At 39.2% G+C, this 288358-nt stretch overlaps 3 protein-coding genes and 1 long non-coding RNA gene across 5 annotated transcripts; 2 read left to right on the top strand and 2 right to left on the bottom strand.

Annotated features, from left to right (window-relative positions):
• Positions 1-64742: 64742 nt before the first annotated feature.
• OSMR (oncostatin M receptor) lies at positions 64743-98509 on the top strand. The gene is made up of 17 exons (XM_070935932.1): positions 64743-64809; positions 68492-68664; positions 70619-70778; positions 72976-73239; positions 75766-75904; positions 76306-76454; positions 77664-77794; positions 79219-79387; positions 80041-80117; positions 81379-81604; positions 83257-83442; positions 84404-84505; positions 85452-85628; positions 89149-89316; positions 93368-93449; positions 96109-96166; positions 98102-98509. The coding sequence occupies exons 1-17, from the start codon at positions 64743-64745 to the stop codon at positions 98507-98509; spliced, it is 2736 nt and encodes a 911-aa protein (XP_070792033.1).
• A 4401-nt stretch (positions 98510-102910) lies between these two features.
• LOC139311489 (uncharacterized) lies at positions 102911-106239 on the top strand. The gene is made up of 3 exons (XR_011599946.1): positions 102911-103004; positions 104784-104862; positions 106193-106239. It is a non-coding gene; the product is annotated as an uncharacterized lncRNA (long non-coding RNA).
• A 26323-nt stretch (positions 106240-132562) lies between these two features.
• On the bottom strand, positions 132563-183130 carry RICTOR (RPTOR independent companion of MTOR complex 2). 2 transcript variants are annotated; one of them, XM_070935930.1, is made up of 39 exons: positions 183080-183130; positions 182839-182886; positions 173654-173751; positions 171466-171530; positions 169094-169225; positions 167035-167098; positions 165215-165341; positions 164683-164852; positions 163801-163868; positions 163611-163678; positions 162321-162403; positions 161217-161304; positions 160649-160739; positions 160439-160505; positions 160228-160308; positions 159395-159495; positions 157602-157764; positions 157221-157322; positions 157071-157117; positions 155361-155496; positions 154529-154576; positions 153675-153877; positions 152879-153005; positions 151719-151883; positions 151499-151575; positions 151317-151395; positions 148703-148812; positions 148506-148593; positions 147889-147981; positions 146391-146497; positions 141989-142218; positions 139489-140515; positions 137644-137824; positions 137323-137407; positions 136199-136432; positions 135592-135750; positions 134474-134597; positions 133420-133558; positions 132563-133317 (listed from the first exon to the last, which is right to left on the bottom strand). In XM_070935930.1, exons 1-39 carry the CDS (start codon positions 183126-183128, stop codon positions 133243-133245), a joined length of 5199 nt encoding a protein of 1732 aa, XP_070792031.1. In that variant the 5' UTR covers positions 183129-183130; the 3' UTR covers positions 132563-133242. The 2 variants fall into 2 exon arrangements, with proteins under 2 accessions (XP_070792031.1, XP_070792032.1); XM_070935931.1 differs by lacking the exon at positions 154529-154576 and having other exon boundaries at positions 153675-153874.
• Positions 183131-196135: 13005 nt separating this feature from the next.
• FYB1 (FYN binding protein 1) lies at positions 196136-261334 on the bottom strand. Its single transcript, XM_070934563.1, has 19 exons — positions 261221-261334; positions 245824-246952; positions 232841-233021; positions 231924-231973; positions 230721-230740; positions 230501-230541; positions 228920-229037; positions 226959-227115; positions 223569-223713; positions 222370-222392; positions 220825-220888; positions 219812-219949; positions 218174-218205; positions 217073-217142; positions 216789-216903; positions 212348-212510; positions 196514-196547; positions 196304-196335; positions 196136-196155 (listed from the first exon to the last, which is right to left on the bottom strand). The coding sequence occupies exons 1-19, from the start codon at positions 261332-261334 to the stop codon at positions 196136-196138; spliced, it is 2646 nt and encodes an 881-aa protein (XP_070790664.1).
• Positions 261335-288358: the final 27024 nt, after the last annotated feature.

Genomic DNA, 288358 nt, shown 5'->3' with positions numbered 1-288358 from the left:
CTTGTCTTAAAGTGACTAGGATTGAGAAACACTGCTCTATAGCACACTTTCATACACATATGCTTTTAATTTTATAAGGAAGTTGGCATGGCTGTGTCTTACAAATCCATCACCCATTCTTAACTTAGGAGTGACATTGAAATGGCCAGCTCTCTAAAGCCATGATATGAAACATTTTGGATTCAGCCCACAGGAACCACATATTTCAGAGAAAGTTTCTCATAGGAATCTTGTAACCGGACCTTGCTATATCTGGGCCAATGCCATCTGTAACTATAACTGGAGCTATGTGGTGCCATGATGGTCTGGAGGGGGAAGAGTTGTGGTCAAAACTATCCCAATTAAAGGATTATCTTGGCAAAGGATCATGTGGTTGCACTCCATGACCCTGTCTACTAAGGTAGTCTATTTTTGTTTCTCGATGCCTAAAACAGCAGCTGTAGCCCATGACTGGTCTAGGAAGATCTTTGGAATGTGTGGCGGTATATCTGTAAGTTTTAGTTTAAATTATTGTTGTTGCTAATGGGATTGGTACCAGGGGTGAAATGCTCCCGGTTCGGACCGGATCGCCCGATCAGGTAGCAATGGGGGGAGGTGGCTCAGAGAACCGGTAGCAAACATCCTTCCTGCCCCCCCTCAGCATGCCTAGCTGAGCCGCGCAATTATCAGAGCCTTTTGTTTTTTAATTTTTAAAAGCATTTTTTCTACAACCTCTACCGCAGAAAAAAATGCTTTTAAAAGTAAAAAAAAAAGCCTCTGATGATCGCACGGCTCAGCTGGGATTTTCAGAGGCTTTTAAAAGCATTTTTTCTACAACCTCTTCGGCTGAAGAGGTTGTAGAAAAAATGTTTTTAAAAGAGAAAAAAGCTTCTGCCGATCAAGGCAACTCAGCTGGGATTGTCAGAGGCTTTTAAAAGGATTTTTTTACAACCTCTTCGGCCAAAGAGGTTGTAGAAAAAATACTTTTAAAAGCCTCTGACAAGCCCAGCTGAGTTGCCTGATCGTCAGAGGCTTTTAAAAGCATTTTTTTACAATCTCTTTGGCCAAAGAGGTTGTAGAAAAAATGGTTTTAAAAGTTAAAAAAAAAAAAAAAGTTGGCCACACCCACCCAGTCACATTACCCCCCACACCAAGCCACACCCACAGAACCGGTAGTAACAAACTTTACATTTCACCACTGATCGGTACCCCTAGGTTTAGAACAGGGGTTCCCAACCCCTGGTCCTTGGACTGGTACCAGTCCGTGGCATGCCAGAAACTGAGCTGTGCAAACAAGCAAAATGCCATCCGGGGATGCAGGCAGCACGCAAAACCACGCCCCCTCTAATCCGTGGAAAAACCTCTCTCCACGAAACCAGTCCCTGTTGCCCAAAAAATTGGGGGCCACTGGTTTAGAGGACAATTTCAAACTTTTCTCAAAAAGGGCAACTAAAATAGTATGTGAATGCAGTTTATTACCTCTCCAACTTCATTGTGCCTAAATGGGATAAGCATTTGCCCTTGGCCATCTGATGTCCCTTCCTTGATGCCAGACTCCTTTTAGACTCTGGTTTCAGAGGGATTTTGTTTATGGGCCTTTTCTCAGTGCCGTGTCAATATGCCAACCATAAGTCCACTAAAATGTCACTCATAAGCTTGAGATGATAATGATAGTAGCGTCATGGAATGCACAGAAAAAAATATATCCTGGTAGTCCTCAGTTTACGACCACAACTGAGCCCAACATTTCTGTGGTTAAGTAAGACATTTCTTAAGTGAGTTTTGACCCGTTTTATCATTTTTCTTTCAACAATTGTTAAGTGAATCACTGCAGCTGATAAGTTAGTAACTCGGTTGTTAAGTGAATCTGGCATCCCCATTGAATTTTCTTGAAAGAAGGTCGCAAAAGGTGGTCACATGACCTTGGGCAATGGTCACAAGTATGAATCAATTGCCAAGTAACAAATGTTTAGGCATTTAAGATAGCAATAGCAATAGCAATAGCAATAGCACTTAGACTTATATACCACTTTACAGTGCTTTACAGCCCTCTCTAAGCAGTTTACGGAGTCAACATATTGTCCCCAACAGTCTGGATTCTCATTTTACCCACCTTGGAAGGATGGAAGGTTAAGTCAGCCTTGAGCCTGGTGAGACCCGAACTGCCAGCTGGTGATCAGCAGAAGTAGCCTGCAGTACTGCATTCTAACCACTGCGCCACTGCGGCTCATAACAGATAACAGATTAACAGAGTTGGGAAGGGACCTTGTAGGTCATCTAGTCCAACCCTCCGCCCAAGCAGGAGACCCTACACAATTTCTGACAAATGGCAGTCCAATCTCTTCTTGAAAGCTTCCAGTGATGAAGCTCCCACAACTTCCGAATGCAACTTCTGTTCCATTGGTTGATTGTTCTCACTGTCAGAAAATTTATCCTTATTTCCAGGTTGAATCTCTCCTAGTTCAGTTTCCATTCATTATTCCTTGTCTGGCCTTCAGGTGCCTTGGAAAATAGCTTGACCCCCTCCTCTCTGTGGCAGCCCCTCAAATATTGAAAGATGCTATCAAGTCTCTCCTTGTCCTTCTCTTCACTAGACTAGCCATGCCCAGTTCCTGCAACCGTTCATCGTATGTTTTAGCTTCCAGTCCCCTAATCAGTGCTGGGATTCAGCCAGTTCGCACCACTTCGGGAGAACCGGTTGTTAACTTTCTGAGCAGTCTGGCAAACTGGTTGTTGGAAAAAATAATTAGGGCAGAGAACCGGTTGTTACATTACTTGAATCCCACCACTGCCCCTAATCATCTTAGTTGCCCTTCTCTGGACACTTTCTAGAATCTCAACATCTTTTTTAAAGTGTGGTGACCAAAACTGAATGCAGTATTCTAGGTGTGGTTTGTTAGGTTCAAGTAGGGAAGGAGATGGAAATTATAGTTTGGGTCTTCTTAACATGTTCAAAGGGGATGCGGTGGCTCAGTGGCTAAGATGCTGAGCTTGTTGATCAGAAAGGTCAGCAATTCGGCGGTTCGAACCCCTAGCGCTGCGTAACAGAGTGAGCTCCTGTTACTTGTCCCAGCTTCTGCCAATCTAGCAGTTCGAAAGCACGTAAAAAATGCAAGTAGAAAAATAGGGACCACTTCGGTGGGAAGGTAATAGTGCTCCGTGTGCCTTCTGCGTTTAGTCATGCCGGCCACATGACCACAGAATCGTCATCAGACAGCGCTGGCTCTTTGGCTTTGAAACGGAGATGAGCACCACCCCCTAGAGTCGGGAACGACTAGAACGTATGTGCGACGGGAACCTTTACCTTTACCTAACATGTTCATATTGTAAGGGTACTTCTGAAGAGCCCCTTTTTCTGGCATCAGAGGGGGAGCACCCCAGAGTTGCAATAAGCATCTATAAGTCTCCGCTCTGCACTTACTACCTTTTCAAACTTGAAAGCAGAGAATGCAGCATCTTCTTCTTATGCCTTTCTTCACTTTCTCCAGTTTGGAAGGGGGAGAATCCTCCTGGGGGGGGGGGGCTTGGCACACCTTAATGGGGACAGGGTTGGCTTTCGGAGACTCTGCTTAATTCCAGTTTTCACGTGTTTCCTGCACCCAAACAGAAGAAACTACTGCCACTGAGTTTCAGCAGCTGGAACTGCAGGAAGCTTCAGAAAAACCTCCTATCCATTTATTTAGTATTTATTCTAACATTTCAACAGATTTTTGGTTTACATAAAGGTTCAGTTTGGGCTAAACTGGAAAAAAAAATGCAAAATTATGTTGTGCTTTGCTAAGTTAAAATGTTTCTATTTTATGAATAAAGTACTAAAAAGCTGCCTCAGTAAAGGTTAAACTGCTAAATAAGTGTGTATGGATAACATACATATCCATCCACCCCCACATACACACACATACACACACATTTTCTCTCTCTCTCTCTCTCTCTCGCACATACACACAAATCTATCTATATTAGCCACTATATATAGTATCTTACATACTCATACTCATATACTCACCCAGCAGGGGTGGGTTCTACTTACCTTTACTACCGGTTCGCAACAGACTTGCGTGCGTGCCTTGCTTCTGCGCATGTGCAGAAGCTTCTGCGCATGCATAGATCGCCGATGACGACATCTGGGGCGGTGGGCGGGGCCTCCCGCCAGTTTTATTACCGGTTCTTGCGAACCGGTCCGAACCGGGAACAACCCACCATTGTCACCCAGTATGCTTGGCCAACTACTATGATCCATATCTCCTCACTGACAATTTTCCAAAAAGAACTATATTTGCCATATTCTATAACAAGGATTCCTGTATTTGGTGATTGATAAGATAAATGGGTTGTTCACTGGGTCCTTGAATGAAAATCTGTGTGTTTATTCTGATTAAAATGAACTAATGATAAAGAACCAAGTTTTATACAACGAGTGGGAATAAACTAATATCCAAGTATTAGAAATTTTCTTACAATTCTGTGTTGAAGCATATTACTAATTCTTTTCTGTTTTCATCAGTTTCTGTTTTATTGGTTCTATTAACCATACGCTGTCCTGAAACCAGTTGAATGGATATCGAACTTTTAATAAATAATGCTCTCATTAAATAATGTTGTTCTTTCTTTGAACGAGTGACTTCTATTTGCCTGATCCAGAGATGAATATCTAAAAAAAGAGTTTCCAGTCTAAATTTACTCATGTCCTGTTTTTGTGCACTTGGTTTCAAGCCAATAATTGTCTTTTAATATTAGTGGCTTTCACTTTGTTTGATGTTCATCCCATAATTCTATTTATGGAGACAGAATGTCCACCTTCAGTTTATAATCTGCAAGATTAGACAGTGTATGTTTTCTGTTTCCTGGGCCAACCTAAATGCCTTTTTATGAGCCAAGTCCAGTTTTCCTTCATCCTTCTGAAAAATGTCAACCACAGCCAAACACCCTCTCCCAGATGTGGTCTTCCCACTGTCTTATGTAAGGATTCCAATATTTGTACATTGGTGGTTGTATTAAGTCTCATCACAGCAAAACTTTTGGACAAAAATATCTGTTTTGGGTTTATATATACCAGCCCAAAGATTAAAATGGCTGAACTTAGAATTGGCACTGATAGTTAGCTTATATAGAGGCAATTTAATCCATATATATATATATACACACACACAATATATATTTATTTAATCATGATTTATACACTCTCCCTCCTCCAATATGCAAATGGATTTACAGAACAGTGGTCAATTCATATAATACCCCAAGCTATAAACAGGCCAGCTACATTATGGCTTAGCATATTTGTGTTAACTTAGCAATTCCGTCATGACCACAGCTTCTTTAAGTTGCTTTTGCAACGGCTGAGACCTTTCTTGTCCCTTTGCTTTAAATTTGTTTTGCTGCTGCCTCAGATGGTAACCACAGCATCACTGCTTCCTTCCCAGAGATCCTAGCATAATTTTGTTTCTCTCAGAAGCCCTGGAGACAGCATAATTCATGGGGCACATTGAGGTAAAAATAGTAAGTCACAAAAAAAGTGGGGGGGGGGGGCAGTGTTTATTAAAGGCTGACATTTCCCCTAAGAGTACTGCAATTGGACTCCAAGGGGAATAAAATGGTGGATTTTATTCCAAGGGGATAAAATGGTGGATCAGTTACAAGTAAGAATTTTTGCTTCTACCTATGGTGGAGTTGAATGCTGGTCCTCAAATTCTGACTGGTCACTTAGCAACTGTTTGAATTTACAACAGACCTCTCCAGAGCTATTTACATCCCAATTTTGAAGTTCTAACAGCCCCCCCCCTCTCGGGTCACGTGATCACATTTTAGATGTTGGCAACTAGCCCACATTTACATCCATTTACATCATCCTGCAGTCATGTGACCTTGGGTTTCTTTGGGGGTGGGGGAGAAACCAACTTTCAGTTCCGGTGTCTGTCAAAAAGAAAAATGATTATTGGGTACAATGGGTTCACTTAACAACTATATGCTTGCTTAATGACCACTGCTGCAAAAACAGTCCTAAAATCAGGTGAGGTCATGTGGTTATCCACTTACTGACTGCCATGACTTACAATCGTAATTCCAGGCTCAATTATGATAGTAAATTGAGGAGTATTTCGATCTCTTTATACCTATCATTTTTTTAGCCATTAAGGCAAATGGTGAGAGATGTTTTATCCTCGCTACACTACACACATAATTTTCATAAGAAATGCCAAGAAGGCTAAACAGTTGGTGTATCTTCCTTTTCTCCCAATTTGTCTTCCTTTCCAATTGTCTCTGTCTTCCTTTTCTTGTCCAGAGATCTGGTAATATTAACCTTCACACACTTTTCCCGTGTGTGACTATGGAGATTCTCAATCATCCTGGTCATCGTTGTCACAAAGACGCTTTTTCCAAAAGACAACTGGTTTCTTTTCTTGGGAAAAGTTTCATTTCTCATTCAAGAAAATGAGAAGAAATGAAACTTCTTGGATGAGAAGTGAAACATTTTCAAAGAAAAAACCAACAAAGTCCAGTTGCCTTTTGGAAAAAACCACCTTGGGATGCCCCTATGTATGTTTCTATTGTTAATAAAATGGGTCTCTTTTGCAGACAAAATGAACTTCCTCTTTCACTCTTTCATGTGCCTTCCCTTCTTCAAGATGCAATTAATGAAGGAGTGAGCTTTTTGTCTCTGCTCCTGTTTTCCTTCAAAAGCCTGCTTTTCACTTCAGAGGTAAGGAACGTCCATGACATTTATTGATAGAGGAGGTGGGGCATCTACAGGATCCAGTGTTGTTATCACAATGCAAAAATCAGGATTGCAAGGGAAGGAACTTTTGTACATTCAGATAATGTCACAAAGCAATATATAAAAGGGGAAGAGCTTGTTTCGAAACAACAAGATGTTTGTGTTTTGAGAATATGATGCTGCTTTTGTTATTTTCCCACGATCTGCCCTCCCACATGGATACTTCTGGGTTGGACTAAGTCAGTGGTGAAATCTAAAATTTGTTACTACCGGTTCTATGGGCATGGCTTGGTGGGGGGGGGCGGGGGGGGAGTAATGTGACTGGGTGGGCGTTGCCAATTTTTTTTTTTTTTACTTTTAAAACCATTTTTTTCTACATTTTTTTCTTTCTCGGCGAAGAGGTTGTAAAAAAATGCTTTCAAAAGGCTCTGCCGATCAGGCAACTCAGCTTGGATCGTCAGAGGCTTTTAAAAGAAAAAAACCCTCTTTTTCTTTCAAATGCCTCTGACGATCCAAGTTGAGTTTTTTAAGAAGCCTCTGATGATAGCACAGCTCAGCTGGGATCGTTAGAGGCTTTTAAAAGAAAAAAACCCTTTTTTTTCTTTTAAATGCCTTTGATGATCCAAGCTGAGTTGCCTGATCGGCAGAGGCTTTTTTAAAAACTCAGCTTGGATCGTCAGAGGCATTTAAAAGAAAAAAGGGTTTATTCTTTTAAAGGCCTCTGACGATCCCAGCTGAGCCGCGCAATCCTCAGAGGCTTTTTTTTTACTTTTAAAAGCATTTTTTCGGCCGAAGAGGTTGTAGAAAAAATGCTTTTAAAAGTTAAAAAAAAGCCTCTGATGATTGTGCGGCTCAGCTAGGTATGGGGGGGAGGGGCAGGGATTTTTGCTACCGGTTCTCCGAACCACCCACCTCCATTGCTACCGGATCAAGCGATTCAGTCCGAACTGGGAGCATTTCACCCCTGGACTAAGTCCATAATCTGCATTCAAGGCAATCATTTTACCTTTGCTTGGGACAGGGGGGTGGGGTGGGGGGGGAGAGATATCCTGCTATTTAATTACTTTGTATTCTCTCAGGACTTTCCAAATGTTCAGGAGTAACATCCTTTTATAAGGCTCTTGCTGACTTCCTATTTTCAACAGCTAGCAACAAAATAAAGTTTTAAAAATAATATACAACATACTCATTATTACTCCTGTCCATTTATACCCTGCCTCCCCACCCTAAATGTCATTCTTCTTTTGTTTTGTTTACCTGGAGATGACAATAGCAAATATGGTACTTCATCGCTTCTTTGTTGTGACTGCGTTCCTGTACATTGACTACCTCTGCTGTCTAAAGCCATTCTCCTCCTAGAATTTCTTCTTCCTCTTTTCCCTGGAATTAGGTCTCAAAGAAACCACTAGTTTTGACGAAAGCAATTTCAAGTGGAGGCTGACAAGACTACTACTACTACTAAGACTCATCTTTTCTAGGAAAGATGACTTCCATATTGTAGAATAACAAACTATGATCGATTGCTGCAATATGAGCCATGGTGACGCAGTGGTTAGAGTGTAGAACTGTAGGCTACTTCTGCTGACTGCCGTCTGCCTGCAATTTGGCAGATTGAATCTCACCAGGCAGAAGGTTGACTCAGCCTTCCATCCTTCCGAGGTCAGGTAAAACGAGGACCCAGATTGTTGGGGGCAATAGGCTGACTCTGTAAACGGCTTAGAGAGGGCTGTAAAGTACTGTGAAGTGGTATAAAAGTCTAAGTGCTATTGCTAGTGCTATGTGCCACCAAATTGTTATCAGGTCCTAGCAAGCACATTGATAGATTTTCTCCATGATGACCTGTCCCTAACCTGGTCCTTCAGCTCTTCCAATTGTGCACCTTTCATCACTATAATTTGAGACCGATCAATTTGCTGCTAGTCACCCTCTTCTTCTCTTTCCATCCACTTTTCCCAGCATTAAAGCAGTGGTGAAATGTAAAATTTGTTACTGCTGGTTCTGTGGGCGTGGCTTGGTGGGGGTGGGGGTAATGTTACTGAGTGGGCGTGGCCAACTTTTTTATTTTTTATTTTTAAAAGCATTTTTTCTACAACCTCTTAGGCCGAAGAGGTTGCAGAAAAAATGCTTTTAAAAACCTCTGATGATCCCAGCTGAGCCGTGCAATCATCAGAGGCTTTTTTTTTTTACTTTTAAAAGCATTTTTTCAGCCGAAGATGTTGTAGAAAAAAATGCTTTTAAAAATAAAAAAAAAGTCTCTGATGATCGCGCGGCTCAGCTGGGCATGAGGGGGGGGCAGGGATTTTTGCTACCGGTTCTCCGAATCTCCCACTGCCATCGCTACCGGATTGGGCAATCCGGTCTGAACCGGGAGCATTTCACCCCTGCATTAAAGCCTTTGTCAGGTTTCGAGGTTGTCTCAAATAAATTGCATTTCAAACAAAGTCTTTGAAGAAAAACTCCTATTTATTAAGCACGACATTTTAAACCTGACTCCATCGAAGCCAACACTGACTTCCAGACCCAAAACCCTCCCTTTCCGTTCCCCACTCCCCTGGACTCATTGGCTATCTTCCAAGTCATTCTACCCCTAATCGACTGCTCCAGCTCAAAGGAATTTTCCCCCTCCCATCCCATCTCCTAGGGGATATTATCTCCAGGGAAAATAAGTAGGTGAAAAGTCAAACATCCCTTTCCAGACGCCTCCAATTCTCCTTCTTATGTCAGCACTAGAGTAAATGCAGCTTGAAGTGCTGACAGCCTTTTCCAGGCAGGTAGGTTTTGGCATAGAGGTAGTCTTGGCTTAACAACCATTCATTCAATGACCATTCAAATGACATAACAAATGGTAGTTACGACCGGTCCACAAAGTCACAGCTGAAGCACCATTGATGGTCACTGGTACTTGGCAGCCCCATCCACTTTTATAACCATAACATGTGCTTCAAAGCCTATCTTCCTGCCATCTCTGCCCTTTAGGCTCTCTGCTGCTGCCACCTCTTTTCTTGATTTCCCTGACTTCCATTTCTTTCTTTGTGTGTTGATTTCTTGTGTCTTTTAAAGGTTAATCTCCATTAGGTAGGAAGTTGTTGTTGTACCATTTCTGAGTAAAATGCTACATGACAGACATTTATATTTAGATGTGGTGGGATGTAATCTGGAGGCACAAGAGGGAGGGGGAAGGGTCCTTCCCAGAAGGAGAAGAAACAGTGGACCTTGCAATGTCTAGTGGACAAGAAGAGAGCACAACCAGACCACCCCTATCAATTCACCTATAGAATACCTATAGTTATGCACAGTGATGGGATTCAAGTAATTTAACAACCGGTTCTCTGCCCTAATGATTTCTTCCAACAACCAGTTTGTCAAACTGCTCAGAAGTTAACAACCAGTTCTTCTGAAGTGGTAGTGAACTGGCTGAATCCCACCACTGGTTATGCAAATAATTGTTTTAGTCTGCCAACGTTCTGTTTGTACGCGAATAACAATAAAGAAACTATTCAGAAGCAATCCTTCATGTCGTTCTTGATTGATTTTGTTCTGACCTAGGCTTCCTTAGAAATTAAACAGCACAAACTTAGTCCCAGCAAACCTCTTTAATTCATACAGCTGTAAATTATTTTCATTTACAGTCCACAAGGCTTGACAAACAGTCTTTCAGAGGAAGGTTATCAACACCCACCTATCTCACGTGAAACGCTGCCAAAGAGCTAATTTCCAGACGCAGGGCAAGGCCAAACTTGGCACAGAATCACAAACAGAATTTTCAACTCTTGAATCGGCCAGATGAACTAATAGCTTCCTGCAAAAGCTGACGTCCCGTTCGCTTCTCTTTTATGTCTTACGGGAAGGGCCAATCATCTCCAAGCCTTACTCCCAAATCGACCCTGTTTCCTTAATTGTTCCTGTCTCCTGGCAGCTCTGTGCATGCGCACACTGGGAACAGGCTCCCGCTGTTCTTCTGCCTCGCTGATGTCCGACTCCGGAGACTCCGGAGGCAGCAAAGAACTATCAGATGGCCTTGGCCCCCTCTCTGCCTCCGACTTAGATCCATCGTCTGAGCCTTCCCCAGACTCCAGGACTGGCCCATGTTCCTCCCCAACCTCCTCACTGTTCGAATCTGCTGCCAGCTCTGCTGGCTGCTGGTGGGCCACAACAATTACCCAGGATCTTGTTGTATATTTTTCTGCTGTTGGAGGTTCTGCTCTCAATTTTGGATTGATTTAAGGGCCAGGGGAAGGACAATGGGCGTGAAAATGGAGCAACTTCACAGTGGGGAGAGCTCATAACAAGTGAGGCAAAATTAGTCTCTAAATTTAGTGCCTAATGTAAAAAAAAAAAAAACCCTTTCCCACTTGTTCCTGGAAGCAATGTGGATTTAAGCCCACAATTTATGAAGCTGTGAAAGTATATAAAAGTATCCCTGGAAAACATGCTTCTATTTATTCTTGGTGAGACTGACTTGGTGATGATCTTTGGCTTCAGCGTAGGCTTCCTTGATGGCAGACAGTCAAGTATTAGTGAGATATTCCAGTTGCCATTTACGGAAAAGTGCAGGCCTTCTAGGAGATAATTTTAAAAATCACCAGTTAGCTCTCTCATCTTAATCTGATAATTGCAAGATTCTGGTTATGATTGCTGTCAAGAATGAAAGGAGCAATGTCTGCATATACCCAGAAACTTGGCTTCAATACTTTCATGTTTTCTGATCTTCCTGTGGCTCCGCGAACGCCGATGGACGCTCCTTCGAGAGCTCCAGCCCCGTGATTCTGTTAGCTGCTAGAACAGCGAAAATCTGCTGTCTAGCGGCTTAAAACTCTCCCCCGACCCCCAAGCAGGGGAAGAAGGGGGAGAGAAGAGCAGAAGGGTCTGGGTAGAGCTCCCCTAGACCCCCAGGTTTTTCTTTTTAAGCCTGGGGTTTGCAGGGTGAGAGCTCCCTGAAAGCCCTTCAGTTGCTCCAGATCTGAGACGAGTCTGTTTTATGCAGACCAAGGCATTCGTTTTATGCAGACCAAGGCACACCAGCAAGCAATTTTAAGGATTACAAAAATTTTGACCATGGATGCTGGCAGAGCAAATTCAGGAGAACAAAAAAATGCAAGTATTTTGAAACTCCATTTAAAAGGAGAAGAAATGGCGCCTGAGGGCATGGAGACGAGGGCTGGAAGATTACTGCTGGGTGAGTCAGCAAACTCACAAGCTGTGACTGTAAAGGGCTTTCAAGAACTTAAACTTCTTTACTTCTGCTCTTTTGGAATCAATTGATAGAACCTTTCAAAAATATAATTTGCAGCACAACAGGGATTTGCTGGTCGGGAAAGAGGCAGAAATTATCCAGCCTAATGTGATTTTGGAAGACAAAGAAGTTGTCAGGTTTAAGATGGAGGTTGACATAGGCAAAACAAAGGACTTGGCAGAGGTTTCCATACAACTAATTGAAAAGCAACAAGTAGACTCTTTACTGCAAACTGATAAATCTTATCGTGACAATTTTTGGTTCTACAGACAAAGGAATGGATTGATCGACTATACAAGCAAGAAGAGTCGATATGGGGGTTTCAAACCAGAGGAAATAATTCTAAGGGAACGAGTTTTAAAGATATGTCAACCTCAAATTAAAATTCAAAAACTCTCCAAAATAAAAGCAGAGGGGAAGAAGAAAGACTGGAAAAAATATAGAAAGAAAGGAATGAAGAATGTTTTATTGATGTATTAAGATTTTAAAATGTTTGAATCTTGAGAATAAAAGCAGGAGGAAGAAAGGAAGAAGAGTAAAATGGTTAATTAAAATTTAATGGATAGCTTCCTGAAGGTTGTGAATTTATATTCTGAGAAACGAAGTAAGAATATTTTATTGATGTATTAAGAGATTTTTAGAACGTTTAATATGAGATTTTAGTATTTTAAATGTTGAAAAAGAATGGTGTTTGAGGGTTTGAATGAAATTTATCAGTGTTTGTTAATGTTTCTAAAACTCTAAAAGTTATTGGATTACATGCTAAGAAAAAGGCTTTTATACTTAGGAAGAAAGAATTTAATTTAATTGATTTTCAGAATTTATAAAAGGAAGGTTGATGAATAATTTGTAAAAAGGGAGTTAAAGTGTGTGAGGGAGTTTTGAATCTTGCAGTAAGTTATAATAATATTTTAGCATATGTTTGTTAAATGTTATACCCTGTTTTTGCTCTGGGAAGTTGGGGGTGGGGGGTGGGGAGGGGGGGTTGAAGGTTGGGTTAGGATATAAAACGGAGAGACAGATAAATGTATTAACAGATAAGTAAATGTGGGGGAAATGTTACATTAAATGAAATGAAAAGATGTACTTAGACGATACAATGAATGATTGATTATATATTGTATATTTGTTCATAAAATAAAAAACTTTTTTTAAATAAATAAATAAATAAATAAAAAACAAAAAAAAGAATTAAAAAAATACTTTCATGTTTTCTTTTGTACCTCCCTTCCCCTTCTGATCATGAGTCTGTGTTCCTTGGGAGTTCATGGGATGCATCTAGACCTTTATGATCTCAAAACAACATTTTGTAAGTGCTAAGGATGCTGTCCCATTGAATCAGGATTCTGAGCAATGGTGGGTTGCTCCCAGTTTGGGCGAACCGGTAGTGGTGGCGGCGGGAGGCTCCGCCCACCTGCCCAGACGTCATTAAAAACACTCTGCGCATGCGCAGAAGCGTCGCACGTGTCTGATAGTGAACCAGTAGCACCAGGATTTGAAACCCACTAGTGATTCTGAGAGTCACTGATGCACATTGTCTAGGTGATGGGAAATATTATAATGAAAAGAGTAGCAATAGCACTTAGACTTATATACCGCTTGATAGTGCTTTGACAGCCCTCTCTAAATGGTTTACAGAGACAGCATATTGCTCCCAACAATCTGGTCCTCATTTTACCAACTTCAGAAGGATCGAAGCAGGGGTGAAGTGCTCCTGATTTGGACCGGATCGCCTGATCCAGTAGCAATGTCGGCAGGTGATTCAGAGAACCGGTAGCAAAAATCCCTGCCCCCCCCCATACCCAGCTGAGCCGTGCAATCATCAGAGGCTTTTTTTTTAATTTTTAAAAGCATTTTTTCTACAACCCCTTCAGCTGAAAAAATATTTTTAAAAGTAAAAAAAAAAGCCTCTGATGATCGCGCAGCTCAGCTGGGATCGTCAGAAGCTTTTAAAAGCATTTTTTCTACAACCTCTTCAGCCGAAGAGGTCGTAGAAAAAAATGATTTTAAAAGCCTCTGACAATCCCAGCTGAGTTGCCTGATCGTCAGTCTTTTAAAAGCAGTTTTTTTACAATCTCTTCAGCTGAAGAGGTTGTAGAAAAAAATGGTTTTAAAAGGTTTTTTTAAAAAAAAGTTGGCCACACCCACCTAGTCACATTACCCCCCACCAAGCCACGCCCACAGAACCGGTAGTAACAAATTTTACATTTCACCACTGGATGGAAGTCTGAGTCAACTTTGAGCCGCTCAGAATTGAACTCCTGGCTGTGAACAGTGAGTTAGCTTGCAATACTGCATTCTAACCACTGCGCCATCACGGCTCCTGACATGAGGAATGGCATGAGAATGGCATAGGTAGAAGCACAGGTCCCCCTCTTTCAATTGCAAATAAGGTAGACCTCATCTGCATCTGTGACTGCAGTTGTCCTTTCCCTGTTCCCATAGCCACACTCATAAATTTTGTTTTGTCCAGAGCAGATTTGGCCAGGATGACTCATACCATCCTGTTTGGTCTATTGGAATGAACTCTGTGAAGTGTTGCTTAGGGAAGTGTTCAGAAATTTCAATTGGTTCATTTTAGACCCAGTCTATTGACTGAATCCACATACAGATCACATCTCATCCTTATTATAACTTCTTCTTAGCTGAACTATAAAGACATTTAATTTTGGCTTGAGTGTGGGAGACGGTGCTAGTGAGCCAGTTATTCTGAGGTTTAGAATACTTTTCCAAAGAACTTTGATTAGCTCTATCTCTTGTCCTTTAATTAGGGCAGGGGTCAGCAACCTGCGGCTCTGGAGCCGCATGTGGCTCTTTCACCCTTCTGTGGCAGCTCCCTGTCACTCAAAATATGCGTCACAACCGCCAATGTGCGATACCCGCCGGCATGCGATTTATTGAGCTTTTCAACCCCCAGGAGACCAACCATGGATAAATCCAAGAAAAGAAAAGTTTCAGAAGAAAACAGAACTTTTAATTCAACTTCATTTGCTAGTTTTGTGGCTGCTCAAAAAATACTCAGGCATGAGAAGAGTTTTGTGGCTCTCGATGTTTTCTTTTCTGTGGGAAAAGGGTCCAAATGGCTCCTTGAGTGTTTAAGGTTGCAGACCCCTGAATTAGGGAGATAATATTACTAAAATAGAGATTATATTTTCCAACTATATTTGTTATAATATACCTACAGTATGTCTTGCTATTGTTACTTACCTGGATACACATGACAGGGAAAGGTGCAAAGGGAAAATCCATGTTCCTGCTTGTCCCATTCTGTTTTTAAGGAATCTTTCTTTTGTTTACTTGGTGTTCAGGTTCAAAGAGTCCAGCTGAAGAGGGAGTCATGGACTAGAGAAGAAAAACAAAGGATGTGGACAATACAGAAGAAAAAAGAAGTCTGGAGACACAAAGAGAAAAGGAGACAGAAGACTGGAAATGGTATCAAAAGATCAGAAGGTACAAGAGCCAAGAGCTGGCAACATGGAAAATCAGATGAGACATTGTTACTTGTCCAGCAATTTCAAAACCACACTTGGAATACTGCATCCAGTTTTGGTCATCATATTATTTAAAAAAAATGTAGAGACTCTGGAAAGAGTGCAAAAAGAGCAACAAAGATGATTAGGGAGCTGGAAGCTAAAACATATGAAGAATGATTATAGGAATTGGGTTTGTCTAGTCTAGTGAAAAGAAGGATTGGGGCAGGAGTGAAATCCAGCAGGCTCTGACAGGTTCTGGAGAACCGGTAGTGGAAATTTTGAGTAGTTCGGAGAACCGGCAAATACCACCTCTGGCTAGCCCCGGGGGGGATATAATAATAATAATAATAATAATAATAATAATAATAATAATAATAATAATAATAATAATAATAATAATAATTATTATTATTATTATTATTATTATTATTATTATTATTATTATTATTATTATTATTATTATTTTAGGCTATTTAATAATACAGCCTATTTAATAACACAGACAAAACAACAATATAAAATTTAAAATAATTAAATAAAGTGGCTCAGATTTAAAACCCCAATAAATTTAAATACCCCAATTTAAAACTATTGTGTTGATAGTCCGGCCTGGCGGAACAACAGGGTCTTCAATGCGCAGCGAAACACCCGGAGGTCGGAGATCTTACGAATTTCCGGGGGCAGTTCATTCCACAGGGCTGCGGCTCCCACAGAGAAGGCCCTCCCCCTGGGCGTCGCCAGCCGACATAACTTGGCTGATGGCACCATGAGGAGACCCTCTCTGTGGGAACGGACTGGTCGGTGGGAGGCTATTGGTGGCAGAAGACGGTCTCGGAGGTACCCGGTATTTTGCAATATCCTTCCCCCAGGAGTGGGATGGGAATGGGGATTTTACAATATCCTTCTCCTGCTACGCCCACCAAGCCACGCCCACAGGACCAGTAGGGAAATTTTTTGAATTTCACTCCTGATTATGGGTGACATGATAGCAGTGTTCCAATATTTGAGGGGCTGCCACAAAGAAAAGGGGGTTAGCCTATTTTCCAAAGCACCAGAAGGAAAGACAAGTAACAATGGATGGAAACTAATCAAGGAGAGAAGCAATCTAGAACTAGAAATTTCCTGACAGTGAGAACAATTCACCAGTGGAATGGCTTGCTTTCAGAAGTTGTAGGTTCTCCATCATTGGAGGCTTTTAAGAAGAAACTGGACAGTCACCTGTCTGGAATGATACAGGTAGTCCTCATCTTACGACCACAATTGAGCCAAAATTTATGTTGTTAAATGAGATATTTGTTAAGTGAATTTTGCCCCATGTTATGACCTTTCTTGGCCCAGTTGTTAATTGAAGCTCTGAAGGTGTTAAGTTAGTTTGCAAAAAGTAACCACATGACCCCAGGACACTGCAACCTTCAGAACTATGAACCAGTTGCCAAGTGTCCGAATTTTGATCACGTGACCTCAGGGACACTACAATGGTTGTAAGTGTGAAAAACGGTCATGCCACTTTTTTCAAAGCCGTTGTAACCTTGAACTGTTGTAAGTTGAGGACTACCTGTATATGTGTTACTTTACTGGAGGCTTGATAACCCCCCACCCTCTGCAGAATGTGAGGAACATTTGGGGATTTGGGGCTTGGACCTCTGTTTAAACAGTAATATTTTCAACATTAAAAAAAATGGTCCTGTTTCAGAAAAGCCATGATAGTCTGGAGCAGTCTATAGGATTTTTTTTTTAAAAAAGGCGATTGTCTTTTTTCTTCAGTAAGCCAACCATCACCCAAGCTCTAAATAATAATAATAATAATAATAATAATAATAATAATAATAATAATAACAACAACAACAACAACAACAACAATAACAACAGTAACAGAGTTGGAAGGGACTTTAGAGGTCATCTAGTCCAACCCCCTGTTCACGCAAGAGACCTATACTAAGGATTCGAACCGCCAAACTGCCGACCTTTCTGCTCAACAAGCTCAGCGTCTTAGTCACTGAGCCACCTAGTCAGACTTGATTCATGGCCAGCACCTCTTTTTTGTGTTGCCGCTGCATCCCATCTCCAGCTAATGCTGGTTTCACAGTTTCACCATAGCATTTATGCTAGAGTGACTGTTGATTTCTCAGCCAGGAATGGAAGTTCTGCATAATGTTTCCTTAAGAGAATGACAATTAAGGCCTCTGTTTTTCTTCTATTTTCCAGTCCCTGTCATCAGCCTGGGATTTTACCTGCAGTAAGAACCGTGACTATCCTAAATAAACCAGGATAAATAGAATTCTTTATTGGCCAAGTGTGATTGGAGACACAAGGAATTTGTCTTAGGTGTATATGCTCTCAGTGTACATAAGGAGAATAAAATACATTCATCAAGAATAAAAAGATACAACACTTAGCGATAAGTCAAGATTATTAATAAGCTATCAAATCGTACCAGGAAACAAATAAAAAACAATATGAATTGAAAGATACAAGCAACATGGTTATAGTAATAAGTGGGAAGAGATAGATATTAGTAAGGAAGAAAAGAATAATAGTAATTATTTGACAGTGTTGTGGGAATTAGTTGTTTAGCAGAATGATGGCATTCTGGAAAAAATAGTTCTTGTGTCTAGTTGTTCTGGTGTGCAGTGCCCTATAGCGTCATTTTGAGGGTAGAACTTGGAACAATTTATGTCCAGGATATGAGAGATTTTACTTGCAGTAAGAACTGGGACTATCCTAGATAAACCGGGATAAATGGTAGTTATGGAATGGCCATACAAGTAATCCTTGATTTACAACCATTTCTTTAGTGACTTTTTGAAGTTACAATGGCACTGAAAAAAGTGATTTATAACAACTTCTCACTATGACCATTACAACATGTCCCCATGGTCATGTGATCAAAATTCGAGCGCTTGGCCGGTAATTATGACAGTTGCAGAGTCTTGGGGACATATAATCATCATTTGCAACTTTCCAAGCCAACTTCCGGCAAAATCTAATGGGGGAAACTGGATTGGAAGCTGGAAGCTTATTGATAGTTTAAATCACTTAACAGCTGGAGCAATTCACTTAACAACCATGTCAAAAAAAAAAAGCTTGTAAATTGAGGTATAACTCATTTAACAACCATCTTCCTTAGCATTAGTAATTCTGGTCCCACTAATGGTTGTAACCCGAGGGCTACCTGTACAAAGACCCTTTATACTTACCACCCAAAATCTTTTAAGAGTTTAGAACATTTCACATTTGTTACGTATTAACCTCATAAGGTAGATTAGCCCAAGAGGTTAGAATTGGCTCTTCATTGTCTAATGGGCTTCAGGGCTGATCGTGAGAGAAAAGAACACTAAGCAAATATTTATAAATCTATCCTTTATGCAAAAAAAAAAAAAAAGAAAAGAAAAGAAAAGAAAAGAAAAGAAAAGCTATGCTTGAGAAAAATGGGAAGACCCACTGACCATGTTGTTCCAGAGTCTAGAATGAATCTCATCACCACAAGGACTTTTTAAAAATGTACTTGACCATGGGATCTCTGTATTTTTTTTCTTTCTTAAACTAGGGTTTCAGTCTGTGGGATTGGGCCAGTTCTGAGCATGTTATTAAAGTATTTTAGCACTAGCATTATTTTGCCTGGGAAAGCACAAAAGCTGGCTTGCTCCCACGTTCGACCTTGTTTGTGATTTACCCAAGCATTTTCCCTGCTTAGGCTACATTTAGCTTGAGGTTCTCCATGACAGGAAATGACAACAAAGTCCTTTTTTAAATTATAACCTACCACTTGAAGTTATGATTTGTTTTCTATTGGGGTTCGTGGCCTTGTTTTTCAGTGGAACTCCAAAAATATGGATATGTGCCTCATGGAAACAATTATTCGGTACAACATATAATAGATTAAGACAGAGTTACTCTGACTCTCTTTCTTATGTTTCCCCTTTCCTCCTCTGTTCTTGAAAATCGATTATGCAATGGCCCTGTTTCAGATTTAACAGATTAACGGAGTTGGAAGGGAGAAATTTCCTGACTGTCAGATGTAAATGCCTTATTCTCTAATGTGTAAATAATGTATATATGGAACATCAGGGGTTAACTTATTCTTTGGACTTTAATGTATTCATAATTTACCACTCCCATTCCTGGCTCCACCCCTTGTATATATAAGGAGCCATCCTCCCCATTTTCATTGCTTCTATCTTGAATATTCAGCGAATATAGAATGCCTATTATGATTAAAGAGAAATATATTTAAATCTCTAACTTCTATTATCTTTATTGAGTCTGATCCTGAAAATATTGCAACAAGCTGGTAGCAGAGGATGGTTAATTGACTCAATAAGTAATAAAAAATGTCCAAGAAAGATAGGCCCAACACCAGGGCCTACAGCAAAGAAATAGAAACTGATCAAGAGACAATCAACGAATCCACTAATGCGATTTCAAGAGAATCCGAAGAATACACCACTGAAGAAGAAGAACTGATGAGTGAAAATAACGACCAGGAAGAAATCGAGATAGAAAATAACGAACTCAGGTCAGAGATATTAAAGATACTAAAAAGCCAAAAGAATGATGAAAGCCTCATCGCGGACCTCCAGGAGATGCTGAGAAACAGCGGAGCAGCGAGAGAGAAAAACGTCATTAAAGAAAAACCCAAAGATCAAAAAACTGTGAGTGAAATGACTACTGAGAAAATAGTTGTAAAAAAGAAAAGATGTGACATCGCGCGAAATTTTGAATGGCAGCCATCTTGTTTTCAACGAACTTCAAAAGAGAGTGAAGCGGAGCCAATCAAAACGCTCAGTTCAAAATTTCTGGCGCGAAAAACGCTATCAGACGAAGAAAATGAAAAAGAAGTCTCAAACTCTTCAGATGAACCAAAATCAGAAAGTGAAGACGATTTAACAAAGTCTCAAGTAAAGTCAGCAATGAAAACGCTTTTTGCTGCTTTTGGACCAAGATTGAAAATTTCCAAGACATCAACAAAGAAGCAAGAAATCAAACCGACAACTCAAGACCTGCACGCTCCCATCCTGACTTCGAAAACGACGACACCCGAGCCCAGAGAGCCATGCCGATTCCGTCCTACACCGCAGACAGAATCGAGTGCCAGCGCACACAAGAGAAAGAAAAGAACCGTCGCCATCACCAAAGCCCCAAAAACCGAGCAAGAGACCGACTCATCTGAAGAGGAGCGGATCGAGAGAGCTGAAATGGAGAGAACCTTCCACAACGGCGCCAAAGAAGAAATGAGCAACGCGCATGTGCAAAACTACGTAGACGGCCCCGAAAGACTTGAACTGGCCAGAGAACTGCGCAGACTCGTTACAAGCATCCCAATGCCGTTCTGTAATTTCCTGCACTTGAGAGACCACGGACTGCCTCAGGTTGTAAGTAATGGACAGAATAATGTAGGGAATTTACCCAGTGACTTCCCAAAACTTAGAGTTGATGGCATTAATTTACAAGAGTGGTACCAACAGCTTCAGGTTATTTTTATGAAAGAAAATTTACTATTCTTTATAACTAGTCCTCCAAGAAGACCTTGGACTTTAAAAATAGATTGTTTACATCATAGAGCATTTTTCATAATAATTTCTAGCGTGTCTCCTGCAATGTATCATAGCATCAAACCAAACCTAACTGTATCAGAAATAATTCAATGCATGTTTAATCTATTTCACAGCGATAGCGTAGCCACAACCACAAGAATGTCTAAAGATTTCTTTTCTTCTAGAGTGAAACCAGGGGTTTCTATAAGTGAGCATTTGATAAATCTAAACAAAATAAGAGCAGAGCTGCAATTGAGGGGGGAAGTGATTTCAGATCAAACAATGAAAAGTGTTATTATCAATTCACTTGATCCATCATGGGATAGCTTTATGTCACACTTAGATACCATTAATTTGGGATATTTATCAATAGAAAGTTTATCTAACAAATTGATAGCAGAAGACAATTCAAGAAAAAATCGTTTCAGTAACCAAACAGAACACAAATCTTTTAGGAAAGTAGTCTTTCAAGATAAATATAATGAGGCCTTTAGATGCCACAATTGTGGATCCAGGGAACACAGTAGAAGAGACTGTCCCAAAGTCCCAAGGGAAAGACATAGGCCAGAATACAGGAGCAAATACAATTACAGACAATCTTCCACAGATAGACACAAATATAGAAGTCCACCAAATTACAGAGAAAGTAGAGGGGGTAGAGAAAATTCAAAAGAGAGAAAATCTGGGTCACTAAATGGGCTAAATAAACAAGACAGCACCAGAACACAACAAGATGAGAACAATAATTGGCTTATTGATTCTGGTGCAACAAATCACACCACTAACAACAAAAGTATATTATCTTCATTTACAGAAGATAAGTTTGTGATAAAGGTAGCTAATCAAGAAAAGGTTCAAGTATTAGGCAGAGGAAATGTGACCTTGCCTGGTTTAGGGAAAATAGAGGGGGTATTATTAATCCCAGAAATACCTCACAACATACTGAGTGCCATAAAACTAAGCAGAGAATCTGACATCAATATAGTTTTCTCAAAGGGGAAAGCAACTATAGAAAAGAACAAAACAAATGTAGGCACTGTGATGATAAAAGGGGGTCTACCCTATCTGATAACCAAAGAAAGATGGTTACATAACATTGATTCAAATATGGAAGATTGTATTGAAGCAGATGATGAAAATGTCAGTAACAGTGACAATGATGAATGTAAAATAGCTCATGATAACAAAAATACACACAATGAGAAGAAACCAAAAATAGGTAAACCAATTCATGATGAGTGTGCTCACATCTTACATAGGAAGTTAGGACATGCAAGCTTTCCTGTAGTACAAAAAATGACTGAACACGCAGAAGGTGTCAAAATAAAAAATTGTGAAAATTATTTGGAATGCTCAGTATGTAAATCCACCAAACTAAAAACCAGTCCCAGACCAAAAAAATCTAACAGATCAACCAACAATATTTTTGATTTGGTACATATGGACTTAGTTGGTCCATTAACTCCATCAATTACCTATAGAAAACGTTACTTCCTAACAATAGTGGATGATTACAGTCGCTATGGTTTTGTTTACACATTAAAGCACAAGGATGAAACCTTTCAGAAATTTAAGGAATTCTACAAACGCATAGAAACACAACATAATATTAGAATAAAACAAATTATGACAGATAGGGGATGTGAATTCATGTCTAAAGAATTCTCCCAATGGTTAAAGGATAGAGGGATGCTACATTTCACGTCCAATCCATTTTCTGCATTTCAAAATGGGATTGCAGAGAGAAAGAATTCCACACTACAAACCATGATTAGATGCACATTAGAGGATGCTGGTTTAGGCAAACAATTTTGGTCAGAAGCCTTACATTATTCAAATTACACTCAAAATAGGACATGGTCCAGTATTGTGAATAAGACACCATATGAGGTGATGTACAATAGAAAACCCAAATTAGCACACATGCACATATTTGGAGTTACTGCAGACGTACACATACCTAAACAATTGAGGAGAAAGGGAGAAAACGTATCCAGGAGATTAAGATTCATGGGATACGAAACTGGAACCAAAGGGTACAGATTCATTGATAATAATAACAAATTTATAGTATCCAGAACAGCTGTGTTCCATGAGCAGGCCAATTGGTCTAAATTGCACCTTAATGAAATATTTCCTAATAAAAGCAAAGATAATATATCTTGCGAGGAAGGAACAACAGAAATTCAAAGTATTAACAAAAGTAAGAACAAAACCAAAACTTGGACAAACAGTCAGCATAAAATAAAGACAGACACATTAACAAAAAAGGAAGCTAGATTTTTGCATGACAACCATAGCAAACCTGAAAGAAATATTAGAAACAATAGAAACCAAATACCAAATAAATACAAAGATTACATAATGCATATGGATAGAGAACAAATAACACCTAATACATATGAGGAAGTATTGAAACTTCCCCGTGAAGAAAGAGAAAAATGGGAACTAGCTATGGAAAAAGAGATGGAAAGTTTACAAGGATTAAATGTATTCACACCTGCGATCGCACCTAAGGATAAAACAATTATAGGTACCAGGTGGATTTATAAAATTAAGAATTTAGAAGGAGGTAATACCTTATACAAGGCCAGACTAGTTGCACAAGGTTATGCACAAAAATATCCAGAAGACTATACTGACACATATTCACCAACAGTGAGAACAGAGAGTGTCAAAACAGCTCTTGTAGTAGCATCTGCACTCAATCTGGACGTGTTTCAATATGACATACAGACTGCATACTTACATGCAAAATTAGATAAGGAAATATATGTAAGAGCACCACACAGTCAATACACTAATAAGAACGAAATTTGGTTATTAAATAAGAGTCTGTATGGATTGAAGCAATCTGGAAAAAGATGGTACGATTGTTTGGTAAAAGTACTTAAAACCATGGATTTCAACGCCACCACTGCTGATAACTGTTTCTTTGTAAAAAAGAGTAATGATCATATTGAATTTGTATTAATTTATGTGGATGATATTTTATATATTGGAAAGCATAAAGAGAGCAGGGAAATCTTTGTAAATAAGTTAAACGAACACTTCTCATTGAAATCACTAGGTAGAGTGAACAAATACCTTGGTGTACAAATTAACAAAACAAAAAGGGGATTCAAACTTACTCAGAAAGATAAAATCATTGAACTCCTAAACAAATGTAACTTAAATAATGCCAAGACATGTGACACACCTATGCAAACTGATTTTCTCAGAAACATTGATGAATCTTCCCCTGAGTTTAAAGACAACACATTTTACAGATCAGTTATAGGTTCACTCCTTTATATATCCAATTGGACTAGGCCAGATATTGCATTACCTCTCAATTTATTGTCAAGATATGTTAGCAGACCAACCTTGTATCATTGGGAAGCTGTCAAAAGAATTTTAAGATATCTAAAAAGTACATTAGATTTTTGTTTAATATTGGAACCCAATAATGACAAAGAACCAAAAATTACTTGTTATGCTGATGCAGATTGGGCTGGTGATACATCATGCAGAAAGAGTACCTCTGGTTATGTTTTTCTATTGAACGATTGTCCAGTTTACTGGTATACTGGTAAACAAGAACTGGTAGCCACTTCTACCACAGAAGCGGAATATGTTTGCTTGTCTAAAGCTGCAAATAACCTTGTATGGTTCAATGATTTGATCACAGATATTTGGAAGAAACCTACTTTACCATTTATTATGCATGAAGACAATAAAGCGGCCATTGAAATATCTAGATCCGATGCAATTGGACAAAGGTCCAGGCATATTGATATAAAATTTAAGCACGTGAGACAACTATCTCAAGACGGATTCATCAAAGCAATACATTGTGATACTTCTGAACAATTAGCTGACATATTAACAAAACCCTTACCTTCTAAACAACACAAATATTTAACTTCTAAATTATATGTATTATATTGTCCTGAATCTGAATGTAACTGGTGTTGTATAACGAACCGGCATTTAGAGGGGGATTTGTCAGATGTAAATGCCTTATTCTCTAATGTGTAAATAATGTATATATGGAACATCAGGGGTTAACTTATTCTTTGGACTTTAATGTATTCATAATTTACCACTCCCATTCCTGGCTCCACCCCTTGTATATATAAGGAGCCATCCTCCCCATTTTCATTGCTTCTATCTTGAATATTCAGCGAATATAGAATGCCTATTATGATTAAAGAGAAATATATTTAAATCTCTAACTTCTATTATCTTTATTGAGTCTGATCCTGAAAATATTGCAACACTGACAGTGAGAACAATTAATCCAGAAGTTATGGGTGCTCCATCACTGAAGATTTTAAGAGATTGGACATCCATACAGATTACAAATTAACAGAGTTGGAAGGGACCTTGTAGATCATCTAGTCCAAACCCACCCCCCACCCACCCCCCGCCGCTTAAGCAGGAGACCCTACACCATTTCTGACAAATGGCAGTCCAATGTTTTCTTGAAAGTCTCACAACTCCCACAACTTCTGAAGGCAACTTCTGTTCCCCTGGTTGATTGTTCTCACTATCAGAAAGTTCCTCCTTATTTCTAGGTTGAATTTCTCCTTGATCAGTTTCCATCCATTATTCCTTGTCTGGCCTTCAGGCACTTTGGAAAATAGCATCCTTCATCCATTTTGTTGTCTCTTCGGTCTTCCCAAGGTCACTTAGGCATTCCCTCACACAAATGAAGTGGGTTGTACTCTCACAATGCAGAAACACGTTGAAGATTCCAAGAACTCTGGCCTACATAATCAGTTGGGCCAACTCCAATGAATGAGAGCCTGTCTCCTAAACCTATTGACTAGATTACCAAACAGAGTAGTAATGAGTGTAACATCAACAGACGCAGCAGGAGCACTTCTTCTGATTTTCTTTCTCCTGCAATGCAATGCTACGGTATGAAATATAGAAGGAATGGAACATTATAAAATAATGTAGGCTTATGATGAAATGGAAAGGTTCAGGAAGAACCTCTGTAAAGTTCTAGTTCTAATTGGAGAAGTTGCAACATTTCCTTGCACAGAGTTAGGTAAGATGCTTAATTTTCAATTCCATGAGGATCTGGGCTTCATGTCTAAGGAGATTTTCAGTCATCCAGGTCATGGTTGCCCCACAGGTGCTTTTTCTAAGGGCAAATGGACTTTGTTTTTCCTTGAAGAAGTTTCACTTCTTATCCAAGAAGCTTCTTTAGTTCTGACTGAATGGTGGAGGAAGGAAAGATTTACATTCCTTGCAGTCATCTGGTTGTTAGCACTCTTTCTGTGAGTCGTTGAAGCCACTTGGACATATGGAGAACTCCTTTAGTCCTTGCCAAAAGAAGATTACACAGTGAAAGATGGTGGGGGAGTCCAGTAAAAGAGTCCTGCTATCAAAACATTTGGAAGACCAGTCTGATCATCTGAAATCTGAACTGCAACCTGAACCTCAAACATTGAAACTACCAATGGCTCAAAAATGAATAGGAAGAAATTATGGGAAAGGGAGAAAATAATACATACCAGGATCTCCTACAAGCAGTGGTGGGATTCAGCCAGTTCGCACCACTTCGGGAGAACCGGTTGTCAACTTTCTGAGCAGTTTGGCAAACTGGTTGTTGGAAGAAATCATTAGGGCAGAGAACCGGTTGTTCAATTACTTGAATCCCACCACTGCCTACAAGTAAGGAAACACAGCAAAATGTTATAGGATAGCATACTGTATGAATGACAAGGTTCTCTTCCAGATTATTATTTTCTCTCTTGATTTTCTATCTCACTCTCAATACTCAGGAAGCATTTCGTATCCACTGAAGGCACAGAGTCCTGATTGCACTTATTTATTTATTTGCTTGTCCATCTTGCATGTGCAACCAGACAATTAACAACACATTAAAAGAAAAATAAAAGAAAAAACAACTATAGGAACAAAACATAAAAGTTACAGTTTTTAGGCTAACTACAGTTTTTATGCAAACTACTAAACGTTTTTAGCAACTACTGTGTTTCCCGGAAAATAAGACCCAGTCTTATATTTTTTTGAACCCCTGAAATAAGCACTTGGCCTTATTTTCGGGGAGGTCTTCTTATTTTGGGGTGCATGGAGTAAGATGGGGCTCCTCTTATCATCTTACCTGATTTCCAGCTCTGTCTTTAAATATTTTCAGGGAGGGCTTATTTTTGGGAGGAGGCTTATTTTAGCGCATGCACTCAAAAGCCCGATTGGGTTTATTATCAGGGGATGTCTAATTTTCGGGGAAACAGGGTACAATTGCTAAAAACCAATCCTATGAACCAGGGCTGTCAAACTCAAGGTCTGCGGGCCAGATCCAGCCTGCAGGGTGCATAGATCTAGCTCACAGGACTGCCCTGGAAACAACAAAGAACCAGCCTGTGGTGCCTCTGCCAGCAAAAATGGAGCTCAGCAGGGCCATGCACAGTGGCCCTTTTCACTGGCAGAGGGCTGCAGGAGGCCATCACAGCCGAAAATGGAGCCGGGGAAGCCGCATGGGGCCCCCGAGCTCCATTTTCACTGGCAGAATGCTAGCAAAACAAACTACCATGTTTTCCCAAAAATAAGACCCTGTCTTATATTTTTTTGAATCCCAAAATAAGCGCTTGGCCCTATTTTCGGGGAGGTCTTATTAATTTGGGGCATGTGGAGCAAGATGGGGCTCCTTTTACCGTCTTACCTGATTTCCAGCTCTGTCTTTAAATATTTTTGGGGAGGGCTTATTTTCGGGGGGAGACTTATTTTAGCGCATGCGCTAAAAAGCCCGATTAAGCTTATTATCAGGGGATGTCTTATTTTCAGGGAAACAGGGTATTAGCAAAAGTGGATCCTCCTAGCCCCGCCCAGGCCACCACAGGTGCCCTTGACACGTGACATCAAGCTGGCCATGCCCACCATGGCCATGCCCACTATGGCCATGCCCACCCAGCCCCCCAAGGTCAAACACAACCCTGATGCGGCCCTCAATGAAATTGAGTTTGACATCCCTGCTATAAACACTAAACAATATGACAACATTTCATCCCAGAGACCATCTAACTTCCCAATTCCCACATTCTGCACTACATCCAGATCTTCAATGCTTTGCAAAAGGCCAGCAAGGTTGGGGCCAATCTAATCCAAAGAGGTAGAGTGTCGGGTGCCCCTCAGGTCTTTTTCTTTTTTTAAATGACATTGTATGATATATGTAAATGGTGCTATTTTGAGATGAGAAAACACCAGAAAATCAGTTTGCTATTAACCAGCAGCAGTGTGAGCCATGTTATAAAGTGAAGAATGTAGACTTGTCAACAGCCTCAGAAAAGTTACGGAGTTGAGGATATCGTGAAAGTTACAAAGAGTTAAGCTTCAGTAAAATTAACTCCTCAAAAATGAAGTTTGCTGATCATGTAATAGAATGGTAAGCTAAAAGTGATGTAACATGTTTTGTCAAGCACAATTCAACAATATTTTTAATGTGCTATTTTATAGAAAGTGAAACTTCTGTGAATGATTATTCACATTTAATCTACTCAAGAAATGTAGCTTCAAATGGACAAGTCTCTACATCTCCCTGTTCCAAAGTGCTTGTCTCATTCATCTGTCACCAGATGAGATGTTGGGAAAACAATCCCATTTGGCAGATACAGTTTCTTGTGTTGTCTTTGCTTAAGCAAATTAAGTTGGGGGAAAATATAAAACTGTGGTGCATTGTAATGCAAAATGCATTTCTTCCTGAATTGCTTTGAATAATGTTTGGGTTCATTTGCTCCCTTAAAATGCCTGCTTTGCGCTGTTGCAGAATAGAAAGCATGTTGAAACAAAAATTGGTTAATTTGCTCCACTGCAACATGATTCTTAGTAATGTAAGGATTTCAAATAAGACTATTTTAAAAGGCCACACATACAGAGGGCTATCTTAAAATAAAGCAATGAACTACTTTAATAAAATATAGTGCTATGGGAGTACAATAGCAATAGCACTTAAGACTTATATACCACTTCACAGTGCTTACAGCCCTCTCTAAGTGATTTATAGAGTCAGCATATCGCCCCCAACAATCTGGGTCCTCATTTTAACCACCTCGGAAGGATGGAAAGCTGAGTCAACCTTGAGCCTGGTGAGATTCGATCTGCCAAACTGCTGGCAGCTGATGATCAGCAGAAGTAGCCTGCAGTACTGCACTCTAACGACTGCGCCACCATAGCTCATTGGACATCAGAAGGTAAAACTGTTTCTTTGCCCATTCAGTTTTCCCTTTAGTTTGAGAAGGCTCCTTCTCTCTGTCCTATAGGTACACCAACTACATGCTCTAGTCTAGTCCTAGAGAATTGTTTTAGCTCTCAGTTTTTTCTTCCTTTCAGTTCTACAGAGGAATTATTGAGTCTGTCATCTGCACCTCTATAACTGTCTGGTTTGGCTCAGCAACCCAACAAGACAGATAATAGAACTGCAGAAAAAACAATTGCTACCAACCTGCCCTCCATTGAGGACCTGTATACTGCACAAGTCAAAAAGAGGGTTGTGAAAATATTTACAGACCCCTCATATCCTGGACATAAACTGTTTCAACTCCTACCCTCAAAATGACGCTATAGAGCACTGCACACCAGAACAACTAGACACCAGAACAGTTTTTTCCCGAATGCCATCACTCTGCTAAACAACACTGTCAAATTAACTACTAAGACTGTATTTCTATTCTTCTTCTCATCCTTACTAGTACTTATCTCTTCCCACTTATGGCTATATCCATGTTGCTTATATCTTTACATCTTATATTGTTTTTATTGTTTCCTAGTATGATTTCATTGCTTATTAGTATCCTATGACTATCACTAAGTGTTGTATCTTATGATTCTTGACGAATATATTTCATTTTTTCTTTATGTACACTGAGAACATATGCACTAAAGACAAATTCCTTGTGCGTCCAATCATACTTGGCCAATAAAGAATTCTATTCTATTCTATTCTTCTAATTTTCAGCCAGTGCTTTAAAATGAAAGTGCATCATGTAAGATTTGACAAGGTGGAAGAGGTAGATGAAAGCAGGAAATCAACATATGAAAAAAAAAAGGATTGGTTTAAGAATAATATTGTTTTTATTGCGATCATCCCCAGTTTCTCTTCAAAACATATTATGCTTTCTAGTCTGCCATACCTTGCAAGGGACTGAAGGAATAAACTTGAGGAACAAGAAGAAAAGTCATAACCACAACAATTGGTAGATAAAAGAAAACTGAGACCAGGCCAAATCTGAAACCCAAGTAAGTTTCTCAGACAAGTTCCTTCTTAGTTCTGAAGAAGATCAAGGGAGGGATGGGGGGAAGCCACTCAGACTTGCAAAATTGATGTCAGCCATTCGAGGTAAACCAGACTAAGAAACCAAAATTACACGTGCTAATGCTACTTTTATTATAAAGTCACAATAATAGAATCTTGTAAGCCTGGATGTGCTTCTCCTTTCCTTCCCTTTATCTTAATGTAATTGTATATGGGAAAGACCTTGGGAGATGGGGCAAAGAGATACTGCCTAGGGAATGGTCAGAGAAGAGAAAGCATAGCCTGCAGCTGTACAGTGGGCAGAGTAAGAGGCTCAAAAAGAACCCTCCTTAGTTTTATGGACTGTAAAGGAGAAAGCAGAAGAATGATATTTTCAGACTTACAAGATTCTGTTAGCGTAGCTTTACAATAAAGTGGAATTTTCTTATTGTTGTGTTTCCTGTCTGGGTTATCTGGTAAGGCTGCCACTTACTGAGAATTAGGGACAGTCTTGTTTGAGATATTTGCTCAGATTATAGTTCTACTCCAGGCTCATTTCTTTTATCTGAGTGTTACTTCGGTTGTGATTTTTCCTCCTGTTCCTCAAGGTTACTCCTTCTGTCCCTTACACACCTACAGGTGAGTCTTCACTCAAAAAGAGCTTTCATCTCAGCTCCAAAGCAGGAATGCTTCTGCTTTCATTCCATGCTTCCATTAGCAAGTTGCCTTGCCAACTGAGCATGGAATCCAACAACTGGCAGTGCCAAGGACACAACAGTTAGCCTTTTACAGTCCAACTTTGCTAGAAACCAACTCATTGGTGGTATTGGACAAGCATTCCACTTTCCCTGTTCTGGTCACCTTGTTCTCTTGGGTAGAGGTCAGTAGTGGGTTTCAAATCCCATCACTACTGGTTTGCTTGTGGGTGTGTGGGCACTAATATGCGCGCACAATGCTTTTGCGCATGTGCAGAAGCATCCAGGCAGGTGGGCGGAGCCTCCCACCACCGCTGCTACCAGTTTGCCCAATCCGTGGGGAACCGGTAGCAACCCACCACTGGTAGAGATAGCAGGATGGATGAAAAACACCCAACTACAAAAGGATAACTAACAGTTTTTCCATGTTAAAAATAACCTAAACACTTAATATAGTCAATTGGTTAGGATTCTGAATCAATAATAGAGCATTCAGAGGGTTGAGGAGGACTTCTTGAGGCAAAATCAACAATGCATTAAAAGGCAGGACTGAACCAGTATAACTGCAAAGAAAGTGAAAACTGGCAGATTGGAGTTCGGCTCCTCCCTTCCCCAGATCTAGTTTCAACTTTGATGAAACTTGATGTAAAATAGAAAAAGCGAAAGGAAGGATAACATAACTTTTTGAAAGGGAGGAGAGTTTGAGAGTTCACACACTTAATTAAGGCATGAAACATGTATTCATTTTCATTACTATGGCTTTACATGGCATCTTTTTGTAGAAGCCCAAGAAACATTCCTGGAGATAATGGATGCCTTTCATTTTATCCCTACAGCAAGAGTTCTGTGAATAAAGCTGGAGTAAGGGAAGAGTTGTGGAGTTTTTTTCTTAATTTATTTATTAAATGTATTTGCTGCCCATCTAGCAGTTCAAGGCTAGATGGGCTTTGAGTTGGCTCAAAGTCATCCAGCAAGTCCCAAAGGAAGATTTGAATATTGGTTGTCCTTGTCAAAGATGTTAATCATAGCATTATACTTCCTCTTATTTAGCTTGGTCTTCAGGTATTGTGGTTTATTCAAGTTAAAGAAATCATGGCTTTAATTCATATGTGAGATCATAATCATAAGTTTATTTGTCAAGCATATATAAGATAACAGGTAAAAGTATAAACATAAATTGAATACATGAAAAGAGTAAGTAAAAAGGAATATTAGGACAGGAATGGTAGGCACGCTGGTGCAGTTATGCATGCTCCTTACAGACCTCTTAGGAATGAGGTGAGGTCAACAGTAGACAGTTTAAGGTTAAAGTTTTGGGGGTTTGGGGAAGAAACTACAGAGTCAGGTAGTGCATTCCAGGCATTGACCACTCTGTTACTGAAGTCATATTTTCTGCAATCAAGTTTGGAACTGTTTACCTTGAGTTTGTATCTATTATTTGCTTGTATATTGTTGTGGTTGAAGCTGAAGTAGTCATTGACAGGAAGGACATTGTGGCAGATAATTTTATGCACTATGCTTAGGTCAGACTGAAGTTGGCTAGTTCTAAGTTGTCTAAGCCCAAAATTTGGAGTCTGGTGGCATAAGGTATTTTATTGCGGTTAGAGGAATGGAGGACTCTTCTCGTAAAATATCTCTGGACTTTCTCGATTGTATTTATGTCCGATATGCAGTGCGGGTTCCAGACAGATGAACTGTATTCAAGAATTGATCTAGCAAATGTTTTGTATGCTCTAGTTAGTAGTACAACATTATCAGAGAAGAAGCTACGCAAGATTAGGTTAACAACTCTTAATGCCTTTGCCGAGAGCCTTTTTGGCAATGTTGTTACAGTGGGCTCGGGCACTTAGATCTTTAGAAATGAGGTCCTTGACAGAGTGAGGGTCATCTACAAGGTCATGTCCATCTAATTTGTATTTTATGTTTTGATTTTTTTTTGCCAATGTGCAAGACAGAGCATTTGTTGGTTGAGATTTGAAGTTGCCACTTGTTAGACCAATCTGACACATAGATCACCATGAAGACCTGAGACCTGTGCAATCAAACAAAGAAGGAGCAATTCCCTTATCTGTGGCATTTTTTGCATGATAAATTGGTTAATTAATTTTAAAGGTGTTTTGAATGACCCCCCCCCAAAAAAAAGATCCCTCCCATTAACTAGCAAGATTTGGGCAGTGAGGCCAGTTTGAATTATATAACCTATAATGATTTCTACTTAAGGTTGTTTTAGCTGAAATTCAAGTAAATTTCTCACATCTCCAGAAGCTCACTTGGCACATCATTTTCCTTAATTTGGACAATGCATCATCATTTCGTACAGTAGGAAAATATGGTTCTGGAAAGCCTGCAAACTTCTTAAAAGTGATTTTTGACAGTTAAGTTTTGCAGAGACGAAAAAAAAGACTGCTGTGGTCTCTTAAGGAATGTGTTTTTGTTTCCTCCAATTACACATTCATAGTTAATTATAATTCTTTTATACTATTATTTATTGCTGGGGATTTTTTACTCAAAGAGGTTCAATTTAGTCAGAAAGACTATGTTTAATATTAAAATATTTTTTTTCCTGCCAGAAGTTCACTTTATCCACCCTTTCACTATCACTTTTGATCCCTTTTCTTGTATCAGAATAAACACTACCGCACCAAACACATTGGCTGAAAGTGATGTGAACAATGATAGGGACAGTAGAGCAGCTTTTTCAGGCTGACTAGGTGGCTCAGTGGCTAAGCTTGTCGATTATAAAGGTCGGCAGTTCGGCGGTTTGAATCCCTAGTACAAGTCTCCTGTGTGAGCAGGAGGTTGGACTAGATGACCTCCAAGCAGTGGTGGGTTGCCCCCAGTTTGCACCAGTTCTATAGAACAGGTAGTAAAACCGGCTGAAGGCTCCGCCCACTGACCCCGACATCATCAAAACGCTTCTGCGCATGCGCAGAAAAGTGTGCGCGGCCCCGCTGCGAACCGGTAGTAAAGGTAAGTAGAACCCACCCCTACCTCCAAGGTCCCTACCAACCCTGTTACTGTTACAGTAGAGCAGCTTTTTCAATTTGGAAAAAAAGAAACAAACAAAAACAAAAAAAAGGCTACAAATTTACAATGTGTTTTAATATAGAATTTGTAACCTGCTTAAGTTTCTTCCCTTCTGTACAATTGTGTCTGATTGCCAGAGAGTGCCTGGACAAGTCCCTGCAGTCTTCTCTGCAAGGTTTTTCAGAAGTGGTTTGCCATTGTTTCCTCCCTGGGCTGAGAGAGAGTGACTGGCCCCAAGTCACCCAGCTGGCTTTCTGCCTAAGGCGGCACTAGAACTCATGGTCTCCCGGTTTCTAGCCTGGTGTTTTAGTCACTACATCAAACTGGTTCAACCTGCTTGCTACTTTATTCTAATGAAGAAGGTATCAGCAGAGAATTAATACATGCTAATATGAATAATAGGGGACGTGGTGGCTCAGTGGCTAAGATGCTGAGCTTGTCAATCGAAAGGTTGGCAGTTCAGCGGTTCGAATCCAGTGATGAAATCCAATTTTTTAAAATACCGGTTGTGTGGATGTGGCTTGGTGGGCGTGGTGTGGCTTGGTGGGTGTGGCTTGGTGAACGTGGCAGGGGAAGGATACTGCAAAATCTCCATTCCCACCCCACTCCTGGGGAAGGATACTGCAAAATCCACATTTCCACCCCACTCAGAGGTGACAGAGGTGGTATTTGCCGGTTCTCCGAACTGCTCAAAATTTCTGCTACCGGTTCTCCAGAACCTGTCAAAACCTGCTGGATTTCACCCCTGTTCGAATCCCTAGTGCCATGTAACAGGGTGAGCTCCTGTTACTTGTCCCAGCTTCTGCCAACCTAGCAGTTCGAAAGCATGTCAAAAATGCAAGTAGAAAAATAGGGACCACCTATTTGGTGGGAAGGTAACAGCGTTCTGTGCGCCTTTGGCGTTTGGTCATGCCGGCCACATGACCACAGAGACGTCTTCGGACAGCGCTGGCTCTTCGGCTTTGAAACGGAGATAAGCACCGTCCCCTAGAGTCAGGGATGACTAGCACATATGTGCGAGGGGAACAGGGTCGGATTTTCCTATAGGCTAACTAGGCTTCAGCAAATTGTTAGCAAAATTAAAATTACACTTTCACTATAGGTGAAAGGGCCTCATAAGTGGAATAGCCTAGGGCCTCTTTTCATCTAAATCCGGCCCTGGAGGGGAACCTTATATGAATAATGCAAACAGGTGTGTGTGTGTGTGTGTGTGTGTGTGTGTGTGTGTGTGTGTATGTGTGTAACATGGAATTGCATTCCTTTATGTGTTATGTTCATTATATAATAACCACTCTATGGGAAAACATAATTGTTCCATCCTGTTGTGCAGGGAAAGTTCCAGGAATTCAATGCACCAGAAAGTGGTGACAGAAGTATAATACATTAACTTGTGGTGCCACCTAGTGATATTTTAAAGAACTTCCCCATTGATTTCTGAGCAACTTGACTTGAATGCCAGGGTGATACATAGCAAACACAAAACCCATTTTTATAAGTAGTAAACATGAACAATGTGAGACTTATACATCAATACCCAAAGAGGAAAGCACATAGTATACACCTATTGAATGTCCCAGCCTCTACTATATGGGTGTTCTTTTGGGAGGAATGAGCAAAGACATTCAAATGTATATGCTAAGAATATAGATTCCCACAGGGTCACCCCTGGTGTGAAGGTCGTCCCAGACATCCAGGTTAAAGCAAGCAGGCACCTATATTGAGCAGCAGCAGTAGAGGAAGACACTGGAGGCAAATCACTTTGGTGATAATTGCAAAGGCTTCAATTCATACATACGTACGATCAACTTGGGGCCAGAATTTTCATTGCAAAGCAAGAAGCTGGTTAAGTGAGTCATGAACCATTTTATGACCTTTTTCCCATGGTTGTTAAGTGAATCACTGCAGTAGTTAAGTATGTCAGCATTCCAAGGAATGCACGCAGAACTCTGAGGCAGGTAGATTCCTCAAGGAACGATTTATTGGATACATCATATTGACACCACTGGTGAAAACCGACTCTGAAAGTTCCCACAGTTTTCACCTCATTAAAAAGTGAAAGTTCCCCCTTCCCCCTACGTCATAAATCACTTTGTCCAATAGTGGTACTGGCTGGTTGCTTGGTGACTCCACTCCTCCTCTCCCCAGTACCTGTTAGAATGTCCTTGGTTCCCACAGGAAAAGTTTTTGTTTTGACTACAAACCCCAGCTATCTATTCCCCCACCTTTTCCTGTCTCTTCTTCTGCTTTGTGGCAACCCTGAAGCCTCAAAGATGGCCTCAGCCAGATTCACTTCAGGGTTGACAAAGTGATTCACGTGGGTCTTAAGCAAATCCAGTTTCTCCCACTGACTTTGTTTATTGGAATCCATCTGCCAAGGTCGCAAACAGTGATCACGATTCACGCTTCCTCAGAATGCTGCAACTTTCATAATTACATGCCAAGTGCCAATTTTGATCACATGACTGTGGGGAATGCTGTGACAGTTGTAAAGTGCGAGGATCAGTCATAAGTCACTTTTTTTGTGTCATTATAATCTTTAGTGGTTAAAAACTGTCTGGTTTGGCTCTGCAACCCAACAAGACAGACACAGACTTCAGAGGATAATTAGAACTGCAGAAAAAAACAATTGCTACCAACCTGCCTTCCACTGAGGACCTGTATACTGCACGAGTCAAAAAGAGGGCTGTGAAAATATTTACAGACCCCTCACATCCTGGACATAAACTGTTTCAATTCCTACCCTCAAAATGACGCTATAGAGCACTGCACATCAGAACAACTAGACACAAGGACAGTTTTTTCCCGAATGCCATCACTCTGCTATACAAATAATTCCCACAACACTGTCAAACTATTTACTAAGTCTGCAGTACTATTAATCTTCTCATCGTTCCCACTTCCCATCTCCTTCCACTTATGACTGTAATTTTGTTGCTTGTATCCTTACAATTTATATTGTATGTTATCTTAAATTGGGGCCAAATTAATATATATCCTTTTAATTGTTTTTAATGTTTGTATTGTATGTTTTTATCTGGCTGTATACCACCCTGAGTCCCTCGGGAGAAGGTGTGGTATATAAATTCGAAATAAAATAAAAATAAATAAATAAATAAATTGATATTGTTTCCTGATTGCTTATTTGTTCCCTATGACTATCATTAAGTGTTGTACCTTATGATTCTTGATGAACATATCTTTTCTTGTATGTACACTGAGAGCATATGCACCAAGACAAATTCCTTGTGTGTCCAATCACACTTGGCCAATAAAAAAAATCCTATTCTATTCTATTCTATTCTATTCTATTCTATTCTATTCTATTCTATTCTATTCTATTCTATTCTATTCTAGTCAACAGATAATCATACTGTGTGGAAGAAGGTAATGGTAATCCATTTCTGCATTTTACCAAGAAAACCAGATGGGTAGACAAGGCAAAGTGATTAGTGCTGGAGGTTGGGTCCCTCAGATGGGAAGGCATTCAATATGCTGAAGGGGAAGAGCTGAAGATAGAACAGAATAATTGACTTGCAAAGGGACCTTGGAGGTCTTCTAGTCCAACCCCTGGCTCAAGAGACCCTATATACCCTGGATGTCAAACTCGCTGTGTCACGTTGATGTCAGACTAATGGTTGTCCAGTCTCCTTTTGAAAGCCTCCAGTGACGGTACAACCACACTAGAGATTTTATGATGCAGCTAGATTAAAGCCTTCAGGATGTCTAGTTGCTGATGTTGCATGTAGGAAAAGAAAATCCGATGCTTTAAAAACAGAATTAGAATAGGAACATGGAGCATGAAAAACAGGAAAACTCAACACACTGAAAAAGGAAATGAATTGACTACACATTGAAATCCAGGGTATCAGAGATGGAACTGGAACTGGACACTTTTAGTCAGAAGATCATAACATTTATAAGCACGTAAGAAATGAAAAGGAACAGTCAGAATAGTCAGAAATGATGCAGTGTTGGGTACAATGTGGTCAATGAACAGTTAGACTTTGCAATATGATGCAGGGGTGAAATGTAAAATTTGTTACTACTGGTTCTATGGGCGTGGCTTGGTGGGTGGGTGGGTAATGTGACTGGGTGGGCGTGGCCAATTTTTTTTTTTTAACTTTTCAAAGCATTTTTTCTAATGCTTTGAAAAGCCTCTGCCGATCAGGCAACTCAGCTGGGATCGTCAGAGACTTTTCAAAGCATTTTTTTTACCACCTCTTCGGCCAAGAGGTTGCAGAAAAAAATGCTTTGAAAAGCCTCTGACGATCCCAGCTGAACCGCACGATCATCAGAGGCTTTTTTTTTTTTTTTTACTTTTAAAAGCATTGTTTCGTCGGAAGAGGTTGTAGAAAAAATGCTTTTAAAGTTTTTTAAAAAAAGCCTCTGAATGATCATGCGGCTCAGCTGGGCATGGTGGGCGGGGGGGGGCGCGCAGGGATTTTTGTTACCGGTTCTCCAAACCACCCGCCGCCATCGCTACCGGATCGAGTGATCCGGTCCAAACCGGGAGCATTTCACCCCTGATATGATGGCTATCTAAGTTTATGCTCCAACCACTGATGCAATAAAAGGGAAGTGGATGAGTTTGATGATTAAGTTCAGTATGAACTCAACAACATATGCAACACACGTGCTGCTTGTGGTTGGAGCAAGTACCAAGTTTGAAATAGGTGGGCTTATGAATGGAGCCCTTGGCAGCATGCTGAGCTGCCCCTTCTGGAGGGATGCATGGTGAGATTCCCCTCCATCCCCCATTTATTCTCTCTGCAGCTTCCTGCCTGATCTGGCCCATTTTTTAAACTTAATGTTCCACTTGTCTTTTTATTTCCCCCATACCAAATTTAGTAATATTCTCTTCAGTTTCTGGAAAGCTGTCGTGTTGGAAAGAACAAACAAGATGAGTACGTTCGCAGAGCAGAAATTATTGTTTAAGTAGCAGGTGCCACACATGATTGGATTTTCTTCTGTGGAATGAAGGAATGTGTCTCTGTGTGACTCTAGTTAAGATTGGTTAATATCTGTGTCTCTGAGCATGTATGTGGATGTGAGAAAGTGTATATGTGGGGGTGTAATCAGGACAGGGGTGTTTATGTTGTATCAGTATGCATATTTAACCTGCAGTGCCCACTCATTGTGGGTTTTTTGGTATACATATGTGTGTAATTGGAAACACATAATAAGCTGCATACATGATGCTCTAGGTCATGTGACCAGAAGGCAGAAGGGAGGGGCCTTAGACTGGAAGAGCCATGGTGGTGCAGTGGTTAGAGTGCAGTACTGCAGGCTACTTCTGCTGCCTGCCCGCTGCCTGCAATTTGACGGTTCGAATCTCAACAGGCTCAAGGTTAACTCAGCCTTCCATCCTTTCAAGGTCAGTAAAATGAGAAACCAGATTGTTGTGGCAATATGCTGATTCTGTAAACCACTTAGAGAGGACTGTAAAGCACTGTGTGTCAGCTCCAGTGTGCTGTCGGCATGAAGCTGCCATTCGTGGGGAGAGGAACGCACAAACCTCGTTTCAGCCCAGCATCTGTATTGGGTGGTGATAACTAATGGATAAAAGGTGGTGGGGAGCACAGGGCAATAGCCCTAACAAGATTTTCATCTGTGATTGTCAGTGAGTGCCAAGAAGTGATTAAAATAAGATAGCAGCCATCCAGGTTTTTTTTTTTTTTTAATTAAATTTCTATACTGCCCTTCTCCCGAAGGACTCAGGGCGGTGAACAGCCAGAAGATAAAACACAGAAATACAAAAATTTAAAATAGATTAAAAATGGATTAAATAATTTGGCTGAATTTAAAATACCCCATAATTTAAACAGATTAAAATTTGTATTTAAAATTTATATTTAAAAGGGGAGAAGATTTAGGCCAGGCCAGCTTGATGAAATAAAAAAGTTTTAAGCGCGTGACGGAAGGTGCGCAGATCCAGGATCCTCCGTATCTCCGGGGGGAGCTCGTTCCAGATCGTAGGTGCCCCCACAGAGAAGGCTCTCTCCCTAGGGGCCGCCAGTCGACATTGTTTGGCCGACGGCACCCGGAGGAGCCCCTCTCTATGGGAGCATACTGGCCGGTGGGAGGCTATTGGTGGTAGCAGGCGGTCCCGTAGATAACCAGGTCCTAAGCCATGGAGCGCTTTAAAGGTGATAACCAGAACCTTGAAGCGCACTCGGAAGACCACCAGGAGCCAGTGCAGCTCATGCAGGAGAGGTGTTACATGGGAGCTCCACGTTGCTCCCATAACCACCCACGCGGCCGCACTCAGCGCCAGTTGGAGCCTCCGGGTGCACCTCAAGGGGAGCCCCATGTAGAGAGCGTTACAATACTCCAGATGAGAGGTGACGAGGGCATGAGTGACTGTGTGTAGGGAGTCCCGATCTAGAAAGGGATGCAACTGGCGGATCAGGTGGACCTGATGAAAAATCCTCCCGGTCACGGCCGTCAAGTGCTCTTCTAAAGACAGCCGTGAATCCAGGAGGACACCCAAGTTGCGAGCCCTTTCCGTGGGGGCCAATGATTCGCCCCCAATAGTCAGCGATGGGACCAGCTGACTATATCGGGACGTCGGAAACCACAGCCATTCAGTCTTGGATGGGTTGAGCCTGAGCCTGTTCCTCCCCATCCAGATCCGTACGGCCTCCAGGCACCGGGACATCACTTCAAGGGCATCGTTGGGGTGGTCCGGGGTGGAGATGTACAGCTGGGTGTTGTCAGCGTACTGATGGTACTTCAACCCGAAACCACGGATTTGTCTCCTTTTATTTCCTTCGTCAGGTTCGGTTTGGAACCTGACACTGTGAAGCAGTATATAAGTCTAAATGCTATTGCTAAATGCTATTGCTATCTGGTCACATTCTGAGCCCCTCTACCATAGTAATGCATTTTTTTTATTTGATTTATATGCCGCCCTTCTCCGTAGACTCAGGGAGGCTTACAATGCGTTAAGCAATAGCCTTCATACTTTTGTATATTTATACAAAGTCAGCTTATTGCCCCCACAAACTGGGTCCTTGTTCTGTTCCCCAGGCATCTGGCTCCACTGGGAACAGGCAGATAAACTCTAGGGCGACGTGGTTGTCGGTGACTGGTCTAGAACTACTTGGTAGAAGTCAGGGGGGGTCTCGTAGCCGGTCGATACAAACAGGTCCTATGATGGCCCATCCAAGGTCTGTCTTGAGGGCACACGGAGAGCCTGCTGGGCCTCTGACCGCTTCCTGGGGAGGGAAGGCTTCGGGGGCGTCTGCACCCAACAAGAGCAGGATTTCGGCTTCAGGGTCTAGGGAGGGGAAGAGATTGGCTATGTGTCTCAGGTGAGGTATATTGCTTACTACCTCTGGTGTTGCGATTTGACTGCGGTTGTCTGGTAAAGCGTCACATTCTAGCAGTGGTGGCAATGTGAATTTAGCACTCCCATCTATTGATTCTATGCAGAATCCGGTAGCTCTCCTCCCCGCCGTGCGCTGTACCCCCATACATGTCGACATTGTGAAGTGCGTTTCTTTGGATTGAATGTTAAAGCGGTCAAAGAAAGCTGGTTTGGCCAACGATTGGTTGCTCTGCGCGTCCACTACCACATACATTTTCACTGCTTCTTCTGGGTGTCCAGCTGCATAGACTTTAGCTAGGCAGATCGGGTGGCATGAACGAGGTGACGGTGAGTCTCCGCATACTGAAGTGCAGTTGACACTTGTCACTTCTGGGTGCGTTTCATTGTCATTCTGAGACTCATTAGTCGTAGGAGAGGTAGAGGTCGACCGTGGAGTGGGAATCGGCTGTGGTGTCGACTCATGCTCTAGATGCAAGGCGGTTGGGTGCTGGTCACTTTTGCATAGATAACATAGCACCTTAACTGTGCAAGTTTTGGCCATGTGGTCTGCAGACTCACAGCATTTGAAGCAGACTTTGTACTCCCTGATCAGTGCCTTTCTTTCGCCCAGGGGCTTCTTTCGGAATTCTCTGCACTTATTCAAAGAATGCGAGGTCTTGTGCAGTGGACAAACGGGTTCTTCCTTCGCTTTCTGAGGTCGATGTAGAGCACTCTTAGACGGCTTTACATCGGAATTCCTTGTTGACAGGGGAACGACCTCTGTGCTATGCACTGACACAGCGGCTGTTCCTCTCGTGGCCTGCACTGGGCTCTTGATCGGACCAAGGCTTTGATTGGTTTTTCTGCTGGCATAGGTTCTTCGTATTGTAAAACCTTTATTTCGTGGATCATTGTACCTCTTCGACATGTGGGCAACAAATTCTTGAAGGGCGGCGAAGGGTGGTTCTCTGCCAAGGTTCTTTGCCCTGTAATTATCAGCTAGCTTGATCCATGCATCAATCAGTTTCATTGGCAGTTTTTCAACGATAGACCTTTGTGTCTTATACAGGTCAAGACAGCTAAGTCCCGGCAAGGTGGGATCCATTTGTGCTGATCGTAGCTGTGTAAGGAGATCGGAGAAGTTCCATAGTTCTTCAGGGTTACTGAGATCCATGGCAGGGAAGTTGTCGACCCGCTCTAAGAATGAGGATTCTGTCATCGTAGCTGCCCCATACCGCTCATCAAGTATTTCCCATGATAGCTTGAGGGCTTCGACTGGCTCGTACATTTTTGCTGCGTAGACCCCCTTTACTGCTTGTACTGATTGTGGGCCTAGCCATGTGAACATATGACCGAGTTCCTCGACTGGTTCCAGTCGTTCGCCTTTAATGGCATTTACAAACAGAAGCTTCCATAGCATGTAATCTATGCCTGATTTGTCGGAGAACTTGTGTACTCCCCTATGTGCCAGGTCCATCCTTCTCCAGGATGTTGCAGTATCCTTTTGGACTTCAGAAGAGTTATACGATGGGGGTGGTGGCAAGGTTCGCCCTACTGCGTTGGCTAGGGCAGGATTAAGTGCCAACGCTGGCTGGTAGTTCCCTACAGAGTGTTTATGGCCAATTTCGTCTTTCCATGCCACAGGTGATGATAGGTCCTTTTCCTGGCAGGCAAGTGGAGTACCTCCATTGGGCTGGACGTCGGCACTCGGAACGCCTGGCAGGTTTGGCTGGAACTCCTTAGCCCCCACTCTGAGGTGGTGTCTCATGGTTGTTTGCGTGCTTGGCTCCAGAGATGCCTTCATTGCTGCTGAAGGAGTACTCTGGTTGCCCCGAATGTCTTCATTTGCCGGGGTAGGTCGTGCATTTTCAAAGGAGGAGTCTCGTGGTCTAGATCTTACGATATCTGCTGTCTGAGTAATTCGTAGAGCCGGTGGGTGAGGTTCTCCTCTTTGTCCCTGCTGTGGGGAGTTCTGGTCTTCAACATAGGCTTTGACACGCTCATCTGAGTCCTCCTCCTCTAACTGTCCAGGATTGAAGTTGAGTGAAGCGTGTTCAGCCGCCGCCTCTAAAGCTTCAGCCAGTGTTACTTTTCCCAGTGTCTCTTTTTCATACTTCAAATAGTCTAGTCTGGCCTGAACTTTGGCCATTTCTTCCTGTTTTCTGGCCTGAACTTTGGCCATTTCTTCCTGTTTTCTGGCCATTTCTTCCTGTTGTCTGGCCTGAACTTTGGCCAATTCTTCCTTCAGCAATTGTTCTTCCTTTGCCACTCTCAAGGTTGCTTTGGCCACTGCAGCTTTGGCTCGTGCCTCTGCGGCCCGGGCAGCGAAACTCCTCACTGTGGAGGCTCTGGATGACTGGCTGTGATGGGAAGATGCTTTGGAAGGATGGAAGGAACCTGAGGCAGAAGATTGTTGTGAAACACTGCTACCCTGCCGAGACCGGGATGACTTGTAAGAGGGGACCGCTTGTGACCGATGAGATGATGCGTGTGAGCGATGGGTTGCTTTGGATTGGGCCTTCTCACTCGCAGCTTTCTTGGAAGAATGAGCGATAGATGCATGTGAGCGTTGGGGTGAGGAGGCTTTCTTCCTTGATGTGCCTTTCACCTGGAGCGCCGTGTGGAAGGAGTCCTTACAACTTTGAAATATTTTCCCATGTTCCGCACTCAACATCTCTAAGCGTTGCATGTCCCCCACGAGTTCTGGGTCTTCTAGCTGCTGCTGGATGTTGACAAGATGGCTTTCAGAAGTCTTCCATTGCTTATAAAGTTCATCCATTTCATTCACCAACGTACGGATGCAGCCGTGTGAAAGCTCATCCACGGGCCTGTTGCAGATCTGTTGCAACTTCTCCCAATACCTTTTGTTGCGACGATAATGCTTGTCCCAATCTTCCTTCAGGCTTGACTGCATAATACCAGTGAGCTTCCTGTGCTGCCTGAGGTCATAGGTTCTCTGATGAGCTTCAGCCTCTTTGGAATTTTGGACATTCACTTCTGGAATTGTGTCGAGGTTGGGTGATGGAAGGGTCATCATTCCTGATGAATCATATGCTTCTGCCATGATTGGATAAGACTCCACGGCATCCGATGCTTCAGGTGTGTCAAGATTAGCTGGGAGGTTCAACTCTGCTGACTCATTAGAGGTCTCAGCCATGACTGGGAAACTTGGGGAACTTCCTGCAAACTTTAGGAGATGTTGTTGCAGTTCGCCTGTTGACCACTGGGGTGCGCTGCAAACTCTAGGGGATGTCGATGCAGTTCACCTGTTGACTGCTGGGGTGCGTTGCAAATTCTAGGAGACGTTGTTGCAGTTTGCCTGTTGACCGCTGGGGTGCGTTGCAAACTCTAGGAGACGTCGTTGCAGTTTGCCTATTGTCCACTGGGGTGCGTTGCAAACTCTAGGAGACGTTGTTGCAGTTTGCCTGTTGACCACTGGGGTGCATTGCAAACTCTAGGAGACGTCGTTGCAGTTTGCCTTCTGACCACTGGGGGTGGTTGGTGCAGTACACCTTTGGCCACTAGGGTGCTGTTACCTAACTAATGCTTGGGTTAAACTGGTTTCAGCGTGTTCCTTTGTATAGAGCTGCAAAGCAACTGTCCTATTTGGAGACCCTAAGAGGCTTTCCTCGACTTGGGTTCCTTTGGGCTTTAGTTGCTTGCCCTGAAAAGGGGATTTAGCTTTCCAGTATTTTATTCAAGCAAGATTCAAAGCAACAGCATCCACTGTGGCTGGATTGTTTCTTTTCAAATGCACATTGAGTGGTCAGGCAGGGAAGCAACTTGTATCATGCAAATTCAATCTCCAAAGAGCCTAGGTGGCTCGGATTACTTTGTGTTAAAATAAGGCTTTTCGTTTTACTGACGAAGTAAACTTCTAAACAACATACACATAAACTTTGCAAAGGTGATTGAAACATGCAGCCCTGGGCCCCTTTATGGCAGGGCAATCTTCTTAGCTAGCCCAAGAATTGTCTTTCTCTTTCTGTCCTTTTACTGCCAAAGGTGATTCAAACATGCAGCCCCTGGGCCTCTTTATGGCAGGGCAATCTTCTTAGCTAGCACAAGAACTGTCTTTCTTCTTCTGCCTTTTACCGCTGAGCAGAATACTTCACTCAGGCAAAGAGAAGGAAAGCAAGTTTTGTCACTTTCGTGGCTAAGCAAAGGTCTCAATTAGATGCAAACAAAGTCCTTATATAAGTTGTGCACAGAGAAGAGATGCATTTTCACTCAAACAGAATGTCCATCAATGCTCCAAAAGAAAGGGAGGGGTTCAGGCATCTACATCCTTTTACTGTTCTGTTCCCCAGGCATCTGGCTCCACTGGGAACAGGCAGATAAACTCTAGCAAACAGGTTTTCATGCAGATTATATTTATTTGGGAATCCTTGAACACATAAGACTTACAATCATAGTGAGTCCAGGTGAGGTGCATCCATATTTCATAATCTGTCCCATTTCCTAGTGTAAAAGGATGGTAGTTCTGACTCCCTGTTCAGAAAGCATGTTCTCTCCTCTGAGGTAATTCAACATATGGCCAGGTCTTTGTTCTAAAATCCCGGCAGAGAGCCTCAGTGGCCAATCAGACACACAGATAAGGTCACATGTCATGGACTACATTTCCTATAATGCAATCTCTCACTACATCTCCCACAATGCAATCTCTTAAGGAGACAGCTCTTAATTCTTAAGGTAACTAACTCACCACAACTCACTATCTGTAACAGCACAGTCCTCAATTTACCCACCTTAGAAAGGATGGAAGGCTGAGTCGACCTTGAGCCTGGGGAGAATTGAACTCGCAGTAATTGCAGGCAGCTGGATGTTAAATGCTGCCTTAGGAGGCATTAGCCTCCTACGCCACTCAGGCTCCTTTGAGGGGTCTATCTAGGAATATTTTTCTTTTCTGCTCCTGGCCTGATCCAACCCATTTTCATTCCATATTCTGTTTGCTGCCTTCTTTACCACATCAGATTAAGGCTTTATTCTTTCCTGTTTTCAGAGGGTTATTATGCTGATAGACTGATGAACAGGGTTCTGAGCTCATTTAGATACGTAGCTTCTTTCCAACATTTCATTGGGTTGCAATGAATAAAAATGCTCTAGAAAGTGCAGATAACTTTACAATTTCATGAGAACACAGGACAAAGCATTCAGAGCTGTGTGGGGCTGGATTACATTATTTTCTTTGAACTTCATCCCTAAATATATATCCCTGGAATTATCACAGGGAGTTTATTTACCATGTGGGAAAAAATGTGACAAAGTCTATTTTATTTCACCCCCACAAAGTGTCACCTGGAATTTTCACAATGGGATTATCCCAAAATTCCATTTAGTCAATTTATAGGGTTGCCTATCTGAAACAAGGGACAACAATTAAAAAAAAACCATCAAGAACAAAAATAAATAAATGAACAATTGGCAACTGAAATAAATTCAGCCTCCCCATACAAATATTTCAATACAAATACAGCACAAATATTTCTTAAAACCAAAGAAACATATACATAATATATGAAAATTTCAGAGTAATCTCCCATCCCCAAAATTTAGGGAGCTGGGATGAGAATAATGCAATTATTTCCTAGATACAAACACTGTATGATTGTCTATGGAGCTTCTTAGTCATCCAGGTCATGGTTATCCCAAAGGTGCTTTTCAAGAGGCAACTGGACTTTCTTGTTTTTCTTTGAAGATGTTTCGCTTCTCATTCAAGAAGCTTCTTCAGCTCTGACTGGATGGTGGGGAATGGAGTCAGAGTTGAAGAAGCTTCTTGGATGAGAAGCGACACATCTTCAAAGAAAAACAAGAAAGTCCAGTTTATTATTATTATTATTATTATTATTATTATTATTATTATTATTATTATTATTATTATTTCAATTTGTATACCGTCCTTCTCCTAGTGGACTCAGGGCGGTGCACAACCAGAACTAAAACACATACCAATACAAAATTTAAAATTATTAAAATATGAGTCCAAGGTTGAGAAACAATACAATGGAAATGTATCCTAGCATGTTTTTGTCCTTTTTTTTTTTTACATTTTTCACATTTATTACAAAGCATTTATTGGCTGAGATCCCAGTTCTATTTCAGAGAACTGTCCAGAAAGCAAACAATATTCATTTCTACAAAGTGCAACAATATGCCTTATAATTTTCATCTATGAGGTGCACTCTCTAGAATATGATTACAATTCATACACTTATGGGACTTATTTCTAAGCAAAGAGCCTTAATGTTGAGTTGGAAGCTTAAAACTGCACCAAGATTTGAACTGAGTTGCATGTTGAGATCTAATGAAGGATCATTTCACACATTCTAAAACAACCTTCATGCAAGTGGTTTCCTTGAGATAAATAACATGGAAAAATGTGTCTGAGGATTGCAATGGGTAAGGACTCCATTAAGGGTTTCTTACCATTTCACTTTCTGGGCAGGAAACTTGTGTAGCCAAACAACATTTGACTGTGATATGGTTTATACATGCAAACTTGTTCTTTTGATGATTGTACCATTCAAGTAATTTTGCACATGTAGACGATTGTCATTGATCCAACGCTACAGACAGAGCTTTCATAGAGGGGAAAACTACACATACAGTAGTGACCAAAATTGTGGAAACCTTTTGGGAAAAGTGTATTTTTGAAGTTTGATGGCTAATAACACCACTTCTTTTTTTGGAGTTTCAAGATAATCATATTCCACTGCTGGAATGGCCTGGGAATAGACCAGATCTTAACCCAATTGAAAATCTATGGGACCAGTGATGGAACTGAAATTTTTTTACTACTGGTTCTGTGGGTGTGGCTTGGGGGCGTGGTGTGGCAGGGGAAGGATACTGCAAAATCTCCATTTCTACCCTACTCCAGGGGAAAGATACTGCAAAATCCCCATTCCCTCCCCACTCTGGGGCCAGCCAGAGGTGGTATTTGCCGGTTCGCCGAACTACTCACAATTTCCACTACCGGTTCTCCAGAACCTGCTGAATTTCAACTCTGTATGGAGCCGACTAAAGAAACTTATTAATCAGAAGCAACCCAGCAATAAAGCCCAGTTAATAGAAGCAATCATTCAATCTTGGTTTCGCATTATAACAGCTGCAGAACTAAAAGATTTGGTTCACTCCATGGGAAGATGTTGTAAGGCCGCAATTCATGCTAAAGGTTACCCAACCAAATATTAACTGACACGGTGATAATTTTTATATATCTCGTTTTTTTCTACGTGTTTCACTTTTCTTCTTTATACTGTAACTGCTATTCCAATAGCAAATCCTTCATAAAAGTTATTACATTACATTCTTGATTAAATTATCTTTCCACTGATATATCATTTTATGGTACTACTCCAAAAAAAAGTGGCGCTATTAGCTAGTTTTAGAAAATACACTTTCCCCAAAAGGTTTCCACAATTTTGGCCACTACTGTAATACATCTGCAGCCCACTTACCCCTTCTCAAGAAGGGTTATTTGCACCCGGGGAAGAAAGGAAGTATTTTGCAGGATTCTTTCTACAAATCTCATTCCTTCTCTTCTTTTCAAACCAGGCGAGTTCCGGCCATGCAGATGGCTAGAAACAGATTCAGGATGAAAATTCCTTTTGTTTTCAGAGGTTGCGGTGCCTCCATTGCGTGGTCCCTGAAAGTTACCCCTTCCATTAACAAAAATGCATTAAGTTTATAACTCTCATTTCAAATCGGAGTTCAATCTGCATTCCTCCATGGCCCTGGTTGCTGGCTTAATTTCTGGATTTTCTTGTGACAGGGCGATCCTCTGCATTTTGTAATCTGAGGCTGACCAAGAGCTTTGGTGTATGCCATTTTTAAATCTGGCATATCATTTTAATTGGAACTAATTAAGCCAGCACTACCCAATGGATTGCAATGCAAGTAAGACTCTATCAGTGAGTGGATGGGTGGGAAGCTGGTGGGTTTATTTTCCCATCAACCATTGTCACATGCCCTGTCTGTCTGATATTGCTGTTATTATCACAAGCCAAGCCCATGGTTAAAGTTGTCTTTACTTGTTCCAGCTTTACTTGTTCCAGCTTTAAGATCAGATCAGTCTCCTGATCTATTGTCTGCAGTAGACATGATCTCAATGTTTCATTGTTCATTTGGATCTATCCATCTGCCAGGCGATCATTTCAGACTCTCTCTCAAAATTTTAGACTGGCAGCCTCTTGAATTACACAATACTCCTGAATCATTGGCTATGCCTGGTGGAAAATTTCTATGTCACCCATTTCTGGAGTTTGTGGTTCGGGCTTTCACATTAGTCAGATGGTTCCAATTAGAGAAGTTATTAGATAGCACACAATAATTAAGTTAACAGTTTAACTTTTCCCCAGCAGCCAATAGTGCCAGTTCGGTGCACTATTGAATTCAGGGGACAGAAAACAACAAGGGAGAAAACAATTGGAATTTGTTTTGGTCAGGAATGAACTTTTACAGTGGATTGGATGACAATTAAGATAGAAGAAACTGTTGGAACAAGAAGAACAAAAAGAAAAGTAGAAGTCAACATCCAGATGTCACAGGAGAGGGATGATTGATGTTTTAAATGTTTGTTTTATAAAAATAAAAAAAATTAACAAAAAAAGAGAGAGAGAAAACAATTGGCATTGAGAACCAACAATTTATCTATTCATTCAATTTATTGAGCTGCTTAATCCAAAGCCTATTTATTAGGATCCCAGGTGGTTTTGTCGGAGGATTTAAGAGATCAGCCAAAAACTTAAATAAATAAATAAAAAAGGTTTATTCCAGACATTTGGAAGAAACGGAGAAAAACGAAACGCTAAAATGCGCCTGAGAGAGAAAAATCCGGGATCTTCACTTAGAAGCGAGAAACAAATCGCTCCGTGGTAAAAAAAATAAAATAAAATAAAAATAAAATAAAAATGTGACTGCGAAGAAGAGCCTTTTTCAAAGTTGCGGGGCTTCCCAGGCCAGCCTCTTCCAGGGCGCCGCGGGAGGCTTTTCCAGGGCCCGGGACGAACCTTCCAAGCCGGCCCCGGGGCCTCCAGGAAAGCGGTGGAAGCCGAACTTTCGCAATGGCAGTTCCTCCGCTGTTTCTGCAGAAGTTGGGAGGGTTCAGACACACAAGCCGGGGCGGGGGCGGGGGGAATAGGACCGCGAAGCTCCACGTGACTCATCCCCACAACATTCACGGGAAGCTGGGAGAACGATTAGTAAAAGTTTTCTCCCACCGAGGATCTTCGCGCCTTCCTTCCCACTCTTCCTCCTCCGCTTTCCCAATACCCCCCCCCGCCACTTTCTTCTCGGAAAGCCGTTCCCCATTAAGGGTGGGGAACCCGAGAAGTGCCAGACGGAAATTGGAATTCTCTACCATTTGTCCTTTCCCCGACGCGTGTTCAACTGGGGTAACGTAGGAACGGAGCAAAGCGGACCTGGCAAGGGTCTCCTCCACCTCTCCCTTCTCCACGGGAGCAACTTTTACGCGCGCCCCCGCCGACTGGAGACGTGAGTATCTGAGATCCTCGCCTGAATCCGCCTCTTTTTCTTTCCGGATCTTTTCCTTTGGTGACAGGTGACCCTGTTTCGGTTTTTCTGGCGGGACTCCCGTGTCTTTAGTGGCGGGGTGGAAATGTAAACCCTCCGCTCTTCGATGCGAGAGACGCCGCAGTAGCTGATCGAAAAATGCTGAAGACGGGCTAAACGTTGCTAGGTTTTAATTTTAGGGGCAAGCTTATGTATGGGTCAGGGTGTAAGGCAGAGCTCTTTGCCAAAATTTGGTTTAGCCTCTTTGAAATTGGATGGGGAATCATGTCCTGCCTTGGTTTGAGAGGGAGGCTACTACATCTCCATCTCTTTAAACCTTTGGTGAGGTTGAGAAACTCTGGTCGAGGGGAGCCAAAGAATTGCTTTGGGGCAGCAATTCTGCAAAGCTGGTTTCCCTCAATTTTGATGCTTTGCACACCTGTAGTGCCCTATTAAAGGGATGTGATGGCTCAGTGGTTAAGACGCTGAGCTTGTCGATCGAAAGGTTGGCAGTTCAGCGGTTCGAATCCCTAGTGCCGCGTCACGGGGTGAGCTCCCGTTACTTGTCCCAGCTTCTGCCAACCTAGCAGTTTGAAAGCACGTCAAAAAATGCAAGTAGAAAAAATAGAGACCACCTGTGGTGGGAAGGTAACAGCATTCCGTGCGCCTTTGGCGTTTAGTCATGCCGGCCACATGACCACGGAGAAGTCTTCGGATAGCGCTGGCTCTTTGGCTTTGAAATGGAGATGAGCACCGCCCCCCAGAGTCGGGAACGACTAGCACATATGTGCGAGGGGAACCTTTACCTTTACTTTAGTGCCCTTCATCTTCATCTTCCTCCATCCTAACGGGAGCTGTTGCCCAGGTCTTGCAGGCATCCCAGGAAGGGAGGTGCCCCAATCCTGTGAGGCTACTACTATTACCATGTTTCCCCGAAAATAAGACCCTGTCTTATATTTTTTTGAACCCCGAAATAAGCGCTTGGCCTTGTTTTCAGGGAGGTCTTATTTTGGGGCATGTGGAGAAAAGCAGAGGAAATGGTGGGGACTGGCTTCGCATGCATTTAAATATTTTCGGGGAGGGCTTATTTTAGTGCATGCTCTCAAAAGCCCGGTTGGACTTATTATCAGGGAATGTCTTATTTTAGGGGAAACAAGGTACTACTACTAATAATAATAACCTTTATTGTCACTGTACATGTATACAACAAAATTGATTTAGTCTCTACCGGTGCAATCCATAACAAAATACAAAACAACATGAATAATATAGAAAATGGTCCTTATAAAAGTGATTAGGGAGAAACCAGTCATATGTTTCCAGGTATGCATGGAGTGATTCTAATTGTATTTAGGAGTCCAACAGCCCATGGATGAAAGCTGTTTTTAAACCTGTTTGTCCGGCTGGCTATACTTCTGTGTCTTCTGCCCGATGGTAAAAGTGAGAAAAGACATTGACCAGGATGTGAATTGTCCCTAAGTATCTTCCTTACTCTGCTGAAACAATGAGACCTGGCAATGTCATCCAGTGGTGTTAGGGGGCAACCAATGGTTTCTTATGCCGAATTGATCACTCTCTGTAGTGCCTTCCTGTCCACAGCTGTTGAACCAGTGTATCATACTGTTATACAGTATGTAAGGCAGTGGTGGAATTCAAATTTTTTTACTACTGGTTCTGTAGGCGTGCGTGTGGTGTGGCTTGGTGGGCGTGGCTTGGTGGGCATGGCAGGGAAAGGTTATTGCAAAATCTCCATTCCCACCTCACTCCGGGGAAGGATATTGCAAAATCTCCATTCCCACCCCACTCTGGGGCCAGCCAGAGGTGGTATTTGCCGGTTCTCCGAACTACTCAAAATTTCCACTACTGGTTCTCAAGAACCTGCAGTACCTGCTGGATTTCACCCCTGATGTAAGGATACTTTCTATCGTAAACTGATAAAAAGTGGTCATCAGCCGTTGTTCCATCTGATTTTTCCGCAGGACTCTAAGGAAACCTTAGTACAACCTTAAAAACAGAGAAATGAAGTTGTAAACATATTCAATAAGCGAAGTAATGGAAAAATAGAATAGGCACTTACTTGCAACAGGCATCTTACAAGATTGCACTGTTCACTTGCTAATGTTTCAAGACTTGAAAGGAGGAAATGCCCCTGTGTGTTTCTTCCCTGAATTGTCCATCCTCTTGAAATTGGGAGGGGAAGTGCCCCCCTGGGGAAGGCTTGGCTTTAAAAATTTTGCTTACTTCCAGTTTTTATGTGTTTCCTGCATCCAAAGGAAAGAAATTGGTGCACCGAGTTCAGCAATTGTGGTTATAGGAGATTTTAGAGAAACATTTATTTGTGTACCGTGTTTCCCCGAAAATAAGACTCTGTCTTATATGTTTTTGAACCCTGAAATAAGCACTTGGCCTTATTGCCATGCGCTTAAAAGCCCGATTGGGCTTATTATCAGGGGATGTCTTTATTTTGGGGAAAACAGGGTATTTATTTAAAGTTTTAAACAGATTTTTGGTTTGCAGAAAGATTCAGGGCAGCTTAGGATAAGTTTTAAAAAATAGAAGATCATGTTGTGCTTTCCTGATTTAAAATGTTTCTGTTTTATAAGTCAGGTCCTAAAAAGGTAGCTCATTAAAGGATGCTATGTGAGTATGTATTTTGTCTTTACAGGTAGTCCTCGACTTACAACAGTTCATTTAATGACTGTTCAAAGTTACAATAGCACAGAAAACTGTGACTTATGACCATTTTTCACAGTCAAAAACCTTTGCAGCATCCCCATGATCAAAATTCAGATGCTTGACAACTGGTTCATATTTAGCACACTTGCTGTGTTCCGGGATCACGTGGTCACCTTTTGTGACCTTCTGACAAATCAATGGGGAAACCAGATTCACAACTAGGTGACTAATTTGTCAACTGCAAAGATTCACTTAACTGTGGCAAGAAAGGTCATAAAATGGGGCAAAAGTCATTTAACCCATGTCTCACTTAACAACAGAAATTTTTGGCTCAGTTGTGGTTGTAAGTCGAGGACTACCTGCATTTATGTACTTAAGATTTAAACAGATTTTTGGTTTGCATAAAGATTCAAGGCAGCTTAGGTTAAGTTTAAAAATACAAGAATGTGTTGTGATTTCCTGCTTTAAAATGTTTCCAATTTATGAGTCAGATCCTAAAAAGGTGTCTCACTAAAGGATCCTAAGCGAGTATGAATTTTTTCTATATATATTGGATATATAGCTTCCATACATACTCATATAGTATGTACGAGTATACAATACTTCCTAGTGTTAGGAAATTGCGCAAAAATCCTGTAAATTAAGAAACCTTTCAGAAATATGTGTTAATAGTTTTTTTTTTAAAATCAATTAGCAAAATGGAAAGTAAATGAACCAAAAAAAAATCCAGATCCACTCAGTATTTGGTGTGACCATATTTTGCCTTCAAAACAGCATCTACTCTTTCACTTGTACAAAGTCAGGGGTTTTGTAGGAGTAGAGTCAGGTGTACGATTAACCAGTTATACCAAGCAGGTGCTAATGATCATCAATTTCATAGGTAGGGTGAAAGACAATTATTAACAGAAACAGAAATGGGTTGGAGACTTAAAACTGGGTGAAGAAAAGCAAAGTCTACTACTAAGGTGAGGTTATGGAAGACAGTTTCATGCCACAGATCATACACCATGGCAAAACTGAGCACAGGAACAAGGCAAAAGATAGTTATAGTCTTTATCTCTCCCAGGCAAAGATTTCAAAGCAGTCTGGGGTTTCTAGATATGTTTTTTCAAGCTCTTTCAAAGAAGCACAAAGAAACGGGCAACCTTCAGGACCGTGGACACAGTGGTCAGCTAAAGAAACGTAATGCAGCTGATGAAATACACATCATGCTTACTTCTTTTTGACATCAGAAGTTGTCCAGCAATGCCATCAGCACAGAACTGGCAAAAATCAGTAAACCCGTCTACTGCCTGAAGAAGTCTGGCCAGAAGTGGTCTTCATGGAAGAATTACGGTTAAAAAGCCTTACCTCCGACATGGAAACAAGGCTGAGTGACTCAACTATGCATGAAAACATAGGAACTGGGGTGCATAGAAAAATGGCAGCAAGTGCTCTGGACTGATGAGTCAAAATTTGAAATATTGGGCTGTAGCAGGAGGCAGTTTGTTCACTGAAGGGCTGGAGAACGGTACAAAAATTAGTGTCTGCAGGCAACAGTGAAGCACGATGGACGTTCTTTGCAAGTTTGGGGCTGCATTTCTACAAATGGACTTGGAGATTTGATCAGGATCAATGGGTGTTCTCAATGCTGAGAAATATAGGTGGATATTCAAACCATACCATCAAGAAGGCATGTGATTGGTCCCAAGTTTATTCTGCAGCAATACAACAGCCCCAAACATACAGCCAATGTTATTAAGAACTACTTTCAGTGTAAAGAAGAACAAGAAGTCCTGGAAATGATGGTTTGCCTCCCACAGAGCTCTGATCTCAACACTGTCCAGTCTGTTTGGGATCACATGAAGAGACAGAAAGATTTGAGGCAGCCTACATCCACAGAGGATCTGTGATTACTTCTCCAAGATGTCTGGAACAACCTTGAAGGAATCTTGCCAAGTTCTTTAAAAAACGTCTAGGTGCAAGCGTACCAAGAAGAATTGATGCTGTTTTCAAAGCAAAGGGTAGTCACACCAAATTTTGATTTTATTTGGGTTTCTCTTCCATTCATTTACTTTCCATTTTGTTAATTGACAAAAATAAACGATTAACACTTCTATTGTTGAAAGAATTCTTAATTTACAGCACTTTTGCACAACTGCCTAAAATGTTTGCACAGTAAAGGTAAAGGTAAAGGTAAAGTTTCCCTCGCACATATGTGCTAGTCATTCCCAACTCTAGGGGGCGGTGCTCATCTCCGTTTCAAAGCCGAAGAGCCAGCACTGTCCGAAGATGTCTCCATGGTCGTGGCCAGCATGACTAAACGCCAAAGGTGCATAGAACGCTGTTACCTTCCCACCCAAGGTGGTCCCTATTTTTCTATTTGCATTTTTGACATGCTTTCGAACTGCTAGGTTGGCAGAAGCTGGGACAAGTAACGGGAGCTCACCCGTTATGTGGCACTAGGGATTCGAACTGCTGAACTGCCGACCTTTCAATCGACAAGCTGAGCGTCTTAGCCACTGAGCCACTGTGTCTTGCACTGCATCTTGCACCGCGTTTGCACAGTACTATATATAGTATCCATACATATTACACACACACGCACACACCAGTGGTGGGTTGCTCCTGATTCGCACCGGTTCTATAGAACCAGTAGTAAAACCGGCGGACGGCTCCGCCCACCGACCCCGATGTCATCAGAACGCTTCTGCGCATGTGCAGAAGAGCGTGCATATGAGTGAAGCGCGCACACGCATGTGGCCCTGTTGCAAATTGGTAGTAAAGGTAAGTAGAACCCACCCCTGACACACACACACACACACACACACACACACACACACACACACACACACACACGGATAAATGAATGGCAAGATAATAAATTTAAATTTGTGACTTTACTATTGCTTTATGAAGGGAATTGCTCCTTTAAAACTTAGAAGTCCACCAAAATGTAATTTACACTAGGGTAAAAACCTGTGTCAATGAACTCTGTAATGTGACAGGAGAAGAGAAAATTAATAAATTTATTTATTGTTTATTTATTTATTGGTTCGATTTATATGCCGCCCCTTCTCCGGAGACTCAGGGTGGCTTACAATGCGTTAAGCAATAGCCTTCATATTTTTGTATATACCTGCTTGGTAGGGCTTTCGGCCCTCCCCTAAGCGGTGTTCTTTTTTATACAAAGTCAGCTTAATTCCCCCACAATCCGGGTCCTCATTTTACCTACCTCGGAAGGATGGAAGGCTGAGTCAACCTTGAGCCTGGTGAGATTTGAACTTGCAGTAATTGCAGGCAGCTGGTGCTACTTAACAGCACTTTAGTCTGCTGTGCCACCAAGGCTCTTTGGTAAATAATTAATTATTTGGTAAATAAATAATTGCATTAATTCATTAAAATTAGAGTAAAATTAAATGAAACCTTTTCTGGTTTTATCCATGTCTTAGTCCTGACTTCTTTTCCTGCAAACCTAGCAAGCCAGCTGCCGTCTATATGCAGCCCTCCCCAGCTTAAAAAGAATCCACAAGCTACAATGGACAAGACCATGCTAAATTGCAGGGTTTGCATGATCCTATTAGACTTAGATGCAATATGCTAATAATACTAGCATTATTTGTAATCCAAGCCTCAAAAGCTGGTTTTGGCAAGCCACAATAAAAATAATTTTGGCTTAGCACTATACATGAGCCAAGTCTGGGTATATCTATGAGTTCTGTGCCTCTGTTCTATATAAACTGAAAATATGTTAATTTGGGCTTGCATTTTATTCCCAAAAAGCTGATTTTTCGGGGTGGGGATTTCCATTAGTAGCAAAACTATATTTCCATTGCTATTATACAGCCCTTGTTTTATTATACATAATATTTACAAAGTGCGTCTAGGAGTCCATAAGGAAAGAGTGCAAAAAGTTGGGTTGATGCAAGTTTACATGGATGTAAAATAAAGCAGGGATGTCACTACATGATTATGGTGACATTTTGTCCCCTCAGCATCGCCTTGAATGCAACCTGCTGTAGGCCATTCCTCAAAACCTATCCTGGCCTCGATCTATTTCCAGTTAGTTTAAACTATGATAAAGCAGTTTCTTAGATACTGTTTTCTGAATAGGGGAAAGTGTTACTTCACCACCTCCCAAATATAAGAACTGTAATTAGTACAGTCCCATTTCCCTCCCTGTACAATTTATGGTATTTTCTGTCTTTGGCGTCTTGCCAACCCATTTGTTCAAACTTCCTCTTTCCTGACTGTGTACCTTTTTTCCCCTCCTATACTACCAATTTATGAGAAAGACAATGATCCATCATGTACACAGGGTATTTCGACTCCAGAAACTTTAAGCTTGGGTAGACTCCAACTCCCAGAATGTGAAGAATTATGTTGGGTGGACTTCAACTCCCAGAATTCCCCAGGCAGCATGCATAGTCCACCTGCCTTAAAGTTGCTGAGATGAAGAAACACTGAAATAGAGGCATATTTGCAAGAACTTTTACACACGCAAATGACAGGGAAATGTATGCTGCTGTTTGATTTTTTTTTCTTACAAATTTGTTCCAGCTGCCAAATTTCTGTTGTTGTTTTTGCCTGTATTTTTGAAGGGGGAAGAAATGGGTGTCAGCTGGGCCGCTGTTTACATTTTGAATCTTTTCCTGAACCCGTTTCTCCCCTTGGCAAGGGGGATTTGTAATTTTTCTAGCCTGCTGACCTTTCCCACAGCTGCTATTCAACCTTCTCAGGCTGGTAGAGATGTTTAGCTAAGCATTGCCAAAGAAATTGGTGACCTATTTGGAGAAGTGGACTTGGAGGGGAAGAAAATGCTAGGGAACCATTTCAGTGCAGGTAGTTAAAACCGCAACTGAGACGCCAATTTCCATTGTTTATGCAAGGCGGTTGTTAGACGGATGGCACTCCATTTTACAACCTTTTTTTTAATCCACAGTTGTTAAGCGAATCACTGCAGCTGTTAAATGAATCATGCTTTCTTTATGCAAACCCAGCTCTGCCTATTGACTTTGCTTGCGGGAAGCTAGCTGGGAAGGTTGCATAAATGCATAAACATGACCTCAGGATGCTGCATTTTTTAGCATTAACATTAGATCAGGGGTGTCAAACAGGTGGCCTGCAGGCTGGATGCATCATGCGCAGGCCACAGCCACCCCAGCTCCGCGGTAAAATGTCACAGTACCAGTTCGCAACCGGTTCGGACTGGTTCGCAAGAACCGGTAGCAAAACCGGCGGGAGGCCCCACCCATCGCCCCGGATCTCATCATCAGCGATCTGCGCATGTGCAGAAACCTCTGTGCATGCGCAGAAGCAAGGCGTGCGCGTGAGTGAAGCGAGTGCGTGCACGCGATCCCATTGCGAACCGATAGTAAAGGTAAGTAGAACCCACCCCTGCACGGTACGTCACGTGACAGCAACGTGACACCATGAGTTTGACACCCATGCATTAGATCCTCTCATGCTTTGTAGCTTATTGGGCAGCAAGAGATCATTTCCAGCATTTTCAATCTTGGCCAAGTAGTTCAACGTCTTTTCATGTGATATTTAGTCTCTTTAAATATCCCAGGAATGTCCTTCGTCATGTCATTTGGCATCAACACCACTCCCCCATTGCCGATTCATAGACCACATCAGAAAGGAGGAGGGTTGGGTGTTGTGCTAGCAGCACGTCCTTGTAACAATTATTATTGGCTCTAAATCATCTATTTCAGTGCTGTTGTAACTTGGAACAGCCGCTAAATGAATACTTGTAAATTGAGGACTTCCCTGTTTTCCTTCAACCAGAATCAATAGTTTTGATCCTACAGACTCATTGTTAAAGAAACCAATACATGCACTTTATTTAGTTCCTTAAGTTTCATTATAAGACAAAAATATAGAAGAAACAAAAGATAGAAACACAAGAAAAAGAAAGAAAATAGCAAAGAGAGAAGAGTTGACTTCTATTTTCCTTCGATGCAGGTTATAAAAATAATACAACCTCAACCTTTAGCTTTACATTTCACATTTCAAGCCTTTTCTATAATTCCAAAACCATTCTAATCATCAAAGGCTAAAGTCAAAAGTTTCATTTTCTCAGTTTGAAGTAGAAAAAGTCCAGAAGCTGTTTCCAAATAGCAATATAATTTAGATAAATTATTTTCTTTAATTAAAATAGTCAAGAAATGAATAAACTTGTAAATCTTAATATTTGCGTTATTATTTGAATTTATTTTCTTATATATAAAGCACAGTGTATATAAGGCAACTGAATCTTAAATATGAGCCTTGATAGTACAGTGGTTTAGTGCACCCTGTTATTAACACAGCTGCCTGCAATTTCTGCTGGTTCGAATCTCTCCAAGGCTCAAGGTTGACTCAGCCTTCCATCCTTTCTAAGGTAGGTGAAATGAGGACCCAGTTTGTGGGGGCAATAAGCTGAGTTTGTATAAAATATACAAAAGAATGAAGGCTATTGCTTAACGCATTGTAAGCCGCCCTGAGTCTCCGGAGAAGGGCGGCATATAAATCAATTTTTTTTAAAAAAAAAATAGAAACGTTATGTTTTAAAGCAGTTTTATTTTGGCATAACCCTTGATTCATGGTTAGATATTTTACAGAGATTAGAAAAGGACATGCAGTAGTACACTGGTGAATGGTGAGTGTGTTGCAGATCAGTAATGAAGAATCCTGCTTTAGTTAGCTTCTCTCTGTAGGTGGACAATGTGGCATTTGAATACATTCTAATATTTTAGTGATGAGCTTATTCATGTCTGCTAATTCACAGGTGCTTAATTGTGTAGTCATTGAATGTTGTATAGACAGATGGACTGTGTGTGTGAAATTTGACTCCTCAAATTTCTTAGCCTCATTTCTGGATCCCAGTCAGCTTCGAATGTGTCTAGATGATTGTGTGTTTGTCATAATAGACAGAGAAATTGTGTAATATTGGGAAACCACAATGTTTTTGTCGTTGGTAGAAATAAAAATTACTGGATGTGGGAGTTGAAACAGAGAAATGCTTGTTCTAGATTTATCTTTTCATCTATGGCCTCCAAAGATTGAAATAATAAAATGCAAGAAAAATCTTAAACACACACACAAATCTATTTGGTAATTTTTCACCCCCAAAACCATGAAAAGTAAAGTTTGGCAGTGCCGTCTAGTAGTATTCCAGGAATTCAATTATTGTTGTTACTTAGATTTATATCTTGCTTTTCTTCAGGACTCAGTATGGTTTATGTGGAGATTCTCCTTTATTTCTTCCTTACAAGCCCTGCCTTGTGAGGTAAATTGGACGAAGAGGGAGCCATTGCCTTAAATTACTCAACACATTACCACGGCTGTGATGTGCTGGGTCCCCCTGCTCTTAATTCACCACGGCCAGCAAAGAGATAATGACCAGCCTTATTTTGAAAGACTCTTCTTTTTCCTAGCATTATTCCCACACTATGGCAGGATCCGCTCCTTATTTCAAAAAACTGAAGTGCTTTAAAAAGTATTTTTCAGATCAGTGTGAATTGACTGACATTCCTATGCACTCACTACATGAATCTCATCAGGTTAGCAGTGAAGATAAGAATGAAAAAGATGTTCATTCCTACCATCACTACTAACCTGTGTTGGAAGAAATATCCATCTGGTTCAGTTCCAAGCCGGGAGAAAGGCACTGGAGAGAAAATGGAGGCTGGAGCCTGATTGGAAAGTGGGTCCATTTAGCTGACCACATGGAGTTGAGATTAAGGGGTTTTTATACCTTCTGTTGGGTTTTGCACTTGAGCCTCCTGTTCCTGTGCAAGAACATGTATTCTATTGGCTGTTGTCAAACTCCCATGGAGCCATGGAGGGGTTATGTAGGGGTCATAGCTGGCTCTATAGGCAAAGTACAAATCCTAGGTGTGTGTCTGAGTTAAGTTTGGTTGCAGTTTGGAGGGTGATAAAATAATTCTTATTATGGCTTTATGGCTTTGCCCAGTGTTGGCTCTTGGGTAAGGGCTAATCTGCCTTTGTTCAGACTTTGGAGTAATGGATTACCAAATCTGCATTTCTAAAAGCTGCCCCAGCTCAGTATCTGTTTGGGGGCAGGGGGCTGGGGCTCTGAGGTTCTGTCTCCCTTAAGATTTTTTTTATTTCTCTTTTAGGGGAAATATTTTATCCTGCCTTTTTAAAATATTCCTCAAAATATTTCATTCTTCTAGGAGGGATGGTGGTGGCTTTCCACACCAGATGAGATTCATGTGGTGGGCTCAGCGGAAAGTCAGTCAGTTCACACCGATCTTATTCAGCCTTCTAATCAAGCCTTCCCTGATCAGAAGTCCCCTGTGATATCGCAGCTCTCTTAATTCTCAGGCAACTCAGTCTGGCTGGAAATCTTAGGCACTGTATTCCCAAACTTTCCTTTCTGATTCCTGGCAGGACAACAATAAAGAGTGGAGGAAGATATCCAGATTAGGAAATTCTGAATTCTCCATTACATCAGCTACCACCAAACCAGACTATATTCAGCAGAAGAACCAAAATTTGAACTTTAAGCAACAAATTTAAATAACCAGGTTCAAGAGTTCTTTTAATGTGAAACTCAAGAGTGTTGTGGTGAGGCACGTATGATTCCTTATATCTTTTTTTCTTTCTTTTCCTGGAAGGCTGACTAAGTGAGCAATGAAAATAAACTAAGTCCAAATGAAGTCAAGAAATGATATTCGTTCATAACCAGCAACAGCTCTATTGGCATGCAGAACGGGTGAATTCCTGAATCTTTGATCAGGCTATTCAGCATAGATTCTGCATCTGTCAGCCTGGAGCCCTGCTGGAAAAAAGAAATAGGGAGAAATAAAAGGTTTAAATAATAAAGCAGCAGCAGAATTAATGGGTATGAAATAAACCAATTTTTGTCCAAGATTTAAAGGAGTCACCTGGCCTTCCAATATAGTATTTTATAGAGTGCTCTGTGTGCACCACAGACTATAGAAGTAAAGACTTGAAAGTTGATAAGTAGGATTGAAAAATCCTTTTAAAGTAACCACTTTTTAAAAATTACAGTGCAAAATCTCATAAACTCTTAGATGAGAAAGCAGAGATATTGCAAAATGCACCATCTTGACTACCATTTAACTTTTTAAATAACAACATAATAAACAGTTGGGGCAGCAATAAACCACCTGCAGCTCTAAAGCATAGCTTGCCTCCCATTGTAATGAATTCAATTTTTATTGTTAAATCATTTTCTCAGATAAAGATTTCAAACTGGTTCTTCGTGGGGGGAAAATGCATTTGTCTTTCTTCAGTCTCCTATCTGCAGTTAACCTTGCTTCTACCCCACATTCTTTTTCTGCTTTCCCTTCCCTGCATTCATGTTTCTTAAATTTATTATTGATCTACGCAGGGCCACTAAGCAGTGTACAGTGTCACTGGGCTTTTTTTCTTATTTGGGTTTTTCTTTTCCAATAAAAGCTTTGGAAGGTTCGAGGGTCCAAGAGCTCCGTGAACCAGAATCACAGAAGGACAACTTGTCAACCCCATGCTGAGAACTTCATCATTTCAAATCACATAATATTTTTGGAACTGGTAAATATTTGTACTGCCTTCTCTTGTAATTTTCCCATTTCCTTCTCCATTAGGTCAAGGGCATGTCTCTACATTTTAAGTTTTCTCCATTGCAGCTATGTCTCAACAGTCCCCTGTTGTCTCAGACTAGGTTCACACAATTAACAATGGCTTATTGAATAAACCATTGTTAGCTGGGCTTGCAAAACATGCTGTTGCGAAAGCAGGCAAACTTAGTTAGAAATTTAGTGTGTGAGTCCAGAATCTTCTCATTTGTTTTGTACGTGTTTCTGAATTCATTCACTTTATTCAATATCCAGGTGATATTCTTTGGATTAAAGAGTCTTAATCTGTTTTTAACAAGTACTGCTAATAGCTGAGCTTTTTTTCTGAATAAGTAATATGGGATTGAATTTTCTTTTAGGCTGCCCCAAAAACTCTTGTGATGTAGCATCTACTGAATTGAGGAGATTAACCCCTGTGTTATTTTGTAAAGGTTGGAATAGAGTGGTGTGTCTACCAACCATCACACTTGCAAAAGGGACCTATCCCTTTGGTGAGATCACATCACCACTGAGTGTGGTACTTCCCCCCCACCCCGGAGTGGGGGATGAGGGGATGAGCACTGGGAATCCTTAGTTTCAGCAGTCTAGTGTAGTGTTTCTCAACTTTAACAACTTGAAGAGCTATGGACTTCAATTCCCCGCATTTCTGGGTGTTGAAATCCACACACTTTCAAGTTGCTGAGGTTGAGAAACATTGATGTAGTGATACCCAAAAGATTGACAGATTTCTGACAGCATGGAAGAGTCTACAGATTACACATTGGTCCCTCAAGAGCTGGATTTTGTGCAGCGCAAAATGAGAGAAGGGCTGGTTTATCAGGTTTGAAATAAATGAAGCAATATAGATGGCCATCTTAAGAGGAGATAATTTATACTTAGGACCCTAGCCAGTAACAGTTCATTTGTAACTTTGGGTGCCGTTCTCTTCATTAAGGAAGGAAGGAAGATCGTGGTTCCCTCTTGTAAATTGTAGATATTTTATTTTACATCAGATTATGCTTATGCAAAAGTTAAGATGTTTGTCTTATCAACAACTTTTATATAAACCATTATCATTACTGCTGCTAATGTGGTTTTCAATTTACTTGCTGCATTTCCTTCCCTTCCCTTGAGGTTAGTTATTTGCATCTTTTCCTCTTACTCAACAGTACGTATATGTTTTAACACCAGATGATGTTTCATGAATCCAGTGAGTTGGACTATAATGCACCAAATCTGGAGTCTTAAGCAGCCAGTTGGGGACCTTTCCTATTTTATGTTAAATATAATGACTAAAAAGTTCATGTTAGTTTGAATATGTTAAAGGAATTTTTTTTTTAATTGTCCGTGGGGCAGGGGGAGCTATGCACAATCAGTCCAACAAAAAAATATTTTCACAGTCCCATGGATTTCGATGGATTGTGCCCCCAAAATGTTCAAGAACCATGAATGTGGTGGATGCTGGGGAATTCTGGCAGCCACAGTCCACACATCTTAAAGTGGCAAATTCAAAAAATACTAAAGAAATCTTTCCCAACCTGATTCCTTCAAGATAAGTTGGCTACAATTTCTGTACTTTTCAGTAATGCTGATTGGGATATAAAGCATCATATCCCAATACGTTAAGAAGCCGTATATGAGGACTGACCCATCCCAATGAATAAAATCCAGCAACTGTGTTAATACATGTTTATTTCAAGTTGCATGAAAATTAGCATGAGATTGCTGAAGAACTGGATGACACGATTGATCAAAAGGAACTCTATTCTGTTATTGCTTGTATCTTTCAGGGGTAACAGATGGACCGTTGGATATTCCCCGTACTTCTCTGCATACCGTTATGTCTTGGTCTGCTTCAGAATCAAGGTATAGACAGCAATGTTTTGAATGGAACGATTAAATTCCTGAATTGTAAAAGAACTGAGTTTAAAGGAGAGGCTCAACTTAAGCGGCTTTGCAGCAAATGACAAAGTATTCCCAGTGCAAGACAATTTAGGGTGATTCCTCACTTAAAGAAGTCCTAATTGATCCTATAATTAACTTAGAGATTGATGATGTGCACATGATGATTGCTGGGTACATTTTAGATTGAGCTGGGGATGGGAGAAGAGAATCACACACACCCCTCAAATCTCGGCTGGGTTAGAAGCATAGCTGACTACCAGGGAGTAAACAACGAGATATCAATATGCCACTGACCGGAGATGAACAAGCTTAAGTTCTATTACAGCTAGATGGAGTAAAACGATCTTTGAAAAAGTCCTTTCACAATATCTTTGATTCACCCGTGGAGATGGTTAGCAGCACCACATTGGATGTGCAGCTAACAAGTAAGCTAGCTTGGTCGCTCAACAGTGAGAGGTGAGGTGAGTGCAGCAGCGCCTGCATTTTCTGCATTGCATGAGAACAGTACATCTTCCTTCCCCTGTCCTTACCACTTTCTATAGAGGGACAATCAAGTGCATTGTTAGGAAATGGCTATTGCCTAACTAGTTGGTCAGGCAATATATAAACTATCAATACATGTTTGTCAGAAGGTATTATATTGCTTTAAGACTGTATTGCATCATCCTGTATTCTAATTGGCTAAGCTCTGTAGCCAATGTACTTAAGGGGAAGCCTGAATCATGGCTTGTGAACACTAAACCATTTTATCTGCTCATTTGCTGTTACTCTCTACCTGTTCTCTCTGCATGATCACTGTTTGATCATTGCTACTTGTTGCTTTCTACTATTTATTGAATGTTTTAATACTGAACTTGTTCCTGTTTGAAACTCAAGAAGAATTGCTTTATTGTGTAATGACAACAACTGGTAAGAAGACTTTGTACTTGGAATATCCCTGAATTGATATTTTAACTATTGCCTTATCTGTGTATGACTTGGATTGTTATTGGACTTTGCTTTACTTTTTTCTAAAAGTAAAAGACTACCACAACTCAGTGTGTCAGTATATTAACTGTGGTTATTCACTCACAGCCGCTTTCATGTGCATACTCAAGGGGTACTCTGCTCAATAGCCCATAACATCGGTTATGAGCCAAGAATATCCTTAACACTCATCCTGCCATATTGCATTACTGTCTGGTTTGGAAACATTACTACTTCAGACAGGAAGGCGGTATAGAGAGTGGTGAGGACAGCAGAAAATATTATTGGCAGTTCACTCCCTTCTATCCAGGACATAGCATGTAAGTGATGTTTGAGCAGGGTCCGCGGCATTGTCTGGGACATTACACATCCTCTTCATGACCTGTTACCTTGTTACCTTCCGGGAGGAAGCTTTGTGGTATCGGAAGCAGAACATCCAGATTCAGTCACAGTTCTGTTGCATATAGTATCAACCTTGTGAATGTTCAAGCTTCCTCTTTCTGCTATGTATTCAAGATGGACAGTGATTAATATTTATATGTAAGGATGTTGGTATATCCATATATGTATATAGTATGTCTGTATGTGTGTTATGTATGTGTACACTTTTTAGAGCAGGCAACACAATTTCATTTTTAATGTGTGCCAGTGTGCCGACAGTAAAAAAAATAACAATAAAGATTATCTTATCTTAATAGAGTATTCATCCAATAAACTATTGACTAGGCAACAGATCAAAACCAGTAAGCAATTGCTTGGGTGGCCTATCCAAAGGAAAAGCAGGAGACAAGATGAAATTAAATCGAAAGTCTCAATAGAGTAAAGCAAGATATTCACAGGCAAGGATGAGTTTTTAAAAAGTTGTTTTCAACAATGGGAGTGAACCAGGGGTGAAATCCAGCAGGTTCTGACAGGTTCTGCAGAACCGGTAGCGGAAATTTTGAGTAGTTCGGAGAACCGGCAAATACCACCTCTGGCTGGCCCCAGAGTGGGGTGGGAATGGAGATTTTGCAATATCCTTCCCCTGGAGTGGAGTGGGAATGGCAGTTTTGCAATATCCTTCCCTTGGAGTGGGGAGGGAATGGAGATTTTGCAGTATCCTTCCCCTGCCATGCACACCAAGCCACATCAAGCCACGCCCATAGTAAATAAATTTGGATTTCACCACTGGAGTGAACATAATACATAAGCCATGCTGGGCCTTCACCCAGTGGAGAAATGAGACTCATCAAAGAGTAGCTGCAAAGTTTGTTCTCATGCTGGCCTCCACATGTTTTTTGGTTAGCTTCCCAGACCTGTGAAAGTCAGTTCTCTGATACTGGATCTCCATGAAACACATCTGCTATGGTTCAGTGGCTGAACTAGATAACTTTTCAGGGTGCAGGACAAGTTCTTGTGAACTTGCTTGGTCTGTCAAAGCCAGAGTGGCTCCATGTGAACCTTATAAGGTACCAGACAAACAAACAGGCACCCTGGAGACCAGTACTTTTATTATAGCTGAATTTTACAATATGCTTCCTTTCCCTCTCTTTTATCTTCATGAGAATTGGGGAAGGAGCGCTATCTGAGGCGTTCGTGCAACCCAATTTCTTGGCTTGGGCTCAAGTTTTGTTTATCTGATTATTGCTTTGTTAGCATATTTTCTCTTGTCCTTGAAGGCCATCCCCTATATTCACTACACTGCAATATTGCAGGAATCTTTAGTGACATGACTGTTGTCCCATGGTGCTTCTGGCTCTACTTTATCTCACTCCTCTTCCTCTAAAGAAACATATTTGAATTTTTTCCCATTCTAAGAAATAGTGTGGGAGCCAGCTCTAGATTAAATCTGAAGGAGATGACAGTCAAATCAAGTCAGGTCCCTCCACCCTACATATAAATGCCATGTCCAAAACTGTTAGAACAACCTCCTTTCCTATAAATTTCTGTGAGTAAGTAAAAACAAAAGGTGGATCTGGATTATCATTTTGTCAGCTTAATTTTCTTTTTCTATTATGACCGCACTTTGATTTTAATTGATTTTGTGATTGTTTGCTACCCAGAATCAACAATTTGAGATGGGTGGCCATATAAAATGAATGAATGAGTGACTGACTGACTGAATGAAAATGAATGAGTGAATGAATGAACGAATGAATGAGTGAGTGAGTGAATGAGTGAATGAATGAATGAATGAATAATTTGGGAGATAATGATAAGTGTTGGTATTTTTCTGTGTTGGTCTCTTCCATCATAATGCATACTGTTAAGTCTTACTTTTAATCTTTTCTCCCTGTTTTATCACTCTGAGCCAGTGGATGGGAAAAAAGACCAGAATCCAACCTGAATCAGATTCATGGCCCCCACCCCCAAATTCTTGGCTCTTAACTAAAGAGCATATTAATTAAAATTAACATGGAAATTGAACCTTCAGATTAAGGAAAATATTATAAAGAAACAAATGAGATTATTTCTGTATAAATGTTATATGTAATTACTTCATAGATTCATCTGTCTTAGATTAGAGTTTCTTAACCTTAGCAAATTTAATATTTGTGGTCTTTGTGCCTGAAATATCCCAGCCAGTCATGCTGGGTAATTCTTGGAATTGAAATCCTTACATTTTAAAAGTTGCTGGGGTTGAGAAACATTTAGATCACTCATTATTTTTTCCATTTTCCATTCTTTTTTCCATCAGACAATCAGGTGTTTAAACCAAGAAACCTTAGGATTTATTCAAATAATTCTCTTCAGCAACTGCTACTGGAATGGGATGTTAGTGATGACTCTGAAGCATATAATTCCAAAATAGAAATTGTTTTTAACATCCAAATTCGTTTAAGAGAAGAAGACAAAAGAATTATTTTGAACGTAAGTATCATTCTGAGAACAGGGCTTAGGAATTTATATCATCTTCCTCTTGAATCCAATTCCAATTTGGTGGGAATAAATTTTAAAACTCAAGGTAAATCCAAACAAGATGCATGCATATAAAAAGTGGGGATTATTTATCTGCTCTTTAAGAAGTTTTCACTTCTTCTTTTTTTTTCTTGTTAAAAAGCAAGTTCCAGAAGCTGAAACAGGAAGTAAAATAAGAATTTGCTACTCTTACATAACACACACACACATATATGTGTGACCATTCAAAGTTATGCCGTATCTGAAAAAAAGGGAGTTATGATGTGATTCCAAAGTTCCAAAATTCTAGGCTTCATAAAGAGAGAGACTCAAGATCACATGAAGTGTTAATACCACTTTATATTGCCTTGATAAAGCCACACTTGGAATACTGCATCCAGTTTTGGTCACCACGATGTAAAAAAGATGTGGAGACTCTAGAAAGAGTGCAGAGAAGAGCAACAAAGATGATTAGGGGACTGGAGGCTAAAACATATGAAGAACGGTTGCAGGAACTGGGTATGTCTAGTTTAATGAAAAGAAGGACTAGGGGAGACATGATAGCAGTATTCCAATATCTCAGGGGTTGCCACAAAGAAGAGGGAGTCAAGCTATTTTCCAAAGCACCTGTGGGCAGGACAAGAAGCAATGGGTGGAAACTAATCAAGGAGAGAAGCAACCTAGAACTAAGGAGAATTTTTCTAACAGAACAATTAATCAGTAGAACAATTTGCCTCTAGAAGTTGTGGTTGCTCCAACACTGGAAGTTTTTAAGAAGAGATTGGACAACAATTTGTCTGAAATGGTATAGGATTTCCTGCCTAAGCAGGGGGTTGCACTAGAAGACCTCTAAGGTCTCTTCCCTTCCCTCCCCCTCCCCTTCCCCCTCCCCCTCCATCCCATCAAACACCCCAATGTCACATGATTGGGTTCGCTTAATAATCATAGTGTTCATTTAACAACTGCAGCATTCATTTTATGATTGCTGCATTCGTTTAATGATAGCCCCAACAAGTCATGAGATACAGGCACCATTATGGTCGTATGTCAAGAAAAGAAGCAGGGAGGTGTGTGATAGCTGACTTATATAGTCTTCTAATACTTTTAAGGGAAATACCTGGGGAGTGGAAAGAAGTTGCAGCTGATTGTAAAGCAGTGAAGATAAGAGCTGGGTAGATATGTGAAATATAAATATATATTGTCAACAAAGCTGCATGTGAGATTTTGTTGCAACATCCAATATTGATTTTAGATGTCAGTTATATTTCAAGCAAGAACAGTGTCAAAGAAGGAGTCCAAGGCATTGCTCTGCTTCTTATTTTGTAATCAGCATCCTAACCCAAATGGTTCTAAATTTTGCTGTGTCTGCCTGCCTGCCTGCCTGCCTGCCTTTATCTATCTATCTATCTATCTATCTATCTATCTATCTATCTATCTATCTATCTATCTATCTCTCATCTATCTTATCTATCTCTCATCTATCCATCTATCTATCTAATCTCATCCATCAGCTGTTCGCTTGTTTATCAGTTTTATCTGCCACCCTAGCCAAAGTCAGTGAGCATTCTAGTACGTAAAATTTTACACCAGGAATACAAAATTGTACTCATAAAATTCATGGCAACTGGGAACCATCATTTAAAAAATTGCATACCTTGACTGAATTCTGAAAACACAAAAAGGAAGACATCCTGGTCAGACGTTAGCTGTTCTTTAATGCTGGAGCAGTCATTTTGGATATTACCTTCTAATTTCTAGCAAGGTTCTCCAGTGTATCTTGTGTTCACATGTACTGTATAGACTAAGCTGACTCTGTTTGGGGAAGGTAACCAGGCAAGTAACCAGACTTTGTTTAAAAGACCCAAAGTCTATTGTCTCATTGGTTTGGGTTCCTTTTTAATTAGCTTGTCTTATGGTGTACTTCTAGGTGAATTACACAACAGTTCTCAATAAATCAAGGCGACATCACCAATGGAGTTTTATCTCTGAGGTACCCTTGCAATGTGCAACTCATGAAGCCAGAATAAGGAGCAGAGTGACATCTTCTAAAATTTGGAGTAACTGGACTGATTGGGTAGCAGCAAATGGTAAATTCCAATTACCAGTAAAAAAGAAAGGTGTACCACATTGTGCAGTGTCTCTAACTTCTCCTTTTTTGGACATGTTGAATTTCTGTTCCTGTTTTTTGTTCCTCTTCACAAATATGTTTATGGAGATGCTCAGTCATCCAGGTCATGGTTGTCCCAAAGGTGCTTTTTCAAGAGGCAACTGAACTTTCTGGTTTTTCTTTGAAGACATTTTGCTTCTCATCCAAGAAGATTCTTCAGCTCTGACTGGATGGTGGGGAATGGAAGGATTTATATTCCTTGCAGACAGCTGGTCATTTGCATTTTTTTAGAGAGGAGTTGAGGCCATTTGGAGATTTATCTGTGTCCTCAGGGTCACCTGAGTAGTGTAAAGAATGCAAATAACCAGCTGTCATCCTTCCAGTCCCCACCATCCAGTCAGAGCTGTAGAATCTTCTTGGATGAAAAGAAAAACATCTTCAAAGAAAAACAAAGAAGTCCAGTTACCTCTTGAAAAAGTACCTTTGGGATGCTTCACAAATAATTACCTTATTATTAGGACAGGAACTTAGTGTATGTAGGGCAGGGCGGCCCATGGGCCAGATGCGTTGCATGCAGGCCACACCTACCCCAACTCCACGGAGGGAAAAAATGTGATACGTCATGAGATGGCAACATGACGCCATGAGTTTGACATCCGTGGGTAACATTGAACAATTTGAGGCTCAGGGATAGTTATGCCCCATTCCCCCCACTAAAACATCAGCTTTTGAAGGTTTGGAAATGCCCCGTGAGAACAACGAGCATTTTAATAAACTGCAACAGTCCTTTAAAAAAACAGCAAAAGCTATTTTCTTCTGGGAGATTTTCGTCAGAGGCATTTATTCGCCCATAGTCCATGCTTAAATGTAAGATAGATGAGTAATTAGCCTCACTTAACGGATTTAATAAGTCACCTATTCTGGGCATAGGGAAACCATCAGGTTTTTCCCTATAGCCGTGATGGCGAACCTATGGCACACGTGCCACAGGTGGCATGCATAGCCATATCAGGGGGCACGCCAGCTCAGCTCTGGCACGCATGCGCGCACCGGCCAGCTGATTTTTCGGGCCTTCTGGGCCCACCAGAAGTAGGGAAACGGGCTGTTTCCTGCCTCCGGTGGGCCTGAGGGAGGCTCCTAGAGAGACTCTAGAGGTTGGGGACAGCAAAAAAGTCACATCCTGTCCCACCAGGAGTTAGGAAATGGGCCCTTTCAGGCCTCCTGAGGGCTTCAGAGGGAGTGGGAAAAGCTGTTTTCGCCCTTCCCAGATGCATAGAGAGGATCTGGAGCCAGGTAAGAAAGAAAAACAGGCCTACCAGGCCATCGCCTGCCAGAAGCAGGGGGGGAGGGGGGGTTGCGTGCGCAGGGCAGGGCTCATAGAATTATTGGTGTGGGTACGCGCATGCGTGAATCTCCCCTACGCACCCCCCCCTCCTGGCACGCGATGGCAAAAAGGTTAGCCATCACTGCCCTATAGCATTCAACTAGAATCCACCTACCTGTATTCTGGGATAATAGAAATCAAGTGTAGTTTATGTTCTGCTTGAAAAAAAACATGGGGCTGATCAGAATTCTCCTCTCATGGAGAACTCCTGGTTGTAAATCTGCGTACATGCTATTCAGTTCAGCTGATCCTCATGGATATTTCTACAATAACCTAGACCAGGCGTCCCTAACCCCCAGTTCATGGACCAGCACCAGTGTACCGCATGTCAGAAATTGGGCCGTATAAACAAGTGATGCAGGCATCACATTAAACCACGTCCCCTCCCGTCTACAAAAAAACCTCTCTCCATGTCCCTGATGCCCAAAAGGTTGGGGGCCGCTGACATAATAGCATTTGGTCAAAGATAGCGCAGTTTGAATCTTATTTCTGCCATGAACATTCTCAGCCTAGAACAGTTCATCTACCTCTCAACTCAGTCTCCCAGTTGGCCATATGGAGGACGAATAATGGCAACTAACTCTATGGCAGCTTTCTGCAACCTGAAGCCCTCCAGATCTTCTGGCAACTGCCGGAACTGGCAACTGCTGAAATTCCAAGTGAAGATTATGGCACTTTGCTCAAATGGAGGTTTTTCATTTTTCTGATGAAAAATGTTCAAAGAACCCTTTGAACGATAAAATAATTAAATGAAGAATATTCCATCTTCTTTTTCTCTGTAACTTTTGTGCAGGCCCGGATGCTCTCAGTAATGAAAAAAATCACATCTTTCCTGAGGAAAAAGTATTTGAGCGAGGTTCCAACATCACATTTTGCTGCATTGCGAAGAAAAATAAACTTGTAGCTACTTATACATTTTACAAGGAACACAACAAGACAAACCAGCAACGAATATTTTTTACTAGAAAGCCTGACTCTTCATTCCCTCGTCGCTTTCAACTCACTTGTGGTTTTAATGGCAGTATAAATCCGTCACAAACTTATCTCTACCTCAACAGTAAGCAGAAAATTTTCAGTCTTATTGCTTGTCACTATGGACATTCTGGGTTGTTACAAAGGGCCTGGACTTCAGATAACAGTAATCCCAGCCAACATGGCCAGTGATCAGAGATTATGGGAGTTACAATCTAGTAACATTAGGAGGATCCCACATTGCTTTTCTCTGCTGGAGAGAGAACAGGATTATTTTAACTAGAACCGCTTTGAATTTTAATCTTAAAATTTGTCTTTGTGATTTTGCTGAATTTTCTGCAATACTGAAATAATTCATGCCCTAAAGCGTGCTTGGACCATGGATAGCTCTAGAAAACACAAAAAACTGGGTATTATTTTTGCTTTTTTTTTTGAAGGGGGGGGTTGCTTGCCAAAAGGGAGTGATTATTTTATTTTATTTTATTTTATTTTATTTTATTTTATTTTATTTTATTTTATTTTATTTTATTTTATTTTATTTTATTTTATTTATTTATTGGTTCTATTTATATGCCGCCCTTTTTCCAGACACTCAGGGTGGCTTACAATGCGTTAAGCAATAGCCTTCATACTTTTGTATAAAGCTGCTTAGTAGGGCTTTCAGGGGGGCCCCTAAGCGATGTTCTTTTTTATACAAAGTCAGCTTATTGCCCCCACAAACCAGATCCTCATTTTACCTACCTCGATTGCAGGCAGCTGGTGTTACTTAACAGTGCTTTAGTCTGCTCCGCCACCAAGGCTCTTTAATTTCCTGTGGCTGCTTATATAAGCAAATGTAATCTAGTTGCTTCCAGCAGTTTGATGATCTAATGATCATCAGTTCCCTGCTGCCAATAGCAGGTTGGAAGACAGATATGTAAAATAATAGTGCATGCATGGAGATTTTCAAGTGTATGTGAATGGGTGATTGAATAGTGATGTGTAGCCCCCAGTCCAGCTACTTCTGTGGTTCTTGGACCCAAAAGCTGCCTAAAGATATGCTAAAGCCTCTTTTCTTCCATTTCATCTGGCTCAGAAAGAGCTGAGAGAGCCCATCTCCCAAGATAAAGGTAGCATCAGTCCCAGGCAAAGAGACACTGCTTCTTCCCATTCCCTAGTTTAGGATTGGCAACTGAATGGACTTCCATTGCAGGGGATGGCATAGGAGGCTACTTTAGGAAGGGCTGAGAGGACCACAATTTGTGTGTCCTTCATCTCCTTCCCGCAGCATCTATCACAAGAAATGATAGCCCTAGTTTGTCCAAAGGGCTGGTCTTCAAATAAAGGCCAGGCTATAATGGGGCATCTGTCTACCTTTAAATTTAGGAAATCAATACCCGGATACTGCAGTTGTGATCCTTTTGTATATAAAACCATGAGGCATGTATAGAATGGTGTGGCCATTCTGATCTGCTGCTCGTTTCCTCTCACTTTTAGGTAGCCTCCTTCTTTGAGTTGGGAGTGAACGTTCATAATTATATTCATGTCCTTTCCTTAGCAACAATAGAGAAGTGGATTCTCACTGCTGCCTTCTGTTTTTTCTACTTCTCAATCTACTCCACTATCCTAGGATTTTCAGGTGTTCTCCCATCCATCACTAATAAGGGCCAAACCTATTACATTTTGCAGAAGTCAGCAATAATTGACCACATGTTGCTGTTGCAAAAGACCTTTCTTCTTGCTCTCCATCAATCAATAATAATTCTCTCACTTTTCCAATGGCAAAAAGACCAGAAAAGAAAGGAACATATAACCAAAAGTTATCATGGTGTGAACCCACTTGGATAATTGCAGATAATCTTGGACATATGTAACATTGGTTAGGAATGAGTATGTGACTTTTTTGAGTGGAAATAATATAATCAGATCAGGAAGAATCAAGTTCTAGCTGATCTCAGAAGCTCAGGGGGTCATTTTGTGCCAGTCTCTCAGACCAACCAATTTCCCAAGCTTTTGTTGGGAAACTGCTGGCTAGGCTGGAAGGAGGGGTCAAGTGAGGACTCAGCTCGGAGTCGTCGTGCAGCTGCAAGTGGCATAAGCCTGATAATCTTTTCCCCAAGATCCATAAAACTTTATCTGATTATTCCCAGAGGAAGGCAAGCAGTCTGGTACGATTCTTGTAGCATAGGTGGTAGATAATATAGTTGCTGATGTTAGCTATTTGTAAGTGGCTCTGGTTGCTTGTGCCTGACATTCTGGATAAAGACAAGATGAGGAAGCACTATAATGCTGTTCTGAATTCCTGATGAAATTTATATTAAACATAAATTTATTTTAAAAAATCAATGAAATACTAGGGTGAGCCAATTTCCCTTTCAGAATAAAGCAGGGCAAGCAAACTATATCACTCAATCTTTATCAGCCAATAGTTATTGGAAACATCCTTGAATAAAGGTGACAAAAAATGCCGAAGATGGGGTGGGATTCAGTTCCCAATGCTTGTATGGGCCATCTTTCTGCTGGTAATTGTGGGGAGAGGAAAACAAGATGAACAACTTGACTTGTTTGGAAAATAATTGTGTAGATGAAATATATAAGAAAGTAACATATGAATCTGAACTTGTTTTAATAGGGCAGCCTGATAAACCCCAACATCTGAGCTGTGAAACTGAAGACATGATTAATATTAGATGTACTTGGAATCCTGGATATGTAGAGAAAACTGATTACTTTGAGGAAGTCTGTCCAATGGAGTTTATTCTGTCTGATGTGTAAGTATTCTCAAATCAGTTAAAGTCAATCCAAAGCATAATATGAAGGAGCTTAGACTAGTTATATCGGGATTTATGGAGTATCTTAAAAAGGAATGTTTGGGGATGCTGAAGACCTTGATGCCAGGACACAAAATCTGTCTTGTATAAAAGAGAATGGTGACTGTAGGAAAGTTAAAACAAACCCGCTATTTGCATATTTAACTTGAATGGAGGAAACCGTTGACATTTTGCTTAAGGTTATTGTATGCCTGTACTAAAATAGATATATTGAAATTTATAGTGGCTTAGAGATAAATCTTGAACTTGTAAGCTAAGGTGGACATTTCTTTAATGCATTATTTTGGTCTGCAAATGGAATAAATACTGTCTTTTCTCCCTCCCGTCCTATTTTTTGAAAGCTCTTCTACAAAAATATATTGCAGTACAAAGTTCCAAAACAGTTGTTCATTCAAGAGGGACGACCAATTCCTATACAATGTAAGGTTAACCTCCAGAAATTGCCTTGGACAGAAACATGAGCAGCTTAGTTTTAATGTAATGCACACAGGTAAGGATTGATTTTCTTACTAATTTTTGTATTTCGTCCTATTGTCACAGTCTAAGAGTATGAAATACTTTTGCATGCTGCAGCTGGGTGAAAATGTCAAATAAAAATTAATGTTATGGATTGGTTCTTGCTAATAGAATTGGCTATCTCACAAACAAAGATCTGGAGAAGTTGAAATTGCAGGAATATGCTATTTCTTCTGCTGTTGTTTGCTTACTGATAAATAAAGATTGATCATCTCTCTGCTGTTGAGAAAAGCAGAACAAATGAGAACCTGGCAAGGAAACATGACATTTAGCCCATTCTTGTCTAATCTGATGACCTACATGTTAACGTTTTGCAGTTGTATTCATAACACATCTGGAGAATACTATGTTGGGGAAGAATTGTTGATTTCCATAAAAGGGGGGTGAGAACAGGGGGTTCAAAACAGACATAATGTCACAAAGCCCCTTTTTTACACACAAAATGTACGAAAGGAATAAGGCTTGTGTTGTGGTATTGTGTGCAGGGTTCTGCTTGCTGTGACCCTCACCTCCAAAAGGTGCCATTGGGTGATTTAAGCAATTTAGAATTTGTAGTTTGCTGGGCTGGTCCTGTTGCTTTTCTGCTCCTGATTTACTTTAAGGTATTATTGATTCAGTTTTTGGGATTCCTTTAGTAGGATTTGTTCCTGTTGCCTTTCACCCTTCATGATGTTTCCTCACCCAGAAGGCTCAAGTGACAAGCATTCACACCAAGGAATGTAGATTGGATTTGTTTGGCTAAGATTTGACACATTCCATTGAGCCCCATCGTGCCAAGGAAATTATGATTAGCTTCCTCATTTCTGCAGGAGGAAAAATAGACAATTTTTCTTTGTGTCCTTCTTTTCCTGTCTTCAGGAATTGCAACCACTGTGTTGGGAAATTGGGCACACTTCACTAATGGGAATGAAAGGGAAGAGAAAACAACTCTGAAGTAAAAGCAAAATAAACCGAAGTGAAGAAAGTAGAAAAAAAGATAAGGCTTGGTAAATGGTTATAATCATTCTTATGCCTGAAGATCTTTTGGAGTTTCAAGACAGAGAAGGGATGTCCATGAATGATAAAGCAATTTTGGATTGATTGATTGATTGATTGATTGATCTATCTGATTTTATGGTCCAATGCATTGATTTACTTTTTTTTTAGAATTCTCATGTTCCTTCATTTTTCTCTTTTCAACCAGTTCGTCCTGTAATTATCGGTAAACCATCAGTGGATCATCTAAATGCTACTTTCATTCAGTTATCTTGGCAGATAAAATCAATAAATGCAAGCCTATCATTTCTATGCCAGATCAATGTTGGTGAGAATAAGGTGAGAAGCATCAATATCTATATAAAGTAATAGCAACTTTCCCCACCCTGTTATAAACCTTGCATGAGAAGTCTGGGGTGGTTATTTACATGTGTCTTGTTTAATTCAAAACCCTTTTAGTTTTCTATGTTACAATTGCAAAACAGCCAAAAACTCTTAACTTTTAGACCAGGGGTCGGCAACTGTAAACACTCAAAGAGCCACAAAGGTCCTAACCCGAAACCTCCCATTCAATTCTGGAGCCGACCGGAAGTCTGGTTCCCCTACCATAGAGTCTCCTCCTAGCACAGCATCCATTTTTCCATACCTGTCCTAACCGAAAGCCCTATCAATTGTGGAGCTGACCGGCAACAGGGAGCCACAGCAGAGGGATGAAAGAGTCACATGCAGCTCCTGAGCCGCGGGTTGCTGACCCCTGCTTTAGACACACTCCAACCTAAATCTCAGTCATGGCACAGTTCATCCTCTCATAAACAATAAATCTATTATCTGAGGACCCAGATTGTTGGAGCCAATATGCTGACTCTGTAAATTGCTTAGAGAGGGCTGTAAAGCACTGTGAAGCGGTATGTAAGTCTAAGTGCTATTGCTAAGTGCCATCCTTTAGGAAGCCATCAAATAGTGGGTTATATCCAGTGGTGTCCTCTTAGTGGCCCAGAAATTGTTGGCAAATCTAATGTTATCTTGCCTGCAGGTCCCCCAGATCTGTTCCAAAGAATGAGAGGAACCCTTTGGACAAACATTGGGATTAAATGTGTAAATTAAACTTTTTAGAGTTTAAGTTGATTGGAAATGTACCCTGTTTCCCCGAAAATAAGACATCCCCTGATAATAAGCCCAATTGGGCTTTTGAGTACATGCGCTAAAATAAGCTTCCCCCTGAAAATAAGCCCTCCCCGAAAATATTTAAACGCAGAACTGGAAATCAGTTAAGATGGTAAGAGGAGCCCCATCTTGCTCCATACGCCCCAAAGTAATAAGACCTCCCCGAAAATAAGGCCAAGCACTTATTTCAGGGTTCAAAAAAATATAAAACAGGGTCTTATTTTCGGGGAACCACGGGTAGATAGGAATTTTTTAAAAAGCAATTAAAATAATGAAAACAATTACTTCAAATCAAATTCTAGTCTTGGTGGCTTCATAGATCTTTCTCTGTAGGTTTCTTGGAGGTAATATACAGTAGATGTGGCTTGCAATTGCTGCCTTTCAAGATTTGTTTAGATTTTTCAGTGTAGCCTACAGTTCTGGATTTTCTGATGGACTCAAGTCCAAACCCAAAGCAGATCTGACCCTGCTTAGCTTTTTTTGGGATAGGTCAAAATTTATTAGATGCTGCCATCTGTAGTTACATTTCAGAAAAAAAAGTAATCCCACAGAAAGATAGTATTTGACCTCTTCACAGATTTGCTCTTTGTATTTTGCAGTACAATATCACAGCGCAGTCCGATTCAGATTCCAATTCCCACTTCCAACTTGGTGGACTGCAGCCTGCTACAAACTATATGTTTAAAGTACGCTGTGCTGCAGATGTCAGTCCCTTCTGGAAATGGAGTAGCTGGACAGAGAGTATATTTGCTGAGACGACTGAGGCTGGTGAGCATTCGGTTGTGGAAGAAAAGTTTAAGGGACGTGAAACCTAGAGTATTTTGTCATCTTCCCTGTCTGGCATCCTCCAAGTACTTGGGCTACAACTTCCATTATCTCCAGCTAGCACAGACAGATGGTTGAAAGAGTGCAGGCCAACACATTGGGTGGGTACTAAATATCAAGGCATAGATAATCAGGAAAGTCAGAAATTAGTCAAAACCAGTGGTGGGATTCAAGTAATTTAACAACCGGTTCTCTGCCCTAATGATTTGGAGTTTAGTCATGCTGGCCACATGACCACAGAGATGTCTTTGGACAGCGCTGGCTTTTTGGCTTTGAAACGGAGATGAGCACTGCCCCTAGAGCCGGAAACAACTAGCACGCATGTGTGGGGGAACCTTTACCTTTACCTTATTCTTATTTCAAGAATAGCCATCAGCTCTTTTACAAAGACAATTAAAGTAAGAAAAAAATGGTCATCGGGATGAAAATTTTGTAAGCACTATCAAAGAATGAATGCAGGTGTCCATTTTAAGGTGTTTGTGGCTTGTGAAAGTGTAGACGATCCTATTAATATAACAGTGTATTTATATAATTATACTCTTTCCATTTGTTCATCAAGCCTACTTCCATCCTGTTTTATATGCTTTTATTTTCAGCTCCATCAGGATTGCTTGATGTCTGGAGACATATTAACTCAGGCTTGAAGCAACGTAATGTAACTGTATTCTGGAGGGTAAGTCTGGCCATACATATACAACTGATAGGACATATAGAAATGTATATAAATGAATACTCATCACACTATTTCCTATGCTAAGTACAGAAGGATAACAAGAATTGTAAGAAACAAGCAATCAATAAGATAATAGACTAAAAATGGACAACAGATGGTCCATAAATATTGACTTCCTCCATCCATCTTGGATTCGGTGATTTATGATCTTCTATACAATGCTTTTTAGAAAGACAAAGAATGTCCATCAACCTTGGTATCTTACAGGAAACATTCCGTAGTAATGATAAAGGCCTAGTAGTCATAGAAAAGTACATACAGGATGGTAAAATTATAAGAAGATATTCTGCTTTTCACAAAAATAAATATGAGGCAGCAATAATATTTGTAAAGTAGAATTATATGGGACATCGTACAACAAACTTGAATGACATTTCTTTGGTTGTGAGATTTTTTTTTCTAGAGTAAATTACTGTGTGATAGATTTTGCAAAATGGAAGTACAACATTTTCATTGTTAATGGATTGATCCCTCACATTAAGGCCAACTTCTGAGGGTGTTTAAGTCTTTTCTATTAAAAGAATATAAGAGAATGAGAAAACAGTTTCCTCTGTCATGAAAGTGTCCAACAGAATCATGTATAGTTTACCTACTTGCTTGACGTACCGCATAGCTTACTCTATTATCCACACACAATAAATAGAGTAAATAAGAGTCCATTCAGGGTGCATGAAAGAATAGCATGAAATTCTGCTCTCTTCGTAGATCCAAGTCTTGAATACAAGGCAGTGGTGAAATCCAATTTTTTTTTACTACCGGTTCAGTGGGCGTGGCTTGGTGGGTGTGGTGTGGCTTGGTGGGCATGGCAGGGGAAGGATACTGCAAAATCTCCATTCCTACCCCACTCCAGGGGAAGGATATTGCAAAATCTCCATTCCTACCCCACTCTGGGGCCAGCCAGAGGTGGTATTTGCCGGTTCGCCAAACTACTCAAAATTTCCGCTACTGGTTTTCCGAACTGCTCAAAATTTCTGCTACCGGTTCTCCAGAACCTGTCAGAACCTGCTGGATTTCACCCCTGATACAAGGATGTCTATATTCTATAAGCCACTGTAGAAGAGATGTAGCTTTATGTTGTATGCTATTGCCCATAAAGTGAGAAAACTGATAACATCTGTAACGAAAAACAATTTGAAACTATTCTAGAAAGGTGCATTGATGAGAAATGTTTTTTGAGAGAATTTTGGTTTCCTGCCCATAGGAATCCTCAGATTTTCGTGCTAATGGAAAGATCCAAAAATATCATCTGTCCTGGGAAAATTTAGAGGACCCTTCAATGCAGCGTCACAATGACTCAGTTTCTGCATCACAGAACTACAGAAAAATTTCTCTTGGCAACCGTTCATACAAAATCCTTGTTTGGGCACAGAACAGTGTATCTACATCCTCTCCCTCTGTGATCATCATCCCAGCATCTGATAAAAATGGTGTGTTCATTTAAACATGTTACTCTAATGAATCCTCCTTTCCTGAACTAGAAAGCAATGTGAAATATCACAACCCCAGAGAGGTTTTCTTGTTGATTTCCATGATTACATAGTAAGATTCTCCTCCTATTGTATTAATTACTCATTTATTTATTTAATTTATTATTTTTCTAAACAACTCAAGGCGACAAATATATCTAATGTTCCTTCTTCCTCTTATTTTCCCCATAACAACCCTCTGATGCAGTGGTGAAATCCAAATTTTTTTACTACCGGTTCTGTGGACGTGGTGGGGGTGGTGTGGCTTGGTGGGCGTGGCAGGGGAAGGATACTGCAAAATCTCCATTCCCACCCCACTCCTAGGGGAAGGATATTGCAAAATCTCCATTCCCACCCAAACTAGGACTATTTAAAATTTCCGCTACCGGTTCTCCGAACTACTCAAAATTTCCACTACCGGTTCTCCAGAACCTGCTGGATTTCACCCCTGCTCTGAGGTGAGTTAGGCTGAAGAGAAAGTGGCTGGCCCAAGGTCACCCAGTTGGCTTTCATGGCAAAAACTGGACTTGAACTCATAGTCTTCTGTTTTCGAGCCTGGTACCTTAGCCATTAGACCAAACTGGCTTTCTTATCAAACTTATGACCTTTGGTTTGACTGAATGTTTGGGATTTCAGCCTTTATATGTCAGTTTATACTCTGCTGCTCCTTGGACATGACATTTTTTTTAATCCACTGCATTGCAGTGTAAAATGTTTGGCTGATGCAGTGGCCTAGAGGTGGAGCTCTCGCCTCACAATCAGGAGGCTGTGAGTTCGATCCTAGGTTGAGGCAGATATTTCTCTCTCTGGGCATACTGAGAATATATCTGCTGAACAAAACTCTGCATTGGCGGCAGGAAAGGCATCCGGCCATTAAAACATTCTGCTAGCACCATTCAGTTGCCCAGACTCTATCCCGCAAGGGATTATGGGGTCATTAAATGATGATGTTGATAATTGCTGTGTAAAATGTTTAGCAATTTGCTCACTGGTTATATCATGCATTTAAAACATTTGTACACATAAGTTTTTTTTAAAAACTCTGTATTGTTCATTTCATTTTCCACAAACCCAGAGAAGTTCCAGGGTCTGTGCTACAGAGTTGACAATATAATCTTATCAAAAAAAAAATCCCATTTAATTCCATAGGATATACTTTCATGTAAATGGGGATGGGCTTTTCACTCAGATTCAGCAGAATGAAAAAACACTGAGAGTTACAGTGTGGTTTGTTTGATTGAATTCTTAAAACAAACAGGCACATCGTGAAATGTAAGAGTCTTTTCTCTTCCAGCAGAAAACAAAACAACCGATTTTACTGTTTTATTTATTACATGTATATCTAGGGTTTGTTCTTGGTTACACTTGATTACAGTTCAAATATGCCAGGAAGACATTTTTTTTCTGGAATGTCCCCATAACATCGCCTGGATTTCATGGTAAATGAGAATGCATGTTCACCAAAGGTTGACAAATATTGTTGGAGGATCAACAGAACATTTGCATTTTTTTGTATAGGTCTCTTCAAAAAGCTGTGTGAAAGAAAGATAAATATTATGAACACCATTTAAAGATTTTGATACTGATGCCTCGCAATTGTTGTATTTTTTAAGGTAAAGTGCATTATAGCGAAGAGACCACAGACAACAATGAAGAACATAAAATTTATATTTCTTGGAAGCGTCAAAGCAAGTTCAGTCAGTATGTTGTTGACTGGTGCAACCAGGCCACAGGTCCCTTGTGTGATTTTCAGTGGAAGAAGTATGGGCAAATCAAGTCCAGTGATCTCATTACATCTGGTGAGAAAAAATTAAGTTCATTAGTGAATAATTCCAGAGGAGATCATTGTTGTCTTTAACATTGTTGTTAAAGCTACTGTAACAATGAATTCTTCTTGAGTGATTTTATGGACAGATCTGTATAGCTTCCTTGGCTGCAATATAGAAACGATTAGCCATTGTTTTTTTCTTGAATAAGAAACTTCTGTAACTTCTCAGTTACAGTGAGGTTTTCCTACCCAAGAACCAGCCAGGATTGACCCATTTCATGAAACTAATGTAATATTTGAAAGGGTACCAATCAATCCATCAAATCTCTATTATGGTCACAGGCCAGCATAAGAAAGTGCAATACAAAATTAATGTTAATAACTAAAAATATAAAATGCACAAAGTTTTTAAAAAAAGTTTAATTGTGAAATGTGCAAGGATATTGCTACTTCCTTCAGCTTGGATGTTCTGACACACAAGTCCACAAATTAGTGTCTCAAATGAGGAAGAGGGGGAGAAGCTGTCCTTTGAAAACTGGATGGCGGGACAGTGGTCCATTGCATCATATTCATTTCCTCAGGAAGGGCTGCTGCCAAAAAGCTCCTTAGTGGAAGGTAGACTGTTCCCTCAGGACTACATTATGGGCATATAGGTTCTTCTTCCACACAGCATTTAAATGGAGACTCCCACAAGGTTAACAGAGGTATTGTGTTTTACTTTTTCAGTGTGAATTTACTTTCTCACTCTCCAGCTTTTTACTTAACCACACCGGCAGCCATTTTGTGCTAGTTTTTCATCTCATGACAAATACATTTGTGGTAAAGCCCATGACACTTGAAAAGAAAAATTAAATCAAAAGCTCCATACTGTTCTTAACACATCAATATTTCCCAACTTTCCCAAACATCATCACTAGCTTCCACTTGTAATCGTACGTTTTATATTCCTAACTCTTTGTTCTTTGCGGTATATTTCTTGAAATGTATTTTAGATGCCTTCAAACGTGGGGTAAGATACACTTTTAATGTGTATGGAATACAAGACGATAGAAGTTATTTATTGGAAAAGAAGGCTAAATATCTTGAAGAAATGGGTAAGTTGTGCTAAAATTGTATATGTTAAATTGGACTATGACTGCAATTTGTTATGCACATGTATAGCAAACAGCCTCTATGTCAGTGCAGAATTTGCTATACACATCAGTTTTGTTGTGCTGTGATCTGTGTTCAGCAGCAATTTGATTTATTCTGTAACTTGTCTGATTGCAAAAATGGAACACTGAAGAGCTGTGGGTAATGTGTTTCCCCTGTGGGAATTCTTGTTTGCTTCCCAGTTCTTGAGCTTCAGCAAACACAGGATTTATTCACAGATTCTTAAAAAGGAAATACGATTGAACCATTCTTTAGGTCTTTATTCACAGTATCAGCCCAGATTATTTTTTTGCATAAGGAAAGCCAGATGTGCACCATTCTTAAAGATACATTTCAGGGTTGATCTTGACTGTCTATTGTAAATGTTTACAGTGGTTCTATCTGCCCATCTACACCAGGTGGTAGGAATAAGATAAAAGTCTTATTGTTCCTCTTCTTCTTATCAGTGGACTAGCTGGCTGTAAAATGCCAGGATGCTGCTTGGATTTTTAAAGGAGTTGTATCATGGATGGCAGTGGGGTGCTAACTATGCCTTTTCTTGTATTAAACAACACTATGTTAATCCCTATTGTTTGGAGTTTGGTTAATCCAGGACTATCTGTATCTACCATCCACCCCAGACAATTTCCTGTTCCGGGTGTTTGTAAACTAACAGATCTCTCATTTACATGATCATTAGTCATGTAAATGAGTAACGAAAGTCTGGTCAACAGACCTTAATCAACTAGGTTAGTTTAGTTCCATTTTTATTTTCAAGATTTGTGATGGTCAATTCTCAGAATGGAGTTTTGTACTGAACACAAATGGAAATTTAATCATAATGTAAAGATATAAGGATTAAACCTATAGCAAATAGATAGTAAAAGTTGTCAATGTTCTGTTTTCCAGAACCACCAGACTACCTCTCATGTAATATAGAGGAAATCACTGCAAATTCATTAAGAGTCACTTGGGAACGATACGATCAAAAATTCAGTTCTGGTTTTATTAGAGGTTACATGCTTTACATGAAGATGGATAATCAAAGCTGTTCAGTACAAGGATCCCAACCATTAATACGTCCAGGTAAGTGATCCTCTTTCTCCAGACTAATATATCTTAAGTGAAATGTGAGCTTTAGTTAGGAGTTGGTAGACAGTCTGGTAGACAGTACAAAAAAAGATGAAACATACAATATTTTTTGGACTATAAGACACACTTTTTTGTCTTCCAAAAATGTCTGTACGTCTTATAGACCGAATATTGCTGAAGCCACGCCCAACCACCGGCAATTTTTTGGCCTCTGCATGCCTCATTTTGGGGCCTTTTTTTTTTTTTTTTGCCTTTTTCAGGCGTTTCTTTGGCTTTTTTTGGCCCGTTTTTTCCAAACAAATGGGCCAAAAAAAGCCTCGAAAATGGTCAGAACAAAGCCTCGAAAATGGGCAGAAAAAAAGGCCTGAAAACAGGCAAAAAAAAGACTGGAAAAGGGCCCCAAAAAGGCCTGAAAATGGGGCACGTGGAAGCCAAAAACTTTTTTTTTTGTTTTCCTCTTCTTATAGTGTTATAGTCAGGTGCATCTTATTGTCCAAAAAATACGGTAGTTCATAAATCATGGTTTTTTTCATAAATAAATGAAGGTAATCCAGGAGGAAAAACAAAGTTGAAAATTTCTAATAGTAGCTCAAGGTCTAAATCAGTGTTTCTCAACCTCAGCAACTTTAAGTTGTATGGACGTCCGGCTAGAGGATGATGGGAATTGAAATCCATATCTCTTAAAGTTGCAAAGGTTGAGAAATACTACTTTAGAGAGTTGCAATGGACGAAAAATTCCAAGTATATTTTGATCTGCACTTGGTTTTTTTCTGAATGTCTCCATCTTATGAAGGTTGGTTTTTCTCTTCAAGAGAATTGGCTGATTGATAGACTTTTCTTTATTTTCAACATTACATTTCTTTTTAAAATTAAAATTGTTGTTATGCGTTTAACCAGTTGCATTGTTTAACTTCTACTATTAATGTTAGCAAGGTTAGGCTACAGTGGGAGGTTGGCCATGTGCCAGTCCACACATTGTGCTAAGCCAGTTTTAAAAGCAATTGTTGAACAAGTGAATGGTTGGTCCATACTATTAGACTGAAAATGAACATATTATTTTTACCAGTTTACAATTTTTTGTATTTTATCAGAATATAAAATACAAAGGAGAATAAAAATAATGGGAAACTAGTGGGAGGAACAGAGGAAGAAGAGAGAGTATAGGGTAGAAGGGGAAAAGGAAAGAAAAGGCACTGCCTTCCGACTCTTTTTAGCACAGGAGAAGATAACAACATTACAGCCTCAACTGTTCATTTTTGCACAGTAATATACACTGTTCCATTTCTATAACAACAAACCTATCTAATCTGAAAAACCAACATCAAAGTTTCATTTTCCCCTCGATCACAAGCAGTAAATCCAGAAGCGGCTTCCAAACAGAAATATAATTAGATACATTCTCTTCTTTGGATAAACAATCAATTTAACCATCTCTGGTTTTATTTAAATATTTTTCAAGCCACTCTTTTGCAAAAGGACAAAAATCCATCTGTCTCCATTTTAGCTCCCTCTTGTGGTCAAGGAGTAGGTTATTTTTTAAATAAATCAGTTAATGCTTCCTAGCCATTGAGAATTCATAAAAATCAGAAAGCTTCAGCCAACAAAACAATCCAAAGCAATAAATTACTTAAAAGTAATAAAATAGAGCCACATCTTTCTGTCCTTATATTTCACCATCAAAGGTACTCCATTCCTCCTTATTTTAGCTTGCTTTCAGCAACCTTCTTCCTTATTCTTTCTTAAGAATAAAAAAAAAGTTTCAAAAAATGATGCAGATCTTCAAAAAGGAGTAACAGCCTGTAGCTAAAAAAAAACTACCTCTTTTAATTAGTAAACATAATAATCCCGCAAAATGATTAAGAAATGAAAGGCATGACTTACTTTCTGTTTGAAAAAACAGCTACTTTTTCAACGAAGTGATTAGTCTCCCCCGCCCCCCCCACCCCCCCTGCTGAATAGTTCACCAGCTACTCCGAAGCACAGCTCCTGAAACTATTTGCAGACTGTATGGCGATCTTGTGAGGTGATTCTAGGATTCTCTCTAACACAGGGAAATCATAAAAACAAAGGGAACACAGTTCCCTTGCTATTAGCTGAAGAAGCTTCAGCTAAAGGAAACTCTCCCTAGACGAGGGGTCAGCATCCTGCGGCTTCGGAGCCGCATGCGGCTCTTTGGGCCCTCTGCTGTGTCTCCCTGTCAGGTGATCCCACCACTGGCTGGCCTCGCCCTCCCCTCCCAGTCACTCCTCGCCTGGCTTAGAAGGTAATGGTGACGGCGGGGGATGGAGAAGAGGCCAGGGCAGAGACAGCGAGATACAGAGAGAGGGGGAGAGAGAAAGACATAGAGAGATACAGAGAGAGAGGGAGGGAGGGAGGGAGGGGAGACAGAGATATGTCAAAAGGATTTTGTGGTTCCCGGTATTTTTTAACAACTGGTTCTCTGCCCTAATGACCGGCTGGGTAGGCATGGCTAGGGGGTTATGTGACTGGTGGAAGTGAGTGACATCGAGTTGGCCACCCCCGCCCAGGTTTTGTGGCTCCCGGTGTTTTCTTTTCTGTGGGAAACGGGTCCAAATGGATCTTTGAGTATTTAAGGTTGCAGACTTCTTCCCTAGACTGATCAGTCGGTCATATTCCTTGGAAGTTCACATTATGGCTTGCCTGAGGATCTAAACCAGGCCTGTCAAACTAGTGGCATGCGGGCTGAATATGGCCCGCACAGGCTACGCACATCCTGGCTCCGCAAAAGCAAAAAAGTCACGATCGAGTTTAATCGAGTGGCCCACTTGCCACAGCCAACTCACTGTGAGACAACTCACCGCGGCCACCTTGGCACGGCCAACTCTATGTGGACATCTCGCATTGGGACAACTCAATGTGGGATAACTCAATGCAAGATTGAGTTATGTGTTATCCATAACTGCACATGGGCTGCGGCTTGAGACCAGGAGCCATGGCTTAAGACAGTTCCAAGGACTGCTTTCCTCTGCACTAAGGACTGCTTCCCTTAACGCAGAGTGAGTAGGATTAATCCTGTGGCAGCAAGGAGTGATTGCAGGCCATTCCTTGTTAGCAACATACCCATGCCGATCAAGTCATATTCATGTTGTTGACTGTTAAAGCCGCATTTGAGGCTTCAGTCGTCAAATAATGAATGTTATGCACCTACATAAAAAGAGAACAACATTGAAAAATCCTTGATGATGCTTGATTATGAAAAGCAGGAATAGGTTTTTAAGAGTGATTGTAAAGTAGCAGTGAAGGTGATGCTAGGATGTCATAAGAGCAGTGGTAGGATTCAAGTAATTTAACAACCGGTTCTCTGCCCTAATGATTTCTTCCAACAACCAGTTTGCCAAACTGCTCAGAAAGTTAACAACCGGTTCTCCTGAAGTGGTGTGAATTGGCTGAATCCCACCACTGCATAAGAGCCTTTCGTTTTACAATAAAATTAATATTTGCAGAGAGCAAGTGAGGCTTTTGTTTGTGGCCTAAACTTTCTTCTTGAATGCAGGTAATCTGACAATATGCAGTTACAAAATTGAAAAACCAAACCAGACTGAATTCACAGTGAGACATTTGAAACCCAATAGAAAGTACTTCTTTGCACTTCAGGCTTATGCTGTCAATCCTAATTATACTGACAATGTCATCTTTAAGTCAGTGATTACACCAGATGATGGTAAGTCCTGCTCATTTGTATTTATTTACTATGGGTACAAACATGGAACTTCTTTTGAATTTTGGCAGGTTGTGTGTTTGGAGCCATGTCTTTTATTTATTTTGACTATAATAATTCGCATTCCTACACATTTCTACGTGCAGCAGCAGCCAAAAAAACTAATACAATCCTGCGTTGTATAAACAGAGGCATAGAATCAAGCTCACATGAAGTATTAATGCCGCTTTACAAAACCCTAGTAAGACCACACCTGGAATACTGCAACCAATTTTAGTTGTAGTATCACCATACTACAAAAGAAGATGTTGAGACTTAGGAATAAGTTCAGAGAAGAGCGAATAAGATGATCAAAGGCCTGGAGACTAAACCATATGAAGAACGGCTGCAGATTTTGGGTCTGGCTAGTCTAAAGAAAAGAAGAATTAGAGGTGACATGATAGCAGTATTTTAGTATTTGAGGGGCTGCCACAAAGAAAGGGGGGGGGTCAAATTATTCTCCAAAGCACCAGAGGACAGGACAAGAAATAATGGTTGGAAACTGATCAAAGAGAGAAGCAACCTGGGATAGAATAGAATAGAATAGAATAGAATAGAATAGAATAGAATAGAATAGAATAGAATAGAATAGAATAGAATAGAATAGAATAGAATAGAATAGAATAGAATAGAATAGAATTCTTTATTGGCCAAGTGTGATTGGACACACAAGGAATTTGTCTTGGTGCATACGCTCTCGGTGTACATAAAAGAAAAGATACATTCATCAAGAATCATAAGGTACAACACTTAATGATAGTCATAGGGTACAAATAAGCAATCAAATCATATTAGGAAACAGTCAATATAAATCTTAAGGATACCAGCAACAAGGTTACAGTTATACAGTCATAAGTGTGAGGAGATGGGTGATAGGAACAATGAGAAGATTAATAGTAGTGCAGCCTTAATAAATATTTGACAGTGTTGAGGGAATTATTTGTTTAGCAGAGTGATGGTGTTTGGGAAAAAACTATTCTTGTGTCTAGTTGTTCTGGTGTGCCATGCTGTATAGTGTCGTTTTGAGGGTAGGAGTAAACTTCCTAACAGTAAGGACAATTAACCAATGGAACAGCTTGCCTTCAGAAATCATGGGTGCTCCATCACTGGACGTTTTTAAGAAGAGACTGGACAGTCACTTGTCTGAGATTGTATAGGTTCTCCTGCTTGAGCAGGGAACTGGAGTAGAAGACCTTGAAGGCCCCTTCCAACTCTATTCTATTCTAAATCCTACATATAGCAAGTAAAGATAAAGGTTTCCCCTGCCCAACTGTGTCTGACTTTTGGGGCGGTGCTCATTTCCATTTCTTAGCTGAAGGAGCCATCAGTGTCCAAAGACCGGACATTTGCTGGTCACGTGGCCAGCATGACCATATGCCAAGGTGCATGGAATGTTGTTACCTTCCCACAAAGTGGTACCTATTTATCTACTCATATTTGCATGCTTTTGAATTGCTCAGTGAGGTGGGGCAAGGACAGGAGCTCACTCCCATCTCATAGCATATGGGTCTCGAACTTGGGCTGTCAGCAAGCTCTGCGTCTTTAATCACTGAGCCATTGTGCCCCTCCCCATCTATAGCATGTAGGAGATGGCTAATAGTCTAAAAATTAACCAATTAAAGTAAGTAATATTAAACCTGGCCAAAAACCCTAGTTGCAAAGTTAGGGTCTAATTCCTTTTTTTAATAAAATATCGTGAGTATTAGTGCACCTTTTGGGGAAGTTTTGTAGAATAAGCAGAAGCCTGAGCTAGCATGAATTTTTAAGAAGTCATTCCATCAGACGTAATACACAGAAAGCTTTGCACCAATAAAGCAGTTTCTGAGATAGACCCTAAATTGAGATTAAAAGTTTAAAACCTTGAATTCTACATTCTAAAATGTATGGATAACCTTGCATTATTATTTCAGGGTTTTTTAGTCGTGAAAAGTTTGCTATTATTTTAAGACATTTTCAATTGATTTTCTTTTTAATTGCACCCGTTTGCTGAAGCAATTCAATATAAATGAAATATATTTTCATTATTCACCAATCAAAGTTTTCTGACTCTTCAAGGATGGCCATACCGGTTATATCTAAGATATATCTAACTGTGATGTAACCCAAGGCTTCCGTGCAGGTGGTCCTCGATTTACAGTAGTTCATTTAGTGACTGTTTGAAGTTACAATGGCACTGAAAAAAGTGACTTACGACTGTTTTTCACATAAACGTTGCAGCAGTGTCACATGATCAAAAGTTGGATGCTTGGCATCTGGTTCATATTTATGATGGCTGAAGTGTCCCAGTGTCATGTAATCACCTTTTTGCCACCTTCTGATTTGCAAAGTCAAGGGGGAAGCCTGATTCACTTAATAACTGTGTTACTAACTGTGTTAACAACTGTAGTGATTCATTTATTTGTGGCAAGAAAGGTTGCAAAATTGGTCAAGCTGTTAACAATGGTTTCGCTTAGCAACATACATTTCAGGCTCAATTGTGGTCATAAGTCAAGGACTACCTATAACCACTGACAAATTCAACTGTCTCTGGAATGCTAGGACCGTGATGGCGAACCTATGGCACGTGTGCCACAGGTGGTATGCGGAGCCATATTTGTGGGCACGTGAGCATTGCCCTAGGTCAGCTCCAGAGTGTATGTGCGCACTGGCCAGCTGAGTTTTGGGCCTTCCGGGCCCACTGGAAGTCGGGAAATAGGCTGTTTCCAGCCTCCAGAGGGCCTCCAGAGGGGTGGGGAAGGCTCTTTTCACCCTCCCCAGTCTCCAAAAAAGCCTCTGGAGCCTGGGGAGGGTGAAAAACGGGCCTACCAGGCCCACAGGTAACCTTTTTGCCATCATGTGCCAAAAGCGGGGGAAGCACGAAGGGGAGGGTCGCGCACACATGCATAGGGGGGGCGTGGCGTGGGGGACATTGAATTATGGGTGTGGGCACACACACGCGCGACCCCCCTGCACTCCCCCCACTTTTGGCACATGACGGCAAAAAGGTTAACCATCACTGTGCTAGGAGCTTATTGGATGTCATGTACCAAAGTGTTCCTTGCCATTGCTTCTACCTGGAGACTTCCCGAAAAATAAGTAGCACCAACTGTGGCTCTGTTATGTGGGTAGTGCAGTCTTCATGAAGCTGAGTGAGAGTGAATCAAAACTCTTATGTATTTTTGCCTTGACTTCAGCCAGAGATTAGAGAGTTAAGATTTGCCAAGCTATGAAAACAAGCATGCTATCTGGAGATATTTAGTATTATATAAAAAAAGGGGGGAAACTGAGTAATTGATTTTTATTAAGAAGTTGAAGTGTATTGGAATAAGATCTAAGAAAATGTATGGTATAAAATGTTTTTTGCCTTATTATTTTAGTAGAAATGATTAAGAAGTTTGAAATAACGCATTGTAAGCCGCCCTGAGTCTCCTTGATTAATTTTAATCAATTTTTTTTTAAAAAATGTATTTTTGATAAAATATTTGAAAATAAGAGACAAAATCTAAGGAAGCAATTTGGTTTACTGTCAGTATATAAAGAGGGGGGAAAAACCTGTCATACAAGTGATTATTATTTTGATATTAAATGAACGATTGTAACATTAGGGAATATGTCAAATGAGATTTTAAATTTAAGGGGTTTCAGATAGAGATGAAGGGAAAAATAGAATTTGGTGAAGATTAGAGCTAGGATGAATGGGCAATATGGGTTCAAAAAAAAGGAATAAAAGGGAGAAGAAGGGAAGATATTATGGCAAAAGGGAATATATAAATTGTATTGAAAAATTGTTTAAATTTATGAACCGGCCAATACTCTGTTCAGAAAAAAAAAATACATTGCTTATGTGTTTGTGTATTAAAAAAAAAAATTTACTAAAAAAAAAAAGAAATGGTTACTAATGTTATGTTTCTATTTTCCTGAAAATTAATTGAAAAATCTTTTTTCTCTAAGCTTAGCCTAAGAAATCTGTTTTATTGTGTTGAAGAATTACAATTAAACATTTAAATAGAAGTGTACCTGATTTTCTTTCCAACAGAAAAATGGCTTTTCAATCTACTTTATCTACTACTGATTATCCCATTAATACTGATGTGTATGTGTTCCAGGAAAAGTAGTCGGTAAGTGCACAGCAACCAAAATATAACTGTAATAGATTAACACGCAGCAGACATAAACATAACAAGCAAGTAGAGAGAAAGCAGAGTTGCTTAACTCGTTTTTTGCATCAGTCTTCATGCAAAAAGAAACTATAGCCCAACCTATCAAAAATCTAACCATAAAAGACAGATTAGAAATAAAAATTAAAATAAGCAAGAAAATGATAAGAGAACATCTCTCTGATCTTGATGAATATAAATCACTGGGACCTGATGGATTACATTCCAAAGTTCTAAAGGAGCTGGCAAGTGTTATCTCAGAATCATTGTACCATTTCTTTCAAAAATCCTGGCGTACCGGGAAACTACCTGAGGATTGGAAAACAGCTATTGTGGTTCTCATCTTTAAAAAAAAAAAAAGAGGGGTGTGTGAAATCCAGATTCAAGAAACTAGAGACTAAATCAGCCTAACATCAATACTGGCAAAGATATTTTAAAAAATAGATTTGTGAACTTCTAGAAGCAAATAAAGTTACAACTAGAAGGCAGCATAGGTTTCTAAAAACAGATCATGCCAAACCAATCTTAATTCATTATTTGACAAAGTGACTAAATTAGTAAACCACAGCAAAATGCTATGGACATAGTATGCTTAGATTTCAGTAAGGCTTTTGACAAAGTAGACTAAAACCCAGGGGTGAAATGCTCCCAGTTCGGACCGGATCGTCCCCCCACCCCCCCATGAGCCGTGCAATCATCAGAGGCTTCTTTTTTATTTTTAAAAGCATTTTTTCTACAACCTCTTTGGCCGAAAAAATGATTTTAAAAGTAAAAAAAAAAGCCTCTGATTATCGTGCGGCTCAGCTGGGATCATCAGAGGCTTTTAAAAGCATTTTTTCCACAACCTCTTCGGCCAAAGAGGTTATAGAAAAAATGTTTTTAAAAGAAAAAAAAGCTTCTGCCGATCAGGCAAGTCAGCTGGGATCGTCAGAGGCTTTAAAAGCATTTTTTTTACAACCTCTTCAGTCAAAGAGGTTGTAGAAAAAATGGTTTTAAAAAGGGAAAAAAAGTTGGCCACACCCACTCAGTCATATTACCCACCACCAAGCCACGCCCACAGAACCGGTAGTAACAAATTTTACATTTCACCACTGCTAAAACCTACTTCTTGGTAACCTAGAAAAATGTCAGACAGACAGCATCACCACCAAATGGCTTTGTAACTGGCTGACAAACCATACTCAACAATTAGTCCTTAATGGTACTACATCTACTATATGGAGGGAAGAAAGCAGTGGGTATAACAAGGTTCCGTCTTAGGCCCACTACTCTTCAATATCTTAATAAATGACTTAGATAAGGGGATAGAAGGGGAAATAATCAAATTTGCAGATGACACTAAGCTGGCAGGAATAGCCAATGTCCCAGAAGACAAGCTCAGGATCCAAAAACATCTTGACAGACTTGAACAATAGGACCTAACTAACAACATGAAATTTAATGTGGAAAAAAGTTTTACACTTAGGCAGGAAAAACCAAAGATACAAGTACAAGATTAGGCTAAACCTGGCTCAAAAATTGGAACTATGACCTTGGTGTTCTAGTGGACAATCACTTAAATATAAGCCAGCAGTGTGCGGCAGCAGCCAAAAAAGCTAATGCAATCCTTGATTGTTTAAACAGAGGCATAGAATCAAAAACACGTGATTTTGTATCAATACCACTTTATAAATTCTTAGTAAGACCACATCTGGAATACTGCATCCAGTTTTGGTCACCACATTACAAAAAAAAGATGAGATTTACAAAAAATGCAGAGAAGAGCAACTATGATTATTTATTTATTTATTTATTTATTTATTTATTTATTTATTTAAATTTGTATACCGCCCTTCTCCCGAAGGACTCAGGGCGGTGAACAGCCAAAATTTAAAACACATACAAAGAACACATAAAAAGAATTAAAACAGAATTAAATCAGTTTGGCTTCCCTAAATTTTAAAACCCTTTCCCCATAAAATAACCCATTAAAATTTTAAGCCAGCCCAGCTTGCTGGAATAAGAAGGTCTTATTCCTAATTAAAGGCCTGGAGACTAAAATATGAAGAACGACTGCAGGATTTGGGTATGGCTAGTCTACAGAAAAAAAAAGACTAGGGATGACCTGACAGTATTCCAGTATTTGAGGGGCTGCTACAAAGAAAGGTGGGGGGGGGGGTCAACTTATTTTCCAAAGCACCAGAAGGCAAGACAAGAAACAATGGATGGAAACTTATCAAGGAGAGAAGCAACCTGGAATTAAGGAGAAACTTCCTAACAATTAAAACAATTGACCAGTGGAACAGCTTTGCCTCCAGAAGTTGTGAGTGCGTCATCATTGGAAATTTTTAAGAAGAGACTGAACAGTCAGTTGCCTGAAATTGTATAGGGTCTTCTTGAGAAGGGGGATGGACTAGAAGACCTCCAAGGTCTCTTCCAGCTCTATTCTGACAAGCATCCTTTGTCAAATTAGGCAATTGTGCAGACAGTTTTAAGTGTTCAGTTGCCCTTGACATTTTTTAAAGTGGGAACTGAGTCTTAAGTACCTTTGTTTAAACTGAGTTTTGTTTATAAAAATGGTTTCCCCCATTTTATGATGAAAAAAGTTAATATCACCATCTCTCTCTTTTTTTTTTCCCAGTGTAAGGAATTGTTTGTGTCCTGCAATACCCCAACCTAAAGTGACTCCATTTTTCAAGGTAAGGTTATATCATTAAGAAATTGCATTTAATCTCCATTTCTCAATCTGGTACCCTCGAGATGTGCTGATAATGCAACTTCTGGAGTTCCTATCCAGGATGTGGGAGTTGAGATTCATGGATGTTACACTACATCTAATAGGTATTGACAGCCAAGGAAGGGGAAAAACAGCATCACTGTTGCAATACAAAGTCCATCTCTTCTACGGGACCGCCTTCTGCCACCAACAGCCTCCCACTGACCAGTTCGCTCCCACAGAGAGGGACTCCTCAGGGTGCCGTCAGCCAAGTTATGTCGGCTGGCGACACCCAGGAGGAGAGCCTTCTCTGTGGGAGCTCTTGCCCTCTGGAATGAATCGCCTCCGGATATTCGTAACATTTCTGACCTCCGGGTTTTTCGCTGTGCCCTCAAGACCCTACTGTTCCGACAGGTGGGGCTGTCAAATTGAATGATTTTAAATTGGGTTTTAATTTTGGGTTTTAAACTTCGGCCAAAACTATTTAATGATTTTAATTAATTTTAACTAGATATTGTATATTTGTATATTTGTATTTTAATTCTGGCTGTACACTGCCCTGAGTCCTTTGGGAGAATGGGCGGTATATAAATAAAAGTATTATTATTATTATTATTATTATTATAATAATAATACAAAGTCCATCTCTTCCGCATTTAGTTGTGATGTTGCATAGATGACTGTAAAGGGCAGAGCTTATAGTGCAATACTACGTTCCTCATTTTTACGAAAGCAGAAGACACCTTAGAACATGAGAATAAAAAGCAAATTATTTTGTATAGCTTTTGCGAAAACAAATCTCTGTACTTCCCTAAACATTTTGGAGATTGCGTATGAAAACAGATTAAAAGAATTAGAAAAAAAAGATAAGGCCCACATTGCAGACCCGCATTGAGGAGCATCTACTAGATATTCAGAGTTTTTATTTATATTTTGTTAGGAGACTCAGTGTTTCATTCTGAGTGCATTCTTTAAATAGAAAGGTATTTTTGCCAAAAAATATAGTTATTAGCTATATAACTTTTTTATATAACTATATAAAAATATAGTTATTATAGTTAAAAAAAAAAGGATGCAGTGGCTCAGATGCTGAGCTTGTCGATCAAAAGGTCAGCAGTTCAGCGGTTCGAATCCCTAGTGCTGCATAACGGAGTGAGCTCCCGTTACTTGTCCCAGCTTCTGCCAACCTAGCAGTTGGAAAGCATGTCAAAAATGCAAGTAGAAAAATAGGGACCACCTTTGGTGGAAAGGTAACAGCGTTCTGTTTAGTCATGCTGGCCACATGACCACAAAGACGTCTTCAGACAGCGCTGCCTCTTCGGCTTTGAAACGGAGATGAGCATCACCCCCTAGAGTCGGGAACGACTAGCACATATGTGCGAGGGGAACCTTTACCTTTATAGTTATAAATGAATGGCTAATTGATACACGCAGATTTAAAAGTAATTCTGATAATTACCTCAGTAGCCATGTCAGGAAAAGTGATTTGGAATTGGCGGTAAAAATTTTCCAACATAGTATTCTCTATAAATATGCAGACTCATACTGTAAATTTGCAGTGATTAGCTACAAAAATGATGGTGATAGTTATGTATTGGGATAATAAGTATCAGGAAAGAATTCACCAATCTGAGTTAGAAAAAAGGCCTGTGGGCTTCATCTATCTTTTCAGTTGACCAATGTGCTAATATCTCCTCTTCCCTCATGACTCCAACCTTGATTTTAAAAAAAAAAACAGATTCTATCTCCTTTTAAATAAGATTCTATTATTACTCTATGAATGGACCAGACCTCTATCCTTGAATGGAGGGTGAGAGTATATTCTGATATTTGAATATCTGTTTTCCACTCTGCATTCTATCTGCTCTTTATGTGCCTTTTTAATTCAGTTTTTAATTGAGTTGTTTTTCACACGCAGATGAGTCTTGGAATAACAGAAGTAAATGATATGATTCCTAACCAATTAGTCATGCTGGAGAAGCCTCAGGAATTCGGTCCCAAACAATCTACTTTGGGAATACTATTAGAAAATATGACATACTCTCAATCCACCTATTACCCAGAAGTGCAGATAGAAGAGAGAACAGACCAGAAATTCAACTCAGGTGTCACATCCTACAAACCTCTCCAAGACTTTGGTTTTACAAGCAGCCCCAACCCCTGCACCCCAGAAGCACCCCTCTATTCAAAAGACAATTTGAATTACCTCTACCAAACGGAAGTGCTTCCCTCTATGATCCAGGGAAAGGATTCTTCTTGTTCTGTACATTGGCTAGATTACAGACCTCAGTGCAGCACAACTTCCAGAAGAAATACAGACTATTAGATTAATATCCATATCAGTTATTACCGGTATATTCATTTTAGTTCGCTGTGAGCAGCTTCTAAATAAACAGGATTACTTGTTTGCTGGGCATTATAATATCTGAACATCAACTAGTGAAGTTGGGAACATTCTGTAGAGGAAAAGATGGGACAGTCTCTTGTATTGACTGAAGATTCAGGCCATTCTTGACCGAACGTGGACATGACACACAGTAATAAGGGGACTGCATACTTGAAAAAGAACCTCCCTCTCATGAATGTGAAACAAGATGTACAGGATTGCATCATTTCCAGATGAATAAGAAAAAATAATGTTAAAAAATCATTTAACTTCAAATGACTTGACTTCTGTCTGCAGTGATTTATTAACTAACCCAGGTATCAGCAACTTGTGGCTCCGGAGCCGCATGAAGCTCTTTGGGCCCTCTGCTGTGGCTCCCTGTTGGGTGATCCCACCACTGGCTGGGCCTGCCCCTCGCCCTCCCCTCCCAGTCACTCCTCGCCTGGCCTGAAAAGGTAAGGACAACAGCAGGTGATGGAGAAGCGGCTGGGGCAGAGACAGAGAGATACAGAGAGAGTGGGAGAGAGAGACATAGCGAGATACAGAGAGGGAGTCATGTGACTGGTGGAAGTGAGTGACGTCGAGTTGGCCACGCTCACCCAGATTTTGTGGCTCCCGGTGTTTTCTTTTCTGTGGGAAACGGGTCCAAATGGCTCTTGGAGTGTTACTGAACTTACCATTCAGTTTCTTTGCAGCTTAATGGAAGTGGTTTGCTATTGTTTTCTTCTGGAAATTTTTAACTTCTGTCTGCTCTGTACCCCTGGCATGTTCTTTTTATCTCCCCCTGAGCTACTGTTTTACTTGTTGGAGGAGAAACCAAGTAGGAGATGCAAAAAAAAAAAAAGTTTCTTATTTTCTTTTAAAAATGTGTTCCTTTGGAGTCCATGGAAGGGCAAATGACAAAAGGCTACCTCCATCAGTCTAGTTTGGGACCAAATATAAAACTGCAGCAATTGTGTAATGGAGTTATTTATGTGTTGTTATTTTGGTGTAATGGTTTGCTGGCGATACCAAGCAATCGATTACGATTTTTCCTTATTTCCCCATTTTGGGGAAACACACGCCTAATTTAATAATTGTGTAGTAATAGAACTGACTTATAAGAAGTATATGTAAAAATTGGAGGTTGTAATTGTGTTTGTATTTTACTGTGTTGGAAAGAGTTGGAAGTCAATGTCTTTTTTCTTTGTTTTGTTTTTTTTATCTTGCACTCCCTTCTCCCTTTAATCTTTATTTTTATTGTATTTTATGCTATCATAAACCTTAATAAAAATTTGAAAAAAAATAAAAGTGTGAATATCTAGAGGTAGCAGTATCACAATTAGTAGCTGCCCAGAGATACATTTGATTTCTGCAAAGCAGGGAGTCCTGGAGGGTAAGGGGCACGGAAGACCCAGAAGGGGACTGCAACTAGGCTGACAATGAACAACTGAGTCCTATGGCTGCCATAGGTCAACCATGCCTGACAATGGCCTTCCTGCCTATGACACACTGGGATTATCTGCCAGTTTCTGAAGGGCTCTTATTCCCTGATGCATCTTGACTGGCCAAAGACAATTGCAGTGGAAGGGGATGAATTGGGATGCTATGTCAGGATTGCAGACAACTGAGGTGGATTGAATGCCTGGATCCCTCCCGTGTGAGAGGTGGAGTGGAATCACTCAGACTCCTCTCTGCCCTCCCATAAGTAGAGATTAGGTGGCTGATCATTTGCCCTTGGAGTGTTATGGACGAAAACATGTAACATCACTGCTCAGTTCTCAGTGACCTGGTGAAGCTTCGGGTTACAAGGCAAGATGCTGATGTCCACATCTAAAATCTTACATGGCGCAGGGCCAGGTTAGTGATGGGAGTATTTCTCCTGTCCCAGCAGAGCCTGCTCCAGGTCGCTTCTATTAAGGAGAGCCATCTTGCAGGAGCCAGGAGAGATGCCTATTTTATGTTAGTGCCTGCCCTGTGGAAGAACATTTTATCCCCAAAACTGTTTGCCTTCTATAAGTTGTCAAAAACCTCACTTTTAAACTTGGTGGTTAACTGCTTGTAATATATTTGTGTGTAAAAATGGAGGACATTTATTTGTGTATTTGATGCACACTATCTTGGTGATACTGCAATTGTTTTCAATTATTTCAATTATTTTTTAATTATTATTATTGTTACCTGCTCAGAATCACAGTAGCAGGATGGACGGAGATAAGTTGTTAAAATAAACTATCATTTACCTACCTTCTACAATTTTCTTGGAGAAAGTGACGCCTAAAGGAAGGCAGCCCTCCCCTCCAAAAAGGACTTTATGTGGTTAATGTAGTTTCATAGTCAATAACAACCAAAGCAATTCTACATGCTGGTTATTACCCATAAAGCCCTTCATGTTACAAATCCGCATGATTGTGGGATCATGTATCTCCCAATTATTTCTCCTCATCTTATTGGATCTGACAGGGGGGATATGATTCTGGGTCTCTTTATAACGCAAATGTCAACTCTGAAGTGAATCTGGCTGAAGCCATCTTTTGCTGCCTCATAGTTGCCACAAACTCTGAGGGGGAAGGGAGTGGCAGAAGTAGATAGACTGGCTAACAGTCAAAACAAAACATTTTCTTGTGGGAACCAAGGTCATCTCAACAGGGGGCAGTTGAAGCAGGAGAGGAGTGACCAAGCAGCCTGCCAGCTACTTTCATTGGATAATGTGACTGGTGACATCTGGGTGGGGGAATATTTGCTCTTTTAATTGGGGGGAAACTGTGGGAACTTTTAGAGTTGGTTTTCACTGGCTGTGCTGATATGATGTATCTAATAAACATGTTCTTTGCGGAATCTACCTGCCTCAGAGTTCTGCTTTTGGCGGATGTGTTACTCAGAATGCTGACAGCAGCAGCATCTAATAGGAGTCAAGAGACATTTGTCTGTGGGCACATGCCTTGTGGAACGTTTCCCCAGAGGTCTACAAAGTTAAAAGAATTGGTAGATTGACTACTTCTGCAATCTAAATATTCTCTTTCTAGAATTGCTCTTTCCTATTTTCCTTGGAGTTACGTTTCCAAGCAACTACTAATGCTGATGGAGGCAATTTCAAGTGGAGACTATTGACAAGCCCCACTAAGACTCATATTTTCTAGGAAACCTTCAGACTACCATCTTGTAGAATATCTATGGAGATTCTCAGTCATCCAGGTCATGATTATCCCAAAAGTGCTTTTTTTCCCACCCCCCAAATGGCAACTGCACTTTTTTTTTATTTTTCTTGAAGATGTTTCACTTCTCTTCCAAGGAACTTTAGTTCTGAAGAAGTTCTAAATTGAATTTCTTGGATGAGGAGTGAAACGTTTTAAAGAAAAATTTTAAAAAGTCCAGTTGGTGTTTGAACACAGCAATTTTGGACCTCTTCTAGTATGTTGTTAAGTTGCAAAGTCGTGTCTAATGCCATCGCAACCACATGGACAAAGTTCCTCCAGGCCTTCCTGTCCTCTATCATCCTCTGGAGTCCATTTAAGCTCATGCCTACTGCTTCAGTGACTGCACCCAGCCACCTCGTTCTCTATCATCCCCTTCTTCTTTTGCCCTCAGTCTTTCCCAGCATTAATCTTCTAGTTAGTATAACCAACTGCAACTAATCAATACATTATGTTCCATCAAGTTGTTGTCAGTTCCTACCAATCATATTGATAGATTTCCTCCATCTAGATCAGTCCCTAAGCTGGTTGCTCAACTCGTCCAATGGCGCACCCTATTTATATGGCATTTTACAAAAAAACAATATAACAACCTACCTGAAGGAAATGAACCTTTAAAAGACTGCAGACTTTAAAGGTTTGGGGTTCAGGATTTGAAATGAATCCCATGGCTCCAATTAAGGCAGCTAATTGGGCAGCGTTACAATGAAGTCAACATTGTAGCTTTTCTCCAACAGGCAACTCCACTTTGGTGCAATAGTGAGTTCAAGGGACAGAAAGCAGCAGGAGAGGAAAAAATTGGCATTGGGAACCAATGAATTTACTTATTCAGCTGCCTAATCCAAAGTCTATTTATTAGGGTCCATGACCATAGATACCGTTTCGTCAGAGGATGTAACAGCTCGGGGAGGGGGGTGGTAAACATGTTTATGGGGCTTCCAGGAAAAAGGTGGAAGACAACAACAGAACCCCTCCCATGATGTCGGCAGACGTTGGGAGGGTTCACACACACACACACACGAGTGGGGCGGGGACAACCTGGAAACTACAAGTGATTCATTTCACCTACTGGTATGTTTTTAGGAAGTTGGGAGATCGGTTAGCAAAGTGTTGCCCCACTGCGGACCTTCCCGCAAGAATCTCCCTTTCGCAAGTTAGTTTCCTTTGTTCCCTGATTAGCGGTAGAGAACCCAGAAGTGCCAGACCTGAAGTCGGAATTCTCTGCGATTTGCCGTTCGTCCCACGCGTGTTCCTCGTGTAAGGTAAGGACGGAGCCCCGCGGGGCAGCGACGCTCTCCTTCCCCCTCCCCTCTCCTGGAGAGCATCTTTTATGCCCCCCCTGCCCCGCCGACTGAGGCCGTGAGGACCTGAGATCCTCGCCTGAATCCGCCTCCTTTCCTCCCGTGACTTTTCCTTTTGACAGGTGAGCCGCTTTCGCTTCTCAGGCGGGACTCGCGGATCTTTTAGGTGCCAGGTCGAAATGCAAAGGTTCCGTTCCTGGCTGCGGAGAGAACCTGCTGAGGAGAGCTAGCAGCTTCCTTCATCTGATCTGAGATCTATCTATCTATCTATCTATCTATCTATCTATCTATCTATCTATCTATCTATCTATCTATCCCTCCCTCCCTCCCTCCCTTCCCTCTCTCTCTCTCTCTCTCTCTCTCTCTCTCTCTCTCTCTCTCTCTCTATATATATATATATATATATATATATATATATATATATATATATATATATATATATATATATATATAATCTATCTATCTATCTAGTCTCTCTCTCTCATCTCTCTCTCTTATCTCTCTCTCTCTCTCTCTCTCTCTCTCTTTCTCTCATCTCTCTCTCTCTCTCTCGTCAAGCATGTGATAACATATATAAGTATAAACATGATTATGAGTACAGGAAATGGATACGAGTAAAAGGGGACATTAGGACAGGGACGGTAGGGACGCTGGTGCCCCTAACAGACATCTTAGGAATGGGGTGAGGTCGACAGTCTAAGGTTAAAGTTTTGGGGGTTTGGGGAAGAAACCACAGAGTCAGGTAGTGCATTCCAGCCATTTGCCACTCTGTTGCTTAAGTTTTCTGCAATCGAGTTTGGAGTGGTTTACCTTGAGTTTGTATCTATTGTGTACTGTTGTTGTTCTTGTTTGTATTATTGTTCAGATTGCTGAACGAAACTGTGGTTTTTTTAACTTTAAGCACAGGTTCCACCTGTACGCCAAGGCTCTATAAAAGAGAGCCTTGGTGGCGCAGCAGACTAAAGTGCTGTTAACTAGCACCAGCTGCCTGCAATTACTGCAAATTCAAATCTCACCAGGCTCAAGGTTGACTCAGCCTTCCATCCTTCCGAGGTAGGTAAAATGAGGACCCGGATTGTGGGGGCAATAAGCTGACTTTGTATAAAAAAGAACACTGCTTAGGGGTGGGCTAAAGCCCTACTAAGCAGGTATATACAAAAGGCTATTGTTAACGCATTGTAAGCCACCCTGAGTCTCTGGAGAAGGGTGGCAAATAAATTGAACCAATAAATAAATAAATAAATAAATAAATAAATAAATAAATAAATAAATAAATAATACCCAGCTCTTTTCTGAAGTTTGGTTTAGCCTTGTTGAAATTGGAAGGGGAATTGTTTCCTGCCTTGTTCCAAGGCAGGCAAGGACAGAGTTTTTCCAAACTCAGTAACTCAGTAACTCAACCTCGCCAACTTATCTAAAGTTGGCGAGGTTGAAAAACTTAGGCCTAAGGGAGCCTGCCCACCCATCCCCTCAAAAAATATTGCTTTGGAGCTGCAATTTTGTAAAACCGCTTCCTCCAATTTGGTGCTTTGCATACCTGTTACTGCTCCTCGCCTTCATCTTCCTCCAGCAACACAGGGATTGTTGCTCAGCTCTTCCTGGAATTGTTGTCCAGCCCTTCCTGGTATCCCAGGAGGGGAAGCGCTCCAAAGTTAGGCTCTGGCAGAAGATTGCTGAAAAATTAAACGGTACAGCTGATGAAAAAAAGACCTCTGTTCTGTTTTTGCTTGTATCTTTCAGGGGTAACAGATGGACCGTTGGATATTCCCCACGATACTTCTCTGCATACCGTTATGTCTTGGTCTGCTTCAGAATCAAGGTATAGACAGCAGTGTTTTGAATGGAACGATTAAATTCCTGAATTGTAAAAGAACTGAGTTTAAAGGAGAGGCTCAATTTAAGTGGCTTTGTAGCAAATGACAAAGCATCCCCAGTGCAAGACAATTTAGGGTGGTTCCCCACTTAAAGAAGTCCTAATTGATCCTATAATTAACTTAGAGATTGATGACCTATGCATTATGTTGGCTGGGTAAAGTTTACAAGATTAAACTAGGGATGGGAGAAGAGAATCACTGTCCCCTCCCAAATCTCGGGTGGGTTAGGAGCATAGCTGTCTTCCAGAGAGTAAATGAGGATTAAGATGAAGATGATGTGCTGTGATAAACAATTAAAGATGATTATGTTGGGATTACTAGTAAAATTAGGATGATTATGTTGAGATAAACAGTAATGAAGATGATTTGCTATGAGTGATAGTTAAGATATTGTTTATGATAATAGTAATGATTTATATTTTTAAGATACATTCATCTAAACAAAAAGAAAAGATAATGAAATGATATTGAGTTAGGATTTAAAGATTTAAGTAACGGGTTTTTGGATAATGGTATTATAAAATAGATAGAATTTAGGGAAACAATTGTGTAAAACATTAATTTGTGTTATTTGGAAATTAAGATCTGAGGTGAAATAATAGAAAGGTAATTGTTTTGAGCAAGTTATTGTGAGCTGGTCTTTTTTTCTCTTTTTTAAAAATTATTTTTATAAGATGATAATTAGTGGAAATGAGTTGTTGTTAAAGATGAATTAGTGATTGTACCAATTTATGACCGGATCAATGCTTCGTTCCAAAAAGATGTATTTTATGTTTATGTTTTTAAAAAATTAAAAAAAAACTTTTTACAAAAAAAAATATGGCACAGACGGGAAATGAGCAAGCTGAGATTCTATTACAGCTAGGTGAAGTAAAACAGTCTTGGGGTGTGTGTGTCCTTTTTCTTATTTTTCAGAATAGATTATAGTCACCAGATAGACACTCTACAGATTAAGAGCAGTAAACTATTGATCAGGCAACAGATGAAGACTAGCAACTATTGATTGGGTGTCATAAGCAAAGGAAAAGTACTACCTCTACAAAGTTCCATGACAAAGTGAAAAAGTGGATTTGGGGGAAATTTATGGATTATTATTTTTCTCTTCTCTTCTCTTCTCTTCTCTTCTCTTCTCTTCTCTTCTCTTCTCTTCTCTTCTCTTCTCTTCTCTTCTCTTCTCTTCTCTTCTCTTCTCTTCTCTTCTCTCCTCTCCTCTCCTCTCCTCTCCTCTCCTCTCCTCTCCTCTCCTCCTTTTACAATATTCTTCCCCGCCCCCAGGAAACCAGGTGTTTGAACCAACAAACCTCAAGATTTACTCAAATGATTCTCTTCAGCAACTGCTACTGGAATGGGATGTTAGTGATGACTCTGAAGCATACAATTCCCAAATCGACATTATTTTTAACATCCAAGTTCGTTTAAGAGAAGAAAATGAAAAAATTATTTTAAATGTAAGTATGATTCTAAAAACAGGGCTCAGGAATTTTTATAATCTTCTCCTTGAATCCAAATCTTGGGTAGAAATAAATTTTAAAACTCCAGCTAACTCCAAACTAGATGCATAGATGTCAAAAGTGGGGATTATTTATCTGCTTCATAAAATAAGATAAGATAAGATGAGATGAGATGAGATGAGATGAGATGAGATGAGATGAGATGATGAGATGAGATGAGATGAGATGAGATGAGATGAGATGAGATGAGATGAGATGAGATAAGATAAGATAAGATAAGATAAGATAAGATAAGATAAGATAAGATGATAAGATAGGATCACTTCCTTCCTTCCTTTTTTTTTTAGTAAACAGAAAATTCTAGAAGTTCAAACAAGGTAAAATAAAAATGCGCTGTTCGGCCTATATCATGAGACAGCGTTTTTATGTTTTCCTGTTCCTGTATTGCTGTGTTTCCTAATGCATAAATAGCACTACGCGTAGTCCTCATTTCATCTCGTTTAGCAACCTTTTGCAGCTCTAATGCATAATGTGTGATTGGAAAAGTAGGAGTAAATTCATTTATTTTGAGAGTACTGGAATCTTAAAGGTTAGGAAAAGATCATGCAAAATATTGCATGCAATATTGCATGCAAAATAGATCCATCATTGTTACACTGATGTGGCAAGAATGAGATAGCATCAAGAGTATGTGAATTATGTTAGCTTGCAAGATGGTCATTTTACAACTTCATGACATACAACTGTAATGAGGAGGCTCCAAGGACTATTTGTACTTAACTTTATAGGAGAAAAAGCAGAGTGCTCTGTTACAGTTGAGTGATATAGTCTTCTAATAGTTTCAAGAGAAATATCTTGGGAGTTGGGAAGAAATTGCATCTGATTGTAAAGCAGCGAAGATGATTAAGGATTGGATAGATTGGTTAAGTACAAATATCCTTTGTTCTGTCAACAAAGCTGCATGTGAGGCTTTGTTGCAACAGCCAAAACCTGGTTTTAGATGTCAGTTATATTTCAAGCAATAACACTGTTGTCATAGGAGTCCAAGGCATTTCTCTGCTACTTACTTTGTAGTCAATATTTAATAAAAATGGCTCAGAATTTTCCTATCTTCTATCAGTCATCTCTTTGTCTGTCTGTCTGTCTGTCTGTCTGTCTGTCTGTCTGTCTGTCTGTCTCTCCCTCTCTCTCTCTCTCTCTCTCTCTCTGTCTCTCTGTCTCTCTCTCGGTCTCTCTCTCTGTCTCTCTCCTCTCTCTGTCTCTGTCTCTCTATCTCTCTGTCTCTCTCTGTCTCTCTCTGTGTGTGTTTCTCTCAGTCTCTCTCTCTGTCTGTCTCTGTCTGTCTCTCTGTCTCTCTGTCTCTCTTCTCCCCACCCACCCAATATTTATCTGCCATTCTAGCCAATATCAGTGGGCATTCCAGTGCATAAAATGTGACATCAGGAATCCAAGGTTACAGTCATATCATTATTTATTAAATTTATTTCCCACTCATCTCGCATTGAAATGACTCTGGACAGATTACAGCATTAATGCATTAAAATCCTAATTAGATAAATATTTCTAAAAATGGAAATCATAATCAAAATAAAATTATGGATTAAAAGAAGGGGAGGGAGGGAAACAGGATGTGGGGTGGAGGTAGGACTGCCTCTTAATTCATCAGTGTGAAGTTCCCCTATTGGGGCTCAAAGTCATTTGGTAGAGGCAGGTCTTCAGAGTTCTTGTGGAAGGTCAGAAGAACTGAAGGTGGGAGCCAATCTCACCTCAGGAGGTAAGATGATCCAAAGGGCAGGAACCATGTCAGAAAAGGCCCTTCTCTTGGACCCCACAAGCTGGAATTTCCTGACTGATGGGACCTGCAGCATGCCTTTTCTGATGGCGCGGGGGAGGTGGGCCAATCCCAGTGGGGCAAGTAACATGGACCCATGCAATGCAGTGCTTTAAAGATCATAGCCAACACTTTAAATTGCACCTGGAAGCAGGCCAGCAGCCATTGCAGCTCACACAGCAGTGGTGTAATATGAGCCCAAGTATTGCCCGTGCTGCCACAGTTTGCACCAGTTGAAGCTTCTGAATGCTCTTCAAGGGTAGCCCATGTAGAGCTCATTGGAATAGTCCAGACATGAGATGACCAGGGCTTGAATGACTGAGCCCAAGGAGTCCTAATTCAACAATGGTTGCAATTAGCGTACCACCCGAAGTTGTCTAAAGAGTTCACCAAGCCACCATTGCCACCTGCTCTTCAAGCAAGAGTCACAAGTCCAACAGAACCCTCAAGTTGTGAACTAGGTCTGTCTGGGGTAGAGCAAACCATCCAAAACTAAGTTGGTTGAAGTCCCGGATCTTGAAGCGGTCATACTGAGACCGACCTGTGAGTCCTCTCACAGGTAGAGGTTAAGCTGATTCTGTTTGGAGAAGGTAACTTGACAAGTAACCAGACCTAGCTTTCTGACAGAAAGAGTGAAATCAAAAGACCCAAGGAAGACAAAGGCCTCCTTGGTTTGGGTTCCTTTTTTAATTAGCTTTTCTTATGTTGCATTTTTAGGTGAATTATACAACAGTTCTCAATAAATCAAGACAACTTCACCAATGGGGTTTTATCTCTGAGGTACCCTTGCAGTGTGCAACGCATGAAGCCAGAATAAGGAGCAAAGTGGTGTCTTCTGAAATTTGGAGTAACTGGAGTTACTGGGTAGCAGCAGAAGGTAAAGTCCAATTACCAGTGAAAAGCATGATGGGCTGCATTGTGCAGTTTCTCCAAACTTTCCATTGCTCGGCCACATGGCAGAATTCCACAAGCGTCTGTCTTTTCCTGAAATGCTTGGCTTTCCTTTCCTCTCTAGCCCTAGCCTTCCTTCCCAAGGCATTAGCATAGACTGCTAAACCTGGGGGGTGGGGGGAGACAGTAAGGAAGCTAACAAGGAAAGGAAAGCCAAGAAGATTTTGTCTCCTTGCAAGTGCTAGCCTTCCCTCCCCCTTACCCAATGTCAACTTGCAAAGCATTTCTAGTCTGCTCTCAAGTTGTCATGGGCAGAAAGTGGGGAGATCTGTCGGAGCAGTTCAGCAGCCACGTTCACAAGCACATTCCACCCATACCTTCTTCCAAGGTTCGATCTCAGATTACCAAAGCCAGTTTGTGAGGTGTGTTTTCTATAGCCCTCAAAAGTGCCTCGTTGGAGAATGTGATTTATGACACAGCCTGAGAGGAGGGGGTGAAACAGGGTCATAGTTGAGCCGTAAATTACATGCAGCAGAGTTGACTACACTTGGGTAGATGCCAACATGTTGTTCCTAATAAATAGTTGGATTTATTTTGAAACTTGGCTTGAGGCTCATGAGTTAATTAGGGAATTTGCCCTAACACCCAGCTTTAATAGTGTATGCTAATGCCTTGGGAACAAAGCTAGTAACTAAGGAGGGAACGAAAACCAAGATGATTTAATCTCCTTGCAAGCAATAGACTTCTCTTCTTCCACATATTTAACAACATATGCTAATGTCTTGGGATTAGGCATTAGGCTAATGTGGAAAGGCAAATCAAGAGCTTCGCCAGAATCTCAAAAAATGACAATTCGTGGAATCCTGTCACGTGATCCAGAAACTTGTCCTCCTTCCAAATCCCAACCTCTTGAGCTCTGGAGATCTTGGGAAAGTATTTGAGTGATAGGGTAGTGTGGGGAGGAGGCCCAAAGTGGCTTAGCGAATCCCAAGGGGCAGAAAGTGGAGCATGGAGTATCCTGGGGTGGGGGAAGCTTTAGGAGGCTGAGACAAGGGGGCTTCTGCCTACTTTAGGTCTTCCAGTTTCTCCCCATCCCTGATGCACCCCATGCTGCACTTAATGACCCATGCATTCATTTAACGAACACATTGGGGTGACTGAGCAGGGATAGGGACTTGTTAAGAGAGGTGGTTCACTTAACATCTTCCTGACTTTCAATTGTAATGGGCAGGCTCCATTATGGTCAACTATTAGATTTTGTAGCCTAGTTGTGATGTCTGAGGTCTATACAAAAATCCCATTCCTCTGTTAGTATTAGGGATCAAAACTGTACATGAGGACTACTCATAGTACGAATGTTCAGTAACATCTAACCATTGCTCAAATGGAAGGTGTTTTTTTTTTTCATTTTTCTGATGTGAAGGCCTCTCTGTCCAATAAAATGCTTAAATGAAGAAAATTAAATCTTTTTTCTCTGTTCTTTTCTGCAGGCCCAGATGCTCTCAGTGATGCAACAATTCACTTCTTCCCTAAACACAAAGTATTTGAGCGTGGTTCCAAAATCACATTTTGCTGCATTGCAAGGAAAAATCAATCTGTATCTGTTTTTATAATTCACAATAACCTAAAATTTCCGGAGGGAGATCGGCAACGAGCATTGTTAACTCTAACACCTGAATCTTCATTCCCTAGTCGCATTCAGTTCGGTTGCTTTTTTTCCGACAGTGGTAATTTGCTAATAGCAACTTATCTCTACCTCACCAGTAAGCAGAAAATTTTGAATCTTATTGCTTGTCACAATGAGCACTCTGGGTTGTATCAAATGGCCTGGACTTCAGTTAACAGTAATTCCAGCCAACATGGAAGATTAATTCAGAGATTATGGGAGTTACGATCTAGTAACATTAGGAGGATCCCACATTGCTCTCCTCTGCTGGAGAGAACAGAATTATTTTAACTAGAACCACTTTGAATTTTAATCTTAAAATCTGTCTTTGTGTTTATGCTGAATTTTCTCCAATACTGAAAGAATTCATGCCCTAAAATGTTGGTTGACCAAAGACCACGGATAGCTCTAGAATACACAAAAGTGGTTTTTTGTTTTTCACTTGCCAAAAGGGAGTGGATCAGTAATTTCCTGGGGCTGCTTTTGGTAGTTGTTTCCAACTGTTTGATAATCATGAGATTATCTGCTGCCAATAGCAGATTGGAAGAAAGTTGACAGTCCATAAAAGCATTGTGATTTGCAAGTGCATGTGAATGGCAGAAGAAATCAATATTCATTTATGGGTGGGTCTGGTCACTTTCCTTTAAAATGAGGAAGCACGATGCATGTTGCTGTGAATTCCTGATGAAAAGGCCAAATATAAATTTAATAAAAATAAAGGAAATATTGGGTGAGCCAACATCCCTTTTAGAATAAAGCAGGGACAGCCAAACTCCAGAGCTCCATAATTTTTATGGGAAGATGGTCATTGGAAACATCCTTGAATAAAAGTGACAGGATATCCAAAGATGGAGAGGGATTCAGTATCTGTTCCAGTGGTGGGTTCCAACCGGTGTTACCACCGGTTCTCTTCGCGCAGGCGCTTTGCACGCGATCGTCACGCGCATGCACGCTTCACTTGCACATGCACCAAACTTGCGCTCCATGCGAGCACATTAGGTTTCTGCCCAGCTGAAGTGTGGCAATCCACTCTGCCATGCCTATCAGCTGGACTAAAAATCGAGAAATAAAAGTAGGAATAATGAGGGCCCAGCTCTCAGTCAAAGAGAACCGGTTCGGTGACGTCATATCATCACCACTACCGGCTCGTCCGAACAGGGCTGAACCGGGAGCAACCCACCACTGATCTGTTCCCAATGCTTGTATGGATAACCTTTCTGCTGTTGGTGGGGGAATCAAGATGATCAACTTGACATTTTTGGAAAGTAACTGTACAGATGAAATATATGAAGATAATGTTTTAATGCAAACTTGTTTCAATAGGGCAACCCGTTAAGCCCCAAAATCTGAGCTGTGAAACTGAAGACATGATTGATATCAAATGTACTTGGGATCCTGGATATGTAGAGAAAACTGAGTACTTGGAGAAAGTCTGTCCAATGGAGTTTATTTTGTCTGATGTGTAAGTATTCACAAATCATTCTTCCAAAGTCAATCCAAAACATAATATGAAGGAGTTTAGAGTAGTTGTATCAGGATTTATCTTTGAAAGGAATATTTAGGAAGACTTTGATGCCAGGAGACAAAATCTGTCTTGGATAAAAGAGACGGGTGTCTATCAGAAAGTTAAAGCAAGTCAGCAATTTGCATATTTAACTTAAATGGAGGAAACTTTCACATTTTGCTTAAGGTTATTGTATTCCTATAGTAAAACATATTGAAATTTAAAGTGGCTTAGAGATAAACCCTGGTTCAGAATAAATTTTGAACTTGTACACACAAATAATACATCTTTAATGTATTATTTTTGACTGCAAATAAGATAAAATATTGTGCTTTCTTCCTCCCATCTTACTACTTGAAAGCTCTTCTGGAAGAATATATTGCAGTACAAAATTCAAAAATACCTGTTCATTCAAGATGGGCAACCAGTTCCTGTACAATGTAAACTTAACCTCCAGAAATTGCCTTGGACAGAAACATGAGCAGTTTCGTTTTGATGTAAACAACAGAGGTAAGGGTTGATTTTCTTTATTTTTATATTTCGTCCTACTGACACAATCTAAAAGTATGAAATACTTTTGCATCAGTCGTGGGTTCCACTTACCTTCGCTACTGGTTCAGAATAGGGAGCGTGTGTGTGTGCATGTTCTGGCTTTGCTCGGGTGCAGCGCTTCTGCGCATGCACAGAACCTTCTGCCCATGCGCAGAGCGTCTATGATGACGTAAAGGCGGGTGGGCAGAGCCTCCCACCACTGCCACTACCGGTTCGCCCAAACTGAGGTGAACCGGTAGAAACCCACCACTGTTTTGCATATTGAAAGTGGATTAAAATGTCAACTAAAACTTAATCTATGGATTGGTTCTGGCTAACAGAATTGGCTGTCCCACAAACAAAGGTCTGGAGAAGTTGAAATTGCAGGAATCCGCTTTTTCTTCCCCTGTTCTGTGTCCTCTCTGATAAATAAAAATTGTTCATCTCTCTGTTGTTGAGAAAAGCAGAAGAAAGAAGAAAGAAACATGACATTTAGCCCATTCTTGCTTAGCCTGATGACCTACATGTTAAGTCCGTTGCATGTGTAACACATCTGGAGAACACCACGTTGGGGAAGAACCGGTGATTTCCGCAAAAGGGGGTGTGGATCAAAACAGACATAATGTCATGATATTTACCTCCCTTTTTTTTACACACAACCAGTGGTGGGTTGCTCCCAGTTCGCACCGGTTCGCAAGAACCAGTAGTAAAAATTTGTAGTAGTTCCAACAACCAGTAATAACATTGGCTGGCCATGCCCCCAAACCGGTCCCCAGCCCGGTCACCGCTCGCTTACCCCGCCCACCTCATTAGAGGCTTTTTTTTTTTTTACTTTTAAAAGCATTTTTTCTACAACCTCTTCGGCCGAAAAAATGCTTTTAAAAGTAAAATAAAGCCTCTGATGATCCCGTGGCTCAGCTAGGATCATCAGAGGCTTTTCAAAGCATTGTTTTCTGCAACCTCTTAAGGTTGTAGAAAAAATGCTTTTAAAAGTAAAAAAAAAAAAAAAGTTGGCCATGCCCACCCAGTCACATTACCCCCCCACACCAAGCTACACCCACAAAATAAGCCACGCCCACAGAACCGGTAGTAAGAAATTTTAGAACCCACCCCTGCACACAACATGTACAAAAAGGGGTGAAGTTTGTGAATTGGACAATGCAGTTTAACTCAGATTTCCATCCCCACTTCCAACTGGGTGAACGGCAGGCAACCTGTCACTACATATAAATTCAAAGTATGCTGCGCTGCAGGTAGCAGTCCCTTCTGGAAATGGAGTAGCTGGATGGAGAATATATTTGTCAAGACTCATGAAGCTGGTGAGCATTCTGTTGTGGAAGAAAAATTTAACAGACCTGGAGCCTAGAGTTTTGTTGTCTCCCTTATCTGGTATCGAAGAACTCTCTAACAGTTAGAGAGTTGCCTAATTTGACAAAGGATTTTTATGTCTGCTCTTTCTTAATTTGTTACTGTTGATGTTTTTGCTGCTGTACCATCATTACTTCTTCTCCTGAAACACATACACTTCAGCATTAATGGGATAATCACTAGCAGGTGAAGTAAATGGAAAAAACTATTTTTCTTTTGAAAACAAAAGCAGGTGCACTAAAAACCTAAAATAACTTAAAAGAAACCCAAAATAACAGTGTAATGTTATCTGTTCATTTCAAAATGTGGAGTTCAAGGTTTTAAACGTTTAATCTCAGTTTAGTGCCTACCCCAGAAACTGCTTTTGTTGGTGCAAGTATATTCCCATATTATCTATCTGGAAAGGAATTAGGCCCTATTACTGCAACCTGGACTTTTGAATTGCCTGACTAATATTACTAATTTTTCAGTGCTTTAGTTTTAGGCTGTTAACCATCTCATACATGCTGTAGTAGAAATGTGCACTATTATATTGAAAATAAAATAAAATATAAGGATCCAAGCACACCCCAATCTCTCAAGCTGCCAAACTTTAAAGAAGTTCAATATTTATAACCACAATAAATAAATACAATAAATCAGGATTTACTATCATCTATTGTAGTCACTGACATAAAATTGTCATTGTCACTATATTCTGCTTTAACAGCGTAAGAAGCAGAACATCTATTAAGGTGATTTTAAAAAGAAATGTAATGTTGTCGATAACGAAAAGTCAATGTCAGTCAGCCAATTCTCTTGAAGATGAAAACACACCAGCATCATTTGTTGTTGTTAGTTGCAAAGTCGTGTCCGACCCATCGCGACCCCATGGACAATGTTCCTCCAGGCCCTCCTGTCCTCTACCATCCTCTAGAGTCCATTTAAGCTAACGCCAACTGCTTCAGTGACTCCATCCAGCCACCTCCTTCTCTGCCGTCCCCTTCTTCTTTTGCCCTCAATCTTTCCCAGCATTAGGCTCTTCTTCTCCAGTGAGTCCTTCCTTCTCATTAGGTGGCCAAAGTATTTCAGATTCATCTTCAGGATCTGGCCTTCTAAAGAGCAATCAGAGTTGATCTCCTCTAGGACTGACTGGTTTGATCGCCTTGCAGTCCAAGGGACTTGCAGGAGTCTTTTCCAGCACCATAGTTCAAAGGCCTCAATTCTTTGGTGCTCAGCCTTTCTTAGGGTCCAACTTTCACAGCCATACATTGCAACTGGGAAAACCATGGTCTTCACTATATGCACTTTTGTTGGCAGGGTGATGTCTCTGCTTTTTAGTATGCTGTCTAGATTTGCCATAGCTTTCCTCCCCAGGAGCAAGCGTCTTTTAATTTCTTGGCTGCAGCCCGCATCTGTGGTGATCTTGGAGCCCAGGAAAATAAAATCTGTCACTACCTCCATTTCTTCCCAGTCTATTTGCCAGGAATTGAGAGGGTCAGATGCCATGATCTTAGTTTTCTTTTTTTTTTTATTAAAAATTTATAAATTTTATTAAAACACAAATTAGACATTTATACAACATACAACATATAAATAAATAGCTTATCCTTTTTAAGCATTGTTTCATAGTGGTTTTCCATCTGATACTTTATATTTCTTCCCCTTTTTCTTAGTCTAGAATTTTTTTCCTCCTCCTCCTATTCTTCTTTTCTTTTTTCCCCCTCCTTGTCTTTCCCCCTATAGAGATCTATATATTTTGATTGTATCTTTACTTTTTTACATTTCTATATTCATATTTATATACCTATAAAATTATTTGTATATATATTTACATTTTTATTCTTTTCTTCTTGTATTTATGTTTCTTTATTGATGGTGTTAAGCCAATTATACCATTTGTTCCATATTCTGTAGTAGTCTGTCTCTTCTTTTTCTTTGATTTCTTTTGTTAATCTGTCCATTTCAGCACATTCTAAGATTTTATCTATTAGTTCTTCTTCGGTTGGGATTTTTTCCTGTTTCCAGTTTTTTGCATATGTTATTCGTGCTGCAGTTAACATATGTATCATCAAATATTTTATTTCTTTGGGGTATGATTTTGTAAAGATTCCTAACAGGAATGTTTCTGGTTTCTTTTCTATTTGCAGTTTTGTTATTTGTTCCATAACAACGAACAGATCTTAGTTTTCTTAATGTTGAGTTTCAACTTTTGCACTCTTTAGTTCCTCTTCACTTTCCGCCATTAGAGTGGTATCATCTGTATATCTGAGGTTGTTGATATTTCTCCCGGCAATCTTAATTCCAGCTTTTGATTCATCTAGCCCCATCTTTCTCATGATGTGCTCTGCATATAAGTTAAATAGGCAGGGTGACAGTATACTGCTTTGCCAGACTCCTTTCCCAATTTTGAACCAATCAGTGGTTCCGTGTTCAGTTCTCACTGTTGCTTCTTGATCCGCATATAGGTTTCTCAAGAGACAAATAAGATGGTCTGGTACTCCCATCTCTTTAAGAACTTGCCACAATTTGTTGTGATCCACACAATCAAAGGCTTTAGCATAGTCAACGAAGCAGAAGTAGATGTTTTTCTGGAACTCCCTAGCTTTCTCCATGATCCAGCATATGTTGGCAATTTGATCTCTAGTTCCTCTGCCTCTTTGAAATCCTCCCTGAACTACTTCTGGTCGTTCTCGATCCACATACTGCTGGAGCCTAGCTTGTAGGATTTTAAGCATAACCTTACTAGCATGTGAAATGCATGCAATGGAGTGATAGTTTGAACATCCTTTGGCATTGCCTTTCCTTTGGAATTGGAATGTAAACTGACTTTTTCCAATCCTGTGGCCGCTGTTGAGTTTTCCAAATTTGCTGGCAAATTGTGTGTAGTACTTTTACTGCATCGTCTCTTAAGATTTTGAATAGCGCAACTGGAATACTGTCTCCTCCACTAGCTTTGTTGTTGCTCAGATTTCCTAAGGCCCATTTGACTTCACATTCTGGGATGTCTGGCTCGAGGTCAGTGACCACCTCATTGTGGTTATCAGGGATGTTAAGCTCGTTCTTGTATAGTTCTTCTGTGTAATTTTGCCACCTCTTCTTAATCACTTCTGCCTCTGTTAGGTCCCTGCCATTTTGGTCCTTTATCATGCCCATCTTTGCATGAAACATTCCCTTCATATCTCCAATTTTCTTGTAGTACTAGCCCTCTGTCAGCCCCAACGCATAGCTGCATGTTGGGGCTGCCATTCCAGTGGGTGCGGAGGTTCTGGCGATGCAGCGGCTCCCATGGCACCCTAGCTCCTCAGCTTACCTCCTGGCCACCAAGCAACCTGAAGATCCCTCTCCCAGCTTGCGCTCTCGCCACTCATCAGCTGCAGACATTGCTTGATGAAGTGGTCGTCACCATGGCAACCTCCTCTGGATGTTTAAAACACTCAGACTGGCAGCAAGTATTTCTGAATGGACTTGGCAGTGAGTGCAGCTGGGAGCTGCTGACTGAGCAGCTGTTGAGGGCGGCTGAGAGACTGAGAGTTACAGAGAAGTTTGGAAACGGCTGTAATGATGACTAAACTGGAGAGGCTTGGAAATGGCTGGAATGCTAGCCAATCTGGAGGAGTGGCCAGCTGGCTGGGAGCATGCGGGAGTAATGCCTAATTGCGGTATCTAATGGAACAATGATTAATGAGTAGGGACGAGCAGGCTTAAGGGTCACCTGGGTGATAAATCTTTAAATGGTGGTGGGGAACACAAAGCACTGCTTTAGACCTTGAGCTCCTGTTTTGAATTTTCAACTGTGTGTTTTTCCTCTTCATGTACATTCATTTATTTATGGAAAAAATACATGATTTACAGACTATGTTTCATCTTCTTCTGTTCTTAGGAGGACTGTCTACCAATTCCTAAATAATACTTATATCTCAGATGAAGATGATGATGATGATGATGATGTTATCCATTCAGTCATATCGGACTCTTGGGAATTCTTTGGGCTGGGTTTCTCTACATGTTCCAATCTTGCATTAGTTCTTTGAGTGTTTCTGTGTTCTGGCTAGCGTCAGCTAACTTAAAGATACATTATTCTGGAGAAAGAGGATCATTTACCTGCATGTATAAATGGTCTGGATTCTTTTACTATACAACTTTGATTATTAATTTTCATGTAAAGCATGTAACCTCTAATAAAACCAGCACTGAATTCTTGATCATAACGTCTCCAAGTTTCTGTTAATGAATTCATAGTGATTGTATCTATATTAAGTGAAAGGTAGTGTGGTGGTTCTGGAAAGTAGGAAATTGACATTTGCTATGTATCTTAGTCTATATCTTAGTCTATTATAATCCTTAGTCTTTACATTATAATTAAATTTTCATTTGTGTTCAGTGCAAGACTGCATTCTGAGAATTGACCATCACAAATCTTGAAAATAAAAATGGAACTAAGCTAATATAGCAGTATACCAGTATTTGAGTATTGATAGCAGTACTCCAATATTTGAGAGGCTGCCACAAAGAGGAGGGGGCCAATTTATTTTCCAAAGCACCAGAGGGCAGGACAAGAAACAATGGATGGAAACTAATCAAGGAGAGAAGCAACCTGGAATTGAGGAGAAGCTTGCTAACCAACAGTGGAACAGTGAAACAGTGAGGACAATTAACCAGTGGAACAGCTTGCAGTCAGAAGTTGTGGGTGCTTCATCAGTGGAGGTTTTTAAGAAGAGACTGGACAGTCACTTGTCTAAAATGGTATAAGACAGGGGTGTCAAACTGGCAGCCCATGGGCAGGGTGTGTCATGTGCAAGCCACGCCCACCCCAGCTCCACAAATGGGGAAAACATTGCGAAATATCACATGACGGCAACGTGATGGGGTGAGTTTGACAGCCATGGTTTAGGATCTCCTGCTTGAGCAGGGGGCTGGACTAGAAGATCTCCAAGGTCCCTTCCAGCTCTATTCTGATTTTGATTCTGATTCTAACTTTGATGATTAAGATCTGCTGACCAGAACTGATTATCTACCCAACTGTTCAAAACTGATTTGCTGATCAGCTACCCAACTGTTCAGCAATTATTTTCGGCTATCGTCTTCCCTATCACATACATGGATTATTAATATTAAGTCTCAGGATTTCTCCTAATTTTTAATCTTCCTTGCTCTCAGGGGTGAAATCTAAAAATTTTCACTACCGGTTCTGTGGGTGTGGCTTAATTAGTGGGCATGGCTTGGTGGTCAGGTTACTGGGTGGGCGTGGCTTGGTGGTCAGGTGGGCATGGCCAAGTCGATGTCACTTCTTTGCCCTTTTTTAACCTACAAAACACAACACAACACAACTGGCTCACCCACAATGTAAAAGCAGCTGTGCTAGGCCCAAAATGGCCCCTGCAACAAGCAGGAATCTCACACAGCCACAAAAAGCCCCAAAAAACCAACTTTCACACTTTACACACACACAACACAACACAACACAACTGGCTCACCTAATGTAAAAGCAGCTGTGCTAGATCCAAAATGGCCCCTGCAACAAGCAGGAACCTCACACAGGCACAAAAAGCCCAAAAAACCAACTTTCGCACTTTACACACACACAACACAACACAACTGGCTCACCCACAAAGTAAAAGCAGCTGTGCTAGACCCAAAATGGCCCCTGCAACAAGCAGGAACCTCACACAGCCACAAAAAGCCCAAAAAACCAACTTTCACACTTTACACACACACAACACAACACAACTGGCTCACCCACAAAGTAAAAGCAGCTGTGCTAGACCCAAAATGGCCCCTGCAACAAGCAGGAACCTCACACAGCCACAAAAAGCCCAAAAAACCAACTTTCACACTTTACACACACACAACACAACATAACACAACTGGCTCACCCACAATGTAAAAGCAGGGGCAAAATGGCCCCTGCAACAAGCAGGAATCTCACACAGCCACAAAATGTCCAAAAAACCAACTTTCACACTTTACACACACAAAATTCCACATACAGCATTGAGAGATTTTGTGTGTTTGTGTAGTTAGAGTGAAACACTACAGAAACACACAAAATCTCAGAAAGCTGCACAAATATTATTTTATTTTATTTTATTTTTATATAAAAGCAGCTGAATTTAAAACTTCCTAAACTTTAAATGGCTAGGTCTAAAAAAAGAACAACTAAAAACCTCCCAATTAACTATTTTTTTTAAAGCTCTCCAAGGGGAAAAAAAACTTACCCAACAAGGCAGGCAGGCAGGCATGCAGGCAGGCAGAGCCTTGATAGTACAGTGGTCTAAGTACCCTGTTATTAACACAGCTGCCTGCAATTTACTGCTGGTTCGAATCTCTCCAAGGCTCAAGGGTGACTCAGCCTTCCATCCTTTCTAAGGTAGGTGAAATGAGGACCCAGTTTGTGGGGGCAATAAGCTGACTTTGTATAAATATACAAAAGTATGAAGGCTATTGCTTAACGCATTGTAAGCCGCCCTGAGTCTCCGGAGAAGGGCGGCATATAAATCAAATTAAAAAAAAAAAAAAGATAGAGCTGCTCACCGATGAGCTTGATTGCAGGCAGGGAGATTCAGTTGCTTGCTGATGCAATGGATTGCAGGGATTACAGCAAGCAAAGCAAGGCAGGCGTGCGAAAGAAAACAAGCTGGAGGCTGGGGAGGGGGGAGGGATTTTTGCTACCGGTTCTCCGAACTGCCCACCGCCATCGCTATCTACTCGCCCGAGCCGGCACGAACCGGGAGCATTTCACCCCTGCTTGCTCCCCTGTATCTGTCCCCCACCTAAGTGTGCAGTGCTTTGCTGAGACTAACATTTTGTCATTATGGCTACACTTAATTTTGGGACAATCATGAGAAAAAATATAGGAAGAAACACACTGGCTGATCAAACCTAAAAAAAAAATATGCATGTACAGGTAGTCCTCAATTTACAAAAGTTCATTTAGTGAACCTTTGAAGTTACAATGACACTGAAAAAAAGTGACTTATGACCATTTTTCATAGTTATGACCATTGCAGCATCCCCATGATCAAAATTCAGATGATTGGCAATTGACTCATATTTATGACACTCCTCAGGAATTATTCACTAACAAATTTAGTTTTTTCTTATCAGATGTAATGAGATCACTGGACTTGTTTGGCTCATACTTCTTCCACTGAAAATCACACGAGTGACATGTGGGCTGGTTGCACCACTCAATAACATACTGACTGAACTTGCTTTGAAGGGCCCAAGAAATATAGATTTCATGTGCTATATATAGATTGAGAATTCTTCCCCATAATGCACATTACCTTAAGAAATGCAACAGTTTTTAGGCATCAGCACCAACATCTCTAAATATCTTTCATAATATTTATATTTATATTATATTATAATATTTATATCAGTAGTGAAATCCAATTTTTTTTACTACCGGTTCTGTGGTCGTAGCTTGGTGGGCATGGTGTGGCTTGGTGGGCGTGGCAGGGGAAGGATACTGCAAAATCGCCATTCCCACCCCACTCTGGGGCCAGCCAGAGGTAGTATTTGCCGGTTCTCCGAATTACTCAAAATTTACGCTACCAGTTCTCAGAACTGCTCAAAATTTCCTCTACCGGTTCTCCAGAAGCTGTCAGAACCTGCTGGATTTCACCCCCGATTTATATTTCTTTCACACAGCTTTCTGGATGAAATACCTGTATATGCTTTTCTGTGAGGACTAGGCCTCTACTATCTGTGAGGAGTAGGCCTCTACTATCATCTTAAAATGTCTTTCATAATATTTATATCCTTCTTTCACACAGCTTTCTGGATGAATTATCTGTATAGGCTTTCCTGTGAGGAGTAGACCTCTACCCTGTTTCCCCCAAAATAAGACATCCCCTGATAATAAGGCCAATCGGGCTTTTGAGCGCATGGTAATAAGGCCAAGCGCTTATTTCAGGGTTCAAAAAAATATAAGACAGGGTCTTATTTTGGGGGAAACACGTTACTATCACCTGGAAATGTTACCTATAACATTCTAGAAAGCAGTATATGAAAGCCATAAATAACCAAAAGCAAGATGGAATACAAACTCAAGGTAAACCGCTCTACAAACTCAAGGTAAACCGCTCCATACTCGACTGCAGAAAATATGACTTCAGCAACAGAGTGGTCAACGCCTGGAATGCACTACCAGACTCTGTTGTTACATCCTCAAACCCCAACAACTTTAACCTTAGACGGTCTACTGTTGACCTCACCCCATTCCTAAGAGGTCTGTAAGGGGCGTGCATAAGCGCACCAACGTGCCTACCGTCCCTGTCCTACTGTCCCCATTTATTCGTACCCATTTCCTGTATTCATATCCATGTTTATACTTATTCCTGTTATCTCGTACATGCTTGACAAACTAAATAAATATATAAAAATCAATATAAAATATTTATAGAACATCAATCCCCTCCCCTTTTTTTGTTTGTTATCTTATTGATTGCTTGAGTTTCTTGTGCTTACTACTTTTGCTTTCTCTTTGCACTTAGCACAATGTTGCTTACCTCAAAAAGGAATAGCGTGATGGATATATATATATATATATACATTTCTATACATCCTATCACATAAGTAACAATCTGAACTGGTCTCTCCACACGTCATCCTTAGTGAAGTGTGCAAACCAGTGTTTGCATTTCCTGCATCATTGGATGAGGAAAGCACATCTTTCTCTTTCTGTCCCGGCCACTATTTACAGAGACATGACTGAGAGGGTTTTAACAAACTCCATCACCTTTTGGTTTGGTGGCTGCAGTGCCTCAGATAGAAAGTCCATACAGAGAGTGGTGAGGACAGCCGAGAAGATTATCGGAAGCTTGCTTCCTGTTATTCAGGATACTACTTATAAGCGCTTTGTGCTCAGAGCTCAAATATTGTTAGAGATCCCACACACTCATTTCACGGTCTGTTTCTGTTGCTTTCCTCTGGGAGGAGGTTTCGAAGTAGTTCTAGCAGGACTACCAGATTCTGTAACAGCTTTGTTCCCTATGCCATCCGTCTGGTAAACTCACAAGATTTGTTTCTCTCAGCATGTATATGTATACATCCAAACTGGACCGTGTTGTTTCTCTGTGTCATATATGTGGATATATACATAATTTTGTGTTTATTTATTTATTTTGTCATGTTTATGTAATGTATATTGGAGGCAGTGACCCTTTGAGAGCTGTGTGCAACGAAATTTCATTTTAATGTATGCCGATTAGTGTACGTTCAAAATGACAATTAAGTTATTCTAAAGTCTCTCCAGCCATCAAATAATATTACAGACAGAACTGTAATAACTTGGCAAGGCTTTTCAGATGTGGCTTATCAATATCTGTTTCCTAGAGCTGAGAGAGAGTGACTGGCCCAAGATCATTCACCTGCCTTCGTGCCTACAGCAGGACTAGGACTCAAATCTCTGAGCTCTTTCCTTGGTGCCTTAACCATTGCACCAAACTGGTTCCCTCCTGCCCTGCTTTAGGGAGAGTGATTGACAACTGTTTTTTCACTTGCTCAGTGAGAAGGGGAAAAGTCTGAACAATCCACCCTTCACATTCTTTAAATCTGTAAGGACATGTCAATGCCAATGTTGATGTAAAGGGAGGGTTAGGAAGTCAAGGCTGAAAGTTTTAGGCTGGCATCCTTCATAGCTGCTGGAGGACTCCTGAATTGCACAAAATTGACTCATTGGCTGTGCCTGGTGGAGAATTTCTCTGGCACCCATTTCAGGATTTGAAATGAATCAGATCATGGCTCCGATCAGGACAGCGTAACAATGAAGTCAATAATGTAGCTTTTCTCCAGCAGGCAACTCCACTTTGGTGCAATATTGAGTTCAGTGGGCAGAAAACAAAAATTGGCATCGGGACCCAACCAAGGATTGTATTAGCTTTTTTGGCTGTGGCGACACACTACTGGCCCATGTTTAAGTAATCATCCCCTAGGACTCAAAGGCCCCTCTCACAGTTACTGTTTTTGAGCCAGGTTTCACCTAGTCCAGTGATGGCTAACCATCGCGTGCCAGGAGGGGTGGCAGGGAATGGGGTCACATGCACATGTGCCCTCATCCATAATTCTATGCACCCTGCCCCCACACATGCACTCGTGACCTCCCCTGCTCCCCCCACTCCTGGCACATGATGGCCCAGTAGGCCCGTTTTTCTCTCTCACCTGGCTCCAGAGCCTTTCTAGGAGTATAGGGAGGGTGAAAACGGCCTTCCCCACCCACCCCGGAGGCCAGAAATGGCCTGTTTGCCAACTTCCAGTGGGACCGGAAGGCCCGTTGTTTGCTGTCCTCAGCCTCCAGAGCCTCTCTAGGAGTCTGGGGAGGGTGAAAATGGCCCGTTTGCCAACTTCTGGTGGGACTTGCATGCCCACTGATATGGCTTAGCGTGCCACCTGTGGCACGCGTGCCATAGATTCGCCATCACGGACCTAGTCTGTACTTGTACCTTTGTTTTTTTCCTACCCAGGTGTAAAACCTTGCTCTCCTCCACATTAAATTTCATGTTGATGGATAGGGCCCATTGTTCAAATCTGTCATGGTCTGTTTGGATCCAGAACTTGTCTTCTGGGGTGTTGGCTATTCCTGCCAGCTTAGTGTCATCTACGAATTTGAAACAAGATGTACGGGTTAAATCATTTCTAGATGAATGAGAAAAATATTAAAAAAATCACTTGACTTCAAACGACTTGATTTCTATCTAGTGTTTTATTAAATAACCATGCCGTTTCTTGACAACATAACGGAAGTGGTTTGCTATTGTTTTCTTCTTCTTCTTCTTCTTCTTCTTCACATTTTTAACTTCTTGTCTGTTCTGCACTACTGGTATGTTCTGGTCATCTCCCATTGAGCTACTTGTTGGAGGAGTCAGCCAAGATCAGCCAAGTAGGAGGCGCTAAAATGTGTTTCTTACTTTTCTTTAAAAATGTGTACCTTTGGAGTCCATGGCGAGGTGGGGGTGGGCAAATGACAAAAACATGTCCGATCACCCAAAAGCTATTTTCACTAGAAGTTGGGACCAAGTATAAAATTGCAGCAGTTATGCGATTTGAGTCATTATGTGTTGTTATTTTGGTGTGATGGTTTGCTGTGGATACCAAGGAATCAGTTTTCCTTATTTCCCCATCTTTGGGGAAACATACCTGAAAACTGTGTATAGAACTGACTTGTAATAATTATAAAGTAAAAAGTTGAGGTCATAATTGTATTAGTATTTTACTAGTGTGTTGGAAAAGAGTTGGAAGTAACAACTTTTTTCTTCCCTTTTTAAATCCTGCATTCCTCTCCCTTTTTAATGTTTATTTTTATTGTATTTGATGCTATACCACCTTAATAAAACTTTGAAAAAAATAAAAGTGCAAATATCTAGTAGGAGTAGCATTAGGAACAATTAGTGGCTGTAAAGAAATATATCTGGCTTCGGCAAAGCAGGATGTGCTGGTGGGTAGGGGGCACGGAAGACCCAGAAGGGGACTGCAACTAGGCTGACAATGGAACTGAACAACTGAGTCCTATGGCTGTCATGAGGTCAACCATACCTGACAATGGCCTTCCTGCCCAAGACTCACTGGGATTATCTGACAGTTTCTGAAGGGCTCTTATTGCCTGATGCATCTTGACTGGCAGAAGGCAATTGCAGTGGGAGGGCATGAATTGGGATGCTGTCAGGATTGCAGACATTTAATGTTAACAGTACTGAAACAGAATGTTACCAAGTGTCTTTAGCTATCTGAAGCAGAGCAGCCAATAGCAATAGCACTTAAGACTTATATACTGCTTTATTTATTATTTATTTATTTATTTGATTTATATGCCGCCCTTCTCCGGAGACTCAGGGCGGCTTATAATGCTTTTAAACAATAGCCTTCATACTTTTGTATATACCTGCTTAGTACGGCTTTTGGCCCCCCCTAAGCGGTGTTCTATTTTATACAAAGTCAGCTTATTGCCCCCACAAACTGGGTCCTCATTTTACCTACCTCGGAAGGATGGAAGGCTGAGTCAACCTTGAGCCTGGTGAGAATTGAACTCGCAGTAATTGCAGGCAGCTGGCAGCTAAATACTCCTTTAACAGTAGTTTAGTCCACTGCACCACCAGGCTCCTTTACAGCGCTTTACAGCTCTAAGCGGTTTAGTCTCAGCCTATTGCCCCCAACAATTTGGCTCCTCATTTTACGCACTTCGGAAGGATGGGAGGCCAAGTCAACCTTGAGCCTGGTGAGATTTGAACTGCCAAACTGCAGTCAGCTGGCAGTCAGCAGAAGTAGCTTGCATTACTGCACTCTAATCACTGTGCCACCATGGCTCATATACACCATGGCTCAATACTGGGAGAGCAACTAGAGAGTAAGAATCTGAATGAATAACTATATAGATTCCTCTTCTAGCTCATAATGCAACCAAATGATAGTGACTCATGTTGGTTATGCCAAAGTAATCCTCAGGGATTACTCAGGGTTGGGGTCATAATGAATGAAGCCCAAAATTTATTAAAAACAGCCTACAGTATTTCAAAATTAAATTATCTAGGAATAACCATTTCCAATGGTAGAAACTAAGGTTTTTTTTAAAAAAATTCAACGTTCAGTGTGAAAGGACTTTGGGAAACAAAGCTAACATTTGACAAACAACAAGACAAGTTTGTAAGGTGTTTAAAGTTCATTTTATTAACAATGTATCCCTTTGATAGGAAGATAATGCTTTAGGAGGCCTGTAATATCCATAGACATGAACTGTACACACTATACAAAACAAAACAAATTTCCAAACCAATGAAAACAACAAAAAAGAATCAAGGCGAGCCAAACCTTTTTGGGACAAAGCCTTTTTAAAATTATACACAGCTCATGAAATTGTCATACAGAAAATATATAAATACTTTTTTTCTTTCTATGTTACAGGTATATAATATAAATCAGATTTCAAAGTTCATTCAATGACCTACAAACAATAGAACCTCCAAATATGTAGCAGCTTGTTAACTTATATGGAAAATTGACCATACGGGATAGGGAAAATGAGTCTTTTCATAATCTCTCCCCCACCCACTCCGAATGACTAATTTACATAATTTCTAACCCAGGCATCATTTGGGTTATTGGCATCTATTATCTGAAGAGTATTTTCCCCTTTTTCACAATAATTATATTTACAAATTGTGTCCCCACCCGTCCCCCTCCCCGTCCTTGCATTCTGTGCTACTCTAACCTACGCAGTCGCAAAATGGCAGCAAGATACCCTTTTCTTTTTGGCATAAATTATATTTCCCCCCAAATTAAATAGTGTCTATTTTACAAGCAAGTCAGGCAAAAAAAGTGCACTTTCTGCATGCTGTAGCATTGCTATCCAGCTATTTTACAAAAATAGTCCTAAGGAAAACCACATTCTTTACTTTTTACTGGAAGTAAAAAGTTAACAGAAACGTGTAGCAAATCTGGAGTTTTAAGAATATACAGTAATCCTCACTAAAGTTCTAAAAAAAATCAAAATAAGGCTATCATTGCTAGATAACTTCCAACAGGGATGTGTATTAGAAACAGATGATTATTATACCTCCAAGCTGTGTAGCTTCCAAGGTATATTAAGGGGGGGGGAACCTTGTCCATTTACAGTGTCACATTACCCCATTCGAAATGGCAAAGTACACACATACACACACACACACACAAAATCAAAGGATAATTATGATTATTGCAAGAGATTATTCAAGGGACATTTTATTTTCCCGTGATTATATAGAAAGGATTAACATATTCAAGGCAAGATTCAATTTAAGCATTCCTAACCTTAGAAATGCTATCGTTGGTTGGATAATGCCTCGTCTATCTGAAATTAATGTTCATGTTATAAACTGGTTATTAACTTTGAAAAGGCTTTGTTTTGTTATCTGGTATCACTTTTATACCATGTATAATCTTTCCATGATACAAACTGTGGCCCATTGCTTTCAACTATTGCACGTGAGGGTATGGGATGAGGAATGCTATCTACTATTTTTGAGGATGATTGAGTTCAGGAAGCCTACTGAGCTGTGTGGCCAATTCTAATTATGTCATATCTGAAGAGCATTTTTTGTTGATTCATAATAGTTACTAGAACCTGTTTAGTAAAGTAAGTTCCTAATGGTCCTATTCAGGTAACAATTTAAATATTATTGGTCCCAAAATGTATGGGTACAGATCAAATGATCCCGTGATCTGCTTGCAGATAGCTTTTACTTGGCAAACATTGGAGGCCAACGTATGCATTTTATGTCCCCACAGATGAATATCTAAACCTCTCTTTTACTAATGTGACGTCTTTAGGTTTTTGACTTTGCTGTGGTTATAAAATGGGGCCTAGGATCATTCTGTGAGTGGAAAATGAAAAATGGAGCTTTTGACACTCCTCCACAATCTGTGATCTGAAGGACTCTTGGGAATTATATGAAAGATTGCAGTGGGAGAAGGGAGTTAGTAGAAATTGGGTGCTTTGACATGAACAAAGACAAAATTCAATTCTATGTTCCTTGAAAAATACAAAATAAGGAAAAGTTGTTTCGTAAGCTTATGTTAAAATCAAGGTACTTTGGGACCTGTATCACTGGAGATGGAGATGCTGAATGTGAAGAATCAATTGCAAGTTTGATTATTCACACTGTTTATCCTTTCCCCTCAGGAATGCATCAGAAGGAAGATAGAAAATAACAATTACGCTTTGTCATTCATAACTTGTTATCTCTTTCATTCTCCTTCTCCCACCATACATAAATACTCCAAGAAGGTCTCTTTAAATATCCCATGTACAAATAATTGCCAGTGTTTGTGGCTGAGGGAAGTGGATAGAGTGAGGTTTCCAAAACATAGCAACTTGATATGAGGGTCCATTCCAAAGCAGTCACAAGCATTAAACATCTTTGCAAATTATTTCATCCTTTCAGTAATGAGAAGGAGCATTTAGATAGGATTTTTATTTTCTAGAGCGTTTCTGGATTATGCCATCCAAGCCCTTCAAAATGACAAGGATATCAGGGTTGTGCATCATTTGAAAATTAATTCCAAAGAAGTGTTGTGAATCCCATACAGCAGAGGTGTTAAACTGGTGGCCCGTGGGCCGGATGAGTCACGTGCAGGCCACGCCCCAGCTCCGCAAAGGCAAAAAGCATTGTGATACATCACATGATGTCAAGTCACACAATTGAGTTTGACACCCATGCCGTACAGGTTTAAGCACAGCACTTCCAAGTTCTTAGTTAAAACTTCTTACTTATAATCTATAATGCAAGTGTAGACGTCTTCCATGTTCTACTGTATTTACTGCAAATTTTGGGTTTAGTGATCAAGGAGAAATTGCTTCAGAGAAGTACCTAAGCTGAAAGCAATCCATCACCCAACGGCAATCAAATGGGGTTCCATAAAACTTTTCGTTCTACTTGTCAAGTGCAGAAGCTGTTGATCTGTATGTAGCTTTATGGGTATAAATAGGTTCATTACTGTAAGAAGTCAATGACTGGTCATGTGACAGAAAGTAAAACGAATTCATAATATGTAAATTTCTACCCAGATTCCAGGTATATTCTTGTTACAACAAATTGATTAACAAAATAAGTATAACATCATATAGATGCAACATTGGTTCAGATACTACAGCCACCATTGATTTGTATTTTAATGCAAAGACTCAAATTCCCTTAATGTTATTTTACAATTTTTGATGATGCTGTTGCCCATACAGCTAAGGTCAATTGATCTTGGGCAGTATTCTGAACAGAAACCAAAACTATTTTTTTAAATGTCAAAAAGTTATGTATACCTATGTTATCTAAGTGGATATATTAGTACATTTAGCTGAATTTACTTTTTAATTTTCCACTGTAAGTAAACTGTTTTTTCAGTAACAACTATAGTTGAAAGCTGAACTATTTTTGTTTTAAAGAAATATTTTTCATCTACTTTTGCTTTGAAATCAAAAATGCAAAACACAGAATAAATGAATTAATTTCACTTAGAGTTATCGATCTATAGATCTTAATACTCTATCATTACTGAGGTAGCATTCATAACTACTATGTACAATCAACTGTTTGCTTTTTTTTTTACTGGAAGTATTGTATGAATCCTTTGGAATTTACACCACCATTTGGTCTACACTGTGGCTGCCATTTTGGTTCTGCACAGGAGTTTTATCACAGGAGTTTTATCTATGAGCAAAGCATCTCTGAATATTGATGGAAAATTATTAATGAACCCTGCATGACAAGCTAAAACCCTTCCTTTATTTTTTCCTGACCACTTCTCCCCCCTCCTATTTTTTCCTCAGGAGGTTCTCATAGAAATCAGGGAACTACTGTAACTTCATGGCTCTCCAGATGTTCCATAAATTATTGTAATGCAGTTTTGCCAAACTGTTGCGAGAGGAGAAGATGCTGAAATCTACTAGTCTCAGTGGCACACACTTCTCTCTGGATTATATCTGCTGCTATTCCTAAACATAAACTTTATTCCATGGTTCAGAAACAACCACCACACCCATAGGAAGCAGAGAGCACCCATTCCCTCCTGTAGTCTCTAAACTAAAAACCTGAAAGAACAGGGGAAAAAAAAATCCCTCACCAGTTTAAAATACTGTATTTAAAGAGATATTTCAAACCTGAGAATGAAATATTTGAAATTTCTCCAATTGCTCCTTTCCTCAGTTGTTGAGTTTCTAAATGGTCATTAACATAGATAAATAATATCAATAGACACTCAAATTTCATGTCTAGAAATGTAACAGCAAAACATTATGAACTCCCCCTTAAGATTCTTCAGCTCTGGCCGTGAATGGTAAAACTCCTTATGACAGTTCTCTAGGTTATCCATACTTAATTGTCTATGTACCAAAGTAATCCTTAGAGAGGATTAGACTGACTCAAATATTATTCTGATGTATCTCCCACCTAGAATGTTCAAAGCAGTATAATGAGGTAATGTAAACTTCTGCTTGGAGGTAGAAGACATATATATCCTTAAAAGGTCTTAGGAAGAGGAAGAAAATGCTTCATCCATAATAACTATGTTCCATATTCTTATGTAGAATGTCTTCATCTGGTTTGTGTGGGTTCTTATCCGTTGAATAACCTATTCTTGAGATAAGTTAGAAGCTAGAATACAAATTAAGTCAGGTATCTTAGAGGTAACTTTCTTTTGGGAATTATAGATATGGATCAGAGTGAACTGACTCTCTTGTTCAGACAAGTATCTTCGTTAAGTTTTCTATTTCTCTAGAGAAATGCCATCCTGGAAAGTATCCCATCCAGTAGTACTTAAATTTGTGGATCAGTTACTATAGTTCCAGCCAAAATGGAAGGAAGAGAATTTCAGGTTTATTCTAAGGATTTGGGAATTGGTGCCTAATTCTTGTGAGAAGAATTTTTTTAAAAAGCAATCTAAAGTCTTAAAAGCGCCAGATGTCCTACCTGGCCATTTCAAGGTGGCAGGGGAAAAAAATTTTCAGTTTTATGTGTAATGAACTATCAATCCTGTTTCTTCAACTATGAGATTTTACTTATGATTACTAGTCCTGAAGATTCAATTTACAGATAAACTCTTGCTTCATCTTTCTTAGCCAACAATATGACTGTAATGATGGCGTTTGCTTTCTTCTAGAACTGGAAAACAAAATCATATTTTGATATGACAATGTACTGAACCTAGACATTGCTAGCTTTCATAACGAATGCGAATGTATAGATGCCGCTAAGAACAAATTTATATATATATGTATATGCACGTTAATTAGGCTCAATTAAAAATATATGTAAAACTGAGCTAATTTCATCTCAACAAGCCAATCGTTGCATACTTTTAAGGAGAGATAAACTTTGATGGACATATTCCCAGTACGGTCTACCTGAATTATTTCCATACACAAGAAATGACCAAATAACCCTACAGGTTTTGTAAACAAAACAATTATACATTTGTATGTACAAGTTTCCAGGTAAATGAGACTTTGCAATTTGGAAATAAATTCAATTTGTTTCAACCTCATACTTGCATAAGTTTGATACTGGAGAGATTGGAAATACATATCATTACTATTACACAATTTGTGCTAATTTTATGGAAAAGACCTCTGAATTATAGCAATGTAACACTTCAACACTGCACATTTAAGGCTTTTCACTACAATTATTGGTATTATCTTGCCATTAATCTTTCATCTGTATGATTGAAGCAAATGATTAGGAGCAAATTTAAAGCCATGGAATGTGGAATTATTATTTTGCATTTTTCTTGATAAAAAGCAGCAATAAGTATTAATTTTACTTGATTTACCTGACATAAATTATTGTTTTTGAAGATCTACATTTAGACAATCAATCAATTACTGGATGAACATTAATGTAGAACACCCCATTACAATGCATGCATTTACATGGAGGTAAATCTAATTCCAGGGGAATGGTGGTTTTTTTTTCTAAACTCAAACTGTAGTGAAATTCATTAATTGGTTCAGTTTAACATAATTACATGAAACTGCAACAAAACTGGACAGACTGCTAATATTATAACAATAAAATAAGTTAAGGTTACTCCCAAACCTACTGAAGATTCTCTGAGAGCAGAAATTGTCCAAGTAGTGTTCACAAAAATTAAGAAATATTTCAAGGAAATCCCCTAATTAATCCCCCGATGTCATGGTTATAGCACGCTCCATTGGTGACAATGGGATACAGCTTAAGATACCATGTCTCTCAAATCCAGGGTAAACAAGCAAGGCATCAACTCTGTCCAAAACGGAAGTCAAAAGTCAACCATGTAAACCAGGTCCCGTGTAATTTGTCCTCTATTTTTGTGACATTGCATTTAAAAATAAGTGAAATGAAAACCTGCATAAGTGTCTGGTGCTTCATTCTTCTTGCATATCTTGTTACTTTCATTTTTTTAACAATTCCCCTCAGGGCTCAGATGGCTTTGGAAGCAGATTCCATCGAAGAAAAATTCTACAACTGAGCATCCAATTTCATGTACCAGAATTCCTGGAACAATTCAGAAGATGGTACTTCTCTGTTGCCCAGTCAGTTAGGTGTTATTGAATGCTACTAGTAACTTCACATTTATTACATCATGGAAAACAAGAGGTCAGGATTCAGTTGATGGGCTATCTGTTTGTTGATTTGACACTGAGACTAAAATAGCTTCTGCTTCTTCATGCATCTAGAAGAAAATAGGACATGCAGAGTTTTCAAAGCAACTTATATGGGGCACCAACTCGGTGCCCCCTTTTCCCAGAGTTCATTAGTTTTTAATTCTACTCACCTGCAAAAACTGTACATCTTGAAAGAGTTCTTGAATAAACCGTCTAGATGGCAATCGAAAAGTGCAGTGAGCTAGCAAGTAGGATACTTCAGAATAAAGGCATATATCATCAAATGCTTGGGGAAACTTCTCTTTAATTCTGGACCATAAAGAACAAGGAAGCATATTTTAAAAATGTTCCACGAAACCTGAGACATGGATCTGATATTTAGGCAAATCTTGAGAAATAAGCATTTGAAATAAAATACAAAAAAATACACAATGCAAATAAATTACAGGTAATCCTCGATTTAGGACCACAATTGAGCTCCAAATTTATGTTGCTAAGTGAGACATTTGTTAAGAGAGATGTCCATTTTATTATCATTCTGCCACAACTGTTAAGTAAATCACTGTAGTTATTAAGGGAGTAACACAGTTCTTAAGTGAATCTGGCTTCTTCATTGATTCTGCTTGCCAGAAGTTTGCAAATGGTGATACTCTGGGACAATTGCAACCATCATAAATATGGGTCAGCTGCTAAGCAGTTTGAATTTTTATCACGTGATCATGGGGATGCTGCAGTAGTCGTTAAGAATGAAAAGCAGTCATAAATCACTTTTTTTCAGTGCCATTGTAACTTCAGTCACTAAATGAGCTGTGGTAGGTCAAGGATTACCTGTATAGGGCGTTCTTGACATATGACTCAACATATTGATGGTTCAAATTAATGACAGCCTTAGAAAGGGTGTTTTATGATCTGTAAAATACTTCCGACTGTTGCAACCCTTTCCCCCCTCCACAGTCATATGATCACAACCTGGTGCTTGGCAACTAATCCTCAGCAATTCTTTGCAGTCAACTTAGTCCTTTCAATTGTATCATTTCTAATGTATTATTGTGAGTTCTATTTTGAGGTACAACATAAGAAGTGCCAGAAGTACACCTGTATGTAGATGTGTATAAAGAACTTGAACTGATTTGTGTGCAATATAAGAACAATTCCATTCCCAATTCAAAGGTAAAAGGAATATTACTTATAAAAGCTAAACATAATGGAAGAAGTTTCACTTACGTCAAGAGACCTGTTTCATGACCTTTAGTTCCTACTGAGCTACTCAAGTTGATTACTAATCGCAAAACTTCCTTTCTCAGTAGTATGCGGCATACTGGAGTATCATCTGGGATTGATTTCATGCCTTGAGAAAAAGAAATTTAACAGTATGTTAAACTGAAACAGTATTTGTACTGACTGAAATATCACTGGATAACATTGACAAAGTCTGCCATATATTTTAAAGATGCAGGCCAATGGGCATAAAAGCAACTGTCAAGTACAAATGTTATTTCTTCTGGTTCAAGTGGGCACACTTACTCATAAAGGGACCATGGAAAAACAAGCAGAATGATCTAAATCCCAATTAAAAGTCCAAACCATATATAGCTCTTCCCAAATGGGAACAAACTATTCTGGAGGTGACTATTGGATTAGGAAAAGACCCCATCTTTCCCATGTGCTTCATGTTCCCCTCCCCCCATCTTTTAATGTTTATGTTTATTGTTATTTAATGATTAATGATATTTATTATTTTATTATATTAATGGGGGAGGGCCTTCTCTGTGGGGGCACCTACCCTCTGGAATCAGTTGCCCCCTGAGATAAGGAGAATCCATGACCTCAGTGCCTTCCGCCGTGCCCTTAAAACTTTCTTTTTTCAACAAGCCGGGCTGGCTTAATTTCTTTTTAAGGGTTTTATTAATTGTTCTGTTTTGCTTATCGTTTTTAATTAATGGGGCCAAATCTATATATATTTTTAAATGTGTTTTAATATTTGTATTTGATGTTTTTATCTGGCTGTTCACCGCCCTGAGTCCTCAGGGAGAAGGGCGGTATACAAATTAAAAAAAAAAAAAATGTATACTAGTTTTAATATTTTGTAAGCTGCCTAAGGTCGCCTCTGACAAGATGGGTGGCACATAATTTTAATAAATCAATAAATAAATATTGGGAAAAGATAAAAACAGAAATTGTGCAAAAAGTGGGAAAGTTAGTAGCAATGCCTGGATAATCAATAATCACCTTGATTATTCCAGAGTTAAGAAGCAAAGTGCAAAGCTGGGATTTCTGATGAAAGCATTCAAGAGCCAAGCAACAAGAAGCATCAGAAGCAGCCTTTGGGTAAAATAACTCACCTATGATGAGATCAGTACTCTTGGTACTACTAGCTGATCCATGGGATACAGCATCACTACATCCTGAAATTCCAGAAAACTTCGAGGAATGTGAAACCACATCCAAATGATTATGCATAGCCTTTCCACACCAGTCTGAATAAGGAATGTCTGAAAATTCTGATAAAGTTTGATATAAGATAGATGGAATAATTTACACAGAAAAAAAAAAATCCAGCGTGATATACATAATTTACATAGAAAGAAAAAGACCAGCATGATACAAAACTGAATAACTTAGAAACAATCCAACCAAACATGAATTTACTATTTTGATAACAATGCACTAATAAAAGAAAAGTATTGTGATGATGAATTAATGAGGCAGGCGCTATGGTTCTCAAAATAACAATAACAATGAGAAAGGTTAGTTTCCACAGGATTTGCCACCCTGAGAAGTTAAACATTCAACGAAGGTTTCTAGTTTCATAATATTATGAAATAAATTTTGGGATTCTGTCTGAAGCAGCATCAGAAAATAGAAGCAGAATGGACAAAGCTTCCAGTCTTCTAATTATTGTAGATCAGATTCAAGTTGTCTACCTGACGCAGAGCTGGTAGCACTAACCTGGGTGGCTATATGCAGAGTTCAGTTTGTTATTATGCTGACAATCGAGGATGTGTGTACAAACACAATAGAGACAATTATCTTCAGTGTGTTCTTGGAGTCCAGTGTCTTCCATGTTTTCTAGGAACTGGGAGGCATCTGAACGACTTGTGTTCATAATCTCCGTAAGACTTATCTGCTGACGAAGCATCTGGAAGGGACTCTTTACAAACTCAGCAGACTCACATGGCAAACCTGGAAGCATTTGATTAAGCAACAGAAAATATAGAACATAATGGAGCAATACAACAGCACTTTCTGCAATTAATGGTCCAGAGTTGCTTTAAAATGAGATGGGCGGCAAATATATTTAATAAATTAATAAATTCCTATAATTCTTTTAAAGCATATAAAATAATAAGCCCACATCTAAATAAATTTCAATTTCAATTGTTAAGGGAATTGTTTGCTATAGCCACATAAAGTAAGCACACTGTAACAAATGTGTTTCCCTGTGTCTTGCCCAACACTACAGAAATGTTTTCAATACTTCATTTATCAAGATTCCAGAAAACATTTTGGGCAATCCAGTCCTCCATGGGGCATATTCTGCTAGTACAGAGGTGGGCAATTTATCTGCCCAAGGGGCCACATGAGAAATGGACTGTTGTGGTGGACCCCACTGCCACCATGGCCCCTGATGCACACCACCAATGTTGCACCACTGCTGATATCCAACTGCAACCGTGGGTCAGATTGGGATCTGAGGGCCAGATGTGACCCATGGGCCATAAAATGCCCAGTCCTGTGCTAGTATAACATAAACCTGACTTTATGAGATATGCAAAATTAAGATGCTGTGAAGTAATGTCCTACAGTGGATTACCTCCCTATATCTCATTTTTTGTTTGTATGAAGATAATTCCCTTTGAATATAAGACACAATATAAGCCATAATGCTTTCAATGTTTTCTCAGAAGTGAAAGTCCTGGAATCTGTGGTATGAAACATGACCGTCATATTTCAGATCACAGGGCTTAGAAATCAGCAGTTGGGAATAAACACTTTCTTCCTAAAGAAGGAGGTGCAGAGCTTAGGAAAAGTGGCAGGTGGCCATGTAAACCAAAAGAGAATAGAAAGAATACCTGAAGCATCCTGGGCAAAAACTCGACTGCCCCGATCATCATATGAAAGCATAGTTTTCTTCTGGAAATATGGGGTTTCTTTTACCTGAAATATTTTAAGCCAAAATATTATGCAGATCAAGTTTTAAAAATAGCCATTACTTCTGGAAATAGCTTCAGTGTGAGGTATCTAATATTCAACAATATTCCAGTAAGTGTAATAAATTGCAGTATGTTTCCTATATATTGCTAGGGGTGAAATTAAGTGTTTCATGTAGAATAGCAACACAGTACTTAGTATGACTAATTCCCTCACTTAAGATAAAAATATTGTCCACATACCTGAAATATTTCATTGATATCAACCGGGAGAGCAAGTCCAATGTAATCGTCTGAGCTACCATAGGTAGCATTAGACACCATGGAACGAACAGAAGAAGAACGCTGCAGTGTATTTTGGTTTATAGGGCTTAATAAATCTTCTTTATCTAAGGATGATGCATAGCTCAAAGCTCTCATGAACCTGTAACATGCAGAAGGAGCATATTTAGAATAACAGCCCTGGCTTTATTATGAGTACTATATTTTAAAATACCATGGCTAATTTTAGTTCAAGTACTAGTTTGGTGTAGTGGTTAAGGCAACAGGCTAGAACCAGAAGACCATGAGTTTTAATCCTACCTTCAGTATAAAACCAGCTGGGTGACCCTGTCATTCTCTCCCAACTCTAGGAAGAAGACAATGGCAAGCCACTTCTAAAAATTTTGCCAAGATAATTGCAGGGACTAGTCCAGGCAGTCACCAGAACTTGAAGGATCATCCCAAAAGTTCAAAATCAATACACTGTTTAATATTTATCTGATTAAATAAAATAGAATTTCTGATGCTTCCTGAATCTGAATGGTATCATGCTGTCTATCAGAAGCTGGGGCTATTAGGCGTATGAAAAGTAAGGTGTGTGTGTCAAATCAGAAAAGATGGGAGATACTAGCAGCACAAACCAAGCCATACTCCTTTTGTATGTGAACTGACATTACACATATGAACAGAGGTAGAATTTAATAGTATTCCTGCAACCATCTTGTTCTCTCTTTCTCTCTCCCTCTCCCCCCCCCCTCTCTCTCACACACACACACACACACACACACACACACACACACACACACACACATACACAAACTGTTTTTGTGATCACAGCAAAAAATAATTCTGCCATGGCAGCGCTCCCCTGTAGCCAGTATGGATCATCTGCAAATTTCCTAAGTCATTCTTCATTCATTTGGAATCACGCACTACTAACACCTATAAAAAACAAGATAGCAAGAGCAAGAGTACTTAGACCAGTGGTTCTTAACCTTCCTAATGCCGCGACCCTTTAATACAGTTCCTCATGTTGTGGTGACCCCCAACCATAAAATTATTCCTAAGACCATTGAAAATATGTGTTTTCCGATGGTCTTAGGCGACCCCTGTGAAAGGGTCGTTCGACCCCCAAGGGGGTCGCGACCCACAGGTTGAGAACCACCGACTTAGACTTATATACCGCTTTACAGCTCTCTAAGTGGTTTTACAGAGTCAGCACATTGCCCCCAACAATCTGGGTCTTCAGATAGTCAGAGAATAGCTAAATGTAAAGTTATACGAAAATTATTAATTCACTTAAATATGAATGAGCAAGGCCATTCAGATTAGAGCAATTTCAGGTCCTTTTAACTATACTGATTTTTCCAGAAATGTTCAGGAAATAGATAGCAGCAGTACCTTCAAGGTGTACATACTGCTAGATAATTGGTTTAATTGAAGCAAGAAAAGCAGCATACACATACACGAGATTTCCTACTACCAAACACAGACATCAATTCCTCTAGATATTTAAATCTTAATGCCTTTTCTTTTCACCTTTTTAAGCCAATGGACTTTTGACTGTTTTTTCCCAGCTTTAAAACTGGAATCCACTTGTTCTTGATCACACAGTTATTCTATCTGGTTTAAGCAGTGCTAATTCTCCCTTCACATCTTGACCCCTTACAGCTGTTTTAGGAGAGGTTCAATATAAGTCTTCTTGAAAAACAGATGTTCCTCAAAATGTACCAGGACAATAAAGAGATCAGTATTTCTTCGAAAGATAATTTCTCTCCCATGATAACTCAATGTTAATGAATTAAAGCAGAAGATGATATTACTCACCGGTTGGGCGTTAGTCGAGAGTCTAGGCTACCAGATTTCATTGTGATTGTGTCTGTGAAGAGTACATCCTTTGCTGGAGAAGCTAGGGCTTCAGAATGTGACAGAGAAGGATGCATCCTCTGCTGTTGCAAGCGTTTCAGGGTTGCATATCCAAATGCATCTCGAGAACTGGTGTAACTAAAATTATAGTCAGCCAGGCTTTTTATAGTAGCGAGGGAAGGAGCTTTTAGTGACTGGGCCCTCCGAGGAAGAGTGTGCGAAGACCCTGGCGGTACCAGGGAGACAGAATTTGATTTTGACAGAGGGAGGTGGTTAGACTGTGGGGTTGAACACTGAATTGTTTTAATGGTCTTGGTACTCACCACAGTACTTAAGCTCCCACAGTCAGTGTCTATATTGGTAGCATCCACTCCCATAGTCTCTCGGGAAGGGCTGGAGCTCATTGAACTTATGCCACTTGTGGTCGTGTCCGTATTGAAACTCAAACTACGACTCTTGAAATGTGTCTGCGTGGAAACTTCTATGAGTCTCTCTCGGCTGGAGTTTTCCCTGTGATTTTCATGGCCAAGACTTTTGGGAAGCTTAAGGTCATTTTCACCAATACTTGGAGTACTATCTGCATCTTCGCTGTGCTTGCTCCCAACAAATGAAGTTTCTAGTTTCAGAGTGTGAATCTTAGGAACCTTGAATACCGGGGTAAAGTCATCTCCCCGTGTAAAATCCATGCTGCTGCATGGTTCTGTTACTGTCCGGTTTCGCCTTAAGCCCATCTTGTTCTCCAAGGAAGACAGCTTGCCTCCTTTGGGATCACTGCTGCTCCTCAGCTTTTTATTGGGTAGGGTAAGAGAATTCAAGATGCGATTCCTGACAAGTCTGCGGGAGGAGAAAAAGGGGAAGGGATTGCGGTCCTTATCCTTCACGGGCCCGGTATGGTCATAGAGATTCTGTTCTGCATCTTCTGAGATATTTAAGAAAAATGTGCTAGTGGAGGTGCTGCCAATCCGGTCATCTTCCAGGATGAACATGCCTGAAATGAAAACAAATGCTCATGTTTTTGATCCACAAAGTTTTGGGTAATTAAGGCTAGTTCTGCAAAGAAGCTGAACATTAAATGAAAGCAACAAGTATAGGGTGACTTCTTACATATCCAAAAAGTCAGAAGAGTATTAAGAACCTATTGGGGATGAAAGGAAATCTTTACCAATATTATTTTACAATTAGGCCTATTATTGTTGTTAGTTGAGAAGTTCTGTCCGACACATCGCGACCCCATGGACAACATTCCTCCAGGCCTTCCAGTCCTCTACCATCCTCTGAAGTCCATTTAAGCTCATGCCTACTACTTCAGTGGCTCCATACAGCCAGCTCATTCTCTGCCGTCCCCTTCTTCTTTTGCCCTCAATCGTTCCCAGCATTAGGCTCTTCTCCAGCGAGTCCTTCCTTCTCATTAGGTGGCCAAAGTGTTTGAGTTTCATCTTCAGGATCTGGCCTTCTAAAGAGCAGTCAGGGTTGGTCTCCTCTAGAACTGACTGGTTTGATCACCTTGCAGTCCAAGGGAGTCGCAGGAGTCTTCTCCAGCACCACAGTTCAAAGGCCTCAATTCTTTGGTGCTCAGCCTTTCTTATGGTCCAACTAATTAGACCTATAGCCTAGGAAAATTTCTCCTCCAATTTAGCGATAGAATACCTGGATTTCACTTCACCAATTAAAATTTTTACATAAGTGTTCTTATTTAAGCATGCTTTTTAGATCTATATTTTCATGTACTTCTGACATTGATCATACAATTAAGAAATGAAAAAAAAATTTTTTTTTTCAAATGTAAATTATGCTTGAAATGAGTCCCAGCAGATTAAAAGTCCCATTGGCTCTTGTATCATGGTGCCAATCTGGATCTGCCACAGATTTGCAATTTACTTCTTAAAAAGCAAGCAACTGCTAGTTATATGAATGATTTCTGGACTAATGTTGATCTCAAGATCTTGGAAAAACTAAATCATCCTTTCCAAAAATGAGTTCACAGAGGTATGTACCTAGGTATTTCTGGCTAAGAAACTACTGATAGCTACTAGCAAAACAAGCGAACTAAATTCACCAACAAATACATCTCCGAAAAATAAAGTTTGCCTACCTCTTTGCTAATTTATGTCTGGATAAACACATTATTGACATTAACATATTAACATTAATTAAATTATTAAAATTAACATTATTTACCTTAATATAATTTGGAATTATGTTCCTTGTCCGCAATAAACCAAAATTATTAATTAGGTTTAAAGCACTTTGTTGTTGGTTTACAATGATTCTAAGCTACCTCTGCTCAACAAGAGGAAAGCAAAAAAAAAAAAAATACTTATGAGATAGCATAACCTAATCTATATTGTACTTTGTGAAGTACATGCAAAGAAAAAGGTCAGCCTCGTAATCTACATGTTTTTCAAAAAAAAAAAAAAAAAGGAAGACATTTGTTAGCTACTAGTGCTGCCAAATAGCTTACTTGATGGTGCAGATTCACTCTCGCTGTTATGTCTTGAACTGGTAGATTCAGAGTTCAAACTAAGAGTGCTGGGAATAGAAGAGAGTTCATTGCAGAGTTGCTCCACATCATCGGGAACTACTGGCCAAGGTTGCCTTCGACTGTGTCTTACTGCATCCCAATTGTGATGTTTCAGAATATCACAGCCTTGCTTTGTTTTCGCTATTAAGCCAAGCACATAGACACAGGTCCTGCATTTAGAAAATAAAAGTGAAATGAAAATCTATTATGAAGTTAAATTAAGTGGGAATGCAATGCAGTTGAACTATAAAAAAATTCTTTCTTTGTTCCTTTTGAATTTGCTGTCCCAGGTCTGCCTAGGGATTTTCAAAATAATCAGTGTGACACCACTCCCCTCAGAAGACACTCCAAACATTACAACGGTACTCAAGTTTTTAATGCGCAAAAATACAGAAATACTAAATATATGGGGAATAATATCAACAGTTTTAATTAATGTATTTCATATTTTTTCCTTGCCAAATTACACCTGAATGAATAACTTTTTTTAACTATTTACTGTTAAATAGTTAAACTATTTACTGTTTTACTGCTTGGTTTCTAGACTTCAGTTATATATTTCCAGTATATTATTATGGAGACTGGAGATAGAATAGTTGGTAAACAAGAAACAACAACATACCAAGAAAGATCAGGAAGATTTAAAATGCACAGGGATTACCACAAGGAGTTTACAAAATATTTCATTTTAAAAAGATTCAAGGGCCAAACTTTACCCAATGTTCTAAGCATCAAATAGGCTACTTTAAGCTATCTGAACACATTTAGAACTTAAAACAGAGGAACTGTGCTTAAGCTCCAACACCTTCCAAATTGCTGAAAGCATTCAGTTTTGCATTAGGAAAGGATGCTTATGTAATTTTACTTCTTTGAGACACTTCAAAGTATAACGTTTTGCACAACCTTATCAACTAGTACAGACAGAAATTTTATTTTCAAGTTACAGTTAAAACACGAGATCTAACTATTTGGTATAGGTACCCTTGCTTAATGACCATTCTTTCTGTGATTGAAGTTTACCACATAAGACCTTGGGAAGAAGGCCTTGCAAACAGCTAGCAGCTACCTCATGAAGGGTCAGGTTGGGCATGCTTCATCAGCATTTGGAGGAAAAGACGGCTGGAGTAGCAGAGCACAGAGTGGCTGGACCTGTGGAGTTAAGGGTGATGAGAGCAGCTGTAGCTACTCTTTGCTAAGAGCCAGGCCTACCTCATCAACAGCAGGGGGAAGAGGAGAGCAAAAAAATTAATAATAATAATTTAAAAAATGGCATTGGTTGTACTTTTAGATGATCCCAGCTGGTGCATTCATCCTAGGCTTGTTTGACTATTCAGTAGTTTTCAATAGCATCAATCGTGGAATCCTTCTGAGTGGCTCTGGGGATTATGGGTGGATGGCATTGTAGATGGTAGTGCCTGGGAGGGAAGAGACCCTGGAAATATCCCCCTACTGTGTGGGGTACTGTGGTGTTCAATACTCTCTCTACTCTTTTTTAACATCTACATGAAGCCAATGGATTAGCTGATCTGTCACCATGGGATGAGGTATCGTCAGTACACTGATGATAAACAATTATACAACTCTTCCCCTGGCAAATTAATACATGTTGTTGATGTCTTATCACTACGCCAGGAGATAGTTGGAATCTGGATGGGGAACAACAGGCTTCAACTAAATCTTGGCAAAACTGAGAAGCTGTGGGTTTTTGAGCTTGTCGATTCTGGGACCATGCCATCTTGATGTTGGATGGGATTGCACAGCCCAAATACAGAGCTGATGCACAACAACTGCAACTGGGAAAGGCATGATTGCACTTATTGAACAAAGCAGTCACATGGGCATCTTGTTGAACAGCAGCCTTGCTCAACAATCAAGATTCCGATCCCAATTGTGATAGTAAATCAAGGACTACCTGTTTAGTGCAGATCCCATCTGTTAAGGAGTTAAATCTGATGGAACCCAGGAAAAAAGTGTCTTCTGCTATGGCGCCCATCCTGTTGAACATTATCTCCCCTAAGGTGAGGTGTTTGCAAGCATGAGAATAAGCATGTGACAGTTAATAGAACTAGCATGGAAGGTTGCACACAAAGTATGCCAAACCAACTGTATCTCCTTCTTTGACAGAGTTACTAACTTCCTAGATTAATGAAATGTTATAAATATAATATACTTAGACCTCAACAAAGTCTTCAACGGAATGCTTCATGGTTATTCTCCTTACTTTTAAAGAAAGGCTAGAGAATGCTATTGTTAGATGGATTCTTGATTGACTGAATGAACTCAAAGACCACACTTTAATAATTTTACATCAGCTGGAGGAGGTAGCTAATACTTCAAGATGAAAGAAAGACAATTCAAAAAGGGCTAGGCAATTTGAGAAGTGGCCTGAAATGATTAAGATGGAATTGAATGGAGAGGAATCTAAAGAAGGAAGAAAAAAAAAAAGAATAAGACACAAGTATAAGATGGGGGAGGGGGGGGAGGGGGATGGCAGTATGATAGTAATACATGCAAAAGCTACCAGGCATTATTGTGAATTACAGTCTAAGCCAGCACTGATGCAATTGCAAAGAAAGAGCCAAATGGTGTCCTAGGGTGTATTAACAGAAACACAGATGGCAGAAAGCAATTGTTCTCTTCTATCATGCCTCAGTTAGATCTCATGTGGAATACTCTATCCAGTTCTGAACACTCTCTTTCAAACGGGATAGTGACAAATTGGAGCAAGATCAAAGGAATGCTACCAAAATGGTAAAAGCAGGGGTGGGCTCTACTTACCTTTACTACCGGTTCGCATCACACCCGCTTGTGCCCGTGCTCGCTCTTCTGCGCATGCGCAGAAGCTTCTGCGCATGCACAGTTCACCTATGATGATGTCCGGGTCAGTGGGCGGAGCCTCCTGTCAGTTTTACTACCGGTTCTTGCGAACCGGTCCAAACCGGGGGCAACCCATCACTGGGTAAAAGGTCTAGAAACCACCCTGTGAGGAATTATTAAAGGATATGGGTATATTGATCTTACTAAGCCTGTTCCAAGGGAAGATATTAATCTCAAAACTGTCACTCTGGAGAGGAAGTGAATTTATTTTCTATAGTTTCTGAGGGCAGGACCAGAATCAATGGATTAAATCTGCAAGGAAGCAAGTTCATGCTAGACATCAAAAGGAAATTCCCGACTATACAAATTTTCAGTTGTGGAACAAAAAATAGCTAGTTCTCCATGATGATGGTCTCAAGCAATAACAACATTTTAACTGAAATGTGAGCAATCCTTTGCTAGAGGCCTTCCAACAGTCTGAATGGCCATATATCTGAGATGCTCTACTAGATCCTGCAGAAATATCCTGAGAGGTTGACCTCTGAGGTCTCTTTTAGCTCTATGATGTCATGAAAATCTAAATATATTGATGCTCGGACAAAATAAACTGTTCACAGACATTTTACGTCGTCTTTGGCCCCTGCGGAGAGGGCGCGCAATCTGGGAGTCCTCCTGGATACGCAGCTGTCCTTGGAGGAACATCTGACGGCTGTAGCCAGGGGGACCTTCTGTCAGGTTCGCCTGATTCGCCAGTTGCGGCCCTTTCTTGATCGGGATTCCCTGTGCACAGTCACTCATGCCCTCGTCACCTCTCGCCTGGACTACTGCAACGCTCTCTACATGGGGCTCCCCTTGAAGAGCACCTGGAGGCTCCAACTGGTCTAGAATGTGGCCGCGCGGGTAGTCACGGGAGCCGCATGGTGCTCCCATACAACACTTCTCCTGCGTGAGCTGCACTGGCTCCCAGTGGTCTTCCGGGTGCGCTTCAAGGTGTTGGTTATCATCTTTAAAGCGCTCCATGGCATAGGACCTAGTTATCTTCGAGACTGCGTGCTGCTACCGATGGCCTCCCATTGACCTGTGCGCTCCCACAGAGAGGGCCTCCTCGGGGTGCCATCAGCTAAACAATGTAGGCTGGTGACCCCCAGGGGGAAGGCCTTCTCTGTGGGGGCACCTACCCTCTGGAATCAGCTGCCCCCAGAGATAAGGAGAATCCAAGACCTTGGTGCCTTCCGCCGTGCCCTTAAAACCTTCTTTTTCCAGCAAGCCGGGCTGGCCTAACACTTTTTAAAATGTTTTTAATTGTCTGTTATTGTTTTTAATCATGGGGCCAAATTTATATATATCTTTTTAATTGTATTTTAATGTTTGTAGTTTATGTTTTTACTTGGCTGTTCACCACCCTGAGTCCTCAGGGAGAAGGGCGGTATACAAATTTAAAAATAAATAAATAAATAAATAAATAAATAAATAAATAAATAAATAAATAAATAAATGCCATTTCCAGTTTTCAAGTTCTACTTACCCTCTGATACAAAGGACCTCACAATGCTGGGCAAGTGCCATTATATCGGGTATCACATTTTCCTCCTGAAGCAAATTCAATCCCCAGTTTGAAGAGCCAATATTTCCCTTAAATATAAATAAATGTAAATAAATAGAAAATCAAGGAATGTTTGACAAAAGACAGTGATTTATAAACTCAAAACAAATTTTGCATAATTGGTACACCTTTTCTACTTACATAAATATCTACTTGAGCCATCAAAGGATATTCTTTTAAAAATATTGGCATCACTCTATTATAAATAAGAGTCCCTTGGGAGTTGGGCGGCATAGAAATGCGACAAAATAAAATAAATAAATAATAATAAATAATCTAATTTTCAACTTCACAAGGAATATGCTTTTTAAAATCCATTTAATCCATTTTATTATGCCAATAAAAAATATGGTTAATGTGGTTAGTATTACAGACTTGTAAAATTCCATTCTTCTACTAAAGGAGTCTTCCTTTGTAGAAATAATCAGAACCATTGGATTCAACCCACAGGATACCACATATAATACCAAACATTTAACCTTGACATCAACAATTTATTTCCTGGATTAGCAACCCAAAGTCAAATGGATAAACCATACATTTGATAACAGTGTGATATCCATGACTAATTAATCAAGAAAAAATGGTGTTTCTTGTGATGATGCAAAGTAATTTTGGCAGCCATCTGCAGCAAGTTTTTTTTTTTTTTTAATTTTCAGGAGAGGTTTGCAATATTGTCCTAATGTTTTCTTTGTGATTCAGGTAAGTGAAACCAGTTTGAAAGCTAAAGAAACCTTTTATTTTTTCCCACTGGAAACAAGTAGGACACAGGGTTACTAATGTTGAAAGGCTTGTGGCAAACTTTGACAATCTTTATTGGTTTAATAGACATAGATCAATGTAATCTCTAAATTTGTATAGTGAAAAAAGGAGAAACCATAAAGGCTGCAGTTATCGTTGCTAAAGAATTAAAATTAATTCTTCTCCCAAAATATTTGCTTTTATTTTTTATAATTTGCATGCTTTCCTTCAAAGCCTCTTAGAGGAACATAAAAAGCCATCTTCTTAATGACTGTTTCAAAGTCCTAAATCCTTCCAGCTCATCTTCTATAGAAATATAACACAGTTCTGCTGACAATTATATTTTCATTCAGAAAGCATTTGCCTTCTTCTTAGTTCATTTGTCTGTCTAAATACAAATATATTATTTATAAGTTCCATTGATAATTTATTTTAATTATTTAACATTTTATTACTAGCTGCTTTAAGCAACATTTTTAGTTAAAAAGAAACAGAATACAAATGAAGTCTAATATGTTATTTCACCTCTATAGCAATTTACAAACATTTCAGAATAGAAGTAAACTGGTGATCACCAACTGATACTTAGTTGTAGATAGATAGATAGATAGATAGATAGATAGATAGATAGATAGATAGATAGATAGATATTAAAACATAGTAAATATTTTTAACTAACCAGTGCCCAAAGAGCAGCTTTTAGTTGCTTAATCCCCTCCCATTTTTCCAGCATAGGGGAACGGATAGTGTAACTCAGGTCAGGAACAATACTCTAAATAACAACAGCGACAAAAAAAACAACAACCACAGTACAATTTATTTATCAAGTGTTCAATTCTATTTTCATATGACAACAATGCTAATAATAAAATACAAATATTTATGCTTTTAATCACATTTTCACATCTTGTAGAGGCAAAACAATGTCACTGCAATGGAGGCCAACTATTTCTGTAGACTAAAGAAATAGGGATTAAAATATCAAGGGTGCAGGAGCAAGAAGCTGAAGTATTTCTTCTTAGCCTTATAAATTAATCCTCAGCAATTATTTCCATCAGTTAAAAGGAGAGAGTGCGTGCATGAATTCTGGCAATTGTTTAACCTTATATGTGATTTCACAAATCCTGACTTGCTTATGGAGCCAATGCTGGGTAAGGCGTCAAATTGCCTTGTAGCGTGGATTATGCTACATACATCTGAATCAGTAATAGGCAAATAAATGCTAAAGATAGTGAAAAGAGTATAGCATTTAATTAATATTCATTTATTTGAATCAGTTACATTAAATTTCCTCACCTGAGCTTCCAACAAATGACAGCCAGTTTTGTGGTGTACTAGTTGGCCATAGAGGTGAACTGGCAAGTAGACATGTGGCCGCTGTAATCTATGGGGAAGAAAAACGGTCGGTTTGCACTGAATTAATTGTAACAATTTTAAAACCATCTGCATAACTATAGGCATTGCTTTAAACAAATGAGTCAAGGTTGTTTTACCTTTGGTTGCTCCTACGAACATAATTATCACCATCAACAGGTTTGCGGTACGTAGTAAGTGCTTCATTTAATTGCTCTTCTATCAAGTCGACATATTTTAAATTGTATTCCTAGGATATAATGGAATTCAGAGATCTTCAGAAAAACATTTTCTCTAGCAATAAATTATATTTATAAACACATTATATAATGACAGCCCAGGTAACAAATGTTCCCTAACACCAATATGATAAAATACTCACTGGAAGTTGATTTTATAATCAAAATTATACGCACGGTCACTCATGCCCTCGTCACCTCCCGTCTGGACTATTGTAACGCTCTCTACATGGGGCTCCCCTTGAGGAGCACTCGGAGGCTCCAACTGGTGCAGAGTGCGGCCACGCGGGTGGTGATGGGAGCAACGTGGCGCTCCCATGTAACACCTCTCCTGTGTGAGCTGCACTGACTCCCGGTGCTCTTCTGAGTGCGCTTCAAGGTTTTGGATATCACCTTTAGAGCGCTCTATGGCTTAGGACCTGGTTATTTACGGGACCACCTGCTACCACCAATAGCCTCCCACCGACCAGTACGCTCCCATAGAGAGGGGCTCCTCTGGGTGCCGTCGGCCAAACAATGTCGACTGGCAGCCCCCAGGGGGAGAGCCTTCTCTGTGGGGGCACCTACTATCTGGAAGGAGCTCCCCCCGGAGATACGGAGGATCCCGGATCTGCCTACCTTCTGTCGTGCGCTCAAGACTTTCCTATTTCATCAAGCCGGCCTGACCTAAGTCTTTCCCCTTTTAAATGGAAATTTTAAATTTGGTTTTAAATTATTGGGTTTTTAAATTTGTTCAGCCAAATTATTTAATTCATTTTAGTCTATTTTAAATTTTGTATTTATATGTTTTATTCTATGGCTGTTCACCGCCCTGAGTCCTTCGGGAGTAGGGCAGTATACAAATTCAATAAAATAAAAAATAAAAAAATACTTTAAAAGCATGTCTCTATGACAGACAACAAGATTGAGCAAGATCAATACAATACAATTCCCATTGGTTCAGGTTCACAATTTTACAAAGTAAGTCTGACTATCCTATACAACTCTTCTATTTGGTTATAAATTTATTTTTCTGTAACCAATTGGAATAGTTGGCATCAATGATAATGCCTTTCCATTCATTCGTTACACCAGGATGTTCATTGTGCAAAGTAGTCAAAGGATAAGCTCTCCTATTATTAAACCCACACAGCCTCTTTCAGTAAGGCAATACTTCCACAGCAGAGGTGGGTTTCAGCAGGTTCTGACCAGTTCTGGAGAACTGGTAGTGGAAATTTTGAGTAATTTGGCGAACCGGTAGTAAAAATTCTGACTGCCCCCCCCCCCAAATCTATTCTCTGCCTTCCAAGTCCCAGCTAATTGGGAGGAAATGAGGATTTTGCAATAACCTTCCCCTGGAGTGAGGTGGGAATGGAGATTTTACAGTATCCTTCCCCTGCCACGCCCACAGAACCGGTAGTAAAAATTTTTGAAACCTACCACTGTTCCACAGGTTATGTGGAAATGTTAATTTAGTTTCAGCAAGCACTTCTAATGAAAGAGGCAGTTTTGGATAGACTAATTTGGAGAATGTGAATCAAATGTAATTTTTAAAAATTGCTTTGTCTTTAAATCCCTTACTTTCCTTCTTCCATCCAAACAATATTACATGTGATTTACCTTCAAACAATTTTAATACTATATTACTTTTCAACATGGGCTGGCAAATAATTCTGATTTTGTGGACCACTGAGTCTTGCTCCCCCAGGAGTCCTAGGACCACACTTTAAGAAATACCTATCTAAGAAGATTATATTCTAAGAACGATATTCTAAAAATACCATTTAAAATCATTTTTATAAAAATTAAATACTAAGTATAATTAAAACTGTTTAAGATTCTGCAACATTTTCATATATGCACTATATACTCTTTGTAAACTGAGCTTGTGTACAAACTCAATCACTCTCCAAGAAATGGCTCTCTAAAATTTTAATTTGAATACTGTTAATTCCACTAAACTATTAGTTTATTCAAACTGATTACCCAAGATAGAATTTTAAGTATAATTTTTCCAAACATCAGCACTTCTAACCACAAGAAGTCACATGGAAAGAACTGAATAGGTACAGGTGGTAGTCCTTGCTTAACAGAACTGGGACCAGAATTTCCATCCTTAAATGATGTGGTTTTTAACTATATATCAAGTTACGACACTGTTTAGTGACAGAATATTCAATAGTCCTGGTTTTGATCATCAGACTAGAACTGCACTGTTGTTAGGCAAGGATCTCGTGCTTTTCCTGCCCTGCAATGCTCACTTCTGTTTAAACTCCACCCAGCTATTTATCTTTCTCCATGTCTGCTGTTTTGGCCACCTGCTGTTTTCTTCCTCTTACTGCCATCATAACTTTAAATGAGCGCTACATGTGTTTAAAATTATTCTGAAATCAATGCATAGATAGTCTTCCTTATGAACCATTTGTGTCCTTAATATTTGCTGGTAACAAAGTAGGCTCAGATAAAGCTGCAGCATAATAGCTGACACACATATAACAGAGTTCCAAGGAATGATTCCAATTTGATAATTAAATACCTTCTGCCACTTCTCCATTTGTTTTGTTACATAGCCTCGTTCATTTAGATAGGAAAATCCTTTGGGGATTGACAAAAATCTGAACAAAACAAAATAAAACAAAACATTGTTTATAAAATACATTCAGAGCAAATGCAAATTAACTGCCTTGTTTTCACCTGAATAATACAGTAAATGTTTACCTTAGCAGCAAAAGCATACCCTTGTCTCCTAGATGAGAAAGTGCTGGTTTCATTTGAATGAGGGCATGAAGATTAGCCTAAAAATAAGAAGACAAGAGAGACAGAGTTAATGTGGTATAATAACAATATAGTAATTAATATATAATAATGTATAAACAGGATTAATATAAAAAATAAGGCTTATTTCTTCTTTAACTAAAGTACAAAGAAAAGGTCTCACCTTGTCTTCACATGCTTCATCAAGAATATCAAGTGCTTCAGAAGAAATTGCTTTATTTTTGTCATGAAGCTGTGTGACAAGTAACTCAATTCCCCAATTACTGAAGAACTCAACATTGGCCCTCAGAAGTACTCGGAGGTGTTTTGTAGCATATAACCTACAATTCTATGAAAGAAAAAACCAACAGATCATTGGAAAACCAGAAAATGGAACATGATTAGCAATTGGGTTTACATACACATGTCATTGTACAATTAATGTTAATTTCAAATCAAAACCAAGATTGGAGTCTACTTGAGCTATAAGCTTCTACCTTCCATAACGTTTTCCACAAATATATTTAATTGAAAGAAAATTAGAAAGAAAGATTAGGTCATCTGCTCTAATATTCTCCTTAAATGGGGAGGGGAAGAGATAACATGAGTTTCATTGTAACTACAGTAAAAGACACAGACAAGCTTTTTTTATGAACCTGCCAGCGGTTTTTTTTTTTTTAAGGGGAGGGGGAAAGAGATTTAATTCAGAATCAGATTTCTTTGGGTTAAATATGACATGTTTAAGTGTATATATGTACAGTGATGCTTAAAAATTTGTGAATCTCTTTGAATTTTCAATATTTCTGCATAAATCTGATCTAATTTAACTTGGGCAGATGAGTAAAGTACACCACAGCAGAAATGGAACTGACAGAAAATAATTCCCTGAGAAATGTATAATCTGGCCACATATAACACGGATTTATAAATTCATCTTTTTCCATGGCTTTTATTACTTTTATTTTTATTTAGCATGATTCACTGTATTTTATTGTAACTGAATTTATTTGAAATTGGTTGTATTTATATGATTTTATTACTATGTCGGTATTGTGTTTCATGGCCTAAACCAGTTGAGTAACCATGAACTTGACAGATGGCTAAAAGCAAATAAATCAATAGCTTACTGTTATAAATTTATCTACAGTATTATGATGTATTTATCTCTTACCATCTTTCAGGACATTCCTTCATAAGGGTATGAAGGGTGAAAGAAAATGGCTGACACAGGTCACCCAGTTAGTTTCAAGCTTATGTCTGAGAAAGGATTCAAACATAGTTCATCATTTCAGCTTCTATACCATACCATGAAAACATGAATAAGATAATCTGCCTTTTACTTACATCGGTTGATGCTGTTAGGATTTTAGAAAGGATGACTCTTGCTAAACCATCTCTGCTATAGTCTAAACTAGAAACTGTCAGTTTGAGTAAGTGATCTTGATTCTTCAAGGAACACAGATTAAGGAGACTGGAAAAAAATGAACAATGAATAGAATTCTAATAAGATATGGATATATGCTTATAACTAAAACAGAATCTAAAAAGATATAGTCCTAGTTAAGAAAAGCAGTGTGATCTCTACCTAAATTTCTTTTATTTCCCTGTTCTTCCATTGATGTCTCTGCTACTGTTGAATTTTGAAGTTACTTGGGCCAAAGAATAACTTTGCCTAGGTTACTTTCCAATAAATTTTACGTATTTATTTATATGTATTCTATAGCTGCCCATCTCAATAAGTGACTCTGGGCAGTATACATCATAAAACATATACTGTAAGAGTATTATTATGGCATTTAAACAATACATATTGATTTTTTTCCACCATTTTTCCAGGGGAAATGACAAGTGCTTAGCTCTCATTATATTCTATAAATATGAAATGTTTATTCAGAAAGCATTAAGAATATATTTATCTTCTGCAACAGTCGTTAAATTGCTGGTAATTTGTGTTCAACATTTTTACGAATAAAATCTAAAATAACCTTGCTTCTCCAAAAATAAAAAAGTTAATGTCAACTAGTCACAGCTAACTATAGTTTACCACACATTCAATGATGACACACATTAAGATAATTTCTATGTTTAAGTTTCTGGAACCTCAACATTTCAAAAACTATTTTTGTAACTAAATACATACCACTGAAATACATTACACTTTTCAAGCATTTTCACTCCGTGGGGATGACAGGAGAGGGTACCAAAAAATAAGAAGTAGTGCTGACTAAGCGTGTTAAGTAAACCATTGTTCTGGAGACTGCGTTCTGGTTTCAGTCCTGAAGAAATGTTAAGCCAGTGCACAATATCTCTTACTAACTCTTCGAGGTAGCCATGCCCATCCTGCTTTAAGAGGAAAGAACAAAAAGCTTTGTTCAGGTTACTTTTAGCAAATTTTCCTTGCTTAATGAAAATAATACATTTTAACTTTTCTGGGGTATAAAAACAAACAACTGCTGAGTTCCCTAGAAAAGCAAAACAAAAGGTAAATATAAAATTTCTAAAACGCATGACATTTAAAAATCTGTGCTTAAATAAAATGATATATAACATAGAAAAAATACAAAAAAATGTATGCGACAATTCTGGGGAGTTGTTTTTAAGAAATTTAGATTACATGTGAAATGTGGAGACAGTCAGTCTTGATAATGCCTCAAATGATTTTGACATAAACGGAAAGTCATTCCTATGGTGATTATAGCAGTAATAAATATAAACAATCCACAGGCAATCAACGTTTTTTCCAAAGCTAACAATGGAAAGAGAAAGTGCCAAGTCAAGACCAGGTTTTTGGCCAAAGTGAACTTAATCTTCTGTTGTTTTCTTCTACACGTTGAGTTTTGTCAAAGAAAATCAAGCCCCCCCCCCCCCCCCCAAAAAAAAAAAAAAAGGAACTGGAACAAACAATTCTGATTTACCTTTTGCACATCACAGAAAGTTAGGAATGCAAAAGGTGAACATGTAGAAATTGTAGATAATTGTTAAGTCTGTATCTACCTTTTGTTGCACCTGCCTTCCTTCCTTCTTTCCTTCCTGTCTTCCTTCCTGAGGGGCAAAAGGGCATGTTGATTGACCCATGTATCACTTCCACTCAATATTCTGAAGCAGATCAGGCCAGTGCATACTACCTTTTAAGTTTTAATTTCTAAATGCATAATTATCTCTTAAAATGCATCTTCTGAAGCATGAAAGAAATAAGTTTCTTGGCTAATGTATCAACTAAGGCAAGACTTAGGAGATATAACTAGCATTTTATTTGTTTCTGAACTGTTTGCAATTTATGTGTTTATGTGTTTTGATTAATAAACTTTGAAATTGGTTGGTGTGCATTAATTAGTTATTTTTTATAACTAATCGAATGTGGTTGTTCCAAAACATTGTGCTGCCTCAGGTGTTTAAACAAAAGGTGTGGCATTACTATTTGACAAGCAGTCAGGCTAAGTGGAAAATCTACTTAATCAGGCACCATTTAATTACATTTTATATTCCCCTGTAGTACGAAGTATAAGAGGAATAATCATTTCAAAGAATTTTGCGCATGTCACACTCTTTTAATTTTAAATTTACTGAAGCAAAGCATTACCAATATCTTTTATATTACATGTTCTACTATGACCCAGAAGAAGCAATATATTTTATGAATTCCATTTTTGTCCCCAAATTATTTATATTTCCTACTTAATTGTAAACGTTCAGAATTAAATTCTTCCACTGAAATATTTCCAGTTTCGTTAACCTGGTAAAAATTGTATGATTTTGTATTTAAAATACATCAAACAGGAATCTGCCAGTCTTTAATTATGGCTAAAAAAAAGTAAATAAATTTTACCTCTTCAGATTCAAGGAGAAATTCAGTAAATTGACAACCAACAACTGTGAGCTGTTTTGATTTTGCATAATCGAGATCTAGATTGGCATACAATTTACTGCTAGGCTTATAAAAATACATCAGCCGCCGTACAAATCTAACATCAAACAAAAGAATGAGGCAATTAAAAACACAATTAGAGGCTTCTGACAATGTATGTACCTGTTTATAGTTATTTATATTACAAGATAATGGTTTCATCAATCTTAAATCAAAAGGAATTTTTTTACAAAATCTGTGACATTAAATCTAACTTGTCCCTGAGGTCTATTGTCAAAACTATACTCAATAGCCTCTGGGGAAATGATAGAGAGAACTTTTTTCTGTTTTGTAAGACATTTACTTCAAGAAATGATTAATATGACCTCTGTCACTGATTCTTCCTATTTCACAAATCTTCTTTCTTTATTCCAACCAGGATTTTTTTCAGACTGAGGATTTTTGTGCAGTAATCCTTTATTTTAGTTGTTCATACCTGCAATCTACTGCAATCTCAGTTACAAACATATTAGATATATTAAATATGCATTTTAATAAATGAATAAAAATGAATCCTTCTGCTATCCCCAAGAGGAGCAGGTACATTAGCGGATTTCCTTTTCAAGCAATAGTTCTGAACCCATGCAAGTAGGTGATTATTATATTTTATATTACAGAAATGGTAGCAGTAACTTATTAGGAAATCTGATGCATTTTATTTCTCTAACAACATATAAGCTAAAGATGTGTGTTTTCAACTCTGAATTTGTTAAAATGTTTAAATCCAACAAATCTTTCTCCTTTATGTTGCTTATCCACAAATGTGAACCTACCAACAACTTTTCATATCCCTTCAAACTTGTATAATCTTTTTCTTGAATAGACAGGATTCAATATGGAATTTTGAGAGGAATATATTATTTAAAAGTAACCAATCAGAATAAGCTTTTTTTAATTGGTGGAGGGAAGAAGAAATTGTGTGCCATCTTGCACTTACAGAATCTGATTTTTAATTAAATGAAATATGTGAGAAATATAATGTAACAAGTGCTTCTCAAAACAAGAGACAGTTCTTACTGAAAGTTATAAAAGTAGATGGGAACTGTAATATTTAATTTTCATTCATTCATTTCATTCATTTTTTTTGTAACTCAAACCTTGTCTAACCAGCTAAATTTTAAACCATGTAGGTGTACATCACTATGCTTCTGCATGAAGTTTTAGATCAGAAAATGGCCAACAGAATACTCATATAACTGGAAGCATTATAGAGATCCTTTTTTATGACATGGTCTATAACAGGATCTCACAAACTCAGTGGCTAAGACAATAGTATCATTATCATTTTACTTTCAAAACCTATCCATTTGTTCAACACCCTTAAGAATAACTTCTTATATCCTTTATCTATTACAGAGGGCTGGTAGTTTAGCACCTGAAAATAACTGTTTACACCTGTTTCCTTCTTATGTGGATGCCACACTAGATTTATGTTTCTTTCTGGATCTAAAATAGCTGAAAATAGTTTCATTTACAAGAAGCTAAATTCAAAATTATTGGAGGAAAAGACAATATAATTTCTTTTTTTTTCTAATGTATCAACTGCTGGCTAAAATGTTACAATAACAAAAAAAGCCCAAGACAAGATGAAATGTTCTTATAATTATTTTTGTCGACATAATAGTTTCATACCTGTGCAACTGTTCATCCTTGTTAGTCTTTAAGTTAATATTTGGCCACTAAAAACAGCAAATACAAAGCATGGTAAGAATTATTTCAATTAATTTCTTGTATTTCAATTCTTAAACGCTAATTGTAGTATCATCATACTGTACATCTTACCTTAAGTATGGTCCCTATCAGATTCCAATTCCATTCCAGATTTTCTTTGTGATGAAGAACTTGGCTATCCCGCAGATTCATTAATAGTGCTTCTTCAGTATCCTTCAGCAGCAGGGAAGGGAAAAGAAAAATAAGTTAATCCCACTGTAAAGTTGCCTCTGCGTTACTAAACACATTTCAAATTAACCATACCAAAAATATATATATTTTTTTAAGGAAATAAAACCCAAACCTCAGAGTTGAACTAGTATCTAGTGAGACAGGCTCCCATGCAAATGGAAAAAGAAAGTTAGTTTAAAATGACTACCCATTATAGAAGGTTTAGGTTAAAAATTAAAAGTATTATGTTCTTTTGATGACAAAGAACCTAGATAAGTCTACCTTAAGAATAAAGATATCTTTCTGCACGCGATACTGATCTCTTCGCTGATGGGTTGACATCGCTTTCTGGACAATGTGATCTAGATGAAGACTGTAAGGTTTAGGGCCTCTTTTCTTCATTTCATGAAAGCGTTTCAAGCAGTTCAATGCAGCACTGGCTCGTCTAGCAGAAGAACATGATAATGTAATTACTGTACTTAATAAGGATCTAAAAGTATATTGGTCTTTTTCCTATAAATCTCAGGGATTTTTATGCTGAAATGGCTTTGTAGCTTGTTGATTTGAAACCACTACAAACCAAGTCCCATTTCAGGTTAGATGAAATGGCAGTTATGTTGCTCTGATATTCTTAAATATGCAGGCTTTGGATCATTTTATTTGTTTCATTAACTAGTAATTATCAAATACAGATAGTCCTTGAATAACGACCACAATTGAACCCAAAATTTATGTTACTAAGTGAGACAGTTAAGTGAATTTTGCACCATTTTACAATCTTTTTTGCCACAGTTGTTAAGTGAATCACTTCAGTTAAGTTAGCAACATGGTTGTTAATTGAATCTGGCTTCCCCATTGACTCTGCTTGTCAGACTGTCACATAAGGTGATCCCATGACACTGCAACCGTCATAAATATGAGTTGCCAAGCATCTGAATTTTGATCACATGACCATGGGGATGCTGCAACGGTAGTGTAAAAAATAGTCATAAATCACTTTTTCCACTGCTGTTATAACTTTGAATGGTCACTAAATGAACTGCTGTAACTTGAGGACTGCCTGTATAAACAAAATTACTTGAACGTAATTTACATATAGTTCTATAATAATTGATTTTGCAAATTATTGGTTCTTACACCAAGATTTAAGACGACTGTCTTTAGAATAATTATGCGGGAGTATTAGCACTTCTAGGGTTTGCTGCAGTGGAGATGAAATTGTTTAAAAAATGAAAATACTATTTAAGGATACAGCATTCAACTTACATAGTTCTAATTCATGCTTTGAAGTCACAGAGAAATAACTCCTGGAAATGTTAACTAATAAAATTGAAAATGATGAAAACAAAATACAATTAGCTCACTACCAATAGTGCTCTCTAGCCATAAACAGAAAAAAAGAGAATGAATGCCAATTGGCCTTTGAGTAAGTGCTGCTGGTGTAGAAATATGCCAAATAAACTTTATGAAAGATGTACAATTTAGGCAAATACAGTGGATTCAGAAAGCATTCAGACCCTTTCACTTTTGTCAATTTCATTATGCTGTAGCCTGATTCTACTGTAGAATCAGGCTGCAGCATAACAAAATTGACAAAAGTGAAGGGAGCCTGAATACTTTCTGAATTCACTGTATATGTTGTTTGCTTCACAGAATATATTATAAAGTGTTATGACTTTTGGAAAATTTATAATTTCAAAACAAGAAAACAAGAAAGTTATATTAGCTTTCTTTTGAAAATACACACAATCTGTCTTAACCACAATTTTGGCAAAGAAAATTTTCAGATGAAAAGAATAATACAAGGAGCAAAATCTGCTCAGCAGTGTTATTTATACAACTGAAGTTCCTCTGCTGATGGAAAGCTGTTTGATAGAGCAGGGACTACCATCAACAGAAAAAAGGAGGAAACTTTCAGTGAGAAGTAATTCTATCTCTCTTTCTGAACTCATCAGTATTCTGTTTTGATAAGTAAAATGTTTGATAACTAAAATGTATTCTGATGTGCATGAAAGCTGAATGTATACTTTTAACTTAAGTGTGTATCTAAGCATGTTATTAACATTTATGCTTACAGTCTCTTCTCCTTTACAATGTCAAAAGAAGCTGCCATATTCATTAAAGTTGGTAAGCAGTGTAAATGATGGCTGTGACAATGTGGAAGAATGGTGTTCGCCTGAAAAACAGAAACAGCTTTAGAGTTTTGAAACAAAGTTCAATTTATTCCACCTACTCACTCCAACCACCCTGTGCAACCTGTTTTATTCTAATGATTTAAGACCAGAGCTTACTTCAAATAATATAAAAAATTCATTATTTTAAGAATACTGATTTGGGTTGGGGGGAACTATTGGAAAACACGATTTTCTAACTGCTTGCCTTGCTTGCAGCAAAGGAAATAGTCTATTAGATCTCACAGTAAAGCCATTCACAAAATATTACCTATTAATTAAAGCAGGCAACAAGCAATTGGTCAATCCAAATCTAAAATGGACAACTTGCTGAAATGATGAATTATGACCTGACAAAGTTACTTTAGTAGAGGGAGATCTCAAGTTAAGAAAAGAAACTTAACTGTATTGTCTTAAACCAAGAAGAGAGATTTTTAGGAACATCAGCAATGGATTGAAAACAAGCAAGGATTTTACAGTAAACTGTCCACATTTTACAGATTAGGCAACTTTGATTTGCCCCTTTTATTTTAAGATAATAAAAGAGGAAAAGTTATTTTTGTTACTATCTTTTTTGCTAAAATAAGACAGCAACTTGAATGTGTCTTGGCATTGTTTTTTAAGTTTTGAACATTATTTCCTTCTCCTTTACTACTGGAAATGAAATCCAACATTTAACGCCTATTAAATTGAATATCAGCTAATCAGCTAATGAAGGTACGGTAAATCTTTCTTACCATATGCAAAAGTTCCCCCAGTAAGATAGTTGCTCTGACAGATATATGATCATTGCTGCTTGTGATTACTTCAACTAGACCCTGGAATAATTAAGAAATAAAATTCTAGATATGTAATGCATATGGTGCATATACATATGACATCCATGTTGCTTTACATGGTACTAAAGAACGGAGTTTTTTTGCAATTTAATTTAAAATCTGAACTTACTTCTAAGAGTCCATTTCTAATGAATGCAGAGAGAACCAGGGCCAAGTAATTGTCCATGAGGTCAGGCCTGGATAAAATAAAAAATAAATAAAATAAAAAATGACAAGCCTACATATTGACTTTTTTTAAAAGAAAAATCTATTTCAATCTATCTCTTTATCAAAGTGAAGCAAAATGTGTATTCTGCTTGGGTGGGTAATAGTTAAGTACCTGGATCTGGCTCGGTGAGGTAATATAACTTTAGCTTCTGCAGCTACAAAGCCATCAGAAAGTCTCCAGCTGTCCTGAAAATGGCTTGGATCTACACAAATAAAAATGTGGAAAAGTACTCTAAGTTTAAAGATGGGCAGCTGAAAACCCTGTAAAATTAGGGCATGGCATTTCTCATGTGATTCGGCATATTATTTCTCACTGTTTCCTTAGCAGTTCTTCCTCCTATTCTGCAGTGCTGGGAGAGAGTTCATGCTTGCCTTGCAAACATCATAAAAAATCTTGAGTTTAAAATCTTTCATGCAGGATAGTGATGGTTCAAATATAAATTATTTTTAAAAAGCATTTCATATATTAGCAATTTAGACAACAAATGAGGGGCCCTTTATAGGTCATAAATAAAATGCTTAGAGCTGAATGTCACAATTCAGGTTTATCAAAGAAAGATTACTACATAAGTATTGCAATTCAGCTGTGGTTAAAGTTCCCAATACAGCACCAGATAAAGAAATGCTCCTGGATCTTCCAAGCAAACCCCATGGAGCCTTTCCCCAGGTCCAATACTAACCTACACTGAGAAGTGCTTCTATAAACTCTTCTGTCACAACAGGAAGAGGAAGGCGAAATATATCATATAGAACTTCAAGCAAGCCTCGCTGTAACATAAACAGGAATAGGATTACAAAGATGAGCAGAAATATATTTATATGAAGCTAATATCAAAGAAATACAACTCAGGCATTAAAAAACATGGACTACCTTCTTCAGGGTGATGTCCTGTTATAATTGCCAAAATTTTAATGGTTTATTAAACATTTACAGCAGGAAATTAGTTTTTAAGCAGTGGGCACATTATGAATGCTGAGAACATGTGATAGATCTACTGACACTCTGTCTTGGGATGGGGTTGCCCAATCACAAAATGGCTATCTTGGTGGGACATCTAAAGCAACAACCGTTACAAGAATGTGACTTGGCAAATGTGGCTCCCTCTCCCAGGATACTTGGTACCAATCTGATTAATTTTTGTTTTACTAAAGAGGAGGGAACAGGTAGGCATTCAACAAAATAAAACACTAGATTGCATACGATGTACATCAATACTAGCATGTTTTAGGAGGGGTTTTTTTTTAAATAAAGCCATCTTTTTATAATGGTCTTTCCCAGCCATTAAACTTACAGTATCTCTAGATTTAATCAACTGCTTTTATTTTGTTTTACTCTGATTTTTTTTTTTTTTTACGATTATAATAAATTGCTTTGGGGTGCTTTGTAATAGAAGCTCTAGAAACACGTTTGTAATGAAAAACATAAAACAATCTGCATTGCACTAAATAATGTACAGCAGCTAATGTACAGTATGGCAAAATGAGTAGATTAAGTTTACTGAATTTGATGGCAATTCTCACGTTTCCATTAAGTTTTTAAATCTACTGAACTTCAAACCAAATTGTGATTTATAACCCCTTAAAACAAAACTTAATGCAAGCAATCTCCACAAATACCAATGGCAACGTCTGGCAGTGCCTCTCACATGTCCTCACACAGAATATAGATGCCTAAGAAAATGAATGTTATAAATTTCCTAGATTAATAGTATTGTGAGAACTGAGTGTGGTTTGTGAAGAACATGCAAATATCACAATTTTAATGGCAGAAGTTGAAAACATACCCGCACTTCCATGTTAGGTATACATAACACCCCAATAAGAGATTGGATCCCAGAATTCCCAGGCTTACATAAACTAATTATACCTGAAAATAAAATGAAAGGCATAATTATATAACGGTAGTGTTCTGTTATGTTTTTACGTTTGAACACATGAGCAGACACTTTTGTTACAGTTTCAGAATCTGTTAAAGCCCAGAGTCCGTTGGAGTTAGACAACCAATAAAACCAGGCAGGTAGCCCTCGACTTACAATCAGTCGCCTAGTTCAAAGTAATGATGGACCTTCCTGGTACACTTTCAACCCAGTTCCAAAGTTATGATGGCCACCCCCCCCCCAATCACATGACCACATTTTGGGCACTTCACAATGGGCCTGCATTATAGCCATTTACAACACCCCACACTCATATAACTCCAAAACTCAGCATTTATTTTTGGTTTTTGGCAAAACTGTCCCAACTAAACAATTAGTTCACTTAACAACTATGGCATTTACTCGTAACCACTGCAAAAAAAGTTGGTAAAATCAGGTCAGTTTTATGGGTGACTCATTTTATGACTGCCACGATTTATGACCATAATGGGCAGGTTCCATTATAGTTGTAAGTTGAAGGCTACCTGTAAACAAATCATAAACTTTAAAAAAAAATCAGAAAAAAATGAGTGCATCAATATATTTAAACCATCTACTTGTCTAGTGGATGTTATTCTTTTTTCTGCACTGAAAGCCAAATATCTGATTCATCCTTTCTTACCTAAAGGAATTTCCAATCTAGTCTCCCCACAATAGGAAAGTTTTACTTCCAAGCGATTCTGCTTACATTTACAGTATAAAGCATCTATATACTACTAAAACTCTACTTCATGTAACCTTTAACTGGATGGACCATGGTACCCCAAATGGGTTAAACTTACAGAAAGCATTTATAACCTAGATCCATGATTCCCGTGGAAATGAAATTTGGTAAAGTTTAGAAAACATTTTATGACATAAATATTACGATAAAGCAGTTTATGACATAATACAAAATGCCATAAAATGTTTCCTGTGCTGATGTTTGTGCTATACAGTTCACCGTGGGCTGAACAGTTTATGACATAATATAGAATGCCATGAAACACTTCTTGTGCTGATGTTTGACTATGTTAAACAGTTCCACACGGGCTATTTTCAAAGCAGAGAGAGCAAAGGTGTGTGTGTGTGTGTGTGTGTGTGTGTGTGTGTGTGCGCGCATGTTGTGTGTATTATTCTACTTACTAACTTCAGTTAAAATGAGAACAAATAGCCTACCTGCCCATGATCGAAATGCTGCCACAATTCCCATTTTACTAGCAGAAAGCCGTGCTTCTCTGTCCTCTCTGTTAAAAAAAACATTAATGAGTAAAGACTGTTATGTTTTATTGTTCTTTTAAAAATGCTATTGCTGTAAAAGAGCTTATTCCACAAATTAGAAATAAACAGAGAATGATTGTGTACTTACTTGAGCTGTCCTTCTGCAGTGTCTGGATTATGCCTGTAGTGAAAGTCCGTGTATGGAGCTAAAATCCGCTACAATAAAGAAGATTGGTGTCATTCCTATTACCGCTTTATATGTTATCATATGTAAATCTATTTAAATGCTCTTAAAAATATTATCCTCTTTTTCTGTATAATTATCTATATATTTTGTTAATCAGAAGCTTCTTACTTTTTAACAGAACTGGCATGATACAGTTGATCTGAGCTTTTAACATGAAAATATGTATCTTATCCCTGCATTTAAACTCATCATCTAATTTCTTATTTTTAAAGGAAATAAGTGTAGAAAGAAAAGGCACTGGGAGATGTTATAGTTTGTTTACTAACTTTATAAATATCAATTGATTTTGAAGAAAAGAATAATTTACATACACATATGGAAGTATCAAATTTCAATGCTAATAGGTAATATTCTGTTATTAAAAGCTTAAAAGCCAAAGCTTCAAAACTGTATGTGATATACGAACAGTCCTTGCTTAATGGCTGCCATTTTTAGCAACCAATCTAAGTTACAACAATGTTAAAAAAAATAACTTTACGATTAGGCCTTGCACTTATGACTGTCACAGCATGCTATGGTTATGTGATTGCCATTTTCACATTCACAGTCCGCTTCCAACAAGCACAGTGAATGGCAAAGTCGGCAGTAAAATCATACTATCTGATATATTCCTTAACATCTATAGAAGTGAGATAGTTAAGTCTATCATGGTCATGTGATAACTTGCTTAGTGACAGTGGCAGCTCAGCTGCCAATTGTGGTTACTAAGTGAAAACTATATGTAGATAAGCAATTCAAAGTTAGAACAAATAAGCACATTAATACAATTATATTTAAAATTACCTCTAATTCCACATCAGCTCGCACATATTGTCGGGTATTTGGATGGTTAAGAAGATGTAAAACAGTCGTTATAAGAGCTTCATTTATGCGGCTTAATTGACAATCTATTACATTTTTCAAAATGGTACTTAGACCACCACGGAAAGCAACTATTTCTGGATTTTGAATCGCTGAAAGAGATTATTCAATTTTAAAGAGTATTAAAATTTTTAAAATTTTGATAATATTTAATAACTAATCACATTTCCATAGACAAAAATCTTACATTTGAAAGTTAATATTAAATTAGTCTTAAATTCATTTTTCAAAATTCTTCACCAATCCAATTACATTCCTTACAGAAACTTTGAGTACAGTCACAAAATGCTTTGACACAAATTTAAATTTATTTCAAAAGACATATGGGAAGGGGATGTGATAAAAATTACACAGATTTCTAATCTACTGAATAGATTGCCCATTCATTCCAAGAGATTGATAATTCTCTCTACTAAATCTCATATTTAACTGAAATACTTTTAAAAATGCTTACCTAATTCACAGATAATAGCAATACACGCTCGAACCATCCTGTCCCTCTCTTGAAGGCCATCATTTCCAACAGCTATCAAAGAATTGGTAACTGAACTGGGAAATAATGAAGCATTGACTGTAATCATCTGCAAAGAAATGTAGAAAGAAGGAAGTATTTGCTGTATACATGGCTCAATTAAGGAACAATGCAAAATATTCACTTATTCATATTAAACAGTAAATGTTTTGTTTTGGTTTTCTGTTCTTAATCAGTAACTTCTTAATTTTTAATTTTATTTTTCAAAAGATAATTGTTACACTGCAACCATACAAAGAAGCAGCCCTAAGAAAGGAAACATTGCTGCTAAAGCATCTTCAAGATCTTTTTATTCAATTTACCCACAAAAATTGAATAGCAAAAACATACTCAAAAGCTACTTCAAGAGCTGCTGAAATGTGCCCCAATAATTTCTCCATCTGAAAATGTTCATACAAATAATAATGTCTACGGAAAAGCTAGAAGTATGAGAGCACCATACGGCTCCAAATGAGAACCTGTACGCCCCATTAAAAATAGGTGATTTGGATAGAGGCCAATTTGACTAATTTTCTGAGATGGAATTTTAAATCATGGACATTCAATAAGGTGGGAAAGTAGAATCGTATACAGACATTTTGAACCAGAGTTTAGCTAACTATGTCCTGACTTTCAATAAGCTTTTTCCAATTCCTAAACAGATTTTAACATTTGGTACACAGCTGATCAATGCTAAGTGGACTCTCAAAAAGTGGCCCTGAATATTAGAGTCCTTGATGCATCATATTTATTCACTGCAAGTCCCGCATAGCAGCTAAACAGACCTAAATGATACTTGATGCTTCTTTTATTTGATATTTCTCCTTCCTATCTTAAGCTTTTTCTGAAAGTCCATTGACATTGATTGGCTTTGGAAAGCCACTGGGATTACATGGAGTATACTGGTACAAGGTAGCACAAGCAGTCTTTGGGGCCCACAGAATGACCCATGTTGCACCATTGCTTCCCGAGCTGCACTGGCTGGCAGTTTGCTTCCAGGTGCAGTTCCAGTGTTTGGTTATGGCCTTTAAAGCCCTCTATGGCATAGGTCCAGACTATTTGATGAACCATCTTGTCCCACTAAGGCAAGCCCACCATATTCAAGCTGGCAGAGGTGGCCTGCTGAGGAGGCATCAGTCACAGAACTCTGACTGATAAGATCAGGAGAACAGCCTTCTCTGCTGTAGCACCAGCACTCTGGAACATCCTGCCCCACACAGGTGAGATTTTCTCCCTATCCTTCTGCCTGGGACAGAAGACATAGCTGTCAGTTGGCTGAGGAACCAAATGGGAGAATACATAACTGAAGATGGTTGCTGGACTAACTTACTGACCCCACCTTCCTCCTGTGCTTCATCCTCCCACACTGCTCATCTTTTGAATTTCGTATTATTGTACTTCCACTGTTTATTTTTATTGTTTCATTCCTTTACTATTATTTTTACATGTTTATCATTCTCTCCCCCCCCCCCCATTTTATTGTTGTAAGTTATAGTAGCCCGACGGTGAGATGGGTGACAATAAATTTAACAAATAGCTCAGAACTGTGACCATGGATGAGGTACGCAACCAGACTGTTATATTTATTCATATATTAGTTTTGTACTTGTAATCGTGTTTATACCATGTTAACTGAATTTCATTATCAGCATTGTTTTCTACAGTAAATAATCAAGCTATTTGCAATATTATTTTATAATCATATAAAACTTGAGATGGATAATTTAGTAAATAACAATATTATATTGTGAGTTTTCACATACCTTTCTGACTAAACGAAGTGCTTGTGTTCGTTCTACTTCATTACTTTGCTGTATATCTATGCATCTAAAATGAAATACATATATATTTATGTATTTATATTTATAACTACCTATGAAACATGGTTTATTTTCTTAACGTTTTGTTGTATTAGTTCCTTATAATTGGGATTCAGACATTAAAATAACCAGAATTATTGGTTGGTTTGGATCTAGAATTTGCCTCTCAACAAAGGCTTCCATCCTTCCATGAAAGTTTATCTGTAGAATACTTTTGATGGAAAAATAGTACAGGTGACATTTTCTTATTCTTTTTGAAAATCTACTTTCAAAAGATTAGTAGGGAGAAGTGGAATCTTTTAATACATGTGTAGGAGATTGAACAGGGATAGCATACGGAAGAAAGAACCAGCAAGAACTATGTTTTTCACTTTTTTCTCAAAATACAAGTGGCTAAAAATGCTCAAATTAGCCCAAAATTATTTTATGGGATATAATGATGAGATTCAACTTCTAAACATTACTGAGGTAAAACAATCCAAATAGATAATCCTTGATTTATGACAATTGGAGCTGGAATATTGGTTAAGCACAGGGATAGTTAAGATGCCCACATGACTGCTTCACTCAACAACCACAATCCCAGCTCAGTCACTTGCAGACATTAAATGATTATGTGAATCATTAAGCAGACAAAGCAAAAGAGTTGCCTGCCACAGGCAGGAAAGCAGTTCTCCTCCATGTGCAGAAGACAACCCCTGCAATGGGGCGCAGGTCTTTAACAATAGCACTTACATATACAGTAGCTTCATAGTGTTTTACAGCCCTCTCTAAGCGGTTTACAGAGTCAGCATATTGCCCCCAACAATTCAGGCTTTATTTTTGCAACCTACCACAGGAATTGCCTTCCCTTCCATGTGGAAGAGAATGTCTGTAATTGGCTGGAGAAATAAAAGCTCGGATCTATGGAATGCAAGCTTAATTTCTCCAGTCCAGTGAAGGAGTGCCCCCTTCCCATTCACAGGAGGAAACTCCTGCAGTGGGTTGCCAAAACAAAGATAAGATCTAAAGAGCTTAGCTTCGTTTCTGCAGTCCAATGGATTTCCATCCATCCACTCTGCAGTGCATAGAGGGGAGGACGAATGCTTGGACAGGTGACAGCAGCGTGAACACATTGCCAAGCACCCAGATCTCAATCATGTGACCATGGGGAAAGAGGGGCAACATTTTACAATGACCAGAAGTGCTTTACAGAAAATAAGGCACCCTTTCCATGTTAACTTCAAACAGTTGTTAAACAACCAGTCGTAAGTGGAGAATTACCTACATTTGCCTCAAAGCCTCCATCATGAACTGTTCCAGGCCATTTACTTATAAATGACTGCAGCTTTATTGCTCCAAATCATAATATCAACAAGATTATATCATCAGAAGGAACAACACAAGAGTTATAAAATATACAGCAGGCTTTGTAGATGCCTTTATTAGACTAATATGTGGCTAGTGTTCCCAAATGCTTCTATGTGTTGGCTTATGTGACTGAAAGCAGAATTTCTGTATATACATGAGTCCTGCACGAACATTGAATATACATAAAGCAATGGTTACCAACCTTTTTGGCAACAGGAACCAATTTTGTGAAAGACAATTTTTCCACAGACGGGGGAGGGGGGAAGAAGAGCACACTACCTAGATCCCTCACATGCAGAGTTTAGGGTTTGCACTCCTATGGAAATCTAATCCCTAATGATCTGAGGTGGAGCTCAAGTGGTAATATTAGTGCAGGGAAGTGGTTGCAAAAACAGATGAAGCTTTGCTTGCTTGCTGCTCACCTCCAGTTGTGCAGCCCAATTCCTAACAGGCCACAGACAAGTACCGATCCGTGGCCTGCCAGGGACCCCTAACATAAAGGATGGGATCATGATTCCTGTTGGAGGAGGCTCAAGTTACAAATTTAATAATACAAATGGACACTGTTTGATGGGTCATATAAACAACAGATGCATATGAAAAATCCAAGCAATTACAAATCACATTACTGTAATATTATTTTGGTAATTACCTGGCTATTAAGTAATCCACTTTCAGTTTTAATACCTTCTGTAAAATACTGGAGTCTCTGATAAGATATCGAAGAGCTCGGAGTCCTGCTGCTCGCACCTCTTTCGCTTCATTTAATAAAGCTAACCGCAAACTGTGATGATAAATAAGTCATTCAGGCTATAAATGATAAAAGTATATCCATTCTATATTCACCAAACTCATTTTATGTGATTAACTTCCTTCATCTAACTATTTTTTAACTCTGTAGTATCCAAAATGTGTTTTTTACAACATCTATAACATCAGCAGCTAATAATGTATAAATTCCTATAAATGTGATTGAAAAATTGTTAAATATCTATTGTATTATATATTTAATCAAATTAAAAACAATAATATGAATCTAGAGAGTGACACAAACATAAAACATTTTACACTTTGCTGTAAATATTAATTGTTGAAACTATCAAATTACCACAGAAAAAACATCTCTGCAACATTTAAGGAATTACATAACCCCAAATTTGCAAAACTTTTAAACAATTTAACCCATCAATCCCTTTTTTGTTTCTTTCGTTAAAAAGTTCTAAAGAGCTTAAATTCTTCTAAAGATCATCTCTATAGTTGTAAGAATACAAATAAATCTAATTACTCATTGCTTTCAATCAAGGAGATACCTCCTTGAAACACATGGCCTACTGACCTTCAAAGCTACTTAAAAAAATTATTAAGATTTAAATTCTTTGGCTATTCCATTTTATAGCCAGTAAAGATCCATTAACTTTACACTTAAAAAGTACTAGTTTCTGTTGTCTGGATTCATTTGCAGCTATCAGAATGATCAAAAATGAAATCATTATGGGGTAAAAATCACTACAAAGCTAAATGTTTTCAACATTACGCTGATATATCGTATTTTTCCCAGAAGTTTTCAGTTTAGCACATTTAAGATTCTGAAAGTCAGAAGAATGGCCAACTGGGTAAAAAAGCATACTGTACGAAATCATGTTTGCAACTTCTAAAAAGAACTGTGTTTTTTTCTACGCTTATGGTGGCCTTTAGAATGCAGACAGTTGTTTATGCTATCAAAGTTCTAGAGGACTTTTCAGAAACCAGATTTAAAATATGGTATTGCTGTGATCCTTAAATTAAATCCCCAGTAAATACAATGATATAATTTTAAAATTATAAAGAATAGTTAATCTTTAGTCAAATATGCCCAATCTTTGAGATATAGATAAGGTCAATAATACCTATTTGACATCTTTAACAGATATTTTTATTAATATACAAAATAAAATTGGACTTGTCAAATTTGTTTCTGAGTTTTAATATAGCACTATACTGTATTCAATTCTGTTAGCAGTAAAGGATAAGGAAGACATTATTGTCCGCCTTAGCTGTAAATGGAAAGGAAACGCATGTAAAATACTTTCTCTAACACCTCCAAAAGAAAATACAGGTAATCCTCCTCTCTCCCTCCCTCCCTCCTTCCTTTAGTGATTGTTCAAAATTACAATGGCACTGAAAAGTATGACTTATGATCATTTTTCAGTTATTAAGCTTTACATAGCATTGCAGCATCCCCATGATCACATGATCAAAATTCAGATGCTTGCCAACAGATTCATATTTATGACCATTGCTGTGCCCCAAGGTCATGTGGCCACCTTTTGTGACCTTCTGACAAGCAAAGTCAATGGGAAAACCAGATTCACTGAACAGCCGTATTACTAACTTAATAACTGCAATGACTTAATTGTGACAAGAAAGGTTGTACAAAAGGTTGTAACAAATGTCTCACTTAACCACAGAAATTTGGGGCTCACTTGTGGTTGTAAATCAAGGACTACCTGTATGTCATGCTGACCATTATAACATATTACATATGTATTGGTTTAAAAATAGGTCAAGTCACAGCATATTTTGTAGTATTTATCTGCTTATCCACCATTTATAATTATTTAAATTCTTTACCATCCCAATGTGTGGCTAGTAAAAGTCTGGTTATTTTAAACAAAAACAATTTTTAAGGTTTTTTTTCAGGTCTTTAACAGTAAACAGGATATATTATACAACAGGCTGATGCTTAAGATATAAACTGGGCATAAATCCCAACTGTTCATCAGGGACAGGAGTAACAATCAGAGTTAACAGTGAAGCTAATAATCTCTGCTGCTCACAACTGTTATTGGGTCTGAAGAGGTGCTCAATTTAAATCCACCTTAATTCATTTCCACATTTATCTCCCATCACAACTTAGAATTTCTAGCCTTTTGTTCTAATTCTGTCACAATCCATCTTCTCTGAAGAAAACCACTTTCTGGTTTGTTATTACTTTAATCCAGAATTTCAATCATCAGATTACTATTTACAATACACAACACTTACCATATGATGATATCTTCATAAGTAAAACCTAATTTTTCTTCAGTATGACCAGCATTACAAAGAAGCTGCAAGATATAAATTTCAGTACTTTCAACAACAGAATTAAAACAATTTTCAATAAGCAAGTTCAACTAATCATTTCCTCACATCTATACTACTTCCCAATTAACCAATCTGAACATTTTTCCAGGACATTATTAGAAGAGAAAGAAATAGCCTGGTTGAATTATTGTCATTAATTTTTGTCAATTATTTTGAAAGATAATTTAAAAAAACCAAGCTATTGATATCTGGATTGACTGAAAAATTCTTTACTTTTCAGATGTATACAGGATTCTATAATTTAACTTAATTACTCCAATTACCTTAAAAGACACACATTTAAAAAATGTACAAATTCCTGGTTTCTCTGCAAACAGCAACAATCTCGAATTTAAAAAAAATTACTACCACTCGCATCTTTATCCAATTCATTTTTTTGGCAAAGCTACTACCACTTTTAAAGCAAAAATCACCAATATAATTTTGTTTCATTGCCTATAAATATATGATAACAAAAGTAATAAAAAACGGTTCAACTATTTGATATCCTACTATGTAGATCATTTGTTATAATAAGGATGTACTGTATAACAAAATATATTCTGGGCCCTAAATACCATAAAACTGACAAAATGCTACTGCATTGACACCTGAAGTAAAAGTGTAAGAGAACAGCTCAAATAACAGACAATGTAGTCCTCCTCTTCCACTTTACATATGGGCTTAGTTTTGTGAAGAAAGTTTATAAAATAAGATTATATATAAAATAAAAGCAGGGAAAGCTTTAATCTGAATAAACATTTACCTAGGGCATCAAAGCCTTGGGGGTAACAATACAGCCCCTGTTCTGAATGATTCTAATAACGCAAAACTTCACATTGGCAGCACATGATACCAGCAGTCAATGTGTCTCAGGAGTGTCATATGCCCTTGAGTTAGCATTGTTGAATGGTCTATGAACAAAATTTGTATTAGGGAGTTACACTGGTTATCCTGTGCAATTCAAAGTGCTGGTTGTTATCTATTACATACCATACAACTCAGAGTCTGAGTACTTTAGAAACCCCTTTTGCCTGACAATATAGGAGAACAGGGGACAACTGCTGTGACAAGATTCAGTTGAAGGGAGCTTGATAATGAATTTTATTTAAAAGATTTATATTATGGCTGCCCAAACTCTGTGAAGCTTATAAAAACCATTACGCCTATAAAATAAAATAAAAATAATAAACAAATATTCTGCGTCATAAGCATCCCCCTTGGGATACCCAACAGCAGACTCAGCTACCCTCCTACTGAATGTTGAACAACTTGCCGCCAGAAGTTGTGAATGTTCCAACACTGGAAGTTTTTAAGAAGAGACTGGACAACCATTTGTCTGAAATTGTATAGGATTTCCTGCCTGAGCAGGGGGTTGGACTAGAAGACCTCCAAGGTCCCTTCCAACTCTGTTATTCTATTCTAGTGCACCCCGTGAGATCCCCCTCCTTTGAAATAACTTATTCCAAAGCACAGATGGCTTGCCTCTCATAGTTTTCAGAGGTTGTAAACAACTGGCTTTTTGAAAACTGGCAGATGAATGTTTTTTATTAATCTGTATTATCTGGAATTATGATATATTGTTATTTTATTAGTTACTACATGTTCTACCTTGCCTAGAATTCTAGCCAAACAGAACTAAACAAAGTCTACAAATAAGTCATGAATATCCAAATCTCAATTTCTATCTTAAAAATGTATTCATATATGGATAAACAGATCCTCCAACATGCCTCTCTGGATCTGCAAAAAGGAGACATGTAACAGTCGCAGGCTCAGCTGACTGCTTCATGGCCCTTTCTAGGTCTTCACAAGAATGCATATATATATTCAGAACATACTTCTTCTGGAAGCACATCCATAATTGTTTCATATACATCAAATACTGCAATATGCAGTATTCAACATGGTTCATTATCACAGCAGTCTACTTATTTGTTCAAGCTCTGCAAAATTGTGGATATCCAAGTAATTTCAAACAATTTACCAATCCCGTTACTACTTGATGACTTTACCATGCTACATCAACCACCATTTTTCTAAAACAATTATTTGATGCATTAATAAAAATAAAAGATAACATTATAACAGTCACTAAATTTCTTACCTTTGTAAAATTATTCAAATGGCCAAGTTTTCTCATATTTGAAACCCCTTGCAATTTGGCCACATTTTGGAGAATCTCCCTCAAGTTATCGGAGGGGTCTACAAAAAAATATGGTACAAATAGAGTTAGAGAAACTATATAGTTCCCAAAACAATGAAAAATGTATCCCTTGATCACAGTGTAACTCCTAAATTATCTTAATATTTATCTTTGAGAATTCCTGCCATGTTTTGACACACAAATTTATTATATACTGAGGTTATTATTTTGTTATTTATTTATAAATTTGTGCCTTTTTCTGATCCAAAAGACAGAGTTCAAGCTGAATTGATGACTGAAAAATAACCACTTTTATTTTATATTAGTCACCCTATAATAAACTGCTATGATGCAGAACAATATTATATATTTGGCTATCAACAATCCAGTACAAATAGTTCTCAGCTTAATGACAATCGGGACCAGAATTGTAAGATGGTGTGGTTGTAAATTGAGTCAGATCCAATTTTATAAGTTTTATGGTGGTCATTAAATAAATCATTGCAGTTGTTAAGCGAATCAACATCTCTTAAGCAAATACCCAATGGTTTTTTGTTTTGTTTTTTTTGCTGGAAATCGGCAAAAATGGTAGCAAATGACAATTCCATGACCACAGTGCAACAGGGTCATAAATGCGGGTTGGTTATCAAATGTCCAAAATGCAATGTGAGCACAGGAGTGGTGCAATGAGTGAAAGTGTGTGAACGATTGTCACTTTTTCTAAAGTTGTTGAAACTTTAAACCACTGTTAGATGAACGGTTATTGAATCAAAGAGTACCTGTAAAAAAAACCCTATTATTTTGTTACTGCTATAATAAGCAAAATTAAAAATTTTGATGGAAGGGAATCTTATAAAAAATAATAGAAAATGTTGAGATTCCAAAGATTTTTTTACAAAGTGAAAATAGCGCTTCCACAGAAAATATAAAAAGAATGAGAAAAAGAGAAAAAATAGTAAGACAGAAAACATTTTATAAAACTTAAAAAGCAAAAAACTACAAACAAGAGAGATTACAAAGGTTACAATAGTATTGATATAAAAACATCACTATTATAATCTTCGATTTTAAGGATGCATAATAGATGGGATAAATTGCTGTCCTATAATTTAACATTATCAACAATATAATATGGGTGATGTATATTCTTTTGTTTTGAGCATTTTTCAGAAAATTGCCAAAATAATTCTAGATTCAAATAATTTTGCTATAAAAATTATTTAGGTTTCAACTACAAGTTCATAGATTTAGAAAATCTTATTTCATTGGCAAAATAATAAATCAAACTACAGGCAGTCCTTGTTTAGCAAGTGCAACTGGGACCAGCAACTCAATCAGCAAGCAAAGTGATTGCTAAGTAAAACTGTCACCCTGTTTATGATCTTAACTTCAGCTTTCATTTGCTTTATAGACCTGCAAAGGTCAAAAATGCAAAGACTGGTTTCAAAGTTACTTCTTCATCACTCTCATAACTGTGATCAATCACACTACTACACAGTTGCTAAATGACTACCTGTGCTTTCTCAGTAAGGCTCCACAAAACAGAAACATTCCAACAGAAACATTGATCAAATTAACAGCCAAAATACAGTTCTATTTGCCTTTTCTCAAAGTAGTAATAAAATATCCTCTGGTTACAAAGCTTTAAATGCAGACACCTGATTCGTACTATCATATGTGGTGGACATGCCCCAAAGCAAAAAAATACTGGACAAAAATGCATACATGGCTGGAAAAAATGGTAAAACAACATATTGATTTGAAACCAAAAATATTCTTGTTGGGCATTTTACCGGATAAGTACAATAAAAGGAATGCATATCTGATTTTACATGTATTGACTATAGCTAGAATTGCATTTGCACAAAATGGAAAAGTTAAGAGAGCCCAACAGATAAAAATGTGATTTAAAAAATTATTAGAATGTGCAGAAATGGATAGGCTAACACAATTAAGGAAAAGAAACTGAATATTTTTTGACCTGGGATTTATTTTATCAAAGGGAGATATGTTAAAATAGTTAAGTAAACATTTATTATTATTATTATTATTATTATTATTATTATTATTATTATTATTATTATTATTATTATTATATTATTATTATTATTAATCTTTAGTGAGATTCACAGCCTTTGAGGCTGGTTAATAGCTCAGCAGCTCGAGTCCTAACCAAGGACCTAGGAACTGTTAAGGTATCGTCGGAGGATGTAAGCTGTTCCGAGTAAGGTGGTTTTTTGTAGAGTCAAAATGTTCAAGTCCGGCAAATTTAGAATTTCTAAATAGCGGGGTAGCCCTTTGGGTATTGCTCCGAGGGCTCCAATTACAATCGGGACAACACACAATTTCTTTTTCCACAGTCGCTCAACTTCAATTTGTAAGTCCCGGTACTTTGTGATTTTTTCTTGCTGCTTATCTTCAATTCGTGCATCACCAGGTATTGCAATGTCAATGAACCATACTTTTTTCTTTTCAACTATTGTTATGTCAGGTGTGTTGTGGACCAAGTGCCTGTCAGTCTGAATCCTAAAGTCCCACAAGATCTTTAGTTTCTCATTCTCTAAAACTTTCTCAATCTGATGTTCCCAGTGGTTTTTGCTGTACTCAAATCCAAACTTCTGGCACAATTTCCAGTGAATGATCTTAGCAACACGGTCATGGCGTTGTAGGTAGTCAGTTTGTGAAATTTTGCTGCACCCACTGATCAGGTGGTCGACTGTCTCATATTATTATTATTATTATTATTATTATTATTATTATTATTATTATTATTATTATTATTATATTATTATATTATTATATTATTATTATTATTATTATTTCAACACTAATGTAATAATTACTGTTATAAATATTTTGATTATTATTTCCTAAAACTATTTGTACCCAGACAACACACTGTTTAATTGAAAATGAAATTTTTATGTTATAAAATAAAAAAACTGGATGGAAAAAAAGGCATGTATGATATATTACAAGAAGCAGGCGTACATTGGTTATGAAGCATGGTCCCAAACATTCTGAAAATTAAGTAAGTGAACTGGACTGCAGCCTCTGACACCATTGTTCTTGGTATCTTATTGGACCACCTGCAATTGGGGATAGGAGGTATTGTTTTGCAATGGTTCTGCTCCTTCCTCAACGGACAATTTTAATCTGCCATAGCAGATGGGAGGAGGGATTGCTCCAATAGCTACTACTGGGTAGAGTGCCACAGGATTCAATTCTCCCTTCCCTGTGTTTTAACATCTATAGTAAACTGATGGAGGAAGTCATCTAAAATTTTTGGATGTGATAGCAGTATCCTGGTGATGCCTAATTATACACTGCTATCCCACCCTGTAAGAGAGATGCAGTTGATGTTCTTTATTTTATGTATTTATCATATTTAGAAACTGCCCATCTCCCTCACAGAAGGACCCTATGTACAAATAAGCACCTGGAGCCTGTGAAGACTTGGATGAGAGACAACAGGGAAAATCTGAACCCACATAAGAAAGAATTGCTGCTTGTACAATGTAATTCTTCTGGATTCATAACTTCTGCGTGAAGTCTGATAATAGCCAGAACTTAAATTTAGCTCTGGATAGTACAGTTGCGGTCTTTCTTACTGCAAGGATACCTAGCTATAGTAACTTATTCCCTCAATACCAACCAGTTAGACTACTGCAATGCACTTTACATGGGGTTGCATGTATTTGTTTAACAAGTTTACCATTGTACAACACTTGTATGTGAATTGCATGAAACAGGAAAATATGTTATATAAAAAGATTTAATGGAATAAAATAAATTAATGGATAACCCCATTCAAAAAGTCTTGCAATTGTCACCCTGCACCTTCACTGAGGCGAAGGAAAACAACTTTTTTTTTTAAAAAAAGTAATTCATGTCATTAAGTTGGTGTTTAACACTTAAACACCAACTTAATGATACCTAATCCAGCAATCCACTCATGTCTATGCTGCAAGGAGGGATCATATTAGCTATAACGGTATCTTAAAAATAAGAACCAAGGCATTACACTTGTTTTGTTGCTGAAGAAAATATTTCAATGCTTGAAATTATTGCTTCATAATCCAGAAGCATTTAAGTTTGTTGCATCAACTATTTCAGTTTCTATAAATTTCAGATCGAGTCACTAATACCTTATAATGCACTGTAGTTATAGCTTTTCTCAGAAACTTCAAATGGTTCAAAATGCTGTAACAAGATTACTTTAGTATGTCATATTCATTTTCAATTCTATATTTCTTGTTGCATCATACTTTTATTTAATATTTACTGCAAATAAACTAGATTCTGGGCCATCATTTATATATGAAGATACACGTAGATTCATATCCCCAATTAGCCAATACACTTAACTGTTACCACAAAGAGTTCTGTGTGGTATAGCAGTTTGAATGTTAGACTAGCAGCAGGTTTTAGTCCAAGCTCAATCATCGAAGGTAACTAGTTGGGTTTGAATCAATCACTTGTTCTCACCTTAAAGGGTAATTTTAGTGAAGAAAAATAGAAGGAAGGAGATCATATACACTAACTTAAGTTTCTAAATAAAAAAAAAGTTATAAATCTAACAAATACATTAAAGTTTATTTTATTCATTTGGCAATAGAAATCTGGGATAGAAAATATAACATATATGCTGGGGTTTATTTGCATGAGTGTGAGCAGCTTTCATCCCCTTCCTATAGCGAAAGAGTAAAGAAAAACAAAAAATGAGAGAATAAAATATCAAACCACAGTGAGAAATATCAAATTACTAAGAAAGAAACTAAGTTTGAGACCAAACCTTCTAAATACAACCCCAGGTTCTAGTTTACAGTAGATCCCCTTCACTTTTTTTTTTTAAAAAAATACAGTTTTAAAAAGAATTTTTAAAATAAGTTTTAAGTCATCAATGCAGTTATTTTATTAAAATTCTGGAAGACTGTTGCCAATTGAATAAAACAGAACAGGATTAATTAGTCACTGTATGAAACAGAATTCTATTGGAATAGATTTTGACTCTATGTTCATTCCTAAATCTTTGAATTCATGTAACTCTATAGAGACATGGGATTTATTTCCCACATCCTGGCATGGGACAGCCTCATCTCCTTACTTTGTGCTTATATAAAAATTATATTGTCAGAGAAATTCCTAAACTGTGATCGTTTATAAATCATATTCAAGATGTTCTGGAGGTTTTTCTGCATTACAAAATGTTCTAATGGTACTCGATATTATTTCTGTCACCCATCATGTAAGTTTTAAAATTTAAAATCCATAAAGCTCTCAGTGAAATAAACAGTACATTATTTCATTATGCCTCTCTCTATATATATAAACACACAAACATAAATCACTTTTGACAATGCAGAATTACTATTCTAACGTGACATATTCAAAGGTTTAAATTTATACGCACAAATTTTGATAATGAAATTGTGGCTTCCCATACTATCCATTATTTTTCAGTCATCCAAGAATGTCACTTTATGTAAATGTCCATTTTTCTGTGATAATATCCAGGATTCTCTGTCCTTTGACAATAAACAAACAGAAAAACTTTACATTTTCCTTAGTTAACTAAAAATAGGCAGCTTAGAAACTGCATTTGGTTTTGTGAGGCTATCTAATTTAGGTGGAGAAGGATATTATGCATACTTTTAGCTATTTTTTTCTTGTATCCGATTCCATCACATACAGAAAAGTTCTTATAATTTTCACACGTAGAGCTAAAAAATAATTGATCATCCAAGCAAATTACTGCCAGCCCATCGACTGATCATGAGTCAATAAATTTGGATTTCTCAAGCAACTTGAGGATCTTAATGACTAACTACTGGCTTACACTCAGCTTGTGAGTTCTAAGTTATTGAAGCTTATTCAAAAGAATTGTAGGTGACCTGCATATTATATGTAACAATGAAAAGAATCATCCAAAAAGTTTGCATGGTCTTTCTCCATTTTTTTGGTCTTCCTTCTTAGGAAAGGAAGAGACGTAGCATATCACCAAAGCAGCTTACTCATAACTTTTATTGATTGACTTTATTTCAATCAATTTACATGGCCACCCATCTCATAAACACAAGTTAGGGCAGCTGATAGGTTAAAAACATATACCACTGATTTTTTTTTTTTAAAAAGGACAAGGTATTATGGCAACCAAGGAAATCAGCAACATCTGGTTTCAATTTCTATAATTCTAACCCCACCCCCCACCCCCACCCCATGCCTGGGAAAATACCTAGATCTAAACAGCTTTCCAAAAGACCCGCAAGATAGAATCTAATCTACTTTGGAAGTATGATTTGATAGGGCAGGCACTGTGACAAAGAAAGCAGGCTTCTTGAGTTCTACAAAGCAGTACTATCTAACTGATACAACCCAGAGATTAGGATCCCACAGAATTAAGACAACAATGCAACAGGCACCACTTCTGCATCACCTGTAAAGGAATTTAAAAGTACTACCTGTGCAATTAATACTGCTAGTTATGCAAATTATCTTTCTGACCACATTCTGCTAAACATATCTAGCTTTCTTCAAGCTTTCTTTCATCATTCAAAGTAAAAAAAATCAAACGTAGGGGACATACTTAAGCACTATTATCCAAGGATCACTGAACTGAACTGCCTTCATGAACACATATAACATGGACTACTTTACTGAAGCAAGTCTGAAGAAATAATAGAACATATTACACTATGCAGTAAACGTATTTGTAATAAGAGAGTAATAATAGAATAATAATACACAAGAGAAACAAAACATCCCTGTGCAATACATTTTCAGTATCCTCATAAAAGTTGTCAAAAGATCCCCAGAATCTACTTGACTTTTAAGAGACTTCAGTATATTTTTCCTTCAATAATCTAGAAAATTGGCATATTAATTGGAGCTACAAAGTATCAAAATGTGTATCTAGACACAATCTGTGATAAATATTTTTTGAATTGTAGCATTTAAATTAAATGAACATTTTCTCTATTGAATATCATTTTCTAAACAATTTAGCCCCAATTTAGATTTTACAACTGCAGTATGAAGACATCCATAGTGAAGTCCAGCAATCACTGCAGTAATGTCCAAACATAGAAATCACATGCCCTGTGTGAATAAACAGTATCTTTTTGCATTATGTCATTTATTCTTTAGTAGAACCATTTAGAATCTGTTGGACTAAAATTATGGATTTCATTGTGCACTTCTGAATTTATCCTGTGCTATTGTTTGTACTACATATTTTGTCAGAAGCTTATGTGCTTATTCTAATTTTTTTCTGATAAACAAGACTGCGCCAAATATTCCACTCGGTTTACAAAGGATTTGCAAATCCTAATATGCAGTACGCTAGAATCTATTATTTTATCTACCCAAAACTGTATCTAAAACAAATGCCATTTACTAGTGACGAACTGCAACTCTGCCACCCAGAAATAGCATGATGGAAACAGAAAAAACAGCCCTGTTCATCAATTTGGACCAATGAAGAGAAGCTACAGTTTATTTATTCTAGAAACAACATGCTGCTGTAAAAACAGTCCTGAGACTGACTAATATATACCTTCTGAGTTTTGCTTGTATTGTAATTTGTATTATTTTAATATAATTGATACTGCCTTAAGGAGTATGTATGTCATACTGAATATAAATATGCTAAATAACAAACAATGAAATAAGTTATACTGCATACTGATAGTTTTATGTTTAGATAGCATGCCAATAGCATATTTTACTACAACTATTTTAAGTCTAAAAGGAACATATATATATTTCTATAAATCATCTCTGAAAATTTTGAGTTTTTCAAAAATGTTAGTATCAGGATACTTCCAGCTGCCACCTTGCTTTAATATCCACATCTAATCATGGTAGAGGACAGTTTTTGCCTATCTATGGACACTCTCAGTTAGGGAAGCTTTTATAGCTTATCAACAGCCACAAAGGAGGCCTATTTCCAAGTAGACTGACTCACCAAATCAATTTGCAAGATGAGTGTAGGAGGAAAGCCTTCAGAAAGACCATTAAGATTTATATAGTGCTAGCATAAGCACTCAAACGCGCCCTTAACGGCTGCTAACAGCCATCAACAGCAAGCGGAGATTAAATAATGAACCTGAAATAGGTTAAGTTGCACACACAATCTAGGGTAGAGAGAACGCAATACACTAACTTGTCAATAACCAGGTAGCTACTTGTTGTCCTCATACTTCCCCCCCCCACATCAACACACTATCTCAGCAAGCAACTCACCAGTGAAGCATCCCTTTGCATTTATCACCCTGCCATAAAACACCATGACTTTCACTATTTTCAAGGCAGATTTTTTTTTTTGGGTGGTGGGGGGGAAGAGAGACCGATTTGCCTTTCATCCTGTCAACCCAGCCTTCACATTCCCTCCCTTTTCAAGAGGCCCAACAAATACCAACTTATTTTAAGCAGGGTAAAAAAACGCCATTGCATAAGGGGGGGGGGGGGCGGAGAGAGAGAAAAAAAAGGGGGGGGTGACACAACCAACCACACACACACACACACACACACACACACACACACACACACACACACAGAGAGAGTATGCGAAAAAAAAATCTTATTTCTTCAGAGTTTATTTCTTCATGCAAAAACACGCAGACCAGTAAATGGAAAGGCCGGGCTTTCCATTGAGGAACTAATTTTTTACTCCACAAGTCCGCTTCAGACACCGCAACCAGGCTGAATGAAATATTACTCACAGGGAAGTGAGAACCACTCCAACCAAGCTTAGTTTTAAATAAGGGAGGAGGAAGGAAGCGGCGGCGGTGGTGGTGTGGGAGGTTGGTTGGTTGGTTGGTTCGTCCAACCATCCCAAAACAAGCTTGAGTTTCAAATATAAGGGGAGGCCGGCGGCAGGTTGTGTATTGGCAACCTTTCCATCCGCAAAAGGGAGCCGCTTCGAGAAAAGGGAAAAGCGGCTCCCCGGTGCTCCTTTAGGCGACCCTCCCTCTTCTCTCCCCACGGAGGACTCGCCCCACGAGCCTCTCTCCACCCTCAGACCCAGGCTCCATTCACTCCCATTCTGAAAATGGGAGCCGGCAACGCAAGAGAAGGAGGAGGAGGGGGAGTGGGTGTTTATGCCCGGCTCGGCTCGGCTTGGTTTTCGGCAGGCCCTCCGTTACCTCGGGTGAGATCGAGCGGGACGTTCTCCTCGCCGCTGTCGTTCCGGCCTGGAAAGGGAGGAGAGAAAGGAGAGAGAGAGAGAGAGAAGAGCAGGAGATTCAGTTAGTGATGGAAGCCGCAGCGGCGCCGCCGAGCAGCGGGGCTGAGGCAAAAGAGAGAGGACGAAGAGCTCAGAGACACGCCGCTTTCGCTTCCCTTCCCCGCCCGCCCAGGTCTGGGCCTAGCCCAGGTTCTCCTCACCTCGGATGCGGAGGTGCCTCAGCGAGCGGGCGCGGAGACTCACCGCCATGTTTACGGTCCCGCAGTCACAACACCGGAAACCTTGCCCGATCTCGCGAGAGCGGGGCGGAGGAGAGACGCCGCTTGATTTCGCCCGCCGGACGCGCTCGGCCCGGCAGTCTGAGGAGAGCGGGGCGGGGCGGCTGTGGCGGCGACGCTGTTGCTGGGGGGCTCCCGGAGGGCGGAAAGGGACCCGCCCGTATTCGGCGGTGCCTCTTGAGGGGAGGCTGCCTGGAAGGGCCAAGAAGGAGGGGGAAAGCAGTAGCAATGCAGCCGCCACCACCGCCACCGCTCCTCCTTCAGCCAGGTGGCGGGACCCGCATCGCCTTATTGACCACGATGGGTGGTAATTGGGTGTGCGCGATAAGGGATTTGTAGCTCGCGTGCGCGCACGTGGACGGCTAAATTAGTCTACTTATCTACTTTCTCTCAGTGGCTTCCTGAGAGGAAAGTGTTTTTTTCGATCGATCTATCCATCATCTATATATGGATATCAATATATAATATGTCTGGTTCTTTGGGTGTGTATGTGTGTGTGTGTACCCTGTTTCCCCTAAAATAACACATCCCCTGATAATAAGCCCAATTGGACTTTTGAGCGCATGCTCAAATAAGCCCCCCCCAAATAAGCCCTCCCCGAAAATATTTATTAATAATAACTTTATTGTCATTGTATATGTATACACAGTATACCCATACAACAAAATTCACTAAGCACCCAAAGACCAAGCCCAACATACATGACAATCCCCAAACACCCCCCCCCACCCCAATTCCCCACCCCTAAACCACCCAAACATCCACACAACAGACCAAGTAATGCTGTCCAACAGCTCACTGATGGTGGCCCTTTAGTTCATTGTTGAGTGCAATTATAGCTCTGGGATAAAAACTATTCAGAAAACGTGTGGTCCGAGTTTTAATTGTTCTGTATCTTCTGCCAGAAGGCAACAGTCCAAAAAGATTGCGCAGCCCGTTCCCGCCATTTCCTCTGGTTAGGATTAGGGAGACAGAGCTGGAAATCAGGCAAGAGGAGCCCCGTCTTGCTCCACACGCCCCAAAATAATAAGACATCCTTGAAAATAAGGCCAGAGGTGAGTTTCAGAAGATTCTGACCAATTCTGGAGAACCGGTAGTGGAAATTTTCAGTAGTTCGAAGAACCGGTAGTAAAAATTCTGACTGACCCCGTCCCCATCTATTCTCTGCCTCCAAGTTCCAGCTGATCGGGAGGAAATGGGGATTTTACAATATCCTTCCCCTGTCCCACCTACCAAGCCAGGCCTACCAAGCCACTCCACATCCACCAAGCCATACCCACAGAACTGGTAGTAAAAATTTTTGAAAGCCACCACTGAATAAGACCAAGTACTTATTTTGGGGTTCAAAAATATATAAGACAGGGTCTTATTTTCAGGGAAACACAGTATATATTTCTTTGGAAGGACAGATATCGAAGCTGAAGCTCAAGTACTTTGGCCCTCAGATAAGAAAAGAAGACTCATTGGAAAAGACCATGACGTTGGGAAAGACTGAAGGCAAAAGGAAACGGCAGAGGATGAGCTGGTTAGACAGTGTCATTGAAGCAGTGAATATGGGTTTGGACAAATTCAGGGGGATGTTGGAGGAAAGGGGGAGACTGGCATGCTGTAATCAATGTGGTCTTGAATATTGGGTGCTGTCTAACAAAATGAAATTCAATGGTGAAAAAAGTAAGGTTCTACCTTTAGGCAGGAAAAATCTATGCGATACCTTGCTCAATAGTGGTGACTGTGAGTCCTAGTGGACAATCACTTAAATATGAGCCAGCAGTGTGCAGCAGCTGCCAAAAAAGCCGACATAGTTCTAGGTTGCATAAACAGGGATAGAATCAAGATCACATGAAGTGTTAATACCACTTTATAATGCCTTGGTAAGGCCACACTTGGAATACTGCATCCAGTTTTGGTTGCCACGATATAAAAAAGATGTTGATGACAGAGTGCAGAGAAGAGCAATGAAGATGATTTTAGGGGACTGGACTGGAGGTTAAAACATAATGGGTGCTGGAACTGGGCATGTCTTGTTTAATCAAAAGAAGGACTAGGAGAGACATGATAGCAATGTTCCAATATCTCAGGAGTTGCCACAAAGAAGACAGAGTCAAGCTATTCTCCAAAGCACCTGAGGGCAGGACAAGAAGCAATGGGTGGAAACTAATCAAGGAGAGAAGCAACCTAGAACTAGGGAGAGAATTCCTGACAGAACAATTAACCAGTGGAACAACTTGTCTCCAGAAGTTGTAAATGCTCCAATACTGGAAGTTTTTAAGAAAAGATTGGATTTGTCAGTCATGAAGAGTTGGGTGTGACTTGACTTAGTGATAAAAACATACACATATGTGTATGTATGCATGTGTGTTTATATGTGTGTATTCTCTGTGTGTACATTCAGAAAGTATTCAGATCCCCCGTTCACTTTTATCAGTTTGGTTGTTTTTTTTTAATTTGATTTATATGCCGCCCTTCTCCAGAGACTCAGGGCGGCTTACAATGCGTTAAACAATAGCCTTCATACTTTTGTATATTTATACAAAGTCAGCTTATTGCCCCCACTAACTGGGTCCTCAATTTACCTACCTTAGAAAGGATGGAAGGCTGAGACAACCTTGAGCCTGGTGAGATTCGAACTTACAGTAATTGCAGACAACTGATGTTAATCACAATGCTATCACTCTGCTGAGCCACCAGGCCCTGCCACAAGGTTATGCTGTAGCCTGATTCTACAGTTGTTGAAATTCATTTTTTTTCTCATTAATAATCTGCACTCAGTATCCCCATAACGACAAAGTGAAAACAGAAGTTAAGAAAGGTCTGTAAATTTATTAAAAAGAAAAAACCCTCAAATATCACATTGGCATAAGTATTCAAACCCTTCACTCAGTACTTTGCTGAAGCATCTTTGACAGCAATTACAGCCTTGAGTCTTTTGGGGTATGAGGCAACAAGCCTTGCACACCTGGATTGGGGGATTTTCTGCCATTCCTTGCAAATCCTCTCAAGCTCAGTCAGGTTCAATGGCAACTGTTGGTGGACAGGCATTTTCAGGTCCCTCCAGAGATGTTCAATAGGGAGGTCAGGTGTGAAGTTTCTCCTCCCCTCCTGCTTATGGCAACTTGAAAGCTTTGCAAGTTGACATCAGGGCTCTGGCTGGGCCACTGTAGGACACTCACAGAGTTGTCCCTAAGCCACTCCTGTGTTGTCTTGGCTGTGTGTTTAGGATCGTTGTCATGTTGATAAGTGAACCTTCAGCCCAGTCTGAGGTCCTGAGTATTGTGGAACAGTTGTCATTGAAGATATTCCTCAAAGGCATTTGTGCACACACACACGTAGACACCATAATTCCAGATCCAGTAATTCCTAAATGTCAGGTTGCTCACAAAAATGCACTTTCACCATTCTTGTACCTGTTTGATGTATTCTATACTTACACATTCATCACATATTCATATTCCTTTACACAAAATGTTCATGTAATCTGTCTTCATTGTACTGTTTTTTGTTACAGGAACTCTTTTTGCAGATATTTGATATAATACTGTCAAGTATTGTTTCCAAATGGCTCTATAGGTTTTGACTTCTTGTGTGCTACAGGCAGAATCCCATTTCTGTGAGATATGGGTGCTCATAAATATACTATAACATCTCTACAACCCAACAAATGTTCAATTTCAGCTGATAAAAGTCAAAAGCCTCAACATTTGTAGGTGTAATCTTTTTACCACCATACATATTGGCAAATATGGCATCCTGCGGCCTGTTTGGGTTGAACTCGACTCCTGATGACTTCATAGATAGGTCCATGCACGGTTTTTGTGTGTGTGTGGGGGGGGAGAGCAAATGGTTTGCCATAGGTTTCTTCTGGAATGTTTCTTTCATTTTCTAATGTAACTTAAAACTGAGCCCAGGGCTCTCCATTTAAATATTAATTATACCTGAGCCTAAAAAGCCACTCAGAAATAAATCTGTCTGCAATTTAAATATAGGATTTCAGTATATATACCCATGATGGCGAACCTATGGCATGCAGCGCCCTCGCTGTAGGCATGCGAGCCGTCATCCCAGTTCAGCTCTGCTGCGCATACGTGCGCGCCTCCTGCCGGCCAGCTGGTCGTTGGGTCTCTGTCACACATGCGTGGCGGGCAGAGTGTGTGCAGGGGGCACACACATATGCAGGGGGGGTGCGGGCAAGGGGGCCACATGTGCATGCGCAGGGGGCGGGGTGCATGCGTGGGGAGTGCATACGCATTGCAATTTAGGGGTTTGGGCATACAATTTGGGCGCTCGTTCCGGAAAAGGTAAGCCATCACTGATACATACAATACCTTATTCCTTATAAAAATAATCATTTTAATTTATTATCCAAAGTAAGATTTTGTTTTATAGTAATTGTTCCAAAGGTGCTTTTGTAAAAAGGGAAAGGATTTTATTGGTTTTTTTCCTTGAAATTGTTTCACTTTTCATCCAAGAAGCTGCTTCAGCTCTGACTGAACTGAACTGATCAGAACTGAAGAAGTTCTGTTCCACCTTCTTGGATAAGGAACAAAACATAATTCAAAGAAAAAACCAAAAAAGTCCAGTTGTCTTTTTAAAAAAGCACCTTTGGGACAACCATGACCTGGATGATTGAGAATCTCCAGAGACACAAGAATTATAAACCACAAGATGGCATTGTGATGTCCCTTTTGTTTTTGTTTTTTTGTACAATTTTACAAAGGATCAAACTCATCAGATCTGCAAAAATGTCTACTTATCAGTCTCCCCACCACCATAATCTGAAGTTAACTGAAGGAAATCTACTGAACTAGGTAGATTGGTAGTCTCTGGTTTTGTTTTGTTTTTTAAAAAAAGACATCCTCAACACATTTCATGCTGAAGGAAAAACCCTATTCTATGATGTTAGATTGATGCTATCTGCTGGATAGGACCGGAATCCATCTAGGGCCATGTGAATATTACAACTTAAACCTTGAAAAAGCAGTAATTGGGTTTAACAACTTTTTTTAAAAAAAAAACATTTTATCAGCTGCATAAAGTATATCTCATATGCTAAGTGGTGTTTTTAAAAACATAGAAACAGTACTGATAATAACTTTTAAATGTAAAGTTTCTCACTTCTAAAAGTGTGGTTTTACCCTGAAAAATGACTGGTTTTTCTTTGAAAAATGTCAAATGCTTCCTGTTTACACTCTGTATAATTTTGCCTTAACTACAGTAGGGAACTTTTTTATGTGTAACATCCAGAGTACATGCAGCAAAATGAATCTCTGTGTGCTTGTGTGGAGAGATGGGGAGGGAGGGAAATGTGAACGGTATATGTAACATTTAGCATATTTTTTTTAAAAAAATATTGTTAAACAACCCATAGTTGCTTAGCTTGTACAAAGTGTATACCTTGTTAAAGAAACAGACAAGCTACAATTAAATTAGCAGAATATGTTAACCCTTTTGAATGTATGAGCTCATTAGTACAATTTGCAGCCAATTCCATTGTCTCTGATTATCACTTATTTATTTTCCAATAGTTATAGTCTGCCCCAATCCTGAAGACTTGACTGTGCTACAAATTCAGAGCAACAGACAATTATTATACAAAATTAAAAGGATATCATAAAAAGTGCTAAATAATATTAAGGGCTGAATGCATGCTGGGTTAAAATTGCTTTGATTTGCTTACAAAATTTAATTATTTATTATTATTATTGTAAACTGAAACCAGGCCTCCAAAGAACACGGTGACTGGATACCATCAACGCTGACACCAGCCAGAGCATAGAACAACTCAAAGAAATAGTTCAAGTTTGGAAGATGTGGAGAGACCTGGCCCATAGAAACACCAAATGTTGGATGTGTGGATGGATATCATCATCATATTATTATCTATTAAATTTATTTTCCATCCATCTTGCTGCAAGACTGATAGCTAGGTTGATTCCTTCAAGCGAAAGGTACTCTATAATGTATAAGTCATGAATCTTGAAAGAGACATCAAAACTCAGTACTTTTGTGGCCAGACCTGACAGTCATCAATCTCCATGGAAGGGGAATATTATGCTGTTTACTGTGCAAACACGGATTATCAAGTTTAATCATTTTAAGCTAAAAAAATAATTCAAAATTTTATACTATCACAACATCTCTCTTACAAGTTATCATTCCTTTTAAAAAATATAAATTTGTATTTAAAGTTTTAAAAAGAAGATTAAAAACTAACACCAAGCCAAAAAAAAAAAAACCCAAAGAAAAAAATACAAAAAGAAAAAAATACAATAAGCTTCCAATTTTCTTTGCAGCAAATACAATTATGATTACAAAGTTATTCTATAATTGCAACATAGACCTTGGACCTCCTTCAAGCTAATCATACCCTTTATTCTAAAAACCAGGTTGATAACTGTTTAGTGGCCATGATGCTTGATACTGGTGGTGCCTATTTAAGAATAAGTATGAAGACATTTGAAATGAAGAAATGTGACAAATAGCAAGCCACCATATAGAAAACTTGAAATCTTTATTTTTTTTAAAGAACAAAATCTACAAAGATTAAAAACATAATGTAACGTATAACCCCAAACTCCTGGATGCCATAGCAACATGCTACTAAAATTAAGAGTTCCAAGGATAGAAACTGAACATAAAAGAAAATATTAAAAAATGCATAAATTACATTGACTATTTTTTAAAAAATTGCCTTTAAAACTACCAAATAAGCTCATTAATTCTCTATAGAAGTCATATTCTATCTGTCATGCTAAAGATTTTCACATCTATATTTGTTTAGCTTGGAAATGGCTATGCAGGCTGGAACTATTGTATGAGTCAGGATCCATAAACTATGTAGGATTGTCCTAAGATCAATAACCTTGTGGATCAGAAGCTGAAGCCTAGTATCCTGTTTTTTTCTCCTGTAATCAATGCTGTCTAAACATTGTGTCAGGCTGTGGGTGTATGGGCAACTACTTCCCTACTTTTTTTTCTTAAAATAGTTCCCCCGCCACGACCCTTCCATTTAAGGAGGATTCTTTGCCACTGCTAGAAGGGTAATTGTCAGAGAATCCTTACCCTGCTTCCCCCAAAATAAGACATTCCCTGGTAATAAGCCCAATCGGGCTTTTGAGCACATGGCAATAAGGCCAAGCGCTTATTTCAGGGTTCAAAAAAATATAAGACAGAGTCTTATTTTCGGGGAAACAGTAGATGGAAATCCCTTTTATCTAATCTTTTCAAAAAGATGTCAGACAAGAAACATGCCTTGTTCATGTATACAGGTAGTCCTTAACTTACAACCACAATACACACCAGAATTTCCATTGCTAAGCCAGGTGGTTTTTAAATGAATCATGCCTGATTTTATGACCCTTTTGCCACAGTTAAGTGAATCACGTGGTTGCTAAGCAAATCTAGCTTCCCTCATGGATTTTTGTTGGAAGCTGCTGGGTGGGTCAGAAATGGTGATCACCCTCAGACACTGCAACCATCCTAAATATATGCTGGTTGCCAAGTGCTCAAATTTTGATCATGTGACTGGGGATGGTGCAATGGGTGTAAGAGCAAGGACTGCTGGTCCTTTTTTTTCAGCACCATTGAGCTGTCATTAAATGAATGGTTATAGTCAAGGGCTACCAGTAGAAGACTGAAATTCACAGTGAAATATTTTATTCTACAACGTAAGAGGCCATCCAGTCACCAGTCCTGTATCTAATCTCTCCAAGTGCTTAATCATTTCTATTTACCAGGAAGGTTGAATAGAGAGATGAAATGGAAAGAGAAAGAGTGGGTTATGGTAGGTCTTTGTACAATTATTTATATATGCTATATTTTATATTAGAAACCAATCACTATTGGGTATACCACACTGAATAGTTTGGGATGGGTCATGTTCAGACTGAAATGGGGCTGTTCTCTTCAGTGTATGGACTAACATGTTCACGTTAGGGAAGGTTGCAAGCCAGAAGGTTGTATTGTTGTACTGTTTGGGGACATTGGCAAACAGAGTGGAGGAAATGAAGTTTGGTGCTGGAAATTTTGAGATGGATGGGCGAGTGAGATGTCAGTCTTCATGTCAGACACACCAATAAATCTCAGCTCTTTGGACAATGAAGACCACAGTTGGGAACTTGCTTAATGCAGAAACTCTTGACATGATATGGCTTGATTCAGGGGTGAAATGCTCCCGGTTCGGACGGGATCACCCGATCCGGTAGCGATGGAGGCGGGTGGTTCAGAGAACCAGTAGCAAAAATCCTTGCCCCCCCCATTGCCCAGCTGAGCTGCGCAATCAGAGGCTTTTTTTTTTATTTTTAAAAATATTTTTTCTACAACCTCTTTGGCTGAAAAAATGCTTTTAAAAGTAAAAAAAAAAGCCTCTGATGATCGCGTGGCTCAACTGGGATCATCAGAGGCTTTTAAAAGCATTTTTTCTACAACCTCTTCCGCCGAAGAGATTATAAAAAAATGTTTTTAAAAGGAAAAAAAGCCTCTGCCGATCAGGCAAGTCAGATGGGATCATCAGAGGCTTTTAAAAGCATTTTTTCTACAACCTCTTCCGCCGAAGAGATTATAAAAAAATGTTTTTAAAAGGAAAAAAAGCCTCTGCCGATCAGGCAAGTCAGATGGGATTGTCAGAGGCTTTTAAAAGCATTTTTTAACAACCTCTTCAGCTGAAGAGGTAGAAAAAGTAAAAGTTTTTTTTAAAAGTAAAAAAAAAAAGTTGGCCACACCCACTCAGTCATATTACCCCCACCCCACCAAGCCACGCCCATAGAACCGGTAGTAACAAAATTTACATTTCACCACTGGCTTGATTGCAAATACGAATGAATCTGTACAGTATATGCCCAAAGGATCTGCCCACTGCAGTACGCAGAAATGAAAGCTATCAATGGAGACTCTAGGTCTCCATTGCAAGTCTAGGTAATTTTGGCTATTTTCTTCACAACTCTCAGATTTGGAAGCATTTGTTCAGTAGGGTCACAAGGTTTCTTTATACGCAGGTTCTTGCCTTGCCAGCTTCATTGTTTATAATCTGTTGTGCTGGGAGCTGTTGAGGGGAATGAGTAGCTGACACATGCCAGCCTTATTTTACTCCCCACATAAAAGTATTCTGGGATTCCTTTTGTTTGATCTTAAATCCCATAAGAACAAAAACTGTTCTGCGTTATGTTTTTGCTGAAACAAAGCCCACCTAGAATGGTTTGACAAGACATGTGAAATAGGTTTGGTTACTTTCAGTCCCTAAATTCTGCAGCTTTTCTGTTCTTAGAAAATGTGTCTCTATTAGCCCATTGAAAAAAAATGTAGAAGTCTTGTCCAATTGAAAATGAGGAGAAACCAGAGAAAGTAAGAAGTATGTTGCCAATAGCACTAAACTTAACTGTTAATAACTTAACAGTTATTAAAATAGATCAAAAAGAAGCAACTTACAAGTGAATCAGACTGTTAGATGATAAAAAAACAAAAATAGGAAGAAAATGAGGTTGAAAAGCTTGGGTTATTTTTTCTTTGCAGAAATTGTTGGGTCTGAATTTCTATTTTTAGGAAGTGAGTGAGAAAACAAGGAAAAGTAGTGATGAGAAGCAAAATTCTCACTCTTATTTACAAATTGAAAACAAATCACAGGAATGTATCATTAAGAATTCAAAAGTGACATTCTTAATATCTTCACTAAAAGTTTATTCTAGATTTGATGTTTACATACAAGTCTAAGGAATGGTACAGACTAATGGCACTCTTAAAGGGAATTAAGATTCTACTGGCTGTTATGCTGTCTCTTTTAGAAAAATAGGCAGAAAGCATATAAAATGTAATGTGTGTGAGGAAGAGAGAGAGAAAAAAAGAAAAGAGATTTTGTGGAAGAAAATAAACAGTATGCACAAGGCACTTCTGTGCTACAATTATTTTCAATTCTAAGTCCCTCAGAAAAATTTTTGAATCCAACCTTCATTTTAATTTCTGCTGACTTTAGAATATAGAGAACACATCAATACACCACAACTCAATAGTGCCTTTCCCTTTAGTTTACTAAGAGTATTAGAGAGTACGAAGGGAATCATCACAACCATCCCATTTTCTCAGCTGTCTGATTGCAGAATAACAAATAACCTTTGAGCTTCAGTTTCACATAAAAAATATATTCTCTCCATCTGTGTTTTTCAGTACATATATTTATCTCCATTTTGTGGAGATTTGCTATTGTGGGCAGCTATATGAAGGAATGTTGATTATTAAAAACATAAAAGCATCGAACTTTTCCCAAAGTTTCCCATATGTGTTTACTGGCATTCCTCATATTACATTTTAAAAACATGTGGGGTGCAATGATCATAATGCTGGCAATTTTGAGGTTGGGTGTTTTCCCCAGTAGCAGTGGGGCTTAGAGAATCAAGGGGAAAAAAAGTTCTAAAATATATTTTAAACATAAAGGAAGAGACCAGCTCCAGGAACAGGATGCTGAACTTCTTCAGGGATATGGTAGAGCAGGGATGTCAGGCTTGTGGCATCACATTGTCATCATGTGATGTATTGTGACTTTTCCCCCCTTAGCTAAAATGGGGGTGGGAGTGACCAGCACGTGACACATCTGGCCCGTGGGTCACGAGTTTGACACCTCTCAGGTAGAGGAATAAGTTATGACTGGCTTGAATTCAGGAGATAGATGCAAAAACAGAATCATTATTAGGTTTGTAGTGATGTAGCAATTTGAAGAATACTGTGCCACTTTGCCAATAATCTCAAGAAAAACAGCAGAATCAGAAATACCTTGACTCATTTTCCCAAACTAGATGATGGTGTGAAAATAGCTAGGTCTTGGAGCTGGTCCTGAAATGAAATCCCTTGTGTGAAAGTGCCCTAGAACTATACAATTCCCTTAGTGGTGGAGGAAGAAGGAGATAACTATTTATTAGAATTATATACATACAGTCAGTGGTGGGATTCAGCCAGTTCGCACCACTTCAGTAGAACTGGTTGTTAACTTTCTGAGCAGTTTGGCAAACTGGTTGTTGGAAGAAATCATTAGGGCAGAGAACCAGTTGTTAAATTACTTGAATCCCACCACTGCATACAGTATATACTATACAACTGACCAAGTAAGATTGAGAAAGAGAATTTGTGGTTCTCAAAACAAAGGTGAAGTACGATTCATTGTACCCCACATTATTGCCAGGTAAGTAGACAGTAGTCACTGATCACTTTCTTTGAATAACTGAATCATGGTTTACTTACTTCAAAGATCCAAAATATACTGAATACTACATTAAAATATGTTTGAGGGATCCTTGGTGCTCTCTGAGCTTGTTTGTTTTCTTGCAGATATTTCATTACCCTAACTAGATAACATCCTCAGTGCTACTAGCAGTGCGAATGTTACCTAGTTAGGATAATGAAACGTTTGCAAGAAGAGAAGCAAGCTCAGAGAGCACCAAGGACCCCTCATTTCAACCCTGAGCTACAAATATTCTCCTTCATTTGTAAAACATGTTTGGCTGGTCTGTACAGCTGTTCTCAAAAAAGGCAATTTTATTTTTGGGGGCATTAAGAAAGATGAAATAAAATGCAAGGACAATATGATAATGCCTTTAGGAAAATTTATGGGGTGAACTTTTTTAGAATATTGTGCATTGTTCTTAAAAATAGAATTGTTCTACTGAAAAGGCCCTTAAAAGGGTACCTAAATTGATCAAAAGGTCAGAACATCTTCCCTCCCCCCCTCAGAAATATTCTGTTTGAAGATTTGGGACTGAAGTAAAAGGTTAACATGATACAGAAGGAACCCAAATATATCTGAAAAGTCAGGAAATTCAGAAGGGATAAAAAAAACCTTTAAAAAAATTGCTACTATTTGAGGTAGCAATTTTCTTTTCTTTAAAACAAAAAAGTGAGGTGGAGAATTACTACTAGTTTTGTGCTTTTTTCTGTTTTGATAGTCATTTTTAAAGAAAGATTTAGAAAAATCCAGATAGGTGAATAAAAAGGCAACAAGCATTTTGAAAGGACTTTCAGTTTTGAGGGACTGGGAGAAAACTGGGAGGGGAAATGATATTGTTCTTCTAATACTGGAAGGGATGTTGAGCTTTAAAAAAGCCAGGTTCTGCTCTTTATCATCCTAGTGTAAAATGGAAGACTTCTCTTAACTTTCAAATGGAGATGAACAATGTTTGAAGGAAGAATAGCCACATCTCAATTTCTGAAAGATCCACAGGAGGCAATCCAATAATGTGACATTACTAGAGGAGGCATGGTTCATTCTTTAGCTTTTGGGGAGATTTTAAGGATGGAGATGGGAACAGAAATCTTCCTAGAGATGAACCCTTTTCATTTCCAGTCTTAAAACCATTTCAAATCTTTAAAAAACCAACCAAACAAACAAGTTGAAACTTTGCTTCTAAAATTCAGCTGTTTTCCCACTGAATTTCAGAGGCGCAACTGCAAGATATTGGTGGCCCATTTCTGAGTTATAGGAAGGTGGATTCTGCCTGAATATTACAAAAAAGTTCAATAGCAGGTTGGCTGCTTCCAATTCTACGGTTCTGTGGTACAATGACTAGATAAAAATAACTTAAAACATATGAAGGACAGGTATCACGTCTGTGGGCACATTGGGATATTTCCAAAGCCCATTGTATGAATATGAGAAGGAGTATTGTACGTGCAATTTGCTGATTTAATCTGTAGCATGCTAAATAGAATATTTTGGATTGTGTTGGGGGATTTGCAAAAGAAAGCTGTCAAGTTATCCCACACCCAGCATTGATTTAATAACGTTCCGATTTGAAGATTTGGCTGATGGTTGCAAATCAAGAACATATTTGTGTAATGTTATCATGCTTCTGTGATAAAACCTGCTTCACAGTCCAGAAACTGGTGGGATAGCTTAACCAAATCTTTTGTACATACACATAAATCCTAAATCTGAATAATAACTTTCTCTCTTGTATCCACCAATCAGAAAAGATGAGGACTGTGCCAAGATGAGGCCTGGAGCTAATCATTGTCATATAAATCTACGAAAGAGGGAAAAATGAAAAAACAAATCAGTTTTGGATAAAAACTTCCTATCCTTACAATTAAAAACAAACCTATAGAAAAATATTTCAGTTGCTTTCATTCTTAATCATTAGAATTCTATTTTATTTATATTTTATATCTTACCATCTGCAATATCATCATATATTTCTTCATCACTGTAAATTTAGAAAGAGAAAATATGAATTTAGTTACTTTACATATATTAGGAATGGAGAAGAAGCATTATTTAATTTTTTACTAACCCCCTCCTCTCAAATATAAATATTTTTAAACTATCCTTTGGCCATTCTGAGAGAGAGAGAGAAAGATTTACTATGAAATTATTGCACTTACTCATGCACTAGACAGCTTCTTTGGACGTAGCCATCTGAAAAATTAAATCATATATACATAGTTATTTTCAACATAAACTGACATCTCAGCTAAGAGAATCCAAACAGAAGAAAATTATAATATAAAAATGCTATTTGTTATCTTTGAGTTCCATCTAGACCACATGAGGCATCTTGGCATTTTGGTGCAATGAAGAATATGCTGTATGATGACAAATCGTCCATCTACCAAATCGTCCAATTCCACCCATTATAGACCATGATTTTCTCTATTTTATAGTCATGCATAGAAATCAGACAAAAGGCTTTTTCTCAAAACACTTGCTCTATTTTTGAACTGGATCAAAACCAAACTCAGTGATGATCCACTAAAATCATAGAGACAAGCTGCTCTTTACCAAATATTCCACCAGTTCCACCAGTTCTTCAATTCCACCAGTGCTTCCATTTCCCAACTCCACAAAAGCAGTTTGAAGATAACCCATAAACATTCATTTTTACCAATCTCAGAACTCTGAGAAAGAGTCAAAATCACTGCCTCACAAGTGGATGATCCCAGATCGGGTGAAATGCTCCCGGTTCGGACTGGATCACCTGATCTGGTAGTGATGGTGACGGGTGGATCGGAGAACTGGTAGCAAAAATCCCTGCCCCCCCCCCCATGTCCATGCCCAGCTGAGCTGCGCGATCATCAGAGGCTTTTTAAAAAAACTTTTAAAAGCATTTTTTCTTTGACCCAAAAAAAAATGCTTTTAAACGTGAAAAAAAAAAGCCTCTGATAATCGTGTGGCTCAGCTGGGATCGTCAGAGCCTTTTAAAAGCATTTTTTCTACAACCTTTTAAAAGGCTCTGACAATCCCAGTCGAGTTGCCTGATCGTCAGAGGCTTTTTTTTCTTTTAAAAGAAAACAAAAGCCTCTGATGATCAGGCAACTCAGCTGGTATCGTCAGAGTCTTTTAAAAGCATTTTTTTCTACAACCTCTTCGGCCAAAGAGGTTGTAGAAAAAATGCTTTTAAAAGTAAAAAAAAAAAAAGTTGGCTATGCCCACCCGGTCACATTACCCCACCTCCCACCAAGCCACACTCACTGAACCGGTAGTAACAAATTTTATATTTCACCACTGTCCCAGATCCTTCAACAAAACATACAACTTCCTTATCTTTCCTTTGGCTAGTTATCTGCATAGTGGTTCCTATGGTTGAGAATTAAACACATGGCAAAACTCCCCTCTCCTTGGAAGACCTGCCAGAAAACCTCTTAGTCAGGAGATGAAACCATAACTGCCTATTAGGGTATGTTGAAACGACCTTGAGAAACAGGATGAAGAGCCTCAGCCGAGACAACCAAAAAGTATTCAAGGCCACAGAAGGAAAAGGGGTGTGGAAAGTGTTTCAGAAGGAGTTCTCCCTAGTTTTCTGGAGAGAGTAAAAGTATAGGAGGGGATGAATATTTAGGGCTGATAATGTCAAACAGGGACAACATAATGAGATCATATTTATAACATTTCCACTAGAGCTTCAAAGTATGTGATGGTCTATGGTAGGAGTGAAATCCAATTTTTTCCCTACCGGTTCTGTGGGTGTGGCTTGGTGGGCGTGGCAGGGGAAGGATACTGCAAAATCTCCATTCCCACCCCACTCTGGGGCCAGCCAGAGGTGATATTTGCCAGCTCTCTGAACTACTCAAAATTTCCGCTACCGGTTCTCCAGAACCTGTTAAAACCTCCTGGATTTCACCCCTGGTCTACGGGCATGAATTTTTGCCTCATCCCATTTTCCAAAACCTGTACTTTGCCCCCTGCCACTCCAGTTACCAAAGCCAAGATATCATACAGATAATCTTTGACTTACAACTGATCGCTTAATGACCGAAGCTACAACAGATTCCACCACCACAGCTACTTATAACCTATTTTTGAAGTTATGACAGCTGCACACATGCCTGGAGTCATGTGATCACATTTACAATAGTTTGCATTATCCTATCGTCATATGACTATGATTTGCAACATTTTCTCCTGGTTTCCGACATTTACTGTTTTTTTCTGGCCAAAAAAATACCCATTGGAGAAAATTGATACACTTAACGACTGCCACAAAATAATATAAAAAATTGGGTTCAGTTATGTAATGCCTCAACTTATGACTGCAACAACTTATGACCATAAGGACTGAACTCCCAGGCTGAATTACGGTCGTAAGTTGAGAACTACATATAATGCCTTTCTGCCGTTCTTCTTGAAGCCAAAAAAAAGACAGCTTGACTGAGCCATGTAATCATCCAGGGTTTTTCCTTCTCATGATGAAAGCCTTATAACTAGGAAGGAAAGGCTGGGTGCATTGCCTGCTCCCTCCCCACCTTTTCCTGTCCCTTTCTTCATCCTTTTGGTCCAAGACAACATCATGGAAAATACATGGTGGCAGAAATCCTGCAGAGGGAAGTATACTGCTTTGTGGAAGTACATGTGTATTGCAGAATATATGTGTTTATTAATCACCTGCACATATACGTGCCTTCTGATAAGATTGCATCATGAAGGTAGAATTCTGTCCCTTTGCCAGCATTATAGTGCAAACAACAACAGAATTTCATTTTGCGTGCTTTAGAAAAATCTTGGAAACACCCTATTTTCTCCAAAACATTCAAACTGGCTTTAAAAAAAAAAACAAAACCCTCTATTGGGCTTATTAATTATCCAGATCGCTTCTGAGCTTTAGAATCAATCACCTACACTAAAGGAGCATGCAGTCAATAAATATATCGCATATTAGCACTTGATAGACCAGCCATGAAGACCTAGGAAAAAATGTTCAAATGTGATATGTCTACAAAGATCAGAACCATGGAAGCGATGATGTTGCCTATGACACTATGGAAGTGAAAGATTTGAAGAAGTAGGAGAGAAAGAGTTTTGAACTTCAGTGTTGGAGAAGATGCCTAAAAATTCCACGGACAGCCGAGGAAACAAAGACATGGATCCCAGTGGTGAAATGTAAAATTTGTTACTACCGGTTCTGTGGGCGTGCCTTGGTGGGGGTAATGTAACTGGGTGGGCATCGCCAACTTTTTTTTTTTAACTTTTAAAAGCTTTTTTTTCTACAACCTCTTCAGCCGAACAGGTTGTAAAAAAAATGCTTTTAAAAGGCTCTGACGATCCCAGCTGAGCCGCGCGATCATCAGAGGCTTTTTTTTTTTACTTTTAAAAGCATTTTTTGGCAGAAGAGGTTGTAGAAAAAATGCTTTTAAAAGCCTCTGACGATCCCAGCTGAGCCGCACGATCATCAGAGGCTTTTTAAAAAAACTTTTTAAAGCATTTTTTCGGCCAAAGAGGTTGTAGAAAAAATGCTTTTAAAAATTAAAAAAAAAAAGCCTCTGATGATTGCGCGGCTCAGCTGGGCAATTGGGGGGGGGCAGGGATTTTTGCTACCGGTTTTCAGAACCACCTGCCTCCAGCGCTGCTGGATCGGGCGATCCGGTCTGAACCGGTAGCATTTCACCCCTGGCGCAGGGATTTTTGCTACCGGTTCTCCGAACCACCCGCTGCCATCGCTACCGGATCGGGTGATCCGGTCTGAACCGGGAGCATTTCACCCCTGGTGGATCATCAAACAAATCAACCTACTCAAAGATACAAATGACCTGGCTCAAATTATCATACTTCAGGCACATTATCCAAAAACCTACTGTCTGAAGAAGGCTTAAGTGCCAGGAAAGCTGGGAGAAAGGAGAAGGAGAGCATCACCAGCAGCAAGGCAGACGGACCCAATTAAATGGTGATGAGTGCATCACTGCAAATGCTGAAGGACCAGGTTAGGAGAGATCATCCTGGAGAAAAGCTATCTGTGTGGTCACTAGGAGTCAAAACAACTCGATGGCACATAATTAACCAATTAATTGTGCTTATTTGATGTAGCCTTGGAGGGTGAGTTTCTCATATGAAGAAAAACCCAAATTTCCTGCCTTCACAGTTAGATTTAAAAACTGCAAGGCAGACATTCCAGGTTTGATAAAACAGCTCCCTCCTTGACCTTTGAAATTGGAGTTCCTGTCATTCATTTTAAGGCAGAACGACTTCCCCTTAAGTGAAGGATTGCAAATTCACCATGACTCTCATGGGGAAGTGAGCTCATATCTAGGGTATTCTAATCTTCTTTTCTTTCTCATCTAAAAATAATCCTTGCCATAAACAAAACCTTTAGAGAAAAACCATCAATTTTCAACCTGGAAAAAGACGCTGGAGAAGGGTGGAGAGGAGAGAGGAAGGGAGAAGGGAAAAGATAAGTGGGGCGGACTATCTCAAAGAGAAGATATGGTACTAACATCGTTTCAATAAACATGTAACTAATTTGTGACATTTCATAACAAGTTATGCAGGGGTGGGTTCTAATTTTTTTTACTACCGGTTCTGTGGGCGTGGCTTATTTTGTGGGCGTGGCTTGATGGTCATGTGACATTTAGGATTTAGCAGAGGTACTGGTCTACCAGGCTTTTAACTGCTTGCAGAGCTGTACTGATCTACCCATTTATTTTTTGCAGGCACTGGTCTACCCATTTATTTTTGCAGCCACTGATCTACTCATGTATTTTTGCAGGCACTGGTCTATCCATTTATTTTTGCAGGCACCAGTCTACTCATTTGTTTTTGGAGGCACCGGTCTACCACCAAACTGCCTTTTACCACTGATCAGCTGTAGGGCGGTCCTTTGAAGCCCCGCGGCAAGAGTTTAAACAGTTTTTTTCCTTATAGCCCATCAGCTGGGACTCAGGAGGCAGCAATAGATTGGGGGTGGGGCCAAATAAAAGGTAAGAATAACGTGGGGGGGTGGATGGGGGGCATGGGGGGCAGGGTGTGGGGGGGGCAGAACCGGTTCGGTGATGTCATATCGTCACCGCTACCAGCTCGGGAGAACCAGGCCGAACCGGGAGGAACCCACTACTGAAGTTATGGTATGTTTGATCCATTGAAAATGGAGTTGAGTCTTCTAATGATTTTCAGCTGAACGAAACAATCTCTCTCTTCTGTTCATTCTATTTTGCAACAATAAATCTACTTCCTCAAAACAAAAAGCTCAAATGGTAATTTATTAATTGCATTTTGATGTAGAAAATATACAGTGTGTATTGTATATCTGCTGGACTTGGCTAATCTGCCAAAAACAAGAATTTTAATTGTTATCCTCTCTCTCTATAACTACTATCTCCAGAATAATTTTGTCCCTGACCATCTTCTCGCTATTATAAGTTTTTTCTTCTTTTCCCTACTGTCAAAAATTATAAATACAAAATGTTTCTCTGCCAAGACCACATGCCACATATCCAACAAAATTGACTGTAACATTAGAAGAGGAATAATTGTAAAGTAAAAAAGAAATTTGAAATGAAGATGTATGTAAATAGAAATCGGGTCTGCTCGAATACCATCTTAGATTGAATTAAAAAAGGAAACAACAAGGGAATGGGAAAGTGGGGAGGAGTAGAGAGGGGAAAGTAGGGGAGTTGGCAGGTGAGAAGAGAAGAAAAGAAGAATGGGAAAACGAGAGGAAGAAGGAAGGGGAAAGAAGAGTAGGAAAGAGGGTAAGAAGGAGAGGAAGAAGAGAGGAGAGGGGAAAGAGGAGAGGAAGTAGAAAAGGAAAGGAGAGGAGGAATGAGGAAAGTAGAAAGAAAAGAGGAGAAAGAAGGAAAGAGAAAAAGGAAAGGTTGTAGTAAAACAAAGGAAGGAAATGGTAAAAGAGCAGACCCAAACAATTCATTAATTAGCTAATAGAAGTTAAAGAATAAGATGAATGAACAATGGATAAGGATGGATAAAAGACTGTACATTTAAATATCTTGATGAAAAATAAAAATAAAATTCATTAAAAAAATGACTGTAATGCACAGACATCTAATAAAATCAAATGGATTAGACTTTGAAGTGCCAGAAGACAATCTTTAAAGCCCTACATGGCTTAGGGCCAGGTTATCTTTGAGACCGCCTTCTGCCGCATAGCTCCCAGCGACCAGTAAGATCCCACAGAGTTGGTCTCCTCCAGGTCCCATCAGCTAAACAATGCCGACTGGCAGGCCCGTGGGGGAGGGCCTTCTCTGTGGCTGCCCCAGCTCTCTGAAACCAATTACCTCCTGAGGTCCAGACCGTCCCCACCCTTTTGGCCTTCCGAAAAGCGGTGAAGACCTGGCTTTTCTGGCAGGCCTGGGGCCGTTGATCTTGCTCTTGTGATCTGGCGAGATCCTGCCATGAATGGCATGAATGAGTTTTTAATGTTTTTAATGTTTTTAATTTTTAAATGTTTTTATAATGATTTTTTAAAATGTATTGTGAGCCGCCCTGAGTCTTCGGAGAGGGGCGGCATATAAATTGAATTAATTAAATTAAATTAAATTAAAATTAAATTAAATCTGTATTTGTGAAGCATTGGAAAGTAGTGAATTTCTGATCTTGCTAATAATCCAAAAGAAATGTTCTCTGCTTCAGAGATTTCAATTTCATCAATATCTGAGTTCTTCCACTCTGTATCAACTGCAGAACCATCTTTAAAGTCTTCCAAGCATCAACTGTATTACAAAGTCTTGTCCAGACAGAACAAAGCATGAATATGTTAAAGATACCCTTGATTCGAGGTCAGCTTCTGTTGATTATACAGATCTGCCCATGTCTATTTCTTGGCAACCATTAAAAAAAAAAGGGATTTTTTTTAGGATGGTTGGTGTGGGGAAAATAAGAGGAGGGAGCATTAGGCAATGTCTAATAGGCATCCCACCTCTAGTTGTGTAAAATAAAAATGAAATACAAATCAAATAAATCAGTAAGGATTGTTCTTGGTTTTTTTTTTTCCTGAGATTAGACAAGGTTGGCTAGCTGCTGCCCTCTGCTGTAGACATAATGGGAATAAAATCAGAGAAAAATACTGTAATGAATGGTTTGCTAGATGAAATTTCAAGTACAATAAAAGCTAACAGACATTCATTATTTGTAAGACAGGATAGGGTATTCTTGTTTTTTTTTAATTTTTTCCTACAGAATGTTCATTCTGTTTTATTATCAGAAGAATGTATTCAGGGATTTTGTAGAGTTTTCTATTCATATCCAGCCGATTCAATTCCAGGAAGTCAAAGAAAGGGCAATAACTTTTCCTTTCTTGGGAAGCATTAGTTTATAGCAACGTTTTTCCAAAGTTGTCTCTGTATTGTGTATGTTCGCTGCCTTGAGTTATTTATAAAAAATAATAAAGGCAGGATAAAAATGAAAACAAGCAAACATAAAGAACCACAGAGATGATCTTGGAGGGGGAATACGACCGTTCACAAAATACGATTTAAGCCCAGAAAAAGAAGATAACATTGAAAAGAAACTTAAAGTAGCTCCACAAAAAAAAAAAAAAAAAAAAAAAAAAAAAAAATTATGCGAGAGAGGAGGAGGGAAACATCAGGTTTTTATGATTCTATTATTACAATACAATATTACAATTATTATTTATATCAATAAAGACTTTCACTACTTCTTTTGGAGTGTGTTCCCTGATATGACCTCAAAGGGCCCAAAGCATTCTGTCAATGATTTCCTAATGCTTGAGAGGCAACTGGGTTATGAACAGTCTGCCATCCTCTATGTCAGGACAGCACCAGGTACAACACCAGTAAATGTAGGACTTCCTTCCCCCACCATCTACTGCCTGCAGGTTCCTTCTTTCGCGGTATACAAAACTTCCTCCCGCAATCAAATGTGGCTGGCGTGTCCCCCCCCCCCGAGAAGTACAGAATAAAACCAGAAAGAAACCACTTAATGCAACTGGCTGATGCAACAGATGTCTATGCTTTTCCAAAACTTACACAGAAGTGAACATTTTAGCAGGTGAAACTTATCCTAGCTTGGAATAATATATTAGAATACCATTAATGCGACAATATTGCTGATAGTTCTGTGTATCAGCTGTGTATCAGCGTATCACACTGAATAGTGGCAAATTATAGCTTCAAAAGAATGTTTCTAAACAGAAGCAATGGATGTTCAGTAATAAATACAAGTGTAACATACTGAATATTTGGAAAAAAATAAACTTAATTTCGTACATGTGCTGTTGGAATTTAAAGTGGTTTGAGTAATCAGGGAAAAGATCCAGCCTGGTGAAAATGTCAACCTTCTGGGCAGCTGCTGTTTAAACAATAAATCCCATACCAGTTTTTCCCAACCCTGGTGCTCTCTAGATGTACAACGTGGGGTTCAGCTCCCAGTCAGCAATGGCATGTTGCCAAAGTCCACACATCTCAAGAATGTTCAGGATTAGGAGGCTGTTGTAGACCATTAAGGGAAAAATGATTTAAGAGTAACATAACACTTTTTTTCATAAGCATCTCTTTTGGAGGATGGCTAAAACAAATGACAATATGTACAACCTACCACGCAAATAGTGCAACGGGCATATTTGCATCAGACACCAGGACACAAGTATGTAAGGGCAATATTTGCATGATTTCATCCACACACATGTCAATTTGGAGTCACTGAATTAGCAATAGATGCTGCTGCTCCTTTGTGCAAATCTAAGATGAATCTACCTTTGAAACCTTTTGCATCAACTTTGATTCATCATCCATTCTGTCTTCATCCTATATTTTATATTTTATATAAAAATATATAAAATATATTTATATTTTACCACATACATCTCTTAGATAAGCCATTTCTCCAATTTTAGTTAATCATCTACAAAGTTATAAACATGTATCTACTTGCTCATTTTTATTTTTTTTTGCAAATCCTTCAGTTTCCTCTTTACAAATACACACACATACACATTTCTCAATGACTTACTGAAGAGCAAAAATATAGTTGGTAGAATTATTATCTGGCATGTGTTGTTTATTTGCCCCAATTTTATCCTTTCAGTCACGATTTTGCCAAACTCCTTCCCAGACACTCTTAACAAACAAACCTCCCTGAATTCATTATTTGCCCTTTGAGTAATACTTCTTCCAATTATCAGGCACAGAAGTAGCAAACAAATCACACAACCACTTCATAAGCAAGCCACATCCACATTTTGACATTTCTCCTATGACATCAGCACTACCATTTTTCCAATTTTACAGATCATTTAGGACTCCATTTCATCTGTTTTCACTTGGGCACATTTATAGCATTTGTTTTAAATCAATTCTTTGACATATCACTGTTACTCCCATAGTCCTGTCTCACGTACTCCTCTAAATATTACCTCCCTTCCGCTTGCAGTCCCAAATTGTTAGCACTTTTACTTTTAATCCCATTTACTCTGTCAGGGGCTACTTCCTTAATCCCTTTCACTCACTTCCAAAACGAAATGTTTCCATCAAAGTTGCCCTGCATTTCTTTGTGTTTTCTAATCTTCACCATTCCTTGCATTCTTTGACTACATTCTCTTTACCTGTCTTTTTCTTGCTCTATTAAGCAAAAACAACAACAACAACAACAACCAAAATACTTTTTTGAAGCAATTGTTCTCTTCTTTGTATTTCCCTCCATCTTTAGCTTCCTTAACTTTACTATCCCACCAAGCCCCTTTTTCATACCTCTGACCGCTACAGCACATCTGTTGTAATCTGTAGCGTAATTTGTTTCAGTCTTCTTCAAGCAGGAATAGCAAGCATCAGAGGAGGAAATAGAAACAGGTGACAGGTGGTGGGTCACAGAACTTGGGTGAGGTGTGGGGATATAGGGGGCCATGCTTGAACCCCTTGACATGGCCCACACTATCTGGCAAACGTCCTGCAAACCCTACACTGCAGATTATGTTCTAATGTGGCAGACCAAGTAATGATATGTTGGATAAAGCACAGAAGGAATGAAATGTTAAAAGGAAGTCTCCCTGAGAACCAGAAGTATTGCCAAGTTCTGCTTTAGGACATTGGCATGCAATCATATTTCCTGAAATCATTTTGTGAATGATGTCTTTGAAGGGAGGAATCATGGGCTATATTATCTGGATTCCAGAAGGCAAATAATATAATCTCACCCTGATTTAGGCATATCCCCTGTTGTTAAAAGAGTTGTGAACTTAAAGGGAAAAGGCAGAGGAGCAGAGCTGTAGTGCCAGCTTCTGGGGCTTTGTAGAGAAATAAAGTGAAAGGTCACACAAGCTGCAATCTGCATTCCTTAAATTCCAATCATTAATACCTCCCTGGGGAAAGAGATGCGTAACAAACGGACTTATTCATGAGAACCAGGTGCCTTCGGAAAAGCAAGTTAAAATTGCCATTCATTCAGCATGATGCTGAAAAAAAGGCAATTGGCCATAACACCCTCGTGGCTCCTTAATTCTAAGGATTATTCAAACAAAATGATATTTTGCCCACATTAGATGAGGCATGAAAAGTTTGCCTTCCATAACCTACTACCCCTCCCAATAGGTTAGGATTCCAACTCCTGGCATTTTACACAATGCTGAAAAGAGATTTTAGGAATTGAAGTCTTGGTGCATCGGAAGGGTGATAAGATGCAGAAAGAAAAAACTGTTATGAATGAGCCACGATATCACAAAGATGGCAAACTAACAAAGACTAAAACGTAACATTCCTATGAAACAGAGGGGTCTGCAAGCTTGGCAGCTTTAAGATTTGTGGACTTCAACTCCCAAACTTCCTCAGCCAGCAAAGTTGGCTGAGGAATTCTGGGAGTTGAAGTCCACAAGTCTTAAAGTTGCCAAGCTTGGAGACCCCTGCTATGAAAGATTTACCAAACCTTTGTCAGACCTTCAAGGTAAAGACATGCATGCTAATTCTACTTCTATTGTAGCAGAACCTTGAAAGTCTGAATGCACTTCCTTCCTCGCTCCCTTTATCTTCATGAGAACTGGAGAGTGCGGTCTGAGACACTTACTCTGGTTATAGATCTGGCCCAACTCAGATTTTTTAAAATTTGATTGTTGTTTTGATAGTGACTCTTCTTCCTGTTCATCAAGGTTATTCTTTCTGCTGCTGGTGTCAACCTTTGACTCTCCAGGTGGGTTGAATAGCAACTCCCAGAATTCTGGAGGTTGTGTTGGGGAATTTGGACTCATAATTTACTTGTTCAAGAGGACCCAAATGTAGAAAAAGTTGCCCTATTATTTATTATGCTATCACTTCCCCCATCCAGAGGTGGGTTTCAGCAGGTTCAGACCAGTTCTGGAGAACCAGTAGCGGAAATTTTGAGTAGTTCGGAGAACCGGTAGTAAAAATTCTGACTGGCCTCGCTCTCATCTATTCTCTGCTCCCAAGTCCCAGCTGATCAGGAGGAAATGTGGATTTTGCAGTAACCTTCCCCTGCCATGCCCACAAAGCCATTCCCACAAAGCCATGCCACGCCCACCAAGCCACACCCACAGAACCGGTAATAAAAAATTTTGAAACCCACCACTGCCCCGATCCCTATATAGAAATGAGAAGTAGCAAAATGCCTATTCTTTCAGTAAAGATGTTTTATACAGAGAAAGGACTTGCAAGTCATAAGGATCCCTAAGGTACCTTTTAAAAATCATGTTTAGAATCATTCTATTTCATACAAGATTAATCTGTAATGTTGTTACAGATGTACAATATCAAAATTTCATTTTTGTGTGTTAGAATGAAGGGATGAGAAGAGCGTTCCAGACAATCGAAAGCCAAACCTGCCTTATTTTCCCCTTAGAGGTGTCACTGCATTTTTGTATTTACCAGATGAGCTCTTATTTTTGAACTTTCAGACTTACCGTAGCTTGCCAACTAAGCTACTGCGCATGTCTACATTCTTTCACTTTTTCCTACTTTCTTTGTTCTCCGGCCAGGAGAGGTCTGGCTGGGAAAGCTGCCAAGATGTAACTAATTAGATTAGTAAGATGTTTTATTTTCTTTATAACAAATAAATGAGTTTTTCTTAGAAAATATATCTTCGGGTTTATTTTCTTAAAGTATACTTCAAGGAAAAGGTCTCGTTCCACTTCTTTAAATCACGGTGCAATTACCCAAAAGCAGAATGGGATTAATTGCCACTCTGACAAGAGGCTTCATTCATTCAGAACTATCTGTAAACCTTTATGCACCTAACTTTGTTCAGCCTCATTTTTTCCCCCTTTTACTAGAACAAGTCAGAGTTTTGGAGATTTCCCCTGAGTGCATTCATTAACATTGCTCAAGTATGTTTATTGATTTTTAAATCCTTGATATTACCCAAGCAGCACAATATTCCAGATATTGTGGGTGCTCCATCACTGCAGGTCTTTATGAAAAGACTGGACAGCCCTTTATCCAGAATAGCAATAGCACTAGCACTTAGACTTATATATCGCTTCATAGTGCTTTTACAGCCCTCTCTAAGCGGTTTATAGAGTCAGCCTATTGCCCCCAACAATCTGGATCCTCATTTTACCCACCTCGGAAGGATGGAAGGCTGAGTCAACCTTGAGCCTGGTGAGATTTGAACTGCTGAACTGCAGCTAGCAGTCAGCTGAAGTAGCCTGCAGTACTGCACTCTAAGCACTGCGCCACCTTGGCTCTTAAAAATGATGTAGGGTCGCCTGCATCATTGGTTTGGTGATGTCATATTGTCCCTGCTATCGGCTCGGCGGAACCGGGCGGAACCGGGAGGAACCCACCACTGTGTTGGGGTGTAGACAGAGAGTTAGGCATTCACTCAGAATCCCCTTGTCTTTCACTTTATCCAATCTTTTGTCTTTTGAGATTGCTAATCTCAGGGTCTTCCTTCTGCCTTTGTTCCAAAGCATGAATGCATGAAATCTAGACACATAGAAATAAACAACATCTACATACTATGCAAAAGAGACAATCAACAAACCAAAATTGGAACAAAAAGACCAAAACGTGTCCCCACCAACTATCAACACCCTGATTAACATCAAACCAACAATCCAAAAGTAAACAACAACTAAAGTAAGCCCCAATCAAGGAACTGCCAAACAATCTAACAGTAAACAGCCTAACCAAAGAATCTCCAAGACTACCCCCACCAACACTGACAGGGCAAGCTACTAGAACAGGGCTGTCAAACTCCCAGCACGCAGGCTGGATGTGTCACACGCTGGCCACTCCCACACCCAGTTTAGCGAAGGGGAAAAAAGTCCCGATACATTACGTGACACCGCCAGGACGAGTTTGACACCTCTGCACTAGAATATAAACTGAGAGCAAACCCCCATTCCATACTAGAACTGATGATATTACCTACTTCTATTTTTTGCATTTGCAAAAAAAAAAAAAAAAAACAAAAAAAAAAACCAACCCCCCCCCCCAAGCTCAGAGAGCAGCAAGAATCTCTCTTCTTTATTATATATTGGCTGTGGAATATGGGCAGGCTGGTGCAAGGAAGGAAAGAAAGAAAGAAAGAAAGAAAGAAAGAAAGAAAGAAAGAAAGAAAGAAAGAAAGAAAGAAAGAAAGAAAGAAAGAAAAAAAGAAAGAAAGAAAGAAAGAAAGAAAAAGAAAGAAGGAAGGAAGGAAGGAAGGAAGGAAAGAAAGAAAGAAAGAAAGGAAGGAAGGAGAAAGAAGGGGGAGAGAGAAAGAAAGAAAGAAAGGGAGAGAGAGAAAGAGAGAAAGAAAGAAAAAGAAAGAAAAAGAAAGAGAGAAAGAGAGAAAGAAAGAAAGAAGGAAGGAAGGAAGGAAGGAAGGAAAGAAAGAAAGATGGGGAGAAGTTTAGGTATGGCTTTAAGATGGAGCTGTGCTGTCATGGGAACAGATGAGCTGCCTTACTGCTAACCAGGACTCTTATGAGCCAGGTGGAGGTAGAATTTTGATTGGCCAAGCTTAGTGTTGAAAGTGTGGGAGTCTAAATACCTGATCTTCTTAGTTGTGGAGGAATGCATTGTCATGTTTGAAGCTGGGTTGTTTTCAGGCATCACGATATAGCGAGAATCTTTGGAGAGACCATATGGGAATTTGGTGGCTGGAATGAGATATCACTGGGAGAGTTCTGGCCAATTTCCTGCCCCAGAGAGAGAGGGGGGTGGGAAAAGAGAAGCCAAGACCTGGACAAAGGGATGTGTTTTACCAAACTCTAAGACCAGTGGCGGTATTCAGCCGGTTCTATCTGCTTCCGGCGAACCGGTAGCGGCAGCTAAGGGAGGCTCTGCCCACCTGCCCGGACGTCATCATGTCCCATTTTTGATGCTCTGCGCATGTGCGGAAGGCCCTGTGCACGCTCCCATTTGCAAACCGGTAGCGAAGGTAAGTGAATACCACCTCTGCCTAAGACCAATGGGGATAGAGAGAGATGGTTGGCTGCAGAGGGACATGTGGGGACCTGGAGGAAGCCCCAAACTGGGAAGAGCTGAAGGAGTTGGTAATTAAGCAGTGGAATGGATGGTCACTAGGAAATAGCTCTGGGAAAGAGGTAGATAAAGTTAGAGCCTTTAGAGAGACAGAAAGGAGGAAGAAACTTTGTACTGGGAAGTTTGAACACACTACTGTAAATACAGTAGTTCTATTTTTTCCCTATTCCTGTAAATCTTCTACTCGTACATAGTAATGGAAACAAAAAAAAAGTTTCGGTCAAGCAAATATTCTGCTTAAAGTCACACAGATACCCCACTGTAAAAGTACCATCAGTCACACTTTGACAATTAATTTAATTGCTTTAAATAAATCTACTTTCTCTTATAACTGGCTTTGCAAACTGTAACGTTCGGCTCAGAGGAATGTGCACACACATACATAGGCCAATCCTTTTTACCAACACAAAACAGCTACTACTGCTAGCACAGCATTCAAAATTGTATCCAGGCTGGTGCTGACCAAGAACCTAGCATTTCTCCAAATTTGTGGCTAAGAACCACATAAATATTCTAGATTCATGAATCCGGCTAAGTGAATAATGGGATGTGTTTGGCTTGGCCTTGGGCACTGAATCCATATAGTTTATAAAGCTTGGCTTATAGTTATAATAAAACTCTCCAACTGGAGTTTAATGAACAAGACCTGGTTAAACAAGCTGTGTCTTAGTGTGACATGCGAACCCAACCCTTTCCTCCAGATATAGATGATATTTTCTGAAACCAATTTTTCCTTTTAGAAAGGAGGGGTTTATTTTAACCATCCATAGATTAGTCTCAATGTAAAAACAGCAATAGGAGCTTTGTAAGGACATATTATTTATTAAATGAAAATATTCAGCAGTGTTCAAAATAATTATGTTCTATAATTACTGTATTTTTCGGAGTATAAGATGCACCTTTTCCCCCCAAAAAAGAGGGTGAAAATCTGAGTCCGTCTTATACTCCGAATGTAGCCCTGCCCGGCTTCTCAAATGGAGGTTTCAGAGGCTGAAAAAAGCATCAGAGCTTCAGAAAAGAAGTCCCCAAACAGAGCTTCAGGGGCTTTTTTTCTGAAGCTCTGTTTTGGAGGCTTTCAGAGGCAGAAAAAAAAAAGTTTTTTCTGAAACAGAGTTTCAGAAATTTCAGAGGCAGAAAAAAAAAGCCAAAAAAGGCAAGGCACAGAGCTCACAACCAAGAAATCTATTGCTAAAATTCACCCCTGGGAACAGCTGATTGGGGGTATTCCGGGAGGCTGATCCACCTGCCAATCAGCTTTTTTCTTATTTTCCTTCCCAAAAACTAAGTTGCGTCTTATACTCTGATGTGACTTATACTCCGAAAAATACGGTAATCTGAAAATCGTTCGAGCTATTGCTAGTAATACCTGTATGGCCCATAGTGATCTTGAATGTACAAAGATCCTTTCATTGTCCTTTAACTGTTATTGGATTATGAATCCCATCATTTCTTATGTTTGGCATTAGGGCTGATGGAAGTTGGAATTCAACAATATTTGGATGGGCACAATGACCACTTCTGCTTTTCATAACTTATTTTCTTCCATTCTGTATTAGTACTTACATTTTCCTTCTTCATTCCTACAAAGCACTTTAGTATCATCCACATCTTGAATAACCTCAACCAGTTCTCCTGGCTTGACTTGCAAATCTTTGGAACCTCTTTTCTTTGGGGTTGGTGCTTTAGATATAGTAGTAGTATACAGAACTCGAATATCACCTTCATACTGTGGAAATAAAATGAATTATTCATAAATAAATATTAAACATCAATTGAAATTATACTTCGGGCTTTGATACAGTTCAAAAAATGTAATCTTGTGAGAAGATTAGGCTATTACCTGAAATTCATTTGATTTTCCCTCTCAAACCTGAACCGGTTGAATCCCACCTCTGCTACAGAGTATACTGTACTTCTCAAAGCATACAGTACAAGACGATTTGATTAGATAGTGAGTGATCTTTGTTTAACTATTCTTCTCGCCTGATGATCCAGGCAAGGGACTGGATAGGATCTATATCAGAACACTATTCCAGTTGGGCAGTAAGTCAGTGGCCCATCTGTTGCTTCTCCATCCCACTCCTAAGACTACAGAGCAGCGGTCGGATTCACCTGTTGTAACAACGGGTTTGTTTTGCACGCCCTCCGGAGGCTGGAAATGGGACGGAAATTCCCCAGGCTCCAGAGGCTTTCCTGGAGTCTCCAGGAGGGAGAAAATGGCCTCCCTCGGGCAGCGGAGGCCCTCCAGAGGCTGGAAACAGGGCCGTTTCCAGACTTCCAGTAGGCCCATTTTCCGCCCTCCCAGAGCCTCTGTGCGTGCCCTGCACTTACCTGGCATCCAAAATGGGCCGCTTGGAGACTCCTGGGAGGGGCGGGGTGGGGTGGGCGGGGTCAGCCAGTCCTTGGAACAACCGGTTCGCTGAACCAGGTTAAAATTAATGTGGTCCAAACCGGCTGAATTCCACCCCTGCTACAGAGTATACGGAACATGTCAGATTCACGGGGTAAAGCAGATAGGAATCACAACTAGATGAGCTACTGTAATTCTACTTTATTGTAAAGTTTCATTGGTAGAATCTTTCAAGTCTGAAAGTAGAATTCTCCCTTACCCCTAATCTGCCTGATTTACAGCCCAAGAAACTAGGGAGAGTCTCTTCTGAGCTTCTTGTTCCAATCACTATGAGGGTTGTGGGCTATGCTGACTCTTACTTGATCATTCCCTTGGCAGTGTCTCTTTGCCCAGTCTCCCCAGGTCTTTCCTATGTACAATTACACTCCCTAAAAATACATTACAGTGTTGGCACAATCAGAATTTTAGAACAATTCCCCTGTGAGAAAACAATACAAATTTGAGGGTTTCTTAGCCTGGGGGGGGGATCACAAAAGGAGACCATAACTGAAGAACATATCCACGATATACATAGTGTGAGAAAAGGAATATGAATGAACTTCTAGGGGTCATCCAGGAGATTTAGGATAGGCAAAGACTTTTTTTTCTTTACAGAGTATAATTAATCTATGAAATATGCAATGTGACATGATGACATCCACCATGTAAAATGGGTAAAATGCGGACCCAGATTGTTGGGGGCAATATGCTATTTAGTATACTGTCTTTGGTGTGTGCTGCCCAGAGTCCTCAGAGAGTGGGCGGCATAGAAATATGAATAATAATAATAATAATAATAATAATAATAATAATAATAATAATAATAATAATAATGTAAGATGACCTTAAAAGAGGCCTAGACTGTTCTGACCTAGGCTTCCCAAGAGCATGAAGCAGACTCCTTGTCCCGACAAAACCCCCTTTTTATTAAATTACTGTGAATTTCTATCATTTACATCCAGAAAAGTCTTTCAAGGGAGAATTTACAGTCACAGACCTTATCTGGCTTGGAGAGCCGCCAGGCCGCTATCTTCAAAACTTGGCAAGAAGTCTCTGAGAGTCACGAACCAATTAAGTGAACTAATTGTCTCCTGCAAACTCCCCTCCCCTTTTGCTCCTCTTTATTCCCTATGGGAGGGGCCATTTACAGTCCACCTGTGGCTTTACTCCTGAGTTGACCCTTGTTCCTTAGATGTTCCCTTCTCCTGGCAGCTCTGTGCATGCACAGAGCTGGGAACAGGCTCCAGCTGTTCTTCTGCCCACTGATGTCCGACTCCGAAGGCAGCTGACAACTGTCAGACAGTCCTGGCCCCATCTCTGCCTCCGATGCAGAGCACTCATCAGAGCCTTCTCCAGACTCCAGGACTGGCCTATGTTCCTCCCCAACCTCCTCACTGTCTGAATCTGTCACCAGCTCCGCTGGCTGCTGGCGGGCCACAAGATAGACAGAAACTGGGAGAATAAAGTTTTTTAAAACTAGTAGTCAGGATGGTAGTATTTTACTTCCGATATGAGATGCAGTTTAAGTGTCTAGACCAGTCATTAAGGAACATGAGTGGAAAGTTCCTAATACCCTCCTCCTCCTCCTCCTCTCAGAGGTTTTTTTTTGTTTCACCAAGGTGGAAAAAGAAACTAAGCTAGTTAGTCTTTAGTCTGATTTATCAGAGGACTTTTTAAATTAATCAGTCATGTAATCCAGTCCTATGTGAACTGAGTTTTACAAATTCAGAAGAGCAGCTGCAGTGGATAGGTGAGCAAGGAAACACATAGCGCAGTAACACCCTACAAAGCTTTTTAAAAAATTTTGATTCACAGAGAATTTCAAACCAAACAACACATCGTGTTCTTCAGAGATTTGCATTTCCTCTGGATCAAAACTTGAACACTCCCTTGAGACTACTGAATGACTTCCTCTCGCTATCAGACCCACAAAATGCTTTGCTAAGAGTGTTTTCAATGGGGAAATAGACTACTTTCACATTTTTCCCAGGGGAACAAAAGAAGACTAATTATTCTCCAAGGCAGCTTTTTGAAATGCTTTTTGGTACACTTTTATGAATTAAGATTTTAAAGCGTCTAACTAACTAGCTATTACTATCAGAAAATGAACTCCACTCAGTTCAGTGAAAATGGAAGCATCTAATGGACTTTTTGAGTAAAAAGTTACTTCTGATTTATGATTTTGATGATTAGATTAGAATAAATTATAAAAAGATTACTATAACTTGCGAGAGAGAAAATGAGAGACCCAATATTATGGGTCATGTGAAATATTCACTGCCATGTGTGAGCCATAACAGCTAGGTTTGCATAACACAAATGGCATTTTTGTAAAGAAAGGATTTGGAGGGAATCAATCCAATTCATTTTGATTTGCAGTGGCAGATAAATACAGAAATCACTTCCTGAGATATTTTATTTGTCAAACATATTTATCTATCAAACCTAACTCTATGCAGCTCACTCCGTCTGAAGCCATGTAGGACCTTAAAGGTGACACACAGCATCTTAAATCCTAGCGAGAAGCCAATTTGCAACCAATGCAACTCCTTAAGCAGTGGAGTCACTAGTTTGGGGTACACCTGTCAATCCCCGAGCCTCTGCGTTTTGTATCAACTGTAACTTCCAAATCCTTTCTAACAACTTCCCCTTGTACAGCACATTACAATATTCCAAGCAGAGTAACTACTGTAAGGCATAGGTGACTGAATAGGGCTTCCTCATTCAGAATTGTTGTTATTGCTGCAAAAAGAAAATGTCACTATTCAAAAATCTTCCTGGGCACAACTACCACCTGCTGATCTTGTCAAATTGCATACCATCTCTTTTCAGAGACAAACATAAATTTTCCCTGGAATTCCCTGGAACCTCGGTGTAAGAGCCGAGGTGGCTCAGTGGTTAGAGTGCAGTACTGCAGCTACTTCAGCTACTTCAGCTGACTGCTAGTTCAGCAGATCAGCAGATCAAATCTCATTGGCTCAAGGTTGACTCAGCCTTCCATCCTTCCAAGGTGGGTAAAATGAGGACCCAGATTGTTGGGGGCAATATGTTATCTAGTATACTGTCTTTGGTGTAAGCCGCTCAGAGTCCTTGGAGAGTGGGCAGCATAGAAATATGAATAATAAATAAATAAATAAATAAATAAATAAATAAATAAACAAACAAACAAACAAACAAACAAACCTTGGAGGGATTCAGTCCAGTGGTGGGTTGCTACTGGATCAGGTGATCGGTAGCGGCAGGAGGCTCCGCCCATCCGCCCAGACATCTCTGTGCATGAGGACGAGCATCCGCGCACCCACAAGCGAACCAATAGCGACGGGATTTGAAACCCACAACTGATTCAGTCTAAGCCTGTTCTTCCCTTTCAAGCCCTGACAATTTCCAAGCACTGGGTCAACACTTTTACCATTTCACCAGTTTTAGGTATGGGATTATAATGCATAGTTAGGAAACATCAGCATCTTGTTGAAACTGAACCCCTTGTCAGTATTTATGGGCTTTTGTGAAGCTGGGAAATTATATAATGATCAGATGTTGCATTGATATGTTTAAGATGGCTTACATGTTCTATTTAACATATTGATGTTTACACGCAATCAAACAAATACTTACTTTGAATTTTTTCCGAAAATCTTTCTCTTCTTTGTCAATCTTCTTAAACTTCTGTGAATCACGTTCATCAGATCTGCCCCTCCCAAAGTTCAAAGATATTATATTTTTCCCGAGGCTAAAACAATACATTAGGACAAAAGGAAGAAAAACCCCATCAGTGCATTACATTGGTATATTAGGTGCAACTGCAAATTATTTTTACTAGTTTATACAACAAGTCAACCAGCCCCCACTCTGTACAAAAGAAAACAAACAAACAAACTTTTGAATTTATTTTAACTTGCCTAATTTCTTTTGGTGGGGGAGGGAAGTCAGTGGATTCAACATCATCGTAAACATCACTGTCTCCAGAATCTAAAATAGATTTGAAGAAAAAAAAAAAGATAATTATAATTGGTTATGCTCATACATATAGTTTGGTGATAAATTTGGACAAAAATAGTAAATTAGGATTTCAATTTTAGACAAAAGCCATACTTTAAACTAAGACATTATCTTTATGTTATCTTAAAATTGTGCTTTACGCTTAACTTTGCAGTTTAAAAATAAACCAATTTTTGTTTCCTGGATTGTTTAGCCATTCAAATAAAGCTTAGACAAGGCAAAAGTTACCATGACATTTGTCAGGTAAACCTGGCCTAGTACATTGAGTAATATGTTGTAACAGTGAATTTGTGTGTTATGATATGCCATGACAAATATAAACCTGGCTATTACGTGAACTTTCTTATATTAACAGAACATAAGTTGAGGTGTTGAACAGTCAAGAAATCTTCTGACTGAGTTAAGTAAGATTTAGCTAATGCATTTCAGGGCACTACTGGCTTATGTATATACATATTTCTGGATTGGATTATGTCCTGTATTTGCTGTTAAACTGTGTTACTAAAATGCTATTAATCTCATTGAGTTGGAATCTTAAAACAGGCAAAGCTGCTTGTCAGTATTTGTTGCCTAAGGAGTATTATGCTTGTCATTTCAGATATCCCAAAATATCTCTTTCGACAGTCTCTGGACTCAAACTACATATAACATTAAAATATGTTACAAATAGGCTTTGTTTAGTGGCTGCCTCATTTAGTGGCCTTCACAGTTACAACGACGATAAAAAAAAAAGTAAAACTGTGATTAATCCTTGCATCAAACTTCATAGGTCTGTAAAGCAAAGGAAAGCTGAAGTAAAAACTCAAGCAGTTTGAGAAATACTAAGTTGAAGATACCATATTCAGGTGGCAAAAGGCCACAACCATGAGATGGCAGCAAAAGCCTACATTTTTTAAAGATCTCTTTGCTGCCATCTCATGGTTATCCAGATTTCTGCATTGAAGATGTAGTAGTTGTAATTCAATTCAGCCATAGTCAAAGAATTTCATCCAACGACTTACCCTTCCCTGTTTGTTTTGCTGAAGGACTTCTTCTAGAAATAAATTTAGAAACAACCTTAATTAATATATAAAATGGAAGGATTGGTATTATCTCAACTTTAAATCATATGTGGCTAAATACAAAAGTATAAAGCAAGTATCTTGAATTTTTGTCATTCAACCTGCAGACTAAGGTTGGTAGGTTCAACATCAAGAAAGCTATAAAATATCCACCCTTGCTTTATATAATTAAATAACAAATCTATAAATATTATAATAGCAAGAACCTTTACCTATTTCACACGTGAACTTTTCTCAGCTTTGTTTCTTGGCTATAATTAGACTTCTATTTCTAAAGCTATTATACCACTCTGAAATTAATACCTTGGCCTGAAATAATTGGAAGGACTTTAAACAGTTCCAAAGTATTACATAAATGCAATATATTATTGTTGCTGTTGCTATTAAAGCAATATAATTAAAGGAGGAGCATGCTGATGAATGCTTCCTATTTAGCAATGGAATCCTGTGAAATTCACACTGTCATTGTTCCACTAGGAGTCACTCTACCAGCATGTTTCCCTGGTCAAACCCAGCTAATGTGAGTTATTAGAGCTATGCAAGGCCAATAATTTTTATTCTAGTAGGTCAGGTCTGCCTGCTTCTAATTCTGCTACCCAGATTGGTACCCTGAACCTATTCTCAATAGAAGCCATCTAAATGATTTGGGGCCTGGAGGCTAAAACATATGAAGAGCAGTTGCAAGAACTAGGCATGGCTAGTCTAGTGAAGAGAAGACCAGGGGTGACATGATGGCAATATTCTAATATTTGAGGGACTGTCACAGAGGGGAGGGGGACAAACTATTTTCCAAAGCACCCAAAGGCCAGACAAGGAAATATCAATGGAAACTGATCAAGGAGAGATTCATATCTAGAAATAGATATGCTGGTGACTCAGCAGGCTGATAGCATTGTGATTAACACCAGCTGTCTGCAATTACTGTAAGTTCGAATCTCACCAGGCTCAAGGTTGACTCAGCCTTCTATCCTTTCTAAGGTAGGTAAATTGAGGACCCAGTTTGTGGGGAAAATAAGCTGACTTTGTATAAATATACAAAAGTATGAAGGCTATTGCTTAACACATTGTAAGCCGCCCTGAGTCTCCAGAGAAGGGCGGCATATAAATCAAATTAAAAAAAAAAAAAAAAGGAGAAATTTTCTGACAGTGAGAACAATCAACCAATGGAACAGCTTGCCCTCAGAAGTTGTGGGTGCTTTATCCACTGGAGGCTTTTAAGAAAAGCCTGGACGTTCACTTGTCAGAAATGATGTAGGGTCTCCTGCTGGAGCAGGGGGTTGGACTAGATGACCTATAAGGTCCCTTCCAACACTGTTATTCATCTCTCCTTGCTTCATAGTAAAACCGCTTCGCCTAACATACAACCATGATAGTTAAAAGATATCAAGTCACAGACAGAAAGGCCCAGCTTTTTATAGTCAAGTGGTATTTCCATAGCTTGAGTTATCATGCATGTTTGATTTGTGGTTTATTAGGCTGCTGTGAGAAGTGGTTAGTAGAGCACAATCATCAATGAATCCGTGGTATTATTAGCTTTAGTGAGCTTTGCGTGTGTTACTTTTCACAGCAGTCTCTTACAAGGAATTTTCATCTTCTGTCACATTGACTTTGGATGCTGCCTCTCGCATACTTTTCTTTTGGTAATCTTTTCCCTTTAAAATCTTCAAAAGCCCCTTGGACCAGGTGTCACTCTTCTCTTCATCCTGAGACACAGATCTTTGAAGTATGCACACAATTATTACATAGTAGAATATTAAAAAAATGTTAGCAACTTTGGCCTAGTGGGTTAATTGAATAATTGAAATATGTATACAAGGAGCTACTTGTAGATTATTTAGAGCAGTGTTTTTCAACTTTGGCAATTTTAATATGTATGAATTTTAACACCCAGAATTCTCTCTGTGGAATTCTGGGTGTTGAAATCCATACAATCTTAAAGTTGGTGAATATGAAAAACATTTATTTCAAGTTAGCACTTTAGGCAGCCCTGCCCAGAGGTAAATCAAAAGGTTGCCCTCTGTACAAATGAAGGGTGCCTATTGTGCATGCACACAAATACATCTGAACACATGTGTTTAATAATATGGTTAGCATACCTTAATTATCTTTGCTATGGGAAGCATTAGCATTAACTATATACACCATAATTTGCTATATGAAATATAGTTGTCTGAAACGTTTAAAGTATACATCCCAACATAATGTGTGGATCAACTAAGATAATATTTGGAAACATAAGTAATGTTCTTGAGTGTCTATATGAAGGTATATTGGAATTAGTTGCTCTATAATGCATGAAATAGGCTAAGATGACAACAACAGCAGCAGCAGCAATGATAACAAAGAAGAGAATCACACATGACTCATGACTTTAGCCCAGTCCTAAACCTGTATATATATAGGAAGAAATGTCAATTAATTTAATGGGACTTGGTGAAGGAAATATTCATAGGACTGAGTTCAGAATTTATGGATAAACATGTCTATAATTTCATTTTCAACAACTTGCAAAATTCACCCAGTATGTAACTTGTTAATTTCCTAACACATTTATATCTTGAGCTAACACTTTGTGGGTAATTCATACTTACTTGGCTGGAATCTCATCATCTTCTATACCATCATAAATGTCATCTGGGGGAGGTGGCGGAAACCCTGTTTTAAGGGGATAGGGGAAGAAATAGGGAGAAATGGAGTTTATGAATTAATTCATCTTTTAGTTTAAATTTTGCAGCAAGTTTATAAGTTTGTCAGTTTATAAGTTCAAGGAAAAACAACAGAACAGTTAAAATATAAATACATATACCCTAATACATGTAAGGTTATTTACCATGCATCCGATACATTTTCTACTCAGAAGCAGATCTCACTGAGTTCAGATTTAAAATGGACAGATATCCTAGTTCACAGAAGAAATCTTCAGTTTCAGTCTTGTCTAAATTGGGGCTTTCCACACATGTTGGACTACAGATCTCATCATTCCCATTCTGAAAAGAATGCTGTTCTTTAAAGGAATGAAATCTAAGCTGGCATCTTGTTGCCCATTAAGAATTAGCACCCCCTTGGTCCCCCACTGTGCAATGGAATGTCTTGGATGGATTTGATACTGGATTAAGTCACATTGAATAAATGTCTGGGAAGAACCTAATCAAATGAGTAATATACTGTAGCTTGTTGATTCAGTAGTTACTAGCTCTCTCCATTTGTGGCTATTATTAAAAAAGTTAAAATTTATTTAGTTTTAAAACAAACATGATGATTATGGTTGAGACTTTATTTTATGCTCAGTGTTTAAAGCAGGGGTCTCCAGCCTTGGCAACTTTAAGACTTGTGGACTTCAACTCCCGGAATTCCTGAGCCAGCTTTTGCTTTATTCTTGGCTTAAAGAATAAAGGTATTTACCCTGAATATTTAGCACAGGGCAAACTTTTCTGACTTTGCTTGGTGTTCAGTGAGAGAAAGTCAGAGAGAGAAGTTTTGATTTGCTAAACGTTTTAGTAAAGGGTGCGTTAATATATGAATTGACTGATATTTTTTTTCTTGTATAAACAGGTCACTTTCCAATTGTTATAAACTCGAGTCATCATTTTACTCTGAAATAAAACTGCTGAAATGTTATTATGACATCATCTTATTTTGAGATTACTTTCTTAAAATGGAGCTGCTCCCATTCTAAACTACTTCAGTTAACTTCATCATCCATTGTTTATAGTTGAGAATCTTGTGTGAATTCAGACATTTGGGGTTAATTCTGTCAGTCATTATTAGGCAAATCACTGATTTGCCTAACATTCAAACAGATGTAGAAATCACAGTTTATCATGCTGGAATGGCTGACAAACAAACTAAAACTGAAGGGTTTCCAACCTTTTGAGGTCAACAATAGTTGGTTAGTCAGTCACAATCTCCTCATATACCTAAAGATAAAGAAAGCCTTGTACAATAACCTCCCGCCATTTTATTTTCCAAGAATGCCTCAGGAATCCATGTGGGGACCCAAAGGCATTATTGTAAATACAGATTATGCTTCACATGGATCAATTGTAGTTTCTACTGTGAAAAAGAGCAACACAAAAGAACATCACAATGTTAGAGATAATCATTATTTCAAGACTTTAATAAAAAGGAGAACTCACCTCCCACAGTACTCTGACTTCCACTTTGCCCATAAAACAAACAAAGAAAAACAAAATGTTGAATGGAAAGAAAACCAGATACATTTTCACATACATGCAAAGTCACATTAAGGGTTGATCACTCTCACCAATTCTTTTCATACTGTCGCTAATCTCTATAACTGTTTCTTGAGAAAAATGACAATATTTTCTGGGCCAATAGTGATCTTAGGAATTTCAAGAACCTGACACAGGTTGATGCAAGGTTGCTGTGTTCTATACAGAACAGTTTTGTTTGTACAACATGCTTACAGATGTTTAACTGATCCATGGTTTTATTCTACAGATTATTGGCGCAAAGCTGGCTACATTCTACGCAATGCTACGCAAACCTAGCCAATGGTTGTTTTAGTGACTGGGTCAGATATAACATGTTTCTTTAAAGTGAACTAAGGCTGTGCAACAATCCGGATTTAAAGGGCAAAATGTGCTTTACAGCAATGTTACAGCATGTCAGCCAGTGGTGGGTTGCCCCCGGTTCAGACTGGTTCTATAGAACCGGTAGTAAAACTGGCAGGAGGTTCCGCCCACTGACTGCGATGTCATCAGGAAGCTTCTGAACATGCACAAAAGTGCATGTGTGCAAGCAAAGCTAGCGTGTGCGCGTCCCCGTTGCAAACCAATAGTAAAGATAAGTAGAACCCACCCTGATGTCAGCTTTCCATTTATTACTCATTTGGAAATAAAATATGCATTTTTTTTTTTGAAAAGCAAATTTTAGTGGCACCAGTACTGTACAGTTGTTATAGTTCTCTGGAAAAAAAACAGGTTGGGGAGTGTCTAAATAGTCTTCTGAATAGTTTTTATCCCAGAGCTATAATTGCACTCAACAATGAACTAAAGGGCCACCATCAGTGAGCTGTTGACAGCTTTACTTGGTCTGCTGTGTGGATGCTTGGGTGATTTAGGGGTTGGGAATTTTTGGGGGTGGGGGTGTCTCTGGGGATTGTCATGTGTGTTGGTCTTGGTCTCTGAGTGTTATGTGAATTTCATTGTATGGGTATACTGTGTATATACGTACAATAACAATAAACTTTATATAAAAATATAAAGATGTAGAAGGATGAATCAGCACAAGAGGTTGGACTACACAGAATTAGTGATAGTATTTAGGGGTTAGACGTGGTGCTCATCACTTTGTTCACAAATCTGTGACATACCTGCTGATACTATCGTGGTCTCCGACATCATCATATACTTCTTGATCACTGTCTGAGTGCTTTGACTGAACGTGCACGGGAGGCCGTGGCTTCCTTTTTAATGTATCATAGTCAATTGCCACCATGGTAGTTTTAATGTAGCCATCTAAAACAAATATAATTTGGTGATATGGTTGCTTTGGTATATAAAAAAAATACATCTAGGAACTGAAAAATCATCATGCAAAATATCTTGTGGTATAGAACAAAGAGGTAGTGAAGTATCCTGCTAATTCAACAGATGCAGAATATACCTTACCCGAATTAGAAAAATAATTGCTCTGTTTTGCAGATGAGATTATAAATCCAATTTTGGACAGTACCAGGGTTCTCTGGCTTATGTTTTTTCCATAGAGAAATAAATAAGACATAGTACATGGAACCCCCTCATGGATTACTGCCTTGTTGTGGCAAAGGGGCTCGCGTAGCTCAAGGAAGCTATGAGCTATGCCATGCAGGGCCACCCATGACAGGCAGGTCATTGCAGAGAGTTCTGACAAAATGTGATCCACTGGAGAAGGAACTGGCAACCCACTCCAGTATCTTTGCCATAAAAACCCCATGGACAGTACCAAAAGGAAAAAAGATATGAGGCTGGAAGATGAGTCCCTCAGGTCAGAAGGTGTCCAATATGCTACTGGGGAAGAGCAGAGGGCTAGTACTAGTAGTGCCAGAACGAGTGAAGCGACTGGGCCAAAGCCGAAAGGACACTCAGCTGTGGAAGCATCTGGTGGTGAAAGGAAAGTCTGATGCTGTAAAGATCTTTTCTCCATAGGAACCTGGAATGTAAGATCCATGAATCAAGGCAAGCTGGACGTGATCAAACAAGAGATGACAAGACTGAACAAAGGCCAGATCCTGAAGATAAAACTTAAATACTTTGGCCACCTAATGAGAAGGAAGGACTCAGTGGAGAAGAGCCTAATGCTGGGAAAGATTGAGGCCAAAAGAAAAAGGGGACGACAGAGAAGGAGGTGGCTGGATGGAGTCACTGAACCAGTAGGCATGAGTTTAAATGGACTCCAGAGGATAGTAGAGGACAGGAAAGCCTGGACGAATGTTGCCCATGGGGTCGCAATGGGTCGGACACGACTTCGCAACTAACAACAAAAGTACATGGAAATCAAGTTTATTATAGGAAAAATTGAATTAGGATCTTCCTCCTTCCTATATTAATTTTCTATAAACATTGTACATAATATGTTTCCATTTTGTAGCCTCTCATCTGTAGTCTGAAGCCAGTCAGTCCAGGTACAATTTTATGAATACCAAATGTTAGCATAATAGCCCCTCTTAAACCCACCATGTGAGATATGAAGATAATCCACAATCTATGCATTATACTAGCTTGAAAGAAAAGCTGATAAAAATAAAATTAATTCTGTAGCATGTCCACCTACACCTGTAGTACAAAGAGTGTAAGACAAAGGTATCTCTCCTTTGAGATTTAGATCAACATCACAAGACTTCATTATGACAAAAAAGCAAAAATTGGTGCTCACATGGTGGAGGAAGTTAAAAATACAAAGCAATATTAACCTTGCTAAGAGTGCTATAACAGAATTGCCCATAAAAAAAGTTTTGAGGAGATCGTAGGCTATGATGGTTCAGCTGATCTGAGAGCCCAAGAAACATCTAATACATAATAGCTATGCTTGTATAAATATAATAAATATCAGGGTAGATATAAACATGCACCTCAATATAAATAAAGAATATAGTGCTTGGGTAGCATCTTCTTATTTCTCTAAAATATAAAGAACTGCTGAAACCGTGTCTTTATTAACATGTGATTTGTGCAAATTCTAGCTTAAATATGAGGTGAAGAGTAGGTGTTTCACCCTACTGTAGAAGGACAAACCATTTATTTCTTGACAAGAAAGGGAAGGATTTGGGAATAACCACCCTGTCTTTGTGAGCCAGTCTATGCATTTGTTCCTTCTGAATGGTTATAATCCAGTGATGGGAAACCTTTTGGAGACCAAGTGCCCAAACTGCAACCCAAAACCCACTATTTATTGCAAAGTGCCAATATGGCTAGTTAACCTGAATAATGAGGGATTACTCCTTAAAATAATGATAAACAAGGCAGAGTTCAGCTAATCGTTCTAAGAAAAACATGATAAATGCACTTTTATGCCCCTTCATTTCTTTTTCTGCTTTTGAAATATTTTGAAAACTTTTGTAATATCATTTCTCTTTTTCCCTCCCTCCCTCTCTTCCCCTCCCTCTCTCTCTCCTCCCTGCAGGAGAAATGTAATGGAGCTGGGCTAGGGCAATGGCACACATGCCCATAGAGAAGGCTCTAAGTGCCATAGGTTCGCCACCACTGTTATAGTCCATGTCTAAGATGGGTGAATGAAGCTATCAATATCATTAATCACCAACAAAACTCAAATGTTTGTAATCATATCACCAAGAGCCACAGTGGCGCAGTGGTTAGAATGCAGTACTGCAGGCTACTTCTGCTGACTGCAGGTTGCCTGCAATTCAGCAGTTCAAATCTTACCAAGCTCAAGGTTGACTCAGCCTTCCATCCTTCAGTAAAGGTCTGTAAAATGTGGAGCCAGATAGTCAGGGGGCAATATGCTGACTCTGTAAACCACTTAGAGAGGGCTGTAAAGCACTGTGAAGTGGAATATAAGTCTAAGTGCTATTGCTATTAGAATTTCTCACAATTCTAGAAGTGGGGTGAGCAAGAACAGCAATAATATGGCAGGAAAGAACAGCAAAGATTTGGCAGGAGAGGCATGTTTTGGGTCCTCTCAGTTAAGGAGGGGACCCAGAAGATGAACCGTTTCTGCTATGGTGCTCATTCTTTTCTTTTCTTTTTTTTTTTAAATTTGATTTATATGCCGCCCTTATCTGGAGACTCAGGGCGGCTTACAATGCATTAAGCAATAAGCAATATTGAAATTTCCCCCTGAGTTGAGGTTGGCCCCAACTCTTATGGCCTTCCGGAAGGCCCTCAAAATGTGTTTTTGTGTGTGTGTGTGTGTGTGTGTGTGTTTTCATCAGGCAGCAGAGAGCCTGTTCCTTGCCTCCCCATGTATAAAGTTCTGATTTTGATAAAGATCTTGTTCTTATTTATGTTTCAGTATTTACGTGTTTTAAATGGTTTTATAATAAGTTTCAATTGTTGGTTTTATTGTATCCTGCCCAGAGTCACCATGTGTGAGATAGATGGCCATATAAATTAAATTAAAATAAATAAATAAATAAATGTAATACATAAATAAATGCAGAAGCAAATGCAGAGATACAAGAACTATATCCTTGGGAAAATTCAGGCTCTTTCATCATTATGTTAGCATAAATTCTCTTAATTTCCACACATTGTAGTATACCTACATGAGCCTTTTAATCTTCCTAACCATTTCCCTTCTGGATTGTCTGTGATGCGAAGTATTTCAATTAGATCTCCTTGTTTGAATGACAGATCATACTTTCCTCCTTTGAAGTCTGTGGAAGCTCGTGCCTGGTGAATAACTTCAATGGGGCCTTCTAGCTATATAAAAGATGAAGATACGTAGTTAGGTTTTAGTACTTAGGGAGAATGAGAGAAAGAGAAAACCAAATCGTAGCTTGAATGATAAAACTAAAGATAATGCTAAAACGTGTGTGTTATGAGAATGAGACCTCTCCATCCCATGGGCTTTATGCACTCTCCCTTTCCTGTAGTAAAGAAGCTTAGAAGTTCTGCTTTGATAACCTCACTTGGTTGTGTCCTCTGAATCAAGGTTGAGGGGAAGATTCAAATGGGAACAAAATCTCAGTAGTGTTCTTCGCTCCTTCCTTAGAATGGGGTGGAGGAACACTCAGCTCCCTTTTGAAAATGCATGAGATGACAAGGATAGTGGGGTTCTTTTCCCCCCAGCAAAAATACCTGTCATGCTTGCAGAAGTATAAGGTTCTGTTCAGAGGTTGATCTGGAGCAGAGGTCTCCAACCTTGGCAACTTTAAGATTTGTGGACTTCAACTCCCAGAATTCCTCAACCAGCTAGGAGTTGAAGTCCACAAGTCTTAAAGTTGCCAAGGTTGGAGACCCCTGATCTGGAGCACTTCCTAGACTGACCGTGACCATACAGTGTCAAGTATTCATATGGCCATGCTGGTTTTTTTCCCTTCAATAAAATAATAAAGATAAAAGGATCCAGCATTTTATTCAATGGACGACGCCTATTATCTACCTCTTTTATTGAATGAGCTGGCTTTGTTATTTTTCAAGGGTGTAAATAATGAAGAAAATGTGCTAGTTAAGTTTAACTTAACTATTTAAACTACTTAATTAATTAACTTATTAATTAATATCTGGGAGCGACTTGATGGAATCAAAAATCAAAAGAACAAATGAAATGGCAATTTCTGCTAGATAACTTGTGATAAGTCCATCAGATACCCATGGTACAAAATATTCCATGGTCTCCACCAGGTTCTTTAAATCCTTTTATTTAAAATAACTCCATAAATGAAGAACCAACATGCTAAAAAGTCATCTTCATTTCCATAAAATTTCCTTTGGTTGCCACATAAGTTCCAGAAATATTTTCAGAATATAAAAATAGCTGGGGTTGGAGCCTAGTGCTTTTATGTGGAAAAAGAGCAAATGTCAACAGAATTAATAGAGAGCATCTTGGAAAGCTAGAGGTTGTGTGACTGAACCCATCTACCATGGCACCTTTACCAGAAGACAGCCATTTTATGAAAACACACATGACCTCAAAATTGCAGACATTCTTTGTTAGCTGCTTGCATTTTTCGATTATTTATAGTTTATAATATTGTGCTATCAATATCTGCTGAGCCCTGGTGGCGCAGTGATTAGAATGCAGTATTGCAGGCTAACTCTGCCCACAGTCTAGAGTTCGATCCTGACCAGCTCAAGGTTGACTCAGCCTTCCACCCTTCCGAGGTTGGTAAAATGAGGACCCAGATTGTTGGGGACAATATGCTGACATTGTAAACTGCTCAGGGAGTGATGTAAAACACTATGGAGCAGTATATAAATCTAAATGCTATTGGTGTCATTTTGGTTAACTCACTTGATTAAGCAGGCATTAAAATATTAACTTTTGCTGTTAAGTAAAAATACCAAGTGACTATTTTAGCAACTTTAAAAACACAGAACATAGAATTATAGACTGGAAGGGTCCTTGGGGGTCTTCTAATCCAACCCCCTGCCCAAGGCAGGAGACATTATACCATCCCAGTCAAATGATTGTCCAATCTATTTTTGAAAACCACCAGTGAGGGAACCACCAGCTCCTATTCCATTCCAGTTCTTTGCATGACTTTCTTGAAAGAAGTTTTACCTTGAATTTCTTTCTGAGTTCTTGCTCCTTTTTATCCTTATCCCTTTGTTCTTTCTTTTGATCAGATTTTTTCTTTTCCTCCTTCTCTTTCTTTTTTTCCTCTTCTTGTGGTGTAAATCTGCACAATAAGAAGAAGGAGACTTAATACGCTATTCAGCTGTAAAGATGAATTACCCCCAAAGGGTGTTTTTTTTTTTATTTAAAAAATGTGGTTCTATTTGAGGTGCAGCTCACAGTTTTGAAGAAAGGGGCAGACTTAGCAAGATCTCTGGAATAAGATGATATATACCACCTCTCTTTCCTCAAATCAACATTTCTGAGGGCCCTTTTAGAAAATAAAAAATGACCATCAGTGGAAAGAATTTTCCAAAATGTCCATTAAAATGGGAAGTTGTGTTTGGGTGAGGGGATGTTGACTACCAATCTACTGAAGTTAGTAAATCTCGCTACTGCTTACATCTGCTATTTTGATATTCTAAATAGGGGATTTTGTACCAACATTTCCTGTATACAACCTCACTTTTACTGGAAAGGCCAGCAAATTGAGTAACAATCTGTTTTCTTAATCAACCTGATTGTCAGTCAAATCCAGTATTTTGTAACCAGCCAAATTTCAAGGCCAAACTGCTTTTTTGGGTTAAACCAAAATATCTTCTGATTATGCTATCAAATTTCAGTGATAAAATTGCCAAGTTCTCCATTTGGCTAATGGAGTTTGACTAAACCCTCAGAAAGGAAGGCTTAACAAAAAGAAAGGAAGGAAGTATTTTGCAATATTCTGCCTAATGTAACTTTACATTAGAAATAGTGTTGATTCTCCTGGTTGTGGGTCTTGTCTGGTCTATCTGTCTTGCCAGACTTAGTATTTTCCTCTCTTTTTAGTCTCCAGAAAACCAGAGAGGGTCCCTTCTGAAACACTTCTCAGGGGTTTCCCCCATTTGCAAACCAAGTTGCCTCGTATCAGACCATTGCTCAAGCTGCAAGTCTTTCTTCTATTCCCCCAAGGTCATTCCCACATACCATCACACTCCCCCAGTACCTCCCCCTCCACTTGTAAATGGAAAATACTGACCTGACCTAAACCCCCTACAAAACCTAAATTCAGATTATGACCAGGAAAAATTAGTCTGCTTGCACAGGGCAGACAATCTTCACATGAAGCAATAGATCGGTTTGAGATCTCCTGATTTTTTTTTTAAAGGTAAACAATAGTGGTGCAACCTGAAAATGGACAACGAATAGTCAAATAGACTGTTTATACTTTTGCCCATTTAATGCATCCCCAATGTAATTCTTTCCAGCCTTTTATAATTCAAGAAATATTGACATAGCTAAAAGCAAATTGACTTATTCATAGCTCGAGCACAAGCCTCTAAAATGTGCAGGAAAAGAAAAGTCATGGATGATCAGGATATATTGGACATTGGTAATCAGAATTCATGCCTAGAATGCCTCAAGTGGAGCTTTACATTTTCTTTTGGATCTTTTTGCAAATAACTTTTGATTGTGGTCATGATTTAATAATAGCTGCGATTATTATCATACGATCAGAGGCCCACACTTTATATATCTTTTTCATACCTCATCTCATTTATGTCTTCATACATTTCTCCATCGCTGTTCTGATTTTATGAAAAGGGGAAAAAAAGTTTTAGTTTTTATTGAAAAGTAAGAAGACTGAAAAATGTGTATACATACACACATATATACATACCGGTACATACACATATACATACGTACATGTATACGTGCATACACAAACACACACACACATTTGTAGATTATGAAGGGTAATACTTACTTCATCTGCATTCCCAGTATCTAATGGATAAAAAGGCGAAACAATTGCATTACATTATTTTGCAGTCTAGCAATCAAAATACCAAGTCATGGGTAGCCCTTGTTAAATAGTGGTGTATGGGGAGGTTGGGGGGCAACAGGCTGGGAAGGAAGGGAATCGGGGTGGGTGGGTGTATATAAACAATGATGTCATGCAAATTCTGTCTGTTTTAACCTGCTTTGAGATGTTCCAGACATGGCCCAGAGACATGGACTTGTGATACAATTCTATGACACTATTTTTTATTATACGTCTTTATATATTCCACAACAATTCTATGAAAGCTTCATCTAAATCAAATGTTAGCTCATTATATAACATGAATGCTGCAATGGAGTATTAATCCTTGTATTAATCCTTGTACTTAATCTGAAAATCCCCTTCATCTTTAATTACTCTATTGTTTATCTTACTGAGACTCTGCATGCTTCAAAAATTCTTTGGAAAATGTGTTTTGGATCTTCTTATCATAGTGGAAAAGACTAGATTTAGGCAATTTGCATGCTACTCAGTCTGTTTCTGTTGCTGTTTATTCAATCTATATGAAAACAGACTTAGCTATGGGAGACCTTGAGGTAGAAGATGGACCTGTAGGTCCTTCTTCATGATCGCTAAATGGACAGGTCATATGCAAGGAAACCAAGGACACATGCCAGGGCATTCTAGGATGGGGAAGTCAGTGTGTTAAGATATCACATTTTTTGTAACTGCAGATGCAAACATCGAAGTTGGCTTATAGAGCTTGATTGTCAATACATTTGAACCCAGAGTCCTGACTTATTTCTCATTTGTTATGGATCCCATACATGTCCTCTGTCCAGTGGTGAAATCCAAATTTTTTTACTACCGGTTCTGTGGGTGTGGCTTGGTGGGCATGGTGTGGCTTGGTGGATGTGGCTTGGTGGGTGTGGCAGCGGAAGGATACTGCAAAATCTCCATTCCCACCCCACTCCAGGGAAAGGATACTGCAAAATCCCCATTCCCTCCTCACTCCTGGGGGAAGGATATTGCAAAATCTCCATTCCCACCCGATTTTGGGGCTAGCCAGAGGTGGTATTTACTGGTTCTCCGAAGTACTCAAAATTTCCACTACCGGTTCTCCAGAACCTGTCAGAACCTGCTGGATTTCACCCTGCCCCTGTCCATGATAATAGGTTATCGTACCTTCTGAACCAAATCCAACATCATCATAATTTTCTTCATTTTCTTGGCCTCTGCAAAACAACAAAAGTGAATTTGTTAAGAAAAAGAAAAAAGCCCATTGAAATATATTTTCTTTTTTAAGTGAAAGTCCATTCTGTTTTATAGTTTATTGGGAAAGGTTTAATTAAGATTTTTGCATAAGATTTTTATGTTTTTAATCACAGAATGTGGTTCTTTTTCTAAGAAGTTTTTAACACTTGCATTTGAATAAGGACTATTTTCCACATTATTTCCATGCTAAAAAAACCTATGCTTAATACATTTCTGCCTGCCATAGTAGCCACACTCAAACAAGATCCATCCAATCCTCAGCCCTATATTTTATACATAAACAGGACAATTTGAAATCAAGAGGCCATGAGTTCTAGTTTCACCTTGAAATATTTACAATAATAAAGATGGTAAATCTATCTATCATCTATCTATCTATCTATCTATCTATCTATCTATCTATCTATCTATCTAGCAATCATCTATCTATCTATCTATCTATCTATCTATCTATCTATTATTGGCTTTTGCACAATCTTCCCCCAAAATAACTTTTTATTGTCACAAGAGAATAGTTCATATATAATGGGATTCGTCTGATATTGGCTTGGCATGTTGTGGCTTTATAAACCATTATTTATGGCTCAGCATGTTAGGTGAACCTAGTGAAGTATATCTTGATTAAGAAATCTTTATGAAACAACCATAACTTTTTGCTGTACATAGCTTATTGCAGCTGTTTATTGCAGTTCCCTGTGATGAATACCAAAACTCATGAGCTTCAGTATGAGCACAGGGAGAAGACGTTTCAATGAAGAGAAGTACAGAGATTCATCTCACTTTTTAAGAAAAAAGAAAATATGGGACTATAATTCACAACTATGTACCTTAAATCAGGTCTGGATGGGATGTTCCCCCTTGGGGGGAGAACAGGAGTTTGTGTTGATGGACGGAAACCTGGAGGAGGGGGAGGAGGAGGTGGGGGTGACGATAAATCTGTAGACTGTGTGGCATGAATGGGTGGCAGAAGTGGGGGAGGCAAACCTGCTGAATTGGATGAACAGGAACCTGGAACAGAAACAAGAGACACTTAATGTATATGAAATCATCATCACCATTCCTTTCCATATTGCTACTCTAGCTCTGCAGTCTGCGTGGCACATATTTTTATCAGATCAGATGCTGATTAATTCATTATGCTTTTGCATAACTTCTGCTTTGGATAAACTGTCCGTATTCTAATAATTACAGTTTACCATGTGTGTATTCATGCATGCTTTCATTCTTTCCTGTACTCCAGAAAACAAAGACACTCTGAAAACAATATATATATTGTAAACAATATATATATATTGTTATATATATATATATATATAAACAATATATATATATATATAATGCAAAACTTCTCCCTATAATCACCCTGTATAACGCTAATGTGAAGTGACATGAGCATATCCACATTATAGTTATAGAAACTTTTTTTAAAAAAAATACTGCAAATTGACAATGAAAGAGAAAAAAATGGATATTTCTGAAACCCAGTAAATACTACAGAAATCCAGATAAGAGATTCTTCCATTCCTAATAGTTGGGGGAAAAATAATCAACAAGATGAGGGAGATGATCCCTTCTGACTCTCACTTTTTTACAGTATTTTTACAGTATGACATTGTACAGTATTACAGTATATTTTACAGTATTACATTGTACAGTATTACAGTATTTTTTTACAGTATTACACACTGTGCTATATCAGGGGTTAGCAGTATGTATCATGTTGACCAGCAATAACTATAGCAAAAACAGCAAACAAGATTTAGGGTGACAATGCTGAAATCATATATTTGGCAACCTCATGAGATTTCTAGCTGGCTTACCAGATATCTGAAAGGACAAAAGAAGGCACAGACAATTGGAAAAGAGGAAAAATGAGGGAGTAGAAGGACACCCTAACTATTATATTGGCATCTCTGACAAAAATTAAAAGATGTAAAAAAAGTTGTTGAGTCTCTTGAAAAAGTGCAGAAAACAGCAACAAGGACGATTAGGGGACTGGAGGCTAAAACACATAAAGAACAGTTGCTGGAATTGGGTATGTCTAGTATAATGAAAAGAAGGACTAGGGGAGACATGATAACAGTGTTCCAATATCTAAGGGGCAGCCACAAAGAAGAGGGAATCAATCTATTCTCCAAAGCATCTGAAAGCAGGACAAAAATCAATGGATGGAAACTAATCAAGGAGAGAAGCAACCTAGAACTAAGGAAAAATTTCCTGACTGAACAATTAATCAGTGGAACAACTTGCCTCCAGAAGTTGTCGATGCTCCAAATTTTTAAGAAGAGATTGGACAACCATTTGTCTGAAATTGTATACAGTTTCCTGCCTGAGCAGGGGTTGGCCAAGATGACCTTTCAGATCCCTTCCAACGCAGTTATTCTGTTATTACAGTGAAAAACTGCAAAATATGTACTTACATATATGAAATTACTTTTTCCAGGATCAGAAAGACTGGTTTTTCAATCATAATATTTTTTCAACAAATCTTTATTTTCAAGAAGCTACATTAGCGATAATATAGAATTGCTTTTAAATTTCATTATACAAATGTGTGACCAGTTAGGGGATCTATAGACTAGAGTGATCACAGATTTGAAGGGGCTGGATTGAAACCAATTACTGGAATTGGAAAATAAATTTTAAAAAATGTAAATCTAGGTTGTTCAGTCTGGAAGAAGGACAGAAAGAAGCAGGCAATTTGCAAATACACAAATGTTTGAATGAATATTGTGAAATCAAGCCGTAATAATAAAAATGATAAGCTCACAGCAAGAGACAAATCAACAGCACGGCTGCAGTTATAATTGAATATCTGGGATGCAAAATCATCAAAGAAGAAAAAAAGCCAAACAGTCCACCGCCAAAATGAAAGATCAGGAAGAACGTTAAGATCAACATGCTGAGATCAAGCAAACTAAAACAGATGAAAAAAATAACAAGAAATAGCACCTAGAAACAAGAAAGACTAAGGAAGCACTAGAAATAGAAATGGTTTTTAGTTGAAACATCTGACTGGTCTATAGCCACTCATTGCCAAGCAGTTTAACAACATACTGCAAGGAGGTAAAATTGTAGGTTGGTTAACATTTGCCAAAAATTACCTCATAATGAAGGATACAGCAAAAGTGGCAGCATCAGGCAGCTACAGGCCAATTACTGGCTTACCAACAACTTTCAAATTGCTAATTGCTAATTGATACAGTTCAACAGTATCTAGTATCTGGTTGAAAACAAACTTTGCACTCGAGCAGAAAGGCAACTGCAGAAATAAAGTACAGGAACAAATTGACAAGATGATTTTAGAAAACTGAGAGAAGAAAGACCAACTTGAAGATAACTTTGGTTGATTACGAGAAAGCACGTGATTCTCTGGCACATTATTTGATCATCACATGCCTAAAAATAACAGGAGTCAGTAGAAACTTCAGCAGCTTTGTGCAAAGATCAATGGCACAATGGAAGACACAGTCATTGGTCAATGGTAATAGACTGGGAGAGATTAATATCAACAGAGGATCTTTCAAGGAGACTCACTCTCACACTCCTGCTTGTAATTGCACTGATTCCTCTGTCAACAATGCTGAACAAGTCAGCCCATGGCTATCAAAGATCAAACATATCTGCCAGGCTATCCTAACTCCTTTACATGGACAATCTGAAGCTGCGTGGAAAAATATTACCTGAAATTGAATCTCTGTTCAACACTGTTTGTATATATATCTAAGTGTCAGATATGAACAACCAAACCCACAGATCAGTGGTGGGTTCTAACCGGCTTTACTACTGGTTCTGTTTGTGTGTGTGCTTTGCGCGCAATCGCCTCTTCGGTCATGCGCTTTGCGCACGATCGCCGTGCACATGTTCGTTTCTCTCGCATGTGCGCCAAACTTGCGCTTTGCGCAAGTGTGTTGCGAATCTGCCAGCTGAGGTGTGGCAATCCGCTCTCAGCTGGGCAAAAAAAGAAGAAATATAAGGTCAGAATAACGCGGGGGCGGGCAGGAGGGCCCAGCTCCTGAAGAAAGAGAACTGGTTCGGTGAAGTAATAGCGTCACCACTACTGGCTCGGCTGAACCAGGCCGAACCGGGAGGAACCCACCACTGCCACAGATGCAGATTCCAAGCTAACTACTTTATTATGTTCTGCTTATAATATAGGAATCTCCACAGACTGGGGCAGCCTTCTCTTGGGAAGAAATAGATAAGACTCCAAGGAACTTGGGGAGGAGGTTAGTCCTAGCCCTTTGCTGGTTGTGTAGTGACTCCAGGTGAACTCTGTGCTTGAGCCCTCCTTCCAGCCAGTTTGGAGGCTTCCCAATACCAAGATATTGCAATGAATTTTGGACTGGATAGATATGCCACCTTCATCATAAACAGGGGAAATATAGTAGAAATTGAAGGAATCAAGATGTCCTATGGAAATAACATCAAAAATCTGGATGAAGATGATCACTATGAAGATGGGCATCCTTCAAGCTGACAACATCAACTCACTATAGCAGGGGTGGGCAACTATGGCCCTTTTATAACTTGTGGACTTCAACTCCCAGAATTCCTGAGCCAGCCATGTTAGCTCAGGAATTCTGGGAATTGAAGTCCACAAGTCATAAAAGGGCCATAGTTGCCCACCTCTGCACTATCTCTGCACCACTCTGCACAGTCAAGAAGATTAGATGTGACTACATCAGGAGAGTCAAGAAAATCTTAAAGTTCAAACTCAGTGGAGGAAATACCATCAAGGAAATTAGCATCTGGACAATTCTGGTCATTAGACACACAATATCGAATTCTATATCTGGAATAATTGACAGGACTCAAACAAAACTAAAAGCCTTTGATAGGAAAATAAGAAAAATGACAATGAATCATGCCCTTCATCCACACAGCAATGTTGACAAACTCTATTTACCATGGAAAATAGGTGGGCTGGAATGTTACAAGTACACCAGATAGTTGGAAAAGAAAAAAGGACATTGGAAGTATATCTAAAGAACAGTGAAGAAGATGCAGTGAAGCTGGTATACTATGATGGCTTATTGAATACAGAGAGACCAAACTGGCCTATAAAAAAGACCAAATGAAGAACAGAAAAGAGACATGGCAAGGCAAAGTATTACATGGCCAATACATAAAAATGTAGCAGGCAAAGCAGATAACAACAAGCCCTAGCAATGACTAAGAGCATCAAAGTTGAAGTAAGAGACAGAGGGTCTGATTTATTTATTTATTTATTTATTTATTTATTTATTTATTTATTTAATTAAATTTCTATACCGCCCTTCTCCCGAAGGACTCAGGGCGGTGAACAGCCAGAAGATAAAACACAGGAAATACAAAATCTAAAATAAATTAAAACAAATTAAATAATTTAGGCTGAATTTTAAAATACCCCCATAATTAAACAGATTAAAAATTTATGTTTAAAATTTGAATTTAAAAGAGGAGATGATTTAGGCCAGGCCAGCTTGATGAAATAAAAACGTTTTAAGCGCGCGACGGAAGGTGCGAAGATCCGGGATCCTCCGTATCTCCGGGGGGAGCTCGTTCCAGATCGTTGGTGCCCCCCATGGCTGCATAAGACCATGGCCTTAAGAACAGATGCATACAAAGTCAAAACTGAGACAACAGTAATAGGGAGCAAATGCTGCCTCTGCAAAAAAGCTAAAGAAACAGTGGCTCGCCTAGTTAGCTGCTGCAAGATTGCATCGGCAAACTACAAACGACGACATGACAAAATAGCAAAGGTGAATTGGAATATCTGCAAGAAATGCTCACTTCTGTTAAGTTAGGGCTAGGTTTGAGTTGTACAATGGTGCAGCTCAACAGAAGCAAAACTCTCTCACACGAGATGGAAACAAACGTAACTCCTTCAAACCAAACTTTTAAACATTAGTCACTCACGTGGCCAAATAAAACATTTTAAATGTTCCACGTTAATGTGGAACAAACTAACAGATCAGGACAATTTAAAAAAAAAAACTTAAGTGTGGCAGTGAAAGCTAGGGATAAAACGTCTGTGTTTCCTCTCTTCCATTGTTGCCCTAAACCATGGCTCCCCAAACTTGTCAGCTTTAAGACTTGTGGACTTCAACTTCCAGAGTTCTCCAGCCAGCATAGCTGGCTGGAGAACTCTGGGAGTTGAAGTCCACAAGTCTTAAAGCTGACAAGTTTGAAGACCTCTGGCCTAAACACATGATTAAAACAGGGCTGTACCATTTTCAATACAGGTACCGTAGTCCTCAACATACAACCATTCATTTAGGTACTGTTCAAAGTTACAACGGCAAAGAAAAAGTGACTTATGACCATTTTTCATATTTATGACCGTTGTAGCATCCCCATGGTCACGTGATCAAAATTTGGATGCTTGGCAGCTGACTCAAATTTATGGTGGTTGCAGTGTCTCGGGGTCATCTGATCATCTTTTGCGATCTTTTGACAAGCCATGTCAACGGGGAAGCCAAATTCTCTCAACCACCAGGCTGCTAACAAGTTGTTACTTAACAACTGTGGCAAGAAAAGTCATGGGGCAAAAGTCAATTAACAAATGTCTCACATGAATTTTGGTCTCAATTGTGGTTGTAAATCAAGGACTATCTGTAGTGGCAATCCGTGTAGCTCAGGGTTGAAATCCTGGGACCTGGGGGTTTGCTGAATTTGGGTTGCTAATGTTTCAAAATCAGACTGGGTAACTTTGTCAGTGCTTTGATCCAGGGAAATGGAGTTTGCCGGCTTTTTATAGGTGAAAGCTTGCCCTATTTTTCTTCTTGTAGTTTCTGTGCCTGTTTCTGATAATCCACTTGGTTTGGCTAGCTGCACTGTTTCAGTGTAGATTATTTCCACTTATTGTGTTGGTTAATGCTTATCTCCTTATTGATTGCTGGCCATGTGATAAGGGAGACTGTGCTTCATGCGGTTTGTTTTTAACTTCTTGAGTCTTTGCTTGTTGGAACAGTTTGCAAGCTATTCTCTATCTCTACAGTGTCTACTAATGGCTGATCCATCGGAATGCCAGGCTTATAGGAAATCTTTAGTAGTTTTGAATTTGGCTTGATCTAACATGACTACACTTTCCCACTTGAATTTGTGGTTATATTTGTGTTGTTATATTGCTAAGTTAAAGAATTTTCACCATAAATCCCGAGAGCCTGCTGGTATTCATGGGCACATGCTGCTAATCCTTTGCCTGTTCGTGCTATTTAGTAGCTTCCATAGTCCTTGCATTGTAAAATTTAAATATATCCTCTTTGGTCTTCTTTAGCTGTTGGATCTTTGGGTTGGCTTAAGATGCTTTGGAAGGATTTTGTTTCTGTGTGGGCAACTGTAATATCTTGCAGTTGAAGTAACTTGCTGCGGTTTGAGATAACTTTGATATACGGTTATCCAGCAGTTAAATGTAGATAAGCAAAAACCAAACAATTGACAGGAACAATCTAAGGTAATATTATATAGCCAAACTAAGCCAAGTAAGCCAATCAGAAATAGGCACACAAACTACAGACAAACCTGATTGAGACATCAGTTACACAAGGTAGCACAAATTGCCACACATAAGGCAGCAAACACACTGCCTTAAATCAAAGCATTAAAGGTGTTACTTCACTTGCAAGTATGAAAGTATAAAAGTTTGTCAAGTACAAGTTCCCGACAGGAACCATTTCCTCCTCCCCTTCACTTAAGACAGAATATCAAAAATTCACTGTTATTGACAACTGCTGCTTGCAATTACTGCAAGTTCGAATCTCACCAGGCTCAAGGTTGACTCAGCCTTCCATCCTTTCTAAGGTAGGTGAAATGAGGACCCAGATTGTGGGGGCAATAAGCTGACTTTGTATAAATATACAAAAGTATGAAGGCTATTGCTTAACGCATTGTAAGCCGCCCTGAGTCTCCGGAGAAGGGCGGCATATAAATTAAAGAAAAAAAAAATGCAAGTGAAAGTATTTTTTTCTGAACTCCAACTTTCAGCTCTAGTAAACTCTAAGCATGTATATGTATGTAGAGTGTGATGTAAGGTCAACTTCTATGCACTATTCTAATTCTACCTCTACCTCTGCCTCTACTCTTCCTAATTCTAACATTAAGAAAAGGATTACAGATATTAGTAGCAAGATTTCATCCTTCTCTGGATCAGTCTGGTAACTCATAATTGGCCTTGATCTGCTTGGTGCTTGCGACAAGTAAAACCTTTGATCTTCTTCCCCATCGTTTTCAACCCCACTGAGACCTTCCTGTGATGAACAAATAACAAACTGTGCCAAGCATTTTCCCCTTCAGCACACTTCCTTGGACTGTGGCCTCAGATGCTTTGGATCACTCCTGACCACTGCCTAATAATGCATTTTAGGATCATTAGCCATGTTTTCTTTGAAATGAAACCCACGTCCTTCTTCAACAGTCACTGGAGCAATCCAAGTCCAAGTTAGCCAGTTTAACTGCCAGGCATCGCCTCACTTTTCAAGCTTTCTCCTTCCCACAGTCCTCCTTGGGCTTCAAATCTTCCTCCTTTGTTACTTTGACATCTGTTCTCTTTCTCTTATGACAACAATTTCCTTTCAGAATCTCATACCTACTTTCATCTCCTTATTTAATAAATATTTGACCAGTTGGCTATTTTACAAGGTACTTGTTTCCACATCATATTTTTCTTTTGTTTCTTTTAATATTTCCAAATAGCTTCCATAAACAAGAGTCACTTCCTACTTTATCCTACTTCCTACTTGCAAATGATTGCCTTAAGCTAAGTTTCTTTTATCTTGGCCATGATAACATACAGAGTCCCATGACCTGGTGACAGTATATCACACCATCAAAAGTTTTTCTTTTGATCTGAACTACTAAGTGAGAAACAATGCATAGTGTGCCTCTGATACTCACTATAAGTGTGTTTTTGAGCTTGTAAATATTTTAAATTATCCTATTCTTAGGATCTCGCTCAGATATTTTGAAAGAAAAAGCAAGGTCAAGTTATCTGTTATGGAGTCCATTCATAATTCTTCTAATGTGATCAGCAGTAATGGAGTTGGAAGGGGAGATGTTTGAATAATGCTGTTTTACATCCCTCACATCCTGGACATAAACTGTTTCAACTCTTACCCTCAAAATAGAGCACTGCACATCAGAACAACTAGACACAAGAACAGTTTTTCCCGAACGCCATCACTCAGCTAAACAAATAATTCTCTCAACACTGTCAAACTATTTACTAAGCCTGCACTACTATTAATCTTCTCATCTTCTCATCGTTCCCATCACCCATCTCCTCCCACTTATGATTGTATGACTGTAACCTTGTTGCTGGTATCCTTACGATTTATATTGATATTGTTTCCTGATTGCTTATTTGTAACCTATGACTATCATTAAGTGTTGTACCTTATGATTCTTGATGAACGTACCTTTTATTTTATGTACACTGAGAGCACATGCATCAAGACAAATTCCTTGTGTGTCCAATCACACTTGGCCAATAAAAAATTCTATTCTATTCTATAAATATCTTGGAAGGATGTCCAATTATCTGCAAGAATGAAGGCTCTCAACATTAATTTCAAATTAAACCAATACAATATCCCGAATGACTGGCATTTTATAAGATCACAAAATATTTGTTAGATTTATTTCCAACTTTTTCTTCAGGAGGCGACTTATAAGGGATCTTATTTCATTCCTCAACTCCCTATGGTAGGTTGGGCTGAGAGGTTAGTTAGTAAATTTCCATGGTTGACAATGAACTTGAATCTGGACCTTTCCCATTCAGGTCCAAACATTTGCAATATTTGATGGTACATGTATCCTGGGAAAGTTGTCAACCTTTAAGTAAATGGGATAGGTGCATTTCCCTTGAATCTGCTTAATCTTTTAAGGCCCCTGAGGCAATGCCAATGATGTGGCAATAAATTTCATATCTATCCATGCATCATGTATGAGTGGATTAAAAATTTCCAAATGGTGCAAAGATGAAGAACACCCATGCATATTAAATATATTTAATATGCAACCTGAACAGATTAGGACATGGCTACAACTATTCACATGTTGATCGTATTAGAATTAGACTACTATACACTGACTAGTAATTAATATACTGTATTATCTGAACACTGCTTTTAAACTACCTTTTTCAAATAATAGGTTTTCCTATATAGTAAATTTCTTTGACAATTTTTTTTTTGCTGGAAAAATGAGACCTACATCAAATAAATTACTAAAAGTGCAGTAGTCCTCGACTTACAACAGTTCTCTTAGTGACCATTCAAAGTTAGAAAGGCATTGAAAAAAGTGACTTATGGCCATTTTCATATTTACGACTGTTGCAGTATCCCCATGGTCATGCAATCAATATTCAGATGCTTGGCAGCTGATTCATATTTATGACCATTGCAGTGTCCCAGGGTCATCTGATTATCTTTTGCAACTTTCTGATGAAATCATTAGGGAAGCTAGTTCCACTTAACAACTGTGTTACTAATTTAACAACCACAGTGATTCACTTAACAACTGTGCCAAGAAAGGTGGTAAAATGGGGCAAAACTCACTGAACTAATGTCTCACTTAGTAACAAAAATTTTGGGTTCAATTGTGGTCGTAAGCCGAGGACTACCTTTATGGTCAATCAATGTGATCCAATTGAAAAGAATTTTAGCAAGCAGAAATGTTAAAGATGCAGAAGGAACAGGACAACAGAAATGTAAAATGCCACCCAAATGGAATAAAAAGTGTAGCTTTCATAAGAGTTTTCATAGCACCAGGATTAAATTAAATGTGAGCACAAAATATGCTGTCACATTTTTATAATTATAAGCTTACAAATAGCAACAAGGAACAAGCTTTATTGCTCATGCTATTTTCTTGCGGAGTGTTATCTTGGAATGGTGTTTGAGCAAATTTTGTGTGGAGGTGACTCTTTTCCTTCTACTTAGGACTCTTTTCCTTCTACTAAATGCAGGTAGTGATAGTAGCAGCTCTTGTTATTTTCATAATTCCCTAAGACTGGAATGTAATAAACACATGTTTCTCATGCTACTTGATTTAACTCTTGGTGGACTTCCAATTTTAGACATTTTATAGCAAAACCGTAATAAAAACCATAGTATAAACTAAAAAAGAAAAAAGAACCAAGAAAGAATAGATGAAGTTTGAATAAATATTTAGGGGATAGACAATTTTTGCTAATTGAAAATCATGCTACATTAAAGGTGTGAAATCTACACAATAATTATATATTTTACAGTGATATAGTGTATATCATTGTATAGTGCTTATAAGGTAAAAGTAAAGGTTCCCCTCGCACATATGTGCTAGTCGTTCCCGACTCTAGGGGGCGGTGCTAATCTCTGTTTTAAAACCGAAGAGCCAGCGCTGTCCGAAGATATCTCCGTGGTCATGTGGCTGGAATGACTAAATGCCAAAGGCACACAGAACGTTGTTACCTTCCCACCAAAGGTGGTCCCTATTTTTCTACTTGCATTTTTTATGTGCTTTTGAACTGCTAGGTTGGCGGAAGCTGGGACAAGTAACGGGAGCTCACTCTGTTACTTGACACTACGGATTTGAACAGCTGAACTGCCAACCTTTTGATCAACAAAGGTCGATCCACCACGTCCCTTTTATAGTACATATAGTCATGTGCTTTTAAAAGATGGTACCACGGGCGAGACTATGCAAACAAAAAGTACAAACTCTTCTGCCATCCCTCCCCCAAATCCTTTTTCTCCCTAGATAGTCCTGTCAGTAACTCTAAACTCTAAACTGTTTTGGTATCAAGAAAACAATTGTGATGTAACATTTAAGATGTAGAACTGGGACTGGGAAAAACAAAATAGTCTTTACCCAGCCATTGTTCACTGGATAATGTTGTGGTCCGCTAGCAGCCTGCGGAGCTGGCAGTGGAGTCGGACAGTGATGAGGCTGAGGAAGAACATGAGCTAGTCCTGGAGGCTGGGGAAGGCCCAGATGAGGGCTCTGCGTCAGAGGCAGAGATGGGGCCAAGGCCATCGGGGAGTGATGTGCGGACTTCAGAGCCTCCAGAGGCTGACAGTAGAGAGGCAGAGGAACAGGAGGAGCCTGTTCCTAGTGCACATATGAGAAGAGCTGCCAGAAGGCAGAAGCAGCTAAAGCAGAGAGGACGACTTGGGAGTAGGGCCAAGAGATGATTGGCCCCTTCCATAAAGCTTAAAAGACCAGCAACGGCTCTTGGCCTCTTTGCCGGAAAACAACCGTTGAGAGAATTGCTTCTTGTTTGGCTGTAGTTATTTCTTCTGTTCCTGAACTGTTACCAAGAAAAGCCTTTGGCAGTTTGCCTAATTATCCCAAAGTCAGAGATAAACTAAAGACTGGTGTTTTGAGAACTTTGCTTTCATTTAATTTAGAATACGCTTAGAATGAGTTAATTCTCAGCTGTTTTAATAAAATCTGTTTGTTTTTTGGAACTGTTTTGCATTTAGTATCAACTACGTGGGCCTGGGTCACAACAGCTAACCTTAGGCCTGGCTCTCTAACACACAGTGTGAATGTGACGGTAAAATAAGGGGATTCTCCAATGTGCGTTACCTTAAGCCTGCAAAGGAAAGTGGGATGAACATATAATTTCCATCTGTCAGTCTCTATATATGGCTTCCAGAGACCAGAAGCCTTGGTGGCGCAGCAGACTAAAGTGCTGTTAACTAGCACCAGCTGCCTGCAATTACTGCAAGTTCAAATCTCACCAGGCTCAAGGTTGACTCAGCCTTCCATCCTTTCGAGGTAGGTAAAACAAGGACCCGGTTTGTGGGGGCAATAAGATGACTTTGTATAAAAAAGATCACCATTTAGGGGGGGCGAAAGCCCTACTAAGCAGGTATATACAAAAGTATGAAGGCTATTGCTTAACGCATTGTAAACCGCCCTGAGTCTCCGGAGAAGGGCGGCATATAAATCGAACCAATAAATCAATCAATAAATAAATCATGCATTTCATAAGTCTAAAACTCCAAAATAGGAAAAAGCAGACCCAGAAAGATATAACTCTTTCTCTCAGGTGCTAAGAAACCCTAATGGGATAACCATATCTCTTCTTAGAACTTGTTCCTATGCTTATTTTGTGGTTGTTCAGTTGCTAAGTTGTGTCAGACTCTTCACAACACCATGGACCCCCATAGCCTATATATTTTTCCCCACACCCCTAAAATAGAGGCGGAAGTGAGCACGATATTCCACCTTCTCTTGGTATCAAATGTATCCCTTTTGTACAGATGGAGTTCCTACCTGTGCTTGAGAATAGAGATTATCTCAATACGTATGGAATATTACTGTTGAAGCAGTAAGCCAGTTTTCAGTACAACAACGTTGTGACATCCATAAAACGTGGGGTGGGGGAAGAGAAGGAAATGCGTAGCAATGTTGTGGTCACATCGTTGTTGCTCCAAGTTACCTTCCTTAGATCACTTTGTTATGAAACAGAGCTCAAGAAAATGAGCAGAGGGATTTTCATGGGGAGGAAAGACAAATGAAAGTGGGACTTCAGAGAAGACAATGGCTGTTGAGGAACATTAAGTACTGTATATCTTCTTGGACATTCTCAAAACTCTGTCATACCTCTGGAACTTTGTCCATACTCCAGTACAAGTTGAAACAGAATCCTAGCAGCATCTAATAGCAAATAATAATCACCCCAACCACATGCCTCCAAATATTTAAGGCTGCAAATCCTGAAGATGTACAGTTCACATTTAAATAGAATAACCATAGGACCAGCTTGCAGATAATCTTTAAGCACAGGCAAGCTTTTGCCAAGCATAAAATCAACCATAAATCCAGACACATTACTCACCTTCCCCATGACTTTTCCTGAATTTTTCCAAGTCAACTGTTGGAGGCCTGTTAGGCTTTTGTGGGGCTTGTCCCAATGCAATTGTTGAAGGTAGTGTTTTTCGTCTGGGCAAATTCTTATCTTTGTCTTTGTCTTCTTTTCCAGTATTATTGGCCCAAGGTCCTGCCTTAACTGTTCGAGATGAATTGGCCAATTTAGCAGCAATGGTACCAGAAGTAGATCCAGAATCCTCTTGTTTGTTTTGTAGGAAAATATTCTTGATGGGTTTTGGTTTTGCCTCTTCATTCTGCTGCCCAACAGATTTAGGGGGGATTTGAGGCAGGTTGTTCTGGTTGCTGACAGGTTTCAAAGGTGGGAAAGGGATGATGGGATGACTTTCGTTTCTGCTCTTGTCCTGTGGATCTTTGAAGGGTCGGATGGAACCAGCTTTCGACTTGAGGCCGCTGGAACTTGGTGATACCTGATTGAAACTAGCACTTTTGTTGGAAACCTCCTCATCTTGGGTGAAACTTTGACTTGGTTTTTGCTTAATAGGTGGCTTTGGAAAAAGAGGCTTGGAGTTGTTTTCTTGAGCAGTGCTGTTGAATTTTTCTTTAACTCCAGCGACTGTGGGAAAGGCAGGCTTTGCTTCACTTCCTCGGGGTTCAGGTTTGAACAATCTCTGCTCTAAAGGCTTTGGTTCATTCTTGTGAGGAGGAGAGCCAGATAGCTTCTTCTCAGGAATCTTTGGGAACACTGGCTTGGTTTCTTCTCTTAGTCCTTCAGAAATCTTGGGAACTGAAGGCTTTGGATAGGTAGTTTTTTCATTAGCTTCTCGGCTAGCAGCCTCAGCTAGCATCTTCACCTTGCTGGCCACAGGGCTGTTTTGCAAAGGTGGCGTTTTAAAATCCTTGCCTGATGCATCAGGAAGACCAGGTTTTGTGCTCGGAGGCAATTTATGCAATGTAGGCTTGTAGAAGCTGTTGGGTTTGGAAGACAGACCAGCATTTTCAAGCTGGGCGAACTTCTCAAAGGCTGCTTTTTTAGCCAAAGGAGGGTGCCCCCCAGTTCTGACCTGATGGCAATGAACATCCTCAGCTGCATTGTTATTAAACTTCGCCATGATGGACTTCACATTTGCCTTGCCATCCTGCAAAGGAGAAAGAAAGCAAAAGTCAGGGAGGTCCTTTTGCAGCAGCGTTCACAAACGCTGCTGCTAGTTTGAAGGCTTTCCTGGTTTGAGGCTTCTGATCTCCGGTTAGAGATAACTCAGTGTTTAGCTTCCTGTATGGCTAACAACGTTCAACTTTTTGCTACACACTTTGTGGTGATAGAGGATTTTGAGACGTTGATTGCAGACGAGTGTTGTTTTGCTGACTAGATCTTCCCTTCCCTTGCCTACCATAATGTCTCTCTCTTCCTGTTATATTTGCGGAACATGCTATTGATGCTTAAATTCTGAAATATTTGCACCACTGTTTAGACTGGAGCCAAGAGACATTTTATATATATTGTCCAAGACTTGCACTGTTTAGTAAGAAAATAATAAATTAAATCTCAGGTCTGCTGTGACAAAAAGGTAAACACCTCCCCAAAGCTCCAAAATTGCAGGTATAACTTTAGCTTTCCAAGGAGGAAGAGGAAGGAAGACATCCTCAGTTGTTCCCTAATACTATACACAATAGCAAATTGATTCTTTTTTCATGCTGCCCCAGCTGTCTTTTGTTTTGTGGAAGGGCCCTTTCAACAGTAGAATTGTTAAGGGTAGGAATCCAAAATCTACCCGACTCCATCGTTACATCCTCAAACCTTCACAGCTTCAACCTTCAACTGTCTACCTTGGACCTCACCCTATTCCTAAGAGGTCCGTAAAGGGGAAGTGTATAAGTGCACCAGAGTGCCTACCCTCCCTGTCCTACTGTCCCCATTTATTTGTATTCATTTCCTTCGTTCATGTCCATGTTCATATTTATACCTGCTATCTTGTACATGTTTGACAAGCTAATCAATAAATAAAATAAATAAATATATTAGCATGACCTAAGCATGTCACAATAAGCAATAAAGACATGGCTGGTACACTTTCCTAGTGCCTCAAAGACACATGTAGTACGATGGCTGACATAAAACATCCAAATGCATATTTTGTAGCCTTTTCTCCTGGAAACATTTTGCCTAACGGTATGTAGAAAGTATAATTTACAACAAATGGGAAGTTGTGCTTCAATTACCCCCCACCCCCAAAGAGAAAGCAGTTCTGCATTCATTGCATTCATTGTCATTGGAGCTAAAGAGATTGGGAGTTTGAGCTACTTGATGCCTGGGACGACTTGGAAGTCTTTTGTTTTTCTTCCTTTGTCTTATGACTGAGAGTATCTATGTGTTCTGCCCCAGCTACGGATCCCAAAGAAAACAGCACACACAAACTCTGAACAAAACTTAGTTTACTCAAATAACACAGTTTTAGCAAATGCCGGCTGTTAATAAGCATTCTTAACAGCCTGCCAGAATTCCACAGATAAGATAGTCAGAGTCTTACTGGAGTTGGCAGAAATCCCAGAAGCAAGGTTGCAGAGAGATCCCAACGCGATGATTAGCGAACTAAAGTTGTTTCCTGCAGCTTGTCACAAGCTGCTTCTTTCTTAAATAGGCTAAGGGCATGGCCAATTAGCCCCAAGCCTTACTCTTGAGGAGACCTCCTCCTGAGGAACCACTCCTGACTTTTGGCAGCTCTGTGTGCCTGTGCATTGAGAAGAGGCTCCTCCTCTTCATCCTCTTATTTAAAGGAGCCTCTGGAGGTTCTGAAGGCCCTGACTGAATCCCTGCCTCTGGCACCACATCTTCTTCAGCCTCCTCGCTGTCTGACTCAAGCGCTGGCTGCACAGGCTACTAGCGCAGCACCACACCAGCCTCCGCCTCATTGGGATCAGCAACAATCCGCGCAGGCCGCCGGTGGGCCACAACACTATGTTTCTTTACACCAGGAATTGAGAGACAGTTTGGTGTAGTGGCTAAAGCATCAGGCTAGAAATCAGGAGAATCTAGTCCCACTTTAGGCATAAAGTCAACTGGGTGACATGAGGCCAAATATTTTGTCTCAGCCCTAGGAAACCTAGCAAACCATTTCTGAAAAAACTTGCCCCCCAAAAACCTGCAGGGACTTGTGCAGGCACTCTCCAAGAATCAGACCAGTGGTGGGTTGCCCCCGGTTCATACTGATTCTATACAACCGGTAGTAAAACTGGTAGGAGGCTCCGCCCACCGACCCCGACGTCACCCAAAAGCTTCTGCGCATGCTCAGAAGAGCGTGCGCGTGCGGCCCCGCTGCAAACCGGTAGTAAAGGTAAGTTGAACCCACCCCTGAATCAGACATTGTTGAACGTAAGGGGGGAAAAGTGTGTGTGTATGTGTGTGTGTGTGTGTGTGATAGGAAGTAAAGGAGAGACCAAGATACAAGGTTGGCTACAAGACCTAATAAATTGTCAAATTGAACTAAATCCGGAAACATTTCTCCTGGGAAGATTAAAAACTAAATTTGATTAAAAAAAAATAAAATATTTGATCCTACACATACTAACAGCGGCAAGAATTGCGTTTGCACAGTATTGGAAGGAACACAACATACCACCAGAGGGATTGATCATCCAGAAAATATATGAATGTGCCGAAATGAACAAACTTACCCTAGAGTTAAAAAAAAAAAAAAAGATGATTTGGAATATTATGCGGTTTAGGAAAAATGGTATAGGTGGATAGACAACAGAAACAAAAATAGGTAATATACACAAGGAATTTGAGGAATAGACATTAAATGTATATATATATATATATGTATATTTATTTATTTATTAAATTTATATACCGCCCTATTCCTGAGGGACTTAGGGCGGTGAACAGCGAACGATAAAAATACATATAATACAAACGTTAAAAAAAACCAATTAAAATATACTAAACACTCTGGTCCTAGATAATTCAAGACATCCCAGTTTAAAATATATAATGTATATATTACATGAATTGGTAATCCAAAGTATAGAAAAATGACACTGTCTGTTTGACTATGTATTAGAGTTATGAAAAAGAAAAACTATAATAAAAATTATTATTAAAAAAAAAGGAAGTAAAGGAGAGGTGATATATCACCACCTTTCAAAATTTACAAAATTTCTATATAAAAAGAAGCATAGTGAAAACAGAACTCAGTGTCCTGCTGTTACATTACACCTTTTTATATACTTTTGAATACAGTATTTGCTTCTTGGATCACTCTTAAAATAATATAATTTGCAATAACGTGCTGTACTGGAAATGGTTTGCTAAAGTAGAATTCACGAACATTCTGTAGCACAATATAAAGGAGTCTTGGGGATCTGGCTGGAACTATTAGGATATTTACAAAATTTATAATACTGCCCAACTCATAAAAAACTCTACACTGTTACAGATTCCTAATCTCTGCTCTAAAACCTAAACCCCATGGCTGACTGAAAAATAATATGCCATATACCTTTAAAAGTGCAGGTTGTTCTCCAGACACTTTCCACTTCCTATTGTCTCTTCCCCTATCATGCCACATTTTTTTTTGCTGATGTAGTTGAGTTAGGTTTGAAATATCTTGCACTTGCACATTTACTCCACATTTCAGTAAGCAGTTTGTGGTATACTAAAAAAACCTCTGCAGCTGAACTGCTTCAGAAGATGAGTTATAATTAAAAAGTCTTCCTCAGTACTCCTCTTCAGGAACCATCAAAATGTAAATATAAGCTCTGATTGTAGGGACATTCCAGGCATATGAGCTGGGCTGGCTTGATCCCACAGTTTTGAGTTAAATTTTAAATTGGGTTGTTTTAAATTATGGCCAAAAAAAAAAAATTAATCATTTTAAACTGCTTTTAAATTTTGTATGTTCTGTTTTTATTTCGGCTGTTCACCGCCCTGAGTCCTATTGGAGAAGGGCGGTATATAAATGGAAACAAACAAATAAATAAATAAATAAAAATAAATAAATAAATGAGCAAGGAGCTGTGGTATAAGATCTGGAAGAGTAGATCTGGGTTTCTCCCCTTTTGAGGAAGTATTAATCTAAAGTGATAATGGAGACAAGACTTTCGGTTGCAGTCCTCCCATGGAAAACATTGCATCCAAGGTTAGGATGTTGGGTTGTTGGGTTTTTTTTTGGAATGCCAAATGTTGTGGCTATTCAGGAGGTCACGGAAGCAGATTTGCTAGACCTCCCATTTGAGAATTGATTTTGTGTTTTGCTATTCCTCTTGGCATAGTCTATTACAACGATTTTGTTTTTTGTAATTGCTCTTTTTGTTCCTGTGATTTAACGTTGTTAACCTTCTTGTCCTACAAGGGTATGTGGACCACTCAGAATTTCATATGTAAGTCCTCATAGCAAATCAACCAACCCAGCAAATAAATAGGATTCTTCATCTCAAAAGTTCACACCCAATGCAGTTAGTCCTCAGCTTATGACCATAATTGGGATCTGAATATCCATTGCTAAACCATACAGCCATACAGCCAGAGGTGGGTTTCAGCAGGTTCTGACCAGTTCTGGAGAACCGGTAGCAGAAATTTTGAGTAGTTTGGAGAACCAGTAGTAAAAATTCTGACTGGTCCTGCCCCCATCTATTCTCTGCCTCCAAGTCCCAGCTTATTGGGAGGAAAGGAGGATTTTGCAGTAACCTTATCCTGGAGTGGGGTGGGAATGGAGATTTTATAGTATCCTTCCCCTGCCACACCCAAGCCACACCCACCAAGCCATGCCACGTCCATCAAACCACGCCCACAGAACCGGTAATAAAAAGTTTTGAAACCTACCACTGCATACGGCTAGTAGTGTACTCAGTGATCAGGACAAAGTCAGTGGTGCACCATCAGCCTCATGGCTTTCTCTAGTATATAACACCCATAGCTCTTCTATATAATATATTTGGTTTCCTGGAGTTACTACAAAATCCATCTGGCGTAACCTTAGAGCAGGGGTGTCAAACTCACATTGTCATGGCGGCATCACGTGACGTATTGGGACTCCCCCCCTTCGCTAAAATGAGTGTGGGTGTGGCCAGTGTGTGACGCATCCGGCCCGTGGGCCAGGAGTTGGACAGCCCTGCCTTAGAGAAACCAATAAAAGAATATTTGTAGCTCAGGGTTGAAATGAGGTGCTCTCTGAGCTTGTTTGTTTTCTTGCAGATGTTTCATTAACTTAACAAGGTAACATCATCAGTGCTAGTAAAGAGTGTTGTTTGCTGTCAGTTCATATTCTGGTGACTTGCCTATCTGTGTGGGGGTGGGGGTTGTAGAGATCCTTTGCTTGGGCTATTTACTGGTGGCTCTTTGGCAGTTTCTTGATTGGGGTATTGTTTACTTGATTGTTGGTCTGAAGTTAACCTTGGAGTTAATCTATGCTGAGCTGGGTGCTGATTACTGATGGAGAGGGGCTGGAGTTTTTCCCTCTTTTGGGTTGGTTGATTATCTTTTTTGCATAGTCTATAGATGTTGTTAATGCCTATGTGTCTATTGATGACTGATTTGCCAGAGTGCCAGGCTTCTGGAAATTCCCTGGCATTTTTGGACTTGGCGTGGTCTAGGATTGTCACATTTTCCCAACTGAAACTATGGTTAAATCTGTCTATATGTTGTGAAATTAAAGAATGTTCATCATGTCCTCCGACTGCCAGTTGGTGTTCATGGATGCGTTCTGCCAATCTTCTGCCGGTTTGTCCTACGGCATCTACTTCTGTCCTATTATTGCAGCACCATTGAGAGTGTCCTGGCATACGACATTCTTGCATGGTATGGGAACATCTCTGTAGTGGACAAAAAAGTTCTACAGAGAATCATTAACACTGCCCAGAATATCATCGGACTCCAGCTACCAGCCCTGGATGACATCTTTGCATCTCGCTGTTTGAGAAAGTTGCATAACATTCTCAGAGACTCTTCCCATCCTGCTTACAATCTTTTTGGACTGCTGCCTTCTGGCAGAAGATACAGAACAATTAAAACTCGGACCACACGACTTCTGAATAGTTTTTATCCCAGAGCTATAATTGCGCTCAACAATGAACTAAAGGGCCACCATCAGTGAGCTGTTGGACAGCATTACTTGGTCTGTTGGGTGGATGTTTGGGTGGTTTAGGGGTGGGGAATTGTGGTGGGTGAGAGTGTGTTTGGGGATTGTTATGTATGTTGGACCTTGTCTTTGGGTGTTAAGTGAATTTCGTTGTATGGGTATACTGTGTATACACATACAATGACAATAAAGTTATTTATTTATAATGGTTGTTGCAGTTCTTACATCAGTGGTGAAATGCTACCAGTTCACTCCAGTTCGGGCAAACCGGTAGTGATAAAAACTATCGGTTTGGGTGAACCGGTAATAAAAAAAAGCTACCGACGGTTGAACTGGCAGTTTAAAAAGCTACTGGTTCTTCCGAACCGGTATTTCCAACAATCAGCTGTGCAGCGGGGTTTAGCTTTCCTAGAAAGCAGGAAATCCTGCTTTCTAGCAAAGCTAAATTGCACGCCACAGCTGATCCCTCCCTCGCTGTTCTACTTACCTTCCCAAGCCTCCTTTTGGTGCGCACTGCGCATGCGCACACAGCGTGAGTTTTGCGCACAGCATGCATGTGTGGCCAGCAAACTGATAGCAAATCAGCTCGGATTTCACCACTGTCTTACATTGTATATGGTACATGACTCCTTCTGAGATTGCTGGGTCTTTTGGTCTGCTTAGGATGTTTCGAATGGCTTTAGTTGGCTTGTGTGCTATGCCGATTCCATGTGATTGCAGTAGTCTATTTGTGGTTTCTGAGATATTCTTGATGTATGGTAGTGTAATTCTTTTTAGGGTTTGTGTTGGTTGTGCTGTATTGGTTTGAGTGGTCAGGGATTTTTTTTGATAAAGTTGTGTGAGTATCCATTTTGTTGGAATGTGTTGTATAGATGAGAAACAACAGTGGCTGAGATTTTTTTTTTTTTAAAAAAATGTACATGTTTATTCCTGAGCTATTTTCTCCATTATGGAATGTATAATTCCATACTGGAATTCCAGTATGGAATGGGAAAGTAATGGGATCAAGGAGGAGGAAGGTTATCTCCTTGGAAAAATCCATTCCAGGAAAGCTTGGGTTTACTACAGGTAGTCCTCGACTTACGCCTACAATTGAACCAGAATTTAGGTTGCTAAATGAGAAATTTGTTAAGTGAGTTTTGCCCCTTTTTATGATTTCTCTTGCCACATTTGTTAAGTGAATCACTGCTGCTGTTAAATTAGTAAAACAGTCGTTAAGTGAATCTGGATTCTCGATTTATTTATTTATTTATTTATTTATTTATTTATTTATTTATTTATTTATTTATTGGTTCGATTTATATGCCGCCCTTCTCCGGAGATTCAGGGCGGCTTACAATGCGTTAAGCAATAGCCTTCATACATTTGTATATACTTGCTTAGTAGGGCTTTTGGCCCCCCCTAAGCAGTGTTCTTTTTTATACAAAGTCAGCTTATTGCCCCCACAATCTGGGTCCTCATTTTACCTACCTCGGAAGGATGGAAGGCTGAGTCAACCGTGAGCTTGGTGAGATTTGAACTCGCAGTAATTGCAGGCAGCTGGCAGCTAAGTGCTACTTAACAGCACTTTAGTCCGCTGCACCACCAAGGCTCTTCCAAGCCCTGACTTGACTTTATTTGTCGGAAGGTCGCAAAAGTTGATCACATGACTCCTGGACATTGCAACCGTCATAACTATGATCCAGTTGTCAAGCAACCGAATGTAAATCACGTGACCATGGGGAGGCTGCAATGGTCGTAAGTATGAAAAAATAGTCATAAGTCACTTTTTTCAGTGCCGTTGTAACTTTGAACAGTCACTAAACAAACTGTTGTAACTCAAGGACTACCTGTACTTACAACTAAGGAGAACAAACCACCAGAGAAGACATCTTGCCTGTTTTAATCTTGTAAGCACCCCAGAGTCATTTGTATAACATGGGCAGCTGTATACAGTAAATCAAATAAATAAATAAATAAGGCACAAATATTTGGTGCAAATAAATCAAATCAATCAATCAATCAACCAGGCACACAAATCAAATAAACGAGGCACACAAAGTTGTACATACCTTTCAACCAGCTGGGAACGACTGCTTGGTATAGAGCTGGCTAGCTTTCCTGCAGTTCCTAGGCATATGTGTGCAGTGGAGTTATCAGAGAAACGGGGGAAGGAGTGGCCTGAATTGATATCTGTAATTGCTAGCCTGGCAATTCTAGAAGGCTCGGCAGAGTTTGGAGATTGGATGGCTGCAAAACCTTTGGGAGGACTGACAGTCTCTGGGACCAATGAGATATTTAATTATCAACCTCAGAACTGTACAGTGTTTCATTGTCAAGAAGCGTTTAAAAACTTTTGACACTGCAAAAGTTTTGTCTTATTGCTCCACTAGGCTAAAAATGAAATCCGTGAGGGACATTTCTCCAGGTTTTCCACAGAAGATTTATCAACTGACATAAAAATGAAATGTCTATCTTGACATCTCTATAGCTTATTGTGGAAATCCTGATTATTCGTATCTTCAGGTCAGTTTTTGATGCCCGGTGATCAGCATTTACTTCTGGTTTTTGGAAAAAAAATGCCCATAGCAAACAATGGGTTTGTTTAACAACTGTGGCATTGCTTAATAACCATGGATTCACTTAATAATCATAATGACTCGCTTAATGACCATTGCAAAAAATGTCATAAAAGTCAAGTCGGTCACATGATGCTTTGCTTTACAACCATTACAACTTATCAATGGACAGGCTCCATTATGGCTATAAATTGAGGATTACCTGCACATTCGGGGGATAGTGGTGGAATTCAATTTTTTTACTACCGGTTCTGTGGGTGTGGCTTGGTGGGCATGGCAGGGGAAGGATACTGCAAAATCCCCATTCCTACCCCACTCCAAGGGAAGGATGCTGCAAAAACTCCATTCCTAACCCACTCCAGGGGAAGGATACTGTACAATCCCCATTCCCTCCCCCACTCTGGGGCCAGCCAGAGGTGGTATTTGACGGTTCTCCGAACTACTCAAAATTTCCGCTACCGGTTCTCCAGAACCTGTCAGAACCTGCTGAATAGCACCCCTGGGATAGGCCCATGGCCAGAATGTTAGAGTAAAAAGAAACTATGGTATATTAGAGATGAACATTTCTGATCTGGACAGATTGGTACTATAGCCTGGGCTTATTTCAGCACCAAGGGGATAAAAGCAATTTAAGAGATAAATTGCTTTTTTCCCCTTAAAATAACATGGTTAGAAGACTCTGTTTAAGCAGCTGGGTTTAGCCTAAATGAAGATGTTGTTTTCACAACCTGAAGCAGCACAAACGAAGTTACATCGAGGGTGGTCCAAAAATGAAAAATACTGAGCACTTTTCTGGAACTAGCCCTGATAATAAGCCATGAATTTATGGTATCTTTATGTCGTTTCTTTTGATAAGACTAGAAAATATGACCTAATCTTGGAATATTAATGCTGAACACCTGGGCTTAACTGCCTCCTTGCCCTTTCATTGAAATAGGAGACTGTGCCAAGGAATGTCTGAACTGCTTTGCTCAAAGCTTGCTCGGAAGTGAAATAAGCATGAATTTCAAGGCTGAAGCAGTAAGCAACTTTCTCACATCAAAATAAGTGCGTCCTGCAGTGCACATTAATCGATGTAGCTTTTGCTGCATTATTAACGAGATGTTAACAGCTTCCTTGTGAAAACGTAGAACGTTTAATAATTCTAGTTTGAGTGGTTACACAGTTGATGGCCTTAAAGACTGAAGTGGAGATTACTTGTAATACTCATCATAAACGAGGTTTAACTTTGGTGTTAAAGGGGTTCCTCGCCTCTAACCTGGCCTCCTTTCTGGGGTTGCACATCATGCTGGAGTTAGAAATAAACTTTCTTAACTACATTAGACTTATAGTACAGGTAACGTAAGACCACAGTTGCGCCCAAAATTTCTGTTGCGTTTAAATGAGAATTTGTAAAGTGAGTTTTGCACCATTTTACGACTTTTCTTGCTACGGTTGTTAAGTGAATCACTGCAGTTGTTAAGTTAGCAACACGGTTGTTGAGTGAATCTGGTTTCCCCACTGACTATGCTTCTCAGAAGGTCGCAAAAGGGGATCACATGACCCTTGGGATACTGCAACCGTCGTAAGTATGAACCAGTTGCCAAGCATTTGAATTGTGATCACGTGACAATGGGGATGCTGCAAAGGTTGTAACTGGGAAAAACAGTCATAAGTCACTTTTTTCAGTGCTGTTGTAACTTTGAAGGTCACTAAATGAACTGTTGTAAGTGGAGAACTACCTGTATATAGTTCAAAGAAGAACTGATGTAACTGATGGATTAATATAATTTACAGAGCTATTTGCTGTTTTCTTTCACTTTTGTTCTCTTAGTTTATTTGTGAATTTGTTGTTGTTGTTAGCTGCGAAGTCATGTCCGACCCATCACGACCCCATGGACAACGTTCCTCCAGGCCTTCCTGTCCTCTACCATCCTCTGGAGTCCATTTAAGCTCATGCCTACTGCTTCAGTGACTCCATACAGCCACCTCATTCTCTGTCGTCCCCTTTTTCTTTTGCCCCCAATCGTTCCCAGCATTAGGCTCTTCTCCAGCGAGTCCTTCCTTTTATTTGTGAATAAAGGAAGTAAATTCTCTTAGGTACTTTCTACTTGAGAAAACAGAGCAGACACCATTGACTTTTTACATTCTTGTGTGTGGATTTGCATGGTCAAAATCTACGCACTCTGCAAACATTATCTTTGGCCTTAGCAGAAAATTCCCCATTTCTCTGAAGCAGAAATTTCCCTTTGCTCCAGTTAATTTTAAGGGCACAGAGATAAGGAAGGCTCTGTTACTGTATTTGCCAGTTATTGGGTAAGAATGGCAAGAAAGGGAAAAAGAATAAGGAACTAAACTCTTTGCACTGCTCATGAGCCTGGGAATAAACTTTGGGCCCATGTGATTTCTCTGAAAGGAGAAGCAGCAGCTACTGTTCTTCATTTATTTATTTTGCACGCTGAGGACTATGTCCCAGCCACAACTGAATTGTTCAGGAAGTTGCATATCATTGCCCTTATTGTAGCACAAGCTACAAAATGATAAAAATCATTTCTGGTAAAAAAAAAAAAAAGACAAATGAGAAACTTCCTTTTAGTTCTACTTTCTATCTACCAGCTTGAGTAACAAAGCCCTTTGGGAAGGCGAACCAAGAAGTGAAATCTTAAGCAACTATGTAGTCATTTTAATTCAAATATGGATTAATGTATTGCTTTTATTTTATCACTTTAGGAAAGGAAAAATAGAAATATATCCATGTAAAGTACAGCTTCAAACCAGTTCTCTCTCTCCAAGCAAGGATACTGATCCAATTACAATTCAGTTCAATTTTATTCCCCCTATATGCATACATATCGATAAACTCGATTTCATTGAGGGCCGCATCAGGGTTGTGTTTGACCTCGGGGGCTGGGGTGGCCATGGCCAAGGTGGGTGTGGCCAGCATGACGTTACTCATGTCTGGGGTGCCTGTGGTGGCCTGAGCACTCTGCCAGCAAAAACGGAGTTTGGGGGGCCACATGTGGCCCTCCTGAGCTCTGTTTTCAGCTGGGACAGCCTCCTGCAACCCCCTGCCAGCAAAAATGGAGTTCGGGAGGGCCGCACGTGACCCTTGTGAGCTCCATTTTCACTGGCAGAAACACCGCGGGCCGGTCCTTTGCTGTTTCCAGGGTGGCCCTACAGGCCAGATCTAAGCACCTTGTGGGCAGCATCTGGTCCCCGGGCCTTGAATTTGATACCCCTGGTCTAGAGGTTTAGACAGTGGTGGGATTCAAGTAATTTAACAACTGGTTCTCTGCCCTAATGATTTCTTCCAACAACCAGTTCGCCAAACTGCTCAGAAAGTTAACAACCGGTTCTCCCGAAGTGGTGTGAACTGGCTGAATCCCACCACTGGGTTTAAAGCATATTCTGGGCTAACCTACTTTTTTAAAATTCTTGTTTCAAGGAGCATAAAGGTGAAGTGGGAATCTTTATGTAGCTACAAAACTTTTTTTATTGTGAAAATCTCAGACTTCTAATTCCCATTCCAGAGTCATGTTCCACAGGTGTTGCTGTTTCATGACCATAGCAGGGTCATGAAGTTATGATGTCAGGTTTTGATAAAAACTTTGGGGTTGTTTGTAGGCAATTTCTGCACAGAACTTTGGGGTGCGTGTGGCCAGCTCAACATCACTCGTGTAGGGGCACCTGTGGTGACCCAAGCACTCTGCCAGTGAAAACAGGCTCCTGAGCTCTGTTTCCAACTGCGACGGCCTCCTGCAACCCTTTGCCAGCGAAAAGGGAGCTTGGGAGGGCCCCCGAGCTCTGTTTTCTCCGTCAGAGGCACCCCTAGCCGGTCCTTCACTGTTTACAGGGCGGCCCCACAGGCCAGATCCGGCCCACGGGCCTTGAGTTAACACCCCTGGCAAGCATGATTTGTTCTAGATTCTGGTCTGTATTTTTATTTGTGTTTATTTTGTGTTTTATTTTATTTTATTATATGTTTATACTGGTAACATCTCTTATTAAATAAACCAAGTGCAGTGAAACTACATGGGTAGCTGGTCATAGAAGTAGTAGTAGGGATAGTTCTCACTGAAAAACTAACTAGAGCTAGCGTTTCAAATACATTTTTATACAGGAAGCTTTTCTGGGCACCCTGTCTTAAAATACCCATAAAACCTAAAAATTGTCATTGCCAGCAGGAAGCTGTGGTTAGAGAGAGTGAGAGGGAAAAGAATTGTACTGTCAAAGCAGTAAGTGTCCTCAAAAAAAGATGCCTTCTAGATGGTCCTATCCTTAAAGATGGTCCAGAAATTGTAGCATGCAGCACAGTGTTTATTAAGGAAGACAACTAAATAAGACAAATCGATTCCTCCCAATACCATCCATGCTGTATGCTAAGATGAGCTGAAATACTCAGTGTATAAGTTCCTCAGTAGATCTGATCTGTAGTATCTAAATCACCCTTGGGTTTTGCACACTGAGTATCTTGATAGAAATTCCCACACTATCTGGTTTTAGTAGAGAGCTTCAGATCTACAGACCTTTGCAGGACAACTGCCCAAACATCCTTTATATAGGTGAAAGAGTTGCTATGTTAGATGATGTCTTCTGATTATTGAGCTCTCACATTATCCATTTCTTATTAAGAGATCAGAGTACAATAATACCATGACATTCGCTGTCCTTATTTCCAGTCACAGTTCTGCTTCCTTCTCAGTCACTGCCTATTATTTGACTTAATCTCCGTCCAGAACAGAAGACAAAACTTTACAGTTTTTGTATATACCTTTGATGGTGTCAAGAGATAGGAAAATACTACTTTAAATGTGATCCTATCAAGGATAATTTAAATCTGTTTCATTCGTATTCAGTAGACATGATGAAACCATTGAGAAGAGCAGGAAAAAAAAGTATTACTAGATCATATTTGTACTATAGTTAGATGCAAACGGGGAAGGGCTTTAACAACATGTCTTCCAATCAGATCTGAGCTATCCCTGCTGCAGGATTGTGAATGGTGGGTGTTTTTCTCACCATCCGATGATATGCAGACGAGGAGAGCAAAGCTGGACAATTGAACCAATCTCTTTGCCTATCATATGCTGCACATTCCTAATCAGGGCAGCATTATTCAGAAGTAGAATGCATGATCACAATAGAACAATATTTCTCAGTCTTGGCAACTTTTAGATATGTGGGTATATAGTGGCTGGGGGATTCTGGGAGTTGAAGTCCACACAACTGAAAGTTGCCAAGGTTGGGGAAGACTGAAATAGAGGCAATAGGAAGTAGGATAGGGATTGCCAAGGGAGACAACAAAAATCATGTGAGAGCAATTTTCTGCCAGTTTAAGGAATGGGGAAAAGCTAATTATGATGAATAGTGTTAATTATGTATATTTGATTGAATGTTCTATTGTTTTTATTATTTAGAATTTATTTTATGGTGAATTATTTCAGTGGAGACTGTTCCATACTCATTTGAGAGGAAATATGCAAGTAATATTTATAAAAAATAAGGATGATGTTAATGATAAGCTAACAAATAAAATGTACTACAGGTTTACCTCTTAAAACATTCTCTTACATTCCCTTTCTCTCCAATCTCTGCTTTGCGAGGGAAGGAAGAAAAAAAAATGGGTCAGGTGGAGCATCCCAACACCGGCAGCGCAGCAAGAGGTAAGATTTTTTTCTTTTATGAGCTTCTGTTTAGTTGTTTGAAGGGAAACAGAAGCTCATGAAAGCAACGCCATGGAGATCTGACCTGGGGCGACAGCATGCATGCCAGCAGAGAGGGGTCTGCGTGTCACCTTGGGCACGTGTGCCATAGGTTCGCCATCACGGTCATAGGCAATAGTATCAAAAGTTGCCAAGACCTCCAAGAGAACCAGCAAAGCTGCACTCTCCCCTGTTTCCTCAGCCATGTAATCTATTGAATGACTTTAGGCTGATCATTCACTCTTAGCCTTACTGAACAAGATAAAACTGGGGAAGACAGAAACTGTAGAGAAGATTAGGACTATGAAACCTTCAGTGGGGGTGGACAAATTTGGACCACTCATAGCAGATCTACAAAGCAAAGCAGTGGGGATGCTTTGAATTAACAGAGAAGCCATCCCACTTCAGCTCTTTCTCTGATTCTTCAGATGTCCTTTGTTCACATACAGAAGTGAAAAGGAGGCAGACTGGCCCCACCACCACACTTTTCAAGACACAGCATTATTGCTTCTGATACTTCATTTCGAGCATCAAGCTGGGTCGTACCAATTTCACACAGTTTTGATGTACCTAATTGATCTGCCACTTGGAATATTTTTATTTGGGATACACACAGGGGTGGGCTTCAAAAATTTTAGCAAGGGGTTCTTTACCCAGTTGCTGGCCATGGTGGGTGTGGTCTAGTCAGCATCCTGCACCACAGAGGAGAGGGGGTGTTTTTGCCCTCCCCAGGCTTCGGAGGCTTTCCTTGAGCCTCCGGGAGGGCAAAAATGACCTCCCCAGGCTCCAGAGGCCTTCTCAAACTTCCGGTAGGCCCATTTTTCACCCTCCCTGAGCCTCTGTGCGCACCCTGCACTTACCTGTATCCAAAACAGGCTGTGTGGAGACTCCTGGGAGGGGTGGTATGTGGTGGACAGGGCCAGCCAGGAATGGGATTTGGGAGTTCTCCGAACTGCACAGAATCCTAGATAGAGGTTCTCCCGAACCCCTGCGAACCCCCAACAGCCCACCCCTGGATACACACATACCAAGTCAAACAGCCTTTCCATGCCTTTTATTCTGCTTTCAGAAATTCAGAATCTTTCAGTGTCAAAATGTATTGCATCTTCCCAGCTGTTGCCATTTTAATACTTTGCATAGCTCATTTTGCTTTACAGTTAAAACAACATAACCATTATGTCGCAAACAATACGTGTTCTTTCCAGCTTTTGCATAGAGTCTCATTCTTTGGCACGTGACAGGCTGAAGAGAAAAAGAAGCTCTGTCTGTAGTTAAGGTGTTTTTCATACAATTCCAGCAAATGGAAATGGGCTCTAATTAGCATACAGCCATAAAAGCTATTAATCAAGCAGAGCAAAAAATAGACACCAATGTTCCTTTTCAAGGACTGGAGATTTCTACACCTATGACCATCCTTCACTGTGAAAATATTACCATGCAGATATATCAGCTTTGTTATGAATGCCAAGGCTGTAATTGATTTTCTACCCAGCTGATCCCGGACTTTTACTGGAAAGGAAGAAGAGATAAGAATGCACTGGGATAGACACCCTTGAATCTGCTCCCCGTCTCAAGGGATAAGTTCTGTAATCAGTGAGTCACTAATAGGCGCCAATTGGCAATGTCTCAAGAATTCCATTCTTCAGGATGACATCAGTGCAATCCAGCTTAGAGGCAAACATATAATACCGTATTTATATAAGCAAGCACATATTTATGTAATTGATTCAACCTGAATTCTTATCCCAACTCAGCATGGAGCACGTTCATGCTCGGAGAGAGCTAATGAACAAGGAGCAAAAGCAGCAAGGAAGGGTCAGCGGTGGAATATTGTTGCACATCTGGCTCTCAGCAGCTGCTTGATAATGTAAAATCTGGTCTTGGCATTGCTCTTAAGACAGTGAAAAATGTACACCTGCATTTGGATCTTTAGATACTGAAGTATTCAGCTAAAATGTGCATCTGTGTTTGAACTGTTGCTAGAGGGATGTATCCTTTGTGAAGAGGGAGTAGGAGCAAAGCAGATACGGGGATGCATCTGAATTCCTTCTAAGAACAAACATCCATGAAGATTAAAAGTTGCTCCTATGTCAGTGTTTTCCAAACTTGGCAAATTTGAGTTGAACTCCCCACATCTTAAAGTTGCCAAGTTTGAAAAACACTGTCCTATATTCAGGGGTGGGCTTCAAAAATTTTAGCAAGGGGTTCTCTGCCCGGTTGCTGGGTGGGCGTGGCCATGGTGGGCATGGCCTAATCGGCCTCCTGCACCATGGCGGGGGTGGGTGGGTGCATTTTTGCCCTCCCCGGGCTCTGGAGGCTTTCCTTGAGCCTCTGGGAAGACGAAAATGGCCTCCCCAAGCTACATAGGCCCTCTGGAGGCTGTTTCTGGCCTTCCCAAACTTCCGGTAGGCCCGCGAGCCTCCGCGAACATCCTGCATTTACCTGCATCCAAAATGGGCTGCGTGGGGACTCCTGGGAGGGGCGGGGCAGGCCAGTCAGGAGTGGGATTTGGGGGTTCTCCAAACTGCACAGAATCTTAGCTAGAGGTTCTCCCAAACCCCTGAGAATCCCCAGCAGCCTACCCCTGCCTATATTCACCAAGAAAATAGGTTCAGGGGAACTCCTTTCATGTACCAGCAATAGCCCAAACATTAAGGTGACCAGACGTCCCGCTTTTGGCGGGACAGTCCCGCTTTTGAGCAATTTGTCCCGCGTCCTGCGGCGTTTTAAAAAAGTCCCGATTTTTCATTCTGCCTCCTGAGTCCCAGGTGATGGCTAGAGGGAAAAAACCTGTTTAAACTCTTGCCGCAGGGCTTCAAAGGGCCGCCCTACGTTGATTAGCTCGGCTTCCCCCTCTCAGCTGATTTGCGCAGGGCTCTGCTCTTGCTAAATTGCTCAGCAGTTTTTTTTTCTCTTTGTGCAAACCAAGCTCAAAACGAAACTGAAAGTAAAACAGGCTGTTGGCTTTGCTGTTTGCTTGCAACGTTGGAAAATTAGGCAGCAGATTTATTTTCCTTTTCCTCACCAAAAAAGGTAGGTGTAAACAATGGGAAATTATTTAGGGCAAAAGAGGAGAGTTCAAGATTTTAAAACACAAAAGAAAAAAAAGCTCTTTTTAACTAGGGAATTGTAATAATTGAGATACTATTAATTGTATACTGTGTTGAAAGCAGAAATGGTTAAGTTGTGGTCTGGAGGAATATATGGGGGAAATTATTTGGTTTATTATTATTGGTAAATATAATTAATTGATTTGTAAGAAATTGGATTGCATGGAAATAACTGGAATATTCATGTTCATATTGATTAATATACAAAAAAGATAGTTATATAACTAATTGATTTATATTAAAATGTTGAATTTGTATTAAACAACTGTATTACATAATTACATAATTAACCAATGTAAGGATGGATATAAAAATAGATGACAATGGGAAGGGGTATAATATAGAATAGAAGGGAAAATTGAATTTGATTAAGATTAGAGATGAGGATGAAGGGTAATATTGTTTTTTTTTTAAAATAGATGAGGAATAAATATGGCAAAAAGGAAATATAGAAATTGTAAATTTAATTGAAATGACTAAACACTGTTTAAATTTGTGAACCAGCCAAATATTCTGTTCAAAGAAAATACACTGTATGTTTGTATGTGTGTTTCTAATTATTGCTATTTATTCATATTTGTTCTCTTTTATTCTTTAAAGTTTAACAATTCATTCTTTATCTTAATATCTTTATATTTGTTTGGGGTTGGCTTTCTTCCCTTTCATCTTTTTTATTGTACAGCAATCTTTCTCCTCAAACCTACCACCTCTCTTTTCTTTCCTTCTTACTTTCTCTTCCCCCCACCCTTTTCTTCTCCTCCCTACTTCCTCTTCCTTTCTCCTTCTCCTCCTCTCTTCCTCCCTCTCTTACCGTCACTCTTACTCTAATTTCCCTTCCCTTCCTTCATCCCTCTCTATTACTGTATCCTTTTATGCATATGGACTACTCAGAGGGCTGAAAAAGTTATTTCTGACTGGTCCTCACACTTTTGACCAGTCCTCGAACTTACGACTGTCCTCACATTTTACATTTTTGCCCTATCTTGTCATCATGGTGAAGAGAAGCAGTTGTGAAATGAGTGACATGGTTGTTAAGAATGCTGCACGGGCATAAATGTGAGGATGGTCATAAGTGTGAGGACCAGTCAAAAGTGTGAGGACCTGTCAGAAGTGACTTTTCAGCCCTCTGAGTAGTCCCTATACACATAGCCATGGCCACCCGGTCACATGACCAGCTAGCCACGCCCACCCAGTCACATGGCCTCCAAGCCATGCCCACACAATAAGCCACGCCCACAATGGTGTCCTTCTTACCAATGTTAAAATCTGTTCACCTTACCCTATACACATAGCCATGGCCACCCGGTCACATGACCAGCTAGCCACGCCCACCCAGTCACATGACCAGCTAGCCACGCCCACAAAATAAGCCATGCCCACAATGTCCCTCTTTACCAATGTTAAAATCTGGTCACCTTACCAAACATGCTTCTTTTTACAATGTAAAACATTTCTTTCTGGGATAGTTAGTAGTCTGATGAATAACAATGCTGAACTGATTTCTCCCTTCCGGTTTTCTTTAAATCTTCTTCCCTTGCCAAAAAGGTTCTTGTTTTTCTGTTTCCTAGGGCGTTTGGAAAAGGCATAAGGCACAATAAAAGGGCATTCCCATTAAGTGGATTTTGTTACGTATTATATATAGTGTATAGTTGTCAGTTGAAGTTCTCATTCTGGTCCACTGTTGAAGCGGGAAAATACTCTCTCCTAATTGGTTGTTTGGCTGATCAGATTCATATAAAAGGAGCTGTGTCATCCAGGAAGCGAGATTGCCTCACAGGCAGTATTGAATAAAGAACTGTTAGGAATCACTTCAGCCTCACCTCCATTCTTCACCCAGAATTTAACAGATTTTTTTTTTTGATTTGGCAAATAGTGTAGATACTGCCTGCAAGGCAAAACACCCCCCCAGCACACACTGTAACTAAGATAAATATTACTTCATTTACTTGTTTCAGTTTAGGTGCTGCTTCATTCCCGCTGACACTAGGCAACTCACGATATAAAACATTATTTAAAAAAAAAAATCTTACAAAGGATAACAAGTGCCAGAAGCTCAATAGATTTTCCATTAAACTGAGTGAGAATAGTCATATTATCCTTACTGGGGAGAAGGAACTAGAGGTGGGTTTATATTTCAAAACATGATGGTCAGCAGAGGTCAATATCAGTGGGTTCATCTGCTGTGAATCATTTATTTATTTACTTATTGGTTCGATTTATATGCCGCCCTTCTCCGGAGACTTAGGGTGGCTTACAATGCATTAAGCAATAGCCTTCATACTTTTGTATATACCTGCTTAGTAGGGCTTTCGGCATATGGAAGATGATGAGTTGGAATGGAAGAGGAATAAATGGGAAACCACATGAAATAATGAATGAAAGGGAGTTAAAAAAGTAGATAGATGTTTTGAATCTAAAACTAAGAGAAAAGGGAAGGATGAAATAAATATGAATACACATGGTTTTATCTTGTTAAGTGGAGTTGATGGATACATGCAAGGAAGTGAAAGTGTAGGTTTTAAGGTAAATGAATGGGCTGAAATGTATGGCACAAAGCATGCATAAATGCTAGATATTCTCATGAATGAAGGCAAATATACGTGTCCCAGGATAATGTTGCAAGATCCAATCTGGGTTGGTTAATGGGACCAGAGATTTACTCTTCCAGTAATGCAGAGTAAATCTCTGGTCCCGGTGATTGACCCAGATTGGATCTTGCTAGATATTCTAGTCCAGTGATGGCTAACCTTTTTGCCATCGCGTGCCAATGGGGGAGCGCAGGGGGGTCCCACACGTGAGTGCACACACCCATAATTCTGTGTGTCCCACCCCCCCTGTGCATGCGTGTGCGCCCCCCCGTGCTCTCCCTGCTTTTGGTACGCGATGGCACAGTAGGCCCGTTTTTTGCTCTCCCCAGGCTCCATAGCCTTTCTAGGAGTCTGGGGAGGGCAAAAACGGCCTTCCCTATCCCCCCGGAGGCCCTCCGGAGGCTGGAAATGGAATGTTTCCCAACTTCCGTTGGGCCCAGAAGACCTGAAAATCAACTGGCTGGTGCACACAGGTGCGCTGGAGCTGAGCTCACGTACCCACCGATATGGCTCTGCGTGCCACCTGATTTATATTTGGTAGAAAGCAGGAAATCCTGATTTCTAGCGAAACTAAATCGTATGGCACAGCTGTTTCCCCCCCCCCTCGCTGTTCTACTTACTTTCTTAAGCCTCCTTTTACTGTGCAAAGCACACATTTGGTGCGCACTGCACAGGCGTGCATGCAGAGCATGCATTTGGCATGCACTGTGCATGGACATGCAGCATGCATTTGGCATGCACTGCACATGCACGCACACAGTGTGCATTTGGCGTGCACCGTGCATGCGTGAGCAGCAAACCGGTGGCAAACCGTGGAGGATTTCACCACTGGTTTAGACTTAATTTTCCCACTACACGAAGCCGCTGTGGATTTTTAATGTTGTAAGCCACCCAAAATCAAGTCACCTTTGTGTAAGTAGGGCAGCCATCTATATTTGTTTAATAAATAAAGTAAAAATAAACTCAACCGTAATTCTTCCAGACAGGTGATTGTCACTTGACCAATCCTTCTTGTTTTTTCCTGCTTGTTAGAAGCAGGGTGTAGTAAACTCTTTCCTATAGAATTGATTGCAGCTACTGCATTAGAAAAAGCACTGGCTCCTAAAGTTTGATGTCAGTAATCCAGAGTTAATAAAAGGGTCCAATTTAATTCATTAATATGCTGCCCACCCGACTATTCAAAATGACTCTTTGGACCAAGCCAAATGTTCCTGTTTGGGCTGAACTGTTGGCAAAAAATTGAGATGACAGGCCAGTAGGATTAAGATTTGCAAAGGTTAAGCAAGTACACTTCCAAATTTACTTTAGCTAATCTGCATAGGTTACATAAGGCTGAACTAAAGGAGGAAGACCTCTTATGGACCTTCCTTTTTAAGGAGATGCCTCCAACAGCCAAGTAGAGTGGGCAGTCAGGCCAGAGCCCGAAACAACTTCATTGAGAAATTTTACCTATAACGTAAGGTAGATATGCTCACCATAAAATTCCTCCAGAGGTAATAGGTACAACTCCACATTTAACATTTATTGAAATGCCATACTTATCACTTGTTGAAATGGGGCACTGTATATATTAAATATACGTAGACCTTGAGTTATGACTGTCAGAATATTCATGGCTGGGAAGACATGGTAACAAGGTCAGCCAATGAATAGGCATAGCAACTGGGTCAGCCAATGAGGACTGTTTAGAAACTGAAACTGGTAGGAGCCTCGGCGTGGCTCTGTATTAAGCTCTGACCTCCGAAGCTCCAAACTTGTCTGTCTGCCGAACTGAAAATTCCAATCTCTCCTCTTTACCATATTGAAAGAATCTGCTATTGGTATTGTACATTTATCTTCATGTGTTATATGTACTGTATATAAAGAAGTTAATGAATCCAGTTGAATCAGTTATCTGTGTGTGCTTTCTGGATGCGATTATTGCAAGAAACTCTGACAATGACCACAGTTGGGACCACAATTTTCATTGCTAAACAAGACACACGATCTTTTTTGCCATAGTAGTTAAGTAAATAACTGCAGTTGTTATATGAATCACACCATCGTTGAGTGAATCTGACTTGTGTGAATCAGTTGCTAAATGAATGGTTGTGAATTGAGGACTAATACATGTTTTTATCCCTTATTATGCTGCTTCAGAGAAGCAGTGCATTTGTCTCAGAAAAATAAGGTTCTATCCATTCTTACATGTCCATATGTAAAAAGACTTGTAACATTAACATATGAGATTCATTTATCCATTGATGTGAATGTTCAATAAGTCATCCATTTCCTGCTCTAAGCAAATGTAAAGTAGATTTAACTATATTATTTGCAAGAAATGGGCAGACCTCTATGGATGGAAAACAGGATACAGTATGTTGTTTGCCTGCTTAAAGGTGTGTGTGTGTGTGTGTCAATTTCAGTTTTTCAACTTCTCTCCAGTAGAGCTGAGCCAACAAGTCATTGTGGATTAAGATTCGTATCATCTATAACCATCAGACATGCTAGGTAGAGGTGAAATAAGCATCCATAACATTAAACTTACTGGCCTTCCCTCCTTCTGTATGGCCCTTGTGTCATTTTTCAAGTGAACCCTAACAATGGAGTGAACTTATTATCCTAATCCATACTGTGCTAATGTACCAAACAAAGAAAAGAAAAAAACCTATATTCACCATAAATCATGGGTTAATGCAATGGGTAAGTTTACACACCATGCCAAAGCCAAAGAGATACAATTCCTACATCAACAAATGCACATGAAGGCACACCAAGATTTCCCAGTTGTTTATATAAATCTGTGAATAATGTGTCATTAAATAAGTGATTTTCTTTTAAGTAAGTATAAATACATTCAAAGCCTATTGTTTCTATTGTGAAAGAGGTATGATGTTAGGAAGAGATGAATATATCAGGAACTGGATTCTTTTGCTACATAAAATGTTGATCAAAGCCATTAAATAAATGTGCAGATCAGGATATCCCCATAAGGGATATTTGGTAGGGAAAGTGGTTCTTATCAGACACTATTCCAGTGTGAAGACACGACCCTAGATGCAGGTTTGATCCAGCAGTGAAATGCACTTACCTTCGCTACCGGTTTGGAAATGTGAGCACGTGTGACTCTTCTGTGCATGCGCAGAACCTTCTGCCAATGCCCAGAGGATCAAAAATGGGACATAATGATGTCCCAGCGGGTGGGCGGAACCTCCTGCTGCCGGCCTTACCGGTTCGTGTGAGCCGGATTTCACCGCTAGTTTGATCTTAAAATCAGTTAGATTATAACCATTTGGTTATAAATGGTTATAACTTCTTTCAGTTAAGGAAGTTGACACTTTTATACCTAGGAAAATAATTATTCCATCTCTTTGCCAAAGTGGGTATTGCTGTAATGGAGGTGAGAACAAGAGTGCCAGAGCTGGACTGCAAAACCTGAATGCTAGCTAACTTTTGCTGCCCAGATTTATAGCCCAAAGTGAGAAGGAAATATTTAGTGAGGGAAGGTAGAAACTGCATAGAATGCATTTTTCACCAACTGTCCCTAAGAGGTCCATCAAATTAACCTATTTTCAAAGAGTTTCTAAGTGCATAAAACTTATGTATTGCTCGCTCAGACTCTATGAATAATTGGAAGCATTGTATGCAAATGTCACCTATACATACACTAAATCTAGTGCTTTACAGATGAACTGGATTTGGCTTCCAAACTTCCTCACCAACATAAACACAACCAACTGCCCAAGATCTGCCCAAGCACAATTTTTACATGTTTAGTATTCAATATCTGGACTAAAGCTGGGCCAACATTATCTGAAGTAGGACACCTATTTCTTTCATTTCTTTATTTGATTCATATTGCCTCCCATCTCATGTCCTAAAGTCTGCAGTCCTATGTTGCAATATTTTCAGGATCAGACTCAATAATATTAGTGAGAGTTAAAGGTTTAAATATACTTCCTTTTATTTACAATAGGCATTCTATATTCACTGAATATTCACAGATAGAAGCAAGGAAAAGGGTGTAGGTGGCTCCTTATATATACAATGGGTGGAGCTATAAGTGGGAGTGGTGAATTATGAATACATTAAGAAGTGAAGAATAAATTAACCCCTGATACCCCATTCATATACTATTTACACATTAGAGAATAAGGCATTTACATCTGACAAATCCCCCTCTAAATGCCGATTCGTTATACAACACCAATTACATTCAGATTCAGGACAATACAAGACATACAATTTAGATGTTAAATATTTGTGTTGCTTAGAAGGTAAAGGCTTTGTCAATATGTCAGCTAATTGTTCTGAAGTATCACAATGCACTGCTTTAATAAATCCATCCTGAGATAATTGTCTCACATGTTTAAATTTTATATCTATATGCCTGGACCTTTGTCCAATGGCATCAGATCTAGATATTTCAATGGCTGCTTTATTGTCTTCATGCATAACAAAAGGCAAAGCAGGTTTTTTCCAAACATCTGAAATTAAATCATTAAACCATACAAGGTTATTTGCAGCTTTGGATAAACAAACATATTCCGCTTCTGTCGTTGAAGTGGCTACTAGTTCTTGTTTACCAGTATACCAGTAAACTGGACAGTCATTTAAGAGAAAAATATAACCAGATGTACTTTTTCTGCATGATGTGTCTCCAGCCCAGTCCGCATCTGCATAACATGCAAGCTTTGGTTCTTTATTATCACTAGGTTCTAATACTAAGCAAAAATCTAGTGTACTTTTCAGATATCTTAAAATTCTTTTAACAGCTTCCCAGTGATACATTGTTGGTTTGCTGACGTGTCTGGATAATAAATTGAGTGGTAAGGCGATATCTGGTCTAGTCCAATTAGATATATAAAGAAGTGAACCTATGATTGATCTATAAAACGTGTTATCCTTGAATTCAGGTGAAGATTCATCAGTATTTCTAAGAAAATCAGTTTGCATAGGAGTATCACAGGGTTTGGCATTGTTTAAATTGCATTTATTTAAAAGTTCTATAATCTTATCTCTCTGAGTAAGTTTGAATCCCCTTCTAGTCTTATTAATTTGAACACCAAGATATTTGTTCACTTTACCTAGAGATTTCAACGAGAAATGTTCATTTAACTTATTTACAAAAGTTTCTCTTCTCTCTTTGTGTTTTCCTATATATAAAATGTCATCTACATAAATCAACACAAATTCAATGTAATCATCACCCTTTTTGACAAAGAAACAGTTATTAGCAGTGGTAGCGTTGAAATCCATGGTCTTAAGTACTTTTACTAAACAATCATACCATCTTTTACCAGATTGTTTTAATCCGTATAAACTCTTGTTCAACAGCCAAATTTCATTTTTGTTGGTGTATTGACTGTGAGGTGCTCTTACGTATATTTCCTTATCTAGTTTTGCGTGTAAATACGCAGTCTGTATGTCATATTGAAATACATCAAGATTGAGTGCTGATGCTACCACTAGAGCTGTTTTGACACTCTCTGTTCTTACAGTGGGGGAATACGTGTCAGTATAGTCCTCCGGATATTTCTGTGCATAACCTTGTGCAACTAATCTAGCTTTATATAGAGTATTGCCTCCTTCTAAGTTCTTAATTTTATATATCCACCTGGTACCAATAATTGTTTTATCTTTAGGTGCAATTGCAGGTGTAAATACATTTAATCCTTGTAAACTTTCCATCTCTTTTTTCATAGCTAATTCCCATTTTTCTTTTTCTTCACGAGGGAGTTTTAACACTTCCTCATAAGTATTAGGCGTTATTGGCTCACCATCCATATGCATTATGTAATCTCTGTATTTATTTGGCATTTGATTTCTGTTGTTTCTAATGACTCTTTCAGGTTTGCTATTGTTATCATGCAAATATCTTGCTTCTTTTTTTGTTAGTGTGTCTGTCTTTATTTTGTGTTGGCTACTTGTCCAAGTTTTGGTTTTGCTTTTATATTTGTTGATATTCTGTTTTTCTATGGTCCCTTTCTCATGAGATTTTGTATCTTTACATTTATTTGGAAATATTTCATTAAGATGTAATTTAGACCAGTTGGCCTGTTCATGGAACACAGCTGTTCTGGAAACTATAAATTTGTTATTATTATCAATGAATCTGTACCCTTTGGTGCCAGTTTCATATCCCATAAATCTGAGTCTTCTGGATACGTTTTCTCCCTTTCTTCTCAACTGTTTAGGTATGTGTACGTCTGCAGTGACTCCAAATATGTGCATGTGTGCTAATTTTGGTTTCCTATTATACATTACTTCATATGGTGTCTTATTTACAATACTGGACCAGGTTCTATTTTGTGTGTAATTTGAATAATGTAAGGCTTCTGACCAAAATTGTTTGCTTAAGCCAGCATCCTCCAATGTGCATCTAATCATGGTTTGTAATGTGGAATTATTTCTCTCTACAATCCCGTTCTGAAACGCAGAAAATGGACTAGACGTGTAATGTAGCATTCCTCTATCCTTTAACCATTGGGAGAATTCTTTAGACATGAATTCACATCCCCTATCTGTCATAATTTGTTTTATTCTGATATTGTGTTGTGTTTCTATGCGTTTGTAAAATTCCTTAAATTTTTGAAAGGTTTCATCTTTGTGTTTTAATGTATAAACAAACCCATAACGGCTATAATCGTCTACTATTGTCAGGAAGTAACGTTTTCTATAGGTGATTGATGGAGTTAATGGGCCAACTAAATCCATGTGTACTAAGTCAAAAATTTTGTTAGTTGATCTAGTAGATTTTCTTGGCCTGGGACTAGTTTTTAGTTTTGTAGATTTACATACTGAGCATTCCAAATAGTTTTCACAATTTTTTATTTTGACACCTTCTGCGTGTTCAGTCATTTTTTGTACTACAGGAAAACTGGCATGTCCTAACTTCCTATGTAAGATGTGAGCACACTCATCATGAATTGGTTTACCTATTTTTGGTTTTTTTTTCATTGTGTGCATCTGCGTGATCATGAGATATTTTACATTCATCATTGTCACTGTTGCTAATATTTTCATCATCTGCTTCAATACAATCTTCCATATTTGAATCAATGTTATGCAACCATTTTTCCTTTGTTATCAGATAAGGTAGGCCTCCTTTAATCATCACAGTGCCTATATTTATTTTATTCTTCTCCAAAGTCGCTTTTCCCTTTGAGAAAACTATATTAATGTCAGAATCTCTACTTAGTTTTATGGCACTTAGTATGTTATGAGGTATTTCAGGTATTAACAATACCCCCTCTATTTTTCCTAGACCAGGCAAGGTTACATTTCCTCTGCCTAATACTTGAACCTTTTCTTGGTTAGCTACCTTTATTACAAATTTATCTTCTGTAAATGAAGACAATATATTTTTGTTATTAGTGGTGTGATTAGTTGCTCCAGAATCAATAAGCCAATTATTGTTCTCATTTTGCTGTATTTTAGTGTTGTCTTGTTTATTTAATCCATTCAGTGAACCAGATTTTCTATCCTTTGAATTATCTCTGCCCCCTCTATTCTCTTTGTAATTTGGTGGGCTTCTATATCTATGTCTATCTATGGAAGACTGTCTATAATTGTATTTGTTCCTATATTCTGACCTATGTCTTTCCTTTGAAATTTTGGGACAATCTCTTCTATTGTGTTCCCTGGATCCACAATTGTGACATTTAAATGTTTCATTATATTTTTCTTGGAAAGCTACTTTCCTATAAGGTTTGTGTTCTGTGTGATTGCTAGAACGATTTCTTCTTGAATTGTCTTCTGCTATCAATTTATTGGATAGACTTTCTATGGATAAATATCCTAGATTGATAGTGTCTAAATGTGACATAAAACTGTCCCATGATGAATCAAGTGAGTTGATAATAACACTTTTCATTGTTTGGTCTGAAATCACCTCCCCCCTCAAATGCAGCTCAGCTCTTATTTTGTTTAAAGATATTAAATGCTCACTTATGGAAACCCCTGGTTTCACTCTAGATGAAAAGAAATCCTTAGACATTCTTGTGGTGGTAGCCACACTATCGCTGTGAAACAAATTAAACATGCATTGAATAATTTCTGAAACAGTCAGATTAGGTTTGATGCTATGATACATTGCAGGAGACACACTAGATATTATTAAGAAAAATGCTCTATGGTGTAAACAATCTATTTTTAAAGTCCAAGGTCTTTTTGGGGGACTAGTGATAAAAAATAGTAAATTTTCCTTCATAAAGACAACCTGGAGTTGTTGATACCATTCTTGCAAATTAATGCCATCAACCCTTAGTTTTGGGAAGTCACTGGGTAAATTTCCGACATTATTTTGTCCATTACTTACGACCTGGGGCAGTCCGTGGTCTCGCAAGTGTAGAAAATTGCAAAACGGCATGGGGATGCTCGCAACGAGTCTGCGTGGTTCTCTCGCCAGTTCATGTCTTCCCGGACCGTCTGCGTAGTTTCGCGCATGCGCGTTGTCCATTTCTTCTTTGGAGTCGTCGTGGAAGGTTCTCTCCATTGCGGCTCGCTCGCTCTGCTCTGCTTCAGACGAGTCGGTCTCTGGTTCAACCTTGGGAGTTCTGACGACGGCGGCTGCTCTCCTTTTTCTTTTGGGAGCGTTGGCACTTGCTTCGGTCTGTGGTGTAGGGCGGAATCGACAAGGCTCTCTGGGTTCGGGCGTCGTCGCTTTCGAAGTCAGGATGGGAGCGGGCAGGTCTTGGGGTATCGGCTTGCTCGCTCGCTTCTTCGGTGGCTCTTTGGTAATTTTTAGTTTTGGCCCAAATGCAGCAAAAAGTGTTTTCATTGCTGATTTTATTTGGGATTTTGTTGAGTCATCTTCACTTTCTGATTCTGATTCTTCTGAGGAGTTCGAATCTTCTTTTTCATTTTCGTTGTCTGATAACGTTTTTCGCGCCAGAAATTTTGAATTGAGCATTTTGATTGGCTCTGCTTCGCTCACCTTGGAGGCCTGTTGAAACCAAGATGGCTGCCATTCAAAATTTCGCGCGGGATCACTGTTTTTCTTGTTCGTAATGACTTTCTCTGCAGTCATATCACTCACTATTTTTGGGTCTTTAGACTTCTCATTAGTGATGTTTTTCTCTCTCGCTGCTCCGCTGTTCTTCAGCATTTCTTGGAGGTTCGCGATGAGGCTTTCATCATTCCTCTGGCTTTTTAATAGTTTTAATATCTCTGACCTGAGTTCGTTATTCTCTATTTCGATTTCCTCCTGGTCATCATTTTCGTCTATTATTTCTTCGTCTTCAGTGGTGTATTCTTCGGATTCTCTCGAAATTGCGTTTGTGGATTCGTTGATTATTTCTTGTTCTGTTTCCATTTCTTTGCTGTAGGCCCTGGTGTTGGGCCTATCTTTCTTAGACATTTTTAAGTTTTTATTGAGTCAATTAACCATCCTCTGCTACCAGCTTGTTGCAATATTTTCAGGATCAGACTCAATAATATTAGTGAGAGTTAAAGGTTTAAATATACTTCCTTTTATTTACAATAGGCATTCTATATTCACTGAATATTCACAGATAGAAGCAAGGAAAAGGGTGTAGGTGGCTCCTTATATATACAATGGGTGGAGCTATAAGTGGGAGTGGTGAATTATGAATACATTAAGAAGTGAAGAATAAGTTAACCCCTGATACCCCATTCATATACTATTTACACATTAGAGAATAAGGCATTTACATCTGACATCCTATTGTATAATGTTTTGTTTGAGCATTGCAGATGTCGTTCATGTTTCACAATGTTGCAGGAGTATGGTGGACAAGATAGTTTTGTCCAGTGGTGAAATCCACTTACCTTTGCTACCAGTTCAGGAATGGGAGCACGTGGGAGCATGCACAGAAGGTAAAAAAAGGGACATAATGACATCCCGGTGGGTGGGCGGAGCCTCCTGCTGCCGGTGCTACCAGTTCGGCGAGCCGGATAGAACCGTGCGGATTTCACCCCTGGTTTTGTCTGATCTGTCTGTGAATGCTCCTGTCTTCTTCATATCACTTTCACCACTAGTCATTTCCTTTCTTTCTCCTATTGAGTCCAAACTGTACAACTGTCTAGAAGTAAACAGTATCAGGCTTCACATTAATCACAAATGGCATGGAATCTTCTCCTTTTCTTTCCCTTATGAATAGGTAGATAATCTGTCACTATTACAATTTAGGGAATGCACCAAGCTAGAAAACTGGTTCTATAAAAGCCAACACGCATTGTAAGCCGCCCTGAGTCTCCGGAGAAGGGCGGCATATAAATTAAATTAAAAAAAAACCACATACGATACCAGTAGAAGCAGTACTGACAGCTAAGATGATCTACCCAATACTTTGGGCATATTTTTCCTAAGGTACTAATACTTTTCCTAAGGGCGAAAAATACAGGGTCAGCTGAGCAACTTCCCTCCATAATATCGTAGAGAGTAACTTCTAACCCAACTTTCCCAGAAAGGAACCTCTGCCATCCACCGATGCGGCTTTTCTGAAGAACAAGAGAGCTTTGGAATTGGCAAAGGTCCAGGAACAGATCTGATCCTTAAGTTCAGTCCATCCATCCCTAAGTTCACTCTCCTGCCATTTGTCACTCACATTTGAAACTTTGGTGAAAACAAAATCAGATCATTGTTTGTTTGTTCATTTCCTTATAATATCTATTTTTAGTTATGAGCAAGGCCCTGCATCAGTGGTGGGTTTCTCCCGGTTCGGCCGAGCTGGTAGCGGTGATGATATGACATCACCGAACTGGTTCTCTTTGTTCAGGACTGGGCCCTCCCGCCCCCCCCGTTATTCTTACCTTTTACTTGGCCCCACCCCCAATCTATTGCTGCCTCCCGAGTCCCAGCTGATCGTCTAGAAGGGAAAAAACTGTTTAAACTCTTGCCGCAGGGCTTCAAAGGGCTGCCCTACAGCTGATCAGTGTTAAAAGGCAGTGTGGTGGTAGACCGGTGCCTCCAAAAACAAATGAGTAGACCGGTACAGCTCTGCAAGCAGTTAAAAGCCTGATAAACCAGTACCTCTGCTAAATCCTAAAGAATTGTCACATGACCATCAAGCCATGCCCACAAAATAAGCCACACCCACAGAACCGGTAGTAAAAAAATTTAGAACCCACCCCTGCCCTGCATGTACTTTTGCAATGAAGTTCAGATTATGCTGATTCAGGACTTGACTATGTGACTTGATCTACTGTATACCACAAACTATTGGTCAACGCTCTCCTCTCCTCTTTCCTCCCCTCCCTTCCTCTCCCAGATACATATACAAATGCATGAAAATGGGTTTTTTAGTCCACACCCAATGCAAATGTAATCAACTATATTCTTCAGAATATACATTCTATTTTGCTTCTTTATTTTGTCTAAATGTTAACAATTCTACTAGAGGTTCAAAAACATCTCTAAACTGGGCACAGGAATATAAAACAGCATCCCCAAGGTGTAAAAAAAAGCTGAAATATTCTGAGAATGCAGTTTGGAATTTTTCAAAGGAAGAAAAAAAAAAGAAAAGAATAAGATCCTTGATAGATGCATTCAATTGTCTTAAATCAGTTCAGTTGCTCCTAGTTACTCCAGGAATTGAACTCGTGCTCAAGACAGAGGCAGATTGGATAAACATCAAGAGAAGCACTTTCCCCATTCTGGGGCTCTTTGATGCTGGGACTACAGTTCTTAGAATTCCTAGATTGGGATGGACTGAAATGGCTTGTTTAAAGTCTACCTATCTACAAGTAGTCCTTGTTATATGTCCACAACTGGGACAGCAAGTCAGTTGTTAAAGAAAGAGGTCGCTAAGTAAAACCGCAAAACTGGGACTATGTTTATGATCTTACTTCAGCTTTTCTTAGCTTTATAGACCTCCCTCCCTCCCTTCCCCCCCCCCCACACACATTTAAAGTTTTGATAATTTACATTAAAGAGCAATACATTTACTTCATTTTTAAAAATGTTCTAAACAGGGCTATACATTGATTAAAGTTGTAATTTCATGACCACTTATATGGAAATTAGTTGCTCTGAAATCCATGAGACATACTTAGTAAACATGTATAGAATTATGCTATCACTTTGATAGTAGAATATTTTTTTCCCTACTATCATCACTTTCCCCATTTTGATTTCTTCCTTCTGTCCTTAATTCCAGTGCATGTGAGTATAAGAAAGACTATAACATACAATAACAAGGTACCAAAAAGAACATTTATCTTATATAAAAGATAAAGTCATATTTTGGTCTCATAATGCAGAGAGAAACCATTCTGTTTGCAACTCCCTAACATCTGACAGACATCCCGTGTGAAAGTTGCATAGAGATTGATGTACAGATATAATTTTAATATATACTGCTCAAAAAAATAAGGGGAACACAAGCAGAAGACATCCGAGATCTGAATGAATGAAATAGCCTTATTAAATACTTTGTTCTTTACATACAGTAGTTTATACACTGCTCAAACAACTAAAGGGAACACAAAACTACTGTATGTAACGAACAAAGTATTTAATAAGGCTGTTTCATTCATTCAGATCTCGGATGTCTTCTGCTTGTGTTCCTTTTATTTTTTTGAGCAGTGTATTTCAGTGGTTTTTGCCTCTTATAGCTGTTTCTAACTACCAATTTCACAAAGTCCGTAACTGACTTCATCAGCTCTGACAATTTTGCTAATTTAAAAAATGTTACATTTAAATTCACTTTTCCTCCAAGAACCTCAAGCAACTTGAATGATAGTTTGCTATTTTATCTTGTCAGCAGTGATCTAAAATAGATTAGACTGAAAAATCTAATTAACTAAATGCAGCCAGGGATTTTAATATTGACACCTCTAATATCAATCCAAACACTGATCTTTCCACCATTTTGTTCCCAGTTCTGTCTATTGCTGCCGTCACTTAAAGCTGAACGCAACCTAGTCGTTGTCCTATTATTTAACATACAAAGAGAGAAGTTCTCCACAACTTGCTTCAAAGTTCAAAAAAACCGTGAGATTAAGAAACAGCTCAAAGTATGTAGCTGTTGGTTGAATTGAAGGAATTTAGGTGCCAGCTACTCGTGAACAATTTGCCAAGCAGTCAAACTCCTCTCCTTTTACTTTCTCTCCTTTTTAAAATCTGCTATGGTGAAATTAATAAAGATAAGATCCTTCACTTACCATTGTTGAGAAAACTCTGCACTTACTTGCCTGCTCGACAATGCTCTTTTACCAGAGGAACATTTTCTCTGTCCTTTGCCTGGAACTTCCTATTTTGAGCATTCAGTGGTTTTATCCAGCATCTCAAGGAAAAACTAATCCGCACAATCCATGCTTTGCATATTGTGATCTGGCATCCACACAGTGTGTAGCAAGAGCTTGAAAATACACTGTGCAGTTTAAAAAGAAAGGACTGGTGAAAGTAGAGGTTAGTGGCTGTAACATCTCCAGAAATAAGAAGTACCTTGTACACACAAACAATTGCCTTTTCTAATTAAAACTGGTTCTTATTTTGAGATTTTAAAAGATTTCTCATAGCAAAACCTCACACCCACAGTAAATCAGAGGCGGGATTCACTTACCTTCCCTAAAAAAAAGGTAAAGGTAAAGGTTCCCTTCGCACATATGTGCTAGCTGTTCCCGACTCTAGGGGGCGGTGCTCATCTCTGTTTCAAAGCCGAAGAACCAGCACTGTTCGAAGACGTCTCTGTGGTCGTGTGGCCAGCATGACTAAGCACCAAAGTCACACGGAACGCTGTTACCTTCCCACCAAAGGTGGTCCCTATTTTTCTACTTGCATTTTTTACGTGCTTTCGAACTGCTAGGTTGGCAGAAGCTGGGGCAAGTAACGGGAGCTCACTCCATTATGCGGCATTAGGGATTCGAACCACTGAACTGCCGATCTTTCGATCAACAAGCTCAGCCTCTTAGCGATTGAGCCACCACGTACCTTCCCTATCTTCCCTACTGGTTCACAAATGTGAGCGTGTGTGCACCTTCCATGCATGCTCGGCTTTCCGCGCATGTTCTTTGCTCGCACATGCCCTTCCCGCACATGTGCACGCCTCCAAATAAGCCCTCCCTGAAAATATTTAAACACATGCACAGCCGGTCCCCACCATTTCCTCTGGTTAGGGTTAGGGAGACAAAGCTGGAAATCAGGGAAGATGGCAAGAGGAGCCCGGTCTTGCTCCACTCGCCCCAAAATAATAAGACCTTCCTGAAAATAAGACCAAGCGCTTATTTCGGGGTTCAAAAATATAACACAGGTCTTATTTTTGGGGAAACATGATAGTGTAGATGGGACCACATTATACATATGGATGGAATTTTTTTTTACTATTATTTTTTTACTTTGTCCCAGTAAATAAAGCTTTTTCCCTCTTAAATACCCACAGCCCACCACAATGGGGCAAAAAATGATCCTACACTGGTAATATAACAGAACTCATTGAATCCCTGATAGCAGGAACTTTTTTCATCTTTATTCTATATGGAAATAATTTGCTCTCGCTCTATGTTATAGCCATTCCCCATAAATGTATTTGTCATTTTATTATCCTGCATTGCTTTTCATGCAACCACTAGCCACTATGATTAGCTCTGTCTTTTCAGATGGAAAAGCTATTGGTGAAAAGACATCCTTCACCTATCGACTGTCCCCATTTAGATTATTTTTTTTCCAGTGGAAAGAAAATAAGATAGGAGAAGATGGTTGGAAAACAGGAGGAAAGTAAGAACTCAGACACCCTGCAAAAGAGACAAAAGAATTGCATAACAAAAGCCTTGTGGTATACATCCTCTGACAGACAGGAAGGGCGTAAATGTTCAAAATAATGTCAAATACAGATTTCAAGCCTATTGATCTTAACGATCTTTGGATTTTATCACATGCAGGCAACAGTTCTGGCCTTACCTATACACTACATTTCAAGAATGAAGTGGCCTGAGTACATGTGCTTTAAACAATATCTTTACAATATACTAGTAATTTCAGAGAAAGCTTGTCATTGAACAGGAAGAAAAAAATGTGAATATTGGTATGTTGTAAGATCTTGTCCTATCTTGTAAATAATACTAGCCAGAGTTGTGCAGTTTGAATCCTATAGACTGTTTGTTGTTTGTAAACAGCAAAGTGATTTTTACAAAGTGTAAACAACAAAGAGTCCAGAGATATTTCACAAGAAGAGTCCTCCACTCCTCTGTTCACAACAGAATACCTTATGCCACCAGGCTTCAAATTTTGGGCTTAGACAACTTAGAACTATGCCACCTTTGGTCTGACCTAAGTGTAGTACATAAAATTATTTGTTACAACGTCCTATCTGTCAATGACTACTTCAGCTTCAACTGCAACAGTACATGGGCACACAATAGATACAAACTTAAGGTAAACCGCTCCAAACTCGATTGCAGAAAATACAACTTCAGCAACAGAGTGGTCAACGCCTGGAATGCACTACCAGACTCTGTTGTTACATCCTCAAACCCCAACAACTTTAACCTTAAACTGTCTACTGTTGACCACACCCAATTCCTAAGAGGTCTGTAAGGGGCGTGCATAAGCGCACCAATCTACTTACCGTCCCTGTCCTAATGTCCCCATTTATTTGTATCTATTTCCTGTACTCATAATCACGTTTATACTTACCTGTTATCTTATACATGCTTGACAAATAAAAATAAATAAATAAATAAATAAATAAATAAATAAATAAATAAAATAAACGCTATAAATGTGGTTGCAGAGTTAATTGTTGTAGCCCATTTTTTAGTCTATGGACTTGGGGAGACAGCTTAAAGAGATAAAATGGATGTGTTAAAATATTTTGTCACTGGAATTTGGTGGCTTGGTCCAAGGACTATAAATTCAGGGGGTGGGAGGTTCTATGGGGCACATGGCTTTTCTATTCTCTGTACAAGAGATCATAGTACTAGAGTTAATAAAGCAATTATTAAAACAGCATGAAGAATGTTCTTCAACTGCTAGTGTTTAATTCACATAACTTTTCTGTTACTTGAAGACTAGGTTCTATGGACAGATTTCCATGGGTGAAAGATGCACTGCAACCACTTGTTCTCATGTGGCTGCAGATACATCCTATTAGTCTACGACTCTGAGAATATGTGGAAAATTGTATTTTCTAGACCTCAAGATAAGAACTTTGCACCCAGTGGCCCAAATTTCCATGGGGATTTACATCCTTTGTACAATGACATTGTCATGCAAATGCCATACATTGTTCTAATTATATACTTCTGCATTTAGTGGACATTTGTGAATAATGGATATCACCTAATCGGTTCATTACAAAGAGGCTTATTTAATCTCTCCGTGGTTTTATTATAATATGTACTCAGAGGGAAAATATGGATCTGAAAATATTAATTATGTTTATATAATTATGTAAATTATATATGTACTACTACTAATTTTCCAAGGGACACGGTGGCTCAGTGGCTAAGATGCTGAGTTTGTCAATCAGAAGGTCGGCAGTTCAGCGGTTCAAATCCCTAGTGCCATGTAATGGAGTGAGCTCCTGTTACTTGTCCCAGCTTCTGCCAACTTAGCAGTTCGAAAGCACGTAAAAAATGCAAGTAGAAAAATAGGGACCACTTTGGTGGGAAGGTAACAGCATTCCGTGCGCCTTTGGTATTTAGTCATGCCAGCCACATGATCACAGAGATGTCTTCGGACAGTGCTGGCTCTTCGGCTTTGAAATGGAAATGAGCACTGCCCAATTAGAGCTGGAAACGACTAGCATGTTTGTGCGGTGGAACCTTTACCTTTATTACTAATTTATATATTACCTAAATTATATATGTACTACCAGGTTATAATAATGAAAAGCAGTCTATAAGTATATTAAATTTATAGTGTGTGTGTGTGTGTATACTGCTACTGTATTTAAAATGCACAGTGAAAAAACCGAGATCATAAAAAATATATGAAAAATATAACCTTTATCCATAATGGTGGCAGAAAGAAAATAAAATCAGAAGAGTAGCCCTCCAAGCCACCTTCATGTAGGGCAGTGGTGGGTTTCAATTTATTTTACTACTGGTTCTGGGCGTGGTTGTGGGCATGGCAGGGGAAGGATACCAGGAGTGGGTTCTAAATTTTTTTACTACTGGTTCTGTGGGCGTGGCTTGATTGTCATGTGACAATTCTTTAGGATTTAGCAGAGGTACTGGGCTACCAGGCTTTTAACTGCTTGCAGAGCTGTACCGGTCTACCCAATTATTTTTGCAGGCACTGGTCTACCCATTTATTTTTTCAGGCACTGGTCTACTCATGTATTTTTGCAGGCACTGGTCTATTCATGTATTTTTGCAGGCACTGGTCTACCCATTTATTTTTGCAGGCACCGGTCTACTCATTTGTTTTTTGGAGGCACCGTTCTACCACCAAACTGCCTTTTACCACTGATCAGCTGTAGGGCGGCCCTTTGACGCCTTACGGCAAGAGTTTATACAGTTTTTCCTTATAGCCCATCAGCTGGGACTCAGGAGGCAGCAATAGATTGGGGGTGGGGCCAAATAAAAGGTAAGAATAATACGGGGGTGGGGGTGGGGGTGGGGGGGGAAGAACCGGTTCGGTGACGTCATATCGTCACCGCTATCGGCTCAGCGGAACCGGGAGGAACCCACCACTGAAGGATACTGTAAAATCTCCATTCCCACCCCACTCCAGGGGAAAGATACTGTAAAATCTCCATTCTCTCCCCACTCCAGGGGAAGGTTACTGAAAAATCCCCATTTCCTACCGATCAGCTGGGACTTGGGAGGCAGAGAATAGATGGGGGTGCCAGTCAGAATTTTTACTACCGGTTCTCCAAACTACTCAAAATTTCCGCTACTGATTCTCCAGAACTGGTCAGAAGCTGCTGAAACCCACCACTGATGTAAGGTGAAGATATGGGTTTCCAACATGTTCCAGCATATGTGCGAGGGGAACTATTACCTTTACCTTTACTTCTGAGGTAGCTTCCCAATCTAGAATAGATAGAAATAGAATTCTTTGTTGTCCAAGTGTGATTGAACACACAAGGAATTTGTCTTTGGTGCATATGCTCTCAGTGTATATAAAAGGACAAGATACATTCATCAAGAATCATAAGGTACAACACTTAATGATAGTCATAGGGTACAAATAAGCAATCAGGAAACAATCAATATAAATCATAAGGATACAAGCAACAAAGTTACAGTCATGCAGTCATAAGTGGGAGGAGATGGGTGATAGGAATGATGAGGAGACTAATAGTAATAGTAATGCTGCCTTAGCGAATAATTTGACAGTGTTGTTACAGATCTGGGATTTCCTAGACATTCATCCTAGTACTAATCAACTAAATTCAATTTCACTGTTGTTATTGTTGTTTTCAGATCAGCCAGATTTGGCTATATGCTGCAATAAATGTTTGGTGGGACAAGAAAAACAGTCAAACAGTCCCAAAGGGTGAGGATTCTATATGGCTATAGAATTTTATATTTATTTGTGTTTGTACATCTCTCTCTCTCTCTCTTTCTTTTGCCTGCCTTCATTGAATTAAATATTTGGCTGATTAGCTGGCACCCTCATCAGGAGAAACATTTTATTGTAGGCTCAATATGTTTGCTGTGAAATATTAAGAACTACAACGCTTCTGCTTTAAAACCAAAAAGAAAAGTGTAACCCCACAGAACCATACCTTCTTCCCAGTGGTGAAATCTGAACCGGTTTACTACCGATTCACTGGTTGCGCATGCATGCACACATGTGCAGTGTGCACCATGCACCAAATGTGAGGTGCGCGCATGCGCAATGCATGCCAAAAGGAGGCACGGCATAATTGGAACAGCGCACGGAGGTTGTGTACGATTAGCTGTAGTGCACAATCTTTTTTTTTAACTTTTAAAAGCATTTAAAGCATCAGCCAAATAGGTTGTAAAAAAATGCTTTTAAAAGTAAAACAAAAGGCTCTGACGATCAGGCAGCTCAATTGGGATCGTCAGAGCCTATTTTTTTACCTTTTAAAAGCATTTTTTAAAAGAAGTGGCAAGCGGGTGACCGGGCAATTGGGTGGGCATGGGTGGGTGGGTGGGAGGATTTTTGCTACTGATTCTTCGAACCACCCGCCACCATTGCTACTGGATCGCCCAATCCGGTCCGAACCGGGAGCATTTCGCCCCTGCTTCTTCCTCTCCATAATTTTAACTTCCTTCACTTTGAGACAAAATAGGTTGACATGGCCATGCTTCTTTTACAGTTTATTTGTGGTGGAATAATAAAATATCCACTGCAGGGACCCAAAAGTGGACAAGATATTTTTGGAAGTAAAGTGGAAAGTGTTTGACACAGAACTGCCTTTAAAAAAACAAGTAGTCTCCTGCTTTTTTTAACATTAATTTTTCCAAGAAGTGAGATAGTATTTGGTAAAACAAGTTCAAATCCTTACATTCGTAAGGAAGGTCCTGAAAAAGTCACTATTGACTAGTCTTAACTTCTCCTCTTTGGATTATTGTAAAGTATGTGATCAAGTCATCAATCACTATGAACAGTGGTTTCTGCCAACTTTTAATGGTACAGTCCTTGTAGTAGCCTTTGCTATTTGGTGAAATGTAGCTGCCAACTCTCTTGCATTTTGGGGAGAAAGAAGATGCAGTTGTAAAAATGCTACGTTTTCCCTGCAACTGTTGTCTTCATCTGGGTAGTAAGAGGAAATGGTATAGGAGGCTGGTAGAATTAAATAGAATAGAATAACATAGTTGGAAGGGACCTTGGAGGTCTTCTAGTCCAATCCCATGCTTAGGCAGGAAACCCTACACCACTTCAGACAAATGGTTATCCAACAACTTCTTAAAAACTTCCAGTGTTGGAGCATTCACAACTTCTGGAGGCAAGTTGTTCCACTGATTAAGTGTTCTAACTGTCAGGAAATTTCTCCTTAGTTCTAAGTTGCTTCTCTCCTTGATTCGTTTCCACCCATTGCTTCTTTTTCTACCCTCAGGTGCTTTGGACAATAGTTTGACTCCCTCTTCTTTGTGGCAGCCCCTGAGATATTGGAACACTGCTAAATTGATACATAAAAATGTATCAATTCATAATTACAGTTGTTATAGAATATCAGGATTGGTGGAACCAGTATGCTGAGGGTTTACTCTACTATGATGCTGGGTATAAAGCATTAAACATGAAGCTGATGGAGCAAATAGCACACATGTGTATTCTGCAATCCATTGAGTTTATTATTTAGTACAAAGTGGAGCTCTTAAATTTATTTATTTATATTTATTTATTAAATTTAAATAATGCCCATTTCACTGTCAAATGATCCTGGGCAACTGTGAAATCCAGAGATTAATAATAACTTTTAATTCAATCTACTCACAGAATTTTGATGCATAGCTCTAATAGGGACATTCAAGTTGCTGAAAGACCGGCAGAGAGATTTTTTTAAAAAAATGTTTTTATTAAGACAAAAAACACAGTAAAAAACAAGACAAACATAACAATGTGTACTATTTTTACCGACTTCTGCATCGACATGTATATTCTGCTTTTATATTTAACTCTTCTACTTTATTTTTCTATCCTTTATAACAACTTTGATAACTATTATAACCACACTTGTTACATATCACACAGAGAGATTATCTACATGAAAGACACAAAAGAAAAAGGTGTGGGACAAAATGGATATCTTCCAACCTACAACTACAACCTTTTCCTATCTGGCTTCTACTGTTTGGAACTGACTCATCCTTGGACTATGTCTAATCTCTTGATGTATATCATTAGAAATGCAGAAGTTTTCTGTACTTAAAAAAAGGATAAAACCAGGGTAGATATTCATTAATCAAAAATCTACAGAAATGATTGAAGTTAAGTCCCTTTATAATCAATGGAGTTTTACTTTTCCTTTCAAGGACTGACAGGTGGAGTAGGCTTTCAACACATCTGTGCAAAGACTGTTATGCAGAGAACCTGTGTGTGTGTATGTATGTATGTTGTGACAGGGTTCTGAATCTCACTTTCAGGTTTTCTATCATGAAGAGCCTTGTATGCATGGACATTGGTTGCAAATTTCTGTGAGTTCATGGTCAGCTGTACTTCAAAATATTAACTACGCCTACTATCTAATGTTGCCTGAAATTATTTTTCACAGAAACTGTACTCATTGTTTAATTCATAGGTGTGCATCAGTGGTGGATTTCAAATTTTTTACTACCGGTTCTGTGGGTGTGGCTTGGTGGACATGGCATGGCTTGGTGGACGTGGCTTGGTGGGCATGGCAATGTAAAATCTCCATTCCCTCCCCAATCCAGGGGAAGGTTGCTGCAAAATCCCCATTTCCCCCCAATCAGCTGGGACTTGGTAGGCAGAGAATAGAGGGGGCGGGGCCAGTCAGAATTTTTACTATTGGTTCTCCGAACTACTCAACATTTCCGCTACCGGTTCTCCAGAACTGGTCAGAACCTGCTGAAACCCACCTCTGGTATGCATGTAATATAAAAATTGGCTTTCTTTGCCCAAATGTTTGCTAAATTGTGCCCAGAATACCCAATGTAGTTCTGTAAAACTAAAACTTTTACTATGTCCTACAGAAACTGTCCAAAAGTT

The sequence above is a fragment of the Pituophis catenifer genome, unplaced genomic scaffold (genome assembly GCF_029215685.1).
Source record: "Pituophis catenifer annectens isolate HBS135680 unplaced genomic scaffold, rPitCat1.0.hap2 SCAF_2, whole genome shotgun sequence".
NCBI classification, from domain to species: Eukaryota; Metazoa; Chordata; class Lepidosauria; order Squamata; family Colubridae; genus Pituophis; species Pituophis catenifer.
The sequence above is the reverse complement of the archived record's forward strand: the minus strand, read 5'-3'. Positions and strand labels throughout refer to the sequence as shown.

Bases quoted from the DNA above. Each gene is read 5' to 3' on its own strand.
- OSMR (XM_070935932.1), top strand. From the start codon at position 64,743: ATGGACCGTTGGATATTCCCCGTACTTCTCTGCATACCGTTATGTCTT. The intron at 70,779-72,975 runs GTAAATTCCAAT...ACTTTTGTGCAG, and splicing joins TGATTGGGTAGCAGCAAATG to GCCCGGATGCTCTCAGTAAT. The intron at 76,455-77,663 runs GTAAGGATTGAT...CTTTTCAACCAG, and splicing joins TTTTAATGTAATGCACACAG to TTCGTCCTGTAATTATCGGT.
- RICTOR (XM_070935930.1), bottom strand. From the start codon at position 183,128: ATGGCGGTGAGTCTCCGCGCCCGCTCGCTGAGGCACCTCCGCATCCGA. The intron at 157,323-157,601 runs GTAGACTTATCT...CTGCTGCTGAAG, and splicing joins AAGATATCTTTATTCTTAAG to GATACTGAAGAAGCACTATT. The intron at 133,318-133,419 runs GTGAGTAGAATT...ATTTTCTTCTAG, and splicing joins AAGATGTACAGTTTTTGCAG to ATGCATGAAGAAGCAGAAGC.
- FYB1 (XM_070934563.1), bottom strand. From the start codon at position 261,334: ATGGCTGAGGAAACAGGGGAGAGTGCAGCTTTGCTGGTTCTCTTGGAG. The intron at 231,974-232,840 runs GTACATAGTTGT...GTTGTTTTGCAG, and splicing joins CCATCCAGACCTGATTTAAG to AGGCCAAGAAAATGAAGAAA. The intron at 196,548-212,347 runs GTAAGTACTAAT...TTAATTTTTCAG, and splicing joins TAGGAATGAAGAAGGAAAAT to ATGGCTACGTCCAAAGAAGC.